Source organism: Lepisosteus platostomus, chromosome 27 (genome assembly GCF_059453375.1).
Source record: "Lepisosteus platostomus isolate fLepPlt1 chromosome 27, fLepPlt1.hap1, whole genome shotgun sequence".
NCBI lineage: Eukaryota > Metazoa > Chordata > Actinopteri > Semionotiformes > Lepisosteidae > Lepisosteus > Lepisosteus platostomus.
The window spans coordinates 9111379-9358160 of NC_142637.1; the positions used below are offsets into that span (position 1 = coordinate 9111379).

General features: G+C 53.1%; 12 protein-coding genes and 1 long non-coding RNA gene across 33 annotated transcripts; 8 read left to right on the forward strand and 5 right to left on the reverse strand.

The window, feature by feature from the left end:
- Positions 1 to 1734: 1734 nt before the first annotated feature.
- Positions 1735 to 8182, reverse strand: LOC148639284 (uncharacterized). Of its 4 annotated transcripts, XR_015930906.1 has the most exons (5): positions 7835 to 8182; positions 6299 to 6778; positions 5889 to 6049; positions 3767 to 3865; positions 1735 to 1891 (listed from the first exon to the last, which is right to left on the reverse strand). It is a non-coding gene; the product is annotated as an uncharacterized LOC148639284 (long non-coding RNA). The 4 variants fall into 4 exon arrangements; XR_015930903.1 differs by lacking the exon at positions 5889 to 6049 and having other exon boundaries at positions 7835 to 8115; XR_015930904.1 differs by lacking the exon at positions 5889 to 6049 and having other exon boundaries at positions 6299 to 6526; positions 7835 to 8106.
- Positions 8083 to 53398, forward strand: tcf3b (transcription factor 3b). 7 transcript variants are annotated; one of them, XM_088622544.1, is made up of 21 exons: positions 8083 to 8101; positions 20255 to 20356; positions 22089 to 22161; positions 31674 to 31747; positions 32148 to 32223; positions 33229 to 33290; positions 34433 to 34565; positions 34777 to 34826; positions 37201 to 37300; positions 37463 to 37596; positions 37811 to 37955; positions 38287 to 38345; positions 39115 to 39193; positions 39927 to 40003; positions 40418 to 40612; positions 41021 to 41153; positions 41711 to 41858; positions 42466 to 42519; positions 43329 to 43564; positions 48333 to 48485; positions 48874 to 53398. In XM_088622544.1, the coding sequence occupies exons 2-20, from the start codon at positions 20282 to 20284 to the stop codon at positions 48476 to 48478; spliced, it is 2049 nt and encodes a 682-aa protein (XP_088478670.1). In that variant the 5' UTR covers positions 8083 to 8101; positions 20255 to 20281; the 3' UTR covers positions 48479 to 48485; positions 48874 to 53398. The 7 variants fall into 7 exon arrangements, with proteins under 7 accessions (XP_088478670.1, XP_088478673.1, XP_088478674.1 ...); XM_088622547.1 differs by lacking the exons at positions 8083 to 8101; positions 43329 to 43564 and adding exons at positions 11971 to 12518; positions 47318 to 47547; XM_088622543.1 differs by lacking the exon at positions 8083 to 8101 and adding an exon at positions 11974 to 12518.
- A 2035-nt stretch (positions 53399 to 55433) lies between these two features.
- On the forward strand, positions 55434 to 60019 carry uqcr11 (ubiquinol-cytochrome c reductase, complex III subunit XI). 2 transcript variants are annotated; one of them, XM_088622563.1, is made up of 3 exons: positions 55434 to 55564; positions 58679 to 58824; positions 59867 to 60019. In XM_088622563.1, exons 1-2 carry the CDS (start codon positions 55515 to 55517, stop codon positions 58797 to 58799), a joined length of 171 nt encoding a protein of 56 aa, XP_088478689.1. In that variant the 5' UTR covers positions 55434 to 55514; the 3' UTR covers positions 58800 to 58824; positions 59867 to 60019. The 2 variants fall into 2 exon arrangements, with proteins under 2 accessions (XP_088478689.1, XP_088478688.1); XM_088622562.1 differs by lacking the exon at positions 59867 to 60019 and adding an exon at positions 59659 to 59820.
- Positions 60020 to 61750: 1731 nt separating this feature from the next.
- On the forward strand, positions 61751 to 68189 carry LOC148639287 (methyl-CpG-binding domain protein 3-like). 4 transcript variants are annotated; one of them, XM_088622561.1, is made up of 7 exons: positions 61751 to 61851; positions 64332 to 64491; positions 66042 to 66179; positions 66279 to 66369; positions 66451 to 66628; positions 66719 to 66865; positions 68046 to 68189. In XM_088622561.1, exons 1-6 carry the CDS (start codon positions 61838 to 61840, stop codon positions 66858 to 66860), a joined length of 723 nt encoding a protein of 240 aa, XP_088478687.1. In that variant the 5' UTR covers positions 61751 to 61837; the 3' UTR covers positions 66861 to 66865; positions 68046 to 68189. The 4 variants fall into 4 exon arrangements, with proteins under 4 accessions (XP_088478687.1, XP_088478684.1, XP_088478685.1 ...); XM_088622558.1 differs by lacking the exon at positions 61751 to 61851 and adding an exon at positions 62640 to 63035; XM_088622559.1 differs by lacking the exon at positions 61751 to 61851 and adding an exon at positions 62640 to 62993.
- A 1808-nt stretch (positions 68190 to 69997) lies between these two features.
- On the forward strand, positions 69998 to 74940 carry LOC148639288 (RNA-binding protein MEX3B). The gene is made up of 2 exons (XM_088622550.1): positions 69998 to 71832; positions 73490 to 74940. The coding sequence occupies exons 1-2, from the start codon at positions 71367 to 71369 to the stop codon at positions 74842 to 74844; spliced, it is 1821 nt and encodes a 606-aa protein (XP_088478676.1). The 5' UTR covers positions 69998 to 71366; the 3' UTR covers positions 74845 to 74940.
- A 3834-nt stretch (positions 74941 to 78774) lies between these two features.
- Positions 78775 to 104244, forward strand: LOC148639289 (unconventional myosin-Vb). Its single transcript, XM_088622324.1, has 35 exons — positions 78775 to 78888; positions 80201 to 80311; positions 81297 to 81465; positions 82845 to 82989; positions 83241 to 83397; positions 83658 to 83801; positions 84021 to 84102; positions 84381 to 84482; positions 84839 to 84951; positions 85515 to 85783; positions 86564 to 86645; positions 86721 to 86861; positions 86964 to 87095; positions 87476 to 87559; positions 87862 to 88017; positions 88126 to 88223; positions 88697 to 88783; positions 89751 to 90074; positions 90741 to 90897; positions 91540 to 91779; positions 92474 to 92692; positions 92844 to 92937; positions 93450 to 93598; positions 94402 to 94554; positions 94976 to 95076; positions 95424 to 95610; positions 96062 to 96158; positions 96647 to 96772; positions 96861 to 97012; positions 97382 to 97483; positions 98923 to 99055; positions 99852 to 100137; positions 100892 to 101066; positions 102547 to 102627; positions 103544 to 104244. Exons 1-35 carry the CDS (start codon positions 78862 to 78864, stop codon positions 103703 to 103705), a joined length of 5037 nt encoding a protein of 1678 aa, XP_088478450.1. The 5' UTR covers positions 78775 to 78861; the 3' UTR covers positions 103706 to 104244.
- Positions 104245 to 105232: 988 nt separating this feature from the next.
- Positions 105233 to 160095, reverse strand: unc13a (unc-13 homolog A (C. elegans)). 4 transcript variants are annotated; one of them, XM_088622320.1, is made up of 44 exons: positions 159712 to 160095; positions 151558 to 151587; positions 150651 to 150750; positions 149357 to 149474; positions 148742 to 148865; positions 148278 to 148348; positions 147954 to 148008; positions 146827 to 146856; positions 146362 to 146575; positions 144494 to 144613; positions 143167 to 143766; positions 142926 to 143016; positions 140533 to 140579; positions 138531 to 138609; positions 133256 to 133261; positions 133043 to 133114; positions 132626 to 132845; positions 132296 to 132523; positions 131745 to 131886; positions 131252 to 131421; positions 131040 to 131155; positions 130775 to 130938; positions 130256 to 130406; positions 129901 to 129969; positions 129479 to 129568; positions 129256 to 129390; positions 127435 to 127568; positions 127077 to 127162; positions 126332 to 126458; positions 126074 to 126170; positions 125811 to 125954; positions 125520 to 125597; positions 125331 to 125408; positions 124709 to 124797; positions 124466 to 124618; positions 124141 to 124264; positions 119780 to 119809; positions 118142 to 118198; positions 117972 to 118052; positions 117049 to 117196; positions 114626 to 114682; positions 110845 to 110937; positions 109819 to 109978; positions 105233 to 108776 (listed from the first exon to the last, which is right to left on the reverse strand). In XM_088622320.1, exons 1-44 carry the CDS (start codon positions 159731 to 159733, stop codon positions 108491 to 108493), a joined length of 5286 nt encoding a protein of 1761 aa, XP_088478446.1. In that variant the 5' UTR covers positions 159734 to 160095; the 3' UTR covers positions 105233 to 108490. The 4 variants fall into 4 exon arrangements, with proteins under 4 accessions (XP_088478446.1, XP_088478447.1, XP_088478448.1 ...); XM_088622321.1 differs by lacking the exon at positions 119780 to 119809; XM_088622322.1 differs by lacking the exon at positions 114626 to 114682.
- Positions 160096 to 162595: 2500 nt separating this feature from the next.
- Positions 162596 to 169224, reverse strand: hmg20b (high mobility group 20B). Of its 3 annotated transcripts, none has more exons than XM_088622325.1 (10): positions 169126 to 169224; positions 168448 to 168500; positions 168153 to 168303; positions 167873 to 168076; positions 164564 to 164684; positions 164375 to 164430; positions 164200 to 164275; positions 163680 to 163895; positions 163450 to 163582; positions 162596 to 163364 (listed from the first exon to the last, which is right to left on the reverse strand). In XM_088622325.1, exons 2-10 carry the CDS (start codon positions 168486 to 168488, stop codon positions 163352 to 163354), a joined length of 1011 nt encoding a protein of 336 aa, XP_088478451.1. In that variant the 5' UTR covers positions 168489 to 168500; positions 169126 to 169224; the 3' UTR covers positions 162596 to 163351. The 3 variants fall into 3 exon arrangements, with proteins under 3 accessions (XP_088478451.1, XP_088478452.1, XP_088478453.1); XM_088622326.1 differs by lacking the exon at positions 169126 to 169224 and adding an exon at positions 169002 to 169026; XM_088622327.1 differs by lacking the exon at positions 162596 to 163364 and having other exon boundaries at positions 163446 to 163582.
- Positions 169225 to 171175: 1951 nt separating this feature from the next.
- On the forward strand, positions 171176 to 178813 carry LOC148639292 (BTB/POZ domain-containing protein 2-like). 2 transcript variants are annotated; one of them, XM_088622460.1, is made up of 9 exons: positions 171176 to 171902; positions 172324 to 172443; positions 173290 to 173446; positions 174125 to 174230; positions 174310 to 174507; positions 174832 to 175024; positions 176575 to 176650; positions 176792 to 176938; positions 177013 to 178813. In XM_088622460.1, the coding sequence occupies exons 1-9, from the start codon at positions 171361 to 171363 to the stop codon at positions 177172 to 177174; spliced, it is 1701 nt and encodes a 566-aa protein (XP_088478586.1). In that variant the 5' UTR covers positions 171176 to 171360; the 3' UTR covers positions 177175 to 178813. The 2 variants fall into 2 exon arrangements, with proteins under 2 accessions (XP_088478586.1, XP_088478585.1); XM_088622459.1 differs by having other exon boundaries at positions 171178 to 171902; positions 176575 to 176662.
- Positions 178814 to 181071: 2258 nt separating this feature from the next.
- Positions 181072 to 189377, reverse strand: LOC148639293 (elongation factor 2b). The gene is made up of 13 exons (XM_088622458.1): positions 189222 to 189377; positions 187061 to 187275; positions 186599 to 186780; positions 186214 to 186425; positions 185812 to 185990; positions 185622 to 185727; positions 184941 to 185193; positions 184438 to 184633; positions 183958 to 184324; positions 183018 to 183371; positions 182262 to 182444; positions 181793 to 181925; positions 181072 to 181473 (listed from the first exon to the last, which is right to left on the reverse strand). Exons 1-13 carry the CDS (start codon positions 189222 to 189224, stop codon positions 181280 to 181282), a joined length of 2577 nt encoding a protein of 858 aa, XP_088478584.1. The 5' UTR covers positions 189225 to 189377; the 3' UTR covers positions 181072 to 181279.
- Positions 189378 to 196906: 7529 nt separating this feature from the next.
- On the forward strand, positions 196907 to 202780 carry LOC148639294 (cyclic AMP-responsive element-binding protein 3-like protein 3-B). Of its 2 annotated transcripts, none has more exons than XM_088622083.1 (10): positions 196907 to 197074; positions 197998 to 198153; positions 198503 to 198776; positions 198968 to 199119; positions 199479 to 199589; positions 199737 to 199843; positions 200618 to 200686; positions 200781 to 200865; positions 200984 to 201080; positions 201518 to 202780. In XM_088622083.1, the coding sequence occupies exons 2-10, from the start codon at positions 198052 to 198054 to the stop codon at positions 201847 to 201849; spliced, it is 1329 nt and encodes a 442-aa protein (XP_088478209.1). In that variant the 5' UTR covers positions 196907 to 197074; positions 197998 to 198051; the 3' UTR covers positions 201850 to 202780. The 2 variants fall into 2 exon arrangements, with proteins under 2 accessions (XP_088478209.1, XP_088478208.1); XM_088622082.1 differs by having other exon boundaries at positions 198040 to 198153.
- An 11321-nt stretch (positions 202781 to 214101) lies between these two features.
- rxfp3.2a (relaxin family peptide receptor 3.2a) lies at positions 214102 to 219631 on the forward strand. Its single transcript, XM_088622084.1, has one exon. The coding sequence runs from the start codon at positions 214341 to 214343 to the stop codon at positions 215544 to 215546; it is 1206 nt and encodes a 401-aa protein (XP_088478210.1). The 5' UTR covers positions 214102 to 214340; the 3' UTR covers positions 215547 to 219631.
- Positions 219632 to 232510: 12879 nt separating this feature from the next.
- sirt6 (sirtuin 6) lies at positions 232511 to 242416 on the reverse strand. The gene is made up of 8 exons (XM_088622564.1): positions 241972 to 242416; positions 241353 to 241480; positions 238191 to 238373; positions 238049 to 238108; positions 236529 to 236624; positions 236236 to 236316; positions 234436 to 234559; positions 232511 to 234107 (listed from the first exon to the last, which is right to left on the reverse strand). The coding sequence occupies exons 1-8, from the start codon at positions 242035 to 242037 to the stop codon at positions 233610 to 233612; spliced, it is 1236 nt and encodes a 411-aa protein (XP_088478690.1). The 5' UTR covers positions 242038 to 242416; the 3' UTR covers positions 232511 to 233609.
- Positions 242417 to 246782: the final 4366 nt, after the last annotated feature.

Below are 246782 nucleotides of genomic sequence, written 5' to 3' on the forward strand. Positions count from 1 at the left end.
AAATGTTGTGTTTGTTCTCCGCTTCAGCGTGGAAGTGTCCTGCACTTGTTTCTTTACAGCCAACGCACGGAGACACAGCTCCCCACTGGAACGTCTTTTAGTTCTCTACAAATACAATCAGAAAATTTCCAAATGCTTCCAAGGCGCTCAGCCCTGTAAACTAGTGGACATGGAGAAGATGTGCTTTATCTCCTAACATTTACCCCCACTCTCAAAATTTCCGCTCTCTCCTACTCCTACTATCGACGTCAAGGCGAGGCGGCAGGCCGGAGTCAGTGCTCATTAACCCCAGAGCAGCTCTGGTTACCACGCTCCCTTCACGGACATTACAGACCAGCCCTGTTCAAATTCTTAATACGTTTATAATTGCATTACATCAGAACAAATTACATTACAGTGTTCTGATGCAGTGTGTGTCTACTTGTCGGTGGGGCTCTGCATGCGTGTGTATATGTTACACTGAAACTCAACATTTCCTACATAGAAGCCCTTGACATTGTCCCTGTTTTTACGGAATTCCTTATCCCCAATATCCGACGGTCATCCAGTTCCTCCGATACAGCCACTGCAAGGTCCCGTATCCCAGATTGACATGCTGAGGTACCTAGTTTTGGGATATTTATAGATTTCAACCAGGGCAGGAAGGTGGCACAGTGGTGAGCATTGCTGCCTCACATCACAGGGCCCCGGGTTCAGTTCCTGGGGTCCTGTCTGTGTGGAGTTTGCATGTTCTCCCCATGTTTGCACAGGTTTCCTCTGGGTGCCCTGGTTTCCTCCCACAGTCCAAAGACATGTTGGTGGGTTAACTGACTTATGGGAAATTGGGCCCGGTGTGAGTGTGTGCTTGCTGGCATCTTTCAGCCCTGTGATGGACTGGCGTCCTGTCCGGCATGTGTCCTTCCTTGCCAGGATAGACTCCAGCTCTGGCAGGATGTGAGAAACAGCCCTGAACGTGATCTGTCAACAGTGAGCTCCACAGGCTGAATTCTGGGTTTTCAGCCTCAGATCAAGTCCCCTGTATCTCAGTTCGTATGGCTTCAGTGGTAAAAGAGGGGATGAAAGCCAAAAACGAGTCACCAGACTCTAGTGCAGTAGACTTAGAAGGTGGAGTGAAGACAAGGATTCGTTTTTCATGCACTATTTCCTCATCTTCATCTAAGCTGGGTTGAGCTGGAATTCTGCTTTGACCCTTGATTCACCCTGCAGATCTGTTCACACCTGTGGTGTCTAATACAGGTAAGTGTGAGAGCTGGGGGTCAGCTCCCCTGTAGCCCCACTTCCCATAATCACCTCTTTGTATCCCCCCTCTAGCCTGGGGTCCCATAGGACCCCCCGGGAACACGTCCTCACCCCACCCCCCTCGCCTACGCTGCCCTGCCCCCCGGCGATCCTGCTCCCGAGAGAATCGGGGCGAGGCGCCTTTAAACCACTGCAGTAAAAAACACAAAACTCCGCAGTCATTAATATGCAAAAATGCAAATGAGTAGGTAATTAAGAGCCTGAGTTCTCTAGAGACTCTTTGATTGCTAATGAATTCTAATCTGCCAGGAAGGGGGGAGGGGATGAAAAGGAGGAAGAAAGATTGAAAGAAAGGACAGAAGAGCAAAATTTGGGGTGCAAAGCTCCGACACACCTCCTCTACGCACAGAGACACATGTTCAAACTGTAACCTGGGATCACTGCTTCACATGGCTGAAATAATCACATACGTCACCTACAGACAAGACACCCCGATGAGCATGGAAAAACGCACAATGTTTTGTTTGTGCTCATAGTCTGTCAGTCATTCCTGCTTGGCACCCGGGTGCAGTCCGGTGTAGGAGCTTGGCTGCACGCTTCACCAAGAGGAAGCCAGGACGAGGCAGAGGCAGACGCGGGCGAAGTGCAGGCGCTGTGGAGAAGAGTGGCACATCTGTGCAAGGCTCTGGCAAGGCCAGGATTATCCACTACACAGCAGAGCACTGCAGAGCACCGTATATTGATATGGGAACAGCATTCCGACAGGATGGAAAGCCCTGCCTACTGCAGTATCTGAAGCATCACTGACTGACAGTGAGAGCTAGCTGAACGGTAATTAACACCCAATCCAGAGGAGGTATGCCAAATTGTCACTCCGCAGTCAGACACCCCCGGCATCCAGCTGCACACGTGGGAGCACCACAGGGCATGGTGGGACACGGTGACCTCTGACCTCCCCAAGGAAGGGGGCCAGGTATCTTGGCAGGAAGTGAGCTGTAGCAGCAGCACCGTCACCGAGTGCCAGTGAAGTCATCTCAGCAGTTTGTGAGCAGTAACCCTCACCCTCCCACAAATTACAAACACACACAGCTGTCATTGTTATTCCTCTGCTCCCCTGACACCCCGCCATCTCTCCCCCATCCCCCTCTCCACAAACCCTTCCCCTTGTCTCTCTGCCCTCACTTCTCCTTCCCTCATCCCTCCCATTGCTTCTCCCCTCTGCCCGTCTCCTGCTTGATTCTCCCCCATTGTTCCAAAGCCCAAACCCAGATCCCCAGCAGGCCAAGGTCTGTGCTGGACACTTATTCAGCTGCGCTAGGTGGCGCCTGGGTGTTCTGGCTATTGAAGACCTGACTAATAAATTGTTACCTGAGAAAATTTACCTTCACTGCAGTACAGAAGTGACTGGCAATGTCTACAAAAGGGAAATGAGAAATGCTGCTGCTGCCAGGGTGGGTTTTCTAGGTGTTAGGCTGCCTCTTGGACAGCTCTTCTGAAGATCCCGAAGTTGTATTCCTGAACTGAGCTGGAGATCCGCCTTCGCCACCAGCCTTTTCCTCTTTTTCAGATTTTTTTCCTCTGTGCTCTCGGCCCTCCCCATCTGACCAGTCCCTCATCTCTCCGGACTCCTGCTTCTGCCCCACGCGTGAGCTCGACAGGAGTCCAGGCTCCGGAAACAACGATACTCAGCGTCTGCGATTCTGCAACCCACCTGGGGTAGCTGCACACGTATAAGAGCCCTGGGTGCGAATAAGCGTTTGGTTTGCATGGTCCCCATTCTGGCTCTCCCCTGTCCAGGCCCAGTCTATAACCTTTCCCACCTCTAGCGGGCCTGTAACCTCTCAGCCCCCTGTGCCAAACTCCGCGCTCTCCCCCCCCCCCCCAGCTCACTTTCTCGCTCTCCTCACCGCAGCGCAGCGAAGCGGCAGCACTGAGGTGCCTCGGTTTGTCAACAGGAAGCCCGCCTGCTCTGTGTACTGTACCTGCAGCGTGGGCGGCAGCGCAGGGGCAGCCCAGAGAGTCGGCGGAGAAAAGTGGGACTCCAGGAAGGCGGGGGCGTCGGGCTCTGTTTCGGGGGTATACCCTGGGAGGTCCCTCTTACACAGTCCGGCCCCAGTCGCCCACCAGCACAACTTTTAACACCTAGTAGATCCCAACTGGCAAAGCCGTGGGTTGTCCAATACTCCAGTAGTTTCTCTCTCAGTGATTTCTGGCCTGTAAGGACTGATGTCTAATACCAGCAGGCAGGCTCTATAAAACCAGAGGTTCATGCAGACGAGTAGGCGTTTCAGCAGAAAAGGCTGGTTTAGTTTTTCTGCAGTTCCGGAGACAGAGGTGGTTGTTCTTCTAATAAACCCAAGCACAAAATACACATACCCCTCCCCCCCAGACAGAGACGAGAGCAGCCAATCACACACCCAGCCTGCATGTCTCTGGAAGGTGGGAGAGGAACAGAAACCCCAGGGAACACGGAGAGAACATGTGACCTACATACAGACAGACGTCCCAGGCTCATGTATGTTCTTACTGGATCAAGGTGTTGACAGCAAACAAGCAGGCAGGACAGGCCAGATGGGCTCCCTTCCCTTGTAGAGCTTGGAGAAATCCCACCGTCTGCGTTGCTTTCCTAGAAATGGATGAGAAAATTGGTGCCTGGTCAGAGATTTGGACTGTCTGGAAGTTTCCTCACCTTCCTCCACTGGGCTTAATTTCAGGTAAATACCAGCACAGGGAGCTAAATGCAGAGCTAAGAAAAAACTGTTCAGTTCATAACAAGCAAGGTGCAGCCCTCGGTGCTTGCAAACGTGCGTACGCAGATGCACGGTGTTTGTGCATCTTTCCTTCTCTTTTATGGGTAAAGTCAACTGTAAACCACAAACTCAAACATGATTTCAGATCATTCTTATTATCACACCATCACAGATTTGTAAACACTCACAGCAAAAACACTAGGATTAAAATTAATTACTCTGAGTGTTTACTCTTCTTAACTCTCGATTCTAACTGTAGGAATCTTAATATTACATGGTGACCGAGTGATTGCTCCCTATTGTAGATGTCGTAGTCAGACGTACAAATAAGGTGGATTTTACTGAGGCACATGGAATTAAGGGCTCTGTGTTCAAACAATGAAAGAAAGCCTAAGACAAGCTTTCTGCTGTGGTGAGTCTCGCTGAAGTGAAGTTCTGTGCTGTGCTGCTGGGACAAGCAACCCCAGTTCTAACAGGACTGCAGGGTTCCCTGGTTTTCATTCAGAATCAGGTGGTTAAGGACGCAAACCACCTGTCCTGTCTTTAGCACTTGACAACAGAAATGACCAGAGCACCCTGCAGGCCAGTGGCCCTCCCCTGTACATGAGGTCATGCAGGTGCCCAGAGTCGCCTGCCGCTGTTCGGAGAGGACACACACAGAATTCATTTCCTTACTCGTCCCGCAATCTTAGATGATGTGTTAACTGGCGCAGACAGGCACTTAACTGACTGGCTGACCAATGAGAACACAGCATTGCTCACAGTCTTGTCTCTCAATCTAATAATTGTCCGAGCAGTCATCATTCAAGTAATCAGAGAGATACAGGCAGCTGCACTATCTCCTTATAAGTCCAGTATATTATTTTCTATGCATACAAACAGTTTTACTCTTCTCCGTTTTAGAATTCTGACCATTTTGCTCAGTTTTTACCTGAGGATGAAGTTACTGTTGGGCTACCAAACCCAGTGGGCTGGGACTGTGCTTGGACAGTCTCTGCCTGACCCATGCTAGCACCCTGGTGAGCAAACGACTCGGTAGCTCAGATAAAAATTTAAAAATCGAACTCGAAATCTGAAACCAAGAGCAAAGACTGGCGAAAGCCCAATGTTTATCAGTGAGGAAAAAATCACCTGAAAATCTCTTGCCAACCTGAAATTACTTCAACGGTAACAAAGAAAAGTTTGTCATAAAATTGCCACGTACTGAAATTGTTCAGTGATGGGGGGTTTCCTGGCCTAGTTTCTTGCCCCCCTGCGCCCCCCCACCCAGATGACACAGACAGGATGACAAGCAGAGACAGTGAAGAGGGACGAATTTGAGCGAACTGCTCCTCTCTCTCTGTCTCTTTCAGCTCGGCTTGGAGATGCGCTCTGCGGTTTTGCAGTAAGCAGAGGCTTCCTGTAGACTGAAGGTGAGCTGGGGGGGCGCGGGGTGTAAGGGCAGGTAGTGTAAACCGCAAACCCCAAGACACAGCGGAACAAAGGTGTCAACTGCAGCTCCAGCTCTGTGCAAAGACAGCAGTCAGAGCAGAGAGCACAGCGTGCACCCAGGCTGTAGGCCCCCGGCGCTGGTCACTGACGCCCATGGGACCTGAGCTCAGACTCGCTCCTCGCCGCCCACACCGCACGCAGGCACAGTGCAGGCCTCAGTGACCCGCGGCTGTCGCGCCGGGGCGGCCCACTGCATCAGAACCCTGGAGGGGCCCGGGCGCCGCGCTCCTCGCACCAGCCCCCCACGGGAATCGCCCGTCACCGCGACCGGGGGCGCCGCTGACTTGCGCTGCAGTAGAAGTGAATTCAGCGCTTCTGTGCTCCGTCTGTGCGCGGTGCTTGTCCCTGCTTCAGCGGGAAGAAGGGGAGCTAATGGCAGCTCGTGTAAAAGTGTTCGTCGGTTCGCACCTGCTGCGGAATTCCTGCTAGATTTCTTGTGATAAACGATCGCCCCAACGTGCTTTTCCAACTGCAGTGTGGGAAAATGCTGTTGGATTTCATCGCCTCACATTATTCGCACCTTTGCTACATCAGTGCTGCTCCTGCTGTCCAGTGACTCCTGGACACTCCTGGCAGAACAGCAAAACACCACACCTAGCGGGTCTCATAAGACGCAAACTCGTTGCACAACTTCCTTTCACTGTGTTGCTGCGCCTCCAAACAAATATTTAGAAAACAGTCAAATATCTCCGCGAGGCTGAAATATTGAAATGCTGTGCTTATTTCCATGGCAAATCGAATACAGTATGTGGCACCCTGAATATCTGACTGGGAAAAGTTTTTTTTTATATTGAGGAAAAAACTTGCTTGACACCTACTTCATCTTAAGTGCTTCTGTGCTGCGGGCTCTGATAACTGCCTTTCCCCCGACTAGGATATCCTGGGCTGAAGGCGTCTGGCTGAGGGGGGGCCGCCTCAGGGTACCGGAACAGGCGGGCGTGCGGCCCAGAACTAATCAATACTGTGGCTGCTCACACTCATTTGCATCCCCAACAGGTGCTGGAGTCCGTTGGCCTGACCCACCTGGCTCTGGCCCTGTTAAGAATCTAAAACATAGCACAAAAAATACGATTCAGAAATAAGCGACGAACGGTGGGTTTTTGTTATTCAAACCCGAACGCAGCGCAGGTGTGCTGAGCTCTGAGCCAAAGGTCACCCCCGCTGCGGAGCCGGGGAGGGGGGGGGCAGCCGCAGGGATGGGAGAGTAGCTCCCGGCGCCGGCGGGACAGAGGCTGGACCTCACTGCTCCTCGGAGAGTCGAGTAACACCTTCCTCAGCCAGGGCCCGGAGTCCGTCAACTGAACACACATATTATTATTATTATTATTATTATTATTATTTCCTTCTCGCTTTATCTTAGAGTGCGGTGGGCCTGCCTTCTAAAAACCAGACAACATTTTAAAATCTGAAATCACCTCACTTGGCTGGGCATTTTTTTAAAAGATTTGGGCTTTTTTTTTAAAAAGCAGAGACAGTTGCTGGGATCGGGCCCTGTTGCTATGGCAGCAGTGGTCATTGTGGTGGCTTTCTGTGTTAATCCCTCACTCCCCCCCCCACCTAAACGGACACTCAGGCCGCCCCGCAGGCTCTCCATGTCAACCCCAGCTGTCGCTGCCAACAGCCGCACTGCTCTGTGGGTCCGTCCGCAGACACTGACTTACCCCCTGTCCCTCGTCCACTGCTGTAGCCTCAGCCCTGACCCAGTCCAGCCACAGACACTGACCGGCCCCCTGTCCCTCGTCCACTGCTGTAGCCTCAGCCCTGGCCCAGTCCAGCCACAGATACTGACCGGCCCCCTGTCCCTCGTCCACTGCTGTTGCCTCAGCCCTGACCCAGTCCAGCCACAGACACTGACCGGCCCCCTGTCCCTCGTCCACTGCTGTTGCCTCAGCCCCCCTGGCCCAGTCCAGCCACAGACACTGACCGGGCCCCTGTCCCTCGTCCACTGCTGTAGCCTCAGCCCTGGCCCAGTCCGTCCGCAGACACTGACCGGCCCCCTGTCCCTCGTCCGCTGCTGTAGCCTCAGCCCTGGCCCAGTCCAGCCACAGACACTGACCGGCCCCCTGTCCCTCGTCCACTGCTGTAGCCTCAACCATGGCCCAGTCCAGCCACAGACACTGACCGGGCCCTGGTCACTCATCAGCTGCTGTAGCCTGAGGCCCGTCCAAATACTGCGACTCCTGAGGTACCGGCTCGTCGAAATACCGCGGAGTGTACCTGGTTTCCATGACAATACTTGTTATCAGGTTGCTGGACACACAAGCTGAAGTAGAGCCCTCAGCACAGTAACACAACCACCCTGCTGTGCCGAGGCGCTGGACAGGCGAGCCCGGTCATAAGCACAGCCGCCTTACCGTGGGTGACTCTCCCGTCCGGAACACGACACGGACACGGACACGCGCCACGCGCCCGGGCGCGAGCGGTCTTCAGCTCCTCCGCCCGTTTGAATTTTTGGCGGTTAAAAGCGACACAGGAGCGACCGTTATGACCCGGAGTTCTGACGACGCAGATTCAAGGGGGGTCATTCGGAAGGGAAAAAAGTCCTTAAAAGTTATTATATTTTATTGAATTGTCGCGGAGAGAGAGCAAAATGGCGACTGGGATTCAAGAATTTTATTCAGGTGATTTTTACTCTTGGGTTTTTATGACTTGCTCTGTCTGAACTGTAGCACAGGGTCGCATTTGGGGACCTTTCTCCTTGACACTCGTGTTTTGTGTTTTGTGTGTGTGTGTACGGGTGGGCGTGCTTTTGTCGTGCGTGTGTTTGAAGTTCCTCACAGGGGGTTGCTGCTGAAGTCTATATTTAAACACGGTGACACCCGCCCACGCATCTTCCTCCGTGACATAACTGGAAAAAAAGTCAAACAAAAAAAAAGAAGAAAAATCAAATCGGGCTACAATTAATATTAAAAACGACGAGGTGTTGTGGAATAGACACGCAGTCTGAGTGGAGCGTAACCTTTGTCTGAATGATAGACACCCCCATCCAGGACGATTTACAATACAAACTATGTGAATAGGTACGATTTTGCACATAATGATGCGATTCGTAACAATCATGAAAAATGCAGGACAAGCCAGCAGTGCCAAACAAAATAGGAAAAATTATAACTGCATAAATACATCACATTATCTCAAGAGTAAAGAACAGCAAAGAAAATTTGTTATACATGAGGTTTTAATGATTTTAAACAATAATTGTTTCACGTTTAGTCATCCTTTTCCTTTTCTGACGTCTTATTTTTACGCTGCTGTTCAGCCTCCTCTCACAACTGCGTAGACAGCTCAGGTTCCGGGACCGGAGTGCCTGGGCCGGGTCGAGCCCAGCCTGAGCTGGAAGTCGGTTTCTGCTTCTGTCAGAGTTTTCCTGGGGAAGCCCCCGGCCAGGCTGGGCCATGCAAATCTGAGGCTGCGTGGGGACAGGCGTTCGCACTTCCCTTTTGAAAATCACAGCAGGACATGTGGAAGCTGCTAAGCCCTCTGCAGCCCGAGACACTGCTCCACACAAGCACCCCCCGACTCGACTTCCCTGCTGCTGAGCTGGCAGGAGCGCCCTGCTCATCTCGCTTGCCCTGACTTCCTGGCACTGCTGCTGGCAGGTTTATTGTTTTGGTGGGGATGAGCCGCTCTTTCAGCGGTCAATCTGTCCTTTAGTTCCCCCCTTGAGTATTGCTGGGCTTTCGGGAGGTTGCTGGACAACACTGACGCTAATCCCCGTGCTGAGTGAAGAGGCCTCCACACTTCACTGTCACTGTGACACCGGCCCAGTGTGCTCGGAATTCTGGGAATGTCTGAGAGGACATGTCACCCTGCAGCTGAAAACCCACTGGAGCCCAGCAGGTCAGTACCTGGAGGGGAGACTCCTGGGAAAGCTAAGGTTGTTGCTGGAAGAGGTGTTAGTGGGGCCAGCAGGGGGCACTCACCCTGCAGTCTGTGTGGGTCCTAATGCCCCAGTATAGTGATGGGGACACTGTACTGTAAAAGACGCCGTCCTTCGGATGAGACTTAAAACCGAGGTCCTGACTCTCTGTGGTCATTAAGAATCCCAGGGTGTCTCTTGAAAAGAGTAGGGGTGTTACCCCGGTGTCCTGGCCAAATTTCCCCCTGGCCTTCACCCATCATGGCCTCCTAATAATCCCCATCTCTGAACTGGCTTCATCACTCTGCTCTCCTCCCCACTGAGAGCTGGTGTGTGGGGAGCAGACTGGCACATCATCCAGGTGGGTGTACACACTGGTGGTGGTGGAGGGGATCCCCATTACCATTACTATATAAGTGTAAGCAATTATTATTATTACTGTTGTGGTTGTTGTTATTTCCTGCCGTGCCTCTCCAGGGTGTTCGGTGGAGGCACGTCCCGGCACTGTCGGGCATTAAAAAGAAAAGTGTGGTGCAGGCTGGTGCAAGTGATTTCATCCTTCACCGTGCACAGCTCTGCCGGCTAGGATGAAGGGTCTCTGTTTCGGGCTGGTCTGTGTGTTGTGCTAGAGATTTATACAGGTGTGCATTAACCTCTTCATAGACAGAATGAGGACAGACAAGCCTATGTTCTATACAGCATCTTAAAAGTAGAAGGAATCCCAGCTTCTTCGCTTTAGAAAGTAGTTTAGGAAATAGGAGGTGGGGGAGGGGGGTCAATCTAGGGGCTGTGGTTATTGATCTGTTGCTGTGCGGCTCATCAGGAGATCGACTTACAGAGCTGGGAGAGCCTGAGTGTGGCTGTGTGTGACTGTTATCTTTCGACAATATTATAGAAAGGCAACTTTTAAAGATCATTCATAAATCAGGTAGCATTCTTACATGTTGAAATTAAAATGTCAAAACCAACTCCTCTTTGCAGTGGGCAGTCCCTCTTAGTGACCATACAGACAGTGAAATACGGAGACCCAGTACACCGCCCCCCTGCTATCTCTCCCTCTCCCTCTTTCTTGCCTCCTTCTCTCTCCCAGTAATGCCCAGCCTCTCCTCCCCTCCCCCACACACACTGCTCCCCTGTCATGATCCCTCTCTCTGTATTCCTCTCTCTCTTGCACTCACTCACTCCCCTCCACCCTGGGTCTATGAATCAGTCACAGTCAGACCAGACAGGGTTTATCTTCTGTTTCATGACCAGGACAGAGGGCAAAATAAAAGCAAGAGGGTGGGAAACAAATCAGATTTGGGATGAATTTTTAAAAATGGTAACAATGTTGACATAAAACTGTAACATCCATAATTAAATATTTTAATATAAACACTTTGAGGACAGGAACTTTTGTTCCTTGAATTAACAGAAGTATGTCCTCTGTAGCGATTAGGGTTGCCAACTGCTCTCAGATCAACTGGAAAGTTTGAGGGAGGACATTAAACTAAACAATTTGCCACATTTTTGGTTTATGTTCTTATGTTTATGTCAACCATAGACTCCACTGTTCAGCGGGTCAGAATAGCTGAACCTCATTACTGACTGCACAAAGCCTCTACAAATTAGGAAGATGTATAAATGGACATAGAAAAACCTGCAAATTTGCAATGGGAGAGTAAATGCAAATTAAGAGCAATAAACTTAATAAACAGAGCAAATATAAAATATTCAAGATTATGTTATTTTTGTCTGACAACAAACTGTTGATTTTAATAGCACCTCATGATAATTAAGCACTATCTTCCATATAGTACACAATTCTTGTGCAACTTATGCATTTGATTGAGAAGCAAGGTGAAAACCTGTCCTGTCTGAAGACGTCCACTTTATCTGGGGACAGCTGGCAACACTAGCAGCAAAGGATTGAGAGAAACTGATGATGAGGGTGGATTTATATACGTATGTATGCAGCTTTGCGTGTTTATTCATCCGTGTCAACCCACTGCTGCATGGAGACTTCCCCAGGAGTCTTTCCTGAGCTTCGGTCTCTGACCGTCCTCATGCAGCTTGTCGCTCAAACTTCTGGATTTCAGTGTCGCACCTCCCAGGAGTCTTCTTGGCTTCTTGTCTCTGGGGATGTATTCCGTTAATTCGTTATTTGCTGGAATATCCATGTTTTTTTTCTCATAGTGAGTCCAGCCCTGTCCTTTTTCATTTCTTCATCAGCGTGTAATTTTGCATTGTTCCATGATGTTTTGGGTTGTCTGGAGTCTTGCTGGCATTTATTTCCATGTTAGTACACAAAGGCATATGTATAAATACACACTTGTAAAATGTATCGATATTTCTGTGTGTGTTTGTAAAGGAACTGTACACATTGTACACATTTGTCGTATATGGCAGTAGGGAATGTTAAACAGGATATTAAATTTATCTGAAAGGCTCAGTGCTCGAGCCCCCTTCAGCCAGCCTCACTGAGCACACAGGGAGAGCCAGCGAGGAGACGTGGGGTGGAGCTTGGCTCCGGACTCGACCTGTCACTGGCTTCTCCGCCTGCCCATCAATCACACGCGTTATCCCATTGGCCGAACCCCTGCGGGCTTATCATTCCATCTCGTGCTGCTCCTGCTCTTATCGCCCCCCACTTTTTCAGTCGTCTTCCTCCGCTAGCGGGCATAGTGCCTCTGATCTCTTATTATATAAACACGAACTGCTGAAGTGGCAGCGAAATTGGCAGAGGCGGCTGAGCCCTTCGGCAGATCTGCGACTATTTTCTGCTTTTCGGAGAAGGGTTTAAAATTATTAGCTCCTTGTTGGGCGTTTGAAATCGGATACCGGTGGCGTTGAGGTCCCTATTTGAAGGCGGAGGGATACCGTGTTGGGGTTGACAATGTGGAGGTTGTTAAGATGTCTACTCGGAGGATGAAATGGTTTCAATTGTAGCAACAAAAAAGAGAGACGTAGGACTTGTAGAATTGTTTTTTTGTTTTTCATCCGGATGCAAGCTGTATAGTATTTTAATGACGTGGACTGCTTAAAGAAGCAATCTAGAAGTACAAAAGAAGAGCCCTCCGCTCTGTTATTTCGGCTTTTGAAGCGCTGTGGGGGGAAAATTGTCTTGAAGTTTTATTTTTCCCCTACAGTCCGGTCTTTATCTCATTTTTCTGCTGTTGGATGCCAGACCCCTGAAAAAGGTAAATATCTTATACTGCGCCGTTTACTGAGGAGGGGAGGTCGCCGCCGCCGCCGAGGAAAGGCAGAATTTCTTCCTGCGGAGCTGATGAACTTTTTGCAAAATAAGAAAAGTTTGGGAATGCGGTTTAGGAGAAACGGTGATGTTGCGGGAGTTTTTGTCTGGGTTTGAGGTCTGAGTCCGAGTGAAAGTGTGGGAGACGGGGAGATCGAGGTGGGCTCATCTCGGGGCTTGTGAGGGAAATGAGGTCCTTTGTTCACTTTTGAAGAATATTGACAAGTTTAACGGGAAGGCTTGAAGTTTCTGAGCACCGTCTAGCTCACGCAAGTAGTGTGCAGCGAGGCAGCTGCCTTTGTCTGAATCGAGTCTGCGGTCGTGTGGCGATTCCTAGTAAAAACACCGCCAGCAAGGCTTAGGCTTTTAAACTTTTAAAGGCTTTTAACGTCTTTTCTGGGTAGATGCGCTTCAGCTTCTCTTTTATGCGTTTTTGTGTGGATTCCTAAATGTGTGCAGTTCCTTCATGATTGCTGTTCCAGCGGCTGGCCGAGGGGACCTTATTAATTTGCTGTTTATTGTACATTTGGCAGGAAATTCCTTGTGTCCAGCCTTACCCCCCCCCCCCACTTCCCCCACACCGTCAAATGTTGCTCAGAAGTTTTTGGACAACATTTTTGGGATATTTTTAAATTTGCTGATCATTTGTGGATTTGTGTACTACAGCGAGGAGATGTAACTCTATTCGCGTGTGTGTACTTTATTCGAGTTTTCTTTCACAATCGACGCCTTCTCTCGGTTAGCTCCTACCGAGTTATTCTGCCTTTGTGTAGAGGAAAGGGTGTTACATGAACCCGTTTCGAATTTGCACCAGCAGCTTTCCCCCCCCGTTTTTCCCCAACGTAGCAAAATTATGGAAATACGTAAAAACCGAACTAAAGAAATAATCACGATTTCAAGTTATTCCACATGAATGCGCACGCACTTTGAAATTAAATACTGTTCCATAGACTAAGAGCAAGCGGCTCGATCCAGAGCACAAGTCGATTACAATAGCAGCGATAAATAGAAATATTATCCGAGTTTGGGGAAACCGGGGGGGCAGTGAAGGCGAGTAAGGAAAGATATGGAAAGGAAATCGGGGAAGCTGGAATCTTTCATCGATCGGTTCTGTGAAGTTTATGGGTGCCTATAATATGTGCGGAAACCAGTCTAAAATGAGGTCGTACTTGAAACATTTAATTACTATTATAGTTCAAGCAACTGTTGCTTTGATAAATGTCGTACACACAATACTTTCAAAATGCCCTTTACATTGTAGTATCGAAAGCGTGTTTTCGTGTTTTTTGATTGAAGGTCTGGCGCAGGTATTGCAAGTTACTTTTAATTTGCGAATGTTTAAATATCTAGTCGCGACTTCAGTTTTCGCGACGTTTAAACTGTTGAAGCCCTTGGACCCTGTAGGATGTGTTGATCGCAGCCATGTTCTTCTTTTCGGCTGGAAGAGATCCGTTTGGCCGCTGTGTGCTGGTCTCCAGGGTGGGGTCTCAAACTTTCGCAGCAGTTCTCTGATATTTGTAACTCCCCTGTCACGGTCCCCCATTTTGAACTCGCGGTGCTCGGCAGGCGCCGCTCCGCCGCTTGTTGCTTCAGAAGGCTGGTCCGTGTGGGCTGAGCGGTACATGTGTGGCGATTTATGGCAGAGAAACGAAAGCAACACGGCTCTCGGATTATTGTGTGTTGTATAAGCGAGATCTTGCTGTCGCAGGGGTGCTGTGGAACGAGAATGGTTATTTCAAACCGCAGCCGGGGGGTTTCGCGTTGGCTGTGCCCAAGCTGTCCGTGTGCCCGGTCTGCGGCTGGGCATCGCACAAGCGGCCGCCCCGTGAGGTCTCCACCGACACGCCACGAATCGGGGGCACAGTGGACGCTTTCCACTTATTTGGGGGGGGGGGTGCAGTTCTTAAAATGGTAGCTGCTTTTGACCCCCACACGTACACGCTCATCACCCTGAAAGGATGGGGAAAAACGTACTGTTGAAATACTGCTAGATTTGATGACCGATAGGCAAAATACAGGGGTGTTAGTTTTAGGAACTTTGCGCTGTAGAGATTTATTTTACTCCTTATTTCTAATTCTCCTGATGCCCCCTTTCATCGAGGATTAAACTGTTATTCCTTTCCCATGGGAAAGAAGCTGCACCATAGACCACTCGGGGTATTCTGTAAAAGCCCAGTCAGGTGTTAATTCGGGTATCCTTTCATTGGCACCTGGGGCCAAGCATACACTGCCAGGGGTGTGGGGAGGCCCTCAGGTCCTGAAGCTTTTTTTAAAAGATTTCACACAGGAAATCTGGTGAACAGTTCAAATTGTCCCGAGAAACGCCGGCGAAAAACAATTGGATTCACACTTTGTCAGCGTTAGACGCACATGCTGGATGTGGCGAGGGAGATTCTGGCTGTGGTCCAGGGCAGTGCCCTTTGGCTGTAGCTGTGGTAGAGTGCAGGGCTGGTGGCTGTTGTACAAACAAGGAGGCCAGGCGCCTTGCCCGTTGATCTCAACTCAGAACAGTGGTACTGGGCGGCAGTGGGAACACAGAACAGCTGAGACACCGGAACACCAGGGCAGCACGTCGCAGCTGGGGGGCTCTTTATTCAGTCGTTAGCTGTTGTGAGGTTGCCCACTGTCCTAGAGCAGGGTGGCTTGCCCTGTTGTCATTCCAGCCCACCCTCAGGCAGTACCTTTGTGTAACCTTCACCTTAATTGTTGCCTTTTTTTCCCCCATTTAAGATGAGGAGACAAAATCTGAGTCTGATTGGATTGGAACGGGGGGTGAAATAGCCTGAGTAAAGTAGTGGCCGTTTCATACAGTGTAGCGCCCCAGTGAACATCACAGTGGCAATAACAACAAAGACACTTCCCAGCAGCTGTAGTACATGCGATACACCGGTGGTCCTTCAGAGTTTACTTGCAAGATCCATGGGTTTTCACGCAGAATTGCAAGAGCCCGCTTTGCTAGCAGGAGAACCTTAAGAAAACCTTTGCTTGTGTATTTGCAAGTTCAACAGAAAAGCCCGGTGGATCTGGGATAAAACGTTTTAATTTATTTTTAACAATTGATAACGAAAAAAGAAAAATATTTTGGCTGCCAATCTTAGTTGTTTTTTTGTTGCAAAAAGCCTTATTACCTGTGAAGTGAAGACGGTGGGAGGAAGAATCTCATTTGCATGCAGCCGTCTTGGCAGGCGGTCTGGTTGAGGGGTTGTGAGTTTGGCTGTTTTGTGTAGGGACTGTATCAATAAAAGTAAGTGTGGCAAAACTGACAGTGTTGAAGCTTCCTTAAAGCCAGGCTGTTTGAATTGGATTTTTCTCGAATTGTTGGTTTTGCCGGGAGCTCTGAAAGAGACCTTCAAAGGAGCACTAGCCAGCATTCGTATATTACTGTTGGAAATATGCAGTAGCCTCAGGATGGAAGGATATTCACAAGAACAAGTCATTCCAGAGCTGAGTCTGGAGAACTGTCTTGCAAGACCCTGGTTCTGGGCAGTGTCAGATTTGCATAAATGGCACCTGAACCTTTTTACTGGCGATCTACCGAGGAGTATACTAACCCAGCTGCAATAGGCAGGCAGCTATCTGTGCTGAAACCAGGCCACTACATGCAGTAGGAAGCAGATTACTATTCCACGTGCTTGTCAAGGGGGTGGGGGGCGATGCTGTTTGTGAGATCCAACTGTTACAGCAAATGGTGTTTGTAAATAATGTTATCGCAGGTTTGCCTCGTAAAGGCTCTTTTTAAATCAAGAAAGTAAAAATACAATCCAGCCACTTTCCCGCTTCTATATTGTACTCATTTATAACCACCCCTTTTATTTCCCCTGCAATATACCTGTATGTAAGCAAATCTTATCTTGGCAGGGTGATATTGTGTAGGATCTTGTTTGCCTGTGAACTGGGGTGTGGTTGCAGAAGCGGTTGAAATCCCTCTCCTCCTTCAGCCCAGGAGACGGAGGGAGAAGGGCTTGGAAGACTCGGCCACACCGGAGTCGAAATGACAATTATTCAAAAGTGTCAAACGGAAACAAACAGCAGGAAAAAGCAAGAGAAACCATCGGCAGACCCCCCAGCATGTTGCCTGTTTTAATTCTGTAAGGAATTTTGGTGGTGTGGTCGCACACCTGCAGAAGTGAATCCAATTTCCTTTGCATCAATGTATGTATACTATAGGAAACCACATTAAAGAAACCTTTTTGGCCTTTTTTGCTACTAAAGAAGGCCCTGTGTATTACTTTAGGGGCGGAGCGATGGCTCTGTGGTTCAGGATCTGTGCCTGTGGCTGGAAGGTTGCCGGTTCAAATCCCGCAGCCGGCAGAGGAATCCTACTCCGTTGGGCCCCTGAGCAAGGCCCTTAACCACAACTGCTACAGGGGTGCTGTACAATGGCTGACCCTGTGATCTGACACCCATCTTCTCTCCCTGTCTGTGTGTCTGTGTCTCATGGAGAGCAAGCTGGGGTATGCAAAAAGACGAATTCCTAATGCAAGAAATTGTATAGGGCTAATAAAGCAACATTATCATTAACATTTACTTGCAAGAAACGTTGCTTGGCATTGCTCAGCAGCTTGATCCGGTGCAGGGTTTATGTGGTACAGGTTTGTTGTACAAGTCAGGGTAAGCTGCTGTATGTTTCGAGTTCACCTAATGTTGAGTACATGTGCATAAAGAGAAAACTTTGCTTTTCTGCCTAATCATCCGTATGGTCTTGTAATATGAGGTAGCAGTTGAAAGCCCAGGTAAGGAATAGGACCACAGTGGCACTGGCACTATCCCATCTCCTGTTTTTTTTTATGAATGTTTGATGAAATTAAAACCCAGACACAGGTTTCTCACTGCGGAGAAGTTAGTGCAAGTGCTCTTTTAAAAAGGCTGCTTGCAGGGGTTTGAGACGCCAGGGATACTCCCCAGGATGCAGCCGCTCTGCTTACTGTACTAAAGCCAGCCCTTTCAGTGTTGTCGTGAGCCATGGAGATAGAAGCTGGCAGGAGTACAGGTTTGCAAATGTGTGTACAAGCAGGGCTGCAGCTTCAGGAGCCAGAGCATAGACGATGTGATGAACAGGTGTGTTATTCTTCACTTGAATAAAACCTGATAAAACAGTTTACTATTGAGTTCCTCTGAATTGAGTGAAGTCAGATACAAGTCTTTGGTACAGCCAGCTCTTTAAATAATAGCAGGAAGAAATACTGATTAATCAGGAAGGCTGGATGAGCCAGAGCCCTCCGTGGAGAGGTGAAGGGCTAGTGTTTGGTTTCCTCTCTTCTAAACTCGGGAGTCTTTGTTTGCCGGGGCTGGCACTCGCTGCGATTCAGAACTCGTCCACCAACAGGAACCTTTGCTACGGTCTGCAACATCTGGTACACTTCAACTCCTTGGCGTTTACCAACAAAACAGAAAAGAGGCTGGTGAGAAGCATTGCAGTATCAGTTTCTGTTTGTTGTATAACGTGTCGGAGATTGTTACAGATCGAAACAAGGCTGGTGTCAGCCTTGAGTCACAGCACAGTTAAGGATATAGTGCAGGGTACGTTTATCACACTCTTGCAGTAGTGGGCAGTGGGAGCATCATGTTTTGGATGCATGACACTGAGTTTTAAGATGGATGTACTTGAAACTGCTTTGAGCTTTTCAACAGATTGCTAAAATAAATTCGTCACGCTGTTTTTAAGTCCGGATTTGTTGTTGCAGAACACTCTCCTTGTCCCCCGGAGTTGAGGTGGGATTAGCTCTGGCAGGAGTCGCACAGTAGCAGGTGGAGCTCGGGAGCTTTGGGCAAAGGGGGAGAGTGTGGTTGTCCCAGTGTCCGTGGCTTGAAGGGTGGGGCTGGTTTCAGCCCGGGTGAAAGAATGATGGTGGTGGTGTGAAAGGAGATGTGAAGGAAAAAGGATTCTAGTGGTAGTTCTGTCTTCTTGTACAGCTTTCTGGACACTCCAAACACTTTGAATTCACTTGTTACCTCTCTCACAGCCGATATTGGCGGTCTAGTGAAGCGCTCGCCCATTGGGTGGGTGTCTGCAGGTCTTCAGTTCTAGTTAGATACTAGAAGTCTTGTATCTCGTAAGTTAAATTGTCCTTTTGACTTAAATGGACCTCTATAATCCACCCTTTAGTAGCTGCTGCTGTGGTCTAGAGCTGTGAATGATTGCACACAGTCAAGTGTGAAGGGGTGGTAGGGCTCAGGAGAGCCGTGTATTCTGCACTGGTGAGTCGGGGATATTTGGAATATACTGTTTGACATGTAAACAGATTGTTTTTAACATGTCATGGCTGCAGTCATGCACGTGACCATTCAAGAATGTAGTTGTTAAAAGGCAGCGTTTAACCTGATATTGTTCCGTTTGTGCCCTGGGATTTCTATTTCACTATTTCAGTGCCCGCGAAGAGCTGGTGCTGTAGTTCACACTTAATACTGGGGGAAAAATTTCAGATTTAGAACGGTTCGCTTTAGGATCAAATTGTATGTCTTTGGTCAGATGTGGAAGTTTGTCAGTTGTAATGCCACTTTATGTATCTGACCTTATCATTTTTAAGCCGTAGTTCAGTATTTTGATGGGTTGGTGTCAATGTATAATATCTGTGCCCCACCCTCCATTAAATAAGTAATTTTAATTGGCCATGCCGTGCTCTATTGCAGCCATAGCAACAACAGTCAGCGGGACAGTCATACGAGTATGGAGACACTTTCCTCCATGCAGACGTTACTGTTTTATGTTAATTAAAAAGCTTAAGAAGTGTGAGGACTTGGATAATGAACAGGTCAGAAGCTGCACAGTGCAAGGCTGTTGCTGTGGCGAGGGAAGCCGTGTGTGTGTGTGCACAGATCTGGTGGAAAACAATCTGCCGTTGAAAGTTGGGGCCCCGGGGCCCCCCCAGCTCAGTCTCTGTCTTGCTTTGTATATTCCTTCAGCCAGATCATTCCCACAGTCATCGACAGTTGTGGACATGTACTCGCAGACCTTTCTCAAAATACTTGTGCTCACGGCACACTTCAAACAGACCATCCTGTTTGGTTCCTCATAGTGAATTGATTTGAGGATGATTCCCCTTAAGAATTCTAGGTTCTAGGCTGCAGCAGCATTGCTGGGTCGTTTGCTATCTTGATCCAGGATTCTATAGCCTTATGGGCTAAAGAAGAGCTTACTGTCCATTTTGTCCCCTTTATTTTCTCTCTGTTTATTTGGCAGAAAATCATTGGGTTGGTTTTCCTTGTCTTTGAGGATTTTGAATATTCATTAATGTGATTTTTTAGTTTATTACCAATGCAGGCAGAATAGTTGAGTTTGTTGAGGGATGCATCTTCATCAGGCTTACAAAATATCCCGTTTCTGGTTGTGTCCCAATATTTCTGTAGTTGAAGTAGTAAGTGTAATTCTACATGCGTTTAAAATAAAAGGCCTACTCTTTTAGTGCGGCACAACACAGAACTATGTAATATGAATCAGCGTGTGACATAATGCCACGAATAAAACAGCACAGACCAAGAGCTGGAACTTGTCTAGCATGATCTTATGTAGGCAGCCTTGAAGAAGGAGGATCTTCGCAGTCGGAGTGCAGTTCTTTGTTAGGGGTGGGCTCAGGGGTGTGGGGGACTGCATGTTATAACGGCAGGACTCTGTGTGTGTGATTTCAGCCTCCACTCTGGTTCCAGTAATGGTCAACCTGTTCTTTCTGCAAATCTCACTCGTAGGGTTGTTAGTGGCTGAGACTGAGTGGCATGAACGAGCAGCAGCAGAGAATGGCTGCCGTGGGAACAGACAAGGAACTCAGCGACCTCCTGGATTTCAGTGCGGTAAGACGGGGTGGGCACTGGGGGGGTGGCGTTGCGTTTTTAGGATGTGGGCAAAAGTAGCAGGGAATGAAGTGAGGGTACAGAATGGCCTTTGAGGGGAGGCTGGCTCCTCGAATGGTGGCAGGGACAGGCTGGTCTTCTAGGGCTGCAGAGTATATAGGTTTTGATACTATATGAGCTCTTATTTGCCCAACTAAGCTCATTTTCCTTGATGAAAAGCAAATCATACATAGTCTGACGTTTGTGTAATGGACATGGTTCCGGTTGTGAGTTTACTGTGAATATGGAGGGACATGAGCTGAAGGAATGTGCGTTGCACTGCGTATGTGGCCTTGCGCAGTATCCAGGTGAGGATGGATTTGGTTATGCTGGGAGGGAGCTTGCTTTGAGACCTTGAACTGTAGTAGCCATGTGACCTCACGTGGTCCCCTGAGCCACTGGCCATATTGACCGTCCAATCTGGGAGAAAGCATGAGGGTCTTAATGATCATTACAGGTAAGACAAGGGCATTATTCATATTCAGAACTGCACACACTGGATCAGTTTTTTCTTCTGTGTAAGGGTTTTAAACCATCTGAATTTAATACCCTTCCTGATTGAGAATAGTGACTGAATGTACAATCTGGTGTATTTTTCAGTAAATTTTTATAACATCGGTTAACTGATGCACAAGCTTTTTGGAAAACACTGTTGATAAATTAAGCGTTATTCCAGCTGGAGAGGCTCCCTCTTGTAATGTGGTGTTGCTTGGACTTGAATCCTTGGAGATCCTGTGGAACTGTGAAGAGGCCATCGTCTTGTGTAGCACTGGTCCCCCAAGGATACTTGTGGGAAGAGAACAGGAGGCCAGAAACAGTACAGCAACAATACACTTGGGGATGTGTTAATCTGACCTGAGTCAATTGATTGTCCAGACAACACAGAAAACCACAAGTCCTTCATAGCCGTCTGCAGACGGCAGAATGGGAACCTTAACTCTTGAGAGCAGCTGTGAACCTGCCAGGCATGTGCAACTTCATTAGTGTTACAGTTCCCTGGTAGTTCTGTAGCCTGCATAGCTCTTAATGTTTGTGAGAAAAATTGAAAAAGGCAATATTACTGATTTAAGATAAGATGTCTCTTCACTTTTCAGAATACAAATTGTGTTTCTGCTTGGTGTATAAGGTTTAGACTGCTATTAATCGATTCCTTGCAGCTACTGAGGAGGAAGCTCTTTATTCCCTAACGTTACTCACTTGTCCCTGTATGTGTTATTCATACAGTCTGAAAACAGACACTGAGCAAGATCGTAATTATACAAGTATTTCATAAAGTCATTTCTTAGTCTATGGTGTTATTTTCAACAACAGGGCTCGGATTTGGGTCCATACTCGAATCCTCCATTTCAGTCTCTTCTCTCGTCTTCAAGCCATCATCAGAAGAGCTAAGAAAAAAGTCCTAGGCCCACTTAGCTCAACCCGACTCTGGGCATCGTTTTGATATTTAAATGAATGTTGGAAGATGATGGTGTGGTCAATTGAAGCGGAGCAAGAAATGACCTGATGTCCAGTTCCCCAGCCAGCCTCATGGCTCTCGGAGAGCAGGGCTTAGGTGTTGTAGTGCCAGTCCATAATCATCCCATTCCTGATCTTTTAGTTTTGGGGTGGAAGCTTTCACATGTTGTCTGCCTGACAAAAGGATCCTGAATGTTGTATCTCAAGATCACCTCTTTCTCCCCCCTTCTTCTTATAGATGTTTGCACCTCCAGTGGCCAATGGGAAGAACAGACCAACAACGCTAGCAAGCAGTCAGTTTGGAGGGTCAGGTAGGCTTCCTGGATCCAGTGGCTTTTCAGTGACTATCTCAAGCCCTGCGTCTTCATCCGCTCTTGATTTTAAAACATTTCACATTGTTTACAAAGACACCACTGCCTTCCTTTCCTGTCCTGTATTTAAGTGGCATTCTCTGCCTTTGTAACCTATTTCAGTGCGGTCAGAAGCACAGTACAGGCAGCACCCAATACAACCTCCTGCAGCTTTGAAAAACCTGGAATGGCTCGAACCACTGTGCAACAGGAATCTTTCATGTACATCCCTGCTTTGGGTTGGAAACCTGTTTGTAAGCCATGTCTATTTCTGTGCTTCTCGTTGGGAACATCTGTCGCAGAGCGCAGAAAAGAGAAGTAGAAACAAGCACGAAGAAAAAGCAGCTTGGCAGAAAAGTACTGAAGGCCCTCCCTGGGGGGCTGCTGCCCCTCTCTGGGTGTTTCTCCACTATGATTGTTTTGGGCTCTGAACCTCCCAGCTCGGCCGTCTTTGATCAGGCTGAGCTCGAAAGAAGGCCAGGGCAGGCGCTCGCATGCACACACCACTTATCCAGGGCTGTTTATGGTTTCAAGACGGTAAAACAAAGGAAAACCTCCGGGCGGGTTTGGGTGCCTTTGAACATTGTTTGTAGCTGTATGACATCATTCCGGCTGGAGCGCAGAGAGATGGAGGGACTGAGTGAGACAGGGCGGAGAAAAGAGAGGTTATAGCATAGCGCCAGTGCAGTGCAGACCGAGACTCCGAAATGGTGAGTCAGATTCCCGGCTTCAGCTATTCAATCCAGTATCCTTCCAGCAGAGCAGCAGAATGTGAAAGTTGTTGTAGCCAACTACAAGGAAGGACGAGTGAATGGTTAACAGTCTGGAAACAGTTTTTTATACATACAACTATTTTATTGAAACACTAATTTGACTGTTGTAATCTTATGCTGATCTATAGTGCATTTAAATGTGGCTAGGAAACCTTGTAGTTTTAATTTGTGTTTGCAGAAATTTCTGGTTTTGACTTGTAACAAGTCTTAGATCTTGATTTATGGTAAATCTATACCACAGCCTTGTTTTAAGTATACGCCCGTGACTTAGTTTGTGTTTGGGTTAATTGTGGCACTTAGTTTGACTTAATGAAGAAAAATTCCCCCGTTCTTACTATACTTTACCCTTGGTCTGTGCTGGGGTAGGAAATAAAAACGAAATGTTCCCAGCGGTGGATATTTGTGGTGTTCTGGGGGGTGCTAGCTTTTGGGCAATTGAAACTTCAGGTGCCTGTTTCACACAGAGGCATGGTGGTGAATTGAATGTTCTTCTCTCGACCGTTTTTGATATGAGTCTCTTGTCCACTTTCTGGTCCCCTGGGGTGGCAGTTTTGTGAGTCACGTTGTGCGCACAGCTGTGTGGTTTTTACAACTTGTTTACAGAGCACATGTTCTTGATCAGGGGTTGCAGAAGAGTCCCGGAGATCTTCAGGCACTCTTCTGGGGGTCCACACAAGCAAAGGGGCACTTGTCACCCCCCAGTCCTGTGTAGATGGAAAACCAATACTTGCATAATGGTTCTGCTCTGATATAACTAATAGAGGAGAGGTTCTGTTTTTAACAAATTAAAATTCAACCAATTGTAGATATGATTGGCAGTCCTTACTGAGTTATTTTTCGAGTGGGGGTCTCCATAGGCAGAAATGTAAGAGATCCCCTCACACTGAGCAGGTTACAGAGGTAGAGGCAGAAGATCAGTAATATAGCAAGTGAAGCACGGATTGCGTTAACCTGCTTCTTGCAGTGAAATTGACATGCACCTATTGTAATGGCATTGGCTCTGGTGTCCACCAGTGACCTGAGCTGCAGTGCCCTGATTCCTCCAGTAAGGAGCTGAGTGAGCTGTAGCAGTACTGAGGCTGGGGGGGTATTAGTTTGTGTTGTGGGCTTGTTGCTGAAAGACTAACTCTTGCACTGATTTTTTTTTGTGTCCTGTAATTTTGTTTCCTACGTTGGGATTATCTTAGAGGATTCTTTACGCATTCTTTTCACATCCTTTATCCAATTGTGTAATTGGATTTGTCACTGCGTCATGTCCTCTCTCACTTAGCGCACTACTTTTCAGAGAGCTGTTATTTTCTGTTCTTTAGATTGATGGATTTGCCACTCTTTTTGCTTGAATACTTTGAGAATGAAGTATGGATGTCCTGTGCAGATTGAACACTAGAGGGGAAGTTTAATTCTTTTGGGCCACTGTGTCTCTGTGAAAGGCATTAGGTATTATTGTGCATCAAGTGTGGCAGTGTAAATCTTTCTTTCCATCTCCCTGCCTCCTTTTCCCACCTCTAGTGTGAAATTGAGACGTTCTCATACTACCTCCCCAATGTGAGAGAATCCAGGAGTAAAAGGCTTACAGGCTTTACCATAATTCCCGCCCCTTATAAACACGTACCTCCCCCCAGCCCCCTGCTGACCCGGAGGAAGTGGCCTGAGAAGCAGGAACAAAGAGCCCCAGTCCCCTGCTTGGCTGTTCACACTCAGCCCTGGTGCTGGACCCTTTGCCCTGTCTCAGTGTGCAGTGCTCCGCAGCACCTCGTCCGCGGGAGCGTCGCGCAGGCGGCTGGGAGCCCAGGCGCCTCCTCGCTCACCTCTGCAGCTGCTTCCTTTCATCACGGCGCTCAGAAGGGTGTGATGCTCCAGGAGCACGGGAAATGGGCAAACCTTTCCCTCCCTCTTTCTCCTCTTTCCAGCACAGACGGCGCGCACACCCCTCCACTCTCGCATCTCGCCTCTGCCTCACCAATTCCTAGTTCTGGCTGGGTGGAAGGTAGAACGACTGGAAAACCATAATTAAAATTTTCTCGGCAAAGAATGCCTGTTTTTTAATTTTTTTATAATCAAATGCACAATATGTGAGTTTTAGTTCAGTGTTACTACATAAAGAAATAGTGGTGCGGTTCAGTTCGGCCATCAGTAAAGAGACTGAAATAGTGCCTTATATAAGACACGAGGCAAGCGTTCTGTTCACAGCACAAACGGAAGCAGAAAGTCTTCACTGCAGACGGGAGTGGGAGTTGGGTAGGAGCTCACAAAAGCAGCGCTTCCATCATCTGGCTAAGTCAGTTCCCTTAATAACCCTATCAGGGCACATCAAATGAACAGAGATGCAAAGAGCTGACCATAGCAAAGGATTGTGGAGTCTGTGCATCAGCCATTTTTGTTTTTGTTTTCCGTTTCTTGGAAATTGGTTTTGCAAACCTGGAATTCTCTGTCATAACCCTTCAGACACAAAATCTGCAGCCCCCCCCTTCCCTTGCCAGCTACATCACGGTTTCTTGAATTTAGACGAGGAACAACTGAATTTTCCAGTTGTTTTTTCCCCCAGGTGTCAGACACTGGTGATGCCCAGTGTCAAATCCGCACAGTCCCTTTATGTCTGACAGCAGGAGTACTTTAATGCAGTGACATTTCTGGGCCCGTTGGACACCTGGACTGGTATTTGGAAAGTGGTGGTGAGACACTGGCTCCTGTTGACCGAATAAGGCCCCCTGGGGTTATTTGAGCTAGTCCAGGGTGCGCACCTTAACATTCAGGAATTATATTGCCTTGCAATCAGCACCTCCGTTAACCAATACCGAGCAGTTTTGCTCTCATTAAAATAGGAAGTTTGATCTATTACACTTCAGTAGAATCTTTTCATGTTCAGCAGTTGTAATTAAAGCGATCGATTTAAGGAAACTATTTTATACAGGTTTAAAGTAAGGGGACCTATTCCTTCTCCTCTTCCTACTTACACCGCCTCCTCAAGTAGTGTTTGGGAACCCTCTTTTCACTTGACCACTGCAACGGAAAATTTAAAACTCCTAAACAGGACATAAACCTGCGTTTTGAGATCTTATTTAGAGGTGTTCAATTGTGGTTTTTAGCCCATTGACCCGGCAGATTCCTTCTTTCCCAGCCGGCAGTTGCAGGGGTGATGTGAGAGGTGATGAGCGTGGGTCTCAGTGCTGGCCCTGTCCCCTGGGCATAGACTCACACCCTCGCCGAGTTTCATTTACTGCACATCTGAAACTGAGATTGAGGCTGTATTTTTAGCTGGAGTTCTAGGTTAAAAGGCAGAAGAGGGAGAAGTTTGCATGAGGTTTCTGTCTTCGGATGACTTAAAATGGGGTTTTGTCTTTGTACATCCTTTTCGCATGAGCTATTGAAAGTGTACAATGTGATAGAAAACAAATAGTTACAGACATGTTATATATCCAGTTTCTCGGACAGTGATGTTCCATTTTGTAAAACTGCGTACTTGGAGTAGACTTGTCTGTTTATTGGATACTCATTCATCCCTCCAAGAAATCCTTTTTCATTGTCATCTGCGAGAATGTTACTAACATAGTGACATCCGTTTGTAAGTTAAACTCATTTTTATTTTTTGTTGATATTTTGTCCTCTAAGTTATTTTAAAAGTGCTGATCTGTCCATTCATATGGACAAAGCTGGTCAGTGAGGCTGGTCCTGGAGTTGTTAGTTTGGTTCTCAAAGGAAAAGTTCGCCAGGTTTCTTTTTAAAAAAAAAGCACTTTATTATTTTGATTTGCTTTTTTTAATGTAGTATTTTATAGCGACCTGGACAAATGCATCTATCTGTGGGCTTGAAGGACCAGGACTGAAGGCTCATGCTGTTAGGACTGTGACAGTGGTAGAGTATTTGAACCATAAGCCTGGCCTCTGCAGTGGATATTGGTTTGGGCTCAAGGTATTGAGCAGAAATTAAATGGATCCAGCAGGTCCAGCAGATTCTATGCTTGGTGTCAAACAGTACATATCGAGTTCTCCATCTTAAATTATTGACAAGTCAGAACCTAAGCTGCTGAATTAGATTTTATGATATGAGGTAAAATAACTGCAAGCTCGTACTTTAATCAGCAGTGTCAAACATCTGTAAATAAACCAGCGTTTATGACTTGGTGCTGTAGAAGATGTGACATTTCTTCCCAGTCCTTTTTCTGCACACTGGCAGTAAATTTAAGTTTACAAAAGGGATAGCTGATCAGAACACCTACAGCTTTGTTAACATTTTATGTGTGGGTGGGTGTGTGGGTTTTTAATAAAACGCAAGTGTGTGTCTGTGTCCCTGTGATGTTTGCATTTGTCTCTCAACCCTGTAGCATGTTCTCAGAGTTCAGGATCATGACTCAGATGGTGACTTGCCTTTTCCAGCCTCTCTTCCTCTGTAATTACAGACCTGAGCCATTTAAAGGGGCGGCACAGCACAGTAGTGACTGCGTCCTCCCTGACTCACTGATGCTCAAGTGAAGTACAAGTCATCCTGTGCTTCTGTTGCCCTGGGGTATACACGATGGAGGAGCGGTTTGTTATTCTGAGCCCCTTTCTCTCTATAGTCAGTTCTGATGACTTTCTGTAAAGTTTTAAGGTTCCTCGGGAATTATGCCTCAGCAGCCTGTTGAATGAAAAGCCCTGAAGGCCATACCAGCCCCTACTTTCCCAGGCACAGAAATAAGATGAAAGAAAACCTGCAGAATGAATTGATTCTGTTTTTTAAAACGTTTGCTTAGAATTGGCTTCTACAAGAGTTGTTTACTGCAGGACGTTCAATTGTCTTTATTCTGTGTGATCGAGCACAAGGAGGTTTAACAACTTGCTGGGGGGACACTGGGGCAGCGATGGGGCACTAGCCACTAACCTTCTGGTCACAAGGCCGTCTTCACTTTAATCACTTAAACCAACAGCTGCTTTTCTCCCTGTTGTGAGCAGTTGCCTGCCTCTCATTAGGTCTGGTATAGACCTGGGTTTATTACAAGCATATGGTTTTGACACTGTGCACATGCCTGTGGTGAAACAAGTGTGATAGCTGATGAGGCGGCTTGCAGCACAGCTACTGAGGATGCCATTGCCATGGTGACAGCGTTCGGAGGCTCACCTCGTGGCGCAGTCAGCGGTTGGAGCTGCGGCTGTGCTGATGGCCACTGAAGGCTGACCAGGTGGTTTTTATTCTCCCTCTGTGGAATCAGAGGATCGTGGGCTGTAGACCAATGAGTTAACTTCTGAACCCAGGATACACACAGCACTGTAGGGTTTATAGTTTTGGTGCCCAGTCCAGGTCCTGGAGGAGGTCTGGGGTGTATGCTAGTTCAGGTTATGAAAGAGTCCCCAGCTGGACTGAAAGCATACAGACGCACTGGTCCTCCAGGACCAGGAGGATCCCTTGATTTAAGGGAACTTAAATCCACATGAGACTGAAGACCTGGAAACAGCGGTCATTTAGACTGCTTTACTCAAGGCTATCCAGTTCTGCTCCTGGAGGGCTGGTGCTCATTCCAACCCAGACCTTTCCAAGATGAAGCTGCAAGTCACGGGCTTAATTTTAACAACTCTCCCAGTTCTTCGGGTGCTGCTGTTTTAAAGAAGCCTAGAAAAGTTGTGGGCACGATGATTCTCAAGGACCAAGACTGGATAGCCTTGGATTAGGCAAGTAATTCACTCAATTAAGTCATTAAAAGCCCTGGGAGAAGCCTGAAAAGACCTGTTTCAGGCCCTGGAGTTTGTGGTTAAAAGCCGCTTTCACAGAGGAAGCATAATAGCATTTTGAAGAAAACAGGCTCCTTAACATCTACTGAAAGTGGGGTAAATGCTGTAGAGGGGATGGCTGCTGAATTTACTCCAGTTCAGCTTGTAAATGTGCAGTTTACCCCCCCCCCCCCCTCGCTTTGTTCATTTTGTGTTGCAGATTTTTTTCTTTCTTGTTTCCCATTTAGGAAAACTACTGGCTTTATCTTTTGAAGGTTTTTTATAAAGAAAAATACAGAAGACTATTGAAATCTCTGCTTGCTTATTGTACAATGTCTTTATCTAGTAATCACACTAGATCTGTTTTAATTAGGAATGAAAATTAAAAAAAACCTTATGAATATGCATTAAGCAGTAATTAATATGCACAATTAAGCCTCTTTCCCTCTCACTCAACTGTTCAGGCTCGTCTTTCCCTCATTTTTCCTTACTCCTTTCTCTTTTCCTGTCCGTTTGGTCCCACCTCTTTTTCTCCCCCCCTCTTTTTCTGTTCTTATTTGATAGTAAGTCAGCGTTCGCTCTTCGGAGCAGAGTGCCAGCAGATCTGCGTCTGCCCAGCCCCTGGCAGGAGCCGTGTGCTGTCTGTCACTGCGGAGCCACACAGCACCTTCTCCCTAATTGCTTCTGAGTTAATTACTACTTGAAGTGCGGTAAACAGTGTAGCCAGTGCATTAATTTACCAGCAACAACAATGTTTTACAGCTACTTCCAGTCTTGTTTATTTTTGTGCAAGACAATCATCCAGTCTGCAGAGATGCATCTATGTAACAGTGTTGGACAGATCATTCAGAGCACATACTGAGGTTAAGTGGGTTTCAGTGTGTGACTTGATGTGGTATTGTATACAGAACTCAAGCTTGCACTTGGATTGGCTTGGATTGGCTTGTGCATGAGACATGAGGGCAGTCTAAGCTGTTTCACTCTGAAGTCTTCATCACTAATACTAAACCAGTGTCCAGGTGGATGAAGGGATATACCTGTCCATGTGCCATTCTTAACCAGGGAAGGAGGATGCGAAATTCCGAGTAGAGGTTTGAGTTGCATCCAGTTTGCCAGAGCTGCGTCGCACCTTTCTGATTATTGTATGGATCTTATCGAGAGCTCTTTGGGCACTTGCTGACCAACGTTTCCCCTGGGTTAATCTCAAAGGCTCAATGAGGCTGCTTGTCACGTTTTTACCCAGGTTTCAAAGCTGGTTGTCCATCGTCTTTCTGGAGCTGGGTTTTTAGACGGTATGGAAGGATGCACTTTGTCCCATCAGTCTTTCAGCTCTTCTCTCTCCATGTCTCTCGTTTTCTTTCCACAGTTGCTGATCTGGTGGAGATTCACCCCCCCCCCCCTTCTATTTTTTAATTAGTCAACAAAATCAAAAGAAATATGAATATTCATAAGGCAGTCACATTAATATGCACAATTATGCAAATCAGTATGCAATTAAGCTTCATCTCTCCAGAGAGCTTCTGCAGTGTTAACGTGCATGATGGTGGTGGTGGGATTTCTGCTTCAGCGATCTTTAAAGTTCGATTTTTCTTTTCTCCTTTAAAACCCTTTATTTAAGAAATGAACTGATGTATAAAATCACTTTTGGGAAATGAGAGGAATTCTCTTTGGTCTTTGTGTATTAGAAACTAAAATGCCAGGAAGATGCTTTTCTGATCATCTTTGAACAGACCTCAGGACTTAAATTGTCAATCCTAAAACTTACTGGGAGAGAGAGTTGATCAACTTGGAACAGTTTCATGGTTTGTCCAGATATCTTAATCATATCCATCACCATACTTTGACTTGAAAACTTAGTGGAACAGCTTCGGTCATACCTTAGTTTTAACAAAGCAATCATGCAAATCGCTTACGTGTGAGTGGTGCTATGTTTTGCACCAGTGCGTTTTCTTTTCTGTAGTTTTGGTCCCTGTCCTGTGAATAAAGAGAAGAAAGAAAATTCATACATGCGAATCCATTAGTTTGTCTTCCATTGTGTTCGCTCTGCAGCTTGAAATAATGTAACTGAAACTGGAGTTTAACTGAAACAAGCTGCAGATCAGTGAAGCACATCGCCCCCTGCGGTCATCTCTGGGAAACAGCAGATCCCTCTGGCTCTTGACTAGTTTGTCACTTTAAAACCGTTTCACAGAGCAGTATTTTATTGCAAAATCATAGCATTTAAAGATAGTTAAAACTTTGCTACAGCTGTTAGAGGTATTAAAACATGGACTGATCTAGTAATTTCCAGTTATTTTTTATTCTTATGGTAGAGTAATTGTGACTTTCAGTCCATCTGTTAGAAATATTATTTCTCTGTGTGATTTCGTGCAAGATTTAAAGTGGAATGCTAGTGGCATAGTTGTAAGTGCTGCTACTGTTTAGGAAGCTCTCTGTAACAGAATGGGCTGTACTGATGCATTGTTTGGTGCTACACAGAAAATATGAAGCAGTTTGACATTTGATGGCGACTCATTCAGCAGTGTGGTGTAAGATAGCGAATAGCAGTCAGTTGACAAGACCTTATTTGTTGTACATCTGGTTATAGTGGAATGACAGAGGCACAGTTGGTAAGGGGAACAAATCAGCAGGTCAGAGGGGATACCTGTATTTAACATGGGTGTGGGCAGCGCACAACTTACTTGTTTTGACTTGGGTGCTTGGGAAAATCTTTCATGATGAATCTTTCATTCTCTATTTTTTGCATCTGCCCATTCTCATTCTGCATCATCTCATTCTCCCTTTGTGTAAAGGGAGGTAAGAGCCATGAGCAAAATTCTCATTCATTTTCTTAAAGCACATTAAAGGATCCCAAGAAACAGCTGGATGAAAGCCTTAGATTGTTGATCTCATTTGTAACCTTTTGTTATGCTTCTGCCTCTTCATTTCTGACCAATCGGGGTCTGCCCTTTTCAGATTTCGTTGTACTTCTCTATCAGTGTCCGTCCGTCTCCAACACGTTGATCTGTTTGTTCTCCAGGTATGGACGAGCGCAGCAATTCAGGATCCTGGGGTTCTGGGGAACAGAGCAGCCCCTCCTTCAACCAGAGCAGGGTATGGCACGCCAGGGATGAGCCCCAACTAGTCCATTAACACCAGTCCGTTCGCACCCAGCGCCACTGTGGGCTCTCATGATACTGGAGAATCCCTTTTTGTTAAGAAAAACTTGGTTTACTGTCCTGCCTCTGTAAATATTGACCTAGAAAAGTAACTTCCTCCCTTTCTGCAGTCCAGTCTTCAATGCCCTAGTGACTGCTTGCATCAGTCCAGTGTACAATGAGCATTAATTTCCAAAAAACAGATTGAGATTATATATTATCATATAGATTTTACATTAATCTGGGAGCTAGTTTCTAGGGATTGAGAGACTTTTTTAATAATATTTTTTATCTTTTGTTTTATTGTGCACTGAAGGTTTGCTATTCCTAATTTGATGTGCTGTCTCTGTCCACAGGGCTATGGAGAAGGCTCTCACTACAGTGAACATGAGGGGCTGTCCTCACCCCCCTTCCTCAACTCAGGGATAGTCGGTAACGTTTCTCTCAGCTCTTACTTTTCTTATCAATTTTAAGACTGGGCTCATTAAAAATTAACCTAAGTTTTCGGGCGGAGCATTTAATATAAATTCGTATCATGCGAGGGTATACAGTGTTGTGATTACACTGATGTGAATCACAACATTTTTAAAAATGTTTTTCTTTTACATTTAGTAAATGCAGATTCCTCAAGTCTTAATTTTTAGTTCATCCTCTTTGAAATGCTTTAGAATTTGCTGTGGAAAGGGTGTACCGTGACTCAGAAAGAAAACTGGATGAAAATGGTAATAACGCACCATATAATAAAATGCAGTTTTTCAGTCCTTCTCCTAAGTGTGGGCTAAAAGGAAGCTAGGATACTGTGTTCTTCCTGAGCATGCTTCCTCGCACTCTCAGCAGGTTCTGGTCTTAAAGAAGTTAATTAGCTTGTTTGGGGACCCAACTGGCTGTCCCCCAGACTCTGATGATGTCAGGGCCCTTCCTCGGTCTGTGTGAGTGTGTGACTGGGGGTGGCGCGTGATCTGTCATGGCGAGGATGGGGGGGGCAGTGGAGCAAGGCAGCCCCCAGGAGGAGCAGAACTGCAGTAGCTCCTGATGCAAGATTGGGGGCGTTTAAAGGCACTGGAGCACAAACTCTCCCCTGGGGGGCCACACTGGCCTGCACCTGCTCCACAGCTGAGGATGGAGTTACTGTTCAATTCCCCCTGAAAGGTTTATGATGATGCTCTTCCCAATTTATTTTCTCAGTGCTCAAGAAGCGGTTTCAGGATCAGGATATTTTATATTTAAATGTGAAATACGGTGGTGTGCTGGGCTTGTGGAATTGATTACATTATACATAATTTTCCTTGAGATTATAGTGCTGTAGTCAACCGGACAGTTTGGCTTGCTAAAGGCTGGGTCGTCTTTTTTTTTTTTTTAATTGCAATGATGACCACAAAAGTACGCCAGGATATATTTTAATAGTCTGTGAACTCATTCTCTTTCTCTTCCACATAGGTAAAGCTGAACGAGTGTCTTATTCTTTTGGGAGAGAGGCAGGGATGCCTGGAATCACTCAGGTGAGGTGTGGCTGATCCTCCAGGATCCTCCAGTACTCACTGGAGTTGTTCCTTGCCATAGGCCTCCAGTATAACTCCCAGCAGCTTTAGGGCAGGCTGCGTCTGCAGTGATGCTGGCATCAAATACATTGGGACATTCCTGAAATTGCTGTTTTATTAAGAAATGCAAAACTTTGTAAAGTTACTTACAAAAGATTTTGTTACAAATTCATTACAAAAATTCATTTTTGGGCTTATATGGACGTATATGTAGTCTTTTTTAATCTTACTCCTCTGTGGGGCCTCTCTTGTAATATTATAAACTGTTTTTTCCCTTTGTTTTGATTCAGTCACTGTGCTAATTTTACTTGGCTGGTCTGCCCCAGTTTCCTCCTATTGTGCAGTCAGGGGTTTCCGTCGGCACAGACAGCTGTATGTACTTCTGCTCCTGCCCAGAGTCTCACACGGCACATCCCCACCTCACTGTGAGACCTTCCTGACTGGAGCGTGGCCAGATCGCCCTGCTAAAATAAGACCCATGCCCACCAACAAGCCCCCCATCTCGAAATGGGCAGTGGATGAACCAGAGACCTTATCCAGTTCTCCAAGGGCTGCTCCATTGTTTCTGTCGGACTTCCGGTGTCGGCCATTTGTAACATGAGACAAATGTGAAACTGGCCATTCCAGCTGAGAATGACAGAACAGAAAAGATTTGGAAATTCTATTTTGTTTTAAAAAGGGTGTGCGTATTAATGTCCAGTGGTAAACTTGTTCAATCTCCCCAGACTCAGGGCTGTATGTTTCTGGACGTTTTTGCCTGTGTTCTTCTGTGCGTGTTAGATGCTTATTCCATCTGCTGCAGAACCAGTAGTGTAGAAGCCATTCATTTTATCTGTGTACTATACACCACGCGATTCTTAAACAGACAATTTACTTCAGGTTTAAAATACACTTTAAACTATCTTGATGTGCCTGATAGTAATGTATCCACTGGTTTCAGCCTTAAAAATGGACCATCTGAAGACATTGCCACTTCAAGCACTTTCTGTAAATGTTACACTGCAAGTCATGGACCAGAGTTGCATGCATCAGTGTATCTTTGTGTTGGCTTGATTGTTGGTCTATACCAGTGGGCTCAGTGTTCTCTCTCTCCTCCTCTGCAGGCAAGTTTCCTGCCTGGTGAAATGGCGATGCCTAGTCCTGATGCCCTCTCGCCCTCAGGCATTAAGCCAGGCTCCCAGTTCTACCCCTCATACTCCAACAACCCCCGGAGGCGGCACACGGAGGGCAGTATTGGTAAGGACGAGTGGTACACGCAGGGTCATTTTGTTTTCATATGCAGCAAGTTTAAAGTGTAGTAAAGGAGTTAGTCTACTACAGTAGGTCCACAGTCATGAATCACAGCGGTTACACTAATGAACCAGTGTTAATCATACTTCTGAGCAAATTAATAGATGCATATCCTCATATGAACATGAAAACTTGTAACGTTTCTTTTTGTTTCCAGATGGCCAACCGAAAAAGATCAGAAAAGTTCCCCCTGGCCTGCCTTCCTCTGTGAGTATTGTCATTAGGATTTGAAATAGTGTTTTCTGTCCTGACCGACTACTGCACTGTACATGTCAGCTGGTTTGTCTTCAGTCTGCTGCAGGGACCAACAGTTAAAGGACTCCAGTGTTTTTTCTTCCCTGAGTTCAGGTCATCCTGCCTATCTCGGCAACACTTCCTCTTCTGAATCGCTTCTAAAAAAACTTCATTTCCTGTATGTAGTGATTTCTTTTTCACATGATCTGTTGAATTCCATCATACTGGAGCTCTGTGACCGTTCCAAAACTTACTAGGGTTTGTGTTCTTAAAAATAATTTTAGACTGCACTCACAAAACTACTAGGATTTCTTGTTGTGTAAAGTGTTACCTGCTATAATATGTCTACTGGAAATAGCTCTCCTTTTCCTCGATCTGCGACAGGCTTGGTATAGCTTTTTTTTTTTCCTGGCGTCTTTTTCTCTTCCACTTATTTCTTTGTTTCTTCTCACCACAACTCCTAGATTTCCCTCTCCCAGCCTTTCTGTCTGTACTCCCCTCTCAGCCTCTCCCTCTCCCTCTCCCCCTGCCCCCTCCCTCTCTGTGTTCTCTCTCTCCCCCATCCCCCTCTCCTCAGCTCAGCTCAGCTGCCTGTAGAGTTGGATGAGGTCCAGGGATGGGCAGATGGCTCTGTAATTAGAAGTGCATCTCTCCATTCCCTTTCCACTTCTCCCTGTTTAATCAAATTACAGAAAAAAGTCAATTTGCTGGATTTGCATTCTCTGCTGCTTACGCCGTTTTAATTTTTTTTTCTTCACTCATGCAAATAAAATTTAAAAAATGCAGGAGGGTTTGGGGGTTTTGAGACGGTGTGGAGGCGGGTGTCTAAATGTCTGCTAGTGCGTTTTGGGCCATTTCACATGGTGAGCAGATTTTAAAAGGGTGTCTAGACATTTTGTTTGCGAACCCACAGTCTAAAAGTGTTTACTGGACTTGATTGCCCTTACTTGAAGTCTTTGGTGGGGAAAGGGGGATCCAGGTCTTGGAAAAATTTGATTTCTTTAGGGGAAGTAGTACTTGGAAATTCGCTGCTCCCAGACAGTGAACAAACCCTAATGGACTCAGTCATCACAGCACTATTCTGCAGCTTTAAGCTCTTGTACCAGCAAGTTCTGCTTGCATTTTCCCCAAATAGTTCCTTTTCAAATATGTTAAGCTTGGCATTTCAATGCTGTTTTGCTGTGTCATTGTTTCTTAGTTTGCACTGGTTTTTAAATATCAGCGGTTTATATATTTTGCTGATCCCATCGTCCAGGGTGATGTAGAAGCATCTCCGTTACAGAAACGCAGTGTATTATAAATAAGTACATCCTACAAGTGTAATAAATGAAGTTGAGTCGTTTTTACAGGTCAAAAGTCACCGAGTTGAAAACAACATTGTCAAGTATGTATTGCAAAGACGAGGGTGGGAACAGAAACAAAGTATGTGGAGACATGGGGTAGCAGTATAATAGTCATTAGACACTTTAAATGGTGCATTCTCTCTGGGCTCGTGTTTCTTTTACTAGCGTGATGGGCTTCTGATGAAACTGGGACACTGTTAAATTGATAATTCATGGTGTCGCGTCTTTTGACCCTTCTAAGGTATAAAAGTGTAGCAGTAGCCATTTAGTCCTAAGTGTCTCTTTGCGGCTATTTGAAATAAAATCCTCAATGCACAGAAGTTTGATCCATTGGTGGGTTTATCACCTTTTGATTATAAGCCAGCACAAAGCCCTGGGTGTTTCAGAGCCGTTTTTGTAAACTGGCATGCAGTTAAAATAATATTGTTTATGCTATGTCGAACAATATTATTCTTACTACAGTTTAATATAAACAACTGCTCTGCGGCTTGAAGAACCCGGAATGAGTTTGTGTGCCGTGCAGTGGGAGGCAGATCTGTGTATCCGCTCTCCCCGAGCGAGCCCCCAGCCCCTAGGCAGAAGTGAGGAAGGGCCTGCAACCACCAGTGTGGCTATTTCTGGACCGCGGCCCAGCACGCGGTGTGCCTGTGCCATGTGCTGCGATCTGTAATGCCACTGGTCCTGTTGTGGCAGAGCGGCTGCACGGGCACTGCCAGCCGGCCGGGAGTGTGCTGGGCAGCCAGGGCACTGGGGCTTTCTGTGTTTCCGCTGCTGGGGTTTCCATGTGCGGGCTGAGCAGGAGTCAAGAACGAAGTTCTGTCATGCGCCAAACAGATCTGTTTACATTTATCCTCGGCTTGGTTTTGCCGCATTTTAAAACGTCTTGTACAAATTGCTTCAGAACATAAAAGTCCACTAAGAGAAAAAGACAGTGAAACAAAATTTCAAGACAAATTAAACTCCTCTCATTTATCATCTTTCCCCTGTGCCTGTCTGTCCTGTAGGTTTATGTCTCAACTTCTGGGGAGGACTATAACCGGGACCCTGCTGGGTATCCGCCTTCTAAGGCTGGGGCTGTATACCCTGGACCCTTTTACATGCAAGGTTAGTCTCCCACTCCTTGGAATGAGTCTGGAGGGAAACCTGAATTATACGTGCCTTGACACTCTTGGACTCTTCATGAATGAGAAGCTGTGAGCATGTGGATCCTGCATTTACATGGCTCCCAGTGACGACTGATTGCCTTTCTTCACCTTGCTGTCTTAGAGGGCCTACACGCGTCGGACCCCTGGGGCTCTTCTGGACCCCTCGGCCAGCCTGGGTACGCCGCCATGCTGGGCAGCTCGACACACATTGGCCAGCCGGGCAACTTCACTGGCATCAACCCACAGGACAGGATGGTCAGTTCTTCCCTCATCTTTCTTCTCCCTCTGTTGCCTGTTGAAATATTCCGGGGTCGGGAAGAAGACCTGTGTTACTCTTCAGCTGTGAAGCCCTCGAGTCTTTGCTTGTGTTAAAACTCTTGAATTGCGTTTTAACTCGTGTGCCAGGACTGTATAGACTGAAAACGTCCCTAATCCAGTGTTTGATTCAGCCTTTCCCTTCCCTTGGCAGAAGCGACAGCCGCTGCCCCCACAGAACTACTCTCTCCATGGCAGCGAGGTGAACGGCAGCCTGCCCTCGGGCTTCCACTCCAGCCCCGCAGGCTACGGGGTCTCCAACCACACACCCCCCATCAATGGCGCCGACAGTCTTATGGGTACGACACCCACCGCCTCCCCTTTCGCTCCCTGACACACTGAGAGTTTACAGGCCTGGAGCCCACTACTTTCATCCCAGAATAAACCATTGCAATTAACTGGTGTTTTTAAATCATTTAACTAAGTTTAAATTCTTTTTTCCTGTTTGTAATATCTTGCAGGTTATAATTTCAGTGTTTCTGTGTTGCATTTAATGTATAAATACTTTTTTTTGTGATGGGCATCACAAAGTTTAAAAAGTCAGGGTTTTTTTCTTGCCACTGAGGCCCCCAGGACAGTGATGGTCTTCCTCTCCAGTGTCCTAACATCTTGTTTTCCTCTCCCCGATAGGCAACCGGGGTACTACAACAGGGAGCTCCGGGGATGAAATTGGAAAGGCTTTAGCTTCGGTAATGTCTGTTTTCATGTAATGAAGGTGAAAAGAATCTAAGGTCCGTGCAGTACAGTTTAAGGCTATGCGCTGCACCAAGTTGTTTCCAGAGAACGTTTGGTCAGCGAAACAGCTGGGCAGAAACTGGAGATGACACGTCTCTGGAAAAGATGCTGTGGAGTGCACAAGAAAAGTGCAGCTTTATCCAGATCCCTAAATTGTAGTCCCTGAATCAGGATCTGCTCCGGTGCAGGGTTTCAGTGTAACCTGCACCAGAAGTGTTGCATTCTTCTGGAGAGGAGAGGAGGGGCAGCAAGTTGTCCTGCTCTAACCCACAACCCTTTAGCCAGTCCAGAGAGCAGACAAGAACAGTATTTTGTGCTCTTGTCATCTGCTCTCTGTCTAGTCTGTTCAAGAGGCTTTATTGGCATGACCAATGAGTAAATCAGTGTTGCCAAAGCAATACAAATACAATTAACAGAAAATCTACAGACATTTACAGGAATTATACAATACAGATATCTAAATACAGTCTCATGTAAACATATGGAGCATTATTGAGAGACAGGCTCACTGTTTCTCAGGCTGTGACAAGAGATCACATACTGGGCTGCCAGTTCAACTGAGTTCCCTCCTCCCTCTCCCAGTAGGATTGGGAGTTGTGATTCTGGTAGGAGTGGGAATTCTGCAAATAGATTTGTAAACTTTGGGGAATAATGTTTCTCTTATCCCAGAATATTTGTTGCAGCACATCTGTGACTGTCTTCCATCCCTCTGTTGCTTTTCAGATCTACCCCTCTGACCACAACAGCAGCAACTTTCCTTCCACCCCCTCCACACCTGTCGGCTCTCCCCAGGGCATCGCGGGTAAGCACGTTGGCTATACCAGCCTGTTCACCAGCTGAAGCAGTTGTTAACCAGTTGAAGCAAACTCTTTAAGCTATGTTTGTATCTGAAGTTGTCATCTCCCTGTCTCTGTGCATGGAGCAGGAGCAGCACAAGACTGGATCTTTCCATTCTCCAGGCCAGTCTGTCCAGCAGCTGTTATGCTCTTGTATTATGGGTAGTGAAAGCTCCATTTTGTATCGACAATGTAAATGATTGTTGAACACGGAGATTGATGCCATGTATTTCCTGTTGCAATGCCTCTTACGGTGGATGCTAGTCACTATTTCTTAATCATGAGTCTTGTAGCAGTACTGTTGCTGAGCTTTTCAATTTGGATGTGATGCAGTTTGATCACTTGAGATAATGTGGCTTTACAGCGCCACCTGCTGCCGGAAAATAATTACGTCCTTTAAAATTCAAACATTAATCCCTGATAAATATCTGTATTTCTAATCTGTAAACAGGTTCTGGACAATAGGATGTCTATAGAAAATAAGAGAATCTAAGAAATGCTCTAAAATGATTCAGTTGTATGGCATAAAGCTCTCCAAACTGTTTTTCTCTCTTCTTTCTTTATCGTATGTATGACTGATGTTTCCTGTTTTTGTTTTAGTTTGAAATGGGTTTCTGGTTCACTGCATTTTGTTTTTGATGCCTGTGTCAAATGCATGACTGATCTGTAGGGCAACATGTTGTATTCTGTCCTGTACAGGAACTGCATCTCAGTGGCCCAGACCTGCTGGACAGGCTGCCCTGTCGCCCAGTTACGAAGGTGGCATGCATGTGCTGGTAAGCTGTGTGTTCAAGGAGTGTCACGGAGTTCATAGAAGCAGTTTTAAAATTTGACAAAAGACAAATTCTTTTCTTAGTATAATTCTCTCCAAAGTTTTTATTTTGAAACTGTAAGCAGAGTTTCCCTTTGTCTTTAAATTCTGTCGGGAACATCAGGCAGCCTTCTGTGAGGTCTAACCACAGAGTAGGCTTCATTTCAGGCATCACAAGTTCTACACCAAAGAACACAACTGCTGAAGCATTGTGAATGCAGCCCTGTTTTCTTTCTCCAAGACGTCCGTTTGTGAGCGTGTTGGGTTTGGCAGGGATAGTGTCTGTTGGCTTCAGATCGCTCGACCTCCTGGTAATACAGTGAGGGGGGTGTCCCCATCATTCAAATCCTTTTTTTCCCCCCCGTTCTCCCCTGTCCAGCAGAACAAGATGGAGGACCGTCTGGAGGAGGCGATCCATGTGATGCGCAGTCATGCTGTGGGCCAGGCAGGGGCTCATTCGGATGTGCACAGCCTGTTGAGCGCTGCCACATCTGTGCACAATGGCGGTGTCGGGGGACTGGCTCAGGCTTTCTCCAGCGCTGGGCTGTCACTAAGCAACAGGCATGCTGCCATGGTGAGAGAGACCTGTCAGCGGTGCTGCACTCCCCTTTGTGTTCCAAGTCGGACTTGCACTTTGTCAGGTTTCAACTTGCTGTGGCATACCTGGGACTCCCTTTCTTTCACCTTTTGTTGGCTGGTGTAACGGTAGCAAAGTGATATAAGGGTTTCAGTTCAGCATGTTTTCTCAGTCTCTTTAAATCATGTTGAACATGAATGAAATGTATAAGTAGACTATTAGTTCCAGCTATGCCTAAATTAAAACCATCTGATCTGTTGTGTTTAGGAGAAAACATTCTGATGCACAGCTCTGTGGTACTGGCCATAGTCGTCAGCCACGCGATTATACAGTGAGCAGAACTCCAGTTTAAATTTGTATGGGGTGTTTTGTGCCAGTTGAATATATCCTTTTCCCTCCGCCCAGCAGGTAGGGAGTCACCACGAGGAGGCTGCTGGCCTGCCGCCCAGCACTACGCTCCTGCACAGCCATCACGTCTCTCTCCCAGCGCAGTCGGGCGCACCCTCCGACCTCAGCCGGCTCCCGGAGGGCTTCACCAGTCAGTACCCCTGCCTTTGTTTTTTAGGAGCGAGCAGTATTGATTAACCAGCAAGCACAAAGCGAGACAAACAGCTGGCCTGATATCCTAGAGGTGTGCCAGTGCTGTCAGAAAACGAGCATTTCTTCTGTTGGTGTTGCTGTCAGCTTCGAGCTCTTGCTCTTAGACTTGACAAAACCTGCTTGTATGAACCCCATCCTTATGGTTGCTCTGTTGATATCCATGTTCTCATGTACAAGTAATCTTTTAGAGAGAATGTTGAAGCATGGATATTGAATATCGGAGTTCGACGTTATTTTGCTATAGAAAAGAGCAGGTTTCAATATGCAGTGTAAAATATTGCACTGTTTGACTGGTACTTGTTTAGTGTGGAAGTCAGTTTTTGCACCTGTGCTGCTGTGTTTGCCTGCACTGGATATTGTGCTACATTATTCCATTACTTGACTAGTTTAGGTGCTCTATTACCCTGCTTGTTGGGTATTGGTTTAAAAGGAGGGCTGGTCTCTTCACTATCTGCTTGATGGGCACCAAGTGCGTGTTACTGTCTCCCTCTGCAGGCCTGTCAGCGGGTATCACTCGCTCCACGCTCTCCTCCAGCAGCTCAGACATCAAGAGGGAGGACAAGGAGGACGATGAGAACTCCTCCATCGCGGACAAGTCGGAGGATGAGAAGAAGGAGCAGAAGGCTTCCCGCACGAGAACCAGGTGGCTCATTCACTCCGGTGCCCGCGCTGCAGCCTGGGCACCTTGTCTTACACTCCAGGGCATTTTACACTTGCTTTAATGAGAACGGCTCTAGTGCCACATTTGTTCCGCTTTTTCTGAATGTTATTGTAAAATGTGCAGCTGTGACGTAGCCACAAACGAAGAGCACACTGTCATCCATGTTTTTTTTGCACTTGAATAGTTTAAGAAAATTAGTTGTGGAATAAAATGAGCACGTTTTGCATTTAGTCAGTCTGCCAGGACTGCTCACAAATGACATGACTGTTTGTTCATGTCTGAATATTTATCGTACAAAGCTGGAGAGTCAGTGGTTACAGAAGAATAACTTAAATGAAACTAAGCAGCGATACTAGAAATTGAGCGGAAAGTTAGGCTGGTCAGCTGTTTAACTGGGGTGGACAGCACAGTGCTGGCCCAAGGCATGACCCACTAGGTGGATTATGAGTGTAAGCAGTCTGTTACATGTGGTCTGTGCTGATCCAGTCTTGGCTGGCAGCCGTGCCACTAACTAGCCCTCGGTGGCCGGTGGCATCTCTCTCAGGGCCTGATTGTCATCTTGCTCCCCATTGTCTCGCATTGTTTTCAGAAAAGAGACGTTTTCCTTCCAGACCTCCTCAGGCCTTTCAGACCAGGGACTAGAGTAAGTTTTCTTCACCCACTCGCATGCAGAGGAGAAGGAGGGCTCTGGGTAGCTGGTTAATTACCTGTGGAAATGAATGTAGCTTTGTGTGTTTGTATATGGAACCCTGCCATGTGTCAAAACACTTGATGCAGAATAACTGCGCCAAGATTTGCATCTGCTTTAGTTTGATCTTTTGGACAGAAGCACTTAAAATAATTCAGTTTTAGTCTGCCCATCTTACTGTATGTGGGATAAATATAAGGCATGGTTTCTGCAGGAGAAAGAATTAAAAGTTCTCCAGCCAGAGTTTTGTACATCAGCCAGACAGAAGAGTATAAGTAGACAGCAGGATTCTTGAAGCTTGAAGTGTTTTGATTTTTATAAGCAACAACACTATTTTTGTAACTCAAGCTCAGATAAAAGGAGACTCGCGCAGTAGGACAAACAAGTGTTCCTCACACACCGAGTGCGCCGTATAGCCCAGGAGGTCTAACTGCATTCGCTCCAACAGCATGGCCATTGGAGCTGCTCCAGAATTCGGTCTGGCAGAGGGGATCGAAGTGGGCTGACAGCAGATTGTGTAGGCCCGGATTTTGCCGTTTTGACTGTTCAGGGGACAGTATACGCGGAGCAAAGGGGACTATCCCTGGGTTTTGTTTTTGTTTAAAAATTTCTGGTGCATGTCCTGAGTTGCTGTGAATGGTTTTCTTTCTCCTTGTGGTGGAAATTCCTTGACTGCGTCATCGAGAGAGTGTGTGTGTGTGTGTGTGTGGGGGTTGGTGTTTTTTGAGGGTCATTCTCCCTGTTTCTCTGTCCCGAACCGTTAGCCAAGATGAGGAGGATGAGGAAGACCTACCCATAGAGCTCAAGGCGGAGAGGGAGAAAGAGCGGCGGGTTGCTAATAACGCCCGCGAGCGGCTGCGGGTCCGAGACATCAACGAGGCCTTTAAAGAGCTGGGGCGCATGTGCCAGCTGCACCTCAGCAACGACAAACCTCAGACCAAACTGCTCATTCTGCACCAGGCCGTTAACGTAATTCTCAACCTGGAGCAACAAGTCCGAGGTCAGTGTGGGGGTCGCGAGAGAGTGGGGCTCTTCCTCTCCTGGGGGTGTTATGCAACAGACATTGACACACAACGGACAGGTGGTTCAGATGTAATCAAAGTGGCATGGGGCTGTCTACACTGTGTAAGTCGTACATACTCGCTGCATGTTTCTTTCTGCCTCACCCCAGCACACCTTCACTCTCTGGGCTCCTGCACAGCACTGTGCTCTAACTTGCAGCTGTTTCAAGGCAAGGCGCACTTTATACCGCTACACAGAGCAGAGAAAGAGGGGGACAGGTTTTGGTTATGGTCCCAGCTATCAGGAGAGCTAGCGACTGTCAATAACAGTTGATGAATGTCCATAGACATAGAGGAGCTCTGTTAGCGAAGATTGTTTTCCTGGCTCTCCTCTTTGCATTTCTCTGTATCCACTGTCTTGATTTGGCTTAATTCAGTGAACCTGCTAAATACGTTTGTTTAGCTCAGATTCAGTCAGCCATTGAATGTTTAAGTGGTTCTGGGGTTGTGCCCTGTACCTGCAGGTAAGTTATTCCAGGGGAGCATTCTGGGTCCTAATTCCTTCCATGTTAAATCCTCTCGGATGTGTTAAGAGCAGCCCCCAAGCCTTTGGGCTTTGCAGTTAATTTTGCCTGCTCTCATGTTAAGTGTCCTATCTTTATCCATATGCCTGAAACCCTCTCTCCTGTTCTGTGTGGTTGACCCCTGAGGCTAGGTGTGCATGTCTTCACTCCTGTCTCTCCCTGTCTGTGTCCCCCCTCTCGGGATGAAGCGCTCTTCCCTGCCGTCTCGTGTGCAGGGGCTTAGGGAGCGAGGTGAATGGGGTCAAGGTTGAATTCTGCTTTTAACCTAATTTCTCCATCGTGCCTCAAATGTATTAACTTCATTCCTTGTTTTATTTCAGCGGTTTTTGTTTTTCGCTGTTGTCGCTGCTTGTGTTTGCAGTGCTCTGTGTGCTCTGCTTAGTTCTCATTTGTAGCTGCCTCCAAAGCGGCCCTTGGCCATTTTCACCAATCCTCCCTCCATTCCTCTTATGTTGTATTTTTTTATTTCCTTCTTTTTTCCTTTGCAGATGTCAGCACTGAAAACATGTCAGACTTGAAAGTGTGTTGATGTGTTGTAAGATGGGTTTCAAGTCCGCGTTCAGCTCTGCCCCTTTCCTTTCCGTCCGTTTCTCCTAGCTTCAAGCTTTGTAACGCCTCTTTGTGAGTCTGCCTTCCATATCTGGCAGGGGGTATTTCTCTTCTTTCTTTCGCTCTCTCTCTCTCTCGGACAGTCCCCCATCGCCCTCTCACCCCCTCCAGCGACTCCCACTCTCGACCTCACTGCTTGCTGTAGGTGTGTAAAATCTCCCCATCGCACTTCCTTGTCCCCGACGAGAGACTGGCCAACCAGATCCCGGGGCCTGACTCAGCCGAAATGGTTTCCAGCATCTAAAGAAAGAATAGAAGGATCCAAATAAGAAAAATAAAATGAAGAGGTTTTATTGAGTTTTAAATTCATCCATCATGTGGATAAGAGCTCAATTATGTAGACCAGCCTCTGACAGCGAAGTGAATGACAATAGTGCCTTCAGTCTATGTGCAATTCCAACAATTTTTCAGAAATGTTTTGTCGGTGCCCTCAAGTTTTTATATTTCATTTGACGTAAAGCTGCTGTTCTTGTGTTTTTGACATTACCGTCTTGTATATGTTGCGTAGTCCCGCAGTCTGCAAGAAGAAAAATTGAAAATGAATCGGACTTAATTGCACTGCTCTAAAATAGTTGCTGCAAGAATATGAAAAGAAAATTTTAAAATCGGTTATCCCCAATATGAAGGTTTGTCGTAATCTCCAATATAAAAAAAACTGGATTTAGGCTCAGTGGGGTTGTTCTGTTGAGCATGCTATTTTAATATTTAATTCTCTATAAAACCTCTTACAAAAGGCTACAACAGTCAAAGCTATAGAACCACACCATGGTACTCGTGCATCAGTCTCATCTCCGAGCGTGAACACTGGCCGGCATGGTTTTGGGTCCAATCATGGGTCTCTCGTTACTCTGGCCTCGGAAACCCGCAGTCCTGCCCCGCTCTCTCTGCGTCTCTGAAAAACCCAGCTCCGCGGTCTGAAGGTCTTCCCTGTGTCTCCCACTAAGGCAGCAGTCTGCTCCGTCGGTCTGTTAGTGCTGCTGCCAGCAGGATCTGGGTCTCGATATGACTAGCCCCCTGGCTTTCTGCTCTGTTTTTGTGGATGGGTGCTGGAGCCTTGTTCTCCACCTTCTTTACAGGGAATTTCAATGGGATGAAATTCCTCTGATATCTGCTGTCCTTAGTTCATGGCCTGGAAAGCTACAATCCAGCAGAATTTTTAAGAACCTCGTGATCGTTGGAGGAGACTTAAACTGCTCCAGTTAAAGTGGACTGGAATTGAAGGATTCCAATGTTACAGCAGTCCTCTCTGTGAGAATTGATGGAGTCTAAGTGTACATTTAACTCATCTAAGTAACTTAATTAAAACTTTGCCAAGAAATGCAATTCTCTTAAAACACTTCTCTTAAATATCATTGTCTCCTCCAGTTATGTGAGCTATGTAAAGCTATGGCTCCTGGGCATGTCCATTTTTCTCTCTCTTCTTACCGATTGTTGATACATGCTGCAAATCCCTCTAGGGCTGGACCCTCCACCCTGCAGCCCAGACAGACAGGCAGACTGTGCCTTACTTGGCTAAGGGCAGACTGTGCCCGACAGCTGAGAATGAAGCAGGAGAGTGAGGGACAGTCACAGCAGTTCTGTCCTCCTCCTCTCGTGCTGTTCGGACTTTGTGGTTTCCAGCACTCTGCAGCTCCCAGCTAAGCAAGAGATCAGCGGTTGAGGTCCACTTCGTAATCCTCTCCAGTCTGAATTGCAGTCATTGTCTTTGGGCTGTGGCATATGGTTCTCATCCAGGTGCAACAGTATGAAGTTTTTACATGTCTGATGTATGAGGTGTTGGATTTATGCTTTACAACTTTCAAAGCAGTCTTCAGAAAAACTCTGCACTGGAGGTGATTGCAAGAATAATGATGAGTTTTGAGTTCCCTCTTGGGCTCATTGTCCTGTGCAGCTGGCTTTTACTCCACATTCTACTCTTTCTTACTTAATAGTCTGCTAATTTAAATTATGTGCTCAGTTGCATTTTTAGTTAATGCCTCAAATTCTTCTATAGGCTATTTAACACCTCTAACTTTTGACATTAAGGCTGTTAAATGCTATAAATGATTAAGAGGAAAAGTAGATTTGGAAGGTCTGGTGGAAGATTGGGTGGGGGGGGATTCTCTTTCCATTTAATTGTCATGCTTCATCAGAAACGGCTTCATTTAAGTGACGTAGTGCTTAAATAGAGTGGGGTATATCTGCTCCAGCCAGAATATCCCTCAGAACATTCTTTTAGTGGCAGGCTGGGGCAATCAAGGCCACTTTCTGAGCCCCAAGTCCAAGCAAATGATAGCTTCTGACCTGCCCGCGCTTTTCATACGGGACTCGATAGCTTTGCTCCTACTGATCCGATGGTGCCCGAGACTGGCGTGCGCGGTGTGCACAGCACAGTGCTGCTGGTCGGCACGACGGATATCCAGGTCTGAGCCCTCTGGCGCAGCACTCGGTTCGTATCGCCAGCTTTGGGAGCTGCAGTTTGCTGGAAAGATGTGACACCTACCGGAAACATCCCTGGGTTTTATGAATTGAATTAATGCCCAACCCCCTCCCCTCAATCAATCCTCCCACCCCCGGCAGCAGCACGACGGAGGAGGGCCTAACGGCGGAGGAGAAGGAGCTGCGGGACCGCGAGCGGCGCATGGCCAATAACGCGCGGGAACGGGTGCGCGTGCGCGACATTAACGAGGCCTTCAGGGAGCTGGGCCGCATGTGCCAGGTGCACCTGAAGACCGACAAGGCCCAAACCAAACTGATCATCCTGCAGCAGGCAGTACAGGTCATCCTGGGGCTGGAGAAGCAGGTGCGAGGTAGGGCTCCTGTCCACCGCCACTGGGGGGCGGTAGAGTGCTGACAACTCTGCCTGCATTACTGTCTGGGCCTGGAGAGCTCTGCCTTGCTTTGTGCTGGGAGTGTGCTGAGGGTTTGTGTGCTGTGCTTTGCTGCAGCTCTCTTCCTGTAATAACCCTTTCTGTTGCTTGTTCTCTCCATCCTTTGTCCTGCACAAGTAAGCCCCATGCCATTTGATTGTCAGATGTTGCAATTTACATTGTAAGGGTATGTTTTATTTATTTTTTTGCAATGTGGACTCCACCCAACCACACATCCTTTCCTCCATCCTAAACCTTTTTTGATTCCTTTTGTTTTTTTTCCCTGTTACAAAGGCTACATCTACACAGTCAGAATTAGAAATATTTTAGACCTAAACATTCACTGGCAGGATTACTATTAAAAGCGTAGTCGTCGAAGGACTATCAGTTTACTGGCAGCAATAGAAATAAGCTGAGCTGGGTAACATTTTTCACTTGGTTAACTGTCCATTTTTAAGCTTATGTGCCAAGCTATTTGCAAGAGAACTGTAGTTCCTATATTGTAATATAGATCACCCAATTAAGTTTAAGTTTAAAATAAAAAGAGCACTCAGTCAGTATTGATGTGCAAAGTTCTGGACGTTAACATGAGTCATGCATTTTTGCCAACTAATCTTCATATCCTGGAGGACTCTGCAAACCTGAGCCTGATGGAGCTTCTCTGCCTTGCTAGTCAGTTTGACCAGTCCATGAAACTCATAAACCTCTCTGCTTCACCCCCTCAGAACGTAACCTGAACCCCAAAGCAGCCTGTCTCAAGCGCAGGGAGGAGGAGAAGGTGTCGGGGGTAGTAGGGGATCCCCAGATGCAGCTAGCAGGGGGACACCCTGGACTTGGGGGTGAGGGGCACAACCCTGTCAGTCATATGTAACACCCAGGTGAGTGGCGCTTTGAAACTCGTGTGCTGAACCATTCAGTCCCAAGTGTCCACTTGATGGCCTGCAGGAGCCTCTTGTTTGTTCAGCTGCTTGAGTTTTTCAGAACCTCTGTAAAATATTTTTTAAATTTTGAATTCATCTGTTCATCATATACAGGAGCCTGTAGCCCATAATCAGCCCCAAACTAGATCACACTGCTGTGCAGCGGGGTTCTGATGCAGTTCCTCCATGACGGGCTGCAGTGTCTGCCTCTCGGTTCCAGGGCTGCTCTTAATGAGCTCATGGAGTCGATCTGGGGATTATTTGACACTTTTCAGAGGTTCTTCAGTATCTGATGATTTAAAGAGACCAAGAAAACCTGATGCAAAGTCTTTGTCTGGTCTTTCAGATCCTGTGGAGTTTCCAGGGCTCTCAGAAGATGTGGCCTTATATTATTCTTCCATCATTCTCCTCTGCGTGTTTGTGTTTGTACACCTGTTTGAGACGCACAGAGACATGCACACACCCCCCAACACACGTTCTGCCAAAACTGACAGCCAATTTGTCCGCACTCCTGACCGTGACTTACCAGCGCAAATGTGAAGACAACTTGTTTCCTCGTTTTTTTTTATGTGTAAACATGTATTGGCTTCCATAATCCTATGGAACAGTGGAAAAAGTGTCCCATCAATGAACTCAACCTTTCACTGCCGAGAAACATGAGTATGGATTTGTGCCTAATCCTCACAATTTTTTTATGATTTGTTAGAGAAACAGACTTAAATATTTGGAACAAAATCATTTTTTTTCACATGGAAAAAACTTGTCAGATGGTTGTAAACCCTAAGTTTTACATACTTTTTTGTTGCATTCCCAGCAGAAATCTTATTTTGGTTCTGAAATGGATCCTTCCCACCCCTCTAACGGATTGAGGATATCAGTGAGGAGACTGAGACACTAACCTCTGATTCTTGGTGCTCAGGGAGAGGTGAGGGGAAAAGCCCCACCTTCCTTATCCGTCTCTCTCTGGTTCCTGGGATTGAGACAATTTTATAGATTATTTTTTTGTTTAGAAGTAGTAGTTTTGGTTAATCCCAGCAATTCTGTACCCTGATTTTCTGCAGCTCTGGCTGCTGCTGTGCTCTGGACGTTGCCCTTTGCGAAGTGGAGTTCTTGTCGGGGAATACGAGGGCTGGGGGAGGACTACAGTTCCAGAGTTCACTCCAGAATCATGCTAGTGGAGCACCATAGAGACAGTCCCGGTCAAGAGTGCTGTTGTAAAGTACACTGTTACACCAGCCAGACTCCTTGACCTCCCAGTGCTCCCTCTTGCCCTGCCACGCGTTTGGAAAGATCTCCTCAAACTCATGGCCCATCCCAGCTCTTTACTGCACAAGAGGAGGAGAATGGCTAAGGATCTGGAGGTGTCTACAGCTCTCATCTGACCCGTCTTTGGATCTCGGACCAACTCGAATTGCCAGCTACACTTGTGCCTCCCACTGTCTTTGTGCAGGGACAGAGTTGTGCTCAGTTGGCGTCTGCCTTGATACTGTTTCAGCGAGCCGCCAGTGAAGAGAAGATTTAACCTCAGCCTTCTTGTGCAGATGTAATTTTTGGATTTGTGCCCCAGTGAGAGATGAGAGGCAGGCATGAGGTCGGTGCCACTCTCATTCGGGGCTGGAATGGAGACTGCAAATTTCATGTGGCTGGAGATGTTTTTTTTTTCCCTTGGTACTGTCAGTTTGCCCCTCGGCTCTGGAGCCGCTGCAGGCCAGGCTACGTGGACCGGCGCTGGTGCCAACGCTTGCTCCCAAGCTTTGGTCAAGGAAAAAGGGATTTGACGAGGGCAGACATTTTGTTCATTGCCTCTGGATACTGTTGGAAACTAAAATCGGAGGAGATCTAGAAAGAGTTGAAATATTAGAAACCCCCTCACACACAAACAGGAGCAGACATTTGGGATGGACTAAAAACTGCCATTTTTGCATCTAGGGTAATTTCGACTAAAACCGAATTGCAATGCAAACAAAACTTTCCTTCCTCCTCCTCCTCCCCCCTTCCTTCCCTCTGACCTCTCCGCCCCTAACCAGTGTGCTGGGTCTTGTTCAGCCATTTCAGTTCACTTCCTTGAGATCGGGTTTCCAAGACTGAACATTGTGCATTTCGGAAACAACAGCAGAATGGGAGCTGATATGTCAAGTCGAGCTCATAAGTGCATAACTTGGGAACGTTATTTTATGTAACATGAGCAAAGAAAAAAAATATATTTTTTATTAGACTATACAGTGTAGATTTTTTAAAAATAAAGTTAGTAGCAGGACATATAGAGTGTATTGTAGTAAAAGCTAAGAAGTTGAAACAAATGAATTCTTAATTCTACAGACTGTCATAAGATGGACAGTCGTATCTTTTTTTTAAAGAAACTGGTTTTGTGTACAAGTGTATAGGCTGTGTGTGTGGGGGGGTTAGGGGTAATAGGACCTCTTGTGGTGAAGCTGACAGGAACCTTAAAATGCACAACCTTGAAGGAACAGCACAGCTTGTGTTATTGAAACAGGCCATCAGACTAGTTACTTGCTTGGGGTCCTTTTTTTAAATTCCGATCTCTGGTGTGGACTTTCCCAGTTATTTGGGGTTCTGTGATCATGATCAGTGGGGGGTGGGTGAGCCTTAAGATAATTTTACAACCGCTTTCTTTTTCAGAATGCTGGAAATGTAGTATTAAGTTGAAATTAATAGAAAAAATGACATTTTCACTTAGTCTGTAATGTTTTAAGGAAGTGAACTTGGTTTAAATGCAGCCACATTTTATCAACTGAATCTGACCTTTTCAGATTTTAGACTTAAAGTAACACATTAAAAACAGGTGCTAAATCAGTTATTTTTTCAGGTTTGTATGTATAGATACAACACTGCATCTATACATCTATATACAATCTCACAGAGATTGAGTTTAATCCAGTCTAGGATGACTGAATTGTATTCGATCAATTAGCAGTGCTGCTGGAAATCACTGGAAGCAATAAGGATTAGTTAGAACAGGATAAACAGGGAGATCTGGTGTCCTGGATGCCACACTTCCCAAATCTGGCCTAGATGCCCTTGGTATGTTCTGTTCAGTATTGACTTTGAATCCTGGTTTGTCAGTATTAGCACCCACCCACCCCCCACAGTAGAACACACTGCCATGCTTTCACCTTTTACTGAGTTTTCTTTGGTATCACAGCAGCTAAATTACTGTGGCTTAGGCTGGGGGAAAAAAAAGTCACTCATTTAGACTAAACTCATTTGCAACCTTTCTTGCATGAACTACAGTTCAGCCTCCATGCGATTATTATTGGATCGAGTGTTCCGACAGCGTTTGGGTGGTCTGGAGAGGGTGGGGGGGGGGGGTCCTTCGGCTGTGCTCCCGCAGTGCCCGCCGGCTTGCAGCACTGTCGCTTCACCACAGGGGTCCTGTCCGCTCCGCCGGTCACCTGCTGACCGCCGTGAGGAGCAGTCCTACGCTCTAGAAAGTGTTATTTTTTTTAAAGACAAAAATAATTTAAAATAAAAGCAATAGTGTGGCCTTTTCATTCTCGAGTCTTCTGACGTCATGATAGGAGAGTGATACCTCACCAGTGCCTGACTTCTCAATCTCCTTTTTAAACTTGAGATGTGTTTTGGTTGTTATTTTGTATTGAAGTAAGCCGTGTCCTGCCATGTGGTGCAGCCTACCCTGTGAAATGGTGTGTAAAAGGTGGGTAGAAGGAAGTGGAAGATTTGAAAAATTGGGCATCTTTTTAAAGCATTCGTTTTTTTTAATACCAACATTGAAAGGAAGATGACAACGCTCGAGTAAGAATGTTATTGGTTTTGTAGGTTTTTATTTTTTGTATTCAGCTCCGGATTTGAGTTTTCCCTGCTACTAAGGGGATGCACTTGTCCTTGGCGGCCTGTGCAGCCGACAGCGCTGTCCCCCGGCCCCGGGAGAGCAGCCCACCGTGCGCCCTCTCCTCTCGCGCCCCAGGCTGGGCCGCAGTGCATCGCCTGCTTTCATCTCAAGCTCTTCCCCACTTGTTGTCAACAGTATTTCTCACTTCCACAATGTTTACATCCTGCAGACCGTACCTGCAGCATTTCAACAGGATAGATATCGTTTCCTGGAGTTCCCCCACCCCAATCTTCAGCTTGTCGTTTTTGAGTTTCCTGACCAAACTTTTACTCTCAAACTGGCTTCCGGGACGAGAGCCCTATTGAGCACATCAGAATGCGGTTTCGCATGGTTACAGAAAAAGGAAAATGTGTTATGGTTTATAATTTTGTTTTGATTAAAACTACAAAATGGTCAAGTAAAAAAACATTTCAATTATCTTTGCAATTATCTGCAAACAAGCAACTGGTGAAAGTAATCTTGACCTGGACAGAGGTATTTCAGAATTTTCTTCTGAATGTATGGATATTTTTTTCTTTCAAAACCCTTTTTAATGACAGCATGAAATATCTTAAGGTATTGTTTTGCCTAGTTTCGAGATTAAAAGTTTGGATATTACCGAAATGTGGGAGTATTGCAGACGTTCTTGGCTGATGTCATTCGCACATCAATCAAGAGGCAGCACAAGTAGGACCGTGGGTCGTGGGGTGCGGGGACGTCACAGACTCCGCCTGTACCCCCTCTTCTCAGCAGACCCTGGCGCCTCCAGCTCTCGTGTTATGGGGGACACACCTACAGTCTGCTGCTGTTCTCAGAGTGCCTCCAGTCCCAGACTTTTTATTTTTTATATATAAAGTAGCTATTGAGATCTGTCCTGTATATAACAGTAATGTAGCAATAAATGTGCCATTTTTAATAACAGAAATATACCTTTTTTTCCAATGTCTGTCTTTTGAAACTTGTATACTTAAAAGTTGAAAGAAAAAAAACTTGTAATAAAGGTTTTACTTTAACCTGAGAATTGTGGAACCTGTGATTGTTGTTGCATCAGATCTTAGTTTGCTTTCTACGGGGTGTCCGACAGCACAAGAGCAGCGATTCCAGTGACTCATCGAGCTTGAAGGCTCACATTCACTTGCGTTAGAGGGTTTGGAAACTTTCTTGTAGATCCACGAGTTACTGTATCGTACTCCGAAGAAAAGACCATTCCACATTTTATAGCACTCCGCTCGTTTCTCACGACTGTCCGTCTTCGAGGTTGCTCTACATCTCGCACATAAATAGGATCTGGGCTGTTGTAAAGGTTTTGTTGCCCGTTTCCTTTCAGTCGGATCCTCAGCTCAGACTCCTGTTGGCAGGAGTTCTGTCCAGTGTTCATGTGGCCCGTCCCAAACTATTAACGCCAAGAAGGATTTCCGAACCGCTTCAGGGTCAGTTCCGCCGGGTGGCCCGAGTTTGTAAATGATTGTAGTAGTCGATTTTGCACCGTGTCTTAGTTTGTTCTTAACTTCCGTTTATATGCTTTACTGCTTTCAGTAGGAATTATCCTAACATGTAACAGCTCCACCTCTGCAGGATACATTTTCCTTACTGTTCTTAGTCCAGTCAGAAATGGAAGCAGACACTCGTGTACAGCATACCGCCTCGGAGCTAGTGCAGTACGGCCAGCACTATTACATGCTGTCGGCAGAGGGCGCAGTTTGCTTACGTATTGAGCAGAAATCTACAGACGGCTTCTAATGTCTACAGTGTTGTTATAACAATCTTAAAGTATAGTACTGATTAAAGCTCACAGATTCTTGTCAGAGTTTGAGTGAGCTCTAAAAAAACAACCATTCGAGGCGGAACGCTAGTCCGTTCACACTGAGGAGTTATTTCGGGACGGGAATTAATCTCGGCAGCGTGTGAGATTAAACCAAGGACACCCAGTGAAGACGCACGAACACGCAGACTCCTTCCACAGATGCGAATCGAATCCAGCACTGCAACGGGTCGAGACAATAAATAACCGCGCTCTAAACAGTTTAATTTAAGAAAATACATTTACAAAATGTGGAATTTTAAAGCGTTCTTAATTTGTCTCGTTTACTTCGTTTTCTCATGTACTGTACCATTTTTTATCATATCATTTGTGAATCGAATTTTTACCCATGAAAATAAAAGGCAATACTATAGACAGCAACTACAACAACAACAACAACAACAACAACAACAACAATAATAATAATACAGCGCTTTTAAGACTGGCTTTTCAAAGCGCTTTGAAAGCCACATTACTTTAGAATTGCTGGAACCCAAATATGGAGTTTAAAGTTATCTTTTGAAAGGGTTTTAATGACAGACTTACCATGTTTTAGAGAATTTGCACTTACACAACGGGTACACAAAGATGCAGTTGTTAGTTGTTAAAGAATGAACTCCCGAGATAAACACAGCCAACGTACAACGTTATTTGTATTTTTTATATTTATTCCAACAAGGAAGCGCCTGGAGACGTTGGACACAGCATGTGAAGATCTGGTATCATGCAGTCGTACACAGCCCAGAGGAGAATACTGCGTGATTACTAGTGTGATCCGGTATCTTACACTTACAATTATATATTTTATACAGATTAATATGTATTTCTTTCAAAAGAATTGAAAATAGAACATTTATGGAGAAGGAATCTGGTCCGTAAAATACGTTTATCGCATATTTTTATTAAAGGTTGTGATCTCAGACCAAACAACCTAAATTTCCTTTCAACGTTAAGATTCGCCCTGTGCTTTAAACTAGTCCAGATAATTTAGGGTAATAATAGTTCCAACATAAATTAATGAGTGTTTTAAAGAATTTGTTTTAAATAGACGAAGGAAACAAAAAGGTCCGGCCAGTTTTTTTCGTTTCATATCATGAACACTTGAGATCTGTCCTGATCTGTGCCTGTGAAAAAAAGATTTACATTTTGGAAAAAAAATAAATCGAACGAGTTTAATTCATAAATATACTTTGGTTGCAATTAAGCTGTTTTTTTAAATAACAAATAAAAGAGCGAAATCGATCGTTGTCTTCAGGCGCTGCTGAAGACGGCCCTCGGGGTCCTCAGGCCGCCATTTAAGGCATGCGCGAGGGACAGCGGAAGGTCAGCGCTAGAAATGCTCGGCAAGCTCGTCGGACAGAGATACGTCCAGATCGCCAAGTCCTGGTAAGGTCGGAGCTTTGCGTGGGGAGGGGGACCAGGGTTTGTGTTCATGGCCTCGGGGGGTTCTGCGGTCCCGAGATGAGCGCGGCGTCTCCTCCGTCCTGCGAGCCGGGGTCGCTCGCTGACCCGGGGCAGGGAGCGCCGTGGCCGGGCCGCCGCCGCCGCCTACAGCCGCTGCAGGAGCGGCACCGCGGTCTTCTTGTGGGGAAAAACACGCGAAACAAGTCCACGGCCAGGGGAGGTGCGTGTGTCGCGCTCACCAGTGCTAGTGTTTTGCTGATATTTCAGAGTTCCCTGGAGCTGTCTGGCGTGTGATTCTCTGGCCTTTGCGGGCTTGTAAAAAAAAAAACAGTTTATATATATATAGGACGTTACACACGAGGATGCTATTTTGTGGTTAAAAACGTATTGATGCGATTGTTGCTTGTTTAAATAAATCAGGATATCGGCTTCAACAACATGGCTGGCCAGCCTGTTCCACACTCCCACCACCCTTGTGTAAAGAAGTCTCTCCTGCTCCCAGATTTAAATCTACCTCACAGCAAACCGTCTGGTATCGATTCATCTCTGGCAGAGATCGAACTAGTGCTTCTGGGCTCATTTTAACTCCGAGGGAGCCAGCTGATCGCCGTGTTCTGTAGTTCATGCTTGTGTCGGGGGTCTGCTTGGCTGATGGAGGCGCTGGAGGGGGCAGGGGGCGGAGTCCGTCCTAATCTAAAATCGACACGACCGGGCTTGGTATCGGTGTGACCTTTGATCTCGCTGTGGGGACGTGCTGAGCCCCGACTGTCTCGAAACACCGGCTATGTCCGCGGACCGGGCTTGTTCTGGCTTGGCCAGGTGACCTGTGAGATCAGGGCAGTGCCTGATGACTTCAGTGGACTTAATTTGATGTGCAGCTTCTCTGAAAGTAGGCACTAGTGTGCTGCCCTAATAATAATAATAGTAAACTTTATTTTATATAGCGCCTTAATAGGTGGCTTCTCAAAGCGCTTTATAGGCACATGGAAGAGACGAGGGGTTGAAGGAACATGGGCAGTAGAGAACGGGCCTGGCCCTGGCATCCGCGGGGCTCCAGACTGCGACAAAAATAAGAATTGGCGACAGTAACTTAACATCTAGTCGCCATTAGCGACAGACGCCAAAGCTTTGTGTCGATATGTGGTCCAATTCCACCTGGTGATGAGGCGGTACTTAATTCCGCCTTTACGTCCTCGTCGCGGCCCACGGCGCTGCCTGCTGGTGAAGGGTAGCCGGCTAAGAAGCTAGAACACGGGCTGCTGCAAGCGCCCCCCCCGCTGCCCGATCCGCTAACAGTGGCGAAGCGTGAAATGACGGTCCGATGCATCTCCCCCCCGGTGGGTCTTCGACCACTGCAGTGGGTCCCTAGACTTCACGGAGGCCGGGGCATCTGAACAGCCGTCTGTCTAAATCGAGCGGTTTCAGCGAATGATGCATTGCGACTTTTGTTCTACAGCCGGTTAGGAAGCTGCAGGGAAAACTGGAGTTCTTTAAAGGGACGCATCGGTTGTTTTTTTTTTTAAAGAAACGGTTAAAAAAAAAACACGGAGAGGGTCCGAAGCCTCGAAAAGCTCGTGCTTGTGTGATAGCGAGGTGTACCCCAAGACGGACACCCATAGCCCCCGCTGTGTCTCGCGCCTGCGACAAAACAGCCGAGAAAGACCTGAAACTGAAATTGAACGCGAGGAAGGACCGTTCACAAAACACGCCTCCCAGATCTTGAACGGAACGGATGTATCAAAGTCATGATGACGACACCGCATGTGCGGAGTCTGAGTGCATTGCAGACGAACTCATAGCACGAACACAAAGACAGTGGAGACTGCTCAGCAAGGGCCAGTTTGCAGACATGTCCTACAGTGGTTTGTGGGAGCTCATCTTGAGCAAAGAGCCTTACTGTACTGATTTCAGGAAGGTTTTGCATTAAGTTCAGATCAGGCTTGTGCTTGCCCATCTCCGCTGCACAGTGTGAACGAGGCTTTTTTGCACCAAACGGATAATAAAATCAAACATTGGCAATTCACTTAATATCTCAAGGTCGGAGGACTTCATCAGGATCGGCTCAGGAGGCCCTTCAATTGAGCAGTGTGTGATCCCGAGCCCTGTGTGAGGTGCTGGCTCAGCTCAAACAAGGGGGCTCCTCTTCCTCAGTGTACAGGATGGCTGAGTGACACTGACTCAGACTCTGATGAGGAGACACTCCATGTGTGACTGTATATAGTTTGAACACTCTGACAAAAAGAGAACATAGTTTTAAAGTTTGAACGACAGACCAATCAGCCGTCGGAGGGCGGGAATCAGGCAGTAAAAGAGGAGGCCAGACCTGCAGGCAGAGCACAGAGGACACAGTGAGTCTTTGTTAATAGGAACTTGGCCACTTAAAGACATTTGGCTCCTAAATGTTTAATTTTCAGTCTGGAGCCCTGCATTAGGTAGAACTCTGGATACAGGTGTTCTGGGGGCAGGAGGAGGAGACCCTGTCACCCGTATAGTGTAGGTGAGCTTGGGAGACAAACGGGAGACGAGTCAGGCGAACGGTGGTTGTGAGGTGGGGGACAGACGTTCAGACTGTGAACTGAGCGCTGTGGGGGAGTGGTACCTAGATCACGTGTTTCCATGGAGATCTGCCCTTGTGTGTGCGTGCGCGCCCTGGACAGGTGACCTCTGGACAGCTGTGTGTGTGCGTGCGTGTGTGCCCTGGACAGGTGACCCCTGGACAGCTGTGTGTGTGTGTGTGCGCGCATGCCCTGGACAGGTGACTACTGGACAGCTGTGTGTATGCGTGTCCATTAGACAGGTGACCACTGGACAGGTGTGTGTGTGTGTGCCCTGGACAGGTGTGTGTGTGCCCTAGATAGGTGACCACTGGACAAGTGTGTGTGTGTGTGCCCTAGACAGGTGACCCCTGGCTGGAAAGCTGTGGGGACAGGTGGTGCCAGATCTCATGGCTCCACGGTGCTCAGGGCTGATTGAGTTGGCCAACTGTCTTACAGGAGAGAGAACAGTAATGTGTGTGTGGCTCTGGGCTACTCGAGAGTCTGTGTGCCCGGGCCATGCAGCCTGTCCTGAGCCACGCCCCCCTCTCTCCCCCGGCAGGGTGCCCACACTGGTGGGCTGGGGCTCGGTGGGGGCGGTCGGCCTGGTCTACGCCACAGACTGGCGCCTGCTCCTTGACTACGTGCCCTACATCAGGGGCAAGTTCCAGAAGGATGAGTAACCATGGGAACCATGCGGTTAGCAAGGTGAGTGTGGGCGCTAGGGGAGGGGCAACATCACCCTGGAGCTCCCAGCTGGCCGCCCACTGGAGCCCAGCAGGTGTGAGCCTGGTCAGTACCTGGAGGGGAGACTCCTGGGAAAGCTGAGGCTGCTGCTGGAAGAGGTGTTAGAGGGGCCAGTAGGGGGCGCTCACCCTGCAGTCTGTGTGGGTCCTAATGCCCAGTATAGAGACGGGGACACTGTACTGTAAAAAGACGCCGTCCTTCGGATGAGACTTAAAACCGAGGTCCTGACTCTCTGTGGTCATTAAGAATCCCAGGGTGTCTCTTGAAAAGAGTAGGGGTGTTACCCCAGTGTCCTGGCCAAATTTCCCCCTGGACTTTACCCATCATGGCCTCCTAATAATCCCCCTCTCTGAACTGGCTTCATCACTCTGCTCTCCTCCCCACTGAGAGCTGGTGTGAGGGGAGCGGACTGGTGCAGCATCCAGGTGGGGGTACACACTGGTGGTGGTGGAGGGGATCCCTCTGAGTGGAGTGTCCAGGAAAGCGCTACAGAAGTGTGAGGATTTTTATGGGTGTTTGTTGGTCAAGGAAGAGGGGGGCAGCTGAGTCAGGAGGGCTGCTGGCTCCTACAGTCTGCCCCTCCAGAGGGCACACAGGCGCCCCCTTTGTTCACATGCTCACTTGGCAACTTGCACGCGTGCTACTCGGAGATTTGTGCAGGCGGACACTCAACAGATTCCCAGTAAGCCTGAGGGATGGGCTTGAATCCAGGCGGATCTCCGGTTCGCTGCCCTGCTGCCGAGTCCCGGTGAGGCTGTCCGCTCTGCTCTGACACCTGTCCTTCTGTCCGCGCAGGTGTGCGGCTCTGTGGCACGGCAGCCCCCCCCCAGACCACAGGCACTCTGGGCTCCGACCCCCCCGGGACAGAGGGACATGAACCTGTTCGACTGTTCACTTGTGTTTTGATTTGTTCTCTTCTGCTATTTATGCCTGTATTAAACTTTTCGATCAAACCAACGTTGTTCTGGAGTCCCTTGTTTTTGTTCTTTTTCCCCCCTTGCAGCCGTTCCGGACGGCTCTGTGGGACAGCGAGCAGAACTGTGCTGGGAGTCGGAGAGACGATGGGTGCTTTTCCTGCATGAGCCCAGTCTGCTGCTGCTTTACTTGTAAGACTTAGAGCTGGTGGGACGAAGGCATTAAACCTCTTTTTCCTCAAGTTAAATGCGAATGGGAGTGTCTGTGAAACTACATGGGTGCGTATTGGAAACATTATCTGCTGCCTCAGAGCTCTGTGCTTTTAGACCTGGGGGTGTTGGGAGCAGTGAAAGCTGGACTGGGAGCAACAGTAGGGGACTGGTGCCCCCTGCCCCCTTGCTCGGGGTCGGGCTATAGAGACCAGCAGTGAAGCTGTCTTGTCCTCCCCTGTAGGCCAGAGAAAGTCTGTCCGTTTCTCTTCACCTCCTCCCTGTCCCACTGCTCCCGTCTCTCGCGTCACCAGCTGCAGCAGCATCAGCTGGTGTCTGTTACAGCTCGCTCACCCACTGGAGCCCAGCAGCTGTGAGCCTGGCCAGTACCTGGAGGGGAGACTCCTGGGAAAGCGGAGGCTGCTGCTGGAAGAGGTGTGAGTGGGGCCAGCAGGGGGCGCTCACCCTGCAGTCTGTGTGGGTCCTAATGCCCCAGTACAGTGATGGGGACAGTGTACTATAAACAGGCGCCGTTGTTCACATGAGACATAAAACAGGTCCTGACTCGGGGGTAAGAGGACTGCAGGGGGGCTTTCGGCTCAAGTACCCCTTTCCCTAGCGGTGCTGGTCAGCTTTGCCTTCGCAGGGCTGCTGCTCCTGTAGGGGGAGGGCGGTGTGGGGGTGCAGTTGATTACCGGAGTGAGGTACCTTCTGCTGCGGTATGTGATGGGGGTCAGAGGTCAGCCTGTCCTGCCTGTGCCCTGTGGGGGGGCTTAGGAGCGCAGGCAGGCGTCACTGCTCCTCTCGGACACGCTGAGGGGCAGGAGGACGGCAGGCGGAGACTCGTCTTTTTGTCCGGGTCGATCCTGCCTGGCTCGGTGAGCCGTGAAATCGGTCCAAGTCTCGGACGGCTCTGGGTGTCCTGGGAGACCTACTGGACACGGGGCTGGAGATTCCTGCTCTACGGGAAGGGCCTTTTGGGGTCACAGCCCAGCACGATGTGAGGTCTCTTGAACACCCCGAGCCCTGAGGACAGTGGTATACCTGCGTGTTCCTCCTGATCCTCACTGGGACCCGGGTTCAGGCTCTGCCAGGGTGAGACGTACAGGAGCTCAACACCCTGCAGACCTGGGTACTGGAACAGGAGGCCACTCAGGCCAGTTCAGTCACTCCTTCTTCACCAGTGTGCGCCTCTCACCTGCTAGCAGCTTCAGAAGCGTCTCCCCAAGAGCGCTAGGGACAGGAGCAGGTGTCTCCCCAGGTGTGCTGGGGGGTCAGGTGTCTCCCCGGTTTTCAGGGGCACAGCCCTGTTTCCCAGGACTCTGACTTCCAGATGTGGGAGAGTCCAGGCGACAAGCCAATCCTGGCCAGCAGCTCTCAGGATGCAGGCGGGAATCTGGAGCTTCATCGCCGGGGGCTGGACGGTCCTGGTCAGCACAGCGCAGAAGGACACCGCTGCCCTGGTCTCCTGTCCCGCCAGCGGACTCCTCTGCTCAGCTCCCACAGAGGGACACCAGTGGAAACTCCGGGCAGGTGGCTGTAAAACGGAACAGGGCTCTTCTCTCTACACCGAGGGTGGTGGGAGTCTGGAACAAGCGGGCCCACCGAGCAGGTGGAGCCGCTGCCTCGGCCTTCTGAAGCCCTTCTGTGCGATAAAGCCCCTCAGGGAAAGACAGCCCGTTTTTATCCGCCCCCCCCGCGGGCGGGCGGGTGGGTTCGAGAGCCGCTCCGGTGACGATGCCGCGCTCGGTGTCTCGGCGGGGGGGGGGGGGAGGAGAGAGAGATTTATTTACACACGCGCTGCGGAGGCGCACACACGGCGGCGCGCAGGGCCGGAGACAGCAGGCGAGATGGACGGCAGAGAGTGAGTATCCTTACCGCGGGCCGGCTCCCGTTCGGCTCCCGTCCGAGCCGGACCGGGCTGAGCCGTTCATGTTCCGGATGCCGACAGCGAACCCACCCCTGTTGGCGATACGAGCCCCCGCCCGGCAGACCCCGTCACCCCCTGGATGCCGGCTGGAAGCAGGATTTTCCGCTTCACCCCCTCCGCCGCGCGCGCGCAGCCCGTGTCGCTCCCGGGACCGCTCGTGCGGCTCCGTGGGGCGCGCGCTGCGGTCGGACGAACGCGCTCGCCGGGGCTCGTGCGGCGCTCTCGCCGGGACCGGAGCCGCTGTCAGACCCGCGGGAACCCACGAGCACCCGGCGGCTTCTAATACTCCACGTTAGCGAGAAAGTTGTTTGTTTTTTTCCGCTTCATTTCAGGACAGGTGTTTGTCTTTTAAGCCCTGTGTCCAATCCATCTACATTTAATCTGAAAGTGGGATCCGTATAATGTCTTAAACCCCCTGCGATATGTGTCGCCTGTTGAGAAACTGCAGATACAGTTCGCTAGGAATTACGGATTAAGTCGGACAAAGAAATGTTTTGGCCGGTTTTCAGTGTCGAACATTTCCATTTTACTGTGCGCTCTGTGTAGATGAGGTTTACATTCTCATGCAGATAGTGTCTTCTGCGTTTTCTTTTTCTGTCGGAGCACAATTGTGTCGTCTTTTCACTCGCTCGGCGAGACGGAACTGCTTTTTCTGGTCACCATGGCAGTCTCCCCTTTCTGTCACAAGCCCTGGCGGATGGATCCGACTCGGCCCGCCCCTTCGGCAGCCGGCGGGGAGTGCTGCGGCCCGGCGGCGGCGGCGGCGGAGGGATCTGCGGCGCGAGGGCGAGGGAGGAACGGTCGCAAAACAAAAGAGGCGAAGCGGCTCCGACTCGATGCCCGAGCGCGCGACTGCGAGCGAGCCGTGTGGGGCGCGTGTCGGTCCCCCGTGCGAGTCCGAGTCCTAGGGAGAGCGCGAGAGCAGCCCGCGTGGAAACTTTCAGAGCAGAGAAGAGGAGTCGAACAGCCCCCCCGCCCGCAGCCCGGCGGACCGGCCCCGGAGAAGCCATGGAGCGGAAAAGGTGGGAGTGCGCGGCTCTCCCCCGGGGCTGGCGGAGGGAGGAGGTGACCCGGAGGTCAGGGTTGTCGGCGGGGAAAAGCGATGTCTATTACTTTAGGTACTGAGCGAGGGGCGGCCGGGGAGTCTCGAGGAGGAGGAAGGGGGGGAGATCACGCGGACGGGTTTGCAGGGATAAGTATGGGGGGCTCGCGGGGGATCGGGGTTCCCTCTTCGCGTGCACGGGAGAGGAAGAGGCGAGTCGGGGGGAGGGGGGCTCGCGGTGCGGGAAGCGAGTGTGCAGCGCCGAAGAGGAGGAGGAGGAGGAAGAGGAAGAGGGGGCGGTCGTGTTTGCTGTCCGGGAGCTTCGCCGCGCGGGTGGGAGCAGGCGGCTCGCGCCGGGAGGGAGCGCGTGTGCGCCGGCCTGGCTCCGGGGAACCTGCGCGAGAGAAGCTCGCCCGAGTTCTCGCGGCGCTGTCACGTGTGACAAGAGTTCCTGTCGCGACCGAGGCGCGCGGTGCGGGAGGCAGGTTCGGCACTGTGACCGCGCGCGGCGGAGGGAGGGGGACCCCAGCTGTCAGAGCGGTGTGGCGATCAGGGGTCCCCCCGGTCGAACCTCCTTGTGCTGCGTCCTTCCTGTGTCCCGTTGTTAGCCCAGGGGTCCCTGCGCCCTGTAGGGGGGGGGGAGAGGCTGCGTCCCCCCGGGTGACTGTACCCCTGCGCCCCACTCTGAGTGACTGTACCCCACTCTGTGTGTCAGTGTCCCCCCTGTGTGACTGCACCCCACTCTGTGTGTCAGTGTCCCCCCTGTGTGACTGCACCCCACTCTGTGTCAGTGTCCCCCCTGTGTGACTGCACCCCACTCTGTGTCAGTGTCCCCCCTGTGTGACTGTACCCCACTCTGTGTGTCAGTGTCCCTCCTGTGTGACTGGACCTCTGCGCCCCACTCTGAGTGACTGTACCCAACTCTGTGTGTCAGTGTCCCCCCTGTGTGGGTGTACCCTGCTCTGTGTGTCCCCCCTGTGTGTCAGTGTCCCTCCTGTGTGACTGTACCCCACTCTGTGTGTCAGTGTCCCTCCTGTGTGACTGTACCCCTGCGCCCCACTCTGAGTGACTGTACCCAACTCTGTGTGTCAGTGTCCCCCCTGTGTGGGTGTACCCTCCTCTGTGTGTCCCCCCTGTGTGTCAGTGTCCCCTCCTGTGTGGGTGTACCCTGCTCTGTGTGTCCCCCCTGTGTGTCAGTGTCCCCCCCCGTGTGGCAGTGTCCCCCCTGTGTGGGTGTACCCTGCTCTGTGTGTCCCCCCGTGTGGCCGTACCCCTGCGCCCCGCTCCGTGTGTCTGTGCCGGTCTGTGCCTGCGAGGGTGTGAGAGCTGCCAGCTGCGGTGCGGCGCTGTAACGTGTCCCCCTGCCCCGCAGCCCCACAGGGAAGAAGTTCCGCAGCAAGCCCCAGCTGGCCCGTTACCTCGGCAACTCCATGGACCTCAGCTCCTTCGACTTCCGCACAGGGAAGATGCTGATGAGCAAACTGACCAAGAACCGCCAGCGGCTGCGCTACGACACCAGCAGCCAGGCCAAGGTGAGGGGGTCTGGGGGGGTCAGGAGGAGAGAGAGAGAGAGGGGGGGTCAGGAGGAGAGAGAGAGAGAGAGAATATTTGAAAGTGTAATCCAACCCATTGCCCTATACGGCAGTGAAGTGTGGGGTCCCCTCACAGACCAGGATTACACCCAATGGGACAAACACCCCACAGAAACTCTGCACATGGAGATCTGTAGAATCATACTCCGTGTGCAGAGAAAAACTCCTAACAACGGGTGCAGGGCCGAATTAGGCCAGTACCCACTATTGATAAACATACAGAAAAGAGTATTAAAGTATTGGCTACACCTAAAAAACAGCGACCAAAACTCCTACCACCACAAAGCCCTGCTGAGCCATGAGCTGAGCCCAAAACAGAGCCCCCTGAGCCAGCTGGTCCTGAGGCTCACCGACCTGAGCCACACCAACACTAACCAGCCTCAGGACAGCACTGCTAGAGCACCACAACCCAGACTCAACCACATCACAGCACAGATCAAACAGCAATATCTCACACACTGGGACACACACACACAAACACAACATAAACTGGAATGCTACAGAACCTTAAACAGACAATACACACTAGCTGAATATTTGACCAAAATAAAAAATAACAAACAGAAACAGACCCTGACGAAGTACAGGCTCAGTGACCACAACCTGGCCATAGAAACTGGGCGACACAGGCAGACCTGGCTGCCCAGAGAGGACAGGCTGTGCTCCCACTGCCAGCGGGGAGAAATAGAGACAGAGGTGCACTTCCTACTGCACTGTGACAGATACTCTGGGATTAGAGAAACATTCTTCCCGAAATTCAGAAATCTAATCCCAGAGTTCCCACACCTGCCAAAACCACAACAGGTCCCAATCCTACTGGGAGGGGGAGGAGGGAACTCAGTTGATCTGGCAGCCCAGTATGTGATCTCCTGTCCCAGCCTGAGGAACAGTGAGTCCGTCTCCCAATAATGCTCCAGCCGCCTACAGTATATGTCAGTATTTTATAATATGTCTTTGTTGTAAATGTCTGTAACGTCTGTAGATTTTATTTTACTTCTATTTTTGTTTTGTTCTATGTTAATTGTATTATTTTTATTTGCTTTGGCAACACTGATTGTACCCATCGGTCATGCTAATAAATAAAGCACCTTGAATTGAATTGAATTGAGAGAGGGGGGGGTCAGGAGGAGAGAGAGAGAGGGGGGGGTCAGGAGGAGAGAGAGAGAGGGGGTCTCGGGGGGGGAGTCAGGTGGAGGGAGAGGGGGGGGTCAGGCAGAGAGAGAGGTAGGGGGGGTCAGGAGGAGAGAGAGAGGTAGGGGGGGTCAGGAGGAGAGAGAGAGGTAGGGGGGGTCAGGAGGAGAGAGAGGGGGGGGTCTCGGGGGGGAGTCAGGTGAAGGGAGAGGGGTGGTCAGGAGGAGACAGAGAGGGGGCTCGGGGTACCCAGGTAAAGGGAGGGTTCTCGGGGTGTCTGAGCTGGCTCCACCCGCCCCCCGAGTGTGGACAGGATGTGTCAGTGCTGACGTGAGCGTGTCCCCCTGTGTGCCGAGCAGGGCAAGCCCGATCTGAACACCTCCCTGCCGGTCAGACAGACGGCCTCCATCTTCAAGCAGCCGGTCACCAAAGTGACCAATCACCCCAGCAACAAGGTGAAGACCGACCCCCAGAAAGCCATCGACCAGCCCCGACAGGTGAGCCCCTCCTTTTGTCCCCTGTCTGAGCCCCCAGGGCCAGGTGCAGGCAGCTCTGCTGGCTCCGTCACCCCTGACCCCTGACCCCTGTGTCTGCAGCTGTTCTGGGAGAAGAAGCTGAGTGGCCTGAGTGCCTTCGACATCGCGGAGGAGCTGGTCAAGACCATGGAGCTGCCCAAGGGCCTGCAGGGTGAGGGGGCGCACGCGCAGGGCGGGGGGGCGCGGGGGGCGCTGCGCAGGGCGTGACCTCTCTCTCTCTCTCCTCCGCCAGGCGTGGGGCCGGGCTGCACGGACAAGACGCTGCTGTCGGCCATCGCCAGCGCGCTGCACACCAGCGCGGCGCCCATCACGGGCCAGCTGTCCGTGGCGGTGGAGAAGAACCCGGGCGTGTGGCTGAACACGGCGCAGCCCCTGTGCAAGGCCTTCATGGTCACGGACGAGGACATCCGGTACGGGCCGCGCGCGGGCTGGGGGGGCCGGGGGGGCCGGGGGGCGGCGCTGGCTCGCTCGCTCACCCTGTCTGTCCGTCCCCCGCGCAGGAAGCAGGAGGAGCTGGTGTACAGCGTGCGCAAGAAGCTGGAGGAGGCCCTGATGGCCGACATGCTGGCCCACGTGGAGGAGGCCTCCGGCGACGGAGAGCTGCTCAAGGAGGAGGAGAACGAGGACATGGAGGAGGTATAGCGAAGGTGAGGCACCGAGAGAGGGAGGGAGGGACAGTGGGTAGAGCTGAGAGAGAGGCAGTGTGGGACAGTGGGTAGAGCTGAGAGAGAGAGGCAGTGTGGGACAGTGGGTAGAGCTGAGAGAGAGAGGGAGGCAGTGTAGGACAGTGGGTAGAGCTGAGAGAGGGAGGCAGTGTGGGACAGTGGGTAGAGCTGAGAGAGAGAGAGAGAGAGGGAGGCAGTGTGGGACAGTGGGTAGAGCTGAGAGAGAGAGAGAGAGAGAGGGAGGCAGTGTGGGACAGTGGGTAGAGCTGAGAGAGAGAGAGAGAGAGAGAGAGGCAGTGTGGGACAGTGGGTAGAGCTGAGAGAGAGAGGCAGTGTGGGACAGTGGGTAGAGCTGAGAGAGACAGAGAGAGAGGCAGTGTGGGACAGTGGGTAGAGCCGAGAGAGACAGAGAGAGGCGGTGTGGGACAGTGGGTAGAGCTGAGAGAGAGAGAGAGAGGCAGTGTGGGACAGTGGGTAGAGCTGAGAGAGAGAGGCAGTGTGGGACAGTGGGTAGAGCTGAGAGAGACAGAGAGAGAGGCAGTGTGGGACAGTGGGTAGAGCTGAGAGAGAGAGGCAGTGTGGGACAGTGGGTAGAGCTGAGAGAGACAGAGAGAGAGGCAGTGTGAGACAGTGGGTAGAGCTGAGAGAGACAGAGAGAGGCGGTGTGGGACAGTGGGTAGAGCTGAGAGAGACAGAGAGGCAGTGTGGGACAGTGGGTAGAGCTGAGAGAGAGAGGGAGGCAGTGTGGGACAGTGGGTAGAGCTGAGAGAGAGAGAGAGGCAGTGTGGGACAGTGGGTAGAGCTGAGAGAGGGAGGCAGTGTGGGACAGTGGGTAGAGCTGAGAGAGAGAGGCAGTGTGGGACAGTGGGTAGAGCTGAGAGAGAGAGGGAGGCAGTGTGGGACAGTGGGTAGAGCTGAAAGAGAGAGAGGGAGGCAGTGTGGGACAGTGGGTAGAGCTGAGAGAGAGAGGGAGGCAGTGTGGGACAGTGGGTAGAGCTGAGAGAGAGAGAGGCAGTGTGGGACAGTGGGTAGAGCTGAGAGAGAGAGGCAGTGTGGGACAGTGGGTAGAGCTGAGAGAGACAGAGAGAGAGGCAGTGTGGGACACAGACAAGGGGAGCCCTGATTGCTGTACTGACCTGCCTGCCCTGTCGTCTGTCTCCAGGACGAGGGGTGCTGGAGTTCGGAGTCGGGGGTTCCCCAACGCCTGACCAGCACGCCGCCCCAGATGGCCTGTTACCCCCTCACTGCCCCGGACTACATGAACCCCCCCCACACACACACACAGCTCCCCCAGGCCTGCCCCCGCAGCCCCGGACTGGCGCACTGGGCAGGAGGCTCTCGCGGGGCCGGGGGGCCGCAGGTGTGTGGGGACCTGTTTTTAACTCTTCGTGCGCTGGCCGGAGCGAGGCTGAAGAGGGGAAGAACGTGTGGCCCCCGGCCGCCCGGTCCAGCCGCTGCCCAGGGTGTCCCTCAACACTTCCGCTGGGGTGTGAACCAGGGCTGCTGGGGCTTCGGGGCCCTCACAATAATCGGGGCACCCCCCCCGCCCCCAGTCCGGTGCAGATCGGATCGGTGCGATCTCTCGACCGAAGGCGCTGCTGTTTGATATTGCGCTTCATGGTGGCATCGATATTATGGGGTCCCTCGGGCGAGGGGGGGTCTCAGGAAGGCGACCCCCTCAGCCTGTGTTCCGGGGCTGAAGTGTTCAGCTGCTCTCGGCCTTCTGGGGTTCAGTGTCACCTGACCAGCTGCACACGTACAAACACACACACACACACACACACACACACACACACGCACACACTCGTACAAGTGTGCACACACTCGCACGCGGACACACACACATCCACGTAGTTGGGTACACGCTCTTGTACACACGTGCGCACACTCACACACACACACATCTGCACACACGCATGCATGCACGCGCACACACGCGTGTGTGACGACGTGCACAAGCTCTCGCACTCCCGGTCACTCTGGACTCCGGAGCCGGAGCAGCCCGGCCCGGGGGCCTCGCTCTGGAGCCGCCGCCCGAGCGGGGTTCCCCTCCAGCGCGCGGGGTCGCCCCGAGACCGGCGCGGGGACGAGGACGTGCTGCCGCGGACGAGCCCCAGCGCCGCGCGCTTCCTGTCCCATACCAGCATTTTGTAAAATCCAAATACAAACTTTTATAAATAAACGACTGTTGTCTGGCCTGCTTGTGTCTGTGGCTCGTTCCGGGCGGTCTCTGCCTGCGGGTGGACGAGGAGATTAAAGTATTTCGGTGTGGCTGCCGTGGCCCAGAGGGGTCTGTCCTGTCCGCTGTGAGCCCCGCGGGGTTTAAGTTTACCCAGGTCATGGTCTGGCGAGGTGGGACCCCCGTGTGCCCGTCTTCACTGGGGGGGAGAGGCGAGGAAGAGGGGGACGAGCCAGACTGCTGCTCTGCCTCTGGGTGGAGGGAGGACAGCTTGAGGGAGACTCGCATAGACGACATGCGGACTCCACACAGATGGCACCGCTGTCTGGACTCGAGTGCAGGACCCCGCGCTCTTCAAATACGGGCGGAGCTGGGGCTCACGATCTGCGCCTGTGGCTGGAAGGTTGCCGGTTCAAGCCGGCAGAGGAATCCTACTCTGTTGGGCCCCTGAGCAAGGCCCTTAACCCCAACTGCTCCAGGGGCACTGTATAAATGGCTGACCCTGTGATCTGACACCCATCTTCTCTCCCTGTCTGTGTGTCTCATGGAGAGCAAGCTGGGGTCTGCGAAAAGACAAATTCCTAATGTAAGAAATGTATATTTAAGTGATCTCATCTTAAATCCTCAACTGGAAGGATAACAGACAGGTTAAGAGGGTGGAGACATCCAGTGGTAAAATCGTGCAGCTACGCCTTTTTCACTAAGGAATTCAGACACGTGCTGTGATGACAAAGCCTGCGGTCTGATCCGGGATGTATATACCGGTGGACAGGGAGGCGAGACCCCTCGCGTCAGCGTGGAGCCCGAGTGCCGGCAGGGGCTGCGATGGATTCAGACACCGGCGCTCAGAGCGGGTCGCTCGGAAGCGCCTTGCAGCCTGATCCGGTTCGATGGCGGCAGGACCGCAGGGCTGGGTGCTATCGCTGGTGGTGGACCCAGGGGTGGCGCTGTGTCCCTCTGGGCCACAATCAGCTAACCGAGCCTGAGGACAAGTGTGCGAGATTTCCTGGGAGCCGACAGGAACTGCAATCGGAGGGCAGCGGATACTGAGGTCGCAGTCTGGCCGTCCTGTCCTGCCAGACCCGGGTGTCTCAGGTGTGGAAGTGGGTTCAGCAGCTGATCTAGAAGCAGGACAGCTCGCGTGTCCCGCCCACGGACATCTCCCCGCTCCGGCGCTTCGCCCGTCAAGATCACAGAGCGGGGCTCGGATTTGATGCAGTCCTTTGTGTCGTGCGATTACCGTGTCTTTTCTGGTTAAAGCTGTGATGTTACAGTGTGTGACTCGACCTCCAGACGGCGAATACACGTCTAAATATTCCAGCATGCTGGGCGCGTGATTTGAGTGGGTACACGGGGCAGCGCGCGGACACCGCTTCAAAAAAACGAGCCAGCAACAGGCCACGCCCAGCACGTCTGGCGTCCGCACAGCCACGCCCCCCCGCCGCCGCCGCCGCGACGACGTCGTGCGTGCCGCTTGTCAAGCGTGCCTCTGTTGCGTGGCCTTTGAACCCATTGTTGTGTCAAAGGTGACGTCACCGCCGTGTGCGGGGAGACGGGCTGAGCGGCGTGCGGTGCGCCAGGCGAGACAAAGGAGGCGGACGGGAGCCCGGAGAGAGGGAGACGCGGAGTGAGAGAAGGAAAGGTGGAGACACAGTTAGGAAGGTGAAAGAGAGAGAGAGAGAGACACAGGCCGGAAAGAAGAGCCGTCCGGGGAAACAACACTCAGCGAGCCCATACCCAGCTGTCCCTTCCAGAACACACGCTTTCCTGTAGCGCCCACAAAAAATTACCCGCACCCCTCTTTCCTCAGCTCGGAGACCGAGGGAGGGCGAGAGAAGTGAGTGAAAGAAAAGCTTCTGAACATTTTTTTTTTAAAGAGAGCAGTGGGAAGGCAGGACAAAGCAGACTTCGCTGTTCTTGTCGCTGGGAAAGACAAGAACAGCGGCAGCCGTTCCCGAACCCGCCGCCCCCCTCACCCCACCCCTCCGCGAGGGACCTGGCCGAGCCCCGCGAGGACAAAGGGGCGCCGGAGCTCGGGGTGTCTCTGACCAGCGGGCTTTCCTCGGGAGCGCAGCCCCGCGACCCGGCCGGCCGGCCACGTGGAAGAGAGAAACAATGGGGCGCGCGAGGGCGAGGGGGTGAGCGCGCGGCGGCCAGAGGACGAGCGAGACCGGAGCGGGAGCCCAGCGGGCGCGAGGACTCGCCTTCTGCCCCGGACACCCCCCCGCGCGGCCCGGGACCGCGCCGGCAGCCAGCGGTCGGCCGAGGGCGGGCTGGGCGGCCCTATGGTGGCGCTCGGGGAACATGCCCAGCTCCCTGTTCCACCCAGACATCATGGACACTGAGACGGGCGTCGGCAGCCCGCACGCCGGCATCCTCCTGGGCGCCGACCCCGAGCCGGGGTCCCAGGACGGGGAGCCGCAGGAGAGCCTCCGCTTCGCCCTGGGCCAGCTGTCGCTCCTGGCGGGGGAGCGGCTGGACTGCGGCGGGGCAGGACGGGCTGATGCCCTGGACCCCGCGCCGGCGGTGGAGCCCGTCCCGGGGGGAGTGGGGTTCGCCGGCCTGCAGATCCTGGAGCCTCCGGGCTCCCCGCCCTCCTGCTCGCCCCCGACCGAGATCTACTGCCCCGCCGGCTTCCACCTGGACGGGGGCTCCATGCTGGGCGACCCGGGCGCCGCCGTGATCGGGAGCCGCAAGCGCAGCGTCAACATGACGGAGTGCGTGCCCGTGCCCAGCTCCGAGCATGTGGCGGAGATCGTGGGGCGACAAGGTAGGCTGAGCTTCCCGGCTGCCAGCGCCGCGACCGGGGGGCGGTGTGTCGGGGGGGAGCCGGTCTGTCTTTGTGCGACATCCGCGCCCGGACCGCGAGGGGTCCTGGCTCTGCTGGGCTCGCGGTGGACGGGACGTGGGGGGGCGGCGGCTGTGTGTTTTGGGGGGCTGCGCGCACACGCAAGGTAGAGTCGGACGGGCGCCTTTTCCACCAGCGCGGCCCGGGTGCGAGTCCAGGGTCAGGGCGGGGGGCGCTGGGGGGAGGGTGGGGTGGACGTGCCAGACAGTAGTGCTCAAGGAGTCTGGGCATGTCTGCGGTGGTCCCGAACAAAGGACGCGGACACGCGTGGGGCCGCTCTTGGGTGCAGGTCCCTGCTGCAAAGATTTCTGAACAGCATTTGTCAAAACGCTGTAGAAAGAGGCGAGAGCCGTCATGGAGCGGCCCGGCGTGCCGCAGTCGGTGCCCACACTGAGCAGGGCGCTGGAGCGCGCATTCCTCAGGGCAGCCCGGACGGGTGGCTCACACCGCCCCTGTCACCTGTTCTTCAGGCCCCGTGCGGTGACCCGGTCGCTGCTCCCGGCGCACTTGAAGGTCCCTCTGAGCAGAGCTGCGGCGGCTCAGCCATCAGCCATTGTCCTTTGTTTGAAAAAGCCATGCTTTCTGCCTTCCTCGATGACATCACAGGCGCGGCGCCCCATTGGCCAGCCGGCTCGCCCCGCCCCCTTTTAAAGAGACAGGAAGCCCGGGCCCCGAGCGGTTCCGTTCTCGGCGCTGGGAGGCGCGCGGCTCGGTGCACAGAGCCCCGGTTCTGCTCTTCAAGAGGGACCAAACGTTATCCATGCCCACAAGCAGGAGCCCCATAGTCAGGATCGTCTAAAAAGCAGACGAGCTGCACCCTGCATCCCCGTGCTTGAGGAGGCCCTGTGTTAGGTTTCAGAAACCAAAGTCCTGTGGTTTTTCTTTGTTGCTGCTCTTTAATTTTTATTTCAAGAACAGAATGTGCTGGGCAGTTATGAAGCCCTGCACACAGATCTCTATTCTGAGGTCAGACGAGTACCAACCCTGTGGCTGGTTTTGTCTGGCTGTTATAATAATAATAACAATTACACTTCTATAGCGCTGTTCGGGACACTCCACTCAAAGCGCTTTACAGGTAATGGGGATCCCCTCCACACCCACCAGTGTGTACCCCCACCTGGATGATGCACCAGTCCGCTCCCCACACACCGGCTCTCAGTGGGGAGGAGAGCAGAGTGATGAAGCCAGTTCATAGATGGGGGTTCTTAGGAGGCCAGGGGGGAAATTTGGCCAGGACACAGGGGTAACACCCCTACTCCCTGGGATTCTTAAGAGTCAGGACCTGTTTAATGTCGCATCTGAAGGACGGCGCCTGTTTACAGTACAGTGTCCCCGTCACTAGGCATTAGGACCCACACAGACTGCAGGGTGAGCGCCCCCTGCTGGTCACACTGACACCTCTTCCAGCAGCAGCCTTAGCTTTCCCAGGAGTCTCCCCTCCAGGTACTGGCCAGGCTCACACCTGCTGGGCTCCAGTGGGCGGCCAGCTGGGAGCTGCAGGGTGACATGGCTGCTGGCAAAGGGCTTTGTTGTCGTGTTACTGGGCTTAAAGCAGGTTCTTCACCCCTCTCCCCCCCAGGCTGCAAGATCAAGGCCCTGCGGGCGAAGACCAACACCTACATCAAGACGCCGATGCGCGGCGAGGAGCCCGTCTTCATCGTGACGGGCCGCCGCGAGGACGTGGAGATGGCCAAGCGGGAGATCCTGTCCGCCGCCGAGCACTTCTCCCTGATCCGCGCCTCGCGCTCCAAGGCGGGGGCCGGCCCCAGCGGCGGTGGCGGCGGCGGCGGCAGCAGCGGGGGGCTCCCCGGCCCCCCCAGCCTGCCGGGCCAGACCACCATCCAGGTGCGCGTGCCGTACCGCATGGTGGGCCTGGTGGTGGGGCCCAAGGGGGCCACGATCAAGCGCATCCAGCAGCAGACGCACACCTACATCGTGACGCCCAGCCGCGACAAGGACCCGGTGTTCGAGGTGACCGGCATGCCGGAGAACGTGGACCGGGCCCGCGAGGAGATCGAGACGCACATCACGCTGCGCACCGGCGCCTTCCTGGACCTGCAGGGCGACGACGACTTCCACAGCAACGGCACCGACGTCAGCCTGGACGGGCTGGGCGCGCTGGGGCTGGGGCTGGGCGCCGCGGCGGGGCTGTGGTCGCGGGCGGGCGCCGGGGCCCCCCCTGCCGCGCTCCGGCACGCCGGCGGCCTGAGCTCCCGCAAGGCGGCGGCGGCGGCGGCGGTGGTGCCCGCGGCGTTCCTCAACGGCTCGGCGGACGGGCCGGGCGGCGGCGGCGGGGGGCGGGGCCTCTCGGGCAGCGGCAGCCCCACCAGCCCCTTCAGCACGGGCAGCGCCGGCTTCACCTTCGCCGGCGAGCCCGTGCCCGGCGTGCCCGCGGAGGAGCTGGCGTTCGAGTTCGGCGCCGCCAACATCTGGGCGCCCTTCGCGAACGGCGCCGGCGGGCAGCAGCGGCGCAACAGCAGCACCCTGACGCCCCGCCTCTCGCCCACCCAGCCGCTGGAGCCGGCGCCCCCGGAGCACCCGCTGGCCCGCCGCGCCCAGAGCGACCCCCTGAGCGCCCTCTCCTGGCTGCAGGCCGGCGCCGCGTCCTTCTCGGGGGGCAGCAGCACTGGGGGCAGCAGCACGGGCTACTCCTCCTGCTCGGCCTCCTCCCTGCCGGGGGGCTCGCCCACGGACTCGGAGGGGGGCGGCGCCGGGCCCGGCGGGGCGCTGGGCCCCTCGAAGGGTCCGGGCTCCATCGCCGGCGCCGCCCGGGACTGCTGCCTGTGCTTCGAGAGCCAGGTGACGGCCGCGCTGGTGCCCTGCGGCCACAACCTGTTCTGCATGGACTGCGCCGGGCAGATCTGCGAGTCTCCGGAGCCCGAGTGCCCGGTGTGCCACACCCCCGCCACGCAGTGCATCCGGATCTTCTCCTGACGGGACAGGAGCGGGCCGGAGAGCTCCCTATAGCCATGACAATAATACTGACTGCAGCTATTCCAGTAATAATAATAACAGTAATAATTACAGTGACGCTGTGAATCATGTGGTCGTTGCGGGGGGGGTTGTGCTGTTGATCCGATGGAACCGGTTTCATCCCCAGCTGTGGGGTCAGGGGGAAGGCGCTGGCGTGACGCTCTCCCGCCCAGAGGCCGGTCCGGCTGCAGTGTAAATAGTCCTGTACATAGAGATTTTATTCTTGCAGCAGATCTCTGCCGGTGTTTCAAACGGGGAATTGCATTGAGATTTTTTTTAAGGTATTTTTTAATTCGATTCAAGCTGCAACAGTCTGATGCACTTTTTTTTTAAGCCAAGTTTTGTAAAATCGAGGTTTCGGGGCGGGTGGGGGTGAATGTCTTTTTTGTTTTTTTAATCGAGAGTTTTATCTTGTTCACGTGTTTCTCTGGTGCAGGGCTCTCGGCACGCAGACAATAAGGTGGACGAGGTCTGCGGGCTGGCTGGGGGTTCGCAGCCTTGAGCGGTCAGGTGGGAGGTTGGACATGCCCCCTGTCCTTCTAGGCGGTCAGTGCCCTGTTACCCTTGGGGGCGGTACTGGTGTGCTTGTCCGGGGTCCAGTTCTTGTGGCCTGGTTCCTCTCTGCCGCTGCCTGTGGCAAGTTGGGCGTCCCAGTTGAAACGCAGTACAGCTCTGATTCCAGAACCAGGCCCGGTGTCATTTTCACTGGCAAACAGGGCCAGCCACTGCCCACACACCCCCCAGCGCCCCATTACCTCCGTGGCGCCCTGATGTTTGCCACCCGCGGGTGCCTACCGGTCGCGTTCGCGCACCAGGTGTTGAAGGAGACCGCCTTGACGGCCGTTCTGCCGCGGCGAGTGTCGGAGGCGAGGAGCCCAGTGACCAGCTGTGTGGAAAAGCACTGCCGGCGCAGAGCCCTGTCTGGATCGGCGGGTCCGATTCGGGTGGGCGCTCGCTGGGGAGGGCGAGACGGGCAGGGCCTGAGGGAAAGGAACGTCCCCAGCGCCTGGGCTGCGTTGGCGAGTGAGAAACCCAGCAGGAGAGCAGAGCAGCGCGGGCCGTGGGCAGGGCCTGACGCATACGCTCACGGGGACAGGCTCCCACAGTGCAGGCGCGTGCTCATTTAGTTGTGGCAGGGCAAGACCTGGTGCGATAGGGAGTAACCTGTCACGGTGCTGGAATGACTCTTTGTGTGTGTGGGGGGGGGGTTCTTAATAGAATTATTTATAGAGTTTTATTTTCTTGTCCCGATGGCTGGCGGAAGAGAATGACCTGCCTTTGCCCCAGTTTTCCAAAGTCCCTGGCCGCAGCCTCCCCTTGCTGCGGGGGCTCGGGGCAGGGGCCACAGTGTGCCCCTGGAGTGGACAGCGAGTGCGGTCTGCGCCCCCCCCCCTCCGGGCTCTCCCGGTGGGCTCTCCAGTCGGAGCCGGAAGACCCGTCTGCTGTCTTCCTCTCATTCCTCTGTCCCCGCTCTGCAGGACCCCTGGTCTGCCCCTCGCTCCGACACGCCCTCCTGGGTTGGGGGGTTTCCGTCTTGCCCCTTGGGTTTGTGGGTCTCTGTCCCAGCGTGTTACAGAATTTTTGGGTCCCCAGAACAGCCTGGCACAGTTCTGCACACACCTGCTCCTGGGTGGGCGTGATCAACCCCAGGGCGGACGGCCTGTTCCCCCTGTTAGTGACCCCTGCAGGTCGGGTGACCCCCCGTCCTCGACTGCCCCAGTCCTCCCGCCGGCTCGGCCCAAGGAGCCGAGGGGCGGAGCCGGTGGGCGAGTGCAGCTCGCAACGCAGCTTTCGGAGAGCCCAGCGTCCTGCCGAGGAGCAGCTGCTGCTGGTGCGCTCTCGGCGGAGGCTACTTCCTGTAGCGGTGCCAGTCACGGCAGCGGTGCTGGGGTACGTGGGGTGGGGGCTGTGGCACACTGCCCGGTGTGGAAACGTGACCTTTACGAGACGTGTTACCCAGCGGCGCCCTCTTTCAGGCCAGTGACGCAAGTGCAGGAGCCCTGGCTGGAGACGTCGCTCGTGTGCGCACGCCTGGGGTCCCGACTGACCCCCCCCCGCGTGACCCCTCCAGTTTCCTGTGGGGCAGTGGGCGCCCGTGGGCCTGCTCAGCTGCTGGTGGAAGAGGAAGACCCCGAATGAGACGGCTGCTGCTCGCGGGCACCGTGTGCGGACAGAGGCAGCCTGAGCAGATCCCGTGCGCGTTGGTCCCTTTCTTCCTTCTCCGAGCTGCTTCCGAACCTGCGGAGACCGAGCTCCTGCTCCTCTCTCCCTCCTCCTTTCGTTCTGTCAGCCTTCAGCTGTTGAGAGAAGGGCGCCCTGGTCCAGTCCAGTAGTGGGGCCGGTGCCTCTCTGCAGACCTGCCTGTGTAAATAGCTGACTTCTCAGTTCAGCGACCTTCTGTGCCCCTGGAAACGCGACATCATCATCATCATCATAATGATGATGATGAAGAAGAGGATTTATATCTGCTGTGCTCTGTTTGCATCTGCATGTCTTTAAGTTGTCAGGCAGTGGCTCATATATTTTTGCTTTGTTTGGGAGCTCATAAGCTTGCTGTTAATTACTGACCCCTTCAGACACGACAGTCCCCGATGGTAATGTGACCCTTTATGATGACGTAGGGAAAAAAAACTTTTTTCTGTAAAATGTAGGCAATTTTTACCAGGAGCAACAAACACATAAAATTTATTGAATGAGATATTGAAGAACAATTTTATTTTAAATGGATGGACTTTTAACGTTAAGGCAAAGTACTTATATATATTTGAACTGACTCGACGGTAATGAGAGAATTGTATCAAGAGTTTTATTTTGTACGCTTCTTTAATAAAGACTTGTTTTTGTTTGTTTTTTTACATTAAAATGGGCTCCGGCGTGTTTATTTGCTTTTCGCTGGATTGAAAGAAAGACTGATGGCCAAGGAAGGTGTTGGGAAACAAGACCGCTGGAGGTCTGCCCCCTGTCCTGGAGTTGGCTCTCTGTCTCCCCCTGGTGGAGGTGTCAGTCTCCAGCGCAGATCTGTGCTTCCTCCTCTCTCCCTGCTTCTTCACCCTCCGCAGTCAATTCAATTCAAGGTGCTTTACTGATGACTGATGGGTACAGTCAGCATTGCCAAAGCAGATAAAAAATAAAATTAACACGAAACAAAAAATAAAAGTAAAATAAAATCTACAGCCATTTTCAACAAAGACATAAAATTTACGTATACTGTAGATGGAGCATTACTGGGCGACAGGCTCACTGTTCCTCAGGCTGTGACAGGAGTTCACATACTGGGCTGCCAGTTCAGCTGAGTTCCCTCCTCCCTCTCCCAGTAGGCTTGGGACCTGTTCTGATGCTGGCAGGTGTGGGAACTCTGGGATTAGATTTCTGAATTTAGGGAAGAACGATTCTCTAATCCCAGAGTATCTGTCACAGTGCAGTAGGCAGTGCATCCCTGCAGTCTCTGCCTCCTCCACATGCTAATTCAGACTGGTCTTGTTTTGAAAATTGAACGTTTGCAAATATTTTCTGGAAATGAGGGTGAACCGGTGCAGAATTTTGGTGCCATCAGTGAACATTTGAACTTGGTATGTATTTTACTTGAGCAGTCATTAATGTCTTACTCTTCACGCAGTCCTCTGGATTGTGCAGTCAGACCTGTGTACCTGCTGGAGGCCCAGCTCAGGTGGTATCTCCTCCAGCTTGCAGTCTGGTGGGTCTGCTGGTCTGGCTGTGCTGGTAGGGTTGCAGGAGTAGGGTGCAGGCCGGCACTAGAGGATGATGATGATGGTTCCCTAGACTCCTTTGCTCTTTCTCTGCTGTCTCCATGCTGAGGGTTAACTGTTAACCTGTGTGTGTGCGCGTCTCTCTCTCTCTTCGTGGTGCAAAGGTCTTCTTTATAATCTCCTTCCTGCAGAGAGACTCCTGCTGAAGCCAGAGACAGATCATCTTGCCTTTGGGGGAACTGCTCTGCCTTCCCTGTGAAGCTCCAGAGCCATGCCTGCCTCAGAGCTGTACACCAAGGTAAGAGCCTGTCTGGGCCTGGGGATGCTGGCGAGATGCTGCTCTCCTGCTTGTGTTTGCAGGACACAGGACCCCCTGGGGGCAGGACACCAGCTGCACTGATCAGTCTCTCTTCCTGGTCCTCAGATGTTATGTCCACTTGTGTGTGTCCCTCTGCACTGTCTCCTGTGGGTGTTTGTCCCTCTGCGCTGTCCCCTTTGTGTGCTTGTGTGTGTGTGTCCCTCTGCACTGTCCCCTGTGTGTGCTCGTGTGTGTCCCTGTGCACTGTCCCTTGTGTGTGTGCTTGTGTGTGTGTCCCTCTGCACTGTCCCTTGTGTGTGTGCTTGTGTGTGTTCCTCTACACTGTCCCCTGTATGTGTGTGTATGTTTGTGTCCCTCTGCACTGTCCCGTGTGTGTGTGTATGTGTGTGTGCGCGTCCCTCTACACTGCCTCCTGTGTGTGTACGTGTGTGCGTGTCCCTCTGCGGCCTGCAGGTTCAGAGAGACACAGGGTTCAGTTCACTGAAGGGCCGGTCAGTCTGTGAGCCTCAGGGCTCTGGAAAGCTTTCAGCCTGTGTCTCTGCTGCAGTGCTCAATTCTCTACAAACTCATTAGATATCCATATCGGGCCGGCTGAGCCCCACGTTTACACATCCATGCCAGTGTATGTACGGGGGGTTTGTGTGAAAGCAGTGAGCACACAATTTTGTTGTTGTGAAGTGTTTTTGTGTAGTGTGGTATGCTCAGCAGCTGACTCACATGCAAAGCTGCTTTAGTTACTGTACATGAGTTGCCATGATAACTGGCAGCTCTGAGCTGCTGATGTGTGTTGTAAGTACAGGCAGAACTCCGCAAGCTCATTGCACAGCGACGTTACTCTGTGAGTCCTGCCCATGACCCGTGTGACAGAGCTCCAGGCTTTAAAGACTTGTAAAGGCAGTTTTATTACTGGAAAGAGCTCAGTCAGCTGCTGTGTGGGTGCTCCTTGCATCCCAGGCACAGATAATGAGTAATCCGAGCTGTCAGAGACAGGGATGACAGGCGTTAATTTTTAACGAGAGACCAGGTTTTTATGCTGATGAGACACAGGGGCCACCCTGGTCGCTGACCCTGTGTAACATTCGCGCCTGACGCTGCTGGGAAGTGCAACGGAGACTGGGAGCAGATTCCCATTGCACAGCAGTCCGATCCGCTCTGGGATCTGCCGGCTGCAGGCACGCTTGTCGAGAAGCAGATGCTGAAGAGAGGCTGGAGTGGACCGCAGCGCGGTGTAGTGGGTGTGCGATCCGCTGTGCTGCCCGCGCCAGTGACAGTTCCTCTCTCTCTCCACCAGGGGGCGCGCGTGTGGGTGCCGGACGCCGAGACCGTGTGGGCGTCGGCCCAGCTGCTGCAGGGCTACCGGCCCGGGGAGAGCGAGCTGTTCCTGCAGCTGAGTGACGGCAGGGTGGGTCCCACTCGCGCCGGTGATGTCATCGCCGCGTTCTGCCCCGGGGGCGGGCACGTGTGGCGTGGCATGTCATGGCCTGGTGTGCTGCCTCCACCCAGCCCAGGTCGGGAGAGGTGCTGCAGGAGGCAGGTGGTTCGCCTGCCTCTGATCTGATCGAACCCGCAGCCGTTCCACTCTGCTTGGTGTTACTGTGCCAGCCCGGCCCCTCGCTGTGGCTGCCCTCTGTCTGTCTGCTGATGGCAGGCGTGGGCGGCGGTCCCAGGATCGCACCAGGCAGTCGCTCTGCACACACCTGCGCAGGTGGCGCAGCTGAAACCTGAGGCCTGTCTCTGCTCGTCTGCTCAGGGTGTTAACAGTCAGCAGCCATATCACCCTGCAACTCACAACTGGCAGCCCACTGAAGCCCAGCAGGTGTGAGCCTGGTCAGTACCTGGAGGGGAGACTCCTGGGAAAAACTAAGGTTGCTGCTGGAAGAGGTGTTAGTGGGGCCAGCAGGGGGCGCTCACCCTGTGGTCCATGTGGGTCCTAATGCCCAGTATAGTGACGGGGACACTAGACTGTAAACAGACGCCGTCCTTCGGATGAGACGTAAAACTGAGGTCCTGACTCTCTGTGGTCATTAAAAATCCCAGAGTGTTTCTTGAAAAGAGTAGGGGTGTTACCCCAGTGTCCTGGCCGAATTTCCCATTGGCCCTTACCAGTCATGGCCTCCTAATAATCCCCCTCTATGAATTGCCTACATTACTCTGCTCTCCTCCCCACTGAGAGCTGGTGTGTGGGGAGCGTTCTGGCGCACTATGGCTGCCGTCGCATCATCCAGGTGGGGCTGCACACTGGTGGTGGTGGAGGGGAGACCCCATTACCTGTAAAGCGCTTTGAGTGGAGTGTCCAGAAAAGCGCTATATAAGTGTAAGCAATTATTATTAACAGACATCTCCCTCTCCTCCTCTCTCTGCCTCTCTGTCTCTCCCTGCCCCTGCAGGAGGTACGGTACCCCGTGACCGGCCCGGGGGCCCTGCCCCCCCTGGGGAACCCCGAGATCCAGGACGGGGAGAGCGACCTGACGGCGCTGAGCCACCTGCACGAACCCGCCGTGCTGCACAACCTGCGCCTGCGCTTCCTGGACTACAGCTGCATTTACACCTACTGCGGTAGGGGGCGCTGTTCCTCGGGCCCAGCTGCTTCGCTCTTTAGCTCCCTGTGAGCCAGAGAGTCCATGTTTCACTGGGGCCTTGCAATTACAGTAATGAATTGATCTGATTGCTTGATTACCAAAGCAGTTCAACTCCCCTGCCCGGCTGCGCGGGCAGTGAGGGTGTCAGAGGACCTGGAGTCCGTTGTCCACTCTGCCCGGCTCTTGTCGTCTCTTCTCTTTCAGGTTTTCCAGCAGGTTTCCATGCTTCTGGGCTTAAGCCCGGTGTCTCCCAGCCAGTAGCTTCCCTGGAAAACCACTGTCTGCTGTCAGCTGAGATCTTGAAGCCGTATAAACCTGCCTCCATTCCCTGCTCCATGCGCTTGCTCTCAGTCTCCTGTGCAGCTTGTGCTGGAAGCGGTGCTGTTTTGTAATATTACCACCCGCTGTCACCAAAAAGCGCAATCCCTCATTCAGGACCCCAGCCACAAACTGTTCTACCCCTGCGCTCTGGCAAGCGGTACAGAACCATTAAAGCCCAGACCACTAGACTCAGGAAGAGCTTCTACCCTGACTGCAGTGCTTCAGTGCACCTCTCGCCTGCACTTAGACTTGGACACTTTGATCACCATGTTTTTTTCACTTCTTCACATACTGATTGGTATCTGCAACATGTTTCTTGTTCTGGTTGTTACTATTATTTATGTACCGTTTTGTACTGTGATGTCTGCACAGTGTGGTGTCGTCCGCCGTGCAGCGGAGCTAGTTTGGACATGGTGATGTCATCGCCCTCTCTGTGCATAACAGGGACCTCAGCTGCCTGGGCTGGGGGAGGTCTCCTTTAGCTCACTGGGCTGGTTCCCTGGGACGTTACGCCGGAGACCCGGGTTTGCGCCCCAGGTGCCCCGCGCCCCAGGCGGAGGGCATGAGCCTGCACGGAACCGCGATTGTCACGCTGTACTGCATGTACTCTAATCTAGGTCTACCTACCTATTATTTCTACTTAGATTATGACATGACTGCTAGCTCTATGAATCCTTGTTATTCTAGGAAAAAAAACTTAAACTGGGTGACAACTGATCTTTTGGGAAAGACTCCTCTTCCTGTAGAAGGTGATGCACAGGAAGCGAGAGGAGGAAGGCATTCAGCGTTGCACAGGTTGCAGGGCTCTCCCCAGTGGGGCCTGACGCAGACGTGCGGCGCCAATCCCACCTCCCCCCTGCACATTCCTTCAGGGATCATTTCTAATCCACTCTGGCTTGCACGTTAACAGGGGGCATTTCAATCCGTTCGGCTCCTGGAGAATTGCTGTTGCTCCAGGTTTCCGTGACGGCACTTGAGCGGATTAGCCGGTTGTCTCCCAGGGTCACCCAGTTTTTCCTCCCCTGTCTGTCCCAGGCATCGTGCTGGTCGCCATCAACCCCTACGAGCAGCTGCCCATCTATGGCGAGGAGGTGATCGATGCGTACAGCGGCCAGGACACCGCCGACATGGACCCCCACATCTTCTCCGTCGCCGAGGAGGCCTACCGACAGATGGCCAGGTCAGGGGTCAGGGGGTCAAGGGTCGAGGGTCATGGCATGGCGGTGGGTGCCATGTGTCCTACCTGTCAGGTAGTGGAATTCCAGCCAAGGTGTGAGTGATGCAGGAACATCCACCATTGACGGGTTTCAACCTCAGACCGCTCAAGGTTCGAATGTAGGTGTAATCGGAGGGTTGGACTGTGCTGTGCAAGGAGTGAGATCCCGATTCGGATTTTGTTCTCTTTTGTTCCCGATCTCTCCATGCCCTCAGAGAGGAGCGGAACCAGTCCATTATAATCAGCGGAGAATCCGGCGCTGGCAAAACCGTCTCTGCCAAGTTTGCCATGCGATATTTCGCAGTGGTCGGGGGGTCAGCCCAGCAGACCAGCGTGGAGGAGAGGGTACTGGCCACTAACCCCATTATGGAGGTACGGGGGGCAGGGGTGGAGTAGAGCTGGGAAGTGTTGGGCGGTGGAGTTCCACCAAGCGTGGGGCACTTGAGAGTGTGGGAAAGGGGGCGTGTTCACATTGAGTGTGGGTGGGGTTATGTAAATCAGATCAACTTTGGAACTTGTGTGGGTGTGGTTATATAAATTGGAAGGTTGGTGTGGGAGGAGTTGAATTGTTATGAGGTGTATAGGAGGCGTGAACCCCTGGTTGATCCTTGTGTGACCCCTCCTTCCCCCAGGCCTTTGGGAACGCAAAAACGACCCGGAATGACAACAGCAGCCGCTTTGGCAAGTACATCGAGATCGGCTTCGGCTGCCAGGGTGACATCATCGGGGCCCACATGAGGACCTACCTGCTGGAGAAGTCCAGAGTCGTCTTCCAGGTGCCTGATTAAAGAGAAGCGTGCTGTAAATAAATCCAAGCTTACGAATACCACTGATACCACCGACCTACGCAATGGCCGAGGAGGGCCAGTGGGTGGTTTGCTCAGTACGCGTTCAGCTGCTGGCACTCGGTAATCAGCAGGAGCTCACACTGACCAGACAAGGAGTTCAGGCAGAGCAGTCTGTCCAGAGATCACCGTCTCTTCGTGTCTCCTCAGGCCCCAGAGGAGAGAAACTACCACATCTTCTACCAGCTGTGCACCTCCTGGGACCTGCCTGAGCTCAGTGCTCTGCGGCTGGGTGAGAATCTTGCCCCCTGCTGTCCCCCTCACCGCTGCTCTTTAATGTCCAACAGCCTAGGAACATGAATCACGACTGGGCAGCCTGAACCAGACCCCCAGCTTGGCTGTGGAGTTCCCAGTCAGGGAGCACAGCCCCTGCGTTCGACTGGAGACGGCGTGAGCTGACCCCACCAGGGGAGGGAGGGAGACTGGGGACTGCAGGGGCGGAGAGTGGGGTGTCTCGGGGCTCCTCTCCTCCGGGGGGCGCTCACGTGACTCTGTGGTTCCTCCCCCCAGCGTCTGCGGAGCAGTTCCGCTACACGAGGCAGGGCGGGGGGGCAGCCGGGACAGCCGACGGCGCGGACCTGGAGCGGACACGCAGGGCTCTCGCTGTGCTGGGTGAGTGTGTGAGCCAGTCCTGGCGCCAGCACAGCCACAGGAAGGATGAGCCTGAACTGTGCCCCTGTGCTAAAAAAGGGCATCTTTTTAAAATGTAAACTCTGCTCGTGCAAAAAGATAATGATTTTAACATTATTTTACATACAGGCATCAGGACCTTAACATAATTATACTGATCATGGCTGGTGAGGGTGATCAACATCATCAGACTGCCTGAAAATTAACATCCACAATCATGACGCTGGGTTTCTCCTGGTGCTGAATAGAGACCTACTGAGTAGATGCCGTTGGAGGCTAAATGCTTTAAAAACAGACCAGCAGCTGTTGCTGAATTCATGTCTGCACTGTGCTTGCAGGAGTGCAAGCTGACCAGCAGATGGAGCTGTTCCGGATCCTAGCAGCTCTTCTGCACTTGGGAAACATAGAGATCCGAGCCAGCTCCAGAGACGGCGAGAGAAGTAGCATCAACGTAAAGCCCCTATTTCTATATTATTACCTCTTCTTATTTACCAATTTTTTTACTTTTCTATCCGTCCAATCTGACAATGGAGTTTGGCAATATTGCTGGGATTCATGGGAGAGACTCCTGCACTTTTTGTCACGTGGACACGCCCCTCTATCCCCCCCCACCCACCCACCCGGAAAACCCAGTGTCACGTGACTCGCCGCGAGCTCTGCAGCGCCAGACAGGCGCGTCAGAGGCTCTCGTGATGACATCACCACACACCCGCGTGGGATTGGCTGTTTTGCCAGACGGCCGAGAGATCGAAAGCCCTGCAGAGTAATGCAGGGCTCTGCCAGCGGTGTGCCACACCTGTGGGAGTCCCAGTCAGGGGGGCACAGACTCAAACCTGCAGCACCAGGACTGTTGGGCTGCACCTCTGAGTGAGCTCCTATTTTGGGCTCAGGGCCTTGGTGCTGAGCCTGCACTGGTGACCCAGTACTTTTGAGGTGCACCACACAGAGTTATGAGCACCCCCTTCGGTTCTCACGATAACGAGGTGCCAGTTGATCACATGCTATGTCCCGCAGGCGGATGACGTTGCCCTGGCTGTCTTCGTGAAGATGCTGGGCGTGGAGCGATCTCAGATGGCACACTGGCTGTGCCACCGGCGGCTGGTGGTCGCCGGGGAGACGCTGGTGAAGCCGATGCCATGGCAACAGGCATGCGAGGCGCGGGACGCCCTGGCCAAGCACGTGTACGGCCAGTTGTTCTCCTGGGTCGTCCGGCGGCTCAACGCTGCACTGCGGGCACCCCGGAGGACACCTAAATCGTTCATCGGGGTCCTCGACATCTACGGGTGAGCTGGCCAGCGGTGTGTGTGTGCTTAATAATAATAATTATAACAACAATAAAAATAATTCTGTACACTTCTATAGCACTTTTCTTGATACTCCACTCAGAGCTCTTCACAGGTAATGGGGTCTCCCCTCTACCGCCACCAGGATGTACCCCCACCTTGATGATGCAACAGCATCTGAGATGGGGATTATTAGGAGGCCATGATGGGTAAAGCCCAGGGGGAAATGTGGCCAGGACACAGGGGTAACACCCCTACTCTTTTCGAGAAACGCCCTGGGATTATTGCTGACCACAGGGTGTCAGGACCGGTTTTATGTCTCATCTGAAGGACGGCGCCTGTTTACAGTACAGTGTCCCCGTCACTATACTGGGGCATTAGGACCCACACAGACTGCAGGGTGAGCGCCCCCTGCTGGCCCCACTAACACCTCTTCCAGCAGCAGCCTCAGCTTTCCCAGGAGTCTCCCCTCCAGGTACTGGCCAGGCTCACACCTGCTGGGCTCCAGTGGGCTGCCAGCTGGGAGCTGCAGGGTGACAGAGCTGCTGGCTGGTTAGGCGTTGCAGTGACAGTGGAACAGTACCTGTGAAGGGCAGTTTCTTGCTTCGTCCAGCACAGGGTTGCATTTGAAGGGACCTGGGAGCAGCTCCTGGAACAGGAGTCAGCCAGTTGTGTCCTGCGAGATCGCAGTTCTAAGGCATCGCAGGCCGGAGTGATGCCGTAGCATAGCAGAAGAGTATTCATCTGTCAGGCAGTCACAGGCTCCTCCTCCTCCCGCAGGTTCGAGATGTTCGAGAGGAACAGCTTCGAGCAGTTCTGCATCAACTACGCCAACGAGAAGCTGCAGCAGCAGTTCACCCAGGTGGGTCTCCCGCCCACGAGTCTGCCTGCTCTCCCTCTGCCTCCTCTGTCCGTAACGCCCCTCTCCCACCTGCAGCGCGTCTTCCAGCTGGAGCAGGAGGAGTACGTGCGCGAGGGGATTCCCTGGAGCCGGGTCGAGTTCAGCGACAACCAGCCCTGCATCGCGCTGATCGAGGGGCCCCTGGGGGTGCTGGACCTGCTGGACGAGGAGTGTCGGGTCCGTAGGACACAGGCGCCGCTGCTGCGCGGGGCTCAGCCCCCCCGTCCGGCGTGAGGCGTGTTTCTGGTGGCCTGATCCCAGCTGCCTTTGCCTTGCCAGATGCCGAAGGGGTCGGACGAGAGCTGGGCCCGGAAGCTGTACGAGCAGCACCAGAACCAGAACCCCAACCCACATTTCAGGAAACCAAGAATGTCTGACGCAGCTTTCATCATCCTGCACTTCGCTGACACGGTGAGATCATGGGCACAACACGCCAGCGTCACGCTGCGCTCAGGGGAGGAGTGCAGATCACAACCCACTTACAGCACAGGAGTGCTACTGTTTCTCTCTCTCGCCGTGCGAGTCTCTGCGTCTCTGCGTCTCTGCGTCTGCGTCTGTGTCTCTCCGTGTGAGCCTCTGCATCTCAGTGTCTCTGTGTTTCTGTCTCTGGAAGTTCCAGTTTGAGTGTGAGCTGTTCGTGTCACAGTGTCCCTGCATCTCTGCACCTCTGTGTTCTGCGTCTCAGTGTCTCAGTGTCTCTGCATCTCTGAGTCTCTGTGTCTCTGGCAACTCCAGTATGAGTGTGAGCTGTTTGTGTCTCTGCATTCACTGCATCTCTGTGTCTCTGGCAGGTCCAGTATGAGTGCGAGGGGTTTCTGGATAAGAACCGGGACACCGTGTTTGAAGAGCCCATCAATATTCTGAAGGCCAGTCAGGTACTTGTGTCCCAGCAGTGACCAGTGGAGCTCGTAATCTGGTGCTCCCTACCTCTGTATGGTTTCCGACCAGCTGTCTCACTTCAAGCACAGGCTGAGCTGGGTGAAGCAGAAAGGCAAAGGTTTCACATTTTTGTTCTTATTTTAACAAGCCTGCCTGGGTAGATTTACTCAAAGGAAGAGTCTGTGACTACTGTGGTCCAAAACAGATCATGGCTCTTTGAACTGGAGTCTTTGACTGGTCATTGGGGACAGTCTCTCTATAATCAACACCTGTGTCTCTCCCCTCCTGCCCACTCTAGTCTGAGCTGGTAGCAGAACTGTTCCAGGAGGAACCAGCAGAGGGAGCCCTCACCCTCCCTGGACTGAAGTCTGTTTTGCCCAATGGGAGCCTGCGTGCGGGGAGAAGGAGTGGGCTTTCTACAATTCGAGAGTACAAACAGACAGTGGGGTTTCAGGTGAGCTCCCCCTAGTGGCCTGGCTGTGGTAACTACACACTTAATTGCACAGGGGCTCAGTAGGAATTCTCTGGCTGACCCCTGTATTGTCCATGTTTCTCTCTGCAGTTCCGGCAGTCCCTGCGCCTCCTCATGGACACGCTGAACTCCACCACGCCACACTACGTGCGCTGCATCAAGCCCAACGACCTCAAGCAGCCCTTCCTGTGAGTCTGACCCGGGTGCGAGCTGGTCTTGTGCTGCGCAGCAGGCTGATCCATTTCCAGCTACAGACTCTTGTGCAAACAGCTCGTAAGGTTCACGGACAAAAGTCAGGAAGCTGCAGCACTGCACAGGTTCGAGCCTGGGCCCTGTCACTAGCGGACTGTGACTGGGATTCCCCAGGCGCACAGTTGGTTGAGCAGTGCTGGGGGTGGGGTCAGTCTGCAGGGATCTCTCTGCTCTCAGCTGCACAGCTCACCGTGCTGTGAGTGACGCGCCTCTCCTGCAATCAGGGCTCCTCCTCCGGTAATGGGGCGGAGCTGCCTGTGATGTGCTGAAAGGCGATTGGTGGGCAGTTACTGTCGATCTGAGATTGTTCTGAAAGGAATGTCCACGCCGGAGCCCGGCAGTGTGTCTCCCTGCTGCCCAGCTCTGCTGCAGTTGGGATTTTCATCTCTCGCTGCGGCTTCTGTTTCAGGTTTGACCCCAAGAGGGCGGTACAGCAGCTCCGGGCCTGTGGGGTTCTGGAGACGATCCGGATCAGTGCCACTGGCTACCCGTCCAGGTGAGCTGCTTCGGTTCTTGATAACTTTCTTCGGCTCTACAGAGCTACAGGCTGCAGATCCCCTGTGGAAGGAGCTGAAGGCACCAGGCTGGCTGGTGATGACTGGAGCAGTACAAGCAATAAAGCACTGCTATCACCATGCTGTTAGCCGGACCTGGCAACAGTGAACTAGTGTGACAGTAACTGCTGTTGTTTTACCACAAGAGATCAGACCGCGGCGGATGGGTCAGCCTCACATCTAAGCCTCAGAACAAGTTCTTTTCGGGCACCGAAGCAGAAGATTTGTTCAATCCAGGAGTTTGGATAGAGGAATTGGGATTCTTATTTGAACACCACAGAGTACAACAGACAGCACCACACAGTACAATTTCCCTTCGGGATCAATAAAGTCTTATCTATCTATCAGACAGCACCAGAGAGTACAACAGACAGCATCACACAGTACAGCAGACAGCACCACTCAGTGTACAACAGACAGCACCACACAGTACAACAGACAACACCACACAGTACAGCTGACAACACCACACAGTACAACAGACAGCACCACACAGTACAACAGACAGCACCACACAGTACAGCAGACAACTCCACACAGTACAACAGACAACACCACACAGTACAGCTGACAACACCACACAGTACAGCAGACAACTCCACACAGTACAACAGACAACACCACACAGTACAGCTGACAACTCCAGAGAGTGAATAATAGAGACCGTATGCAGAGACCGTAAACAAACTGGGCAATAGGATGATTTGATGAATTGGAACTCTGAATAAGACAGTTTAGAGATGGAAAGAGACAAACTAACTGATCAAACAGAACAAACCACACAAGTCTTGAAACTCTGGAGATTTTGGGGTGACTCTTAGGGACTGGGGCTGGTCACCCCTGATCTAGTGTTTTCTGTATATTGTCAACAGTAAAGTTAACCAGAAACTACTGCTGTTGGGGTTACAGGTGGTCCTACCCAGAATTCTTCAGCCGATACAGGGTTCTGATTCGTGACAGGAAGGCGGGTCACGAGGACCAGCAGGCTGTGTGCCGCCGGGCCCTGGGGGAGCTGATATCGGACTCGGATCAGTATTGGTTCGGCAAAACCAAGATCTTCTTCCGGGCCGGACAGGTGGCCCTGCTGGAGAGGCTACGTGCTGTGCGCCTGCACACAGCCTGCGTGACCATTCAGAGCCGGGTCAGGGGCTGGCTGGGCCGGCGCCGGTACGGGCTGATCTGTCAGGCCACCCTCACCCTGCAGAGATACATCCGGGGAGCCCTAGCCAGGAGGTGAGCCCCGAAACAAGTACCTCTTCGCCCCAAGATCTGTTGGTAGGTCACGACCCATGATCAGATGCTCCTGTCCCAGCCTGCAGTACTGCACATGAACAGAACAGTGCTCCACGCCTCATTTCTAGACGGAAATGTTTAGATATAATTAACCATAATGAACCAGCCTTATGGCTTTACCTTGTACTGTAACTTCCCTGTGTGATCCAGCGGCTCTATCAGCCTGCAGCTCCCAGCTGGCCGCCCACTGGAGCCCAGCAGGTGTGAGCCTGGTCAGTACCTGGAGGGGAGACTCCTGGGAAAGCTGAGGCTGCTGCTGGAAGAGGTGTTAGAGGGACCAGCAGGGGGCGCTCACCCTGCAGTCTGTGTGGGTCCTAATGCCCCAGTATAGTGACGGGGACACTGTACTGTAAACAGGCGCTGTCCTTCAGAAAACCGAGGTCCTGACTCTCTGTGGTCATTAAAAATCCCAGGGTGTCTCTTGAAAAGAGTAGGGGTGTTACCCCGGCGTCCTGACCAAATTTCCCCCTGGCCTTTACCCATCATGGCCTCCTAATAATCCCCCTCTATGAACTGGCTCCATCAATCTGCTCTCCTCCCCACTGAGAGCTGGTGTGAGGGGAGCAGACTGGTGCACTCTGGCTGATGACTGTGATGATGTTCCAGGCTGGCCCAGCTGCTCCGGGTGTCCCGGGCAGTGCTCCTGATCCAGAGGACGTTCCGCATGGTCCAGGTGCGCCGGCTGTACCTGCAGCTTCGCTCGGCTGCCGTCACCATCCAGGCGGCCGTGCGTGGGGCCCTCGCGCGCAGAGCCTACAGACAGGTAGGGGGCGGTAGCGTGCAGGAGAGGTAACTCCCTGTAGCCCGATCTCAACGAGTCTCGAAAACCCAGCCGGGCCAGGCCTCCAGGGTCAGAACCGGGACAGGGGTCTTACAGTTTCCCGCTGCAAGTAGTGCTGGTGGAACAGTAGGTGGGGGACGCTCTTCCAGAGTTTCCAAACCAGAGATGCCAAAATAATCCCCCTGCAGCTCTGTCACCCTGCAGCTCCCAGCTGGCCGCCCACTGGAGCCCAGCAGGTGTGAGCCTGGCCAGTACCTGGAGGGGAGACTCCTGGGAAAGCTGAGGCTGCTGCTGGAAGAGGTGTCAGTGGGACCAGTAGGGGGCGCTCACCCTGCAGTCTGTGTGGGTCCTAATGCCCCAGTATAGCGACGGGGACACTGTACTGTAAAAAGACACCGTCCTTCGGATGAGCTCTAAAACCGAGGTCCTGACTCTCTGTGGTCATTAAGAATCCCAGGTTGTCTCTTGAAAAGAGTAGGGGTGTTACCGCGGTATCCTGTCCAATTTTCCCCCTGGCTTTTACCCATCATGGCCTCCTAATAATCCCCCTCTCTGAACTGTGAAGCTTGCCAGAGTCCTGATGCTGCTGGAGTTTGAGCGGGAGTCTCTCTCTCTCCTGTCCAGCTGGTGGCGCACTGCGCGGCCACAGTGCTGCAGGCGCGAGTGCGTGGCTGGCTGGCGCGCCGCGGCTTCCTGCGTGTGCGGCAGGCGGCGCTGTGCCTGCAGTGCTGCTACCGCCGGCTCTGCGCCCGCCGGGAGCTGAGGCGCCGCAGGGCCGCCGCGCGGTCGGTGGAGAGGTACCGCGAGCTGCACAAGGGCATGGAGGTCAAGCTCATCCAGCTGCAGCGCAGAGCGGACGAGCAGGTGAGAGGGGCTGGGGTCAGAGGGCATAGGGGCTGGGGTCAGAGGGCATAGGGCAGGTGAGAGGAGCTGGGGTCAGAGGGAACAGGGACTGGGGTCAGAGGGCACAGGGCAGGTGCAAGAGGCGGGGGTCAGAGGGTACAGGGCAGGTGAGAGAAGCTGGTGTCAGAGGGTACAGGACAGGTGAGAGGAGCTGGGGTCAGAGGGTACAGGGAATGGGGTCAGAGGGCACAGGGCAGATGAGAGGAGCTGGGGTCAGAGGGAACAGGGAATGGGGTCAGAGGGCACAGGGCAGGTACTAGAGGCTGGGGTCTCTAGTAGCCTCTAGGTACTAGAGGCTGACCCTAGAGGCTGGGGTCAGAGGGTACAGAGCAAGTGAGAGGGGCAGAGGGCAGGTGAGAGAGGCTGGGGGCAGAGGGCAGAGGGCACAGGGCAGCTGAGAGGGGCTGGCGTCAGAGGGCACAGGGACTGGGGTTAGAGGGCAGAGGCCAGGTGAGAGAAGCTAGGCTGGTCTATCTCAGACTGGATGAAATGTGGACTATTAACCAAGCACTCAGCTGGAAAGCCCCTTGACGTCTCGAGGAGATGCCTCTGTGCTCTCTGGGCTCTCTAGAACAGGCGCAGGACTACCCTGGGGTTTGCTTCAGCTGGCTTCCTCTCTTCTGCTGCTTGAGAAAAGCTGTTGATTGACCCCCAGGCCCGGGAGAGCACACTGCTGAGGGAGGCCCTGGGTTCAGAGCGGGCGGCTCACCGCGCAGAGCTCGCCCGGCTGCAGGGGGCGCTGGAGAGGCTGCAGGAGCAGGGGCAGGGGCGCTCAGCCCTCGCCCGGCTGCAGGAGCAGCGACAGCAGGAGGAGGAGGAGCAGAGGAGGAAGGCGGCGGAGAGGGATACGCAGGAGATCGCCCGGCTCATGCAGGTGGACAGCTCGCCACTTCCAGCCTGGTCTGCTTTTACACGACTGCGCCTTTACTCGGACCAACGGCTTCGGCAGTTGGACATTTCCTAGCTGTTGTCTTCAGCCCCGGCCGCTGACCCTCCCTGTTGCTCTGCTCCTCGCTGTCTCTCAGGAGGTCCAGGCCCTGCGGGAGGAGAAGGCGGCTCTGGAGGCAGAGAAGGAGGCTCTGTGCACCCGTGTCCTGGTGCAGGAGAGCAGTCTGGAGGGTATGTCCCACTCTTCACCAGTCTGCCTACCTGTTCCAGCAGTCTTTCAGGCCACTTCTCCCTCTGTCCACCTGTACACCTTTTCAACTGTCCACCCATCCACCTGTCCACCCGTCCACGTCTCCACCAGTTCCCCTGTCTCCCTGTCCCCCTGTCCACCAGTCTGACTGTCTACCTGTTTGTTTCTTCACCTATCCTTCTGTTTGCTTGTCCACCTGTCTTTTTCTCAAGCTGTCCTGCACCTCAGGGCACTGGTGCAGACTGGGAGGGAACTCCGATTCACCTGCCCGGTCTGTGTGTATTCATTCAAACCCCCCTGCATCTCCCTGTTTCTCTCCTCTTTTTTGACACTTTATACTTTTTCCTGAACTTCTCTCTCACCTAATCGGCTTCCTGCAGCACTTTGTGAAACACGGTTCTGTAGTAGTGTGGACAGGCGGCAGTCTGCCCCTGGGGCTGCTGGGTCATTGTGCCTGACCGTGCTTCTGTGTTGTCTGTGTGCACGGCGACAGAGCGGGTGGCCCAGCAGGTGGCGCATTCCAGCTCCTCTCTGCATGCCGAGCTGGAGGAGGAGAGGAGGCGGTACCAGGGCCTGCTGAGGGACTTTGGCCGTCTGGAGCAAAGATACGACAACCTGAGGGAGGAGGTTATGCTGGCTGAGGTAGGTGCCCTGAGCTGTGGAGACTGATACTGCAGTTCCCCAGGCTGCCACAAGAGGGAAGCAGAGTGCTGCTCACTCTGTAGTCTGTCGGCGTGTTTGAGGTGACCCAAGAACCTGTTTTGTTACATTGCAAGAGGCAGCCTGGTCAGCTGTTCTGCAGTTCAAGAATCTAGATGGTGAGTTGTTTTCCGTTGGAGGCTATAGACTGTACAATCTTTTGTTAGCTTCTCACGTTGGTTTAGGAACCCCTCTGAGAAGAGCTAGGAACCGTGTGACTCCTGCTACAGTAGTACAGATGGCTGTGGGATTCGCCCCGCCGTGTGAGAATGTGTGTGCTTGAGTGTGTGTGAGAGAGTTTTTGCGTGTGAGTGTGTCAGTGAGTTTGTGTGAATGTGTGTGAGCAAATGAGTGTGTGTGTGAGCATGTGTGAGTGAATGAGCTGGTGTGTGTGTGCATGTGTGTGAGGATGTGAGTGAGAGTGTTAGTGTGTGTGAGAGTGTGAATGGGTGTGTATGAGTGTGAGTGTGTGTGTGAGTGTGTGGGAGTGGGAGTGTGTGTGAAATCATCTGAGAGTCTGTCTATGTCCTCCACATGCTGGGTCTTCAATTGAAATGCACATGGTGCTGTACTGTTTGTAGTACAGTAGAGCAATAAGAAAATAGAGCTGATTCAGAACTGCTGGACAGTGTCTGTTTTCTGACAAGGCTGAGTTTTCAGTGGAGCCCCCTGGAGGTGTAGTGGGGTATAGCACGAGATGTTCTGTTTGGACTGGAGTGGACCTGGTTCTGTTCTGTGCCGTGCAGAGGTCTCATGGTCACCGGCGGACGGACTCATCCCAGAGCCTGGTTCTAGGATTCATCCCGCCTGTGTCTCCCGGCGTGGAGGAGGCAGACAGGAGGATCAGTGTGACATCACCCTCTCCGGAGGGAAGAACCTGGATCCTCGGAGCACCCTGGGTAGGAGTGAGCAAGCGTGAGCGAGAGTGAGAGTTAGCGAGTGTGAGCGAGTGAGAGCGAGTGAGAGTGAGAGTGATAATGTCTATGAGCAAGTGTGTGAGCACTTCAGTGTGAGAATAAGTGTGTGAGTGCTTGAGTGTGTGTCAGCGAGTTTGTGTGAATGTGTGTGTGTGAGCATGTGTGAGTGAATGAGCTAGTGTGTGTGTGCATGTGCGCATGAGTGTCTGTGAGAGTGTGAATGTGTTTGTATGAGTGTGAGTGTGTGGGAGTGGGAGTGTGTGTGAAATCATCTGAGAGCCAGTGTGTGTGATCGAGTGAGTGAATTGTGTGTGGGGGAGTGGGAGTGTGTGTGAGTGTGTGTGAGTATGGATGAGCGTGTCGGAGACACACTGACACTCACCCTCTGACTGTCCGTCACCAGGACTCGCTGATGGAGGCGGTGGGCGTGGCCAAGGATGGAGCTGAGCGAATGAGAGGAGAGGACCTGCGTCATGCTTATGATGCAGTCCGAGTCGCTAACAAGTGAGTCACTTTGGCAGCTATAGGAGACTAGTAAAGGGTGCAGCTATAGGGGACTGATACAGGGTGCAGCTATAGGGGACTGATACAGGGTGCAGATATAGGGGACTGATACAGGGTGCAGTGATTGGAGACTGATACATGGCGCAGCTATAGGGGACTGATACAGGGTGCAGCTATAGGGGACTTTTGTTTGGAATAATAAAAAGTTTCTGAAGTGGATTCATGCAATGAATAATACAGAAAACCATCGACACTGTTAAGCGGGACAGAACCAGCAGAAGAAATACACTGCCTGCTGCTCAGCTCTCTTCCTCTGTCCCAATCCTCCTCCTCCTCCTCTCTCTCAGGATCCTGGAGTCCCAGCTCCTGTCCCAGCGCTCCCAGTGGGAGGGAGAGCTCTCTGCACTACGACAGCAGGCTCAAGGGCCCAGGCAGGAGGGAGGGACGTCGGACTTGGCCCTCAGCCCCCTGATTGACACCCCCTTGCCCCGCCCAGTGCAGGAGCAGCTCGCAGCCCTCGTCTCCGACAACATGGTGAGGGGAACATGGGGTCTACATGCTGCACTGTCCATGTGTGAGGATGACTTACATGCTGTGCATTGACGTGACTCCTGTGTCTGTTGTTGTCTGTTAATGCATTGTGTTGATGGACCAGTAGGTGGCGCACCCCCTCCAGTGCACCATTATGGTGTGCAGCAGTAGGTTCTGTCCCTCAGTTAAGATGTTAAACTGAGTCCCAGGGATGTTTGCAAGAGTGGAGGTGCTACCCCTGGTATCCAATCTAAGGATGTGCAGAGGGGCTGCTGTGTGTACTGAGTGTCCTGTCTGTCCCTGTGTGTCCTCTGTGTCCTGAGTGTCCTGAGTGTGCTGAGTGTCCTGAGTGTCCTGTGTCCTGTCTGTCTCTGTGTGTCTCTGTCTGTCCCTGTGTGTCCTGAGTGTCCTGTCTGTCCCTGTGTGTCCTGAATGTCCTGTGTCCTGTGTGCAGGATCTGATGGAGCAGGTGGAGGCTGCAGAACAGGAGTGTCGCAGGCTGAGGAGGGAGCTGAGGGACCTGAGAGACACGCTGACACTAATAAACACTGGTCTGGCACCCTCTCTCTCACTCTCACTCTGCGCGCAGTCTGTCACTGTGAGCATCACTCTGTATCACTCTCATTCTGTATCACTCTCACTCTGTGAGCACTCTGTCACTACGAGCATCACTCTGTACCACTCTCTCCTTGAGCACTCTGTCACTGCGAGCATCACTGTGTTTCCTCCTTTCTCTGTCTCTCTGTCTCACTCTGCGTACTTCTCTCTCTCTGTGTCTCACTCTGTGTAAGACTCTCTGTGTCTCACTCTGTATACAACTTTCTCTGTGTCTCACTCTGTGTACCGCTCTCTCTCTGTCTCTCACTCTGTGTACCTCTCTCTCTCTGTGTCTCACTCTGTGTAAGACTCTCTGTGTCTCACTCTGTATACAACTTTCTCTGTGTCTCACTCTGTGTACCACTCTCTCTCTGTGGCTCACTCTGTGTACCTCTCTCTCTCTGTGTCTCACTCTGTCTCACTCTGTGTCCTCTATCCTCAGACCCAAGGTCTGCCACACCCACTGGAAAGGAGGGCTCAGCTGCCCAGCAGAAGGGGGAGCCGTCTCTGGGGCTGCTGGAGTGCAAGAAGAAGGACGAGGCGCAGCTGCTCAGGACGTTGGTCACAGGTGGGACGCTGGCGGGCTGCTTCTGGCCGCAGTGCTCTCGCAGCGCTGAGGCACACCGGTCCCTCACAGCGCCTCTCCTCTCCCGCAGACCTGCGGCCAGACACGGCGCTGTCCCTGCCCCCCGGCCTCCCTGCGTGCCTGCTCTTCCTGTGCATTCGCCACCTGGACTGGGCTGGGGAAGAGGCCCGAGCGCGCTCGCTGTGCGCTGCTGTGGTGAGCGCCATCAAGGGGGCGCTGAAGGTATTGCATGCACAAGACTTGATGGTTTTCTTTTTTTTGCCCCCTCAGCATAATCGTTAACTACTTTAAAGTTTTTCACAGACTGACATAAATTCTTGTTTCTTTACTGGCCCCAACGAACATGTTTAAAAGTGACGGATATACTGTTATAAAGCTCTACTTGTCCCATCCCCTGCACCTGCTGATGTGTACTATTAAACAGTTAAAATCTCCAATCTGGTCTTCGTTCTTCTGTTGATATAAAGACCTTCAAATGTCATACAGTCACGCGAAGCAGTCAGTGCTTTCTCCTTCCTGTCTCCACTGTGCACTTTCTTGTTCTGCTCCTCCATGCTGTGATCTTATGTGTTTCGTCTGATCTCTCCCTAGAAACACAGTGCCAACCTGGACATGACGGCTCTGTGGCTCAGGAACAGCTTCCTGTTGACTGATCTCCTGACACAGCACAGCACACAGCAGGCCAGCGAGCAGGTGGGGTGTGTGTCTGCATCTCTGTGTGTGAGTGAATTTGTGTGTGCATCTCTGCGTGTGAGTGTGCATCTGTGTTTGTGTTTGAGCATTTTTGTGTGTGAGTGTGAATCTGTGTGTGCATCGCTGTGTGTATATGTGAATTTGTGTGTGCATCTCTGTGTGAGTGTACATCTGTGTGTTTGTGTGTGAGTGTGAATTTGTGTGTGCATCTCTGTGCGTGATACATCTCTGCGTGTGAGTGTGCATCTGTGTTTGTGTTTGAGCATTTTTGTGTGTGACTGTGAATCTGTGTGTGCATCGCTGTGTGTATGTGAATTTGTGTGTGCATCTCTGTGTGTGAGTGTACATCTGTGTGTTTGTGTGCGAGGATATCTGTGTGTGAGTGTGAATTTGTGTGTGCATCTCTGTGCGTGAGTGCATCTCTGTGTGTGAGTGTGCATCTGTGTTTGTGTTTGAGCATTTTTGTGTGTGATTGTGAATCTGTGTGTGCATCGCTGTGGGTATGTGAATTTGTGTGTGCATCTCTGTGTGTGAGTGTACATCTGTGTGTTTGTGTGCGAGGATATCTGTGTGTGAGTGTGAATTTGTGTGTGCATCTCTGTGCGTGAGTGCATCTCTGTGTGTGAGTGTGCATCTGTGTTTGTGTTTGAGCATTTTTGTGTGTGATTGTGAATCTGTGTGTGCATCGCTGTGGGTATGTGAATTTGTGTGTGCATCTCTGTGTGTGAGTGTACATCTGTGTGTTTGTGTGCGAGGATATCTGTGTGTGAGTGTGAATTTGTGTGTGCATCTCTCTGTGTGAGTGTATACCTGTGTGTTTGTGTGTGTGCATCTCTGTGTGTGAGTGTACATCTGTGTGTGCGCATGAGAGTGTGGGTGTGTCTCTCTGTGTGTGCCCATGTATCTGAGTGAACAGCTCTGTGTGTGATTGTGCATTTCTGTGTATTGGAGTGTGAATCTTTGTGTGTGCAGAGAGTGTGGGTGTACCTCTGTGTTTGTGTCAGTGAGTGTGGGCCTGTTTGTGAATATGAGTGTGTGTGTCTGGGTGTATTCAATAATCCATCTGATTCATGCACTATAGAACATCTGATTAATCCCCCCAAGAATGCAAATGGTTTCAACTCCCTCAGCCCCAGAGCACATCTTGAAGAGAACATTTTATTTTTATGCTTAATATATTTTTTCTGCACTTTTCCCTGGAGCCATCACGCTAAAGAGATATTTTTGTGAAAATGAAGAAAAATAGCTTCTCAAAAGAGTATAATATTGAATTGCTGTTAATTGCTGACCAGACACTACCAAAAAATGCATAGGAGGCTTCTATAGGTTTCTGGATTTAATCTGTGACTGTAACCAGCTGAAATCTAGTTTGCATCTATTTGCACTACCACACTGATCGCACTGCCTTCTGACCTTTGACCCTGTCCCTTTGGGACCAGCTTGATTCAGTGGAGGAAACCCCACGGCTGACCTTCGACCTGAGTGGGACACGCCAGGCCCTGAGCAACCTGTCCATCCAGGCGTACCATCAACTGCTCGGCATCACAGAGAGCCGCCTCCAGCCCCTGATCGGTGAAGCCTGGCTGTCTGACCACCTGTCTGATCCTGCCTCAGTCTTTCTGATCGGCCATCTCTGTCTGCCAGTTTCTGTGTGACTGTCTCTCTCTGACACGGGCACAGTGTGGGTGTTTATCTCTCTGACACGGGCACAGTGTGGGTATTTATCTCTCTGACACAGGCACAGTGTGGGTATTTATCTCTCTGACACGGGCACAGTGTGGGTGTTTATCTCTCTGACACAGGCACAGTGTGGGTATTTATCTCTCTGACACAGGCACAGTGTGGGTATTTATCTCTCTGACACGGGCACAGTGTGGGTGTTTATCTCTCTGACACGGGCACAGTGTGGGTATTTATCTCTCTGACACAGGCACAGTGTGGGTATTTATCTCTCTGACACGGGCACAGTGTGGGTGTTTATCTCTCTGAAACGGGCACAGTGTGGGTATTTATCTCTCTGACACGGGCACAGTGTGGGTATTTATCTCTCTGACACGGGCACAGTGTGGGTGTTTATCTCTCTGACATGGGCACAGTGTGGGTGTTTATCTGTCTCTGACATGGGCACAGTGTGGGTGTTTATCTCTCTCTGAAACGGGCACAGTGTGGGTGTTTATCTCTCTCTGACACGGGCACAGTGTGGGTGTTTATCTCTCTGACACGGGCACAGTGTGGGTGTTTATCTGTCTCTGACACAGGCACAGTGTGGGTGTTTATCTCTCTCTGACACGGGCACAGTGTGGGTGTTTATCTGTCTCTGACACAGGCACAGTGTGGGTGTTTATCTCTCTCTGCCTCTCTCTCTCAGTCCCTGCGATGCTGGAGAGTGAAACAATTCCTGGGCTGTCCAGCTCGGCGGGGAAGGCAGGGGGATCTAGGAAACGGGCCTCTGGTGCGAGCAAGGGGGGGCCGGGCATGGCTGCTGTGCTCCAGGAGCTGGGCGCTCTGGACGCTGCCATGATGCGCCAGGCTCTGTGCCCACAGCTGCGCAGACAGGCCTTCCAGCAGCTCAGCCACCTGCTGGCTGCCACTGCTCTCAACAGCCTGCTGCTGCGCAGGGACGTCTGCTCCTGGAGTCGCGGCCTGCAGATCAGGTACAGGGCCTGCCTGTCTCCCCTGTCTGTCCCCCTCACCTGCCTGTCTCCCCTGTCTGTCCCCCTCATCTGTCTTTCTCCCCTGTCTGTCCCCCTCGCCTGTCTGTCCTCCTCACCTGTCTGCCTCCCCTCTCTGTCCTCCTCACCTGCCTGTCTCCCCTGTCTGTCCCCCTCACCTGCCTGCCTCCCCTCTCTGTCTTCCTCACCTGTCTGCCTCCCCTCTCTGTCCCCCTCACCTGTCTGTCCCCCTCACCTGCCTGCCTCCCCTCTCTGTCCTCCTCACCTGCCTGCCTCCCCTCTCTGTCCTCCTCACCTGTCTGCCTCCCCTCTCTGTCCCCCTCACCTGTCTGTCCCCCTCACCTGCCTGCCTCCCCTCTCTGTCCTCCTCACCTGTCTGTCCTCCTCACCTGCCTGTCTCCCCTGTCTGTCTCCCCTCTCTGTCCCCCTCATCTGTCTGTCCCCCTCACCTGTCTGTCCCCCTCACCTGCCTGCCTCCCCTCTCTGTCCCCTTCACCTGTCTGCCTCACCTGCCTGTCTCCTTCCCCTGTCTGCCTCACCTGTCTGTCCCCCTCACCTGACTGCCTCATCTGCCTGTCTCACCTCTCTGTCCCCCTCGCCTGCCTGCCTCCCCCGTCTGTCCCCCTGTCTGCCTGCTTCCCCTGTCTGTCCCCCTCAGACAGACATCACTAAATCTCATCTTAACCTCACCCGTTCTCTCTCCTTATCCCTCTCATCCCTCACACATCTTTATCAGGTACAATATCAGCCAGCTGGAGGAGTGGCTGAGGAGTCGCTCACTGCAGACAGGGGGCACTGTGGACTCGCTGGAGCCTCTGATCCAGGCTGCCCAGCTGCTGCAGGTCAGCAAGAAGTCAGAGGAAGACGCCCGGGCCATTGTGGAGACCTGCACTGCCCTTTCCAGCCAGCAGGTGGGGCTATTGTATATGTCATTGTACCTTTATACAGTAGAGCAGCAACACTGCTGTGTGAAGGGGCTGCAGTGGATTTCTAAATTAAATTTGATCCAATTAGCAGCTTCACACCTGTGGAGGTAAGGATGCTGCTGTCTCATTCACACCACCATGCTGATGCTGGGGAACAGTTAAGACAGCAGCACATTCTTGAGACTTTGAGTTTACTGTTGCTCAAGAAAAATTGAGCAAATACTGCCTACATCTGTCTTTGTCCCTGTTCCTATGTCTGTTTATTTATTCTGGGTTGATTTATTTTCTCTGTCTACCAAAGTGTCAAGCTGGTAAGAGCTTAAATTATTCAGTCAGTCCAGTGTTATTTAGGATTGTTCGAGAACGTTTCGTTTTAGGATGTATCAGATAAAAGCCCTTCAGCTGCACAGAGAGGAATGAGATATGAATTCTTGATGTCATGATGTCATGATAGTCATGTATGTCCCAGTCACTTGTGTTGTGTAGCTGCTTGCGTTGTGTTCCAGGTGATTGTTGTGTTGTGTTGTGTAGCTGTGTGGTGACTCAGGGTCTCTGACTGATGGATTTACACCTATCACATAGGACAGAGCCTTTTCAAAGCTTCTCAGAAGGTTGAATCTGACTCTTTCCCAAGTGCCCTGCCTCTTGCGTATGAATTCAGCGGTGGCAGTTCAGAAATCTGTGTGCTGGTTGGGTGTCGTGGTAGAATTGTACAGACAATTGCGCAGAGGAACTTCACGTTTCTGTTGGTGGGGGTGGCAGTTGATCTGATCCAGCAGAGACGGGCGGAAAGTACAGGGAAGGGCAATTAAAACTCGGAACAGGAGGCGCTTCTGTTCCAATTGAGCCCAATCCGTCATTCACCACCCCAACCAGCCCGGCCAGAAACTGCGCTGGCAAGCTGTACGGCACCATTAAAGCCCAGACCACTGGACTCAAGAGCAGCTTCTACCCTGACTGCAGTGCACATCCTCAGCAGCTCTCTGCAGTGCCTCAGTGCACCTCTCACCTGCACTCTGACTTGGGCTACCATGTGTTTTCACTTTCACATATCAATTGTTCTCAACAATGTATTCAGTGTTCTGGATGTAATGGTTTTGGTAGTAGTGTACTGCCAGTGTTGTGTGGTGTCGTCTGCTGTCCTGTGATTGTCTTGAGAAAGCAGCATGAATAAGAATTCTAATGTACATGTGCAAATGGCAATGAGCACCTCTGCTCTACTCTCCTGTACACTAAGGGTTGTGGGAGTCTGGAACAAGCTGTCTGATCAGCTACCTGACACTTTGTTGAGCTGGCCTCCTTGTTTGTAAACTCTCCTATGATCTTATGGCCGGAGGCTTTCTTTTGTCTAGTTTTTCCTGTCCACCCGAACACTTACATCCATGTCGGTGGACAGTAAGAGGACGTGTGCTTATCTCTCTCTTGTTTTTTTTCTCTCTCTCTCTCTGTCGTCCCTGGGCACCAGATCGTGAAGATCTTGAGCCTCTACACGCCTCACAGCGAGTTTGAGGAGAGAGTGACGCTCAACTTCATCCGCACCGTGCAGGTACACTGTGGAGCCCTGCAAACGATACAGCCTGCAGAGCTCAAGACCAGCTCTACGAGGGGAAGCATAGTTTAATAATAATTCCTTACCCTTATATAGCTAGGGAGACTCCACTCAGAGCTCTTCACAGGTAGTGAGGATCCCCTCCACGCCCTCCTAGATGCTGCGCCAGTCCGCTCCCCACACACCAGCTCTCAGTGGGGAGGAGAGCAGAGTGATGAAGCCAGTTCAGAGATGGGGATTATTAGGAGGCCATGATGGGTAAAAGTTAGGGGGAAATTTGTTCAGGACACCGGGGTAACACCCCTACTCTTTTTGAGAAACGCCCTGGGATTCTTAACGACCACAGAGAGTCAGGACCTCAGTTTTACGTCTCATTTGATAGACGGCGCCTTTTTACAGTATGTCACTTTATTAGCCCTATACAATTTCTTGTATGAGGAATGTGTCTTTTCGCAGACCCCAGCTTGCTCTCCATGAGACACACAGACAGGGAGAGAAGCTGGGGGTCAGCCATTTATACGGTGCCCCTGGAGCAGTTGGGGGTTAAGGGCCTTGTTTAGGGGCCCAACGGAGTAGGATTCCTCTGCCGGCTGCAGGATTTGAACCAGGAACCTTCCAGCCACAGGCACAGATCCTGAACCACAGAGCCACCACACCGCCCCCTACTGGGGTGTCACTATACTGGGGCATTAGGACCCACACAGACTGCAGGGTGAGTGCCCCCTACTGGCTCCACTAACAACTCTTCCAGCAGCAGCCTCAGCTTTCCCAGGAGTCTCCCCTCCAGGTACTGACCAGGCTCACACCAGGCTCCAGTGGGCGGCCAGCTGGGAGCTGCAGGGAGGTGATGTGAGTTGTAAGACTGCAGCCTGTCTCCGCCCTGCCCTGACTCCCTGCCCTCCGTCCGTTCCAGGCCCTGCTGACCGAGCGAGCCGGGGGGGGGCCCCGACAGCTGCTGCTGGACGTGCGGCGCGTGTTCCCGGTCACCTTCCCCTACCTGCCGCCCCCGCCGCTGCGGGCCGAGCAGCTGGACATCCCGGCCTGCCTGGGCCTGGCCTTCCTGCGCAGGGTGTAGCAGCGCGGCTGCTGGGAGCTGGACTGGCGGCCCCTGCTGGACAGGAGGGGTTACTGCCAAGAGCTGCTGTGTGAATGGGGAAACAGTGCCTGGGGGTTTCTAGGAGTAATTACCCCAAAGAGGGGCTCTCTCTCCAACACCTCAGCGTCATTTGACCCTTAGAAATCTGCAGAGTGACCTAGAAATGGCCAATAGGTCTGTGCTGTGAGGATAGCAATCTATTTCATTTTAATAATAATAATTGCTAACACTTAAATAGTGCTTTTCTGGACACTCCACTCAAAGCCCTTTACAAGTAATGGGGATCCCCTCCACCACCACCAGTGTGTACCCCCACCTGGGTGATGCTCCAGTCCGCTCCCCACACACCAGCTCTCAGTGGGGAGGAGAGCAAAGTGATGAAGCCAGTTCAGAGATGGGGATTATTAGGAGGCCATGATTGGTAAGAGCCAATGGGAAATTTGGACAGGAGACTGGGGTAACACCCCCTACTCTTTTCGAGAGACACCCTGGGATTAAAAAAATAAATATTTTTTTTTAGCTGTAGTGAAGTCATTCTTCTTCGACTGCAGCGCACTCACTCACGAAAGAGCCCCTGCTGACTAATCCCACCCTGCCCCCTGGTGGGCTAGCGACACGACTCGGATGACTCAGACTCGAACCCGCGACGGGGGAGCTCGTCTTGTGCCGGTAGAGGCCTTGCACTGCAGAATCGTCTGCTCAACAGCCCTGCAGAAAAGCACAGCCTGTGTCTTCTCAGCAGACAGCAGGTGCTCTCCTTTCACTGACAGCGAGGGGGGCCGGTGTGGTGACCTCGTGTCTCACACCCCATTAGCGATGCTTCCCTGGGGCCATCGATCTCTCAGTGTGCCGACCAGTCCCCCCCCGCGCAGCCAGGCGTGAGGCGATCGGCTCCAATTACTCCCTGTGCCTGTGCTGGCGCGCGATGCAGTCGTGAGTACAAAAACCTGCATGAGCCCAGCCATTTCTCTCGGCCTGCACCTTTCAATGGTTCTCTTCAGCCGCAGGGATCACGGTTTCTCTGATGCACTTGTCTGCTCATCAGAAGAATCTAACAATTAGGGATCTGGGGTGTTCCTGTTCTGCAGCATAGCCCTGCTTTATACTACCAGCGTTCTGCTGAGCCTCCGTTTACTGGTCTAGCCCTCCGTTCTGCTGGGTTATCGCACCACTAAGCTTTGGCAAGATAAAACCGAATGCCTCAGCACAGTCACCATATAAAAGTGTCTAACCAATCGCTTTTAAGTCGCTCCCAAAATGAAGCCCAGAAACTCATCAGCTGTTAACAGGGACTCATGTTGGGCAGAGCCTGGAGTTCCAGGTTCAGGGGAACATTCTGTCCCGTGTCAAAGTCCTGCCCTGCCCCGTACCTGAAGTGTGCTGCGTCGCAGTGGGGGGTGGCCTGGCCAGGACCCCGCAGAGTCAGCGTCGGCGTGTCCAGTCGATCTCGGCAGAGCCAGAGGAGCGCGCGGGTTTGAGAAGAGAGAGACGCACGCAGTCTTTCCCTTTTTCTTTTTTCCACTATTTTTATTAGGATTGGAAGCAGATGCACAGCAAGGCTGCACTCCCCCCAGCCCCAGCCCCCCCCCCCCCGATGATGCCAATCATCCTCCTCATGATAAGAAGAAGAACAAGAATAAGAAGAAGAAGAATAATAACAATAATAAAAAAATTAGAAACATCTTCAGTATAAAAAAATTCTCTCATGCGAGTACCATTTGTACCACTACACATCCGTAATACATATATTTATATATTCACAAGGCTGAAAAAAATAAAAAATTAAAGGTCATTCTTTTAAAAAAAAGACGACAGTTGGCTATCGACACCGAAGAGGCGTGCTGGCACAAGACGGGGTTTCCCATCATGCACTTCTTCTATATACAAGGGCGGCGGCGCTGCGCAGGTGTAGGCGTGTGCGTGTGGGGACGCGTGCACCGAGCTCCTCCTGGCAGCGCGCCGGGGACTCTCGAGGGCCTAGGGGGCGCTAGCGCTGTACTCGTGTGCGCGGCTGTGTCAGCGAGATGCTGGGTGGAGGGGTTTGTGCTTGAGTGTGGGCGCAGCTCTCCGCACACGCCGGAGGCTGTTGGGAAGGGTTTGGGGGGGGGTGACTGGGGGGGGGGGTTGTCTTTCCTTCATGTGGCGTTTAGCTGCAGTTCGTGAGGTTCAGCACAGCCTGTCTCCAGCGTTCAGGGCTCTTACCTCTGGTACCTGTTCTCTAGTGGCTCAGCAGGCTGGGGGGCAGCTGCAGCAGTCTGTGCAGATGGTACAATTCGTCAGATCTCATGTCCGGTGAGGACAGACATCAACAGGGTGTTTAATAAATGCATAGAGTTCATCTGAGAGAGACGGGCTGACCTTTCACCTTTGACCTTTGATGTTAGCGGAGGAGTGCCTGTATAGTTGAAGAGTAAGGTTGCTGAATGACATATACTGCCGTCTTGTGAAAGCCAAGGCCAACAACATTTGAAATAAGAAACGTTGAAAGTCCCTTGCTGGTTTCTGCGAGCGCGTGGTGTTACTGGAGTGGATTAACGTAGCCGAGCTGTGTGAACGTGCCCGCCCTGCTCGCACAACCCACAGGGTCGTGTGGCCTGCGTTTCTGCACCTTGGCACAATTAATCTTAGTGATTTCGTTGGTGGCTCTAAGGGAACTGCATGCTGCTTTTTTGTTGGGGGAGGGTCTCTTAACATCAAAGGAGCTATAAGATGTTTCACAGGCCTGGAGCGAGGCAGTAAGGGTCCACATCTAAGGAAATAATCACCCCAGGTAAACCAGTGAAGGCTGGAAAACTCCCACATTAGAGCCATCTCCTGTTTCAGCCTGGGAGTTGGGGGGCGCTGGCGTTAAACTGGTGCATCTGCATAAGCGATGAAGAGCGGATTCCGACTGGGATGGTGATTATGAACCTGAGAAATCTCTGCAGACTGGAGATGCACTCCCACAGACTGACTGCAGTATGGCGTGGAGAAATTCTCCTCTCCACTCTCGAAGGAGAAAGATGGCGAGACACCAGTCGTAGTGTGTGTATCGTTTCTATCCCCCCTGGGTGTAAGACTGCTCCTGCGTGCAGCTGCCCCATCAGTACTAAAAGGACAGTTTTGGAGATTAAACCACCTACAACCTGGTTTCTGTTTTCAACGCAAACACCACAGTCCATAACTCGACTTTAAAGCACTTGTGTTGCAGCAGTTGGACTGACAGAGCCGTGCTCGGAGCAGCGGGTGGTCACACAGGCTGGCGGCGTCACAGGCTTGAGGAGGTGGCGTGATTCGGCTCTACCGACTGCTGGACCAGGCCGCCACTGCTCTGCCTCAGTCTCTACGCTACAGGGCCAGAGCACGTGGCGCTGGCTCCCAGAGAAGCTGCAGTTCCCTCTGGTGTCCACCAGGGAGGTGGTCTTCAGCTCCCAGCTCAGAGTCCTCCAGTCCTCACTCCATCCTGTGCTTTCAATTTCCTGACGGCTGCCGGGTCTGGCACTCTCGATAGCCCGGCTGTGGCTGGCGGGGGGGGGTTGGTGGAACAGAACCAGGAAGGCACTACGTCTGACGTAGCCCATTGGAGCCTGGTAGGGGGCGCTAGTTGTGCTTTTCCCCCCCCCCAAAAGAGTGAGGCTGCAGTACAGAAATTAGTGGCCCCGATGGTGGGGCGCCCTCGCTGTTCGAGCAAGTTGTTGGGGTGCAGTCCCCCAGAACACAGCCGCTCACTGCAGCTGGATAGTCTCCACACCCTGCAGCCCCTCCTTTGTGTTGGAGGGTGGAGCTCTCTTAATGCACACGCGTGGCATGTGTTCAGCTCAAGGGGACTCTTTCTGATTAGAAATGACATCGACGAATAATAAAGACACAGGTTTCCATCTCAACCAGCCTTGCTAGCTCTGGGCAGGGGGGGTGCGTCTGTAGACATACGTGTACGAAGAACACACATGCACAGAAGGACTCGAAGAGCCTAGGGCTGCCCGTGCACAAGGGGAGGGTGCGAAAAAGAATCACAGTGCTTGGAGGCGCCATTTCTTCATGCAGAACTTGCACAAGTTTTAAAGGAAACCTTTAAACCAAGGGTGGTGTGCCCCTGAACAGGCAGGCAATCGGACGGACAGACACTAGATCGAAGGGACCTACAGACCAAACACATCCACAGTCAAGTTGAAAAAAAAAGTCAAGAAGATCAAACAATAAAGAAACCAACTGGTAATTAGAATTGCCTTTTACCTATGCTTATTTTTTTTAGAGTACCTTTTGAATAAAATGCCATTTCCGGGGATGGTCGTTTCCTTCATGGCTATTGAGTTAGAGAACGTGCACAGCATGAGCCAGCCGCTCCTCGGACAGGAACAGGAAGTGTGAAAGGGCCTGGCAGCACAGGAGGCTGATGGGTAATGTAGTTTCGGAACCCCCTCGTGTTGCTGTAAGTCTTTCATTGTTTTGGTTTTTTTCCACCTCCATTACTGCATAGCAGAGCCGGAATTTGCATAACTGGGGGGGAGGGGGGTGGAGCGCTGTGCTCCCAGGAAAGCTCACCTGGTGCAGGCGGCAGGACACAAGGCAGCGAGGGGAGAGGAGGGAGAGGAGGGAGAGGAGCCTCTGTGTGGGCACTGCATGCAGCGTTCCTGCCTCTGGCGAGCGTACTCTGCTGACGTGATTTTTTTTGCTTTTCTTGAACCTTTTTCTAAAAAGTTGCGTCTTACGTCGTTGTGGCTGGAAATAGGAGCAGTTAAAAAACGTGTGTCCTCCCTCTGGGCCGTGCGGCCGTGCGGGGGCACTCTAGCTCCCCTCCTCCGCGGAGCGCGTGTCGGACTTGAGCTTGACGAACTCCTTGGCCACCTCGTCGTTGTTGCGCTGCGACAGGATGCGCAGCACGGTCAGGCCCGTCTCGTCCATGTGCACGCGGCGCGCCAGGGGCAGCCAGCAGGCCACGCTGCCCCGCGCCGCCATGTCCTTCAGCTGCAGCACCGCCATGCCCACGGTGCGGTCCTCCCGGGCGAAGCAGTAGTCCTTCACGCACACCTGCAGCTCGTAGCACTCCGGGCCCGACTCGCTGCTCAGGGTGCTGGGGGAGAGCGAGGACACCCTCAGACCTCCTGAGAGCACACAGCGCAACAGCACATCTCCACACTGCACTGACACACACGCGACCACACTCACAACACAGAGACACACACACACGCGACCACACTCACTACACGGAGACACACAAACACACGACCACACTCACAACACGGAGACACACACACGACCACACTCACACACAACCAAACTCACAACACGGAGACACACACACACGCGACCACACTCACAACACGGAGACACACACACACGCGACCACACTCACTACACGGAGACACAGACACACGACCACACACACAACAGGGAGACACAGACACACGACCACACTCACAACACGGAGACACAGACACACGACCACACTCACAACACGGAGACACACACACGACCACACTCACAACACGGAGACACACACACGACCACACTCACAACACGGAGACACACACACGCGACCACACTCACAACACAGAGACACACACACAACACGGAGACACACACACGACCACACTCACAACACAGAGACACACACACGACCACACACACACAACCAAACTCACAACATGGAGACACAGACAGACAACCACACTCACAACACAGAGACACAGACACACAACCACACGGAGACACAGACAGACGACCACACTCACAACACAGAGACACAGACACACAACCACAACCGCAACATGGAGATACAGGCACATAACCACACTCACACACAACCACACTCACAACACAGAGACACACACACGACCACACTCACACACAACCACACTCACAACACGGAGACACAGACACACAACCACACTCACAAAACAGAGACACAGACACACAACCACACTCACAACACGGAGACAGCCTTACTCACATCACACAGACACACAACCTCACTCACACACAACCTCACTCACAGCACACAGAGACACAACCTCACAGCACACAAACACACAACCTCACTCACAGCACACAGAAACAGACACACAACCTCACTCACGACACACACACACAGAACCTGAAACAATCGGACTCACAAGTTGAAGGTCTCGTTATACTTGGGCGCCCAGCTGTTGTTCTTGGACTTGGTGGCGAACTTCCTCTTCCTGTCGCTGAGGTGCGGCCCGACGATGTGCACCTCCACAAACGGGCGGAATATTCCGGAGGTCTGCCAGCGCAGGTCATTGGCTGCAACAACTGTGGGAGTGATCAGCAACACTCAGACCTGCTGCCGGGCGCTCCTGCGGGCTCTGACCACGCCGGCACGCACACAGCTCTGGGGCTCCTCGGTTTCCCCTGTTTTGAGGGGCCAGTCCTTATCGCTCTGATCCTAGATCTACACTGTGCTCCCCATTGGGGCCCCTCTGCACGGCCATCTTCCGTTTTACTGGGGTCTTTTCAGCAGCTGTTTGCTCTCGTTAATCACCAGACACTGGGCTATTCCATTAGACTCCGTGCTGCTCCCAACACCTTCTAGTTTAACTCCTGAATAATCTGCCTGCCCGCACTGGAGTATTCAAGCCCATCGACTCGATGAGGGCCCATTTCCAATATTCACTAAAACATGAACTCAAAGAGACACTGGCACATCCCACAAGACTGAACCCCTAACTCCCAGTCTTCAGATTGATAAGCACCATCACACTGTCCGTCTGTCTCCTGATGTTAACATACAGGGTGCATTCAGGATTCACCCTGTGCCACCTAGACTCCTGCTTCACTGATCAGCGATGCCCAGCTCGCCCAGCTCCTTCAGCTCCTAGCTCAGATGGCTCACCCTGTTGATCTGCAGTGCCTTCATCCTCAGTGAGTCTGGCAAACTGTCTAGACGATAGCCACTCATTCGGCACCTGTGCCACTCCTCCTACAGACACAAACTGTTATCTAGATTCTCGCTCGCTGAGTCCCGCAGGCCTGGAGTCTGTTATGAAAAATCCCTGTCATTCACCCTCTCCTAACAGCCTGGCATCTAGACACAGACCACTCCTCTTGTCTGTCCTTATAGGCTTCACAATCCAACCGGGAAGTTATGTTAATCGCTTCATCAGCCCAGACAGACTCACCCTTCACTGTGATCTTGTGCTCCCCAGTGTTGGGGTGGGTGAAGATCTCCACATGGATCGACACTTCTCCCACAGGGTCGTCCACGCCTGAGCCTAATGAGGGGTGGGGGGTCAGAAGGTCAGAGGCCAAGTCAGAGACAGGTACAGTAGGATATGTTGCTAGAATAGTCTCTCGGCCAATCGGAACACCTCCTTTCAATTAATGCTGTCCACTCAGGGACAGAAAGGGGGCAGTTTCCTTTACTGATCCCTAATATGATTGCGATTGGAATTCGACTGCAGCGTGTCAATATTTCAACGTCTTGAACTCCTATTGGCTGGCGTCTCACCCGGGGCGTGGCTGAGAGGAGGTGTCGTGAACCGTGATTGGCCGGTGACAGAATCATACAGTAGTCATGGCTATGGTTTGGGATCTTTGGAAACCGATATCATAAGATAGAGTGTAACCCAGAAACACAGGAGACAGCAATAATAATAGATTCAATGTATTAATCCATAGACTCCTGAGGTATGTTACAGCTTTCAAAGTAAGGACTGTGGGACTGTGATTGATGTTCCGGCTGCCCAATCCATAGCCTTGATTTATTTCTGTTAGCCAATGGGAGCCTCACTAGGTGCAGAGCGAGGTGGGATGGTAAAAGGAGGAGGGGCTTGGGGGAAGGAGAGTCGAGTTCTGATTGGATGTTGGGGTTGACCTAAAGTTTTCCATAGGTTCACCAAAGCAGGCAAGTTAAAGGCAAAGTTAAAGTCACATGCTCAAACATATTCCAACCTCCCCCCCTTGCCCAGAGCAAGCACAGAGAGCAACAGCCAGCATCCAACATTCACTGCCCGGTCCGGCCCGGCTCAGGTCCAGCAGAACTTCCTCAGGGCTCCTGCTGGAGTGAGAACAAACAGCGCCAAGGACCCGAGAGCTCCTAACTCACAGCTCGACAGTCCCCGAACCCCGACTCACAGCTGGTCTTCCCCAGTAGCTGACGAGAGTCTTGGGGTACGGCAGGCTGCAGGGGGGAGCTGTTGACCCCTGAAGGCTGTAGCTGCAGAGCGAGCCCCCAGGGGTTCAGGTGGCCTGGGCTAGGCCAGACCGGACCGCGGCCCGATGCTGCCGGCTCAGAGGGCCGGGGGGGTACACATGCAGAGGGGCCCAGAACGAGGGCCCGGAGTCAGGCAGCGGCTCAGGCTACCAGGAGGGGGGATGGAGAGGGGCTGGGCAACGTTCGAACCCTGCGGCGACCCCCTGACTCCACGCTGACGAACCCAACACAAGGCCCCCTGCTTCCAGTCTGAGAACCTGCTGCCCGCAGGCCAATAAAAAACAGCTGATGCCCAAAGTACCAACAGCCATTCCCAGACATCGTTAAGAAACTAAAATCCTACATCTCGGAGAGGCCCAACAGGCAATTAATCATTCAGAAACGGACTGACTGACTGAGCTACGGTGTACCACCTATTTAGCTATTTAGCGGTTTTCTATTTCCCTTCTGCAGAAACCATTTTCAGGCCCTGAGCCATCAGCAGTCTCAAATGTTTCCTGTCTGAGTCTGGAGGAAACGAGCTGACTCGGCGTTTGCTGGGTATCTACGAGTCTGGTGGGGTCGATAATCCGCCCCCCCGCCCCCAGCTGGCTGCAGGCAGCGAGACAGCGAGCGGATTTGAAAATGACCCTGACTGCCACAGTCAGCTCTTCCAGCAGGCCCATCTTCTGATTAGGCTCCGGAGAACGGATCAATCAGGGCCGGCAGCTGCAGAGCTCCAGGGTTAGTCCTCCCGCATCCAAAAGGAGCTATTTCGTATCCCCCCCTGAGGCTGAGTGGCCAGCCCCACTGGCTTAGAAGATGCACTGCTGGACTGCTGGTGGAACGTGCAGTTTAATGATATTACACCCAATACATCAGCGCGCAGACGTTAGCTTGCCAGCAGGGGGCAGCATGGCTTGTCACGCTGTGAGGCTGTTTGGCTGAGCTGCAGTCTTGTCCGCTGCCAGGCCGGTAATTAACGGCAGGCTGGACCAGCCTTCCTCCCCTACGCTAATGGACTGAAAAGGGCCAGGACCCTGTGCCAGGGACAGAGAACATGATTTCGTTCAGTGACTCGGCTCCCTTTGATCGATTGTAATTCACCTTAAACGAGCTGTTCACATCGAGCGACTCGGCCATGTTGGCCAGCGGGCCGGCTCTCTGGCCAGAGACCAGCAGGCGGTTCGGCTCCGGCAGGAGAATAAACAGCCGGGATTTTCCAGCCTCGTCCCGGAGGACGCGCTCCGCGAGCAGGCTCCAGACACGACAGCTGCCTCTTCCCAGCAGTCCGCCGTTGTCTTAGTCCGGCTGACGTGACACTAGAAACTGGGTGTCTGCAGGGGCGCTTCTGGCCAGATTCAGTCCACAAGCTTTAACAATTAACCTGCAAGAGGCTGCTTTTAGAAACCCATGTCAAAATTTGAATTTTAAGTAGGTAGCTGGGTCAGCAGCTAATTGAATTTGATTTTGTTTTGGGGGGACACAGTTATCCAGCCAGCCCCAACAATATGACCCTCAGGGTGTGGGTATCTTCAGGAGACATGCGCTGGCGGGTACCTACAGCCTGTCAGGGTGTCCTGTCTTATGGTTCTCTGTTGTTTTAGGGTTCCAACACCCCCATCCCCAAGCTAAAAGAACAGAGCCCCGTACCCAGGGGGAACATGGGCGCCCCCCTCCTGTCAGACTGAGCACACTCCTGCTTTCGCGTCATTCAGACATTCTGCACAGTCCAGGCAACATCACTGTGCTTCCAAGGCCTGGAGAGGAACAGACCCTGAGAGAGCACGCCCTCGGCCAAGTGCAAGGTCCGCGACTCGCACACCCACACACACACGGCTGGCTGTGCGGATGTGTACGGCACACAGGCGCACACGAGCGTGCATCGAGCTCTGTGCGCTGCACAGGGACACAGTGCACAGAGCAGGGTTGTGGATGAGTGTGTGTTCCCCGTGCACTTGTTTGCATGCGTGTGTGTGCGCATGTGTTCGCGTGTATGGTACGTGTGTGTGTGTGCGCTTGTTTGCATGCGTGTGTGTGCATGTGTTCGTGTGTACGGTACGTGCGTGTGTGCGCGCGTGCGCTTGTTTGCATGCGTGTGTGTGCATGTGTTCGTGTGTACAGTATGTGTGTGTGTGCGCGTGCACTTGTGTGCATGCACGTGTGTGCATGTGTTCGAGTGTACAGTACATGTGTGTGCGCATGTTTGCATGTGCGTGTTTTAGTACCAGCCTGCGTGTGTGTGCCTGGCGCTCTGTGTTTGTGTGTCCTCTGCGTGTGTGTGCATGTCCCTCTGTTTGTGTGTCCTCTGCATGTGTGTGCATGTCTCTCTGTGTTTGTGTATCCTGTGCGTGTGTGTGCATGGCGCTCTGTGTTTGTGTGTCCTCTGCGTGTGTGTGCATGGCGCTCTGTGTTTGTGTGTCCTCTGCGTGTGTGTGCATGTCTCTCTGTGTTTGTGTATCCTGTGCGTGTGTGTGCATGGCGCTCTGTGTTTGTGTATCCTGTGTGTGTGTGTGCATGGCGCTCTGTGTTTGTGTGTCCTGTGCGTGTGTGTGCATGGCGCTCTGTGTTTGTGTGTCCTCTGCGTGTGTGTGCATGGCGCTCTGTGTTTGTGTGTCCTCTGCGTGTGTGTGCATGGCGCTCTGTGTTTGTGTGTCCTGTGCTTGTGTGTTTACTGTGTGTGCAGTGGAGTCTCAGGGAGGGTGCTGCTGGGCTGGTGGGGTCTGTGCTCTTGGAAGCCTGTTTTTTTTGGGTGCTTGCACACGTACCCTTTTCGGGGTACACATCCTCGCTAAGTGTGAACCTCACCCCCTTGCCTCCGTGCACTAGCAGGGAGGGGGGATGAGGGAGTGCCGGGAGGAGAGAAGAAAAAGAGGGAGAGAAGAAGGAGAAGTGAGGGAACAGAGCACGCGATGGCACACTTTCACAGCGACATCCTGCTCCACAGCGCAGAACCAGTCAGGACAGGCCTCGGCCTTCCTTTGCTGGGTTTTAACTGGTCTCTGATCACATCATTCGTACAGCTGAGCTCATGTCCCAGAGAGCACACCTGTGCTGTGTATTTCAGCACCGAACAAAACACACCCTGAGCTCATCTGGTCTCTGAAGCAGCAGACTTCAGTTATTGGACCAGGTGCCTGTGGACTAGCTGCCTCTGGACTGATGAAACAGGTCAGTGAGACTGTGCTGAGTCCAGGTCCCAACACAACAGAAAAATCCAGTTTTAAAACTAATGATCTCACATTCAAAATGTGTAGACCTTCACTTATGACTTGAAAACAGTCCTCTGTAGTTTAATCTCAAGACGTTACATCTATGACAAACTACATACAACAGCATAACGTGTCAAAATTACTTCACAGTGATGCAGAGTGGATCAAATACAAATTCGCTGCTATTAACTCTCCAAGAACCTAAATTCATGTAAATTTAATTGTGTTTTGTTCAATATTCCGCCCTTGCAAAGTTTGGTTTGCTAAAAAGAGAAAAAGATGAAAATGATAGGACAGTCTCGATGATTACAGTACTATTACTCAACAAGAGTGATGGGGAGAAACACTTCCTATCACTTCCTAGGCTCTGTGATTCACCTGGGACAGTCCAGCTGACCTGAGACACACCTGGGACAGTCCATCTGGCCCTGAGACACACCTGAGACAGTCCATCTGACCTGAGACACACCTGGGACTGTCCATCTGACCTGAGACACACCTGGGACAGTCCAGAGTGACCTGAGACACACCTGGGACAGTCCATCTGACCCTGAGACACACCTGGGACAGTCCATCTGACCTGAGACACACCTGGGACAGTCCAGCTGACCCTGAGACACACCTGGGACAGTCCATCTGACCTGAGACACACCTGGGACAGTCCATCTGACCCTGAGACACACCTGGGACAGTCCATCTGACCTGAGACACACCTGGGACAGTCCATCTGACCTGAGACACACCTGGGACAGTTCATCTGGCCCTGAGACACACCTGGAACAGTCCATCTGACCTGAGACACACCTGGGACAGTCCATCTGACCTGAGACACACCTGGGACAGTCCAGCTGACCCTGAGACACACCTGGGACAGTCCAGCTGACCCTGAGACACATCTGGGACAGTCCATCTGACCTGAGACACACCTGAGACAGTCCATCTGACCCTGAGACACACCTGGGACAGTCCATCTGACCTGAGACACACCTGGGACAGTCCATCTGGCCCTGAGACACACCTGGGACAGTCCATCTGACCTGAGACACACATGGGACAGTCCAGCTGACCCTGAGACACACCTGGGACAGTCCATCTGACCTGAGAAACACCTGGGACAGTCCAGCTGACCCTGAGACACACCTGGGACAGTCCATCTGACCTGAGACACACCTGGGACAGTCCATCTGGCCTGAGACACACCTGGGACAGTCCATCTGGCCCTGAGACACACCTGGGACAGTCCATCTGGCCCTGAGACACACCTGAGACAGTCCATCTGACCTGAGACACACCTGGGACTGTCCATCTGACCTGAGACACACCTGGGACAGTCCAGAGTGACCTGAGACACACCTGGGACAGTCCAGCTGACCCTGAGACACACCTGGGACAGTCCATCTGACCCTGAGACACACCTGGGACAGTCCATCTGACCTGAGACACACCTGGGACAGTCCATCTGACCCTGAGACACACCTGGGACAGTCCATCTGACCTGAGACACACCTGGGACAGTCCATCTGACCTGAGACACACCTGGGACAGTCCATCTGGCCCTGAGACACACCTGGAACAGTCCATCTGACCTGAGACACACCTGGGACAGTCCAGCTGACCCTGAGACACATCTGGGACAGTCCATCTGACCTGAGACACACCTGAGACAGTCCATCTGGCCCTGAGACACACATGGGACAGTCCAGCTGACCCTGAGACACACCTGGGACAGTCCATCTGACCTGAGAAACACCTGGGACAGTCCAGCTGACCCTGAGACACACCTGGGACAGTCCATCTGACCTGAGACACACCTGGGACAGTCCATCTGACCTGAGACACACCTGGGACAGTCCAGCTGACCTGAGACACACCTGAGACCCTGAAGGGAACCTACAGTCTGTCTCTTACAAATCACAGCTCTGACACAGAAGCGTCAGCCTGCCAGAGACAGCAGCTCACAGAGAGGGGGTCAGGCTCACCCTGTGCGTTCTGGGACTGGACGAAGGTCTTGATGAGCGTGTCGGTGGCCTGTGTGTAGAGGGACAGGGCGTAACGCAGGGACTGCAGGTCAGGGCTCTTCTCCAGGAACGTCTTCTTCAGCCCCACGCCTCCTGCGTGGAAGTATTGCTGCAGACAAAGAGCAGAGCAGACGAGTGCTGGAAGCCCTGCTAATTTCACTGCCTTTTCTCTCGCCAACAAAAAGGACACAACAGCTGCAGCAAAGTCCCGCAGGTGTTTCGCTGTGAGGCTGTCAGCTGGTCACATTTCAGGTGGTGTGTCATGAATGGATTCAGCTGGTGGAGAACTGCCAGTGTGCCTGTCACTGTCAATCACTGTTAGTGCATCACTGTAAGTGTGCAAGTCACTGTAAGTCACTGTAAGTGTGCAAGTCATTGTAAGTCACTGTCAGTGTGCCAGTCACTGCCAGTCACTGTAAGTCACTGTTAGACACTATCAGTGTGCCAGTCACTGTTAGGTAGTGTGTCAGTCACTGTAACCCACTGTTAGTCAGTGTGTCCTGTCACTGTAATCCACTGTTAGTCAGTGTGTCCTGTCACTGTAATTTACTGTTAGTCAGTGTATCAGTCACTGTTAGTGTGCCAGTCACTGTAAGTCACTGTTAGACACTATCAGTGTGCCAGTCACTGTTAGGTAGTGTGTCAGTCACTGTAATCCACTGTTAGTCAGTGTGTCCTGTCACTGTAATCCACTGTTAGTCAGTTTGCCAGTCATTGTAATTTACTGTTAGTCAGTGTATCAGTCACTTAGTGTTCCAGTTAGTGTTCCAGTTATTGTAATTCACTGTTAATCAGTGTGTCACTGTCAGTCACTGTCAGTCACTGACTGTTAGTAAGAGTGCCAGCGTGCCAGTCCTTCTGTCTCTCAGGTGTTGTGCTCATACCTTGATGGTGTCCAGCGCCAGCTCCACCACAGCACATTGCTTCGGAGAGAGAGACTTGGGCTCTTCCCGCACCATGTGGTCCTGAGAGAGAGAGAACATCTCTTTAGCATTTCTCACGCCGGGCAATATCGTGCTTCTATATTCATGGGAAAGAAACCAGTCTCCTGTACCTTAAGCTTGGACAGCTGACCCAGCTCCTTGGCGGCGTTAAAGATCAGCTGTGTGCCCTGGAGAGAGAGGTGAGCAGAGTGAAGGACTGTGATGCTGGGGCAGTGTGCTGCTCGGACTGGCACACAGACTGCATGCCACACAGCGCCACCAGGAGGTGACACTGGGAGAGTCGAGAGAAAGACACACACCCGGGCACTCACCTACACGTAGGCACAATCACACACAATCACCCTCAAAATCACATACACACACTCACCCACACTTAGGCACAATCACACACAACACTAACCCACAAGTGAGCACAATCACACACACTCTCCCACACTTAGGCACAATCACACACAACACTAACCCACAAATAAGCACAATCACACACAATCACACACAAGGGCACTCACCCACACAATCACACATGTAGGCACACAAGGTTGTGCTTCCATTCTTGTACACATTGCCCACTGACTCTCATTTTATGTTTAATTACTAGTCTACACAGCAGGGTTCAAGTACAAAGAAGAACGTGCTTCTAAAGTCAGTGTTTCGTTTTTTAAAAATGTCACGTGTCTTTGAGGTCCTGTTACTGTGTTTAGACAGACTCATCATGCATGCCATACATGCATACACATGCACTCACACACATGTTCACACATACTCATACACACATTCACACTCACACAGGTTCACACATATGCACTCACACACATGCACACACACATATACATATACACAGATATACAATCACACACACACGCGTTCACACACACATTCACACATACACAATCACACACACACACGTTCACACATACGCACACATGCATGCACACACGTACAAATGCACAAGTAAGCATGCACAGCACGCACACAGTCACACGTGCACAGTTACTCGCCCATCTCTCTCCCACAGCCCCTCCACACACACAGAGACAGACCACCAGCTAACCCGCACACAGGGCGTGCATACAGGCACACAGCAGCAGGGGGCGCTGCGAACAGGAGAGGTTACAGAGGTCGGACGACAGCGTGGGCACACAGACGGGACACAGAGCTGGAGGAGCAGCTGACCGGGGCGCCTGACAGTGGGTCCGATGGGATGGTGGGATTCAGGGATATATCACCTCATCAGGAGCCCTGCGCACACTGGCGAATCTCTACATGTCAATCGGTACGAAATCCTGAATCAACACGAGCAATATCTGCACGGGAAGCAAGGTCTTGATGCTGTTTGCATCTCAGGGGCAAATCTACAGTCAGTCAGGGTGGCCGACGGGCTCTGAGGACGGTCACTGAGTACTGCTGTCCCAGCCCAGACGGGACTGACAGAAAGGACTGGTGTCTCTGCCATTGATGCCCTGACTCCTGGGCTTGATGTCAAGCTAAGTGACAGAGGTGGGGCGGGGCAGTTAGCAGAGAGAATCAGAATCAGACATCTGTCAGTCTCTCCCACCCTCACAGCAAGCAAGCTAGCAGTGTTCTTCTCATGTTTTACATCAGTTAATTACATACAGTGGCCAACTGTGTCCACCAGAATTCACCCAAAGGCAAGAGTAACAGAAGACAGAGAAGAAAAGGAGGGACACAGAGAGAAAGGCAGATGGGGGGGGCGACAGGACACATTGAGCTACAATGTGAATTCTTACATCGCTGTGACACGCAAGCTTCACTCTGCCCTGCAAAGAGAGGACAATTAATGACATCACGGAGAGTCGGCGAGCCCCGCCTCCAAGCCCTGATTGGCTGTCTGGGATCTGGCTGCCTGCTGCTTCGCCACCTGTCCTCTGAGCTCCCGCAGCCAGCTGGCACCGTGCTTTTCCACTGCGAGCCTGCTCGACCAATCAGCGCTGCCCACCGCGGGTGTATCACACCTCACCGGGGGTTTTTTTTTAATGGAAGTGCAAATGAAATATTTTACAGAACGGCGAAGAAACCCTCAAAATGCTTGCAGAGCAGCGGCTTACAATATCCCTCTGAGAAAGAAGAGATGCACTTCACTGCTTCTCTGTGCAGTTTCCTCATTACAGTCAAAGCAAAGTGAACGCTGGGAAAATGAGGCTGTTGCTCTTCTGGAAGGACAGGGGCTCTGTTAACCCTCCAAACACAACAGATCCTTTCTGCAGAGCCTGTCGGTCCGTCAGACAGGAGGTCAGACACCCAGACGCCCTGTCCGCTCGCTCATCAGTGCCCAAAGCACAGCGTCGGCCTGAGACCACTGGGATGGCTGGACATGCTGCAAAGCAAGACGGCCCTCCCCCAGAGACATTCCCAACAGAGCAGAAACCAAACCATATCGTTATCTTAGCTGACATTTCCAAACCTGTGTTGTAAACCAGTGCCTTAGCGAAATGCAAAACATCTCAATACGCCGGTCTTTCAAGTGGAATGCAAAAAAAAGACACTGGAATTCATCAGCAGGGAAATGTAAAGACCTTTAGCAGAGTGAGTAGTGGCGCCTTATTTACCCTCTGTAGAGAGACCAAGGGGTGTGAACCCCTTTTCACCCTCTGTAGAGAGATCAGAGGGTGTGGACCCCCTTTTGACCCTCTGTAGAGAGATCAGGGGGTGTGGACCCCCCTTTTAACCCTCTGTAGAGACACCAGGGGGTGTGGACCCCCCTTTTGACCCTCTGTAGAGAGACCAGGGGGTGTAAACCCCCATGTGACCCTGTCACAATACCCTGGCAACGCTCTCCCGGATGGGCGAGGAGGGAGCAGGGGGACAGGAGAGGGGGGGTTCCTCACACTGAACCCCAACGCCGCAGTGCTGATCACCGCAGCGGTGAACCAGGTGAGCACACAATGCAGAGAACGACACCACGGGGACAGACCGGGAGAGAGAGAGCGCCCCCTTCAGGGCGAGCGCGAGAAACAGAGAGCGGAGAGGGAGAGGGGGGGCCGACTGGCTGGAGCAGTCAGGAATGCACCATGCAGCTGGGGGGAGGGGGCAGGTTCCCCCCCCCCAGAGAGAGGGAACGAGGCGGAGGGAGAGAGAGATGAGGGGGGTGGGTGGGGGAAGAAGCAGGGATGAGTGGACTGGGAGAGGAGGACAGCAGAGGAGAGGGGATGAGAGGAGGTTTAACTGGCGAGGGGGGTGGGCTGGGGCATTTGCAGAGAGGGGGGTATTGGCAGCCACACACAACAAGGACTGACCGACTGCACCGAGGCACTGCGGACAGACAGACAGACACACAGAGTGCCGTACTTACAATCATCTGTGGAGTGCGGGCAGAGGCAGCGAGATGTGACAACCAGAGAGAAGGGTCAGTGACACAGCAAAGAGCCCCAGATCAGCCGCAGGCGGGGGAGGGGGGAGAGGGGGCGCGGCCGGCCCGTCTCCCCACCCCTCGCTGCTGGCGCCCTGTCGCTGCTCCAGCCGGCCCCTCCTTAGAGCCCCTTCTCCACGCCGCGCAGTGAGCCCCCAAGACTCACTGTCCGGCTGCCCGTCTGGCTCTAAAGGGGGACGGCTATAAAGGCCGAGCCCCGTGTCCGGCCCCCCTGACCACACTTTCGCCCCCCTTGCTGGTCACCGTCTGCCACGCCCCTCCGGTCTTCCTCCGACCCCCCTCACACCCCCAGCACAACCGGTCTGTCCCTGCCCTGCGGCCCACTGCTTCTCTACACTCTATGGAGCGCCCGATGTAGAAATCCAGCCACCAGGGCGGCGCTGTTGCGAGGCAAGCCAAAGAACCCCAAGCCAACATCTCACCCATCCACCCCTGGAAGTTCCTGCCCAGTATAGTGCCAACTCCTGGAAATCCTGGTTTCCCCTCGGCTAATAGGTAAGATCTGAATTAAACCCCTGTCCCCTGTAAGAAAACTACCCTCCAACCCGAGCCTTTCCCCAGGGACCTGGTATTTGGAATGAGCCTGTTATTATCCAGCAACTATTCCAGCTTTCTGACATTGTGATCTATAACAGAGACTCTTAATTGCAGACTTCCCCTCAATTTCTCAGCATCTGAACGTACTGTGGTGGCTGCTAACTGTCTCATCATTATGTAGGTCTCTTTCCTTTACCATTGAACCGGCGGAGGAACACCGTAGCATTGCTGTAAGGGATGGTGACGCGGCAGCAGTGACCAGAGGAAGAGGGATACGAGAGTGTGAAAGCATGCCGGGACACCTTGAGGCTGAGGAGCATTCTCCGACAGGAAGCCTGAGCAGGAATTCACATATCACTTCCTTGCAGTTTTTTGAAGCCCAAAATCAGGGAGAGATATGGGGCTCTTTTAAAAAAAAAAAAAAGAACAGAAATAAAAAGTAAAATAAATACCAGGGTGGTTTCTAATCCAGCTGTCACAGGTATAGCCTGGGATATTAAGTTGCAGTTCTCTCTTTTTCAACATTATTTTTAGGATTAAACTCCTGCGGCCAAACTAATGTATTGATCGTCTGTCTGCTACACCAGTGTGACTGCTGGACTGGAAGACAGCCTGTAGCTGGGGACACAATGACATGATGCGCTTCCTGTAAGGTGTGAGGGGAGGAATCGATCTGATGGTGCACACTTGAAGGGAAGGGGTCTCTCTGTACAATCTGAGGACTCTCGTCAGTGTGGGGGGTTCTGGGGGGGGTTCAGAACTTGTTGGCTCATGAGTTTCCCCATCCGCTCCCCTGAAGCTTCAGTTGTGCAATCTCAGGAGCGTGTGAGACGTCTGGCTTTTTCGCTGTGGGTGTTTGAATCTTCTGGATTACTTTTGCATCGTTCAGAACTCAGAAAACAGGGGATTTAAAAGAACAACGGAGAGAAAAAGTATTTAGAAGAGGTCTCCAGCTGGCAGATCCCGGAGAGGATCAGACTCGCTGCACAGCGGGAGTCTGGTCTGGTTCCACCTGACTGCACTCCAGGCTCGGGTTCGGACACTGCCCGTCCTGCGAGCGAGGTGCAGGTGCTCTCTCCAGATCTCCCCCCCGGACCCATGCACAGCCTGGGCAGTGCGCACGTGGTGGGGGCAGAGAGGCCCTGCTCAGGCCGGCTCTCTCTGAGTGGGCCTGACACAGAGAGCCGAACATGAGTGTGAGTGCTCACTGCCAGGGTCAGAGTGCGCCACGCAACCACAGTCCCTCTGCCGGGGGGGGCCAATCGCCTGCGGAGGATGTGTGGAGGACTGTTACGTGCAACACTGACTCTGCAAACTATGACTCTGTCAGGACTGCAGCCGGGTCAAGCTCCAGCCTTGCAGAACCTTGATCTTGAGGATTGCTAAGCCAAAGAAAGACCCTGCAACTCAAAACTGGCAACCCACTAAAGCTAAGCAGGTGTGAGCCTGGTCAGTCCCTGGATGGGAGACCTCCTGGGAAAAACTAAGGTTGCTGCTGGGCCAGCAGGGGGCGCTCACCCTGCGGTCCATGTGGGTCCTAATGCCCAAGTATAGTGATGGGGACACTACTGTAAACAGGAGCTGTCCTTCAGATGAGACGTAAAACCGAGGTCCTGACTCTCTGTGGTCATTAAAAATCCCAGGGTGTCTCGAAAAGAGTAGGGGTGTAACCCCGGTGTCCTGGCTGAATTTCCCATTGGCCTTTACCAATCATGGCCTCCTAATAATCCCGTATGAATCTATAAATTGGCTACATCATTCTGCCCTCCTCCCCACTGAGAGCTGGTGTGTGGTGGGCGTTCTGGCCGTCGCATCATCCAGGTGGGGCTGCACATTGGTGGTGGTGGAGGGGAGACCCCATTACCTGTAAAGCGCTTTGAGTGGAGTGTCCAGAAAAGCGCTATATAAGTGTAAGCAATTATTATTATTATTATTATTACTGTATGCCACATTCACAGCTTTGCAGGCATGCAGCTTTTTCCACAGGAAGATGCCTGTTCTTCACTTAAACAAGCCCTCTCTGGGAACACCTGAAAACCTGCTGCTCCAGCCCCCTGTGAACACCTAGCGGGTCAGGTCGAGTCCAGGCAGGGGCTAGAGTTAGTGTTAGGAGTGGGGCTGACCCTGAGTGGCCAGGTCAGGCGGGGTTTCTAAGGGGATCTGTGTGGGCTTGTCTGTGCTCACCGTCTGGTCTGTGAGGGGCGGCAGTACGATGGTCTTCTCCATGGTGTTCATCACCAGCTTCCACAGCTCCTTCAGCACACGTTTCAGCACAGTCTTCTCGCAGATCTTGGCAAACAGGGTCAGGCTGAGGGAGGCAGAGGAGAGACAGGAAAGAGGGGGGAGACAGCAGATTGAAACCCCGCCTACAAAACTCACACTGGCCTTGCACTCTCCGTGCTACAGCAAATGGGATCATCTTTAGTCGTCTCAACTCCCTCTGCAGGACTGTAACCTGTAACCTCTCGGGCCCTGAGTGTGTGTCTGTGTACGCGCAGTCTGCCCTCACTTGCTGTCCAGGAAGTCCATGATGGGCTGCAGCACGTTGTCGGCGTCCTGGGCCACACTGCTGCAGGCGCTGGCCGGCACGTTGCCCGTACCCTTCACCTGGCTCAGGATATCGCCCATCTGCTTCACGCACTCCTCGATGTGGGGCTGGAAACTGGGATGGGGATGCAGAGCAGGAAGAGGGAGTGAGCAGGAGGAGCTGGAGAGAGCGCCGGCCTTGCGATCACTGTCCCTCGTCCCTCACCTGGTGGCGAAGACCCTGCTCAGGTCGTCCAACACGTTGTTGAGCTTCACCTGCAGCTCCTTCAGGATGTCGCTGGCCTCCACGTTCAGCTGCAACACAGATGCACAGAGGCCTTCAGAGACGGGCAGCCAGGAGGCATGACTATGCAGAGGGCAGGCCTGGCCAAGTCCAGTTCGGCACAGTATAGTCCAGCTTAGCCAAGCACAGCTTGGTGCAGCATAGTCCAGCATAGTCCAGCCAAACCCAGCCTGGCCCAGCTTGGCCCAGCTTGGCCCAGCACAGTGCAGCCCAGCCCAGCACAGACCAGCCCAGTCCAGCCCAGCCTGGCCCAGCCCAGTACAGTCCAGTACAGTCCAATGCAACGAGCAGGTCTGGCCCAGCCCAGCTCGGCCCAGCACAGTCCAGCCCAGCCCAGCACAGTCCAGCCCAGCTAAGCACAGCTTGGTGCATCATAGTCCAACCCAGCCCAAACTGGCCCAGCTAAGCTCAGACCAGCACAGTCCAACCTACCTGGGTCAAGCACAGCCCAGCCCAGCTCAGCTCAGCTCAGCCCAGCCCAGCCCAGCCCAGTCCAATCTGGCCCAGCCCAACCCAGCCCAGCCCAGCCCCGAGCGACTCTCACGTCTTTGCCTCCCATGGCCTCGAACATCTTCTCCAGCTGGACGCGCAGCTGCTGGATGTTGTTGATGAGGATGCAGGGCTGCGGAGACACAAGACGGCAAGCGGCCGTTACACCGCGCGGCTCGGACTCGCCGCCTCGCCAAGCGCCGGTGTCGCCGGGGGACCGGGGCGCCACGAGAGTGACACTCACCACCTTCTCCTTCGAGCAGTAGCTGGCGAAGTCCTTGGCGATGATGTCAGCATAGGAGAGCAGCACGTTGCTGATGGTCTGAGGGAGAGAACGGGGAGAAATAATCAGAAACAAACACCCAGGCATTTAGAAAGCATGGAGAGATACTGAGGTCCAGAAGGAACCAGGGGATGAACTGAGGCTTGACACTGTTTGACACCGCAACAAGAAACTGTGCATTGTGGGTAAAAGGATGAGTGACGCATCTGACTAGGCCACACAGTGGGCGCGAGGGGTCACACGGCGCCTCACCTTGGCGAATCGCCTCATGTAGTGCCCCACAATCTGGGGGTCCGGACACTCCAGCTTCTTAATGATCTCGAAGCTCTGGTTGAGCTGGGAGAAGACATCCACCACCGAGCAGGAGAACAGGGCGTGCTCCGAGGTCTGCTGGAACTGAAGGAGAAGGAAAGTGAAGTGAGTGGGGAGCAGGACAGGGGAGTGGGGACAGCAGGGAGGGAGAGAGGAGAGAGAGAGGGAGGCAGGAAAGAGAGGTGTGGGGGGGTCTGCTTTACCCCATCCTTCTTGTCCCGCTCCAGCGCCCCGTGCAGGAAGTCCCGCGAGACTTCCTCGTTCTCATCCAGCCACTGGATCACAAACGGCTCGAACCACCTGTGAACAGGAGAGCATGATGGGATAGGATGGGGAGCCGGCCAATGGCACGGCTGGCAGATCAAACCTAGGTGAGGAGTGGCCACCGCAGCCCAGTGAAAAGCCCATCCTACTCCCCAGGCAGTGGCGGCTCCTGTCCGCCAGCAGGGGGCGGTACTCACGTGGGGTACTCGGGCACGCGGCTCTTGAAGAAGGGCAGGTCCTTGACGTACTCGTTGTACAGCCACTTCACCTTGAAGTGCAGGTTCATGTAGTCTGCGCTCTTGCACAGGCGGTTCTTGTCGTGCTCTGAGATGGGAAGAGGCAGACACACACACGCGCACACATACACGCACACGCACACGCACACACAGACACAGACACAGACACAGACACAGACACAGACACAGACACAGACACGCACACGCACACGCACACGCACACGCACACATACATACATACACACGCGCACACACGCATGCACACACACGCACACACACGCACACACACGCACACACACGCACACACACGCACACACACACACGCACACACACACACACACAGCCTGGTGAGCAACATCAGCAGAAACCTGATCTCCAATCTGAAGCTACCAGTTTAAACCACTGGCTAACAGACTATCATCCAAGACCTGGATACTAAATAAAACTCCGACTGGCCTTCCCTTCGCAAATCCTAGAAACCCTCCATCCCTGGTGGCCATTTTCCACTGTGTGGATGTAAGACCTCCAGCAAACAGGAAGCCAGCATACAGCACTGTCGTGGGAATTTTGGGATTGGATACTGGTGTCAATGTGGAGCCAAACTGGAGCCAAACTGGCTACAACTACACCAAAAGAACCGACTCATCTGGTGAGAGGCAGAACAAACCCAAACCCCCTAGTGGCAGGGCAGGAGAACTCCACTCACCCTCCATGGCGTATTTCATGTCCTGAGCGAACAGGTTCCACATGACCTCAGCGCTGATCTTCCCCACGTTGAGCTCCTGGGGGAACCTGCAGAACAGAGGGCGTTCCAGCTGAGCACAGGGACTGGGAAGATTCTCACTTACTGGTGTGAGTGGTTTTCAAACGCCATGACCATTGCATCCACAAGCAGCACACCATCTGTGACCTGGAGTTTCATCAGCTATATAGTCTCCATCATTATTGATTCTGGCAAGTACGTTCACGAGAGTATAGTGATCTTACACTGCGGAGCAGCCATACTGCATAATGAATAAAGAAAAACCTACAGGCCATGGCAAAGATGCCAGGGGTTAACTCACTGGTTGAGGCAGGGAGTGTAGGAATTCTTGTCCTCCTCGATGATGGACACGATGAGCGTGATGAGTTTGGACCAGAAGTCCAGGTTTTTGATGCTGGGCCCCTGTTCCTCTGGGGGCAACTCCCCTTTCTTCGACTGTCGGGAGAACGGGCAAGGGACAGAGTCACCCACAGACTGTGCCTGGGCACAGAGCGCAGAGCACGTGGCACAGCCAGAGTACAGGGGCAAAGCAGGGGTGAGACACGGTACACCGAAGCACAGCCACAGAGAGAGGGAGGAGAGAGAGGACAGAGAGAAGAGAAGACAACCCACCAACCACCAATTTGAATCTGGCTCCAAATATTTGAAAGTGGAATCCAACCCATTGCCCTATGCAGCAGTGAGGTGTGGGGTCCCCTCACAGACCAGGAGTACACTCAATGGGACAAACACCCCACAGAAACTCTGCACATGGAGATCTGTAGAAATATCCTCCGTGTGCAGAGAAAAACACCTAACAACGGGAGCAGGACCGAATTAGGCCAATACCCACTATTAATAAACATACAGAAAAGAGAAATTAAGTATTGGCTACACCTAAAAAACAGCAACCAAAACTCCTACCACCACAAGGCCCTGCTGAGCCAAGATTTGAGCCCAACAAAGAGCCCCCTGAGCCAGCTGGTCCTGAGGCTCACTGACCTGAGCCACACCGACACCAGCCAGCCTCAGGACAGCAGTGCTAGAGCATCACAACTCAGACCCAAGCACATCACAGCACAGATCAAACAGCAATATCTCACACACTGGGACACACACACACAAACACAACAAACTGGAATACCACAGAATCCTAAATAGACAAAACACAATGGCCAAATATTTGAACAACATAAGTAACAGCAAAAAGAAACAGATCCTGACGAAGTACAGGCTCAGTGACCACAGCCTGGCCATAGAAACTGGGCGACACAGGCAGACCTGGCTGCCCAGAGAGGACAGGCTGTGCTCCCACTGCCAGCGGGGAGAAATAGAGACAGAGGTGCACTTCCTACTGCACTGTGACAGATATTCTGGTATTAGAGAAACATTCTTCCCTAAATTTACAAATCTAATTCCAGAATTCCCACACCTGTCAGAATCAGAACAGCTCCCAATCCTACTGGGAGTAGGAGGAGGGAACTCAGTTGAACTGGCAGCCCAGTATGTGATCTCTTGTCACACCCTGAGGAACAGTGAGCCTGTCTCCCAATAATGCTCCATATGTTTATATGTAAATATCTTATGATTGTGTCTGCATTGAAAATGTCTAATTGTCTGTAGATTTTTGTTTTATGTTAATTATATTTGTTTTGCTTTGGTAACACTGATTGTACTCATTGGTCATGCCAATAAAGCACCTTGAATTGAATTGAGAGAAAGGGAAGAGAGAGGAGTGAGAGAAGAGAGGGAGGGGAGAAAGGGAGGAGAGTGGAGAAATAGGGAAGAGAAAGAGGAGGGAGAGAGAGGAGGGAGAGGGAGGAGAGAGACAGAGGGAGAAAGGGAGGAGAGAGGAGTGAGAGAAGAGATGGAGGGGAGAAAGGGAGGAGAGTGGAGAAATAGGGAGGAGAGAGAGGAGAGAGAGTTAGGAGGGAGAGGGAGGAGAGAGAGGAGAGAGAGAAGACAGGGAGGGGAGAAAGGGAGGAGAGTGGAGAAATAGGGAGGAGAGAGAGGAGGGAGATGGAGGGAGAAAGAGAGAGGAGAGAGATGGAGGGAGAAAGAGAGGACAGAGATGGAGAGAGGAGAGAGGGAGGAGAAAGATGGAGAGAGAGGAGAGAGAGGGAGGAAAGAGACGGAGGCTCACCGGGTCGCTCTGGTACTCCCGGCTGTACAGCTCGTGACAGTTGTTGAAGATGTACTCATACGTGGAGTTCAGGCAGGCCTTGACACAGTCCTTCACCACCTGGCTGGCCCGGGGCGGGCTCTGCAACTCCTGGACCTGGGGCACGGAGAGGGAAAACTGTGAGAAAGGAGAGAATGGAGAGGAAGAGAGGAGGAGTGGAGAGGACTGGGGAGGAGAGGCTTACCTTCATTCTGAAGAAGGTGATGCTGGTGAGCAGGTCCACAGTGGACTTCAGATCCTGCAGCCTCTCTGGACTGCTGGCGGGGAAGTTGTTCTGTGCAAACAGACAGACAGGGGGACAGACATGGGTGCACACCGTCAGACAGAAGCCACAAAGTGAGCTGTGGTAGATCCAGTCTTACTTTTAAAAACATAGCTCCTGCCTCCAACCTCAGTAAACCACAGCTCCCAGTGCCTAAACCACTGAACACTTGTCTCTGTGCGTGCTGTTAAAATCAGCCTCTGCAAAGGCTGCTGGGTCATTGATGGGCAAGGTCTTGGGAGCAGACTACTGAGCATCCTGGGATTGGCAGCGGGGAGGCAGGGATGTTGGCTGAAGTAACTGTCCTGTGTTCAGAGAGCGTGTGACAGTGTGGTCAGCCTTACCCTGTACATCGAGAGGTCAATCCTCAAGGAATTGTGCAGCTGGTCCAGGAGTTTCACAAACCTCTCTTTCTGCACAGGACAAATGACACAAAACAATCAGTCAGCGCAGCATATATGACCACTGTGTTATTACACTCTTGCAGTAGGCAGATCCTGAAAAGTGAAGGGTTGTCTTTGTGAGTACAAAACCAGGCGGTTCATCACTCGCTTCTGGCTGGTTTGTATTCATACCTGTGTGTTTACACTGTATATATCTAAATATGCTCATATGCATAGATTGTGGAGCTTGGTCCACTGCCTCTGTGGCTATGGCTATGTCACTGTGAAGTTGAGGCAGCGAGGCAGTGGAACGTACCCCAAAATTGGAGGCGGAGAAGCGGTCAGAGGCAGAGACATTGGTGGAGGCGGTGGTGTGGGCGTAGTAGGCGTTGATGTTGGCGAGCAGTGTGCTCATCACCGCAGGCACGCCTGGGCACATGTACTTCGAGGACAGGCAGGCAAAGTGTCTGTGGGAAACAAGGAAAATACAGTTTGAACTGTAATCTGTGGACGAGGGTCCAGAAGTGCCTTCATATCCCTGATATGAACTGCAAGCCTGTATATCTGCTCAGGCCTGCACAGTGTCAGCAGCCTACGGTTTAGGATCCTTCTCATGGGCTCTCCCATAGTGGCACAGTCCGGGACCCGACAAGCTCAGAAGAAGCTCTTCTTGATCTGCCCATTGACCAAAGTGCACTTTAGGTTACACTTAGTGGGTGAAGAGATACTCCTATGATCCTGCAGACTTGATTCTTTACCTTGGCTGCCTTGTGCTCGTGACACCTGGTTACAAGATCCCAGAGCATCCATACTGTTTCCCTGACTCCACACTCACGTCATCGCCTGGTAGATGGACTCCACGCCGTAGCGCATGGCAAACTCATCCACGATCTCCTGCGCCGTCTCCTCATAGTAAACCTTCCAGGCATCATCCCCCTTGGCGTCTGGGATCTTCACCACACCGGTATTCTGAATGTCTGTCACGTAGTGGAACAGGTTCTGCACAGGGGGCACACAGGCAGAGAGGGAGAGAGGGCTGGTGGAAGGGTCTCACTGAGGCAGGCAGAGCAGAGATGACTGTCTCAGTGATATGTGCTGACCTCGTGCAGACAAGTGTACTGTACGTGATACGGCGCCACCTTCTCCTCGCCCTTGATCTCCACACTGATGTGCAGCCGGATCGCCCCCGACACTGCGGACTTGTCCGTGCGCTTGTCTGAGCAAGAGATGAGACACAGATTCAACGTCCACCCCTCCATCACCTGATCATTCCTCTCTTCCTGCCATCTCATCCCCCCTCCGGGTGACTGACCCAGATTGTACCAGACATCCATCTCTCCGCTCAGCGTGCGGACCTCGATGATGGTCTGACCCAGGAAGTCGTCGGACTCCCTCTTGAACCGCTGCTTCACTCGGGACTTGATGTCGTCGTCCTCGTCCCACACTCGAACCTTGATCCGGTCCGAAGAGTTGTGGCATTCGCTGAGAAGACGCAGAGAGAGAAGATGAGAGGGCAAGAGACGAGAGTGGAGGGGAGGGAAAGAAGGAAGGAGGAGAGAAAGAGAGAGCAGGGAATGCAAAGGCTTTCCAAAACTTCTGGCAAGAACTATGGGGTGACACCTAGCCAGCACCCAAAGAGCAGCGCTGTCACGTGGACCGAGAACAAGCTGGCATGTTGTAAACCTGGATCTTTCAAGGCCTGCAGAGAAAGTCCACAGCCCAGCACTGGGGATGATAATGGCTGCACTGCTGCAAAGGGTCGCTTGCCTTTGGGGAGGGGCTGTGGTGCCCTGATCTGTACTCACAAGTGGAAGTTCTCCTCCCAGACAGGGTTCAGGTTCCCGTAGATGGTTTTGGTCCTCTTCTTGGTCTTGCCCACCTGCACAGTAACATAGGGGTCGCTGGAGCCCGTCTTGTCCTTGGCCTGTAGACCCTGGGCACAGACCACTGCAGGGGATGGGCAGAGGTGCCAGGAGGTTAGCGAGCTACTACTTACAAACCAAGTGTAAGATTCCTATGGATGTAATGTAAATCAATCTAGCCTTCATCAACACACCATCATTTTCCTTACTTAAGCCCTCCCCCATCCTGTCATGGCCTCTCCTTCTGGGATTTATCCTCTCCTTCCTGACATGGCTTTAGTCCAGACGCATCAGCTGGTGCTTCCCTGACGGGTCCTTACTGCCTCTTGCCTTCAGCCCTTCCTTCCTCCACTCTAACATCTCTCCCCCTCTCTCGTGTTGCCCCTGCCTCTGCTTGTCTCCAAAGGAGTCCACCCCTCCTCCTCTCTCTGACTCACGGGCCGCCCCTGACTCCCAACCCCCCTGTCTCTTCTCCCTCCCCTCCGCCTCCTCACCGGTGATGCTGATCTTCGCCGACCACTTGGAGGTGCCGTCCAGCACGCTCTGCTTGATCTGCTTCATCTGCTGCGCGTGGGAGGCCTTGGGCACCCCGAACACCTCCTGGATCAACTCGAAGATCTCCGGCTTGTTCCGCTCCCGGATCTTCATCCGGTCCTTCAGGACCATGATGATGTTCTGGGTCCGGTCCTCGGCTCCGTGCTTGGAGCTCTTCTCCGCCGCCCCTGGGCGCGAGAGAGAGGGGGGTTAGGAAGTGAGCGAGAGGGAGCTGCGGATAGGGAAGGGCGCGAGACCGGAGTCTAGAGGCGTCTCTCTCTCTCTCTCACTCTGCAGGCAGTCGGCGTTGAGCAGGTCCTGGCACTTTTCGTGGCACTTCACCCCACACTCCGTGCAGCGCATGCCCTGCCGCGCGATGCCCCACAGCAGCCCCTCGCACTCGTAGCAGTAGGTGGGCGTGGTGGCCGTCCACACCTCGAAGTTGTGCGGCGTGGTGCAGGAGATGGGGTAGATCAGGGCCTGTAGCGTCTTGCGGTAAACGTGGTTCTTCTGCAGAGACACCGTCACAAAGTCAGACGGACGGGCTATCATGCGCTCAGACGCTGTCAAACTGACTGACAGGTCAAAAGTCCCGGCTCGCCATCAGGTACCCAGTTAGAACCGGGCTCACGGCCCGACAGCCAGACCCACCAGCTCCCACGCAAAGGAGTCGGGCGAATGTGTAGATTTCAGACAGACACACTCACCAGCTCCTCGTTGTTCAGTGTGCTGGAGGCCAGCGCTGAGGTGATGCCTGCCTTACGAGACTGGACCAGGGACTGCGGGGAGACAGAGAGAGAGTGTGCGCGAGAGGGGGTTGGAGAGAGAGCTCACTTGTGCCACCCGTGAAGCTGCATCTCTCTTCAAATCCCAGACTGTGTTCATACACTCCCATGAGTGAAAGGAAAATGAGTACTCACCATTGCCTGGGGCCGGTCAGGAGGGATGAGGAAGAAAACACAGAAGCGTTAGACAAACAAGCTCAGTTCCTGCAGCTCAGACAAAACAACACCAACAACGACAGACAGGGAGAAACACAGGACAGCCGGAGAGTGTTAGGGAACGGGAGGAGAAAAAGAGACCACTGATGAAGGGAGGGACAGGGACTGAGGAACAGATATACAGGAAGACAGAAGAGATACAGTGAGGAAAGGCGCAACTGAGAGAGAGGAAGAGAGGGGAGGGGGAGCAGGTGCCCTCAGACACGCTTACACTGGTATGTACCTGTAAGCATGGCATCATTACAGAACTTTATGTGTGTTTTTTTTACCGTTAAGCTTTGTCTGAGACTGTCCACTACCAGGCTGCAGAACTCTAACTCTCCATGGCCCATATGACTAATTGGCATCGGGCAGTAAACGTGTCTGAGATTGCCAGGGCAAGGCAGTAAAAGGCTGGGGGCCCCTAGTGGTGGGAGGAGTGAAAGCTGGAGCCACAGTGCAGCAGCCCTGATCTACACTGCAAAAAGATAACTAAGCCTGGGGAAAATCACTTCTCGGCTGACCTACCACACTTTGGTATTCTGATAATTACGATATCTGTGATCATCCCTCTGTTTGCAAATAACCACTTCTGCCTGCTTGATTTTATTTCTTTGGAAAATGAAACTGGAATAATTTTCCCTGAAATTCCACGCTTCCTGGTTTTCCAGGCAAAAGAAAACAATATAGAAAAATCTGTAATGAACTGAACCAGTAGAGTCATTGGAAAATTAAAAATAAGAGGGGTGGGGGGATGGGTGTGGCTCAAACTTCCCTGTCTCCCAGATCTACCAATCAGCCACAGCAGTGAGTCAGCCAATCAGAATCCACTCCCACTCCCAGCCAATAAGAGGTCTCTCTTGCTGCAGTGATCGATGATCCAGGGCGTGGCAACGCTGGAGTCCCTGTAGCGGGTGTGTTCCCTAAACTGGCACCTCTGATCTGTGAGTGTTGAGCTGCTCTGTGAAAAGCACGCTCATAACCTAGGGATGCCTTGACAGGACAATGAAAGGGATCATTTTAAATTTCCTGCACTGTTTGCTCATTTTTGCAGCAGCTTTCTTTGCTTTGTCATGTTTCTCTGCAGTTTGTGTGGCAGCTGACTGTACCTCAATGCGATGCACTTCACAGTGATGCATTTCTTTTCTCTGTTAGCACGATGTTCCCCAGAAAGGACCTGTAAGGAAGGCACCCTGGTGTACAGGTCAGTGCTTCCCAATCTTGGCTATAAGTGGTGCCATAGATTCTTTAAGTCACCTGTTGTCCTCACTCATAGAGCCTTGGGTACATCAGGAAGGGATTTGATAGAGGTGTCTGAGTCGTATACTACAGTGCTGTAGGGCCTGTACTAATAATACCCTGCTGGCTGGGTTGTGGTTCTGTCCAGAATGGATTCTGTTAGCATTGCAGGCGGGTCACTGGTGACGCACTGAAGCTTTACTTTTTTATAAATTTAGAATCACTAATTGGTTTTGTTACAGTACATCCACCTGATTTCGGAATCGTGAATTATGTGCTTTTCACACCTTGGCGCTCAGCTAAAAACCCCACGATCGCACACAGGGGAGAGTGAGGAAGTGTAGGCAGACTCCTCTGCCCCGCCCACCTTTGAGCCAATCATCTTTTAACACATCACATCCAGCTCCGCCCCATACGGGAAGAACAGCTCTGATTGGAGGAGAGGTGTGTCACTCACAGCACTGCGAGCCTGCAGGCCCCCAAGAGGCTGCAGGGATCACCGTGAGAGTAGAGTCATCCCTGCAGACTGACCTCACCCCCAGCAGTGCTCAGGCAACTGTGCGCCACCACCTGGGGAATTCCCATCACAGTCCGCTAGTGACAGGGCCCAGGTTCGAACCCGCAATCACAGAGCTCAGCCTGTACTGGTTGAGCCACTTAGGAGGCCGACACTGAAGACTTCTACCTCAGTGTTGGCTCTTCACGGGGCTTTTGTTTCTAAATTCGTTTACTGGTTCCTTTGATTTGAATTTTTTAATTTATCTAAAACAACTGCAGTTAAAAGAATGTTTAAAATGAGATCCTGTAAACCAAAAAAGATGTAAAAGAAAATAATTCTTATTTTTACTGTGACTTGTGCTGTGGAATTCAGACTTTATTGGTGTATATACAGTATAACTCTCTAAAAGTGGAAATGGGAATGCAAGCCACCAGAGAGCAGCCAATCGCACGATGTGCCACAAGTCACATGACAGAGAACAAAGTCACATGGGAAGAAAATCGCTGTCTCCTTCAGAGGGGCGGGGCCCTGCACTGCCCAGCCACACTCAGTGTTGCCAGGCCATCCTCAGCCTGGCACTGCAGTTAACACAGGGGAGGGGCAAGGGCCCTCCCCCTGAAGAGACAGTACAGGAAAGCGCACAGAGACACAGAGGCAGAGAGAGAGGGACAGAGCGAGAGGGAGCTTGGGTTCCAGAGATCACACTGGTTAAGGGTTTGGCAGCACTCAAAATACAACAACTGACCCACTGCGTTCAAACATACAGCACATACGAAAAAAATAAATAAATAAAAAGAAATCAAGGGGGTAAAACAAAACGCATAACATCTGGTTTCAAAGACTTAAGGGGGTGTGAGGAGGTGAGATACAACCTCACGGTCCTGCCCTGGAAGTGGGGAGTCCTGCACAGCTCAGGTCCTGGTTTGGCCTGTGGGTCTGACTGTGCAGCACAATAATTCCAGCCTTGCCCTGAGCAAGCAGGACCAGAAGGAACAGGACAGAGCCAGGATTTGCCTCTACACTGGCTCATGATCTCCAGGCCCATGAGCTCTGGTGACCAGTAATAATAATAATATAATAAAAATAATAATAATAATAATAATAATTGCTTACACTTATATAGCGCTTTTTCTGGACACTCCACTCAAAGCGCTTTACAGGTAATGGGGATCCCCTCCACCACCACCAATGTGCAGCCCCACCTGGATGATGCGACGGCAGCCATAGTGCGCCAGAACGCTCACCACACATCAGCTCTCAGTGGGGAGGAGAGCAGAGTAATGAAGCCAATTCATAGAGGGGGGTTATTAGGAGGCCATGATTGGTAAGGGCCAATGGGAAATTTGGCCAGGACACTGGGGTTACACCCAGTACAGAAATGTGCAACTTCAAAATCCTGTAACACACAAGGGGTCAATTGAGTTGTCATTCACTGTGACAGCCAGCATTTTTCTGCATCGCTTTTTGCTGTTTCGACTTTCAAGATTTCCATGGCAACCAGCTGGAATCCAAACTTCCTGTCAGTGCTGCCCAGGCAGGAAGCCGGCATGCAGCAGGGGGCGTGTCCACAGATGACCGTCGCTCGATAAAGGGGCGGCGCCCTTCTCATGGGCAGGTGGCACAGAGTTCTCATCAAACTTAACGTTCGATCTCCTTCAATCAATTAATCAATTAAGACAAATCGTTAACTTCAGCTTTTCCAGGAAAACCGGGAAGACTATGGAATTGATTTCTTGGATGGTTTCTGTTTTTCTGTGGACATTATTTTCACTACGTCTTAAATATTGCTCTTGCTCCAATTTGGCTTATGCTAGATATGTGCTGACCCACGAGAAAATTGTGCGTAGCAGAGTGTTAATGCGTCACAGACACAGGCTGGATACTTGATCAGACACATGAGAGAGAACCGCAGTGTAAAACCTGCTTTTATGAACGTATTGCATCATCCATATGTATTGGAATCTATAGTTCTAAGGTATTTACTAAGATCCATAAGAAAGATGACAAATGTGACGAGGCCTTTCGTACAATCTGGGCCTTCGCACTGCTAGTAAACAATCGAACTGCGGATCTCGCCTGGTCTTTTCTTCCAAGGAGTCCAAGGGTCAACAGCACGGTTGACTGTCCTGTTCCTGACCCCTACAACTCTTTGTGCTCAGTAGTCTCAGTTCTCACTGCCCCTTCCTGTGACTTGCATCCACCTGCTGATGCTGGAGAAGGCCAGGACAGCTCTGGGATTCTCCACCCTGCCTCTGTGCAGAGGTTATTGCCGGGAGCCAGCTGGATGGGATGGTAGCAGGCACAAAGGAGTATGAGAGGTGTGTGGCCTGGCTGTCTCAGGCTAGGGGAAGGGCTCGCTAGCAGAGTTTCTGTGGCCAGGGAGGCTGCACCACCCCTGTCCTGTGGTGAGCTCACCAGGTCGCTGACAAAGGGGAGGGACTTGCGGCGGGGCTTAATGTCGGGCATGCTGTCAATGCTACGCAGGAAATTAACCGCGGCTCCTCTGCTCACACAGCGCAAAACCCAAAACCAGAGAGACACACAGAAACATCCACAGGGTCAGAGAGCAGCGACACACAGCTCAGGAAACCAGGAGTCAGGAAAAGAAGAAAGAAAAACGATAAGGCAGATCCAGAAAAACCAACACGAAGCTAAAAAATAAAAACAGAAGGCAAGTGGACGAGTCTCCCGACAGCAGCCGTTCCTGCAGAGGAGAGTCTGTGATCCAATCAGCCGGGAGGGGGGAGGGTCAGTGAGCCAATCAGGCGGGAGCGAGGAGAGTCTGTGAGCCAATCAGGTGGGAGGGAGGAGGTTCAGTGAGCCAATCAGGTGGAAGGGAGGGCAGTCAGTGAGCCAATCAGGTGGAAGGGAGGGGAGTCAGTGAGCCAATCAGAAAAAGAAAGAGGAGAGGGGGGTCGCTGGGTTCACAAGGAGCTCAGAAGGATGTGGAAATTTCAAGGGACACTTAAGAAGCCCTTGAGCCAATCTGAACACAAAAGGAGACATCAGTGAGTCAATCAGTAAGCAAGAGCAGAGGGTCACTGAACACACCAGTAATTACTGGCACCAGGGGGTGCCAGGATCCAACTAGGAGAGAGCTGAGAAGCCAATGATCTGATAATGAACTTAGTGGGACGAGCCATTCCAAAAAAAGGGGGGACAATTATCATACAAATCCAATCGAAAGGAAGAGGAGGATTTAGTTAACCGATGCGGGCTGAAATGGTGTGGTCAGTAAGCTAATGAGAGGAAAAAGGAAAGAAAATCACAAACTGTAAGTTCAGAAAATGCACAGAGAGAGAAAGAGAGGTTGGTAGAGAGACCGCAGAAGGGACGAGAGTGTGGGAGAAATGAGATGAGCTTCAGTGAAGGGGGAGGTTAGTTTGGCACAGTAAGGAGGGGCGCTTCTGGCTCCTAAGGGGAAGGATATTTTTTCAGGGAAAGAAGACGAGGGGGATGGGGTGTCATAGCTCTCACCAAGTCTCTAACTAGAGGGATGGCTTTCCTCTTTCGGAGGTCCGGCATGCTGTCTATGCTATATAGAGCACCGCCTGGCCTGTGGAGAAACAGCAACACCACCGTAAGGGACCCCAGACACCCCCCTGGGGCAATCAGACTGGGGTACAGGGACAACAAGAGCCCGCGTGAGTTATACAGCTCACAACATTTAACCCGTAGTAAAATGTTCTGGGGTAATAATAGGTTGAACCAAGCCCCACATTCAAGACAGATTTAAGGGTCAGACTTTGTAGGGGGAGGAGGATAACCCAACAAATACAAAACTCAAGAGATTTTCCACCTGAGCAACTTCCCCCAGATAACAGAGGCTTTAAGCAACACCTGACTCTGAAAAGAGCTTTAACAAGGAGATTTAAGACTTACCTGTATGAGCAATATAGACAGATAGCACAGGGAAAGAATGAATCAGCACCCTTTCCTCTTTCTCACACACATAACAGGGGAGGCTCCTCTTGCTGGATATGTCCTCGTGACATTCCCACATAGTCGATACCTGGGTGCCTCAAAAGGAGCAGCTAATTGTTCCTGTAGGCAGTGTGTTATCGGAGGAAAGGAAAATCTCGTTCTCTGCGATTCGAAGATTAAGGCTGCCAAGATGTTACGACGCAGTTGATGTGAGCAGTGGGATACTGTTCACAGCTCCATGGCAGATGAGCATTGCTCGTATCCAGATCCACCCAAGACTCAGCAATGGGTGTACCGGTGAAGGTGGGTTTATCTTGGGGGATCGGATCCAGTGGGGGTTATAACACCCTCCTGATTCACACACAATTCAAGACAATTAAGTAATTCTTCAGGCCCCTGGGCAGAACATTTATGAGGGTCTGAGACAAGTTTCGCTTGTGATCAGCAGTGTCACAGCTGGAGAGAGAGACTGGGCTAAAAGGTTTACAGATACAAACATGCAAAATGGCTTTCCCTGTTGACATAGCTCTTGATGATCTTTATGAACAGCCGTCTAAGGACTTTAACGAAGTGTGCCAATGAGACAACGTAGTGAAACGTAGTCTCCTCAGCACTGCTACAGTGAGACAGGCTGGCAGAAGTCTTAAACCACCTCTTCCCATCCCTCAAGCAGCCTGCCTCCCTCTCTCTCACTCTCCCACGCACTCGCTCCTGCTCTCTGTCATGACACTACTGAGCTCTGGGCATCGAGACAGGCAGCTGCCTCACAGCAGAGAACTGGAAGGCAGTGAGGAAGAGAGGGAGAGAGAACGGTGAGCGTGCATCGATCTGCTACTCTCTTACTCCACTACAGCAGCACAGCACTGACCACTGAGACGCAGCACTGAAAACATCTCAACATTTCATCACATCAAAATGAATCTGACAAATATAGACTGTTGTTTCAATTCCTCATGAGAGGAGGAAACAGACCAGCAATCTTAAACTCCATTTGGCATCTTTTGCTACAAGAGCTCACTGCATTTCAATAGCAAAGTACTACACACTTGTCCCGACTCTTCACAACAGCATGCTTTAAACCCAGCTGTGTGTTTGGAAGCAATCAGACACCACCACTCATGCACACGTCTTTAAAAGAATTTGACAATGAACCCACAGACTACCAGTCAGAAGACGCTCACTTTAGTGTGCATAGCTGTACCCCAGCTTTGCACTGTTTCAGTCACATCTCCAAATAACTGAACCAGACTGAGCAAAACCAGGGTCTGGCAGCTGGCACTTGGGGGTGCACTCCCTCAAAGATCAAGAGGGGTGACCGTCACCTGAACCCACAGACACACCGTGAGCCTCATCATATCAACTATAAGATACCCACCCCTTCTATGGGCACTTACAGGACAGGTCTCTGGGCATAACGAGCAGCAGGTAGCCTGGCTACAGTTCTGTGCAGTACTGAACTCTACACTGTGCTGCGGTATTTCAACTTGTCTGTTGTTGATCCCAGACCTGTGGTACCCTACTGCCTGGAGTTGTGGAAGTGAAAATGGAGACTTACCCGCCTTTAAACCACAGCGACTGAGAGCCAGCTCCCTCTCCTCGGGCCTGCAGAGAAAGAGACAGATCAGGGAGGGAGTGTCATTCCCCCAGACTACAGTGGTACTAGGGGTCAGCACTTACAGTCTGACTGACCCTCTGACCTCAACCAAGTAGAACGCTTTTCTTAGAGTGACAAACATTGTGCTTCTGGCTGATTCCTGATTACCGAATGGAACTGACTTTGCTTGTAACAAACCAACAGATCAGATCAATCCTGCTGAATATCCCAGCCTGGCAGACTGGCAGTCTACTCAGGACTACAAACATTCTTTCAATATTTCTACTTACGTTTACTTCTTTAAACCAACTGATTCTTACATAACAGTGGGGACAGTTAACAGCAATTACAATCTCGCTTTTGTACTTAATGAAACATGGCTTCTTTTTTTGGCAAAACAGCAGTTTCTTTTTTAATATTGAAGAGAGATACAAGATGTGAAGAAGGGTTTAACTGATTCCCTTCTGCATGAGGACTGGTCTTCTAAGTAACAGGCTAGAGTTAAAGCCGGAAAGGGGGATGACTGATAAGGATTCCAGATGCCAGCTAGGAAACCCCCATGGACAGTAGACACCTAGAGCCCTGACCATTTGGCCAAAAGTCTGTGAACTGTCCAAATACCATGACTTCCCCCCTTTACCATAGTAATGAGCTACGTCAGAAGTGGCAGAAAAGGGCTATATAAACTGGAAGTTTTGTACTGGCACTTTGAACAATACTTCGGTTTTATTGTTCCTTGCATGCAATATGCAAGAACTTATTGTTCTGTTACAACAATATCATGTGAAGCCTTTTGTTTAACCAAGAGCATAAACCCGGTATTTAAATCTCATTCACAGCACTGTTCCTTCCCCCAGCTGTGGGCGGGGAAAACATCCCAAAAGGCCAATCACACAGCCGTCAGCCTGGCTTGATGGCCCAATCAGCACACAGGGCCTCACACACACCCACCTGCCAGCCTGCTCCAGCACCCGCCAATGACAGAGGACAACATGAAAATCGCTATGGAAACGTCAAAAAACTGGAAAAAAAAACAACAGAAGCGAAACAGAGATGGGGAAACAAAATGTTTTTAAAAAAAGGGATGAGAGACAAAAATGTGCATAAAAATAACAATGATAATAATTATAATAAAACAATAAGCACAACCAAATCAGAAGAAGAAGCAGGCGAGGCGGGCAGTCAGGGGGAAGGAGGCCGAGCAGGAGGTGTATGAAGGGCCGCAAACCCCAGATCCTGGAGACAGGAGGGCTACCGGGGGGCCGCAGAGGTGGGAGAGACGGAAACAGACCAGAGAGACCTTAGAGACTGGGGATACTGGAGATACTGGAGAGACTGAAGAGACCGGAGAGACCAGAAAAGACCGGAGAGATGGATAGAGACTGGAGAGATTGGAGAGACCAGAGAGACTGGAGAGATGGATAGAGACCGGAGAGATGGATAGAGACTGGAAAGACTGGAGAGACCAGAGAGATGGATAGAGACCGGAGAGACAGGAGAGATGGATAGAGAGTGGATGGACTGGAGAGACTGGAGAGGTAGGATCAACAGAAGGGATGGGAGAGATCGGAGAGGTGGGAGAGACAGGAGAGATGGATAGAGACCGGAGAGATGGATAGAGACCGGAGAGATGGATAGAGACTGGAAAGACTGGAGAGACCAGAGAGATGGATAGAGACCGGAGAGACTGGAGAGATGGATAGAGACTGGAGAGATGGATAGAGACCGGAGAGACAGGAGAGATGGATAGAGACTGGAGAGACAGGAGAGATGGATAGAGACCGGATGGACTGGAGAGACTGGAGAGGTAGGATCAACAGAAGGGATGGGAGAGATCGGAGAGGTGGGAGAGATGGGAGAGACAGGAGAGATGGATAGAGACCGGAGAGATGGATAGAGACCGGAGAGATGGATAGAGACTGGAAAGACTGGAGAGACCAGAGAGATGGATAGAGACCGGAGAGACTGGAGAGATGGATAGAGACTGGAGAGATGGATAGAGACTGGAGAGATGGATAGAGACCGGAGAGACTGGAGAGATGGATAGAGACCAGAGAGATGGATAGAGACTGGAAAGACTGGAGAGACCAGAGAGATGGATAGAGACCGGAGAGACTGGAGAGATGGATAGAGACTGGAGAGACTGGAGAGATGGATAGAGACCGGAGAGACTGGAGAGATGGATAGAGACCGGAGAGACTGGAGAGATGGGTAGAGACCGGAGAGATGGATAGAGACCGGAGAGACTGGAGAGACTGGAGAAGTAAGAGCAACAGAAGGGATGGGAGAGATCAGAGACGTGGGAGGAGATGGGAGAGACAGGATCTGGGCTGGGCCTCGCGCGCCCGTCTTACCTCCTGCAGCTGCAGGCGGACCTTGTTGAAGACGCGGTGCCAGTTGGCCTTGGCTCTTGACGTGGAGTCCAGGGCCTCGGCCGCAGCGAAGCTGGGAGTGACAGGGGGGACAGGGAGGGAGCAGGGAGGGGGGAGGGACAGAGCTTTAAGACCTGTCAACACAAAGCACTGGAAAGCTTATTTCCCAAATGCACGACCCCCTGTTCTCCAACGCTTTCCTGCGCTGGACCCGTGGGCTCACCTGTCTGGCTTCTCTGGGGGGAAAGCGGGGGCACTCTGGGTGGCAGGGGGCTCTTCTTTGATGGGGGGAGCCTCAGCAGGGACTGGAGCCTGGGGTACCGCGGGGGTCTGCGAGGCGGGGGCCGGGGCAGGGGGATGCTGTATCTGGGCCTGGGCCTGGTGGAGCGAGGCCTGTTTCTCCAGGGGCGGGCGGGGGGCGGCGGGGGTCTCGAGGGCCGGGGCGGGGGCGAAAGGCGGCTCGGGCTCCTCCCGGGGGGCGTCGGGGGGGTACAGGTCCTCGTCGTCTTCGTACAGCTCCCCCTCGTAGATCTCGTCCTCTTCCTCGTCGTACAGCGCCCCCTCCTCCCCACCATCCTTGGAGTAGCCACCCTCATCGCTGTAGGCCCCCGCGGGCTCTTCGGGGTCCCAGTCCGGGGGCAAGGAGTCCTTGCCGTAGCTGACCGAGCTGTGGCAGGAGTGGTAGGAGTCCTCTGCCTCGGGGTCGTCGTACAGCTCCGAGCCCCGCAGGCTCTCCCCGTCGTCCGGCTCGAACTCCTCGCTCAGCTGGGAGCTGCCCTGGCTCAGCTCGGCCGAGGAGGCATAGCGGCTGCTGCCTGTGGGGCTGCACCCGGGGAGACAGAGGGCCAGAGGCGGGGGGGGTGGGTCAGGCGGAGACTCGGGCCTCCGCGTTGACCGCCACCCGGTTAGCAATCACTGATCATTCTCGAGAACGCACGAGACCCCGCCCCCCACACAAGAGAGCGCGTCTCTCTCCTGTCGCGTCAGCGCAACCCGCTGGGGCCGCCCCCCGACCCGGTGCCGGGACACGACTGGCCAGCCCTGCCCACGCCAGGAGAAGCCCACAGCACCCAGCCTCCACATTCTCAGTCTCGGTCCTTCCCAGGTCTCCCAGCTTGTCGCAGTTGACCGAACCCTCCTTTCCCAGGTTCGTTCCCGTATCATAACTTATTCAATTTCAGGAAAAAAGAGTACAAAGTCCAGCCCACCACCTCCTGCCGCCCAGAGAAAGGCAATCTGCGGGGTGCTTCGGAACAAAACATTTTATCATCGACCTCCAGCCCCTCAGATAAATCCGAAAAACACGAACAGTTGCATGAATTAGTAAGCGGCTTTTGCATCTGCTACCAGCAGGAAGGAGGAGAGCACACATACAGATACAGGGAGGGCCATGGAGGCGGTCCAGCACTCGGACAGCGGGAGAGAGGTGGACACCGCGGGGACCAGCGCATGCACACAGCAGGGATGAGGGGACACGTCCACCAATGACACCACAGCGGGACCGAGCCACAGGCTGGAGCAGCGGGGGGGGACGCGGTGCGGTAACCCACCTATCAGAGAGTGAGTGCCTACTGTCTAGAGAGTACTGGCGGCTGGTCCGCCGGCTCGAACCCGAGGCCGACTCGAGATCGCTGCGGCCGTTGGTGGCGGAGTCTAAGCTACCATAGCGTCTGGCGGGGGGGGGAAGGCAGGAAAGGAGGAGCGTCAGTATGGACGGGCCGCACGCACAACACGCGCTGCGCCAGCGGAGCGAGCTCTCGGCTGCACAGAGGCCCCCCGGTGAGCTCGGGGACAGCAGCGGGGGCCAGGGGCCGCGGGAGCTGAGCTCTGGCCGTCTGGGGTCCAGTTCTTTGATCTGCTGAAGGAGCTGCAAAGCCAATTTTTTACTGGTGGACAGTTCTCCCTGTTTATAACAATCCTAAGAAGGAGCAGTAGTACCCCTGTAACCAAAGTAAGGCTGTTGTCTTGTTTTGATGAAGCACAACACGGGACATCTTGTCGGTCCTGATTTACCACAGTCAGCAGTGGCGACCCTTCTGACTGTACTGATCTACTCTTTCAGCTCAGCCCCAGGCAGCCCAGATGGTTCAGTGGACTGAGGCCCAGGGAGTCAATAACCCCACCGCCGCAGCAGAGCTCCTGCTTAAGCACAGAGAACTGCTCGTCCCCTCTCTCGTCCCCCTGAAGCCCGGAGACTCCATGCAGCAGAGAGCTTCACCGATCGCTGAGCGCATTCGTGTGAGCGCTGCTTTCTGAGCACATGCACACACGCGCACACACGCGCACGCACGCGCACACACGCGCACGCACGCACGCACGCACGCGCACACACACACGCACGCACACACACGCGCGTGCGCAAAACAGTCCCGCACACACGCGCTCCGCCAGGGGTCTGGCCCTGGGTTTGTATACACAGTCAGGAAGGACTGCAGACTTGTATACAAACTGCAGAATCTCCACAGCACGTGTGTAGGTGCTCAGGGGACTTGACAGGCTTGTGCACCGTGTCCTTGGGATGCACAGGGCCTGAACGCCATGCAGGGGACTGATAGAGGCTGGATTCTGCAAGGGGCTTGTGTACAGCAGACACGGATTTCCGCAGAGCTTGCATACAATCTCCTTGGTCTCGATAGAATACGCCTGAACTGTTTTCTACAGGGCTTGCCTACAACAGAGGCCTCTATACATCTTATGTACAGTGTCAAGGGTTTCTATAGGGTCTGTTTACATGTCAGGAGCCTCTATATGGCCTGTGTCCAGTGCTGAGGATGTCTAATGGTCTTTGGTACAGTGTAAGGGGTTTCTATAGTGTCATTCTCTGACACTGCAGTGGCACTTCAGAGACACTTGGGGTCAGCGTTCACAGTCTATGTTCTCAGGAGCCTCTGCATGGCCTGTATACAGTGTTGAGGGTCTCTATGGTGTCTACAGTGTCAGGGGTCTCTATAAGGTACAGTGTCGGGGTGATTTCAGTAGAGGTTTACAAGCTGTGATGAAAAATCGTTACTTTCAAGTTAAACCAACAACCAACAAAAAAGATTTCAGACCCTGTGTGACTGTGCAGCTGTCATCAGCAGTCACCTGCCCCTCCTCTCCGGAGGGCATCCTCCATCCACTCAGGGACTTCGAAATACAACGACATCAAAAACACTGGATCAAATTAATATCAAATCCAAATCTTATAGAGGTTTACCATAGTAAATCTGCTGTTTTGGCAGTTTTACCATTCTTTTACCATGCCCATACCATACCAGGACAGTACTCTGCCCTGGTACCCTTCATTGCCAGGCTGAGCCTTCTCTCTGTTGGGCTTAACTGCCTTGTAGTCAGCTTTTACCATGGTACACCACGGTAACATCTAGAGGGGAGGGTCGGCCGTCCAGGGGCAAAGGGAACTGGGTGTTGCTTGTGCTACCTCATCGCCCTCTGGTGGTCGGAGTAGTCCAGCTCACAGCTGTGCATGGAGTCGGTGTAGGAGTCGCGGGAGCTCTGGTGCTGGTGCCTCATGGGATACTGGTGGACCGAGGCGTTGGGCTGGGAGGTGGTGTAGTACGGCGGCGGGATGCTGTTGCTGGTCTCGCTGCGGTAGTCGCTGTCCCTGTCGTCCACGGCGCTGTCGGGGTCGTCGTCTGCCGAGAGAGACAGCGCAGGGCTCGTGAGACAGTGCCTCTGGGGCAGCTGCAGACACAGACCGACGCCGCACCTCTGGGACAGGGGACACGCGCCCCAGGAGAGGATCCGGCTTCGGGCCTATGCGATCCTCAGGATGTCCTCTCGGAACAGACTCGTGTCAATACTGAAGGACTGACTGACACACTGACTGCCTAACAGCCCAGGGGAAAACTCTTCTGATGAACAAGGAGCAGAGAGAAACACTCACTCTGTTGGTCTCCCCACAGATTCCAGTTACCTGCAGAAAAAGAGAAGAACAGAGGAGACACAGTGGCAGACATCGGCACCTGAAGCACCTAAAGCACTCCCCCGAGTAACAAGAGCAACAAGCACTGTCAGAGACACTCTCAGATTTCTCCAGGACACCTCCCTCTGAAATTAGCGGCACCACATTTATCCCAGCAAAGGTGTTCTAGTGAGCTAAGCAGGACAGGCTGCTGGGAAGGAGATCTGCAGACGGCGAGAGAAACAGCTCAGATCAGCGCATCTACAGAGCTCTGGCCGATCCCTCCTCCGCTGGCGCGGAATTGAAAGCAGAATCACGGCCTTGCGGAGCTCCAGCGGGTTGATGTCACCGATGGAACACGGCCTGAGAAAATCAGGGAAAGACACCCTGGCAGCCAGCTGCTGGCGGAGAGCCGCCTGGGACTCACCATGCCAGGCGCAAAGCTGGCACTGACCTGCTGCTCTTGGCCGGCTGTGTCTGCTCTGCTGCACCCCCCAGCCTCATCACATGGGGAGGGAGGGGGGGGCAGGCGGGCAGCACCCCCAAGTGGCTCAGCACTGGGAGTTGGACGCTCGGAATCCTGCCTACCAGCGGGTCCAGGAGAGACCCGGCGGCATCGGCTTCATCACGGCATCCTGACCATCTGAGTCCGGGGCTCGGAGCGTCTGGCCTCGTTCCTTTGGTTTTATTCCCTGTCCCTGTTCTGAATCCCGTTCCGGATTTTAACCGTGTTTGTCTTCTCTTGGATGGATCACCCGGTTTTGGACCCTGGACTACGCCCCGGATTTTCCCCTTGGACTGCCTGAACTTGTTTGCCATCGCCACGGCCCCCGAGCACCGGATCACCGTCGTCACGCCCCCCCCCCCCCCCCGTCAACCCATCCTGATCCTCCCCGTCTCCTCCCCTGATGTCCTTCTCCACACCCAGATTATACCGGCTGCATAGGGTCCTGAACGACGCTTCGCGGGAGCCTGGACCAGCTCCCGTTTCACCACCAGCAGGCCAGAGTCTCCGCTGGCGGTAATAATGTCCTGGCACAGGGGTGAGCTCTGGCCTGCCAGTACCCTCCCTGGACAGAAGAGAGAGAGCGTGGAAGAGCGATACTCACAGCACTGTGTGCCCGGGACGGGGAGGGGCCTCTCCTGCACTTCCTGGTAGGTGTACTGATGATACCGACAGAGACAGAGAGAGACAGACACTGTGAGCCACAGGCATCAGCAGCAGCAGCAAACCAGCCCAGGCTGAGCCCCTGGCAGGAGCAGGAGGAGACACAGGCCTAGCGCTGTGATCGTTTTGTGCTTTTCGCAACTCATCAGACAGTGAGAAATACCAAAGGGAGCAGACCAAACCCCTCCCCACGTGTCTTGGCATTGAAAGGCCTTGTAGGCAGAGAACTACCCGATTCTAGACAAAGGTGAAGAAACCAGCTCACATCCTGGTCTCTCATGGCGTTCAGCTGCTCCAGTTTTTTGGCCCAATAGCGTGCTTCCTCTTCTGGGATATCTGGACCACAGACAGGAACACAGGGAAATGTCAGAATGGTATAAAGAAGGAATGAAGCCCATCAGAGCTCACTCTTCTGCACACAGAGGGGCATTCTCTTACATAGCTGACCAGTCTTCCACAATGACCACTGTCCTCTATACTGAGCGACACTCTCATAGAGGTGACCACTGACCTCTACGCCGTCTTATACCACCTGTGTTTTTAATGTGTTGTATCCTGCTCTGATCTTTCCACTGGGTCCTGGGCTAATGTTTAAAACCCTCACAAGGAAGGACTTAGGAAGTCTCCGTGTGAGGAGACTTAGGAAAAACCCTCCTTCTGCCCTATAATCAACATGACCTCAGACAACTACTGTTACACTTGAGCAGCAGGGAAAAGCTCTGCACTTACCCAGTGGCAACTCGAAGCGCGTGTCCAGCAACACACGATGGAATGTGGGATCCTTCGTCCCACAGATTTCATTGTCTGCCATGATGACCTGGGAATCAAGGGTCAGCCACTCCCCTGGGCCTTCCTATTGGAAGAGAGAAAAACAGAAACTCCCCTAAGGTTTTCAATTGGAAGGGAGAAAAACAGACACTCCCCTAAGCTTTTCTATTGGAGGGAGGAAAAAACAGACACTCCCCTAAGCTTTTCTATTGGAGGGAGGAAAAAACAGACACTCCCCTAAGCTTTCCTATCGGAGGGGAGAAAAAAAGACACTCCCCTAAGCTTTTCTTTCGGAAGGAAGAAAAACACCCACATTTTTTAAGTCCTTGTGACAGAAGATGCAGGTATAAAATGTTTTGCAGCTCACCAATGCCACTCTTGTAAGAACTCCTTGTTTATCACTGCACCTGCAGTGTACACTGCTGTAACATTCAGCCTTCTGCACAGGTCTGTACAGAGGAGGAGCTCTCGGAACTAAAGAGCAACAGTCAGGGCTGCTGGCTGGACTGGAAGACAAGCCGATGGACGGGAAGACAAGTCTCAGCGCCGGTGCGAGAGCACACAGGGGGACTGTACCTCGTTTGACTGCCTGATGTTGCTCAGGGGGATCCACACGGTACCGACCATGGTGTCCCAGATCAGGCCCTTGTTCCAGACCTCCACCGTCAGGCCCAGGTCTAACCTGTTGATCTCACTGCGGGGAGAGAGAGTGGGGACGCTGAGGCTGGAGAGTAACGTGTTACTGCACCAAAAAAGTCAGGACCCATTTACACAGCAGGGCATTTACTGGAGCGATCTGAGCCCACAGCTTCCAAGGCACAAGTCCTGGACACTAGCCTCACGCCACGCTGCCACCTACAGGGAGGCAGTGGGATGTAACCGAGAGAGCGAGAGGCAGGAGTGGAAGAGTGACAATCACACACAATTCCAGTCCTTCCCAGCCACTGGTCCCTGTTTTTCACTGCGGGGCTTTATTGAATTAATTATTAACATAAGATGTTCAATCATCTGTTTTTTTAAGTCTTAATCAGTTGCTTATTGATAATCATCTGTGAAAGCTGCAGGACTGCACCCCCCTCATGGCCCTGGTGGTATTGATAAAGCTCTCGCTGCACCAGGACTCTCCACAGCTCTCCTCCGTCAGATCACCCAGCCTCCAGGAGCTCACGTCCCAGCCCCTGTAGGGATGGGCTGGAAACAGGGAAGGAAGGCTTCCCTGCCAGCAGCCATATCACTCTGCAACTCACAGCTGGCAGCCCACTGGAGCCCAGCAGGTGTGAGCCTGGTCAGTACCTGGAGGGGAGACTCCTGGGAAAAACTAAGGCTGCTGCTGGAAGAGGTGTTAGTGGGGCCAGCAGGGGGAGCTCACCCTGTGGTCCATGTGGGTCCTAATGCCCCAGTATAGTGACGGGGACACTACACTGTAAACAGGTGCTGTCCTTCGGATGTGATGTAAAACTGAGGTCCTGACTCTCTTTGGTCATTAAAAATCCCAGGGTGTCTCTTGAAAAGAGTAGGGGTGTTACCCCGGTGTCCTGCCAAATTTTCCATTGGCCCTTACCAATCATGGCCACCTAATAATCCCCATCTCTGAACTGGCTTCATCACTCTGCTCTCCTCTACACTGAGAGCTGATGTGTGGTGAGCGATCTGGCGCACTATGGCTGCCATCGCATCATCCAGGTGGGGCTGCACACTGGTGGGTGTGGAGGAAAGTGCTTTGAGTGGAGTGTCCAGAAAAGCGCTATATAAGTGTGAGGAATTATTATTAAGGCTGGAGTAACGAACCATGGACCGGAGTGAGAAATGACTGACCGTGAGGAAACAGAATGGCAACTTCATTTGTGAGACACAGGAGGCCTCAACTTACAACATGAAGTCCTGCTCCCAACACGGCTGGCTCCCGCGAACCGCGATGGTGGTGCTCTTGACATTCTGCACCTTGAGAGACACGTACGTGTTGAATTTCTCTGCGGGAGAGAGAGGGACAGACAGAGGTGCTTTCAGAAGTTAGAACTGCAGAGTCTCTTTAGTGTTGAGAGCGTGGCTCAGAGTCTGACCAAGGCATGCAGTTCCTCCATGTGTCAGTTGCATTCAAGTGGCTGGGATTCCCACTGTGCACAAGGTGCACAATTGCAGCAGGGTCCCTGGGGGCAGCAGTGGGATACGTCAGCCAGGGCTCTTCCTGAGAAACAGAGCCTCCTGGGATTGACAGAGCGCCTGCTGGCTTCGAGTGAGGTCATGAGAGACCGGCTATCTCCTCCAATCAGAGCCGTCTCTGTGGGGCTCACAGTGCGTCACGTGACGAACGGCTCTGCGGGTGGGCTTGTCGCAGGAGCTCGCACAGGTGTCGGTGCGCGATGAGCTGCTGATTGCAAATTTCGTGGCACATGCGAAATATGTAATTGGCAAAAAATGATCCACGTTCCAAATTATAAGGAACAACAGCAAAACAAGGATGCAAGGCGTCTTCTAGCAGTTAGGAATGAAACCAGGAAGCACGTCTGCAGACATGAGCTGCCCAGCTGTGCTGTGGAAACCAGCTCTCTGGGCACCTGTAGACAATGAGACTCTGGACAAGCGTCTCACTAACACAGTAATGAGAGGATTGGAAAAGCGCTCATCTCACTGGCGCCCTTATGCCTTGTGCTGATCACCAGATCTCACTGCCGGGATGGGGACGAGGTTGGCCAAACCCCAGATGGTAGAAAAGGAATGAAAACGCTGTGACCCAACAAAGTAGACCATGCTGTGAAGGTGTGTTCTCAGCCACTCACCTTGGGGCCCATCTAGCTTGGCTTTCTTCACTGCAAAACAGAGAGAAAGAGAGTATCAGAGCTGGGCCCACAAGCAGGCCCGATCCAGCACCTTGAAAGACTCCTACTGGACTGAGGGCAGGCGTCTGCTGCAGCACTGGGGCCAGTGCACAGCAGTCTGATCCAATCCGGGTTTTACAGTGCTAACAGTCAGACTCCCAGTGCACAGCAGTCTGATCCGCTCCAGGTTTTACAGTGCTAACAATCAGACTCCCAGGGCACAGCAGTCTGATCCACTCTGAGTTTTACAGTGCTTACAATCAGACTCCCAGTGCACAGCAGTCTGATCCACTCCAGGTTTTACAGTGCTAACAGTCAGACTCCCAGTGCACAGCAGTCTGATCCGCTCCAGGTTTTACAGTGCTAACAATCAGACTCCCAGGGCACAGCAGTCTGATCCACTCTGAGTTTTACAGTGCTTACAATCAGACTCCCAGTGCACAGCAGTCTGATCCACTCCAGGTTTTACAGTGCTAACAGTCAGACTCCCAGTGCACAGCAGTCTGATCCACTCCGGGTTTTACAGTGCTAACAATCAGACTCCCAGGGCACAGCAGTCTGATCCACTCTGGGTTTTACAGTGCTAACAATCAGACTCCCAGTGCACAGCAGTCTGATCCAATCGGGGTTTTACAGTGCTAACAATCAGACTCCCAGGGCACAGCAGTCTGATCCAATCGGGGGTTTACAGTGTTAACAATCAGACTCCCAGGGCACAGCAGTCTGATCCAATCGAGGGTTTACAGTGTTAACAATCAGACTCCCAGGGCACAGCAGTCTGATCCGCTCCAGGTTTTACAGTGCTAACAATCAGACTCCCAGTGGGGCCCCACTGACAAAACCCTGCGTCCCCTTCACACCGTCAATCCAGGCCGGCAGCAGAGGGAGGGGCCGGGATTTCTGTTAACAGAGCCCCGCTTATCCCAGCAGAACAAAAACTGTCAGCAATACCTGCAAACCCTCTCCATCCCCTCCTCTCGCCAGCTCGAGCAGATCAAGGGAGTCAGGAGAGAGAGAGAGGAAGAGGGAGAGAGAGAACTCCCACCTCCTTATCTCTCTGCACCTGGGAGCTTTCAGAGCTTAAATCCCAGAGCAGATGGAGCTGTGGGATGTGGGAGACAATGGGAAGCCAGATTGCAGCAGGAAAGCTTCCAGAGGAAAAGGCCTGATATTCTTCAACGTGGAGAGGAAGGCAAATTGAATTGATCTTTTACAGAGCGCGCTCCTACTGCGCTGCGCTTCACGGCCCCAACGTCACCAGTAATACTCCAGCAGGGAATTAATACTCCCAGCCCTGGGATTAGTCCCCTGCAATGGCTCCACATGCACTCCAACACATCCACAAATGAGCTCTCCAGTCTCTGACTATGTGAAAGAGAAATCAGAGACTCCATTCAAGGCTTGTTCTGTACACTGTCTCTGGGCAGGGACAGCATTCAGTCTCCCAGTGCACAGCAGTCTGATCCACTCCAGGTTTTACAGTGCTAACAGTCAGACTCCCAGGGCACAGCAGTCTGATCCACTCCCAGTTTTACAGTGCTAACAGTCAGACTCCCAGTGCACAGCAGTCTGATCCACTCCAGGTTTTACAGTGCTAACAATCAGACTCTCAGTGCACAGCAGTTTGATCCACTCTGGGTTTTACAGTGCTAACAATCAGACTCCCAGTGCACAGCAGTCTGATCCACTCTGGGTTTTACAGTGTTAACAATCAGACTCCCAGGGCACAGCAGTCTGATCCGCTCCAGATTTTACAGTGCTAACAGTCAGACTCCCAGTGCACAGCAGTCTGATCCACTCCAGATTTTACAGTGCTAACAGTCAGACTCCCAGTGCACAGCAGTCTGATCCACTTCAGATTTTGAAGTATTGACTACTCAGACCTCTGCACACCATCTGAAGTTAAACGCAATCTATAGGGCGAAAGAGCAAGCAGTACATGTCATGAATGGAAAGGGAATTTTGTCTGTGCTATGAGCAGACTTTGAGCTGGCCAGCACCGGGGCGATGCTGCTCCCTCTCTCTTTCACTCCTCCTGCCTCACTCCCACGCCCGGCGCTGCCACGTGGTGTCTTTCACACACTCTCTCTCTCTCTCTCGGTCTGCTCAGCGAAGCGAGTGAGGGAGCCAGCGAGCGAGCGGCGCGCCGCATCTCCTGACGCTAAAAATAACCACCTTGCCACGGCAGAGGGCAGAGGAAAGTCCCCGCCATCGGGCACAGGGGCAGCCGGCCCGGCTTCTCCCGGACCAGTCCCCTTCAGGGGCAAGAGCGCCCCCCTCCCCCGGAGACCCACACCCCCTGGTGCTGCTCACATCAGCTCCTCTATATTTAGCCACAGGGGGCGGGAGTGCTGTGATGGCCGTTTCCGGCGCTGGCTTGAATCGAGCACCTGGAGCGCAGGTCTCGGAACACCACACCCCCCCTCTCTGGCAGACGGAGCCGTTTCCGCTGCTCCATCGCCACATTTCGGCCGCAGGGGGCTCTTGTGAAAACACAAGGATGGGGAAACAAGACCCATCTAGCCTGGAGGCCGAGACTCAACTTCAACAACATGGCCGGGTAGCTGGTTCCAGACTCCCACGGCTCTTTGGGTAACCATCTCACCCTGCAGCTCCCAGCTGGCCGCCCACTGGAGCCCAGCAGGCGTGAGCCCGGCCAGTACCTGGAGGGGAGACTCCTGGGAAAGCTGAGGCTGCTGCTGGGAGAGGTGTCAGTGGGGCCAGCAGGGGGCGCTCACCCTGCAGTCTGAGTGGGTCCTAATGCCCCAGTATAGTGATGGGGACACTTCTGTAAAAAGGCACCGTCCTTCGGATGAAACGTAAAACCGAGGTCCTGACTCTCTGTGGTCATTAAAAATCCCAGGTTGTCTCTTGAAAAGAGTAGGGGTGTTACCATGGTGTCCTGGCCAAATTTCCCCCTGGCCTTTACCAGTCATGGCCTCCTAATAATCCCCATCTCTGAACTGGCTTCATCACTCTGCTCTCCTCCCCACTGAGAGCTGGTGTGTGGGGAGAGGACTGACGCATCATCCAGGTGGGGCTGCACACTGGTGGGTGTGGAGGGGATCCCCATTACCTGTAAAGACCTCTGAGTGGAGTGTCCAGAAAAGCGCTATAGAAGTGTAAGCAATTATTATTATTATTATTATTATTATTATTATTAAAGCACTGGCTTCCTGTTCTATTTCCATTTGAAATGAACTTCCACATAGTTACCTCATCTCCTTCGGTTGCACTGTTCATTCTGAATCAGATGCGGTGACTCTGATTGACAACACTGTAAAAGCTCGAAAGGACCGGAATGCAGTGGGCATTCAATCTGTTCTCTGGACTGGCAAGGTTCAGTTATTTATCTGAAATGACTGAATCTTGACTGTATTTTTCTAAAAAACAAGTCTGTGGAAGAACGTTTTGGTTCAGTCTTATAATGACTACAGGCACAGTCAGCACAGCACACTGCGGTAACCGGCCCAACACACAAACCTTCAACAAGGAATTGCAGAACCAAATGACTAATCCCTGCTGCTCCAGCTTGATCACGACAGGCAGGATTAAAGTTGGTGCTCTCATTGTCCTTGTGTGCTTAGTAATGTACAAAGTGTTTCGTGTATGAAGCTACCACAACACAAACACAGAAAGGCCAGAAACATTGGACCAGGGAGAAGAATTAATATGCAACATGGAAACAACCTTTTTGTGAATCTTAACCGTTCAACCCATCCAGCGACAGAAAGGCACTTGTTCCTGTCACTGGGCAGCCCAGCCTGCGGGCCCATGCAGGCACAGGGTGAAGCCAGAGCACATGGAGAAAACCCACACAACCATGTGGAGAACATGCACACTCCACACAGAAGCGCCACCCCCATGAAAATCAGTTCCCAGCAGCCAAGAGCTGCGTCGAAGCAGCACTAACATCCCGGTCACACATAATAAAAGTTTAAAAATATCTCTGGAAAAAAAAAGCTGCAAAGAATCACACCTTTCTGGAGAGCGTGCTGCAGCACAGAACAGGTGCTGGAGACTCTCTCCTCACAGGGGGGAGGCTTTACAGCCTGAGAGATGGAAGGGACTGGATTAGTGCAGCTTCATAATGAATCACTCTAATGGCGCAGGCCTGTGACACACCACAGAACACTGCCCAGTGCCCACCACCACACACTGCCCACCACCACACACTGCCCACTGCCCAGTGCCCACCGCCACACACCACCCACTGCCCACCGCCCACTGCCCACCGCCACACACCACCCACTGCCCACCGCCCACTGCCACACACTGCCCACCGCCACACACTGCCCACCACCACACACTGCCCACCACCTCACACTGCCCACTGCCACACACTGCCCACTGCCACACACTGCCCACCACCACACACTGCCCACCACCTCACACTGCCCACTGCCACACACCACCCACTGCCCACCGCCCACTGCCACACACTGCCCACTGCCACACACTGCCCACCGCCACACACCACCCACTGCCCACCGCCCACTGCCCAGTGCCCACCGCCACACACTGCCCACCACCCAGTGCCACACACTGCCCACTGCCACACACTGCCCACTGCCCAGTGCCCACCACCACACACTGCCCACCACCACACACTGCCCACTGCCCAGTGCCCACCGCCACACACTGTCCACCACCACACACTGCCCACTGCCACACACTGCCCACCGCCCACTGCCACACACTGCCCACTGCCACACACTGCCCACTGCCCACCACCACACACTGCCCACTGCCACACACCGCCCACTGCCACACACTGCCCACTGCCACACACTGCCCACTGCCCAGTGCCCACCACCACACACTGCCCACTGCCCACTGCCCACTGCCCACCACAACACACTGCCCACTGCCCACCGCCCACTGCCCACTGCCACACACTGCCCACTGCCCACTGCCCACCACCACACACTGCCCACTGCCTCACACTGCCCACTGCCACACACTGCCCACTGCCACACACTGCCCACCACCTCACACCACCCACTGCCCACCGCCCACTGCCACACACTACCCACTGCCACACACTACCCACTGCCTCACACTACCCACCACCTCACACTGCCCAGTGCCCACCGCCACATACTGCCCACTGCAAAACACTGCCCACTGCAACACACTGCCCACTGCCACACACTGCCCACTGCAACACACTGCCCACTGCCACACACCACACACTGCCCACTGCCACACACTGCCCACTGCAACACACTGCCCACTGCCACACACCACACACTGCCCACTGCCACACACTGCCCACTGCCACACACTGCCCACCACCCAGTGCCACACACTGCCCAGTGCAACACACTGCTTTCCACTTCCCAATGCCCACTTCCATTCCACTTCCCCATGCACACTGCCCACTGCATTCCACTCCAGGACGGCGGGAATGACAGACAGAAAGAGGATGAGGATGAGGCCGGATGCGGCGCAGGGGTCAGCCAGAGAGCGGGGCATCAGGCTCAGACAGCAGCTCTCCCCTCAGCGCACAGAGCCACACAGCCGCACCCTATGAACCGCCAGATCAAACACTGACAGCAGGAGCCCGCAGAGAGGAAGATGAACCCACCCGTGTGCTTTCTTGACTTACAGAGGCAATCGGCCCCGCCTGCTCCCCGCTCACCCGCTCGCTCCGCCACGGGCAGCGCTCTCCGCAGAGCGGCCGTGCTGACGTCACCGTGCTGCCGCGCGTCTCTCTCTCCGAGAGGGAGCCAGAGAAGGGGAGGGGGGGGGGGGGGGGACTGTCACGGCTCCTCTCTCTGTTTTTGTGAATGAAAGACGGCCGCCGCCGCTCGGCTCAATTCACAACGCGGACACGGCGCCTAATCCCACAGTCCGGCTGCAGGGCCGCCAGCGGCTGAGACTCCCATTCAGAAAAACAACCCCCCTGCAGCCACGCCCACTGAGGACCCGGTCGGCAGCTGGATTTTACAAGCATTTTTTTCCCAAGTACAGCCAGCTCCCCTCTCTGAATTCCTTTCCTCCTGTCCTCCTCCTCCTCCTCCTCCTCCTCCTCCTCTCCGACCCATTCAAGCGCCGCGCGACGGGAGCCGTGTCTTTATAGCGCCCCCCCCGGGGAGCGGGGGCTCGGCTCCGGCGACGCTGCGTGACAGAGCCCGGCTGGGGGGGGGCGTGTGCCCGGGCGGAGTGGGGGTCGCGCCGCCCAGGTCCAGCAATCACACGAAGTTGGGTGGGGTGGCAGTCTGCCTTGGCGTCACGAACTGGCCCCTGGAGCACGAGTGGGCCTGCCTGTGTCCTGATTCCCAGAGATTGCACCGTCCTTTATCACACCTCTATGTTTTAATCCGTTTTACCCTGCTTTTACCATAGAATACCACAGCTCAGTCTCTTTTGTCTTTGGGCAGCGCGGGGGAAGCGATCACGGAAGACTGACAGGCGTAAAATTAGCACTGAATCCAAGTCAAGGCATCTGACATTAAATCTGTTGTATTTACTTCAAATCCTAAAAGATCTGACCCAGCCAACGACGCAGTTGAAGGGGAATTCCCTAACTGCACCTTGGGATCCACCTGGATGTGGCTGCCAGGGATCCCAGGATGAGCAGGCGGGAATCTCGGGGGTGACCGCACGCGTTCTCCTGCCTGCGAGGCTGGGAGTGAACAGGGGCTCAGGCTTGTACCCCGAGCGACGTGCGTTAGACCCCGACTCCTCGTCGGGGTGCGTTACTGGAGCAGCCTGAGGGAGAACCCGCGATATTTCAGTCACGACTTGACTTGTGATTTAAGCTGGTTAAATATCTATCTCGCCCCCACACGCACACGGTGCAGCTCCCTGGTCTTCAGGAACAGGTTTCCCTGCGCTTCCGTCTGGAGCGCGACTCCCGGCTTCCTCGCGCTCTGACACGCGGGTGAAACACGTTTCAGCTCCAGAAATAGCCTCGCGAGGACAGGGCTGCCCGCGGAACCTTCCTTACGCAAAGCAAAGCCCGTGTGAACCGAGCGCCGGTACCCCTCTCACAGGCTCGGTTCCGTGACAGAACCCGCCGACGCCTGAACTGAGCGCCGGTACCCCTCTCACAGGCTCGGTTCGGTGAGCGAACAGTTGCCACAAAAGACACTGAAATATAATAATAGTTATAAACCTGTAGATTCTCCTCAAGACGTCTCAGTCTATAATACCGGGAAAACGATGGTTTCAGGCGGTTAAAAATATCCTATTGATAAACGAAACCAGATCGGGGACCCCTGATTCCCGTCTTGGCAATAGGAACCCCGGAGGGCGTGATCGTGCTGACTGCGAGAACGAGACGGTTCGGGTAGGAGCCAGAGGGACGGCAGCGATATCAGTGACGACTGGACCCGACCGGAAACCGACAACACCCCCAGGATTCCCTCCCGAGCAAGCCCGGCGCAGGCGCGCGCTCAGCGCTCCGAGGGGCGGCGGAGCCCGGCTGAGTCGAACCGGGGCTTCTGTCTGCCCGAACGAGCCCGGGACCTGGCGGCGCGACACACGGAAGGACCGATTCACAGCGTGGGACCTTCAGAACCAACCAAACCCAAAAAGCCAACCGGTGCCGCAGGCGTCCTCCCGGGTCCCTTCACAACATTTCTCTGCTAATAATAACATTTATAATACTACGCCCCCCCCCCCTACGTACACTAACGCTAAAAGAAACCACATCGCCATGTCCCTGGACCCGGAGTTCGCGCATAATTCTGCATCTCACTTCATACACGCATAACAATATTGGGATCAGATCAGGTGTTTTCGAGTCAGAGTACTTAAATACGAAATAATTAAGGTCAATGAGGCAAAGTACATGAGCGCGATGGAGCCGACCGTCGAAATCCCCCGTCCTGTGAACAGCGCGCAGGAGCGGCTGTGATTCTCCTGCTGGGCTGGACTTCAGCGCTGTGGACCGCTCAGCCCGGTACAGCCCGTCTGTTACAGACAAACACTCACATCGCGCCGCGCAAGAGAGGACAAATAGGGCTGAAAGTCTGAAGAAAACACAAGCGACGGACAGCGATTTCCTTTCTGCTTTCGAGCAATTAACCCCGGCCGGGCGAGTTTATGTAATGGACAGCCAGGGGCTGCGGGCGAGATATAAAACCCCAGCCGCCCGGGTCTCACCTCCGACACACAGCAGTGACATCGCCTGTTCCTCCGCTGATCGCAGCCGGCTGTCCGCTCCAGGGGCTCCAGGGGCTCCCCGCTTCGGTCGGGAGTCCAGATGGTAGGGATTTCTTGAGAGGGCGTGTGTTTTAAAGCCCTGTAATGTATTTATATACACGGATGCCCAGTTATTGCAACAGTGTCCGAGTCCGAGTCCGAGCAGCGTCGAGATTTATGCAGCCTCTCGCCTCTCGCTCTCTCTCTCTCGCTGTTTCGATTCCTCGCTCTCAGTCTCAGCCTCTCTCTCTCTCTCTCTCGCCTCAGCTCGCCGCTCTCCGGCTCACAGCCATCTTGTTCAGCACCGCCAGCTCGGAGGACAGCTCCTGACGTGACGTCACGCCGCGCTGATGAGAGGCAGCAGGCGGCGCGGGACAGCTGACCCGGGCTCGCGGCGCCGAGCACTTGCGCTTCTTAAAGGCGCAGGCTGTTAAAAAGAGGTGCAAGCAAATACCTGAATTAAATGACTAAAACCACCATTGATTAATATAAAAACCGGTGCACCGCTTTCTCGTAAAATATCGAATCCACTGATTTATAAAGCAGCATTACCACCTTGTGATGGAGCTATGCCCGGCCGGGCTGGGGTCAGTGCTGGGGTGGGAGAGTCTAAGGAAAACCAGGTTGCAGCAGTAAGTAGCGCTGGTGGACCAGTAGGTGGCGCTGTTCCCTCTGGACCAGCTTTTACCAGCAGAATTTGCACCAGTATTGTGACTGATGAGACTGCAGTACTCAGATGGGAAATGACACTGAGGTTCTACCTGGTCACCACTGATCCCATAGCTGGATGTAAAAGACAAGTGTTAACCCTCGTGTTCTGGCTAACCTGAACAATCTGGCCCCCTGAACTCTAGTGGTGAACATGTCCTCTGTGCTGTAGAGGGGCTGGAGCTCGTGATTAGCAGTGAAGACACCGGCCATCCAAGCAGCAGAAGCAGTGTGACGTCAGTATCGTGGCTGGCTGTGACATCCCCACTGAAGGAAATTAGACACATCAGCTTTGATCTCTTCAAAGATCTTTCTTTTTATATATTATACACACATACACAGAGTCACTTTTAGTGTGTGTCAGCAGCGTTCTGAATCCATGAGTAAGAGGATTTACCTTTGCAAAGGAATTCTGGTGCATAAAGCGTTGTCAGTATTTCACTATATAAATAAAACTGTCAGATCTGGTCCAGATGTCCGGCGTGTAAGATCCGCAAGGCCAATTAATAGTCTGGTGACTCACCGAGCTTCCCGGAGATGCGGCACTTATAATTCAAGATGGGGGGGCGGGAGGGGGGGGGGTGAGTAAGAGGAAATTGGGAGCAAGGAGAAAGGGGAAAAGCACAAGACAGAGCAGCCAAAAGGAAAGATTTTCTTTTTCTAGCTATTTCACCAAGCACCCAAGACCAGCAGCAGGTGAACCCCGGAGTTGGCAGAGGCGCTGTGCATTGGGAGCCTGATCTCCAGCCCTGAAATGGGACGAAATACAACTACAGGAGCTCACTGGAGGAAAAACAAATTGAGACATTTTCATTAAATTACATTTTCTGGATGGGAGCTGTCGAAGGTTCGGCGGCCATTTCTATGTAAAACTCACAGTAATCACAGGGGCTGCTCTGATTGGCTGGCGTGGCCATGGTGGGTGGGCTTTCCTTTGTGAGAGTCCGATCTAATGGCTTCCCAAGGCTGTCAGTCATACCCTGAGCACCATCCCACTGGTGATCAAGAATTCTCTGGTGTTGAGCCCACTGCGCACACACCTCCCTGTTCGGGGGTCCCAAGGGTCATTCCAGCAGAGCAACAACTATTGATTATCGATAGTCAATTACAGATTAAGCATGAAACAAAAAACGTGGACTTTGTTATACGTGCCTACTACACTATAGTACATTGCTGAGGTATTTTGTGGTTCCAGTGTCTCTTATATATTAAACCATGATTCTTATCCTTGAGGCCCCATTTTTTGTGTACTGTTCTGGTTTGTTCTTTGTGTGTTCTGGACTGTGAGTAACTGTTCTTAGTGCACTTCTCACTGTACTGATTGTATTGTACGTATTGTATTATTATTATTGTATCATTCGTTACTGTGACTGTGTTGTCTGTGTTAAGCTGCTGCTGCACTGCAATTTCCCTCACGGGATCAATAAAGTATCTATCACGTCATTTTGTTACTTTGATCAAGCTTAATTAACCACAATAATTTCCTGAAGTAGGTCTGGGTAGGCCACATCATACCGTCCACAGCTCTGAAACTGGTGGAGATTTCAATCTGCCAGGAATGCTAAATAGTTATTTAAACTGTGCCATTTTGCCAAGAGCCAATAATAAACAAGTGTCACAGTCACCCTCAGCAGGAACAGAGAGCAGGAGAGCGGCCCGCGCAGGGGTCCCCCTGCAGGACCTCGGGGCCTCGCCCTCACTGGGGCACCCTGCCCAGAGCACACCAGGCCCAGAGGGACAGACGGCGTCTCTCCCTCCTGCACACACACACCACACCTGCTGGCGAATGCCTGCACTGCCGGCTGCTTCTCACAATAGGCTGCAAGCAGCTGTGCATGCAGACCCGTGGGACTGTGCCTCAGGTGCACCCCCAAACTAGGAGGCCCTCTGACCCGGTCCATGTCTTGTGCAGCTAACCTGCACACCCACAGCAGGAAAGAACAGTCCAGCATCCCTCCACAAGTCACCTCCTCCTCCAGGAGCAGCAAGCTCACACACAGCTGCCTGGCCGAAACGACGTCCTCCCCTCTCGCACACTTGAAGATGCACAGCTGCCGCTGGGCTGGGCTGATCTGGTCGGTGAGAGGGGTGAGGGCTCCCCCTGGTGGCCACTACCAGGAAGCACTCGACTTCAGAGTCAGTCATTAAATGTATTTAATTTTCATCAGAATTTATTTTACACCACTTGATTTCAGATGGTCACCCATTTATAAAGGTTTAAACAAAACAAAAAGACATGCAAGCGTTTACCGTTATATTGGACGAACGCCCCCTCCTCCCCTTACCACTTGCACCACAATGTGAGGTAAATCCACCCACACCAACAGAAATTAAAAACCTAATGCATATCAAGGCCTGGGACGTCCCTTCTGTATAGGAAGCGCTCGTCGTCTCCTCGCTCTTGAAAGCCTGCAGCCCAGCTGGACTGACAGCAGCGCTCCCAGCACACACACACCGTCCTCCAGCCTGCTGGGCGAGTCTGCACAAGCCTCCTCCTGCCCCCAGGTCTCCCCCCTTGCCCCCCCACAATACCCCCTGGAGTAAAACAGCAGCTCGCTGGGTCTCAGCTCTGCCCGTGACGCCTCCCTCTCTCGCAGCTGCTGGGGCGGACAGCCCGGTGCAGAGAGGGAGGGAGGGACAGGGGTGGAACTGGACAGCAGCGTGCGTGACCCCACCCACCCCCCCGCAGAGTTCCAGCTGCCCTGGTGCTGCACTGATCGCCCCCCCTCCCCCCGGCGAGGGCCCGCCAGACCCTACTCTCCACCCCGGGGATCCTCCGTTCCCCTGGAGACCCCCGGCCCCAGGAGGCGGGGGGTGTGTGGTGGGTCGCTCCGGCCTCTCCACTGCGGCGGGTCAGGCTGGCTCTCGGCGGCGCCCAGCCGGTCGGCGCTACTCACAGCTTCTCACTGAGGGCACAGACAGGGCAGGAGGTGATGGGCCGGGGGGTGGGGGGGGGGTTTCGGGGGTGTGGGCTATCGGCCTCGCTCTCACCTGTCGAAATGCGCCAGGATGTCCTGCAGCTGGGCGATGAGGGTCCGGTGCTCGTGGGGGCTGCTCTCCAGCACGCTGCACAGCCGGCTCATGTACGCATCGAGCGTCCCGAAAGAGGGGGTCTCCCCTGAGCCTGGGGGGGTGGGGTGGGGAGGGAGAAGGTCAGAGGGGGAGCCAGGCCACGCGCACCGACCCGACCCCGGCGGCGGGGCGGGGGGGGGCGGACCGACCTGGCAGGGGCACGGCGGCCAGGCTGGCGGCCAGCGTGTGCTTGATGGCCAGCAGGTGTCGCTGCAGGGCCTGCGTGCGCCTCTCGTCCTGCCCCAGCTCCGCCTCCAGCCGCTCCTTGGCGCCGTGCATGTCGGCGATGTGCTTCTGCAGCGCCGTGTTCTGCTCCTCGAACTCCATGTTCGCCTTCCGCAGGCGCCGCAGCTCCGCCTCGCGGGCTGGGGGGGGGACAGAGACACAGACTCCCGCTGCTTAGCGGGCTGATCCGATCCGGGTTTTACCAGCTACCGACGAAGCTGCAACATGACGGGTTTATTTGAACTCCATGCAGATCCAGTCACAGTGTGGTAACAAGCAGGAAACTCCCAGCAGATACCAATGTGTTGGAATGTGTGACAATTATAATTGTAATTATAATTATATTCTCAATTATAATTATATAATTGTAATTATAATTGTAATCTCAATAATAATTCCTTCACTCTCTGTGCTCTCAGCTTTGCTAGTCCACAGGAACCATACCTTTGTTCTGGTCCAGAAACTCCTCTGTAAATATCGGCACATCAAACTTCCAGAACCTGTCGGACAGCTCCGCGCCCTGAAGGACAGAGGAAACTGGCTCAGTCTCCCTCCTTCTCTCCCCACCACCTCCCCCTCTGTGTTGCCCTCTCTGGGTCCCCACCTCCTTCATATTCACCTTGTGCCCTGCGGGTCCAGAGCCTGTGGCGTTGATGATTACAGATGCTGACTCTTCTGGAAAAGACAAGTAGACAGAGGGAAGCAACTCGTTTTCCCAGCTCCCGCTGAGCTCCGGGCCCAAGCCAGGTGACCCGGCCGGACAGGAGGAGGAATATCACGAGCCAGCCCTGCAGGGATAGCCACCGACCTCGTTTGACCTTCTTGTCCTGGATCTTGGCAGCGCTGAGCCGGAACGCCTCGCTCTGCTGGTACTCCTTCAGCTCCCGGACGTACTGCTGCTTCTCCCGCTCAGCCTCGTCCAGGTACCGCTGGACGCAGAGGGAACGCAAATCCAAGTCAACCAAACCACAGTACTTCACCCACTGGGACACGCAATACAAACAGGGACGCTACAGACAATACACACTGAGCAGGGTGAGACACCCAAGAAGCAACAGACCCTGACCACAGCCTGGCCATAGAAGCTGGGCGACACAGGCAGACCTGGCTGCCCAGAGAGGACAGGCTGTGCTCCTACTGCCAGCGGGGAGAAACGGAGACAGAGGTGGACTTCCTACTGCACTGTGACAAATATGCTGGGATTTGAGAAACATTCTTCCCTAAATTCAGAAATCTAATCCCAGAGTTCCCACACCTGCCAGAATCACAATGGGTCCCAATCCTACTGGGAGAGGGAGGAGGGAGCTCAGTTGAACTGGCAGCAGAGTATGTGGTCTCCTGTCACAGCCTGAGGTACACTGGGCCTGTCTCCCAATGATGTTTTATGGGTTGTATGTAAATGTCTGTAGATGTTGTATTTTCTGTATATGCTTTGGCAACACTGAAATTCAGCAGTCATGCCAATAAAGCTGTCTGAATTGAAATGAAACTGATCAGAGACAGCACAGAGCGCAGACAGAGACAGCACAGAGAGACAGAGGCAGCACAGAGCGCAGACAGTGAAAGGCAGAGTGCAGAAACACCAGAAAAGCACTACGAGAACTATCAAACCAAAAACACAATGCAGTGAGATGGTAAAACACTACAAACACTCTCTCAAGAAGAAAACTCTCAGAAATCAAGGAGTCAATAAATCAAAATTATTTCTGGAAAAAATGAAATAATTTAAATAAATCAAGACAAGAAGAATTAGCCATCAGTTGGATCAGTCTGAAAAACCTATCTTATGAAAAAATAGAAAATATCCGAATTGGCTATAAAAGACAACCAAAACCCCTTAGGCTCCCTGATCACAGAACAGGAGCTGCTCCAAGACAAACTCCAGACCCTCAGACCACGAAAGGCCTGTGGCCAAGACGAAGTGGACAATGAGATGCTGAGACACAGCAGCTTGAAGGTGCAGCAGGCCCTGTTCAAACTCTCCAAACTCGTCCTGAGAGCTGGCTGGTTCCCTCAGCCCAAGAATCAACAGCTGATCACATCCACCTAAGAGTGGAGACAGACTTGACCCTAATAACTGGAGCACTGGAGTAACCTGGGAAAGGTAGGGTGTAATACCATGAATACCTGACTGTCTGCTTTATTGATTGCAAAAAAGCTTTTGACTTAATTTGGCACAAAGGATTGTTTTACAAACTTCTTCAAAGGGGTGTAGGATATCAACTCTACGACGTAATTAAGTCGATATACTCAGAGAACAAGTGCGCAGTGAAAATCAGAAACAAAAGGACAGAATTCATCACTCAGGGTCGTGGGGGTCAGACAGGGCTGCAGCCTGAGCCCAACACTGTTCAGTATCTATATCAATGAGATGGCAGAGATATCGGTACAGTCTGCAGCGCCTGGTCTCACACTACATGACACACAGCTCAAGTTCCTGCTCTACATTGATGACCTGGTCCTGCTGCTGCCCAAAGAACAGGACTTGCAGCAGAACCTGGCACTGCTGGAGCAGTACCGATAGACCTTCGTCTTCGTGACAGGCAATCTGGACAAGACCAGAATCATGGTTTACTACAAGAAGGCTCTACATCAGCTCCCCTATAAAGATTTTGCTGCAAATATTCGAAAGTGTAATCCAACCAATTGTAATACAAGGCAGTGAGGTGTGGGGTCTCCTCATAGACCAGGAATACACTTAATGGGACAAACACCCCATAGAAACTCTGCACATGGAGATCTGTAGAAACATCATCCATGTGCAGAGAAAAAAAAAAGAGTAATAAAGTATTGGTAATACTTAAAAAGCAGCAACCAAAACTCCTACCACCACAAGGCCCTGCTGAGCCAAGAGCTGAGCCCAACAGAGCCCCCTGAGCCAGCTGGTCCTGAGGCTCACTGGCCTGAGCCACACCGACACCAGCCAGCCTCAGGACAGCACTGCTAGAGCATCACAACTCAGACCCAAGCACATCACAGCACAGATCAAACAGCAATATCTCACACACTGGGACACTCACACACAAACTGGCATGCTACAGAATCCAAAATAGACAATACATGCTACCTGAATATTTGACCAACATAAGTAACGGCAAAATGAAACAGACCCTGGCGAAGTACAGGCTCAGTGACCACAGCCTGGCCATAGAAACTGGGCGACACAGGCAGACCTGGCTGCCCGGAGAGGACAGGCTGTGCTCCTACTGCCAGCGGGGAGAAACACAGACAGAGGTGCACTTCCTACTGCACTGTGACAGATATTCTGGGATTAGACAAACATTCTTCCCTAAATTTACAAATCTAATCCCCAAATTCTCACAACTGCCACAATCACAACAGGTCCCAATCCTACTGGGAGAGGGAGGAGGGAACTCAGTTGAACTGGAAGCCCAGTATGTGATCTCTTGTCACACCCTGAGGAACAGTGAGCCTGTCTCCCAATAATGCTCCATATATTTATATGTAAATATCTTATGATTGTATCTGCATTGGAAATGTCTGTAATTGTCTGTAGACTTTATGTTAATTTTATTTTGCTTTGGCTACACTGATTTTAGTCATTGGTCATGCCAACAAAGCATCTTGAATTGAAATTGAATTGAGAGACAAAGACCAAAGACAGCGCAGAGCACAGCCAGAGACCAGAGAGACCAGAAACAGCACAGAGCATAGCCAGAGACGCAGAGCAGACCCAGAGACCAGAGAGACCAGAACCAGCACAGAGCACAGCCAGAGAGACCAGAGACCAGAGACCAGAGACCGCGCAGAGCACAACCAGAGAGACAGACCGAGGGAGACAGAGACCAGAGACAGAGCAGAGCACAGCCAGAGAGATAGAGACCAGAGACACACAGAGAGAGCACAGACAGACACGCAGAGAGAGACAGAGACAGCACAGAATACAGCCAGAGAGCAACCAGAGAGACAGACCGAGGGAGACAGAGACCAGAGACAGCGCAGAGCACAACCAGAGAGACAGACCGAGGGAGACAGAGACCAGAGACAGAGCAGAGCACAGCCAGAGAGATAGAGATCAGACACACACAGAGAGCACAGACACAGACAGCTCAGCCCAGCCGCCCCTCGTGGCGCCCTGCCCCGCCCGCATGCTCACCTGCTTCTCCTGGGGGGCCAGGCGGCTCCACTCGGCGCCCAGCCTCTTGGTGATCTCGGGGAAGGGCAGGTCGGGGTGCTGCGCCCGGATCTGCTCGCGCCGCTCGTTCAGGAAGCGCACGTACCCCGTCACCGGCGCCTTCGGCCCGTTCGGCAGCACCTTCTTCCTCTTCTTGCCCTTGGGCCAGCCACGCTTCTTCACGGGCTGGGGGGAGAGAGAGGGGTCAGTGTGTCTGTCCCGGGGCGGTCAGTCGCGCGCGCGCCCGGCCGGCCGTCCTGACCTCCTCCTCGGGGGCGCGGCCCGGCTGGCCGGCGGCTGGTCCCTCGCTTTCGGGGGGGTTGTGGGCACGATGGGTCCCCACCTCCGTCTGCTCCAGCTTCACCCCGCCAGCGATAAACACCCCCCCGTTCATGGCAGAGCTCCGCGAGGGGCTGGGGAAGAAGGATTACCAGCTGAGACACAGCTGAGGATCTGAAATGACTCAACCCAAGGAAGAGACAGAGCTGCCCCTGCCCCCAGCCCAAGTTCTTACCCCACCTTTGCCCCAACTCCTGCCCCTGCCCCTGTGTACTCACTCAGTGGCGCCGCCCTGCTGGTGCTTAGTGTTCTGAGACATCCCTGCACCTGCCTGGAGAGAACAGACACAGTCACAAACACAGAGCCCCCCTCACACACACACACACACACACACACACACACACACACACACCCACTCAGGGACAGTCAGGCCAGAACACGGAGCTGCCGGACGGACCCCCGACCGCCAGAGGTGAGGAGGTCAGACCCGCACAGTCCGCTCCCTCCGTCCACAGAACAGCGCCCGACCAGCAAACACCCCAATTTCAAACAACATCGCGACTGCGCCCCCAACGGTTCCGCGCTGGTCCCAATTATAATAATTAAGGTAGACAAGGTACAGAGGTTCAAATATGAAAGGCAGAATCCATCACGAACTTGTTATATAGCTAAAATATAAATCAAAAATATAAATTAGTCACAGCAGCTTGTATCTTTTTTTCTCCGTCTGCTACAGCACGGCCCCCTTCACGGTGGAGTTAAAATAACCAGGCTTTTAACAAAAGAGCGCATAATCCTACGCTTCGTCCATCTCTCACGGCTAAAACCGAACCTGTGGGGCCCTATAGCGGGTCTCGGCTCTGCCGCTCGAAGTTTTAGAGTTTTCTATGGCGAAACCACGTTTTTTTCCACACAGATAATTCAATAAAACACGGTGAAAAAAACTTCACAGTTACCTCTCGACAACCCACAGCTTCTCGCTATCCGCCCTCTCAACCAAACTCCGGGAAGGCAATTATCATACCGCCCTGAGCCATTCCATTGGCTCTTCCGGATATCCGAAACTCTGATTGGCTCTGGGGGTTCGCGGGAGGCGGGGTGTCTGCTTCTTATAAAAAGTTATCGGGAAGCCTGGATTGGGCAAGCGCGATAAAGCACGCGTTCTATTGGGTAATATGGGTGTCAGTCACGGAAGCGGTTCACCATATAGTTTGTCGGTTTTGTTTTGGGTCTTGAGAATTGCGAAATGTGATTTTATAACATACATTTTTACATTAAATAGGATTTCAACTTCTCAAGGTTCTCAATTCTAATATTTAAATCTGAGATTTGCTTGAAACAAAGTCAATAAAACTTTTCTAAGAGTTAAATGTATCTATACATTTTTGTTTTCACGTGAAACAAAACGGTAATATTTTAGCCCCACTTTACATATACAATGTATATATTATCCAGTATATAAATATGTCCACAATTCCAGTCCTGGAGAGGTCAGTGTGTCTGCAGGCTGTCCAGTCCTGGTCCTGGAGGGTCAGTGTGTCTGCAGGGTTCTCCAGTCCTGGTCCTGGAGGGTCAGTGTATCTGCAGGGTGTCCAGTCCTGGTTCTGGAGGGGTCAGTGTGTCTGCAGGGTGTCCAGTTCTGCTATTGGAGGGGTCAGTGTGTCTGCAGGCTGTCCAGTCCTGGTCCTGGAGGGTCAGTGTGTCTGCAGGGTGTCCAGTCCTGGTCCTGGAGGGGTCAGCATGTCTGCAGGCTGTCCAGTCTTGGTCCTGGAGGGTCAGTGTGTCTGCAGGGTGTCCAGTCCTGCTATTGGAGGGGTCAGTGTGTCTGCAGGCTGTCCAGTCCTGGTCCTGAAGGGTCAGTGTGTCTGCAGGCTGTCCAGTCTTGGTCCTGGAGGGTCAGTGTGTCTGCAGGGTTCTACAGTCCTGGTCCTGGAGGGGTCGGTGAGTCTGCAGGCTGTCCAGTCTTGGTCCTGGAGGGTCAGTGTGTCTGCAGGGTGTCCAGTCCTGCTATTGGAGGGGTCAGTGTGTCTGCAGGCTGTCCAGTCTTGGTCCTGGAGGGTCAGTGTGTCTGCAGGGTGTCCAGTCCTGCTATTGGAGGGGTCAGTGTGTCTGCAGGCTGTCCAGTCTTGGTCCTGGAGGGTCAGTGTGTCTGCAGGGTGTCCAGTCCTGGTCCTGGAGGGGTCAGTGTGTCTGCAGGCTGTCCAGTCTTGGTCCTGGAGGGTCAGTGTGTCTGCAGGGTTCTCCAGTCCTGGTCCTGGAGGGGTCAGTGAGTCTGCAGTGTATCTGCAGGCTGTCCAGTCCACTAGGTGTCTAACATTGTGGACCCCTGCTCTGAACCCCAGGAGGGAGGCTGTGACTTGCCCCAGTCGGTGCTCTGGGGTGCTCTGCTGGGTGACTTGCCCCAGTCGGTGCTCTGGGGTGCTCTGCTGGGTGACTTGCCCCAGTCGGTGCTCTGCTGGGTGACTTGCCCCAGTTGGTGCTCTGCTGGGTGACTTGCCCCAGTCGGTGCTCTGGGGTGCTCTGCTGGGTGACTTGCCCCAGTCGGTGCTCTGCTGGGTGACTTGGCAGAGGGTTTGGCCTGGGGTGACCAGGCCGGCAGTGTGGGCTCAGCCACACCACTTCCCAGCTACCGAACCTGGATCCAGCCATTACAGTGCTCTTCCCTTACATTCAGAACTGACCCTTCATTGTTCAGTCAACCCAGATGACTTCTGTAATTAAAGATTACCGAAGGACTTGCAAGGCTACCCAGGGCTCAGCAGGAGCTCCCTCGCTCTCCAGAGGAGTTGGGCCAGGGCAGGAGCGCTGTGTCACCACCATCCCACCCTCTTCAACTGTGCAGCCTGCTCCTGGCTTCCCTTCCAAAGCAACGTGTATTTTTAATCCTAAATTTGCTCTGAACACCGGGGTCACTAGACCTCTCTGTGGTACAGCCCGCTCCTGCCCTGATATCCGAGTCCACCGTCACTCCCGAGGTAACAACCTCTGCATAAAAATTACACGATGACGATGCAGAGCGTGAATTTGACAGGAGGGTGTTGTTGCACTAAACGCCGAGAAATATCTAATCTCATCAAACCAAGGCACGGCGTCTGGCTTGCGAGCAGAGACCTGGCCACCCCCCTAGCCCGCCGCTGTCCTCTCTCCCCGGCGATGCGCTCCGAGTCCGATCCCAGCCGTGCAGTGCGGCGATGCGCTGCTGCGCCTGTCTCTTCCATTCCAAGATGGCTGCGGGTGGGAGCGGCGGTGGAGCTCCGTGTCTGAATTTCTCCAACCCCGGACCCCTCGGCAACGTGCAGTCGAACAACAGCGCTCAGGCCTCGGCCAACAGCGCCGGGGCATCGCCGGGGCCTGCGGGAGGGGTGCAGGGAGCGGGCGGGCACTGCAATCCCCAGCCGGGCCCCGGCGCAGGCGGCGGTGCCGCAGTTGGCGCTACCCCGGCGACGCAGAACGCTTCCTCGCAGGGCGGCTCTGCTCAGAGCGCCGGCGCTGCGGCCGCGGCCGCCGGGGAGACGGCAGCCGCAGCCTCGGCCTCGGTCACGCCGTCCGCGCTGCCCTCGGCTCCTGCAGCGGCCGCCGCCGTGCTGGTGTACCGGGAGCCCGTGTACAACTGGCAGGCAACGAAGAGCACGGTGAAGGAGAGATTCGCCTTCTTGTTCAACAACGAAGTCCTGAGCGACGTGCATTTCTTGGTCGGGAAGGGCATGGGGGTACAGCGCATACCTGCGCACAGGTGAGCCGGCTGCGACATGCAGCACTGACGGTGACTGCGCTTTATCATACAGTATATTAAAAATATACTGTATGATAATCACGGCAAAACTCTGCGTCTTGCGTACGGATGTTTTGCTGTGATTATTGTGCGCAGTATTTTAGCTAAAGGACCGGACATTTCTTTTTAAAAGCGTGCCGTGCAGATCGTGTTGACAGTTATATACTATTATTATAAAGACTGCCTGTGTCCTGGGTGAGGACCATGCCGAGGTCTGTGCACACACGCAGACTCCAGGGCAGAAATAGTCCGAGCTGCAGGGGAGACTGTAGACAGTGGAGAATGAAATGAATGTCCGAAACAGGACCCGACCCGACCCGCTGTCAGGCGTGGCGCGTGTTTCTGCAGGACATGTCCGGATTCCCCTGTGTGTCTGTGGCAGGTTTGTGCTGGCCGTGGGCAGCGCCGTGTTTGATGCCATGTTCAACGGGGGAATGGCCACCACTTCAACGGAGATCGAGCTGCCGGACGTCGAACCCGCCGCCTTCCTAGCGCTACTAAAGTGAGACTCGGTCACACCAGCCCTCTCGCTGTCCGCCTGTCTGCCCCTGCGTCCGTGACTGTGTGTCTCTGCCCCTGCGTCCGTGACTGTGTGTCTCTGCCCCTGCGTCCGTGACTGTGTGTCTCGCCCCCTGTGTGTCTCTGCCCCTGCGGCAGTGACTTTTGTGTCTTGCACCCTGTGTGTCTCTACCCTTGTGACAGTGACTGTTTCGCGCTCTGTGTGTCTCTGCCCCTGTGTCAGTGACTGTTTGTCTCACGACCTGTGTGTCTCTGCCCCTGCTCCAGCCCACGCCAGTGTCTCTGCCCCTCCCCTGCCCTTGTCTCTGTCTCTGTTTCTGCCCTTGCCCCTGCCCTTGTCTCTGCCCCTGCCCCTGCCCCTGCCCTTGTCTCTGTCTCTGCTCCTGGCCCTGCCCTTGTCTCTCTCTCTCTGCCCCTGCCCTTGTCTCTGTCTCTGCTCCTGCCCCTGCCCTTGTCTCTGTCTCTGCCCCTGGCTCTGCTCCAGCTCACACTCCTGCCCCTGACCCTGGCCTTGAAGTCTAGAGCTCTAGTGTTATCCTCGCAGCACTGGGTGTACCAGGCCTGATCTCTGCGCTGCGTGTACCAGGCATGATCTCTGCGCTGCGTGTACCAGGCATGATCTCTGCGCTACGTGTGCCAGGCATGATCTCTGCGCTACGTGTGCCAGGCATGATCTCTGCATTGCATGTGCCAGGCGTGATCTCTGCGCTGCCTGTGCCAGGCGTGATCTCTGCGCTGCCTGTGCCAGGCGTGATCTCTGCGCTGCCTGTGCCAGGCGTGTTCTCTGCTCTGGGTGATCCAAGTGTGTTTCCTGCGCTGTGTGCGCCAGGTTCCTGTACTCAGACGAGGTGCAGATCGGGCCGGAGACGGTGATGACAACACTCTACACGGCCAAGAAATACGCCGTGCCGGCGCTGGAGACTCACTGTGTGGAGTTCCTGAAGAAGAACCTGCGCGCCGACAACGCCTTCATGCTGCTCACGCAGGTACAGCACAGCGCGTGGCCCTCTGAGCGCCTGCATGGAATACGGTGAAACAGCAAGATTGTAGAATTCTCATTGTGGGGGGTTGTCCTCAACAGTTTGCACATCCCAGTTGAGGTTATTACAGAGATTAGTCCCAGTGCTGTCAGTGAGGGATCTCCTCCCTCAGTCCTGGATCTCCTGTGTGTGGCTGCAGAGCTTCTGCAGTCGATATTTGAGTGGCTCAGTGGCGGCAAACATGTCTGCACTTTGTTGTTGTTCTGATGTGGGCAGAGGCAGTGGCTGCTCGCTTAATTTTCGTAAACTTTAGTGGCTTGGCAGTCGGGCCTCAGTGCCCCGTTGCTCTGTGAGCACCGAGTCATGTCTTGGTGCCCCATTGCTCTGTGAGCACCGAGTCAATGTCTTGGTGCTCGTTTGCTCTGTGAGCACTCGGTCATGTCTTGGTGCCCCATTACTCTGTGAGAGCTGAGTCATGTCTTGGTGCCCCATTGCTCTGTGAGCGCCGAGTTGGGCCTCGGTGCTCTGTTGCTCTGTGAGCGCTGAGTCATGTCTTGGTGCCCCATTGCTCTGTGAGCGCTGAGTCATGTCTTGGTGCCCCATTGCTCTGTGAGCGCTGTGTCGGGGCCTCACTGCTGTGCCCCGTTCTGGTACCCCGTGTCGATGAGCTGTGTTGTGCTGCAGGCCCGGCTGTTCGACGAGCCCCAGCTGGCCAGCCTCTGTCTGGAGAACATTGACAAGAACACCGCCGACGCCATCGCGGCTGAGGGCTTCACCGACATCGACCTGGGTAAGACCCGGTCTGCCTGCGGCGCCGCGGGGGGCCGCGCCGCGGGTGAGTGACCCCGGCTCCCTCTCGCCTCCCGCAGACACGCTGGTGGCGGTGCTGGAGCGGGACACGCTGGGCGTCCGGGAGGTGCGGCTGTTCGGGGCGGTGGTGCGCTGGGCCGAGGCGGAGGCCCAGCGGCAGCAGCTCCAGCCGACGCCGGAGAACAAGCGCCGCGTGCTCGGCAAGTCCCTCTCGCTCATCCGCTTCCCGCTGATGACCATCGAGGAATTCGCCGCCGGTACGCCTGCCCGCTGCCGGCCCCTGCTCCCCTGTTTCCGCCGTGCTTTCTCCGAGACGGGCTGGAGAGGAAGGACCTCTCTGGTCTCCACGTTGTGTGGCCTTGTTGTCAGAATTTATCCATACAGCTGTTTGTGAATTAATACAGTAAATCAGTAATTTACCTTATTGCATCATGGGAAGACAATGATAAAGCATACCCAGGAGATGAGTGAGTTCTCACGCTGTTGATCAATCGATCAATCAAGTTCTCAAGTACTTGTTTCTTGTAGCTGGTCGACCCACCTGTCTGTCTGCTTCGTTCCCTGACTCTGTCCTTGCCCAGGTCCGGCCCAGTCCGGCATCCTGATGGACCGGGAGGTGGTCAGCCTGTTCCTGCACTTCACGGTCAACCCCAAGCCGCGGGTGGACTTCATCGACCGGCCGCGCTGCTGCCTGCGCGGGAAGGAGTGCAGCATCACGCGCTTCGGCCAGGTGGAGAGCCGCTGGGGCTACAGCGGGACCAGCGACCGCATCCGGTGAGCGAGACTGGGGCTCCTGTGCTGCAGGGCTGCCCCGAACCCTGCTGCCCTCTGACCCCTCCCTCCTTCTGGGGCTCCTGTGCCGCAGGGCTGCCCCGGACCCTGCTGCCCTCTGACCCCTCCCTCCTTCTGGGGCTCCTGTGCTGCAGGGCTGCCCCGAACCCTGCTGCCCTCTGACCCCTCCCTCCTTCTGGGGCTCCTGTGCCGCAGGGCTGCCCCGGACCCTGCTGCCCTCTGACCCCTCCCTCCTTCTGGGGCTCCTGTGCTGCAGGGCTGCCCCGAACCCTGCTGCCCTCTGACCCCTCCCTCCTTCTGGGGCTCCTGTGCCGCAGGGCTGCCCCGAACCCTGCTGCCCTCTGACCCCTCCCTCCTTCTGGGGCTCCTGTGCCGCAGGGCTGCCCCGAACCCTGCTGCCCTCTGACCCCTCTTTCGTTCTGGGGCTCCTGTGCCGCAGGGCTGCCCCGAACCCTGCTGCCCTCTGACCCCTCATTCGTTCTGGGGCTCCTGTGCCGCAGGGCTGCCCCGAACCCTGCTGCCCTCTGACCCCTCCTTCGTTCTGGGGCTCCTGTGCCGCAGGGCTGCCCCGAACCCTGCTGCCCTCTGACCCCTCCCTCCTTCTGGGGCTCCTGTGCCGCAGGGCTGCCCCGAACCCTGCTGCCCTCTGACCCCTCCCTCCTTCTGGGGCTCCTGTGCCGCAGGGCTGCCCCGAACCCTGCTGCCCTCTGACCCCTCCCTTCTTCTGGGGCTCCTGTGCCGCAGGGCTGCCCCGAACCCTGCTGCCCTCTGACCCCTCCCTCCTTCTGGGGCTCCTGTGCTGCAGGGCTGCCCCGAACCCTGCTGCCCTCTGACCCCTCCCTCCTTCTGGGGCTCCTGTGCCGCAGGGCTGCCCCGGACCCTGCTGCCCTCTGACCCCTCCCTCCTTCTGGGGCTCCTGTGCTGCAGGGCTGCCCCGAACCCTGCTGCCCTCTGACCCCTCCCTCCTTCTGGGGCTCCTGTGCTGCAGGGCTGCCCCGAACCCTGCTGCCCTCTGACCCCTCCCTCCTTCTGGGGCTCCTGTGCTGCAGGGCTGCCCCGAACCCTGCTGCCCTCTGACCCCTCCCTCCTTCTGGGGCTCCTGTGCCGCAGGGCTGCCCCGAACCCTGCTGCCCTCTGACCCCTCTTTCGTTCTGGGGCTCCTGTGCCGCAGGGCTGCCCCGAACCCTGCTGCCCTCTGACCCCTCCTTCGTTCTGGGGCTCCTGTGCTGCAGGGCTGCCCCGAACCCTGCTGCCCTCTGACCCCTCCTTCGTTCTGGGGCTCCTGTGCTGCAGGGCTGCCCCGAACCCTGCTGCCCTCTGACCCCTCTTTCGTTCTGGGGCTCCTGTGCTGCAGGGCTGCCCCGAACCCTGCTGCCCTCTGACCCCTCTTTCGTTCTGGGGCTCCTGTGCCGCAGGGCTGCCCCGAACCCTGCTGCCCTCTGACCCCTCCTTCGTTCTGGGGCTCCTCTGCCGCAGGGCTGCCCCGAATCGGACTACCCTCTAACCTCTCCCTCCCTCTGTCCCTCTCTCAGGTTCTCGGTGAATCGCCGGATATTCGTCGTGGGATTCGGGCTTTACGGATCGATCCACGGACCCACGGATTACCAGGTCAACATCCAGGTCCGGCTGAGTCCCTGGTATCTTGTGATGAAGGGGAGGGAGGGGATGAGGTTCTGGGCTCGAATGTCAAAGCAGAGTGCAGCCCTGCTGCTCTGTAACCTCTGTTTCTTCCTGTGCCTGTGCCCCCAGATCATCCACACGGACAGTAACACTGTCCTGGGTCAGAATGACACCGGGTTCAGCTGCGATGGCTCGGCCAACACCTTCCGGGTCATGTTCAAGGAGCCTGTCGAGATCCTGCCCAACGTCAACTACACTGCCTGCGCCACGCTCAAGGTGTGTGTGGGCGTCCCAGGGGGCTGATTCTGTGGGCGTCCACGGAGGGGTTCTGACCCAGATCTCTCTCCCAGGGCCCGGACTCCCACTACGGCACCAAGGGGCTGCGGAAGGTGACCCACGAGTCGCCGTCGACCGGCACCAAGACCTGCTTCACGTTCTGCTACGCCGCAGGAAACAACAATGGCACCTCGGTGGAGGACGGACAGCTGCCCGAGGTTATCTTCTACACATAGTGACCCCTGACCTCTGGGGTCACCTCTTTAACAATGACCCCTGGCCTCTGAGGTCCTCACAATGTAGTGACTCTTGACCTGTGAGGTGGTCACCTAGACACAATGACTTTTGACCTCTGCAGGTTTAATCTGTGCAAGACACACATGAATACATGATGACCTTTGACCTTAGAGGTCATTTTCTCTGGCTAGAGTGGTGAGGGGTGGAGGGAGTGTGGGGTCACCGGTTACAGCTAATACAGCTGCTGGGTGGAAGACTGAGGGGTTATCTTCTTGCAGTTGTGACCTCTGGGGTTAGAGGTCATCTAGAAACCCTGACTGACCGGCACAGATGTGGAGTGAGGGTGAGGGGGGTCTGGGGACTCTCCTGTGATCATAGTGAACCCTGAAGGCTGCAGTCTTGCTGCTACTGCAGCCTCTCAAGTGAGCTGGTCACTCTGTCACTGTGTTGTTCTGCATGTGACCGTCAGAGGGAAACTTGAGTTCAGCTGAGCCCCACCTGTGCAGTTACCCTAGATCATAGAGGGGGTCCCCTACTCCCCCTTGTCCTTGGCATCTTGAGTTAACACAGGTGTTCATTTTCACAGTTTTCTTTGCCTGAGCATCTACACACACAGTGTGCCCTGGGGTGTGAAGACACTGGGCTTGAAATTTTAAAATCAGACCCACAGATCCAGAACCTTAATTTTTTAAATGAAGTAAAAGGGTCCATAGAACCCATTCTACTCCTGCCCAGGGGTTTTGCCCGGGAGGAGGGCGGTCGGTTATCTCAGTAGCAGAACAAGTGGGTCCAGCTCAGTCCCCAGCAGAGAGGCCCGTTGGCGCTGCTGGGGTTCGAGCCGAGGGGCGGTGGCCCGGGGAGGGCCCGTGAAATGATCTGCTTCTGCCCCCAGCACAAGGGAGCAGGTGGGACGCTGGCCTGCATGGCGCGGTGTGGATCTGGCTGCTGGGCTCCGCTAGCCACACCCGTGTTCCGGTGAGCTCTTCTGCAAACGTGAGAGGGACAGAACTCCCCCCAGCCACCACAGGCTCCCGTGTTGTTTTCAGAGGGGCTCTGAATGACTGAATTGAATGTGTCAGTTGCTTTATTAAGGAAAGTTAACATCCTCTCCAGATCCCTTTCCTTGACTGTTTAAAAGCCTTCCGTCAAACCTGCAGGATGGGCCTGGACTCCCCCACCACAGAGACTAAAACTACATAATGACAACGTACATGAGCAGGCAGTTAAATTAGCTGAGCTGGATTCTGGTTTGTCTGGTGGGTGAGAGTTTTGGGGTAAGAGGAGCAGTCTTGCACACCTGTGCTGCAGGTAGCTCAGGTGTTGTTGTGCATGCCATGATGAGGGATTTAGATACATCTATACTCTGCTTTATGTGTACTACTCCATTTTTATGCATCAAGCAGCCTTCTTGCGGAAGAATATTGAATTCTCTTCATTAGTACTTGAGAATGTTTTTTTTTTTTAGTCGATCCAAAGCTCGCAGCTTAATGGTAGAAACTGACAATCTCACTTTCTCCTGAATGTGTAAGAAATGTTTGTGTGCTGTTTGAGTTATGTAATTGTCCTTTGTAAATGCTTTATGTGTGCTCAGTCAAAACTGTAAATATTCACTGCAAATATTAAAAAGTTACCTGGTGACTGGTTATCCAAGTGCTGAAACCTCAGGTAGCAAGAGATGGGTCTCTCGTGGTAGGAGAGTTATCTTTCCCAGAAAGAGCCCTGTATCTGAAGATTTGTGTTCTGGTGGGCCCATAATCACCAGGGCTGGCCGATGCCAGTGTGTGATCTGTTTCCCGGTTCAGCTTTTTTTCCGTCCTGCACATTCCTTAAGGAAAACATACTCCTCTAAGTCAGTGATTCCCAATCAGTGTCCTAGTGCCCCACACACCTGCTGTTTTTCATACCATTCCAGCATCATTAGATAATTACCTCCAGCTCCCAGCTGGCAGCCCCACTGCAGCCCAGCAGGTGTGAGCCTGGTCAGTTCCTGGAGGGGAGACTCCTGGGAAAGCTAAGGTTTCTGCTGGAGTAGGTGTTGGTGGGGCCAGTAGGGGGCGCTCACCCTGCAGTCTGTGTGAGTCCTAACGCCCCAGTATAGTGATGGGGACACTACACTGTAAAAAGGCGCAGTCCTTCAGCTGAGAAGTAAAACCGAGGTCCTGACTCTCTGTGGTCATTAAAAATCCCAGGGCGTTTCTGAAAGAGTAGGGGTGTTACCCCTGTGTCCTGGCCAAATTTCCCCCTGGCCTTCACCCATCATGGCCTCCTAATAATCCCCTTCTCTGAACTGGCTTCATCACTCTGCTCTCCTCCCCACTGAGAGCTGGTGTGTGGGAAGCGGACTGGCGCATCATCCAGGTGGGTGTGGAAGGGATCCCCATTACCTCTGAAGAGCTTTGAGTGTCTAGAAAAAAAACTTTGTAAGTAAACCATTATTGTAAACCTAATTAATCAAAGAAGTTTCTTTGAATTTAATATTTGCTCTTTGTTTTCTGGGATTTTTTTTCTTTTACAAAATACAACAGTTAAAGCTCCAAACATGTTTCTTAGCTTGGAACTGCTCAGACTCATCTTCCTCTTATTAAAGGTCAACAGGAGTCCCAGTTTCACAGATCAGTTTCTAAATCCTGGAGGTAAAAATTGACACTATAGAAAATTTTAAAAACTTTTCATTAAGCACAGAATCACAACCTTTGTGAAAGTACCGCGAGATGCCGTGTCGTTGCAAAGCCCTGGTCTCACCACGGGCGAGAGTGAGTTTGTGAGAATTGCGATGTGATGCAGTCCTTCCTGCTCACTAGTCCCTGTAATGACTGATGTGATGTAGAGCAAATAAGTGTAGGTTGTGTAGCAGACATTTCACTGCAGAAATGTTCCAACACGATTGGATTCAAAGAGATGTCTTCACAAGCCTGCTCGTTTACGGCATCATAGATCTGGTTAACCTCACCAGAATTTTCACCTTGTTCTGAATCAGAATATGGTACTGGGCAGACCTGCAAACTGTTTATTTAGTGCTGTAAATAGTGTGCAGGTTTTAACAAGTCCCTGTGTACATTTTACTCTTATTGTGGTTTGAAATGCACTCGTCAATGTGGATTCTAGTCTTGAGGTAAAGAGTTGCAGTTCCCCGTTAAGTCAATGAAAGAGGTTTGATTGTGTAACCAAGGAATCAGCTGGAACAGGCCTGTGGGTGACCAGGACCAGGCCACAGGAATGATCACACCCAGAAGTTACAAAAATGAAGTCCTATAGAACATTAAAACAGGATGTTTTAAGTTGACTCCTGCTGTAATTGTATAGGACTTGTAGGGAGTGTTTTTTCACACATCTACCAGATGGTGCTCTTCAAACATATGTATCAAATATCCAACTGTGGTGTAGCGAGCAATGAGCCTTTAACCCACAGCTTATAGACAGCCTAGCATCCAGCAACCCATTGTGGAGAGATGGTAGAGCACAAATTCTAACAGGCTTCTGGCACTTGTCCCTTGCACACTTAAGGAACCATAGCCCCATATCCACCCCCTTCACACACACACAATCATCAAACCTGTTTTTACAGCCGTTTCTATGAACCCATCCCTCAAGTCGCAAACACCCAGTTTCTTCCCCCCTGAAGCCATCACCAACATCACAAGATCTCTCAACAGCCTCCTCGCAGCGGTAGTTTTAAACTCCTGCACTAATGGATTCAGTGCTCTGGTAGGGGCACAGTCATGACTGTTTCCCAGATGTGGCACAACTCAAAAGTTTTACACACACAAGGAGCCGGTTGTTTGTAAATCGAGGGGAGTATTTCCCCACACCAGGATGGAAACCCAGACCTCTGCTCACAACCTGACACCCTCAAAAGCTCTGGGTAAAATCTAAAGAAAAAGACCAGAGAACATCTCCAGTTTTTATGTTCATTTATTGTTTATTTTTTTTCTCCATAATTTGTTTTATGTAGCCGTTGAGTTCATCTGGATTTCTCTGTTTTGGCAAGTCAAGTGTCTGTGATGCTCGCGGTGGTCTGTACAGTCCTGGCCCTCACCCAGGCGCAGTGGAGGAAGATGAAGGGGGCAGGGGAGGTGGGGTGGGGGGTGCTGGGGGGGGGGGTTGTTACAGTTTGTCCAGGAAGTTGTCCAGAGCTGGGATGCCCTCCTTCAGCCCCTTGCGCTTGCGTGTCTCGGCCACGACCTGGAAGGGCTTGCTGCTGGCCTCGTAGGGGTCCCCGGGCAGCACCTGCCAGTGGTCGAACACGCACTGCGGGAAGGCCTGGCCTCCGGTGTTGGAGCGCAGGTCGGCGGTGAAGCCTGGGAAAAAAAACACACACGGTGTCAGGAGTGTCGGGCTTGTCTGTCACGGGCTGAGCCGAGAACACTGGAATAAATCCGAATCTGCTCCCAGGGTACCAGCCCTACATTCGCAGTTACTACACCTATCTAGTGTAAACGGACAAAAACAGTGGAACAAAAAGAATGTAAGGCTCCACAGCTGAGGTATGGACACGAGTTAGGTATTCTGGGACGATGCAGAGAGATCTCTAGCTGGCCTTGCAGTCACAGGGCATCACTACCTGGGGCAACGGCTAACCGTCTCAAAGTGCATCCAAAGATCAGCATCAACACTCACCGAAGGACTCGTTGACGGGCAGGTAGGCCTTGACGATGAACATGGGCGTCCCTGCCACCTGCGACTCCTCAAACACGTGGCCTCTCTTCCTGTTCAGCACACCATAGATTCCGCCCACAACCTGCTCGGGGCACTGCAATTGGACAGAACAGTACGTCAATCCCAACGCTCTCGGCAGGCAGAGAGCCCCGCCCGTACAGCAGGGCTCACAGGAGCTGTCGGACTGGGGGGCAGCAGCAGAGCAGATTTACAGCAGGGCTACTCAAGTCCAAACGACTCCAGACCAGTATCCGAGAACGTCAACAAAACACAAAGCAGCCTGGCTGCAGACGGGTAAGCAGGGTTGAGTAGTTTCTCACACTTCTGCCTTTTAAACCAGAAGTGACCAACAAGGAGGTTGATTGGCCCAACACAATATCGCAGGCAAAGTGACTAAAAACTAGGCGTGTAAGGATGCGATCAGACTCACCTGGATTTCCACCAGGTAGATGGGCTCCATGAGGCGGGGCTGAGCGGTCAGCTGGCAGGCGTACAGCACACGGCGGGCCGTGGGGATGATCTGGCCACCGCCGCGGTGGATGGCGTCCGTGTGGAGGGTCACGTCGTGGATGTCGAAGCGCACGGCGCGCATGTTCTCCTCGCACAGGGCGCCCTGCCGCACAGGGGGGGGGTTAATTAGTCACACGTCCAAGAGCCCCACCTGCCCCATTCACAACCTAACCCAGTAGGTCAGCACTCTCAGGACAGGCCTCCTCAATGTCAACTCCTAACGTTGGTGCATCAAGCAGACTGTTCAGCCCTTGGGGACCCGAGTCCCTGACTGAAGGAGACTCGGGTTTTAGTCCGGAAGCTCCAATTACCATCAACTGGCCACAACTCGACAGCGCCGCGTCGTTAGAAGCTGTACGATTTGTCATGTATAAAACTAGATGGGACCAGATCGGATCACTCTCACGCACATCGCCACAGCACTGACCAGCAACAGGAGAAACTACGAACTGGCAGCACCTGTGAGCCTCCTACTACCAGGTCCCAAGCTCCTCACAGAACCTCACAGTGGCTTGGACAGAGCGTCTAAAAGCTGGACGGCCAGGTTTCTTATTCTTAAATCCCTGGATCAGCTGCCCAAGAGCCAAAACTCATTCCAGGTCTTCTAAGGCATTAGAGTGACCTACAGGTGCCCCCGGGAAAAGAGCCATTAGCCCACCTCCCCAATCCCTCTTACCTCCTTGGTAGCCCACTGGAACCCAGCCACCACGCTGTCCTTGATCTCATTCAGGTACTGCACTCCCTTGGTCACGTCCACCAGCACGTTGGGCCCGGTGCCATCTGGCCCGAAGCACCAGATCTTACGGGCCTCGCCCACATCCCACTCGTACTTGTCGGCCAGGTAGCGGGCCCGCGCCTTCAGCTCCTGGCGCGCGGTCACGTCGCCCTTCTCGATGTCCTCGGCCAGCCCCTCGGGGAAGGGGCGCGCGCGCATGTACAGGCGATTGTGCTTGTTGGGGGACTTGGACAGGCACATCTGGTTGGACTCCTCGCTCACCGTCTCTCTGTAAGACACCACGGGGTCCGATTTCTGCAGGGGAGAGAGGGAGAGGATGAGCCAGGACTGATGCACACCACCGCCGGCAGCTGTGTGCTTCAGAATGGGCCTGCAGGGACCTCGCCCCCCCCAGTGACCCCCAGCAGGCTGCAATACAAACTGGGCCTCCATGCAAGAGTGTTGGCCGATAAGGCCGGTGTCTCAGCACTTCTGGTATTCGGCAGCGATGGTACTGCAGACCGAACAGGACAGCTTCATCGCACTGCAGCGGCCAGCAGGGGTCGCTCTCCCTGTACCTGCAGGCCCATGAGACCGACCACCGCACTGTCACCCTCTCTCCCAGAGCCTGCTGGGGATTGCAGCACGCAAGGGGTTCTGCAGGCTAGCTCAGCGCAAGGCAGAGGCCTGGAGCAGAGAGTGCTTCCTGCTCTATACCATCAGAAGAATGCAGTCTCTGTAGAATCCAGCACCCAGGCCTTACTGCGTAGCTCTGTTGCAAACAGCAGCTCGATTCTGTACAGGCCTGCAGCTGTGTTTAAAGTGACGATAAACTCGGACAGAACAGCAGCTGAGTGCTAGACCACAGTCAGCAGTAAAACCCGCCACGCCCCAGCCGTACCTTCAGTGGAATGCAGGCGTGGTCCTCCTCCAGGTCCTTGAGGCAGATCTCCAGGTGCAGCTCTCCGGCGCCGGCGATGATGTGCTCGCCAGACTCCTCGATGATGCACTGCACCATGGGGTCGGACTTGGCCAGGCGCTTCAGCCCCTCCACCAGCTTGGGCAGGTCGGCGGGGTTCTTGGCCTCCACGGCGATGCGCACCACGGGGCTCACGCTGAACTTCATCACGCGCATGTTGTGTGCCTGCTCGAAGGTGGTGATGGTCCCCGTCTTCACCAGGAACTGGTCCACGCCGACCAGCCCCACGATGTTGCCGCAGGGCACGTCCTCAATGGGCTCCACGTACCGGCCCATCATCAGGATGGTCCTAAAAGGAGCACAGGAGAAGCTGGTCAGACACGACGCGCCCGCCCAGAACCAGGGGCCTCAGGGGCAGTCTCCTGAGCCCACCAGGCCCGGCCATCCCCAACCGGTACTGACCTCTGAATGGGTTTGAGGTAGAGGTCCTCCTTCTTTCCTGGGGTGTAGTTTGGTCCCATGATCCGGACCTTGAGGCCGGTGGAGACGCAGCCAGAGAACACTCTGCCAAAGGCGTAGAATCGTCCCTTGTCAGTGGTCGGCACCATCTTGGAGATGTACATCATCAGAGGGGCCTTGGGGTCGCAGTTCTTAATGCCTGAGAGAGGGAAGACCGTTACTGACTGGAAACTGCTGGGGGTTAGAGCACAGTACCTCCACAGCCTGGAGGTACTCTTAGAAATAAGCAGGGCTCATCCAGCATAAAAAAAAGCAGTCAAAAGGATCTAGCGGGACTTCATAGGAACAACAAAAGCTTCCTACTCCATGGTAAGCTATCTCCTGAAGTCAGGAAGACATTCACACAGCACCGCAGGGCAATAAATGATCATATCGCATTAAGCAACCGAGGCACCAGTACGTCCCAACAGCAGCAGCAATACCCCCCCAGTGCTCAGGATCCCTACCCATGGCGGCCTCGTCGTCGCCAGGCCCCTCGTACAGCAGCTCGCAGCGGTACTTCTGGGCGGTGACGGGCGAGGGCAGGTGGATGGTGATCATCTGCAGCAGCGCTTCTCCCGCCGGCAGCCAGCGGCGCATCACGGCCTTCAGCAGCTGCTTGCCCTCCTTGTCCTTGTCCTCGTTGTCCAGCTTGATGTCCAGCTTCTCGATCAGCTTCGCCGTCTCCTCCTTCTTGAAGTTCATGATGGCGTCGAACACCTGGAGGAGCACGAGGCAGGCGTTACCATGCAAACCCACTGGCCAACCAGATACCAAATACCAAAACACCTGGCCAACACCACATTGTGTCGCTGCAAGACCTAGGAACTACAATCCCCCAGCTACACCGAACGAGAATCAAAGCTGTGGAAATTGAGGGGCTTCGCTCTTTCCAGACCGCAGAGCGCACAGCTGTGTGCTGCTGCGATTGTGGGGCCCTGTGCCGCCATGCAGTCAGACTAAAGTCTCTCATCACCAGCCAGTCAGGTCAAAGTGAAGAATATTTCAGGTCATCACTTGCAGGCAAGAGCGTACAGCTGACAGGATCCCCCTCTTCTGCCAGGGCTACAAGTCTGGAAGAGCTCCCCACTAGAATACAGGAGCTGGGGCACCCCCGGCCTCACAGCGCCCACCCACAGGCTGCTCACCTTGAAGATGGGGTCCAGGATGAGCTGTGCAAAGGTGCGGGGCAGCTTCTTGCCATCTGGGGAGTTGGCGGTCTTGCTGAATTTCCCGGTAGCTGGGTCAAAGTACCTACAGACAGAGGAACAGTTACTCAGAGCCCTGAAGCGGAGGCTTGGCGTTTATCCAGAACACGGGAACCCCGATAACACACACCTGTCTCCCCACAGTTTCTTCATCATGTCCTCCACCTTCTTGGCCCTCTCGGCCGGCGCCAGCTGGGCGTCACCCTTGGCAGCGAACTTGGCCACGTACATCTCCGCAAACTGCTTCAGGGTGAAGGCCCAGCCGTGCAGACCAGAACCGAACCCCACGGTACCGATCACTGGGTCAATCTGAGGGGTGGAGGAGGAAGAGAGACGCATGAGCCTTCAAAATACAAACCTCCCAGTATCCCATCTTGCACCAGCTTGATCCAAACCTGCCTCCAACTGCAAGCCAAAGGCTCAGTGTTGTGCTCTACCAGCAAGCCAAACCTCTACAGCCCCTGGAGGGGGGGGAGGACTATAGAAGGACCCCACAGCGCCCTCCAGGAAGTCTACATTCCCAGCGCCTCACCATGATGTTGCCCATGGGCCCGGTCTCGTCCTCCCCGTAGGTGGAGATGATGACGTTGACGTTCTCCACAATGCGCTGGAAGGTCTGGTACAGCTCCTCCGGCTCCAGCTGCAGCTCCAGCAGGGCCCGGTCCATCTTGTTCATCATCAGAACCGGCTTGATCCGCTCGGCGATGGCCTGCCTCAGCACCGTCTCGGTCTGCACGCACACACCTGGCCAGGGAGGGAGTGGAACGGCTCAGCATCCTGCAAGGCCAAGCTACAAACCCCTCAGAACGACGCCAAACTCACTACACAGCTACCCAGTGTACGAAATCACCCGCTAGGCATCGAGCATAACAGTGCATTAAACTACGATCAGCGCCCGCCGGCGGCTCCTCTCATACCGGAGACGCAGTCCACGACCACCAGGGCCCCGTCAGTGACGCGCAGGGCGGCGGTGACCTCCGAGGAGAAGTCCACGTGCCCGGGGGAGTCGATCAGGTTGATGAGGAAACCAGAGCCGTCCTTGCACTGCTTGATGAAGGCCAAGTCGTTGTCGCTCAGCTCGTAGTACATGGAGATGGCACTGCGCAGGGAGGGAGAGAGCAGCCCATCAGTCAAACGGCTTCGCTGCAACGCCTCTGAGAAAGCTCTCGACGAGGCGCTCCCAGCACCTGCTGTGCACTAGCCAGGCATCTCTGCTGGACAGACAGCGATGTGTACAGCAGTCCAGTGCGACACCGGCCGTCAAACACCCTCTTTTCAGCCGCACTGGGGACTGAACCGCATCGCCCCCCGTGACGTTAATTATCAAGGTGACCACGGCAGTCACAAGGCCAGACCCCCGTCGCCACGGCGACACTCACGTGGACTTGATGGTGATGCAGCGCTCCTGCTCGTCCTTGCGGGTGTCGGTGAAGCGCGTCTCGCCGGCGCGGGCCGAGGCGATGATCCCCGCCTTGGACACCAGCGAGTCGGTCAGGGTGGACTTGCCGTGGTCGACGTGGGCGATCACAGACATGTTCCGGATGTTGGACTTCTTGTCCATGATGGCACGGATCTGGTCTACGGTGAAGTTCACCTGCGGGGGGGAGGCGGACAGAACCGTCAGGCAGAACAGGACAGACCGGACCTGCACCCTGGGCAGAACTGGGCTTGACGAGGCCAGGAGGACCTCGCTGAGCTACAGCGCCGCAGTCTAACGGACATCCCTCACCAGGCCACGGGCACGAGGCACAGGGGTGAGCCGCAGGCTAGGAAGCAAGAGGACAACACTGAGCACCCCTGTGTGACTAACACCTCAGCCTGTTCTTACAGCAGGGAGCACATTCACCAATAATTACTGTCCCAATTAAGAGAGCTGCTCTCGAGTTCAGCAGACTTTCCTCCATCATTCCTTAACCTCCCTGAACACCCTTGGCTGAGGACTCGTTCTCGCCGACAGGCTCACTCCTGCTAATCAGGGTCCACGGGGGTGCTGTTGCCGATGGAAACCGCAGCTGGCCCACCCCTGACACCCACACCCTGGTCAGCCTCGCCAGTGCCACAGCTGGAGGAGTTCGAGTGGGCCTTCCCTGCCAATCCGGACCAAGTCCATCTGACCCGAGGGACCAGGCTTTCCACTTGACCTTTCAGCTTCCGTTTTAAACCCCCCCTCACTACGAGACCCCAAACCCCCGGCCCGCTGATGGGCGACTGGACCCCAACACGGCCCTCATAGGAGCGTCAAGAGGGCCACGCCGTGGGATCAGGCTGGTCCGCTGGCTCGGAGCCGCAGTTACACGGTCCTGTAAGGACTGACGCCCCCCCCCCTAACGCGGCAGAAACCGGGGGCGCCTGACAATGGTGGGGCCCAGCGCCACCCCGCGCACAATAGCGGACTCCTGACGCTGCAGGAACCGGTGCTCAGCGCCGCACTGGGGAGGGGGGGTTCTGCAGCACCGCGGAGGGGCTCAGTCTTTGTCTGAAACTGACGCAATAGCGGCGCGCTGTCTGCGGGCTGAACGACCGTTTTCAAGCTCATCGCCCTCTGCGGAGGTGCTCATCGAGGCCGTCACCTCACCCACCGCCCCTACACCGGAGGAAAACCCTTATCCTTCCCGTCTGCAAGCGTACTGGCTCAGCCCGGGTGCGGCCTAACTAAACGTTATGACTGCGCATCATCAGGACAAGAGCCAAAAAACGGGCCTGTAGCTCACGGGCATTTAAATCGACTTCACGCTCTAATTTTGGGGCCGCCCTTGCGCGCGCCCATTGATGCGTACCGACTCGGGCCTCCCCTCCCTTGCTGCAGCCGGCATCGAGTCGAACCCCTCCCCGCTCGCCGGTCCCGCTCTAACGGCTGAGCGCCGCACTCGAGCGCCGAGGCTCCGCCAGCGGGCCACGTGGATACACGGCCCGAGCCGGTGGCAGCCGGGCACAGGCGCGGCCGGTCTCGCCACATAGAACCGGCTTCGCTCCATTTAAAACACGAGAACGTGCCATAATACAGACATTTTACGTAAAAAAAATGAACGATTTGAATTGACGTCACCGGCTTCAAGCAGAGGCTGGGGACCGAGAAGACACGATGACTGACCCAGCCGGCTGCCCATGACAAAGCCGGCGGCTGTTAATTCCCGCACAGACCGAGGAGCCGCCCTGTCTCCCCGCCTCCCAGCGGGGCTCCCGGGGCCGGATTCCCCTCCGCGCAACAACAAACAGAAAAACACGCACAATCGCCCCCGCAGGGTCCGGCGCTCAGCGCATCTTCACTGCCAGGAAATCAGACAGCAGCGCCTGAGAGAGCAGGGTCTCGGCGCCGCTCCCTCTCGCCCCGGACTCGGGCAGCAGGTGGCGGGGACTCTCCCTGGCCGAGCCGGGGCTCAGCAGCTGCCATCTTGCCGCCTCTACCCGCCGACTCCGCTCCCCGTCCATCACCCCCGCGGCCACGGACCCCGACCCGCGCCCGGCCTCCATAGCCATCCCAGCAGGAGCGGCGGGCAGCAGGGCGCCCGGCCCCTAGCTCCAGACCGCGCTGTCACTCACCATGTTGGCGGATGGTCTCGGATTCTTGATACGGACAAAGATGCGGGGAGAGATACGCTGCCCACCACGGTCGCGGATAGGCAGGGAAGAGAGAGCTGACGTCAACAAGCACGCTTTTATACTGCCGGCGCCACGTGACCGGCGTGCTCAGCGTGCCCGAGCGTGCGCAACGTGGAACTCCCCCCCCCCTCCTCTTCGCGGGGCGCGGGCGTGACTCACGCTGCCTGCCTGTGGGCAATGACACGAGGGACATTATCGTGACTCGTGGCAGACCGGTCACACCCTTCGCGGAAAAATATTGCGAGGAGGCGAGATAAAGAGGCGGATGTAACACAGCCAGATGGAGCTGCTTTCAGAGAAAACGTAGGGCTCAAGACTACAGTAGTTCAAGGAGGGAGCTGCGTCAGCAGGCATAGGCTGCAGAGGAACAAGTAAAGGTTTATTCCTGCTGAAAAGAGAAGAAAAGACCCACAACGTTTCGGCTGTGGAGCCTTCTTTGGGTGCGATACGGACAAGGATGCGGGGTTAAAGACTGTGATATACTGTAATGTATATCACTATATATGTCCAGATCTTGAATCGTAATGAAGATCAGTATTACAGTCCTGAACAGAATATTATTTTGTGTATAAACTGTCCCTAGCGGTAGAGAATACGGCACTTACAATTACTGAACTGAGGTGGAAGGAGATCTTTATAAATGCTTTAAAAGTGTGTATGGAGACATAGAAAAGTGGAGATCGAGGGGATATTATACTCATCCAGGTCATCTGCCAGCACCTTTTTCATCCAGGATGTCACCCAGCTGTTTCTTTCAACAAGCAGGGGTATTGGCTTCGCTTGTTCCACCCTCCCACAGCCCTTTGTGTAAAGAAGGGCCTCGGAGCCTGTTCCGAATGCTCCCCCCTGTAGTTTTCATCTGTGTCCCGGGGGTCGTGTTTCCCTGCAGCGCCGACTCGGAAGAAGTCCGCGCCTCTGAGGCTCCGCCGAGCTCGGCTGCCTACAGACCCGCTGTAAAACCCCGCAGGACTCCGTTTGAATAATTAGGGATCAATTATGTCCCAGCTAGGAAGTTGCTCTGGCGAAACGTTTTTATTTCTCTTTACTTTCAAGTGTGAGGACGACCACCACTGTCCCTGTCCCTAAGAGACCCAGCTGCCTGAATGACTGCTGCCCCGCTGCACTCACATCAGTTATCATGAAGCTGGTCAGAGCACACATCACCTCCTCACTGCCTGACACCCCAGACCCGCTGCGGTCTGCCTATCGCCAGGACAGGTCAACAGAAGATGCTATTGCCACTGCCCTCCATACTGCCCTCCCACACCTGGATCAGAAAGGAACATATGTGAGAATGTGCTGTTTGTTGACTACAGCTCAGCATTCAATACCATAGTGCCCTCAGAGCATGTCATGAAGCTCCAGGACCTGGGACTGAACACCTCCCTCTGTAACTGGATCCTGGACTTCTTGACAGAACGTCCGCAGGTGGTGAGGGTGGGCACCAACATATCCTCTACCCTGACTCTAAACACTGGAGCCCCCCAAGGCTGTGTGCTTAGCCTGTCCTCTACTCCTTATGTACCCATGACCGTGTCACCAGACATCACTCAAACTCCATCATGAAGTTTGCGGACAATACAACAGTCATCGGCCTGATCACAGATGATGAAGGGTCTGCGTACAGGGAGGAGGTTGAAACCCTGGCAGGATGGTGCCAGGAGAACAACCTCTCTCTGAGCATCAGTAAGACTAAGGAGATGATTGTGGACTATAGGAAACACCAGGGAGGAGATCACACACCTATCTACACCAATGGGACTGCAGTGGAGAGGGTCAGCTGTTTTAAGTTCCTGGGAGTTAACATCTCGGAGGACTTAACCTGGAACCACCACACCAACACTGTGGTCAAAACAGCAAGGCAGCACCTACTCCACAGGCTTAAGAAGTTCAGCATACCATCACATATCCAGGCCAGCTTCTACAGGTGAAGTATTGAGAGCATCCTGACTGGTTGCATCACTGCCTGGTATGGGAGCTGCTCCACCCTGGATCGCAAAGTACTGCAGAGGGTGGTGTAGTCAGCGCAGCTCATTACCGGCTGTGAGCTACCAAGCATCCAGGAGATCTACTCAGCTAGATGTCTGAAGAAGGCCAGGTCCATTCTCAGGGACCCCAGTCATCCCAGTCACAAACTGTTTTCTCTCCTACCGTCTGATAAACGGTATCGAAGCATTCTGTCCAAGTCCAACAGATTAAGGAACAGCGTCTACCTCCAGGCAATAAGACAGCTAAATAGCCAACCTGCAGCTCCTTCAGCAAATCACCTGTAATGGCTACATGAACATACTGTTTTCACTGTATTCAGCACACTGCACTACTTGGACATTTGTATTGGATACACCCTGGACACATCACAGCTCTATTTATATTGAATTCTGCCCGAGTTTATTTTATTCCATTTCTATTGCTCTATTATTATGTAACCTTATTTTGTAACTTTAATTTTGTGATTTTTATCACGTCCAACATCTATCTGCGTGTCGCACTTGCGAAATCTGCCGCTGTGAAGGAAACGTGTGGAGCGCATGTGCGACAGACCCCTGTTCTCCGGCAGGTGGCAGCACGAGTCCGGGGATCAACACTGAGCTGCGCAAGCGCGGATCTGTCCGGGCTCCGCAGCTCCGCAGCGCTGCGCTCGGCTGGGCGGTGAGCCGCTGCGGGGACCCACACGCGTGGCGCCTCTGTAGGTCCAACATGTACAGCTTGTAGGTTTAACATCCAGACTGGTGCTCTGTGTGTTCAATTCTGTCTTAACTCCCTTTGCCCAGGGGGAATCGTCAGCAAATAATGTTCATGTCTGTTAATTAACTGGTAATCTGGTTCTGAATAAGAGCACAGAAACTACATCAGAATCACTGAAAAGAAATTAAACCCTTTCTCTTGATCTATCTCACAAGCCCTCTGACTCTTCTTTCTCTCGTTGCCAACTATAATCTCCTGCTTCTGTTTTTTTTTTCCCTTGAATTCCAGTGTATCCGATTTCCAGACTATTTCCCGCCCAGGGGATAGAATGAACAAGAAACTCGTTTTCCCTCTTTATTTCTGAAGGTATATGTAGTGTTTTCAAAAGTTGGTAAATACACCAGTTAGCTTTTAAACACACACTAATGGAAACGAAAAAAGTTCGAGCTCCGAAAGAAATCAGGTGTTGTAGAAGTTGGAGAGCAGTAGAAGGCAGGTGTTCTAGGTGTTATTGATTGGGGGGGTCTAGGTGATATCGGTGAGGGGGGGAAGGCAGGTGTTCTAGGTGTTATTGATGGGGAGGGGGTTCTAGGTGTTATTGAGGGGAGGGTGTTCTAGGTGTTATTGATGGGGGGGTGTTCTGGGAGTTATTGATGGGGGAGGAGGCAGGTGTTCTAGGTGTTATTGGTGAGGGAGGAGGCAGGTGTTCTAGGTGTTATTGTTGAGGGAGGAGGCGGGTGTTCTAGGTGTTATTGGTGAGGGGAGGGTGTTCTATGTGTTATTGGCGAGGGAGGAGGCAGGTGTTCTAGGTGATATCGATAAAGGAGGAGACAGGTGTTCTAGGTGTTACTGGGGCAGGAGGAGGCGGGTGTTCTAGGTGTTATTGGTGAGGGGAGGGTGTTCTATGTGTTATTGGCGAGGGAGGAGGCAGGTGTTCTAGGTGATATCGATAAAGGAGGAGACAGGTGTTCTAGGTGTTATTGGGGCAGGAGGAGGCAGGTGTTCTAGGTGTTATTGGGGCAGGAGGAGACAGGTGTTCTAGGTGATATCGATAAAGGAGGAGACAGGTGTTCTAGGTGTTATTGGGGCAGGAGGAGGCAGGTGTTCTAGGTGTTATTGGGGCAGGAGGAGGCAGGTGTTCTAGGTGATATCGATAACGGAGGAGACAGGTGTTCCAGGAGTTACTGGGGCAGGAGGAGGCAGGTATTCTGGGTGTTATCAGACCTGTCCAGGTGCAGATGTTGCAATGGCAGCCTCACTCCCAACAGCAAGAAATCAGCTGACATCTTATCTGCTGCCGGCTGGTCACAAACACATACACACACATACACACACCACACACACAAACACACTCTCCCTTTCTGCACTTTGACCTTCTACTCATCAGATAAACAGCAATTACTGTGAAATAATTATAAAGATGTAAGAATTATCAGCTTCATCATAATTACTGTTAGTACCATGCCAGTCTCACTATCTCCCCCGAGACACTCTGTCCATGAGATCAGAAAGGAGGAGGGGGAGGGGAGGAGGACAGGTACAGAGTGAAAGCAATAAGGCGAGGGAGGCTAACAGAGAGAGAGGAGGGGAGGACAGACGGAGGAAGAGAAAGAATGAGGAAATCAAGGAGGAAAAGGAAATGTCATAAATATTCTCAAACATGGGACAAGGATTCTTTACTAAAATATCAATTTCCCTCCCGCATTTCTCAATATTGACAGACCCAGAACGAACAGCAGGCTGTTATCATCTGGGAGATAATCAGTTACCCAGTGTGTGACTCCCCGCTGAGCTCACAGGGAGAGCTCTGCCAGTATGTGACTCCCTGTCCCACTGAGCCCACAGGGAGCTCTGCCAGTGTGTGACTCCCTGTCCCACTGAGCCCACAGGGAGAGCTCTGCCAGTGTGTGACTCCCTGTCCCACTGAGCCCACAGGGAGAGCTCTGCCAGTGTGTGACTCCCTGTACCACTGAGCCCACAGGGAGAGCTCTGCCAGTGTGTGACTCCCTGTACCACTGAGCCCACAGGGAGAGCTCTGCCAGTGTGTGACTCCCTGTCCCACTGAGCCCACAGGGAGAGCTCTGCCACTGTGTGACTCCCTGTCCCACTGAGCCCACAGGGAGAGCTCTGCCAGTGTGTGACTCCCTGTCCCACTGAGCCCACAGGGAGAGCTCTGCCAGTGTGTGACTCCCTGTCCCACTGAGCTAACAGGGAGCTCTGCCAGTGTGTGACTCCCTGTCCCACTGAGCCCACAGGGAGAGCTCTGCCAGTGTGGGGTGCCTGTCCCACTGAGCCCACAGGGAGAGCTCTGCCAGTGTGTGACTCCCTGTCCCACTGAGCCCACAGGGAGAGCTCTGCCAGTGTGTGACTCCCTGTCCCACTGAGCCCACAGGGAGAGCTCTGCCAGTGTGTGACTCCCTGTCCCACTGAGCCCACAGGGAGAGCTCTGCCAGTGTGTGACTCCCTGTCCCACTGAGCCCACAGGGAGAGCTCTGCCAGTGTGTGACTCCCTGTCCCACTGAGCCCACAGGGAGAGCTCTGCCAGTGTGTGACTCCCTGTCCCACTGAGCCCACAGGGAGAGCTCTGCCAGTGTGTGACTCCCTGTCCCACTGAGCCCACAGGGAGAGCTCTGCCAGTGTGTGACTCCCTGTCCCACTGAGCCCACAGGGAGAGCTCTGCCAGTGTGTGACTCCCTGTCCCACTGAGCCCACAGGGAGAGCTCTGCCAGTGTGTGACTCCCTGTCCCACTGAGCCCACAGGGAGAGCTCTGCCAGTGTGTGACTCCCTGTCCCACTGAGCCCACAGGGAGAGCTCTGCCAGTGTGTGACTCCCTGTCCCACTGAGCCCACAGGGAGCTCTGCCAGTGTGTGACTCCCTGTCCCACTGAGCCCACAGGGAGAGCTCTGCCAGTGTGTGACTCCCTGTCCCACTGAGCCCACAGGGAGAGCTCTGCCAGTGTGGGGCTGCCTATCTCAGCCTGAGAGCCAGAGAGGATGGGTAAATTCGGAGAATAAGAGGAAGAGAGAGAGGTCCACCAGGAGGAGACGAGAGACAGGGAGAGATCGAAGTAGAGAAGGGGGGTGTGGGGGAGAGACAGAACAGAGACAGAAGAGGGAGGCTGACAGGGGGAGTGCCAGGACCGGAGAGTGAGGGAGAAACATGAACGGGAGGAGATGAAACAGCAGCACAGAAGAGGCTGTCCTCGTTACCCTGGCCTTAAAGTGACAGGGAGGTGGGGAGGCACACAGCACCAGTTCAGCCTGAACCTTCACCTCTGGCAGAAACAGCCAAATCTAGGAGGTTTGAGGAACCACCAGGAGGTCCCAATGTAGATGCATAACAGTTACACACGGTTAAGCACTCAGACCTTCCTGATCAGTTTGCCACAAAACTAAGCACATGAAGGTCAGACCTCAGTGTTGTGTTACGTTAGTGTATCTTGCTGACAAGCTCGGAAACAGAGCTATAAAGGAGCTACAGTCTTCATTTTTATATTGACGTGTTTTGGCAAGCATGGCCTTAAAGCACCGGGACCTTTGCAAGAACATACGTTCCTAATCTAATCTCATCTGGAGAAGGGCTGTGGGAGAGCCTGGTTTCAGGGCAGCAGGTGAGGTACTGCACAGCTGAGAGGCTGAAGGAAAGAGGGAGACGAGTCGCCATCATGGTGTCTACTGAGGGCGGTTTCACACTTGCCTTCCCCCTGGGCTGCGGTTCTCCTGCGTTGGGCTTTACGCAACACAGCAACACAACATTGTTTAGATTTTCAGTTTATCTCGCCACCTGCCTGCCTGAGACATATTGACAGAAGGATCTAGATAAGGAGTCACCAGACTCTGACCCTTGATGACCCCAGACTGGCAGGTGCCCTGGGGCAGCTGGAGATCCAGGAGGAAAACAGGTTAACTTGATTAATTCAGCTTTGACTGGCACAGTTGAACTCTTCCCCGCTCTTCTGAGGCTGCTGGTGATTTCAAGAGGTTTAGAGACTCTGCTGGGGAAGATCTTACACTGGCAGGCTAAAAGAGCTCAATCTTTTTCATCTCGAACAGAGAAAACTGCAACTGGGCCTGACTGAAGCCTTCACAATCCTCAGTAGCATTTAAAAAATGCACCGTATTGGTCTTCAAACTCACTTCACTTCAAACTTCAAACTTCACTTCAAACTCACCAGAAAGTCGATTTAAATGCCCGTTAGCTCCAGGCCCGTTTTTTGCTCTTGTCCTGATGATGCACAAAAAAAAACCAAGAGGACACAAGGGGTAACTATAGGAAACGGCATTTAAAACTGAGCGCAGGAGACAGTCCTTTACACAGAGGGTTGTGGGAGTCTGGAACAAGCTGCTCAAGCTGATACCCTGGCTTCTTTCACCTGAGATCCTTGGATTAATTAGGTAAACCAGCGGTTCTAATAGTATCATCTGTCCTTGTTACTTTTATTCCATTGTTACAATTCACTATGCTCACCATGAACAGCCCAACAACTCCAATATTCCTTGGAGTTCCCCTCTCTATTTGTCTTAGAACTGTTCACCCCCCATCGTATATGTTTGTTGTGTAATTACACAGCTTAATATGTGTTTGTGCAACTGCTGATAATGAGAGTTCACAGTGCTGTCTGCGGAAGGGATGATTCTCCTTATAAAGTGATGGTGTTTTTTTATTTACAGAAACTGTGTGAAAGGTCACAGGTGCCCCCCTTCTTCCTCTCTACCTCATATCCACTGGTTGGTTTTTTCTGGGAAGGATGCACTTCGGACCTTAGTAATTACAGCCAGCCTGGGAAGGGGGAGGGGCCTAAACCGATGTCAACCCTTCTGTGCCACCTCAGTGGTCCAGGATGCTCTGTCTGTCAAGGAGTGTTGCTAGGGAGTGACCAATCAGAGACCGAGTGTCTGACAGTCTCTTAATGACATGCCCAGTGCTGTGTTGGAGTTTAAACTTTGTCCTACAGGTGAGCTGAGAGAGAAAACGCAACAACATCCAGAACAGCTCCAAAACATACAGGTGAAAGAACTAACCTCACAGCTATTGAATTGTTTTTAATTGAAAGTTCCTTAGCCAGTGTCAAGCAAGGACTGGACAAATGACGCTGGAAGCAGAAAAGGTAAAACTTTTGTCAACTTTTTAGCACTTCCTCTAAACAGCTTTGGTTGTTTTGCACTTTTTCTGTCTTCTCTGAATGTCAGTGTAGTAGAGCAATCCTGCCTCCCAGTCCAAAGTTCGGGACACTGAGTGTCGAGATTTACTCCCTGACTGTGCATTGGTGCATGTATTTATATTTGCGTATCTGAGTTTTAGAAATAAAAAGACACATGACAATACAGCAAAGCTCTCTCAGTGCAGTGTTAATGGACTGGAGTGTCCAGTCAGTGTGTCTGTATTAACCCCTCTCTCTCTCAGTGCAGGGTTAATGTACTGGTGCTTCCAGTCAGTGTGTCTGTATTAACCCCTCTCTCTCTTAGTGCAGTGTTCATGTACTGGAGTGTCCAGTCAGTGTGTCTGTATTAACCCCCCTCTCTCTCAGTTCAGTGTTCATGTACTGGAGTGTCCAGTCAGTGTGTTTGTATTAACCCCCTCTCTCTCAGTGCAGTGTTCATGTACTGGAGTGTCCAGTCAGTGTGTCTGTATTAACCCCTCTCTCTCTCAGTGCAGTGTTAATGTACTGGTGTTTCCAGTCAGTGTGTCTGTATTAACCCCTCTCTCTCTTAGTGCAGTGTTAATGTACTGGAGTGTCCAGTCAGTCAGTGTGTCTGTATTAGCCCCTCTCTCTCAGTGCAGTGTTAATGTACTGGAGTTTCCAGTCAGTGTGTCTGTATTAACTCCTCTCTCTCAGTGCTGTGTTAATGTACTGGAGTGTCCAGTCAGTCAGTGTGTCTGTATTAGCCCCTCTCTCTCAGTGCAGTGTTAATGTACTGGAGTGTCCAGTCAGTATGTCTGTATTAACCCCTCTCTCTCTCAGTGCAGTGTTAATGGACCATAGAGTCCAGTCAGTCAATGTCTCTGTATGACCCTTCTGTCCCTCTGCAGTCTTGATGTATTAAGTGTGCCGGTATTACCCGTCTCACTCAGGCTTATGATGGGATGGAGCTGTTGGACCTGCTCTTCGATCAGAATGATGGGATTTTGCGTCATGAGGGCTTTGGGCAACACAACTGCCCAAGCTGGCCAACTACAGAGCACAGTGTGAGTGACTTCACTACTGTTCAGTCCATGTGCACGGTCCAGTCTCTCTCAACGTCTCCCATCTCTCTGTGTCTCTTACAGCTCTGTATCCTTACAGCTTCCATTTACCACTGACCTTGTGCCTCTACATCTGTTCACACTTCTTTATTTACATCCCCTCTTTACTAGACAGTACAGTGGTTTGATTTCCTTTAATTTTACAACTTCCTGCAAAAAATATCACACATAAGAAAATGTCATCTGGAATACCGTGACTTCTTCACGAGGACTATGGGCAGTTCCAGGACCTTGTTGGATCTCCCAGACTTTAAAGAGCTCCCTGCCGCCCTGCCTTTGTGTCTGTGTGCAGTTGCTGAGCCCTGCGGAGGGGAGCGACGAGTTTCTCAGTGCTCTGCTCGGCGGCAGTGACTCCGTCTCTGGCTCCCCCCTGTGGTCGCCGGCTGCCAGTGATAGCGGGATCAGCGAGGACCCGCAGTCTGACCAGTTGGACAGCCCCCCGCCGTGCCGACCCCCAGACAGCCCCCACCTCAAGCCCCCCTACCCGCCTGTGGCCCCAACATCTCAACACCCCCCCCCAGCCCTGCCGCTGGACTCCCAGGAGCCTGACGTCTCCATTGACCTCGGTAAGACAGCGCTGGAGCCCGTTCGTTTGCCTGAGTGCAACCTTTGGAAACGTTTTGCTAATTGTTATTTCCTTGGCAACTGTAACTCATCAGACACGCCGATCAAGCTCTTTCAGTCTGAGTAACTCTGTAGGAGCCCCTGAGCTGGGGGAACAGTGTGCAGTCTCTAACCACAGAATGTGTTACCACAGGGGGCTGGGAGTCAGGGTTTTTCGTGGAGAGACCCTCCAACGGCTCCCACCTGGGTGAGGACCAGAAAGCCCACGGCGTCCAGAGAATTCAGATGTTATCCAGTTTCCCACTGACCGTCAAGGACCTGCTGCTGTCCAGCAGCTCTGAGCCGGTGAGGGTGCCCTGTTATTGGATCTGGAGGCAGAATTTGCATCATATTTTACTCTGGGCGGGACATGAGAATGGGGTGAGGCAGTCAGTGGGGTGTGCAGGTTGTGGGTGGGAGAAGCCGAGTCACTCTGGTGGCGCAGACGTGGGTGAGGGCAGCACTGAGAGATATGGAGGGTCAGGACTTCGGAGCTGCGCCTACTACAAGTGTCCCATTCTCGTGTGTTTCTCTCTCTCCGCCAGCACATAACTCAACTCACTCTTGATTCGCACAGTATTTACTCTCATCCCTCTCTCCCCTCACTTTTTCCATCTTGCTCTCTCCCAATCCGATCCCTCCCTCCCCACTCCTCTCCTTCCCAGCCCCAGCAGCAATCCCAGCAGCCCTTCCAGGAGCTGGTCCTCAACGAGGACGAGAAGAAGCTGCTGGCCAAGGAGGGCGTGAGTCTGCCCAGCCAGCTGCCTCTGACCAAGGTACTGAACACAGTGATGCATGCTGGGACAGGGGCGTTGGCCCACACTGCCCTGTGTGTAGCGCTCCACCTGCTGTGCACCATTCCCGGCTGATCCCGCCCGTACTGATCTCTCTTCCCCCCACTCCTTCCCCCCTCTCTGTCTCAGTATGAAGAGCGCATCCTGAAGAAGATTCGGAGGAAGATCCGAAACAAGCAGTCTGCCCAGGAGAGCCGAAAGAAAAAAAAGGAATACATTGATGGCTTGGAGAGCAGGTGCAGGCAGACCGACAGTGAGACAGACAGGTTCACAGAGACAGACTAACAGACACACAGACCGACAGTGAGACAGACAGGTTCACAGAGACAGACTAACAGACACACAGACCGACAGTGAGACAGACAGGTTCACAGAGACAGACTAACAGACACACAGACCGACAGTGAGACAGACAGGTTCACAGAGAGACAGACTAACAGACACACAGACTGAGAGACAGACAGGTACACAGAGAGCCAGACTAACAGACACACAGACCGACAGTGAGACAAACAGGTTCACAGAGAGACAGACTAACAGACACACAGACTGAGAGACAGACAGGTTCACAGAGACAGACTAACAGACACACAGACTGAGAGACAGACAGGTACACAGAGAGCCAGACTAACAGACACACAAACTGAGAGCCAGACAGGTACACAGAGAGCCAGACAGGTTCACAGAGAATCTAACAGTTTCACAAACAGATTGCCAGAGATCAATATTCACAGAGTTAGACAGGATCACAGGGAGATGGGCATAAAGATGGAGAGACAGACTGCCAGAGAGAGAGGTTAAAAAGAGACAGGGCTCAGGCAAAGTCAAGCAAAGAGACCTGTAAGTTTCAGGATAGTCTGAGAGCTTTGCTGACTACAGAAACATCTTAAGTGGGAATTCTCTCCCCTTCCCCTGAGTGGCATAAAATTAAAATGCAGTACAATCCAATTAAAATCAGATTAGGGTAATGAAGGTAATTAATACCTGCTTTCATCTGTTATTTTATGCAGGATGGCAGCTTGCAGTGCCCAGAACCAGGAGCTACAGAGGAAAGTGTTTCAACTGGAGAAACGCAACTCGTAAGACAACTTCATGAGACATGTCACAGGAAATGACGTTATCTCGTCTCTGCAGAAAACTGGGGCACTTACCAGCTTGCTCTCCCTCTCTCAGGTCTCTGATGGAGCAGTTGCGCAGACTGCAGACACTGGTTATGAGCAGCTCCAACAAGACGGCCCAGACTGGCACTTGCATTATGGTGAGACACAGACACTGAGCCCTTTTCCTCCCCATGTTCCTGTAAAAATAGAAGGTGAATAAACATATCCCTGTGTTTCTTTCCCTACCTGTCTTCCTTGCTCCTCCCCTCTGTCCAGGTGCTCCTGCTGTCTTTCTCCCTCATCCTGTTCCCCTGCCTGCGCCCCTTCTCCAGCAGCACCGTGAGCCAGGAGGGAGACTTCAGCCCCGTTAGAGGTCAGCCTGCCACTCCCTGTCATGCCTGGCCCAGTTGACACCTCTGAGTGCTGTTGCGTGTCCATACCACAGGAATCAATATGGCACAAACTGATGCTGATTAACACTGCAGAGATTCAAATTACCGCAGATCAGTACAGCAATATTCTGCCTCGATGAATAATGTAAAAACCAATGGCATTAACATTTCAATAGTTCTGCTGCACATTAATACTGGAAGATCAGGATAACAGAAGCAATAACGGACTGCCTGCTGCATGGTGCTATTTGAGAATATGATTCTGGACTGAAATAAATAAAATACTCTCCGCAGGGAATGCAGATAACCCTCCCGAGACCCTGTGCGAATCCTGATAGTTCCTCATTATTCACTCTTTCTCTGTCCCCTAAGCTTCGACATTTCTCGGTCTCATATCGCCCTCTGTTGCCCCCTGCAGTTCAGTCACGGTCACTGCACAACGTGGAGTCCTCTCGGGTGTCCCACGCCGTAGCTCATGACCGCGCCCATTCCGCGCCAGAGCCGGGCGGAGCAGCTCCCGGGCCCTCAGGGGAGGAGGAGGGGAAGATGATGCCACCGTTCGGCAAGCTGAGCCAGGGGAGTGGTCTCCCTTTCGCTGACTTTGCCTCCACCCACATCAACCACACCCATGACGTGGAGGAGCGTGGCCATCACCAGGGCGACCCCATCACGGGCCACGTTGCCACGGTGAGCTGGACTGAGCATCATGGGGGAAAGACGCCCCTCCCTAATCACGCCGATGAGATGTGAGGAGACGAGAGAGCACCTCCTCACATCTCATTTATAAATACACTGATGTTGCTTTTGTGTTGTTAATATTATTTTTTATCTGCTAAGCTTCTTGTATTTTATTATTTTTTTTATAAATATCTGTTAAAGTTGCAGCGAGATATCATCCCGGTGCCCGTTTCAATGAAAATCTTCAAAGAAAATCCAAGTATATGATCTGACGAGCAACCAATTAGAATTGTCATGTTAACATTGTTTGCATCTAGGTGTCAAGCAGAAAATCAGCCTGTAAATGAAAGGAAGTAGCTGAACGCAGGAAGAAAGGATGAATTTTCTTCATGCTATGAAAAATGCTGATCTTGCTCTTCGAGAGTTTGCGAGCAGAGCATATTTCAAAGTGGAAGTTGCTTAGTGCTGGCCTTGAATGAACTTGTGCCTGTTGATGTGGAGCATTCACACAAGGTCTGATGAGGAGGAGAGGCAGAGAGGGTGGCTGGAGGGAGTGAGAGAAAAGGAGCTCCTTTTTGTCAAACCCAGTCAACGTGTGGCACCGATCGGTTCATCTCTTCTCAACAGGTCAAAATCCCGTCCTTCGCTGTCCAGCTCTGCTTCTTTGTGAATTCAAATTTAAAACACACCAATGAATGCATGTGTTAGTTAGACGGGTTTAGTCCATTTACAATAATACTACACACTCGTAACAAAAACATACAAACAATCAGATACAAGTAAATGAATATGTGCCAGTTAATCACAACACTGTCATTTCCTACAGAATGATGGGAGTTAATTACTGTAGTTTAATTAAGTTTGGGCCAATATGGTGACTCAGGTGCAAGAGTGCCTTAACAGCTGACAGCTTCTCTTTCTCCTGTGAACTCCAGGTTCAATGTTAATGACACCTGTATGAGATTGTGGGTATGTGGTGTTGGTAGGGAACAAAGGTTTTCACTGTTTAAATATTTAAAAGTTGTTTTTTTTAAATACCCTTTTCTTCATCCTTCAGAATTTAAGTGTCCTGTACTTATTTTTTTTTTAAATTGTGAAAACAAAAATAAAAAAACAACATCAAAGTTTCTTTTTTCTTCTGGTGCTGTTTGAGAATTAGGATTGTGAACGATGGGTAATGAAGTGCTTTGACAAAAGGAGTCTGCTGATGTCTCTTGCTGTCTCTCCTATGCTATTGGCCTTAAGTACGGTGTGTGGTGAGTCCACTGGTGCGAGAGATCCACAATGTGACCATCTGGGCAACAGGCCTCACACGATTTTGGATGACAAGACCAACAGTGTGCTGGGCAACAGTGCCCACAATGTGCTGGACATCAGGACCACCAATGTGCTGGACATCAGTGCTCACAATGTGCTGGACAACAGGACCACCAATGTGCTGGACATCAGGACTGCCAATGTACTGGACATGAGTGCCCACAATGGGCGTGGCAGTGCGGTGGCTCTGTGGCTCTGCTGATAAGGCTCTGCGCCTGTGGCTGGAAGGTTTCTGGTTCTTATCCCGTGGCTGGCAGAGGAATCAGTGTGAACTGAGCATTCAGCTATAGCTGCCACTCTGCCTGTGATCAGCGCACAAGGACCAGTCATTAATCATCCTTCCGCCTGGCCAGTAAATTGCTGGCTTTAATCTGCGGAGGCACGGGGCTCTTTGATTCGAGAAGTCCCTGGGGCTCCCGGAGACTGCAGCTCTCGAATTCAATTCTCAGATCACTAAAAGAAGGAGAGAGGCTGTCAAGTAGAGAAGCCGTTCTGATTTTCTTTTTGATCTGTGAATTGTTTTTCTCTGATGGACAAATCTGACCCAGATAAACAGGCAGTGTTGTATCCACTCTCCCCAACCTCTGATCTCCAAGCGGTTTTTCGTTCTTTCCATCGTTTTTTGACAAAGTTCAGTAAAAGTTTTAAACAGGCCTTCCCACTGCCGCTTTCACTATATTCCCCAGCTGAGCTGCTGAGCTGCTGAGCTGCGAAGCTCCAATTACTGTATTAAAACTTAATTGCATTAACAGAGTCTTTAATTAGACCACTCTAAACTATTGCAGCTCTGGAACTATTTCAGATTTCCAGGTACTGGTCTGGACTTGCCGACCAGTTGGACAACTGGCAGAGCACTAGCAGGGAGTGGATGGGTACAGTCTAGCCAGTGGCATCAGTGACTGTTTGATCTTGTGAGTTCTCACTGCTGATAGTGACAAACAGCAAAAATAGCACACATAAGCCGCTTGGCTCTTTAAAAACAAAATGGGGCAGATCTGGAAACCGCTTTCTTCACAAATAATCCCATAGTGGTCAAGAGATGCCATTCACAGGTGACCTCAATCTGATGTGAGAGGCAAAAAATGATCAGACCTTGTTTTATTAAGGCAGAGTTCAGCAGGCAGGTAACTGGCCCACCTCTTGAGGAGCCCCAGTGCTCAAGGACAGTTCAATATGGGCCAATAACAGCTGCTTTCCACATCCATCAGCAGCATGTGGGTCTGGCCTCTGGGCCACGTTCACTGCACTGGGAGTCTGCCTCAGAATCTGATTGTGATTGAAGGGGAGCGAGCCGAAGGTGCAGAGGGCTCACTAGAGACTCTTACAAACCATCTCCGCAAAGAAAAACGCAGCTGCTGGTAGTATGTTAAAATATTAATCAAAGCTCTGTACAGCAGCACACAGCGAATCTGGGGGAGAGGTCAAGGTGAGGACACTGAATGATTTGAAAAACCCACACACCCTCAAAGCTGGGAAACATGTTCAATTGTAAATACCGCGCTGGTCTGACAAATTGAACAAGCATTGCCAAAGACACCTGACAATCTAGAAAAAGACGTTCAGAGAAAAACTGTTTCCCGTTTTCCTGTCTGCTGCTGCTCCCTCTGTCTTCTGTCTCTTTCACTGCTCTGTTTTCGTGTGGACCAGCAAGCAGAGGAGGCTCTTCTCAGAGCTCGGCAAGGTAAGAGTTCTGGTCACTGCAATTATTGTATTGATCTCTTCAGTGTATTGATTAGCAGTGAGTATTGGCCTTATTCAGCCCTGTGTTGTGATTTTCTCTGCACATGAAGGATGCTTTTATAAATCTAGTGTGCAGGCCTCAGGCTGGGTGTTTGTCCAGTTTTGTGTAGTCCTGGTCTGGATCCCACACTTCAGTGCAGTACCATGCAACGGGATGGATTACTTACAAAATCAGACCAAGATTTTTGCGGGAAGGTTGATATTGTACAGCCTCTTCTCCCTGTTACTGCCCCTCTCGCCTCTCTCTGTTACTGCCCCCTCTCTCCTCTCTCTGTTGCTGCCCCCCTCTCTCCTTTCTCTGTTACTGCCCCCTCTCTCTGTTACTGCCCCCTCTCTCTGTTACTGCCCCCTCTCTCCTCTCTCTGTTACTGCCCAACCTCTCTCCTCTCCCTGTTACTGCCCCCTCTATCTGTTACTGCCCCTCTCTCCTCTCCCTGTTACTGCCCCCTCTCTCCTCTCTCTCTGTTACTGCCCCTCTCTCCTCTCTCTGTTACTGCCCCCTCTCTCCTCTCTCTGTTACTGCCCTCTCTCTCCTCTCTCTGTTACTGCCCCCTCTCTCCTCTCTCTGTTACTGCCCTCTCTCTCCTCTCCCTGTTACTGTCCCCTCTCTCCTCTCTCCCTGTTACTGCCCTCTCTCCTCTCTCTGTTACTGCCCTCTCTCTCCTCTCTCTGTTACTGTCCCCTCTCTCCTCTCTCTCTGTTACTGCCCCCTCTCTCCTCTCTCTGTTACTGCCCCCTCTCTCCTCTCTCTGTTACTGCCCTCTCTCCTCTCTCCCTGTTACTGTCCCCTCTCTCCTCTCTCTGTTACTGCCCTCTCTCTCCTCTCTCTCTGTTACTGCCCCCTCTCTCCTCTCTCTGTTACTGCCCCCTCTCCTCTCTCTGTTACTGCCCCATCTCTCATCTGTCTTTCTTGCCATTAGTAACACATGCTGTTCTCATGCTCTCACACTGTCAGGATGTAAAGGGCTGAATCACTAAAAACATTCAGATGAACATTCACATTCCAATAACCTACAGGCTTGGTTTTTAATATAATTCAAAATCAATTTTTAAATAATACTAGGGGAGGTTTGGGTAGGTTAAAGAAGGTCGATTTCTTTAATGAGATGGCTGTCTTCAGCTTTTTTCATCTATTTCTTGCTCATTTTGTTTCTGCCCAGAAAACATGTAGGTAAACGAAGAACTGCAAAAGAAACCTGAAAGTGAAGACAAAAGGCTTTCTTTGAAGTGTGTTGCGTAAAAAATTAACAACAGCTTTAGCACGTAAGAGCAGTGCTGCTGTTCATTTTAATTAGCAAATGTTTCACAGTGTCACTTAATATTTCTGGTTCTGTCTCCCTCTCTCCGTGTCTGTCTCTCCAGCAGTTTGTGTCTCTGTATCTGCATTTCCATCTCTCTCTCCGATAGTCTCTGACACTCTCATTGTGTTCACCTCTGTATCTCTGACTGTCACTCAAATGCAGATTCAAAAAGCTTTATTGGCATGTCTGATGAATTACAGTGTTTGCAAAAGCTGATAAATACAATTAACACAACATTTACAGACATGTGCAGTAAAGCATTTAGGGACATTTAGGGACATCAAAGAAGCATTTGACAGACTCAGGTTCCCAGGTTTTCTCTGTGCTTCTGTCCTTCTGTTCATTGTCTCTGTGTGCTTGGAAATGTCTCGATGTCTTTGTGTCTAACTCTGATGCAATCTCTCTGTCTGTATCACATTCACCAAGCTTTCCTACCATGAACGATGAATCACAGTGTTGTCAGACTAAGAATAATTAGTGAGAGTCTTGCAAAAAACATAGCATTGTTATTGGAGAGGCTCCCCATGCTGACAGGAGATCCTATATTGGGTTGCATCTCTCCTCTCCTCTTCCTCATTGGAATTGGTGCTGTTGAGGTTATTATAAGCATGATCATTCTGGGATTAGACTCATTGTTTTAAGTAAGAATGTTTGTCTAATCTTGGAGAGTTTCTCGTATAGAGGAAATGTAGCACATTCTCTGCTTGTCCCCACTGGCAGAGGGAGCACAGCCTGTCGTCTCTGGGTACCCAGGTCTGTCTGTGTCGTTCAGTTTCTATGGTCAGGCTGTGGTCACTGTAGCTGTCCTCTCTGGGCAGCCACCTCAGCCAGTGTTGTCCAGGTTCTATGGCCAGGCTGTGGTCACTGAGCCTGTATTTCATCTGGATCTCAGTCTTCTTGTCTTTCCTCACCCTAGTCAGATACTTGATCAGTGTGTATTGTCTTTTTTTAAGACGATAGAGTCCCAGGGATGGGGCAGTGTTATTTGGTTTGTGTTGTGATGGTGCTGCCTCTGATCTGGGGTGTTGAAGCAGTGCTGTCCTGAGGCTGGCTGGTGTTGGCTTCAGGACCAGCTGGCTGAGGAGTCTCTTCTCTGGGTTTAGCTTTGAGGCAGCAGAGGATCTAGTCATTTCCAACACCTCTTGCAAGCTCAGTAATATAGATACAGAAACAGCCTTGGCCCTGACCAATAGCTTTGTCCTTTAATTTCCAGTTTTCCCTCCACACTTGTATTCTTGGTACATTGATTTAATTATTTTGTACAGTTTACCTCCTGCACTACTCTGAAGAAGCTTGTAAAACACTCATGCCAAATAGGTGAGACAAATTATTTTTAATATCAATAAAACACTTTTTTTATGAATAGATGTGTTTATAAGAGTGTATAGGGTATAAATGGTGGTGGTGGAGGGGATCCCCATTACCTGTAAAGCGCTTTGAGTGGAGTGTCCAGAAAAGCGCTATTTAAGTGTAAGCAATTATTATTATTTTAATTAAATGTGATGTGTTGTGTGGTAGTCTAACTCAGGACACTGTGCTCAGCAAGGAGTAAGGCCTGTACTCAGGCATTATGTTCCAAAACACCTTCCCCAGGCCAGTACTACTACTCCTCCCATAGAACAGCCCGGGTGTTTGTTGGAATCTGTCTCTGTCAGTCAGTCTGTTTGGATCTCTGCCTTCCTGTTTGTCTGTATCTCTGTCTCTGCTTCTTCTGTGCTCCTGTCTCTCTCTGCCTCCTTGTTTGTCTGTATCTGTCTCTGCTTCTTCTGTGCTGCTGTCTCTCTCTGCCTCCCTGTTTGTCTGTATCTGTCTGTGTTTCTTCTGTGCTGCTGTCTCTCTCTGCCTCCCTGTTTGTCTGTATCTGTCTGTGTTTCTTCTGTGCTCCTGTCTCTCTCTGCCTCCTTGTGCTTCTATCACTGTCTCTGCTTGCGTCCTCCCGGATTGTCTTCCTGTATCTCTGTCTGTACCGATGATTCTGTCTTTTTGCCTCCCTGTGTGTGTGCAGGGCCTGACACAGATGCTCACATAGAAGGCAGAGGTTTCTAACAAAGGGTTCTGAAATGCTGCAGGGAAAACCAGACCGTTTCTGATGCAGATGCTAATGCTTCCTCCACTCATCCATTGAATGTTTAACCATTCAGTGTGGTTTATTCTGTCTTGGGAAATTAATTTCAGCGCTGTTTCCAGCACTCTGCCAGCCTCACAGATGAGGCTAGGAGACGACACTATAGATGTGTAATTCTGAACTGATTGATTGTTTCTCTCGTTCGAGGAATCACTCCGGAATTGTGCGGGTTAACCCCTGTCCTGATGGAAACCACAAAGACAAAGGGAGGTGAAGAAGAACTGAATCTGAAATCATGAAAATTGGCCAAGAGAGGGAAAAAAGCCAAGTCCATCCGCCAGCCTTGGCCTCTCTCCCCTCTGAGGTCACCCATAATTCACTGCCTGGCTAATACAAGCCAGGAGGAGAAAAAAACACCTTCCTTTTAACGACTCACGCGGATAATATTCAGCACTTAACTGCAGGCTACCGTTCTGAGGGAACAGAGAGGAGGTGAGAGGGACGAAGGACAGCGAGCAGTGCAGCCCTCAGCTTGCCGGACTCACTGGCAGGCCGCATGGCCCGCAGACAGACCTGCGGGTACTGTGCCCATAATCAGCGTGGGGACATCCATATCCCCCTCGTCTCTCCGGCTCCCGTACCGTGTCTCTGAGGGCTGTGTTCACATGCTAGTCACGATCGTGAGAGAGCGGAATAAATTCAAGCGTGCACACACTGACCCACTTATGCACAAACATGTGCTCATTTACTGATACATAGACAGGTACACGGTGCAGAGAGGGAGTAATAGAGAGAGGACAGTGGGGCAGTAGAGGAGAGTGGGGGCAGTAGAGAAGAGTGGGGGCAGCAGAGGAGAGTGGGGGCAGCAGAGGAGAGTGGGGGCAGTAGAAGACAGTGGGGCAGTAGAGGAGAGTGGGGGCAGTAGAAGACAGTGGGGGCAGCAGTGGAGAGTGGGGGCAGCAGTGGAGAGTGGGGGCAGCAGAGGACAGTGGGGCAGTAGAAGACAGTGGGGGCAGTAGTGGAGAGTGGGGGCAGCAGAGGACAGTGGGGCAGTAGTGGAGAGTGGGGGCAGCAGAGGACAATGGGGCAGTAGAGGAGAGTGGGGGCAGCAGAGGAGAGTGGGGGCAGCAGAGGACAGTGGGGCAGTAGTGGAGAGTGGGGGCAGTAGAAGACAGTGGGGCAGTAGAGGAGAGTGGGGGCAGCAGTGGAGAGTGGGGGCAGCAGAGGACAGTGGGGCAGTAGTGGAGAGTGGGGGCAGCAGAGGACAGTGGGGCAGTAGAGGAGAGTGGGGGCAGTAGAAGACAGTGGGGCAGTAGTGGAGAGTGGGGGCAGCAGAGGACAGTGGGGCAGCAGAGGACAGTGGGGCAGTAGTGGAGAGTGGGGGCAGCAGAGGACAGTGGGGCAGCAGAGGACAGTGGGGGCAGTAGTGGAGAGTGGGGGCAGCAGAGGACAGTGGGGCAGCAGAGGACAGTGGGGGCAGTAGTGGAGAGTGGGGGCAGCAGAGGACAGTGGGGGCAGTAGTGGAGAGTGGGGGCTGTAGAGAAGAGTGGGGGCAGCAGAGGAGAGTGGGGCAGTAGAGGAGAGTGGGGGCAGCAGAGGAGAGTGGGGGCAGCAGAGGACAGTGGGGCAGTAGTGGAGAGTGGGGGCAGCAGAGGAGAGTGGGGGCAGCAGAGGACAGTGGGGCAGTAGTGGAGAGTGGGGGCAGTAGAAGACAGTGGGGGCAGCAGAGGACAGTGGGGCAGTAGTGGAGAGTGGGGGCAGTAGAAGACAGTGGGGGCAGTAGTGGAGAGTGGGGGCAGCAGAGGACAGTGGGGCAGTAGTGGAGAGTGGGGGCAGCAGAGGAGAGTGGGGGCAGCAGAGGACAGTGGGGCAGTAGTGGAGAGTGGGGGCAGTAGAAGACAGTGGGGGCAGCAGAGGACAGTGGGGCAGTAGTGGAGAGTGGGGGCAGTAGAAGACAGTGGGGGCAGTAGTGGAGAGTGGGGGCAGCAGAGGACAGTGGGGCAGTAGAGGAGAGTGGGGGCAGCAGAGGAGAGTGGGGGCAGCAGAGGACAGTGGGGCAGTAGTGGAGAGTGGGGGCAGCAGAGGAGAGTGGGGGCAGCAGAGGACAGTGGGGCAGTAGTGGAGAGTGGGGGCAGTAGAAGACAGTGGGGGCAGCAGAGGACAGTGGGGCAGTAGTGGAGAGTGGGGGCAGTAGAAGACAGTGGGGCAGTAGAGGAGAGTGGGGGCAGTAGAAGACAGTGGGGGCAGCAGAGGACAGTGGGGCAGTAGTGGAGAGTGGGGGCAGCAGTAATTGACAAGGGGCACATTCTACTTTTAGTCAACACAACAAACTGTCAGTTTACCTTTGGCAACACTATTCTGTGTGTCCTCCTGCCCGGCCAGGGAAGAATACTGTGCTCCTTCTATGGAAACAGCAGGAAAACCTAGTCACTGAGAAGAGCCAGCAGCATCGACACCCTGTAGCTGGGGGCGGTGCAGTGGCTCTGCTGCAAGAGGTGCAGGTGAACCAGTAGGCGGTGGAGTTACTGGCACACAGCGGCTGCTGCACTTTAGCTGGGTCTAAAGTGGGTTCCCTCTCAAATTTAAGGCTTTGCTTCATGCATTTTAGATTATTATTATTATTATTATTATTATTATTATTATTATTATTATTATTATTATTATTATTATTATTATTATTATTAGCAAACTGTCAAGGGTTTATCTCTTTCTGCAGTTTGAGCTGAGCAGGCTATGTCACGAATGGTGTGAGGAACTCCATGCAGGTCGGGTAGTGAACGAATCCAACAGGGCAAGACGCAGTCGGAGTCGGGAAGGCAGGAAGGGTGGTTTCCAGGAGGCTGGAAAGAGGGATCGCAAAATGGTTTCAAGGGTGAAGAGCTCAGGAAAACTGTAGACTGTTTAACACCAAGCGGTGAAGTGAGGGTGGAGGAGGTTTAAACAGAAGGTGTTGTGAGAAGCGAGAGACGAGATAGGATGATTAGATTGTGCGTTGTCGTTTTCGGAAATTGCATCGGGCTGGTGTCTGATCGGATGAGGTCGTGGGAACCCGCCGGCTTTTGTCAGAATTAGGTGACTGATGATGTGAGAGTGTGACAGGCTGGGTGAGCCAGAGGAAAGGAGCTCGACGGAACTGGTTCTGAGAGCACAGTAAACGCGCAGGAAGGGACAGAGGCCCTGGCAGCAGTGTGCCTCTAGTGGCCATGGTGGGAACAACACGAGCTGCACAGGTGGCACACAGAGAGCGAACCTCCTGAAGAGATCCTGCAGCACAGTACAGCAGGTCAGAAACACTGTAGTAACGCACTCAGTCTCAGTGACTGTAGTTAAGAAAGTGAAAAAACCTTGAAGTACTGAAAACATCCGATGACCTGCGCGTGTGAGAGAGGGGTGAGAAAGGGGAAAGAGATGGAGAGGAGAGGGGAAGGAAGAGTTAATTCTGTATTTTTAAAAGCCAAACAGGAGAGCTGTTATACCCCCAGGAGTGTGTCCTGCTCGCCTGAGTGATCTGAGTACATGCTGTGTTCTTCTGGCTGATTCATAATTCAGCTGGATCGCCCCCAATCTGGAAAGGACACCCCTCGTTCGAAATCGAAATGTGGAAGAAAGAGGGTGGCGGAGAGAGGGAGGGGGACAGGCAGTACAGACACTGAGAGGAGGAGGGAGGAATACAGAGAGGGTGAGAACGGAAAAGAGAAAAGAGAAAAGAGGGAGGGGATCGCTGCCCTACTCATCCTCTCCATCTCTCTGTCCTCTGTCTTCCTTAACTTCCCTCTTCCTTTCTCCCTCCCCTCTCTCATTCCTTCTCTCCATCAGTTCCTGTCTCTCTGTCCCTCACCTCTCTCTCCGCCTCTCTCTGCCTCGCTCTCTCTCCGCTGAACCCATTAGGCAGGTCTCCCGGTGATAATGGTGAATTTTGCAGAAACCGCTGAAGCGAGAGCTGGTGCTGCTCCCACCGCCGCCAGTCACACGCGAGAATCACACAGCCGCCGGACAGCACACGTCTCCACCCGCCTGGGGATTAGCTGTCCCGGCAACCTTATTTTTAACTTTAAAAAACACAAACATTCTGTACACGCACAGAGAGACCCCCCCGAGATTCAAATACTTAATTCGGCCACTTTTTTACAGCAGCTCCCGATCGTGGGAGCTGCAGATTGTCAGCATCAGAAAACATCAAGATCGCACGATATCTGCCAGATATTGAATATCTGTCAGATATGTTTATGTAAAGGCGGACACATGTATCGGACATTTTTGAAGATTTCGTGGAGCCCAAGGCGGGCAATTATTTTGCGAAGGGCGGAGGACAAAGACACGTTTCGTGTAATTATAGGCGGAAACGCCCTGCGCTGGGCAAGCCGGTTATAGAACAAGAGCCCGCTTACACCACCTGCGATCACACCTCGGTAAACCTCTCGACCGCACGGCGCTCCGCCCCGGATCCGTGACTCGTATGAATTCAGTTCACAGTCCGATGGAAGATCGCGCGCGGGTCGTCGCCGAACCGGGCTCGAGCGCTCCGGGCGCAGGTTGGCGCCTCTTTTCTTGTCTCGGCCAATCAGAGGCGGCCGCCGGTGACCGGCCAGCGCGTGGCGAGGGGCGAGCGAGGGGACAGGCGGGCGGCAGGCTCCGCGCGCGCGCGCGCGCGTGAGCAAGACTCTGCACGAGCCTGTCGTTAGGTGAGGTGAATTTGCGCTGCAGAATGTTTTAGGTTTGCTTTTCTTACGAGTCTTAATTATGGTCTCTTATTTAATATTAATATCGTCACTACACAGGTTTTCTGGACACTCCACTCAGAGCTCTTCACAGGTAATGGGGATCCCCTCCACACTCACCAGTGTGCAGCCCCACCTGGATGATGCGACGGCAGCCATAGTGCGCCAGAACGCTCCCCACACACCAGCTCTCAGTGGGGAGGAGAGTGGAAACACCCTGGGATTTTAATTGTTCTTTCTCAAGGAAAATACAGTACTAATAAATCCGACACGCAAACCGTCCAGAGGGTGGCGCGACACTGGGTACGAATTCTGCCCAAGGTTGTCAGTTAGAGCACCTAAATCTGAGAATCTGGAGATTCGGCCTTGTCTTTTCTCCTATATTAATTCTTGATCATTTGTATAAATTAGGAATAATTATTATCGTATCCAGCCTCTGCGTCCTGAGGCGGTGGGAGCGCGCTCCCCTCTCCCGCCTCGCGCCTCTTTCTGCTCCGTGTGCCAGTACTTCAATTGGGGGACGTTAAATATGTATATCTATCATTTATTAAAAAAGACCTCACTTCCGAAGTATTTTCGAAGCCCTGTATTTTGCGACGTCTCTTTCTTTTCACGAAGTTAATAATTTATGGATATTTATTCGGGCCAATTAAAGAAATGCAGATTCCGAGTGGAGAAGCTGTTGAGTCTTTTTTCCCCGGGGGATTTGCGCTTGAACTTTAAATTCACTTTTTTTTCCTCGCAAAAAAAAAAGGAAAAACGGCTCAACTCCCCCGTCCCCCCTCTCTCTGTGTCTTTGAAGAACAAGATTGTCTATATTTAATTTTGTTAGAGCAGAAACCACAGGATTGAAGATTACTTCAAAGACTCTCTGGTCGTAAAGTCTGCCTCGGTTTGCGTTTCAAGCTTATTAACCTTGAGGTTTATGTATTAATCTTGCTTTCGTTGTCACCTTCATCGTCAGTTGAGTTCTGCCGAAACGCCAATACAATTAACACGCGCTACAGGCGAGATCAAGGCGTGAACCAATCGCACCGCGTAGGGACGCACGCACGCGGCCGCTCAGGCAGGTTGACTGAACCGGGGGGCCGGAACAGGGCTCGAGCGCGGGCCACTGAGCCGCGCTCCCGAGCCGCGAGCGTGCCCGCGCGCGCGCGCTCACGAGGCGGGGTATAAAGCGGCGGCGGCGGCGCTCCGGAGCTCAGTCGCGCAGCAGCCGCTGCCAGAGAGACGGGCAGACGGGCAGACGGGCACGGCGCTGGGAGGGGGACCTGTGGACGAGTTCAGGCAAAGGAGACACGCAGCTGCAAGTCAGACGCGGGCTGGACTCCGAGAGGGGGACGCTGCTTCCTTCACCTGGTGCGCCCCTCTCCGCCCGCGGTTCCGGATTCCCGCCCGGCCATGGACCCTGAGCCCTGAGACATGCAGAGGAGCCGAGCTGCGCCCAGCAACAGCACTGTGCTCCCCGGGCCGGGCCTGTGCGGGCCGGGGCTGGAGGAGACCCTGGGCCTGGCCAACCGCAGCGGGCCGGCCGCGGGCAACCAGACGCTGAGGTGCTGGCTGCACCTGCTGTCGCGCGGGACGGAGTGGGAGCTGCCCAGCGAGGGGGCGAGCGCGGGCCTGCGGGTGGCCATGGCGCTGGTGTACGCGCTGGTGTGCGCGCTGGGGCTGGCGGGCAACCTGCTGGCGCTGTGCCTGCTGCGCTCCCGGCACCGGCGCAAGCGCTCCTCGCTCACCTGCTTCGTCATGGGCCTGGCGCTCACCGACCTGCAGTTCGTGCTCACGCTGCCCTTCTGGGCCGTGGACACCGCGCTGGACTTCCGCTGGCCCTTCGGCAAGGTCATGTGCAAGCTCGTCAGCTCCGTGACCACCATGAACATGTACGCCAGCGTCTTCTTCCTCACCGCCATGAGCGTGGCCCGCTACTGCTCGGTGGCGTCCGCCGTGAGGATGCGCGGCCGGCCGGCGGGCCCGGCCACCGCCCGCTGGGCCAGCCTGGGCATCTGGGCGGCCTCGCTGGCCGCCACGCTGCCCCACGCCATCTACTCGACCACGGTGCAGGTGTCGGACGAGGAGCTGTGCCTGGTGCGCTTCCCGGACTCCGGCTGGGACCCGCAGCTCCTGCTGGGGCTGTACCAGACGCAGAAGGTGCTGCTGGGCTTCGTCATCCCGCTGGCGGTCATCTCCGTGTGCTACCTGCTGCTGCTGCGCTTCGTGCTGGTCCCCCGCGCGGGCGGGCCGGGGGGCCCGGAGGAGGGGGCCAGCCCGCACCTGCGGCGCCGCACCAAGGTGACCAAGTCGGTGGCCATCGTGGTGCTGGCCTTCTTCGTGTGCTGGCTGCCCAACCAGGCGCTGACGCTGTGGGGCGCGCTGATCAAGTTCGACCTGCTGCCCTTCAGCAAGGCCTTCTACAACGCGCAGGCCTACGCCTTCCCGCTCAGCGTGTGCCTGGCGCACGCCAACAGCTGCCTCAACCCCGTGCTGTACTGCCTGGTGCGCCGCGAGTTCCGCGCCGGCCTGGTGCGCCTGCTGCAGCGGGCCCCGCCCCCCCCCGGCCTGGCGCCACGCCGGAAGAAGGTGGCCGAGGCGCCGCCCTCCGCGCCGGCCCGGGAGAAGGAGAGCCCCTGACCCCTGACCCCTGACCCCTGACCCGCGGACCGACAAGCTGTTGGGCCCCCGGACCGATGTCTCTGTACCGACGGCGAACGGGAACAGACTCACTCCGCGGGCTCTTCCTCATCTTCCTCCTTCTCACCCTCCACTGCTCTTCATCTTCCTCACCTGCTCTTCCTCCTCCTCTGCCCAGCCTGCACGCTGACGGGAGGTCCTGCCGGAGAACCGGCTGCGTTTTCCTTCCTCTCCTCGTCTCGTGTGGAGAAACGCGCGTGCCAGGGGACAGCCTGTCCACCCGTGGATTCCAGCGCGCGGGCACGAGGAGTCAGAGGTGGGCTGTCCGGGAGACGTGGTGTTTAAACAGCATAAAAAAAAAAACAATGTTTCTCTTCTAAAAACCCGATTTTTCCTCCTGGTGACTCTCGGACCCAGCGAGCGAGATGGACGGTTCACCCAGCTGACGGACCGGCAGGGTCCCGCGACCCCAACACTTCAGGTCCCGCCTGGAGGGGGGGGTCAGCACTGCTCCCTCGTGCTGCTCTAACCCGCAGAGAGACGCGGCTCGTGCTGTCTGGTGCTTAAAACATCAAAGGCTGACTGACGCGCGCAGTTACGCACCAGCAGTGCAGAGCGCCGCGGGCCCCCGGGGGCGCCGGGGGGGGAGACGGGTGCGGGGAGTCGGCTCTGCCTGGAAAACACAGAGGAGCTGCCGCGCCGCGCCAGGACGGCCACAGACACCCGTGGCACTGTCGCGTCACTGTGGAGCTTCCAGCGCCCCTGCGTGTTCGTGCGACTGTCGTGTCGGACACCGAAACACTCAGCAGCCCGCGCGAGGGGAGAGCTCTCCACGGTTCGTGACATCACGCGCTTCGGGTCTGTAAATAAAACGGTCGTGAAACGTGAAGTAGCAAATCGCTACCCACAGTATTAAATGTATGAACTTTTATGGAAGTTCTGCAAAATCGCGAGTGTAAATACTGCTGTGACGTTGAAATATAAGCTTTTTGTTTTCTCTCGGTAGAGGGGGGTACACAGACACATTCCAATCACCGTCCGCCTGTGTCAGTTTTGAGGTTAAATCACAGGTCTCGGCACCGCTTTGTGAGCGACCGCTGCTGTGAGGGAGGACTCCTGTCTGGCTTTAGCGCAGGGCTGCCCGTGTTCAGGGCGCGCGCGGGTCCGAGCGGGCAGCATCGTGCGCTCGAGACACCGGCTGCTCGCACGCGCGCCCCTGCGTCCCCCTCCCGCAGGGGTTGACCCCGTTCACGCGCCACGGCCCGCGCGGCAGCTCCCCCCTCCACCGAGATGAAGAAGAAGAAATCGTCGTGAAGACAAAGACGCCGGGAACCGTTTTCGATGTTGCAGGCAGCCAGGCGGTAGTTACAGGAGTCGCAGTAGGAAAGGGAGTGTGTGGGGAAACAAGGCTGTTGGCGGACAGGAGGCGGACATTCAAGAGCAGTGTGAACGGCACCTTAAGGAAGTTTATTCTAAAGCTCAGACTCTTTCCAGCTGGGCCTCAGGCACAGGCTCACTGGTTCTAGTGCTCTCTCTAAAGCGTAGGTTTCAATTTGGTGGGGCTGCACACTGGTGGTGGTGGAGGGGATCCCCATTACCTGTAAAGGACTTTGAGTGGAGTGTCCAGAAAAGCGCTATATAAGTGTAAGCAATTATTATTATTATTTGCTTTCTGCTCTTAACCGCTGGGAGAGGACTGGGAGTTTGAATCACTTACCGAAGTTCAGAAACGTATCCACTCTGACCACAGCAGAGGAACTGTGGGTCTGTGCAACTGCAGCCCCCCCACTGCCTGCTCCCACAGACGGAGGGCCTGCGGAGAGCTGACGAGCCAGAGCCACAGGTCCTGGAGCTGAGGAGCTGTCGGCAGGGGCAGGGCTTGGACATGCTGCTCACTCAGTAATGGAACCATTAATAGATCTAAAACATCTATTTTTTAGTGCAATTTACACTCTTGAATTGTCTTCAGTCCGTAAACAGGTCGTACTTTGCCTTTTAACTCTTGTGTATCTTAATTACGATAAAATCTCTAACCCTTGAGCAGAAAAAACTTTCAAACGAAGAGAGCTGCTCTCTCACCAGTTTCCTACAGGGTGGTCATGCCCCCCCCCCCAGAGCCAATCACAGGGGTTTATAACCATGTTTGTTAATTGAGTTTAATCAGCCTCTAATCGGGAAGCAGCAAAGGGGAAGAGCAAGTTAATTAGTGATAACTGAAAATGTACTAATCCACGATGCAATCAAAAGATTCATTATTCATTAACAATCTAATCACATGCACAAGTGAAACTCAACACGCCAAGAAATCACAAGAGCAGCTTAAGTAACATCGTCACATTGGCACATAATCACAAAGATCTGTTTTTCTGAACACTGTAATGTAGAATAATGTTAATCATGTTGTCTTGCAGTCTTGTGTTTACATTTTAGCCCCACACTGTTGCACAATGATGTTGTTTTATTTTAAATGACCTGACATGAAGGCAGTGGTGGGCTCGCACTCTGCAAACCTCAAGCTCTTGGCCACAAGCGCTGCCAGGGGGTCATGGGCATGTGGCCACAGCTGTCTAGGGGGCTCGGCTCCCTGACTGGTGGAACTGGAGGGCTGGGAGTCTGCAGTCAGGATCCGGACTGCAGGTTCGGAACCAGTGGAGGGGTGGGAGTCTGCAGTCAGGATCCGGACCGCAGGTTCGGAACCAGTGGAGGGGTGGGAGTCTGCAGTCAGGATCCGGACCGCAGGTTCGGAACCAGTGGAGGGGTGGGAGTCTGCAGTCAGGATCCGGACCGCAGGTTCGGAACCAGTGGAGGGGTGGGAGTCTGCAGTCAGGATCCGGACCGCAGGTTCGGAACCAGTGGAGGGGTGGGAGTCTGCAGTCAGGATCCGGACCGCAGGTTCGGAACCAGTGGAGGGGTGGGAGTCTGCAGTCAGGATCCGGACCGCTGGGTCAGCCGAGGGTCAGGATCCGGATTGCCCAGCTCTGGCATCAGCGGCCTCTGGACAATCGTTTTTAAGAGAATCCTCAAACTTGGCTCCACGTTCAAAGACCAATGCTGTGATCAGTTGTCCTTGAGATGCCCAGTACAGCCACTTCACTCGAGCTCCGATATTCCTCTCCGTCCCTCTCTTGTTCTCCGCGGGGATTCAGTGACGGAGACGATGTGCACATCAACGCGGCGGGCCCCCGGGAGAGGCCCCCCGCGCTCGCCGTTTTCCTCCACTTCCGCGATTTTATACTCATGAAGCGCGAGATCGCCAGGCTGTGGAGCCTGATAGAGAAGATCGAGAGATAGATAAGATTTTATTGTCCCCTGAGGGAATTTTTTAATGGGCACCCAGCACTCCTGTACATTTAAATAGAATGCAAACAAAGAAAAATAAGACAAAAACATTGCACATTATTCTATTACAAAAAAGAAGAAGAGCATTGCACATCACTCTATTGCACATGTACAGTTTAACACATAACAACATGTAACATTTATAACACATCACAAAACATATCACACTCAAGTGGGTGGTAAGAGTCAAAATTGTGTTTCTCCTTGACGAGTATCTGTCTTCTGCAGTGGTGGCAGGAACAGCGGAGATTACTGGGTGGAGCCTGGAAGGTTGCCGGTTCAATTCCTGCAGCTGACAGAGGAATCCTACTACGTTGGGCCCCTGAGTAAGGCCCCTAACCCCAGCTGCTCCAGGAGTGCTGTATAAATGGCTGACCCTGTGATCTGACCCCAAGCTTCTCTCCCTGTCTGTGTGTCTGTCTCTCATGGAGAGCAAGCTGGGGTATGTGAAAAGATGAATTCCTAATTCAAGAAATTGTATAGGCCCAATAAAGTGATGTTATGTTATGTTACTGAGGGCACCACACACAGGCTCTGAACATGCATGCATCCGCACAGGACAGAGAGAGGGGGAGGCAGAGGGAAAGAGCTTAATGAATCACTAGAGCTCATTAAATGAGAAGTGGGGGATGAAACTGGGAATGAAGAGCTATGCTCACACTTCACCTGCCGTCTCACTCTTGCTACTGAATCTCTGGTCAACGTGAATCTATTTTCAAACAATTAAAACATATCTTGTATTTTTTTATTGTCTTTGTCTTTTTTCTGACTGGATGCACTGAAACACCAAATAATTAAGAACTGGACATGATAAGTGAGAGTTTTCCAAATTTACATCCACACTTGATAACTTAATTGAGCGGTAAATGTGTTCTTGGTACCTGCAGGGCCCCTCGGACAATGCTGCTTGCATGGGTTGCCTGCGCGCAGGGGCAGGTGTTTAATTCTGCTGTTCAGGCCCCCTCCCCTTCGCCATTTCTAAACTGCCGGATATTTAGTGCTTAACGTGGCTAATTAACAGAATTAGATCGGTGACACAAACTGGTGCTCGTGCATTAAGAGAGGTGTGCACGGCTCTAATTTCCCAAGGCCAACACCTGCTGCCCTGGGCCCGGTCCAGGTCCCGGTTCTGGTTCAAGTCGTTTTTTTGGCCCAATAGAGACAAGAGCTGGGATGGAAGGGAAGCAGGGTGGGGTGGGAGTGTCTTAACGAGGAGTGTTTACTCGCAGGGGTCTGCAGGCTTCCACTCCAACATCAATCAGCTCGTTCAGGGCTCTCCTAGATCTGCAAACACGAGCTCGTCCCAGACTCCCTGCGGGACCAGCACTGAGCAGCCCTGCCTCGCTGCTCCCACACGCTCTCACGATTCACTCACTACTTTATTTACTGCATTGACCTTTAATTAACAATTTAACAATTTAGCCGACTGAGTCCAATCAACCGTTTGTCACCAGTTGTTGCCACTAAGGCGTCACTGAGTGTCGACCTGTCTGTGAAGCACAGATGGAACAGGAGTTAATTGTTCTTCGTAGAGGACGACTTAGCGCCCCAAAGGGAGCAGAGACTGTGAATCTGTCAAGCGGGAGGCAGGAAGGGGGCGAGTCTCATCCCGACACTAATGATCCGCTCCGGAGAGAAGCCTCCACCCCCCAAGAACAGCCCGTCAACACAGGCCGGTTTAATCAGGGCTCCCAGACAGGGGGAGACAGCTGCCCTCTGCAGGACGCCCCACTTCATATACTTATTGTATATGGCCAATAAAGTGATCGTATCTTACTCTCCACACAGCTAGGATTGTGCCTGAATATATTAAAAATGCCACCAGTAAAAGGGCACAATCTCCAGCTCTTTTCCCAGCTGTTTCCAGGAGTGACTGTGTTGCCACAGTGGGGTTTGATTTGACGCCAGACTGATCAGCTGTCTGGCTGTGACACATGGTCTTCTCCCCTCCCTCCTGCTCTCTTCGTTCAGTCTCTCTGCTCACCTGCGCAGGTCTTCCTCTCAGCCCCCCCCCCGAGTCCTGGAGGCTGGGGCTGTGACTGCGTCTGGCAAATGTAATTTTCAGTCCTGCGGTCCGCACCAGCCATTGCAAAACGCATGCACATCCATTGCTTCTGTTTCTTTAAAAAAACAGCCTTTTTACAGCCTGGCAGGTCCCGGGCACTCTTCCCTGAGCGAGACAGCTCCCTGTAACCCGCGTCTGGACAGCCGCGCCGACGTGACGGCTCACAGCATCTGCCACGGATGTTCTTTTCCAGCTCTCCGACTCTGGCACGGCCTCGCATGGAATTCAAGAACGTTTTAACGAGCGCAGGAATCTCGTCAGCTCCCGGGGAGTGAGAGAGTGTCCGCTTCCCTCTTCCAGCTGCGCCCCAGACGACTCTCTGAGTGTGTTACAACAAAAACAACGCTAAAGTAAGCCAAATCAGACTGAGTCAATTCGTCTCTCCCCTTGACCCTGGTGAACCGAGGTCCTAGTCCAGGTGTTCTTAGTGCCCTGTCTGATGTTTCTACTCAATTCAACTCAATCTATTTTTATATAGCGTCTTTCACGACAAGGCTGCCCCAAGGCGCTAAACAATGCAAGTGACCAAGCATGTGAATACAGAACAGAAAAGACCAGAAGACAACGGAGGAGAGGAACCAAAAACTCCAGCTGGGCTGTTAGGTACAGTAATTAGGATAATTGATCCCTGTACTCAATCAACTCGATTGATTAAGCCTTCTTTCCAGTTCCCACCCTGCTAACGCTACAATCATCACTCCCCCCCCAGGGCAACACCAAATCCCGTCACTAGAAGGCAAGTCCCTGGTCTGTGCCGTGCACACACATGAATTACTACAAGCCCTGGCGCGGGTTAGAGTAAAACCAGCTTTCCTGCCAGTCGAAACAATTCCAGCCTCCCACTGGGCGGACAGAAGGCGGCAGCAGGTGCCTCAGTCTGGGGTGAGAACTCGTGACTGGCGTTCTGCGCTCAGCCTGGAGCGGGACTTCTGGACCATCTGCCCCGGCTGTGTGCCGCTGGAGCTGGGGATCGTTTTCAATGTCAGGGCCCGGGGCTGGCTCTCAGGCCCGGAGCGGACCAGAGCACTTCCGGATGGAATCCCGTGGAAGCAGTGCGATCTGGGAAGGCAGAGAGCAGAGAGGTCAATGTAACAAAGAAGGTTAGGGAACATGACAGACAGCGTGGGGCAGCGACTGTAGCGTTTCCAGGACAAAGTGTTTGACGTGCCAGAGGAGGCTCTGCACCCTCTTGGCCCAACATACTGAGGCAGCTGCGCTTTGGAAGGACAGCGTGACTCTCCACTGTCACCAACACCAGCAGGCTGCTGATGTCATCATCCAGGCGAGCAACTGTTTCTTCTTGTATCGAAACAAAAGCACTTTCAAGGAATTTGCCTGCTTTCCACAAACAACTATGAATATTCATTGGGAACAGACAAACACTGCAGCGTAGCTAGGAGACACAACGTGGCCGGGCCGCTGTTTTGCAGTAATAACAGTAGGGTTGAGTTCTGTGGCTGTCCCACGGACACCAAACACTGTCCTGCAGAAGAGCGCCAGCTTGAAACGCTTTACACATCCCAGGTGTGAATATTTCATGTAACACACAGACACTCCCAAACCGACAGACAGAAGGGCAGGCTGGTGCTTGAGTGAGGGAAGGGGTATGAGTTAATGGAAGGGTGCACCAGTTACCAGCTCTGCTGGGGCTGCAGATTGAGAGCTTGTTGGGAGGCCTGCAGCCTGATCTTCCTTTTGCGCCAGCACATCTGGGCACAGCTGCATGGCAGGGGGACATCAGCGGGACAGACCAGCAGAACCAGGTGCCAGGGGGTCTCTCTCCAGATTCCAGAAGCCTTGATCAGTAGGGTTGTCACAGCCCTCGAGGCTCGGTCTGTGCTCTGGACCAGAGAGGTTAAGGGAATCTCCCTCAGGGAGGCTGTGTGGCTCGAAGTGATTTGAGCTCAGCAGGTCTCCACTGTGTGCAACGAGCTCAAAGAGGACAGCTGTAGCTGGGACACAGCTGGGACAAAGGGGAGCACCAGCAGGCGGCTCAGCTGTGGCTGTACCTGAACAGGTGATTCTGTCCCGTGACCAGAGGCGCTCTTAACGAGTTAACCCGTTGCTTAGTTAATGAGCATAAACCAGAACGCTTCCCGTGTGTAATGCTCATAAACCCCACCTCTTAAGGACGCTCCAGCCCTTCCTTGTCTTGTATTCATCCCCTCCGGTTCCTGCCCCCCGTCCTATAAAAGCCAGGCGTTCCTGCCAATCTGGGCTCAGCTCTGGAAGACGGACGCCCAGAAGCCCGCCTACCCGCGAGTCCAGGAGCGACTCAACGGCATCGGCTTCTACAGCGTCCTGACCTTCTGGGTCCGGAACTGGAGCGTCTGGTCCCGTAACCCCCCTTTTTTATTCCCCCGACCCTCCGCCGGATCCCGTTTCGGTTTTTAACTCTGTTTGTCTGTGTCTGGATGGATCTCCTGGTTTTGGACATTGCATCATTCATGGATTTGCCTCGGACACACCTCCCCTGAGCACCAGTGCACCGTGGACACGGCCCCTGTTTTCCTTCCAGCCCCCCTTGCGTGCTTTTTTCCCCCTGTTCTCCTCACTCCTCCCCGGATTGTGTTGTCTGCATAGGGTCCTGAAAGAACGCTTCGTGACGCCATGTACATATAATCACAAACACAACCCGGTTTCCACGGAGGGCTTGATGACTGAAGGTAGATAAATCCATCGCTGACATCCATTACTAATTAACAGCGAATCAGTTTTCTCTCGCAGTGACTCGGGTGACCTTTTCCGGCTCCTGGCGGCTGTCTGCCAACTCGCGGTCCCGGCCCAGATAAGGATCGGGCCCGACGCAGGACAATAGAGGCAGAGGGACGTCAGCGCGGCGCGGCTCGGCCCGTATCGCTCGGGCCCTCGCCCCCCTGCCAGCCATCAGAGGGAAACGAGCCCTTATCGGCCCCGAGCTGCATCCTGACCTACAGCAATCGCCTCATCTGCCACCCAACAGCCACAGACAGCTTCAAGTCAGGCTGATGGATTGGAAGGTAAAGATGAGTAAAATAACGGTGTATTTTTCTGTGAAGTCTATTCTTTAAAATCAAGACATTTCTATGTAAATAAAGGGAATAGAGGGGTGCACTGCTCCAGTCCTGGGGGGCTGCAGTGTCTGGAGGTCTTCATTCTGCTCTCCTGACTGGAGCGGTTTAACACAGCCTTTGGCTGTTGACTGAAGAGAACCTGCCGGGTTCTGGTGGTCCAGATCTGATCCTCCTCCAGCTGCCCTGTGTTCCATCGCTGTGATGAAGCGTCTGTGCTCAGCGGGCTGTGCTGACCGGCCCCTCCTGCTCCCTCCTGGCTGGAGCAGAACGGGAAGCTCAACGCCCCAGGCGGGAGGGGAGCCAGCTGGCCGTGCCGCCCCGCAGTCTGGTCCCCGGCGTGCCCACAGCCCCCGGCTCGACGTTGCCATAGCAACGTCCCATATACCTGCTGCACGCCATCGCGGCCTGACACAAACACACACCCTCTCACACGGGCTGCCAGCTGGATTCGAACCAGGGACCGAGCGCATTCCTGTGGGACGAGCTGTGGAGGTGGCGCCTGCAGCAGTGACCCCCCGGGGGGCAGGAGTTGGGGGTCTGAACTGCGTGTCTCTTGATCACACCGATATGAAGAATTCTGGGTTTGGATCAGTGCGAGAAAGAAGATCAGGAACGTCGGCCTGTTCCCGGCTGGAGACAGGGAGACTCTCGGAGCTGCGTCACAGGGGTGACGGGCACGGCGCCTCGCGGAGCACAGGACACTGCCAGGGACACAGCGCTGAGATCATACCCCTCCTCCAGCGGAAAGAGAAACAAGCAGCCTTGTGCTGCCACAGATGTGAAATGCTGTCTGTCCCCTGAGAGTCGCCATGTTGGTGTTGCACCAGGGACAGCAGAATACGTCACAGGGGCCAGGTTTCAACACGAGCCACCCTGAACTCAGACACTGAGCTGTCCGTCGCTGTCCCCTTTCTGTGTCCTTCTCGCTGTCTGTCCACCCCCTGTCCCCACCCTGCTAGCCCATTTAACTGTCTGTCCATCACTCTGAGTCCAACCCCCTCTGCCTGTCCATCCTTCTGTGCCAGACCAGCTCTGTGTGTCCATTTCAATGTCTGTCCTCCCCTCTGTGTCCTCTCTGCTCTGTCTGTCCAGTTCTCTGTCCATAACTGTGTCCACCGTACCCGTCTCTCTCTGTCATATAAACACACCCACAGTTCACCACATGGTCAGGCTTGTACTGTCCATCAAACACTGATTATCCACAGACAGCTAAAGGCAAATGAAATTTTCAAACACATCATCAATAATGAAGAACCATTTTCAAAAAACTGCCTACCTGAAACCTCTGGAAATTCCTTTTATTTTTATCAGGGACTAATAAGAACAAAACCACTATGAATACATTTTTTCCAACATTGCTCCCTGGATGTCTGAATAATGAGTGATGGCTTAACTTTTCTTTGGACTGTAATTGACCCCAGGAGCCTTTTGTTAACGATGGTGTGGGGTAATTAATTTCACAACATCAGGCACGTTAACAATGCTCCCCAGAGTGCCCTAGAGCCCCCGTCTGGAGAGAGAGGTGGGGTGAAAGGGGTGCACTGCTGGATTTGGCTGGGGCTCCGAGATTGAACAGCACAGCCTGTTCTACAGGAAACCTTTATTTATATAGTGGCTTTCAGCCCCCAAATACAGAACAGAACAGTGGAATAAAAAACACGTTAAAACTGCACAGAAGAATAAGAAAGCCTTTTTAAATTAGAGCTGTAGGAGCTGTAATAAAAATTAAAAATTCCATCTAGCTGGGAAAGCTAAATTAGGACAAGAAGTGACTTTCGATAAAGGCCTCAGCTAATTGAATACATTTCACACTTCTGGTGGACGCCACGGGCTGTGAAGTGACTGCAGCAGGGCGCTCCGGTGAGGAGAGGCTGGGGAGACACAGCAGTCCCACTGGACATCTCTGCAGGGAGCGATCAAGACGCATTATGGCGAGAACAGAGAGTGGCAGAGCTTGGATGAGCAAATAAAACAACCTGTCCATGCATCCCTCTGTCCTTCCCCCTGTCTGTCCCTTCCCCTGTCTGTCCCTCCCTCTGTGTGTCCATTCTTCTGTCCCTCCCCATCTGTCCCTCCCTCTGTGTGTCTGTTCTTCTGTCCCTCCCCCTGTTTGTCCCTTCCAATGTCTGTCCTTCCCCCTGTCTGTCCCCTCTGTGTGTCTGTTCTTCAGTCCCTCCCCCTGTCTGTCCCTTCCAATGTCTGTCCTTCCCCCTGTCTGTCCCCTCTGTGTGTCTGTTCTCTGTCCCTCCCCCCGTCTGTCCCTCCCTCTGCCTGTCCCTCCCTCTGTGTGTCTGTTCTTCTGTTGATCCCCCTTCCTGTCCATCCCCATGTTTGTCCCTCCCTCTGTGTGTCCCTTCGTCTGTGTCCATCCCTCTCTGTATCCATTCCTCTATCCATCCTCCTCTGTGTGACCATTCTTTGACCATCCCCCTGTCCATCATCCTCATCTGTCCCTCCTTGTGTCCATCCCTCTCTGTCCATCCCTCCCTCCATCAGTCCACCAGTCCGGTCAGTCTGTCCCACATGGAGTACTTTATACAGAGCAGGGGGGCTGACCCCAGAGTCACAGGTCACACCCACAGCACACCAGCCCCAGAGCTGCACTCTTCCATTATACAAGCCCTTGAGCTGACTGCTCGCCAGCGCCCCACGCAGGAACCCTGCTGTCGAGACACTCAGTCATTAACTGAAGTAATTAAGAACTGAAGGAGGCTTTTTTCCTCTTGTACTTTTCAAACAAATCACAGCCGCTGGGTGCAGAGAATCAGGGAGAATTCCCATAATGCCCAGGGAATGGGCTTTCTTTCTCCTGTCTTTGAAGTTTGAAAAGTAAAAAAACAATCTGAGCATTCTGCCAGACGCCTACTGTGAATATCTGATATCCATCTGATTGTGCCGTAAAAAACACACCAAAAATCACAAATGTCTCTCTCTCCCCTTCCTTCCCATCTCCGTTCCAGCAGGCTGACGAGCCGAGCACGAGAGATGGAGGGAGGCGGGCTCGGCAGGAGCTGCAGCAGATTGCAGATGCATTTCTGCCGTTTGATCCGCCGCAGAGCCGCGCAGCTGGAGCCGTGTTCAGAAAACGCTGGTCCGCAGTAATTACCTGGTGCCGCCCCTGCGAATTCCCTGCTCCACAGGGGGCGCAGCGGAGAAGGGGGGCGCAGATTAGACGCACACGAAGACGGGGAGAAGTACCGTTCGATACTGCAGGCGCTGCTGTGGCGATACTTTGGGGCCCGAGAGCTCAGATCTGGGAGAGAGAGAGGGGTGCATGCAGGCGTCAGAAGAACAGAGAGAGGAGGGAGGGAGAGAGGGATGAGCCCAGCAGGAGAGAGGAGGGAGAGAGGAGAGAGAAGGATGAGTCCGGCTGGAGAGAGGGGGGAGAGAGGAGAGAGAGAGGGATGAGTCCGGCTGGAGAGAGGAGGGAGGGAGAGAGGGATGAGCCCAGCTGGAGAGAGGAGGGGGAGAGAGAGGGATGAGCCCAGCTGGAGAGAGGAGGGGGAGAGAGAGGGATGAGCCCAGCTGGAGAGAGGAGGGCAGATGGAGACAGAGATGGAGGACAGTAGGAGAGAGGCATGGGGCCAGTCGAAGGAGACAGCACAGAGAGAGACAGAAGACAGGCTGATGTGCGAGGAAAAGCAGCAGAGAAGCCTGACCTTGCTGTCGGATTGAGTCAGAACCATCTCCAGTTAAATGCACGCGACTCCCCGAAGACGAGGCACCTCTCACAGCTCCTCACCTGCTGTCTGCTGGCGCCAGGCCGTTTCAGAGCAGTGTGGCCAGCGCCGGCCAGCCAAGCTCTGACATCGCTCCTGCTGCGACAACATGAACTGCAGCACAGGCTCCCCACGTCTCCCCACGTCTCCCCAGAACCACAGCACAGACTCCCCACGTCTCCCCAGAACCGCAGCACAGGCTCCCCACGTCTCCCCAGAACCGCAGCACAGACTCCCCACGTCTCCCCACGTCTCCCCAGAACCACAGCACAGGCTCCCCACGTCTCCCCAGAACTGCAGCACAGACTCCCCACGTCTCCCCAGAACCGCAGCACAGACTCCCCACGTCTCCCCAGAACCGCAGCACAGACTCCCCACGTCTCCCCACGTCTCCCCACGTCTCCCCAGAACCGCAGCACAGACTCCCCACGTCTCCCCAGAACCGCAGCACAGCCTCCCCACGTCTCCCCACGTCTCCCCAGAACCGCAGCACAGCCTCCCCACGTCTCCCCAGAACCGCAGCACAGCCTCCCCACGTCTCCCCAGAACCACAGCACAGCCTCCCCACGTCTCCCCACGTCTCCCCAGAACCGCAGCACAGACTCCCCACGTCTCCCCAGAACCACAGCACAGACTCCCCACGTCTCCCCACGTCTCCCCAGAACCGCAGCACAGACTCCCCACGTCTCCCCATGTCTCCCCAGAACCGCAGCACAGGCTCGCTGGTGAGGAAAGCAAATGAGGCTTTGTGCCTGCAGTCCTCCAGGGCCACAGAGTCTACTCGTTAAATTGAATGATCATTATCTGCTGAGCTGGCTGAGGCCGGCCCAAGTCTTCCCTTGCTGTGCGACGTCTTTGCAGCTTTCCCTGGTCTTACCATGTTTACACCCTCAGTCTCTGCCACACTGTCTGCGCTGACGTGTCCCGACTCCCGGACCAGAGTGACCTGCTGGGAACAGAGAGACCAGGCATGATCCCTCGCCCCAGTGCGGAAAGCCGCCACAACCCAACCTCCGTCCTGAGCTCCTCTCCTTTCCCACGCCCATGTCCCGGGTACGAGGAACGCCAGTGCTGTCCGGCTAGCCGGCACGGTCGATGCCACCACCCTCTGCCACGCGGTCACCATGAGCTTCCCGCCGTCGCCCGGACACTGACCGCAGAGCGCTGTGGCAGATTTTAAGGAGTTGAGTTTGGGCTGTCTGGTCAGGTCGGTTCTGTTTCTGAAAGATCCCAGAAAACTGCTTGGGAACTCATCAGCCCCCAGTCGGAATCAGTGAAGCTCTCTGAGAGTAATGTGGGAAGTCTGCTGCTGCCTGGCTCTTCAGAGACTGGAGACCAGGAGACCAGGAGGGAGGCCTGCACCCGGTCTCCAACCGGCGACATCCCACCTGCACCCTGACCGTGTCACAGCAAGAACAACCCTCTCCGCAATCAGACAGACTGCTCTGCAGAGGACCCGGCAAAGGGGGAGAGAGGGGAGGGAATAAAGCAGGATAATGGAGCCTCTAGAATGAAGAAAAATTCTGCTTCTCTCCCTCCTTGCCTTCAGTGTCCATCTCTCTTTCTCTGCACTTGTCATTTGCTTCACAATTTCACAGGATGAGAATGTTTATCTTATTTAATTGTTATTAAAGACTTTAATTTCCCTTCCTTCTATAATGGCCTGATCTTTCTGTGTTAAACCGTGTGCATTCCCCTCCTGCTGTTGCCGGGCCACAGCCCCACAGAAACAGGGATGCGGTTGCTAAGAGAGGAAAAACGGGGACCAAAGAGAAAGTCAAACTGATACAGAGAACAGGGTGTTCAGCACCATCAGTGCGGCCATCTTCCTGCTCACTGAGAGACTCTATAACATTAGTGCGGCCATCTTCCTGCTCACTGAGAGACTCTATAACATCAGTGCAGCCATCTTCCTGCTGAGAGACTCTATAACATCAGTGCAGCCATCTTCCTGCTCACTGAGAGACTCTATAACATCAGTGCGGCCATCTTCCTGCTGAGAGACTCTATAACATCAGTGCGGCCATCTTCCTGCTCACTGAGAGACTCTATAACATCAGTGCGGCCATCTTCCTGCTCACTGAGAGACTCTATAACATCAGTGCGGCCATCTTCCTGCTGAGAGACTCTATAACATCAGTGCGGCCATCTTCCTGCTCACTGAGAGACTCTATAACATCAGTGCGGCCATCTTCCTGCTCACTGAGAGACTCTATAACATCAGTGCGGCCATCTTCCTGCTCACTGAGAGACTCTATAACATCAGTGCGGCCATCTTCCTGCTGAGAGACTCTATAACATCAGTGCAGCCATCTTCCTGCTCACTGAGAGACTCTATAACATCAGTGCGGCCATCTTCCTGCTCACTGAGAGACTCTATAACATCAGTGCAGCCATCTTCCTGCTGAGGGACTCTATAACATCAGTGCGGCCATCTTCCTGCTCACTGAGAGACTCTATAACATCAGTGCAGCCATCTTCCTGCTGAGAGACTCTATAATATCAGTGCTGCCATCTTCCTGCTCACTGTGCGTCAATCCCTGTTGTAGCCTGGACATATGGATCAAGCAGGGCCTGAGGTGCGCTTGCACACAAACATTGGGCAGCTCCCCTGAGCTGATTTCAAAGGTGTCTGTGTGTGCGTAGTACCAGCTTTCTGCCTGCACACATTCCAATAGATTTATAGCCATTATCCAAAACATTGAAATCACTCTGATGTGATAAAGTCACAGAATGCAGTTTCATTTACAGTGTAGTGCAGCTTAATACGCACTCGCTTTCCCTTGGGAACAATTTAATTGGCTCTCGCATTCTCTCTGCACCGCAGTGAGGTTACCGGCAGGACAACTGCTATCTGAACGCCAGACAGGTTCCTCGTTCTCCAGGCTGATGGGAGGAGGGATCCATCAGAACACCTCTGATAACTGTTCACGTCTGAGAAAGACCAGCAGGAGCCTCCCTGTGGGATTCCTCGCCGGAATGCACGAGCTTTAGAGCTTCAAAGCAAAAGGCATCTGTTAGTTTTTTCTGTGTAGTGATCTGGGAGAGTATTTATATTAATATTAGAACCCATGTGCAGCACTGGAAGAAGGAAACAAGCACGATGGACTGTGACGGTAGACCACCTTCTCTCGGGAATCTGCTGTATCGAATCACTTCTGTAACTCCAATTAATTGCACAAACCTGTAAGTCAACAGGCACAGGGCTGGAATCTGCAATCGCAGCCCGTCAGGATCAATCAGGCAGAAGCGTCAGCGAGCGTGTGGAGCAAGACTGCGAACAGACTTGGGTCTCCTGGGGGGGAAGGGGGGTCTTCTGCACAGCCAGTCTGTAGCGCTGGGTGTGAAGTGATTCCTGTCACAGTTGCTAATGAGGCAGAGCGCCTTTGGACACCAGCACCCTCCTTAACTCCCTGAAGATCCCTCCAGCTCCTCTGACGATCTCCCTCCATCTTCCTCCAGCCCCTCTGAAGATCCCTCTCTCTCTCCTTCCAGCCCCTCTGACGATCCCCCTCTCTCTCCCTCCAGCCCCTCTGACGATCTCCCTCTCTCTCCCTCCAGCCTCTCTGACGATCCCCCTCTCTCTCCCTCCAGCCCCTCTGAAGATCTCCCTCTCTCTCCCTCCAGCCCCTCTGACGATCCCCCTCTCTCTCCCTCCAGCCTCTCTGACGATCCCCCTCTCTCTCCCTCCAGCCCCTCTGACGATCCCCCTCTCTCTCCCTCCAGCCCCTCTGACGATCCCTCTCTCCCTCCAGCCCCTCTGAAGATCCCCCTCTCTCCCTCCAGCCCCTCTGAAGATCCCTCTCTCTCCCTCCAGCCTCTCTGAAGATCCCCCTCTCCCTCCAGCCTCTCTGAAGATCCCCCTCTCTCCCTCCAGCCCCTCTGACGATCCCCCTCTCTCTCCCTCCAGCCCCTCTGACGATCTCCCTCTCTCCCTCCAGCCCCTCTGAAGATCTCCCTCTCTCCCTCCAGCCCCTCTGACGATCTCCCTCTCTCCCTCCAGCCCCTCTGAAGATCCCCCCCTCTCTCCCTCCAGCTTCCCTGAAGATCCCCCTCTCTCTCTCCCTCCAGCCCCTCTGAAGATCCCCCTCTCTCCCTCCAGCCCCTCTGAAGATCCCCCTCTCTCTCCCTCCAGCCCCTCTGACGATCCCCCTCTCTCCCTCCAGCCCCTCTGAAGATCCCCCCCTCTCTCCCTCCAGCCCCTCTGAAGATCCCCCTCTCTCTCCCTCCAGCCCCTCTGAAGATCCCTCTCTCTCTCCCTCCAGCCCCTCTGAAGATCCCTCTCTCTCCCTCCAGCCCCTCTGAAGATCTCCCTCTCTCCCTCCAGCCCCTCTGAAGATCCCTCTCTCTCTCCCTCCAGCCCCTCTGAAGATGCCTCTCTCTCCCTCCAGCCCCTCTGAAGATCTCCCTCTCTCCCTCCAGCCCCTCTGAAGATCCCCCTCTCTTCTTCTCTCACTCTGAAGCCCCTCAAAAACAACACTGTACTTCACAGCCAGGAGAGCAAGAAAAATTCCAGATAGAAAAACAACCGAGATTAATCTTCCCTGGGAAATACATCTATTATAACAAATGGACCAGTAAGGTGTCCCTCTAAACATTATTAAATACATTTTAAGCGCAGGAAAGTAGTTTTAGGAACTTATTCAAGTGCAATTCAGAAACTAAAGATGAAAGATAAACTAAAGCTCTTGTAAAGAATAAGAAAGAATAAGTTGATTTTTTGAGGGAATGAGACTTGTGCTTCTGACACACAGCTTAAACACGAAGAATGCAATTCTAGAACAAAACTGTAAACAATCTGTAGAGATTTATTACAAACCAATAAAACAGAAACAATACAAAATTATACTAATAAAACAGAGTGGAGCAGGAAAGGTGTAGCGTAAAATAGCACCACCTGCTGGGCGCTCCGACATCGCACTGTCCTCGGCTCGACTCCCGCCAAGCCTCCTGTCAGAACAGGGCTGAGCAAGGGCCCGGCTATGGCCTTTTTTTGCGAAACTTTCTTTTTCTGTTTTGAGGGATGGGAACAGAGGCTTCCGAAAAATTCGGACAGACTTGTTAAAGTTTCAGGTTTACTGTGGTAGGTCTGCGCGATGTCTTTGCAGCTTTCCATTAAATACAAACTACCCCCCCCTTCCCCAGTTCAGGGGTACGTTATAACAGCCCCATCCTGGCCACAGCAGTGGCAGCACAGACACGTATCCCAGAGTGCCGCACTGCGCCCCTGTGTTAAGGAAGTGTTATGATGAGGAGCCGCGCGTCTGTGTGAGACCTGCAGGCGAGGATCAGCTGTGTCCAGAGGCTCACGGCCCACAGAGGGAATGCAGCACCTGGTGCTGCCCGCAGAACCGGCTGGTGGCCCTACTGTTGTATTACAAGGGGCCGCGTAGCTGGACTGCAACCCCTCCGGTACCCTCTGGCCAAAGCCGGGGTAGCTGGGGTCACAACCTCTTTACCTGCTCGGCAGCAGGTCTGGAGAGATGAGGCATCGCGACAGGCAGCACCCCCACGCCACCCCGCGAGCCCCACTGCGCCAGCAGCAGAGATCAGGCATCAGAGGGAGGACAGGTGCAGCTCTCTCTCATTCACACCACAGCCAGCTCGCAGCTGCCCAGGCCAGCCATGGGGGGGCGCTGCCAGGCAGCTTGGTCAGTTCTACAACCCTGCAGGAACCCACCAATCACGGTCACAGCTGGCTAACAAGATGACCAGACTGGAACCATGAGGCTCTGGAGAATTGGGCCCAAGTCACGCCGTGGGCCAGACAGCGGCCCCTGCACTGGTCCAGTACCGCATGTTGCCGTATACACCAGTCTACGCTTTGCTGTACCATGGTGCACTGGACTCGCCTGTGCAGCTCCATGAGTGTCCTGAGGAGGGCGCTCTAGGCCAGCAGTGGTTTTGCTCTCTTGCAGAGGGGAGGGCAGCCTGTGCTGTCAGGGTGGCAGGGGGAAGGGGGACCGTTGTGCACCCCGTTGAGGGAGGTGTCCTTCCCCGGCGTCTCCTGCTCGGCGCTCTTATGTCGCGTCACCTCGTCTTCTGTCGCTGGATGCTTCTCTGCCGTTTTCAGCTGGAGGGAATCATCAGGCTCCTCCTTCTTGCTCCCTGTGGCCTCCTCTGTCTTCACCTCCGCGCCCGTGCTCTCCCGGCTCTCTCTCTTCAGGGCTCCGAGCTCCACACCGGCCTCCTGCTTCAGCGCGAGCGGGGAGGTAAGGGGGGGTTTGAAGTCATCAGCATGGGACTTCGTTTCCCCGGCAACATCGGTGGACTGCTCGCACACCACAGGCCCCTCCCACTCGGGAATCTCCAGCCCCATGTGCTTCATCAGCTGGGTCATGACCTCGTCCACGTAACCATGGATAAGCAGGTCAGCGTGCTTGTCCTGGGGCAGGGGCAGAAGGACAGAGGGTGAACGGTCAAGACCACGTTCAAACAGACCAGACAGAGTCAGTGTCAAAGTCATACTGTCAGCTAAGTAACAGATTCTCAGTCAGTCAAGGTTTCAGGAGGCCAGCATGGTGGGCAGTATCTCCCAGGAAGCCAGTCAATGTCCAGCCAGCATGCAGGACAGTGTATGGTCAGCTAGCCAGCCAGCAGGATGTCCAGCGCGTTGGACAGTGTTCAGTCAGCTAGCCAGCCAATTGACTGGCCAGCGTGCTGGACAGTGTCCGGTCAGTGTCTGGTCAGTGTCCGGTCAGCCTGTGACTCACGTGCTTGGTGGGCTGCAGGTTGACGATGACCAGCCTGCCCCCCTTGCGCTTGGTGATGAGCGGCAAGTTCCCGCTGGGCCTGATCTGCAGGGAGGTGCCCAAGGTCACGGCCAGGTCAGCCCGCCTGCACACAGCAACACACAGCACAACGGTCAACGTTGGTCACACCCGAAGGTGGGGAGACATTCAGTGCATCTCTCTCGTTTGTTAGATGGTAACTGATTAATCCGAGGGTCCTATCAGTGTTTCCCTGAAAAAAAACATGGTATCGGTTTCGGCATCATGGCGGGACATCTTGTTCCACACTCCCACAACCCTTTGTGTCAGAAGGGCCTCCTGTTGCTGCTAGCAGAGCCGGGAGACTGACAGAGCGCTCTCCCCGCACTGCAGCTCACAGCTCCATCAGACCTGAGCGCCATCAGCACGCTGCGCCCCAGGAAACGGATTCCCGAGCGGAGCAGACGGGCGAGGTGCAGCACCGGAGGAAACCTGCGCTGAAGCAGTGCAGAGCTCATCTCAGGCGAGCTCTGCCTAGGAGGCGAGAGCAGAGGGCAGAGAATTCATCGCCCTCCAGCGCTCGTGCTCTTTATCTGCCCGAGCACAAGAAGATACATCTCCGCGGTCACCCGCGGACGCCCCCCTCCTTCGCCGCAAGCTCATCCCAGAGCCGCAGCCGTGCAGCTGCAGCGAACGATGCGATCAAGGGGCCGCAACACCGGGCCTCGTTCCGAAGAAGCACCCCGCCTGCTGGGAACGAACAATCACCGGCAGGAGGGGATTCGACGGCCATGCAGCGAGAAAACAAGATGGAGGATGAGGAAACTCCAGTGTTTATGGTTGTAATGTAATGTAATGTAATGTTTCTTTATTAGCCCTATACAATTTCTTGCATTAGGAATGCATCTTTTCGCATACCCCAGCTTTTTCTCCAGGGAGACACAGACAGAGACAGGGAGAGAAGCTTGGGGTCAGAGCCAGGGTCTGCCATTGTACGGCGCCCCTGGAGCAGTTGGGGTTAAGGGCCTTGCTCAGGGGCCCAACGGAGTAGGATTCCTCTGCCGGCCGCGGGATTTGAACCGGCAACCTTCCGGTCACAGGCGCAGATCCTTAGCCACAGAGCCACCGCTCCGCCCCAAAATTGCAGGTTTTGTTATGGACAGCACACAACCATGAAACCCACAGGGTACAAGGAGATCTGAAGAACTTAAAGGGTTAGTTAGGGTGAATTAGTAGCTCAGGGCCCAGGGCGGCAGTAGCAGTAGAGGGGGTACTGCAGTTCGGTGAGTGTACACAGCTAGACGCATTTACGACGGTCTCCTGCCGAAAACCTCATCACAAACGTGCGAAATCCACCCTTCGCTGACGTGACCTGCTGTGGGACACGGTGAGGCAGGCGTCAGTCCTGAAGACAATTCACAGAGCAGAGAAAGATAGAGGACAGCTCTGCATGGTTCAGCTGGGGCACACGGGGCAGGACAGACACTCCAGCAGGACAGACAGCAGCTCAGTGACCCAGCGATCACACCCCGGCTCCTCGATGGAGAGGACAGACTGGACCCTGGTGCAGGACCGGTCCACTGTGTCCAGAGCAGCTCAGTGACCCAGCTGAGGGAGCTGGGACAGCCACTGGGCCTGGGGATGCTGACACTGGGACACCATGGCAACGGCACCCTGCAGCCCGGTGCTGGCCCGTGGCTGGTGGACTGACAGATGTGCCCTGTTCTACTGGTATTCTCACACTTAACACCCTGCTGCTCCTCTCCCCCCCCTCCCCATCCCGACTCCTGCCCTCTGCCTCACCTGCAGGCCTCGTCGGCACGGTTGAGGTCCTTGTCCGGCAGGGCGTCCTCCCAGTCCAGGATGGTGCCAATCAGCTTCCCCCTGCAGGCGAACAGACGCGCAGGTTTCAGATCCCACAAGACTACACTGCCAGTGCGTCCAGGTGTCCAGACAGCATGGTCAGCCCACGGCCAGCAGACACCGCGGTCCTCACGCGGCACAGTGCAGCGAGACCGCGCGGTCAGCAGTGTGACTATATAGCGCAGCTAGCACATGACTAGTGGACAGCATGTCCAATGTACAGCAAGAGTTACCTGCAGGTGCGCAGCCCCCTGGAGCGAGACACCTCACAGTGGCGGCCTGTGGGCTTCAGACCCATCGTCCCGATGACAGTGTTCCTCACGTACTGCCTGCAAGGCACGACACAGTGTCAGCACAGGCCTGCCCTCGCCCTCCGGACCCCTCTGCCAGTGGCCCCGCTCACACCCTCCGGCCCCCCTGCTGCCAGTGGCCACACTCTCCACCCCTCTGCCTGTGGCCACGCCCTCCACCCACCACCCACCACCCGCCGCCTGTGGCCACGCCCTCCAGCCCCCGCCGCCTGTGGCCACGCCCTCCAGCCCCCGCCGCCTGTGGCCACGCCCTCCAGCCCCCGCCGCCTGTGGCCACGCCCTCCAGCCCCCGCCGCCTGTGGCCACGCCCTCCAGCCCCCGCTGCCTGTGGCCACGCCCTCCACCCACCACCCACCACCCGCCGCCTGTGGCCACGCCCTCCAGCCCCCGCCGCCTGTGGCCACGGCCACGCCCTCCGGCCCCACTGCCTTGCACACTGTTGAGGTCGACGCACAGCACACAGTGAACCTGCACTCAGTACCAGTGACTACAGAGGTAGAGAGTGGGCACCTCAGGGAGAGGACTGGGGGCATGAGGGAGCAGAGACAGAGGTAGAGAGTGGGCACCACAGGGAGAGGACTGGGGGCAGGAGGGGCCAGAGACAGAGGTAGAGAGTGGGCACCACAGGGAGAGGACTGGGGGCAGGAGGGGGCAGAGACAGAGGTAGAGAGTGGGCACCACACGGAGAGGACTGGGGGCAGGAGGGGCCAGAGACAGAGGTAGAGAGTGGGCACCACAGGGAGAGGACTGGGGGCATGAGGGGGCAGAGACAGAGGTAGAGAGTGGGCACCACAGGGAGAGGACTGGGGGCATGAGGGAGCAGAGACAGAGGTAGAGAGTGGGCACCACAGGGAGAGGACTGGGGGCAGGAGGGGGCAGAGACAGAGGTAGAGAGTGGGCACCACAGGGAGAGGACTGGGGGCAGGAGGGGGCAGAGACAGAGGTAGAGAGTGGGCACCACAGGGAGAGGACTGGGGGCAGGAGGGGGCAGAGACAGAGGTAGAGAGTGGGCACCACAGGGAGAGGACTGGGGGCATGAGGGGGCAGAGACAGAGGTAGAGAGTGGGCACCACAGGGAGAGGACTGGGGGCAGGAGGGGCCAGAGACAGAGATAGAGAGTGGGCACCACAGGGAGAGGACTGGGGGCAGGAGGGGGCAGAGACAGAGGTAGAGAGTGGGCACCACAGGGAGAGGACTGGGGGCAGGAGGGGCCAGAGACAGAGGTAGAGAGTGGGCACCACAGGGAGAGGACTGGGGGCAGGAGGGGCCAGAGACAGAGGTAGAGAGTGGGCACCACAGGGAGAGGACTGGGGGCAGGAGGGAGCAGAGACAGAGGTAGAGAGTGGGCACCACAGGGAGAGGACTGGGGGCAGGACGGAGCAGAGACAGAGGTAGAGAGTGGGCACCACAGGGAGAGGACTGGGGGAGGTGAGAAGACATACTTGCCACACTTCATACACTCCTCCACGAACATGTTGCCATGGAGCTCGGACAGCAGGTCCCTGCGGAGAGAGACAGCGGTCAGACTCGGAGGGAGCGCGAGGCCGGCCGGCGAGGCCAGGGTACGCTAGCCAGCTCTGCTACCTGGGGAAGCCGGAGCGCATGTGCAGGCCGTCCACGTTCTGGCTGACGAGGTACTTGAGGTAGCCGGCTCTCTGCAGGGCCAGCAGCGCCATGTGTGTCCGGCTGGGCCGCGCCTCCTCGAAGGTGGTGTTGAACTTGGGTGACTCGCCTCGCTCCTCCATCGTCCACACGCCGTTTGGGCCCCTGCGAGACAGCGAGACTGATTAGGCCACAATGTAGACATAGTGGGGGGGTTGGGGGAGGCGTTAGGCTGTGACACAGATGTACCGGGGGGGTGGGGACGCGTTAGGCTGCGACACAGCAGCCATATCACGCTGCAACTCACAACTGGCAGCCCACTGGAGCCCAGCAGGTGTGAGCCTGGTCAGTACCTGGAGAGGAGACTCCTGGGAAAAACTAAGGTTGCTGCTGGAAGAGGTGTTAGTGGGGCCAGCAGGGGGCGCTCACCCTGTGGTCCATGTGGGTCCTAATGCCCCAGTATAGTGACGGGGACACTGTACTGTAAACAGGCGCCGTCCTTCGGATGAGACGTAAAACCGAGGTCCTGACTCTCTGTGGTCATTAAAAATCCCAGGGCGTTTCTCGTAAAGAGTAGGGGTGTAACCCCGGCGTCCTGGCCAAATTTCCCATTGGCCCTTACCAATCATGGCCTCCTAATAACCCCCCTCTCTGAACTGGCTTCATTACTCTGCTCTCCTCCCCACTGATCGCTGGTGTGTGGGGAGCGTTCTGGCGCACTATGGCTGCCGTCGCATCATCCAGGTGGGGCTGCACACTGGTGGTGGTGGAGGGGATCCCCATTACCTGTAAAGCTCTTTGAGTGGAGTGTCCAGAAAAGCGCTATATAAATGTAAGCAATTATTATTATTATTATTATTATTACAGGCCTTGTGGGGGGGTTGGGGGAGGCGTTAGGCTGTGACACAGATGTACCGGGGGGGGTGGGGACGCGTTAGGCTGCGACACAGGCCTAGTGGGGGGGTTGGGGGAGGCGTTAGGCTGCGACACAGTACGTTGTGTGGTACGGGGCGGGGGGAGCTATTCTTCCTAACAGACATGAAACAGGAGACACTGCGAGACTGAGCATTCAGATTTCAGCGCCGGATGTGACTGGAGCAGAGAGGGAAAGAGAAGAAGCTCTGCAGCACGAAGCCGACGCCACAGACCACCTGCCCTGAGTCCCACCAATCAATAATCAATTAAGCAACCAATTACTCTCCCAGCAGCTCTTCCTGCCTGTGACACACACAGCTCCTGCCCGAGAGGACAGCGCGCCATCAGCGTTCGCTCGACTGCGTCCGCCCGCCAGCCTCGCCCCCAGCGACCCGGGTGCGGGCCTCGCGCTCCGCCAACGCTCGTCGGGGGGGCCGATGAGGCAGTGACCGCAGGCGGCCCCCCCTGCGTGTGCACCAGGCACACGTCCACACACGCGACCGGCACACACGCCAGCGCCCGCTGCCCGCGCCCTGCTGGACACCGGCCCCGGGTGCGAGTGAGCGTGTTCCAGGTGCCTGCTCCTCTCAAGGGAAACGGTCCCCGGCATCACACCCCCCTCTCCGCACCCTGCTGGCCCAAAAGTAGGCTCTCCTCAAACTTAATAAAAAAAAATACACTCTTGGAAAATACCCTTTCTGCACAACAAGACACACCTCAAGAATTTAAGACATGAAAACGTTAAGTACATCTTTTTCTATAGCCTTTTTATACAAGAATGACTCCATGTGTCTGTTGCCATCTGTGTGTCTAACTCAGACCCAGACTGACCTGCATCTGTCTCCATGGCAACCCTAGAGCCAGCCAGAACAGCAGGGGCGCCACCATGGGGAACTGCCTCCCCCTGGTGGTTATAAAGCAGCACAGCAGCTAAGGGACCCACTGGCGGCTACCCTTCCTCTTAATTGAACGAATAATAATAATACAGAGATGAACTGTGCAAACATTAAGGGGTACAAAGAGGGATGGGAGACTGGGGTACAAAACAACAAAACGATAAACACCTTGGAAATTTCTCCACGATGCCCGAGACGTTTCCCCCACGGCTCCGGCAGCCGAGGTCCCGACTCTCTGGGCTCATTAAAAATCCCAGGGCCCTTAACAATCATGGCCTCCTAATAACCCCCCTCTCTGAACTGGCTTCATTACTCTCCTCCCCACTGAGAGCTGATGTGTGGGGAGCGTTCTGGCGCACTATGGCTGCCGTCGCATCATCCAGGTGGGGCTGCACATTGGTGGTGCTGGAGGGGATCCCCATTACCTGTAAAGTGCTTTGAGTGGAGTGTCCAGAAAAGCGCTATATAAGTGTGAGGAATTATTATTATTATTATTATTATTGTGTTAACTGGCTCTTCACAGTATCTGCAGACACATCTACTCATCCTGGCTGCTTCCCTGCTGGCTACACGCTTCAGCAGTCAAAGGACCCGTCAGCACAGCAGAGCCGGGCCGGTACAGAACACCTCCCTGGATCTGTCAGCACCGCAGAGCCGGGCCGGTACAGAACACCTCCCTGGACCCGTCAGCACAGCAGAGCCGGGCCGGTACAGAACACCTCCCTGGACCCGTCAGCACCACAGAGCCGGGCCGGTACAGAACACCTCCCTGGACCTGTCAGCACCACAGAGCCGGGCCGGTACAGAACACCTCCCTGGACCCGTCAGCACAGCAGAGCCGGGCCTGTACAGAACACCTCCCTGGACCCGTCAGCACCACAGAGCAGGGCCGGTACAGAACACCTCCCGGGACCCGTCAGCACCACAGAGCCGGGCCGGTACAGAACACCTCCCTGGACCCGTCAGCACCACAGAGCCGGGCCGGTACAGAACACCTCCCTGGACCCATCAGCACCACAGAGCCAGACCTGTACAGAACACCTCCCTGGACCTGTCGGCACCGCAGAGCCGGGCCGGTACAGAACACCTCCCTGGACCCGTCAGCACCACAGAGCCGGGCCGGTACAGAACACCTCCCGGGACCCGTCAGCACAGCAGAGCAGGGCCGGTACAGAACACCTCCCTGGACCTGTCAGCACCACAGAGCCGGGCCGGTACAGAACACCTCCCTGGACCTGTCAGCACCACAGAGCCGGGTCAGTACAGAACATCTCCCTGCACCCGCTGGGCCGGTACAGAACCTCAGCATGGTGTCCGGCAGGTGGGTGCGTACCTGAAGTCCGGGATGCCGCAGGAGGTGCTGATCCCAGCACCAGAGTGGACCACCATGTATCGGGACTCGCGGACCAGCCGGGCCAGCTCCCGAACCTTCTCCTGCAGCTCCTCCTGGCTGTCAAACACCTGCACGCGAGGAGAGGAGGAGAGGGGGAGAGGGGGAGACTCAGACTCACAGGAACAGCCTGGGACACAGCGGGACCTGCGCCCTCAGAACCGCAGCGCCCAACCCGAACCGGAACCGGAACCGGAACCCCAGCCTCGCCCCCGAGGGTTAAAAGCTTTTCCCCCCAGAACTTGGTACGTGTTTCAGGTTAATGCTGTTAATACTAGCGCTACAGCTGCTGTATAACACATCTCAGTTTTTAACTCCAGATACTGGTGAAGTATCCCAGGGATGTCCAGCCCTGCTCTAACAGAACATCTCTCCAGCCGCCGGGCTGCACAGAACCGCCGCCTGTCAGTCAGTGCAAGAGCTCACACGGCCGCTGTCCAGTAACACGCCGGACACCGGCGCTTTGTTGCTTCCGCCGGCGCTGTGCTCACAGGTAAACAAGTCCCTCCAGTTCTCCGCTACAGGAAAGTCCGAGGCTGCGGCCTAGCTTTCGGGCTCTTACCTCCGGGAGACCGCAGATGCCTTTGTCCGGATAGGGAGAGAGTCCCGCCGCGTAGTTAACAGACATGGCCCTGCACCCTGTAGCTATGGGACTGCGGCTCTAAACAGTCACGTATCTTTTTTTTGTGTGCTTAAAATCATAAACTTAATGCTCTGGTTGTGACTATTGTTAAGAGTTCGCGCTAGCACATCAATACAACACCCGCCCCCCTCGTCCCTACGTCATCGGGGCGTCGCCGACGTAAGCACGCATCGGGGGGCGTGTCCAGCAGGGGGAGGGGCCAAGAGGCAGGAGACGCTCCCCTGTTCCCGACAGCAGCCGAAACCCCTGTTTAACTTTCCCCTTGACTGAGGTTTCGGAAAAGCGATCAAAATATTTTATTCTGTATTTTGTTTAAATTGATTGTATACATACGCCTACTTTATAAGAAGTTACTACTTATAATTTTACTACTTTTACTACTCTTAGTTCTATTAATTATAATAATACACTGTTTGAGTACACCTGTAGACCTGTATTGCTAATCCATAGTAGCGAATAGACCAGAGGATCTCAACCAGCTGTTTTTCAAAGGAAGACAGGGCGGCTTGATCCACACTTTGTACCAAGTACGACCTCCTGGTGGTAGTTCTCACGCAGTTCTGTTCGCCGGGATGTGTTTTTGTGTCTTTCTAAGATCTTTTTGTCAACTGACACGAAGAGAGATGCTCTCTGTGCTCATATGGGGTCTTGAAGTCACGCCAGGCACTGGACCCGCCCCCTCAGGCTCCGCCCCCCGCTTGCAGCTGATTGGTCGAATCAGGAGCGAGACAGGCAAGCCCAGCGAGCTCGAGCCCGGCTCGAGTCTCCCCTCTCCTCAGCCGTCAGCGAGAGGTGGCGCGCGACGCAGGTGCGTACAGTACGACTCTTGAATTTAGTTTAAATTTACTAACATTACTACAACTGTATTTCGCGTCTTGTGTTGTCTAGTGCCTAGGAATGTGAGTACTCCGCACATACTGTTCCCAGCACGGTTAACTTTGTAAAGTATTTTTGTAGAAATTAATTCCTAAGGCACGTATTACACCAGACGTGTTCTTATACCACATCTAACAGTGCTCGATTCTTCTGTGAATTAAAAAAACAAAAGGCAGTTATTTTTGTAAGAAAGCCTTTGTATTTCCCATAAAGTTTGAGTTGTTTTCACCCTTAAGTGTCAGAAAGTATATCTACAACGAGATTAAAAAAAAGTCTATTGGTCTATTGACTATACAGTTAAACCATACAGTATATGTTTCTTTCTGTTTTTCCTTTAGGATCTGAGAGTGGTTGAGCTACAGAGCCTACAGGATGAAGAGTCTTAAGGCCAAGTTTAAAAAGAATGAAGTAAGAGAGACACACACTCACAATGTCACACACACAGACGTAGACAACAACCGACACAGTCACACACAGACAGACATGCACATACACAATAACCAATAAAGACAGACAGTCACACACGTACATACATAGACAATAACCAACCCAGTCACATAAATACACATATGTACACAAACTGATATAACTGACACTGAGACACACAGTCACACACATACACGCACATAGACAATAACCAACATAGTCGGACTCACACGTACACACACAGATAGACAATAACCAACACAGTCACATACGCACATAAACAATAACCTGGATAGATAGACACACACAGTCACACATGTACACCCACAGACACAGACAATAACCTACAAGATCAAACTCACATGTACACGCACAGACACAGACAATAATCTACAAGATCAGACTCACACGTACACGCACAGACACAGACACTAACCAACAAGATCAAACTCACATGTACACGCACAGACAGACAATAACCTACAAGATCAAACTCACATGTACACGCACAGACACAGACAATAACGAGCAAGATCAGACTCAACCACACGCACAGACACAGACAATAACCAACAAGATCAAACTCACACGTACACACACAGACACAGACAATTACAAACAAGATCATACTCACACGTACACGCACAGACAGACAATAACGAGCAGGATCAGACTCAACCACACACACAGGCACAGACAATAACCAACACAGTCAGGCTCACACGTACACGCACAGACACAGACAGTTACCGACACAGACACGCACAGCTGTTCTCCGGACCCGGAGCCATTATCTCAGCTCTGTCCTTGTACAGTAACTCTCTGGTGTTCCTCTGCCTTCCAGGCATTTTCACACACAGGCTTGATGAGCAATCTGTTAGTCCACACTTAAGGAATGACATTAAGTGGGCAGACCAAGGTCATATATTTTTTTCAAAGTGGTATAATATGTATCCTGTTTAAAAAAGTTTCCATCAGTTTATGTGTGTGGTGCCTCGTGCTCTAACCATTTGCCAGGTGTGCTGGGTATTGTCAGTGCTCTCAGTATCAGTTACTGGGCTCCGAAGCTACACCGTGCTGGTCAGTGTGGGGCGACCAGGGGAGAAAGGGGTGTCTGTGTCTCTGGCAGCTGTGAGCCAGGCTGGGTTCGACTTCAAAACAGCTCTTGTAACCAGACCTCGGTGCCGTTCCTGAATTATTCAGACTGCTGAGGGCAGGTGTGTGTGTGTGTGTGCAGGTCTGCCTGCGTTTCTGAGGCCCTGATCTCAGACAGTATCCTCACGGAGGCAGAGACTCCTGAGGAACAGACATTTATAAACTGCAAAATCTAAAAGTGACAGAATTATTTGGGTCTGTTTTCTTTCTGTGTTGAGGCTGACTCTTGGCATAGTGGAGAGTAGTGAATAAAACAGAACAAGAGTCAAAGGAAGTGGTCCTGTTGTATAGAAATATGAAGGTGTGTGCATGTGTACATAATCATAATTGAATTAATAGTTTCTTACACTTATATAGCACTTTTCTGGACATTCCACTCAGAGCTTTTTACGGTCAATGGGGATCCCCTCCACCACCACCAGTGTGCAGCCCCACCTGGATGATGCACCAGTCTGCTCACCTCACACCAGCTCTCAGTGGGGAGGAGACCAGAGTGATGAAGCCAGTTCAGAGATGGGGATTATTAGGAGGCCATGACTGGTAAAAACCAGGGGGAAATTTGGCCAGGACACTGGGGTTACACCCCTACTCTTTTCGAGAGTCACCCTGGGATTTTTAATGACCACAGAGAGTCAGGACCTCAGTTTTCTGAAGGACGGCGCCTTTTTACAGTACAGTATCCCCGTCACTATACTGGGGCATTAGGACCCACACAGACTGCAGGGTGAGCGCCCCCTGCTGGCCCCACTAACACCTCTTCCAGCAGCAACCTTAGTTTTTCCCAGGAGTCTCCCATCCAGGTACTGACCAGGCTCACACCTGTTGGGCTCCAGTGGGCAGCCAGCTGGGAGCTGCAGGGTGGCGCGTGTGTGTGTGTGTGTGTGTGTCTGTCTGTCTGTCTGTCTGTCTGTCTGTCTGTCTGTCTGTCTGTCTGTCTGTCTGTCTGTCTGTCTCACCCTGAGCTCCACTGCCACACAGCTCCGAGAAGAAGAGTCGCTCCGGCACGTTTCGCACAGGCACCACTGTCTGCAGTCACTCCTCAGGCATATGTGTTGCTCTTTTTTGCTGCTGGAGGTTGGCCTTGTGAAACCATACTACTTCACCTGCCACCCTCCTACTCGGCTCCATTGCAGATTTTCTTCAACCAGTTCCCCACTTGTTCAAGTGCCAAGCAGCAGGATCTGCACTATGACACTGGTGCCGGTTGGGTCAGAGTCCTGGAGAGGAGCAGAGGCTGTAAGGGAGCCTATTGAACCTAATTACAGCACGTGCTCATGAGAAACGGACTCAGAGCGTTTGGAAAGCATGCAGTCTAGTTGTAAGGAATGTAAAATGGGGGAAAAAATCCTGTTTTTTGCCTGATGCAAGCGATGGACTCATCCCAGTCACTGCACCAATCCTGCGGTGCCAACTCACCAGACGTCCCCGTCTGAGCAATGTGAGTGGGCAAAGCAGAAACCCAAAATGACAAAACCTGAACTGAACCCATAAACGGCAGAAGTGGGGGAGCCCGGAGTTGGGGTGATTGCGTCTGTGCGGGGGGCAGGAGAGTGGCTGAGACAGGCCTTGCCTGCAGGCACTCAGACTGCAGTGGCGGGGAAAACAATGACATTAGAAAAGGGGTTCGAAAAGGGAGTTGGAGTGGGCCTTTCCTCACTTCCTGAACGTGTTTGGGTTGAGACGTGTGTCTCAGTGCGCCTCTGGCCTGGTTTTTAATCCCTGGGAGCCCAGCTGGATCTCCGAGTCCCTGGCTCTGACTGCCCGTTTGTTTGTCTCATTCGTCACTCAGTGACAGACCCAGGGGTGCCAGGGGTGTTTTTTATAGCAGGAGAGAGACGTTCGGGGAAGGAGGGGGGAGCCAGAGAGACGAGGAGGGAGAAGGAGATGAAGGGAGATCCTCTGGATCACCAGCAGGAAGCCCACAGGTGACAGGAGGACACATGACCTTCTGGGCTCCTTCGGTCCTGTTTCTCTGGAGTCCCGTAGCTAAAGAAGTGCAGTCACCAGCAGAACAGGAGGAGGGACAGGCTAAGACAGGCGGAGAAAAGAATATCACAATGGTTCAAATTAAATAATAAACATGTTTGAGGTGTGACTAGAATTGGGAAACTATAGAAATGAATGAAAGGGAAATAGTTGTACAAAATGAGAATTTTGCAAACATGCAAACTCCACACAGATGACCTCCTCAAGCTGGATTCAAGCCCTCCGACTCAGCTGTGAGGCTGTTGTGCCTCTTACTGGCCCACTGCGCCGCTCGTGTGTGGAGGTCT

Bases quoted from the DNA above. Each gene is read 5' to 3' on its own strand.
- tcf3b (XM_088622544.1), top strand. From the start codon at position 20,282: ATGAACGAGCAGCAGCAGAGAATGGCTGCCGTGGGAACAGACAAGGAA. The intron at 41,859-42,465 runs GTGGCTCATTCA...CATTGTTTTCAG, and splicing joins GCTTCCCGCACGAGAACCAG to AAAAGAGACGTTTTCCTTCC. The intron at 43,565-48,332 runs GTCAGTGTGGGG...TCACCCCCTCAG, and splicing joins CCTGGAGCAACAAGTCCGAG to AACGTAACCTGAACCCCAAA.
- uqcr11 (XM_088622563.1), top strand. From the start codon at position 55,515: ATGCTCGGCAAGCTCGTCGGACAGAGATACGTCCAGATCGCCAAGTCC. The intron at 55,565-58,678 runs GTAAGGTCGGAG...CTCCCCCGGCAG, and splicing joins GTCCAGATCGCCAAGTCCTG to GGTGCCCACACTGGTGGGCT.
- LOC148639287 (XM_088622558.1), top strand. From the start codon at position 62,926: ATGGAGCGGAAAAGGTGGGAGTGCGCGGCTCTCCCCCGGGGCTGGCGG. The intron at 63,036-64,331 runs GTACTGAGCGAG...CCTGCCCCGCAG, and splicing joins AGCGATGTCTATTACTTTAG to CCCCACAGGGAAGAAGTTCC. The intron at 66,629-66,718 runs GTACGGGCCGCG...TCCCCCGCGCAG, and splicing joins GTCACGGACGAGGACATCCG to GAAGCAGGAGGAGCTGGTGT.
- LOC148639288 (XM_088622550.1), top strand. From the start codon at position 71,367: ATGCCCAGCTCCCTGTTCCACCCAGACATCATGGACACTGAGACGGGC. The intron at 71,833-73,489 runs GTAGGCTGAGCT...TCTCCCCCCCAG, and splicing joins GGAGATCGTGGGGCGACAAG to GCTGCAAGATCAAGGCCCTG.
- LOC148639289 (XM_088622324.1), top strand. From the start codon at position 78,862: ATGCCTGCCTCAGAGCTGTACACCAAG. The intron at 83,398-83,657 runs GTACGGGGGGCA...TCCTTCCCCCAG, and splicing joins CCACTAACCCCATTATGGAG to GCCTTTGGGAACGCAAAAAC. The intron at 94,555-94,975 runs GTAGGAGTGAGC...GTCCGTCACCAG, and splicing joins GGATCCTCGGAGCACCCTGG to GACTCGCTGATGGAGGCGGT.
- unc13a (XM_088622320.1), bottom strand. From the start codon at position 159,733: ATGTCACTGCTGTGTGTCGGAG. The intron at 148,866-149,356 runs GTACAGTCCCCC...CTCTTCCAATAG, and splicing joins ACATCAGGCAGTCAAACGAG to GAAGGCCCAGGGGAGTGGCT. The intron at 130,939-131,039 runs GTCAGCACATAT...CCCCCTGTGCAG, and splicing joins AGTACACTTGTCTGCACGAG to AACCTGTTCCACTACGTGAC.
- hmg20b (XM_088622325.1), bottom strand. From the start codon at position 168,488: ATGTCTCAGAACACTAAGCACCAGCAGGGCGGCGCCACTGA. The intron at 164,685-167,872 runs GTGAGCATGCGG...CTCTGCGTCCAG, and splicing joins TGGCCCCCCAGGAGAAGCAG to CGGTACCTGGACGAGGCTGA. The intron at 164,276-164,374 runs GTGAATATGAAG...TCTGTCCTTCAG, and splicing joins CTGGACCCGCAGGGCACAAG to GGCGCGGAGCTGTCCGACAG.
- LOC148639292 (XM_088622459.1), top strand. From the start codon at position 171,361: ATGCGCTGCTGCGCCTGTCTCTTCCATTCCAAGATGGCTGCGGGTGGG. The intron at 171,903-172,323 runs GTGAGCCGGCTG...TGTCTGTGGCAG, and splicing joins CAGCGCATACCTGCGCACAG to GTTTGTGCTGGCCGTGGGCA. The intron at 174,508-174,831 runs GTACGCCTGCCC...GTCCTTGCCCAG, and splicing joins CATCGAGGAATTCGCCGCCG to GTCCGGCCCAGTCCGGCATC.
- LOC148639293 (XM_088622458.1), bottom strand. The intron at 185,991-186,213 runs GTGAGGCGCTGG...TCCACCCCTCAG, and splicing joins GGCCCATGGGCAACATCATG to ATTGACCCAGTGATCGGTAC. The intron at 183,372-183,957 runs GTACGGCTGGGG...TCTCCCCTGCAG, and splicing joins ACGCCTGCATTCCACTGAAG to AAATCGGACCCCGTGGTGTC.
- LOC148639294 (XM_088622082.1), top strand. From the start codon at position 197,054: ATGACGCTGGAAGCAGAAAAG. The intron at 199,590-199,736 runs GTACTGAACACA...TCTCTGTCTCAG, and splicing joins GCCAGCTGCCTCTGACCAAG to TATGAAGAGCGCATCCTGAA. The intron at 200,866-200,983 runs GTGAGACACAGA...CCCTCTGTCCAG, and splicing joins AGACTGGCACTTGCATTATG to GTGCTCCTGCTGTCTTTCTC.
- rxfp3.2a (XM_088622084.1), top strand. From the start codon at position 214,341: ATGCAGAGGAGCCGAGCTGCGCCCAGCAACAGCACTGTGCTCCCCGGG.
- sirt6 (XM_088622564.1), bottom strand. From the start codon at position 242,037: ATGTCTGTTAACTACGCGGCGGGACTCTCTCCCTATCCGGACAAAGGC. The intron at 238,109-238,190 runs GTAGCAGAGCTG...CTCTCTCCGCAG, and splicing joins ATGCGCTCCGGCTTCCCCAG to GGACCTGCTGTCCGAGCTCC. The intron at 236,625-238,048 runs GTATGTCTTCTC...CGTGCCTTGCAG, and splicing joins GAGTGTATGAAGTGTGGCAA to GCAGTACGTGAGGAACACTG.